At 47.2% G+C, this 234,385-nt stretch overlaps 11 protein-coding genes and 3 long non-coding RNA genes across 45 annotated transcripts; 8 read left to right on the forward strand and 6 right to left on the reverse strand.

Annotated features, from left to right (window-relative positions):
• Window positions 1–5,892: 5,892 nt before the first annotated feature.
• On the reverse strand, window positions 5,893–26,152 carry EXOSC1 (exosome component 1). Of its 3 annotated transcripts, none has more exons than XM_045438441.1 (8): window positions 26,028–26,152; window positions 25,807–25,922; window positions 23,289–23,363; window positions 21,744–21,832; window positions 20,152–20,185; window positions 19,572–19,622; window positions 19,358–19,442; window positions 5,893–8,967 (listed from the first exon to the last, which is right to left on the reverse strand). In XM_045438441.1, exons 1-8 carry the CDS (start codon window positions 26,092–26,094, stop codon window positions 8,837–8,839), a joined length of 648 nt encoding a protein of 215 aa, XP_045294397.1. In that variant the 5' UTR covers window positions 26,095–26,152; the 3' UTR covers window positions 5,893–8,836. The 3 variants fall into 3 exon arrangements, with proteins under 3 accessions (XP_045294397.1, XP_045294398.1, XP_045294399.1); XM_045438442.1 differs by lacking the exon at window positions 5,893–8,967 and adding an exon at window positions 18,608–19,025 and having other exon boundaries at window positions 26,028–26,151; XM_045438443.1 differs by lacking the exons at window positions 5,893–8,967; window positions 25,807–25,922; window positions 26,028–26,152 and adding an exon at window positions 18,608–19,025 and having other exon boundaries at window positions 20,145–20,185.
• On the forward strand, window positions 7,527–14,101 carry PGAM1 (phosphoglycerate mutase 1). The gene is made up of 4 exons (XM_045438438.1): window positions 7,527–7,665; window positions 11,297–11,571; window positions 12,357–12,537; window positions 13,021–14,101. The coding sequence occupies exons 1-4, from the start codon at window positions 7,527–7,529 to the stop codon at window positions 13,188–13,190; spliced, it is 765 nt and encodes a 254-aa protein (XP_045294394.1). The 3' UTR covers window positions 13,191–14,101.
• Window positions 26,153–26,215: 63 nt separating the features above from the next.
• Window positions 26,216–35,865, forward strand: ZDHHC16 (zinc finger DHHC-type palmitoyltransferase 16). 4 transcript variants are annotated; one of them, XM_045438422.1, is made up of 11 exons: window positions 26,235–26,430; window positions 30,327–30,574; window positions 30,753–30,947; window positions 31,097–31,185; window positions 31,571–31,599; window positions 32,175–32,308; window positions 32,443–32,490; window positions 33,346–33,431; window positions 34,074–34,197; window positions 34,399–34,469; window positions 35,278–35,865. In XM_045438422.1, the coding sequence occupies exons 2-11, from the start codon at window positions 30,332–30,334 to the stop codon at window positions 35,390–35,392; spliced, it is 1,134 nt and encodes a 377-aa protein (XP_045294378.1). In that variant the 5' UTR covers window positions 26,235–26,430; window positions 30,327–30,331; the 3' UTR covers window positions 35,393–35,865. The 4 variants fall into 4 exon arrangements, with proteins under 4 accessions (XP_045294380.1, XP_045294378.1, XP_045294381.1 ...); XM_045438424.1 differs by lacking the exon at window positions 32,443–32,490 and having other exon boundaries at window positions 26,216–26,430; XM_045438425.1 differs by lacking the exon at window positions 31,571–31,599 and having other exon boundaries at window positions 26,240–26,430; window positions 32,263–32,308.
• Window positions 35,866–36,092: 227 nt separating this feature from the next.
• Window positions 36,093–70,261, reverse strand: MMS19 (MMS19 homolog, cytosolic iron-sulfur assembly component). Of its 5 annotated transcripts, none has more exons than XM_045438417.1 (31): window positions 70,102–70,261; window positions 55,962–56,010; window positions 53,889–53,989; window positions 52,903–52,988; window positions 52,446–52,520; window positions 51,975–52,044; window positions 51,277–51,405; window positions 51,125–51,186; window positions 45,992–46,078; window positions 45,472–45,546; window positions 44,994–45,071; window positions 44,323–44,461; window positions 43,916–44,070; window positions 43,587–43,665; window positions 43,176–43,301; window positions 42,900–42,981; window positions 42,513–42,613; window positions 42,259–42,408; window positions 41,235–41,390; window positions 40,270–40,369; window positions 39,691–39,793; window positions 39,485–39,553; window positions 38,925–39,051; window positions 38,312–38,412; window positions 38,108–38,164; window positions 37,779–37,965; window positions 37,387–37,469; window positions 37,094–37,258; window positions 36,947–37,006; window positions 36,559–36,659; window positions 36,093–36,479 (listed from the first exon to the last, which is right to left on the reverse strand). In XM_045438417.1, exons 1-31 carry the CDS (start codon window positions 70,211–70,213, stop codon window positions 36,452–36,454), a joined length of 3,093 nt encoding a protein of 1,030 aa, XP_045294373.1. In that variant the 5' UTR covers window positions 70,214–70,261; the 3' UTR covers window positions 36,093–36,451. The 5 variants fall into 5 exon arrangements, with proteins under 5 accessions (XP_045294373.1, XP_045294376.1, XP_045294374.1 ...); XM_045438420.1 differs by having other exon boundaries at window positions 41,235–41,375; window positions 42,513–42,610; window positions 70,102–70,257; XM_045438418.1 differs by having other exon boundaries at window positions 42,513–42,610; window positions 70,102–70,257.
• UBTD1 (ubiquitin domain containing 1) lies at window positions 67,322–122,888 on the forward strand. Of its 2 annotated transcripts, none has more exons than XM_045438439.1 (3): window positions 67,322–69,773; window positions 120,244–120,471; window positions 121,781–122,888. In XM_045438439.1, exons 1-3 carry the CDS (start codon window positions 69,695–69,697, stop codon window positions 122,164–122,166), a joined length of 693 nt encoding a protein of 230 aa, XP_045294395.1. In that variant the 5' UTR covers window positions 67,322–69,694; the 3' UTR covers window positions 122,167–122,888. The 2 variants fall into 2 exon arrangements, with proteins under 2 accessions (XP_045294395.1, XP_045294396.1); XM_045438440.1 differs by lacking the exon at window positions 67,322–69,773 and adding an exon at window positions 70,541–71,143.
• Window positions 71,642–72,191, reverse strand: LOC123576905. Its single transcript, XR_006701627.1, has 2 exons — window positions 72,008–72,191; window positions 71,642–71,931 (listed from the first exon to the last, which is right to left on the reverse strand). It is a non-coding gene; the product is annotated as an uncharacterized LOC123576905 (long non-coding RNA).
• A 1,530-nt stretch (window positions 122,889–124,418) lies between the features above and the next one.
• On the forward strand, window positions 124,419–134,188 carry ANKRD2 (ankyrin repeat domain 2). Its single transcript, XM_045438436.1, has 9 exons — window positions 124,419–124,579; window positions 128,047–128,148; window positions 128,950–129,108; window positions 129,223–129,330; window positions 131,064–131,162; window positions 131,493–131,591; window positions 132,776–132,874; window positions 132,981–133,079; window positions 133,892–134,188. The coding sequence occupies exons 1-9, from the start codon at window positions 124,493–124,495 to the stop codon at window positions 134,039–134,041; spliced, it is 1,002 nt and encodes a 333-aa protein (XP_045294392.1). The 5' UTR covers window positions 124,419–124,492; the 3' UTR covers window positions 134,042–134,188.
• LOC123576906 lies at window positions 126,370–134,613 on the reverse strand. The gene is made up of 2 exons (XR_006701628.1): window positions 134,426–134,613; window positions 126,370–127,246 (listed from the first exon to the last, which is right to left on the reverse strand). It is a non-coding gene; the product is annotated as an uncharacterized LOC123576906 (long non-coding RNA).
• A 15-nt stretch (window positions 134,614–134,628) lies between these two features.
• HOGA1 (4-hydroxy-2-oxoglutarate aldolase 1) lies at window positions 134,629–158,044 on the forward strand. 8 transcript variants are annotated; one of them, XM_045438430.1, is made up of 8 exons: window positions 134,629–135,138; window positions 146,130–146,258; window positions 146,463–146,590; window positions 147,101–147,235; window positions 147,487–147,583; window positions 149,240–149,373; window positions 153,330–153,341; window positions 157,111–158,044. In XM_045438430.1, the coding sequence occupies exons 1-8, from the start codon at window positions 134,928–134,930 to the stop codon at window positions 157,258–157,260; spliced, it is 996 nt and encodes a 331-aa protein (XP_045294386.1). In that variant the 5' UTR covers window positions 134,629–134,927; the 3' UTR covers window positions 157,261–158,044. The 8 variants fall into 8 exon arrangements, with proteins under 8 accessions (XP_045294386.1, XP_045294389.1, XP_045294384.1 ...); XM_045438433.1 differs by lacking the exon at window positions 153,330–153,341 and adding an exon at window positions 150,119–150,240 and having other exon boundaries at window positions 157,111–157,223; XM_045438428.1 differs by lacking the exon at window positions 157,111–158,044 and adding an exon at window positions 155,411–156,080.
• On the forward strand, window positions 138,309–140,224 carry CD2H10orf62 (chromosome D2 C10orf62 homolog). The gene has a single exon (XM_045438427.1). The coding sequence runs from the start codon at window positions 138,782–138,784 to the stop codon at window positions 139,895–139,897; it is 1,116 nt and encodes a 371-aa protein (XP_045294383.1). The 5' UTR covers window positions 138,309–138,781; the 3' UTR covers window positions 139,898–140,224.
• A 1,615-nt stretch (window positions 158,045–159,659) lies between the features above and the next one.
• MORN4 (MORN repeat containing 4) lies at window positions 159,660–171,300 on the reverse strand. Of its 11 annotated transcripts, none has more exons than XM_045438449.1 (7): window positions 171,186–171,300; window positions 170,185–170,276; window positions 163,930–164,101; window positions 163,600–163,697; window positions 162,002–162,116; window positions 161,280–161,389; window positions 159,660–161,031 (listed from the first exon to the last, which is right to left on the reverse strand). In XM_045438449.1, exons 4-7 carry the CDS (start codon window positions 163,664–163,666, stop codon window positions 160,883–160,885), a joined length of 441 nt encoding a protein of 146 aa, XP_045294405.1. In that variant the 5' UTR covers window positions 163,667–163,697; window positions 163,930–164,101; window positions 170,185–170,276; window positions 171,186–171,300; the 3' UTR covers window positions 159,660–160,882. The 11 variants fall into 11 exon arrangements, with proteins under 11 accessions (XP_045294405.1, XP_045294406.1, XP_045294407.1 ...); XM_045438450.1 differs by lacking the exon at window positions 163,930–164,101 and adding an exon at window positions 167,143–167,481; XM_045438451.1 differs by lacking the exon at window positions 163,930–164,101 and adding an exon at window positions 167,115–167,481.
• Window positions 171,301–175,937: 4,637 nt separating this feature from the next.
• Window positions 175,938–209,648, forward strand: PI4K2A (phosphatidylinositol 4-kinase type 2 alpha). Its single transcript, XM_045438457.1, has 9 exons — window positions 175,938–176,452; window positions 184,413–184,613; window positions 189,097–189,228; window positions 189,817–189,970; window positions 196,937–196,998; window positions 199,215–199,314; window positions 200,040–200,173; window positions 200,674–200,733; window positions 207,167–209,648. The coding sequence occupies exons 1-9, from the start codon at window positions 176,018–176,020 to the stop codon at window positions 207,326–207,328; spliced, it is 1,440 nt and encodes a 479-aa protein (XP_045294413.1). The 5' UTR covers window positions 175,938–176,017; the 3' UTR covers window positions 207,329–209,648.
• A 1,056-nt stretch (window positions 209,649–210,704) lies between these two features.
• AVPI1 (arginine vasopressin induced 1) lies at window positions 210,705–218,819 on the reverse strand. 5 transcript variants are annotated; one of them, XM_045438460.1, is made up of 4 exons: window positions 218,301–218,818; window positions 217,025–217,225; window positions 212,273–212,569; window positions 210,705–211,283 (listed from the first exon to the last, which is right to left on the reverse strand). In XM_045438460.1, the coding sequence occupies exons 3-4, from the start codon at window positions 212,557–212,559 to the stop codon at window positions 211,124–211,126; spliced, it is 447 nt and encodes a 148-aa protein (XP_045294416.1). In that variant the 5' UTR covers window positions 212,560–212,569; window positions 217,025–217,225; window positions 218,301–218,818; the 3' UTR covers window positions 210,705–211,123. The 5 variants fall into 5 exon arrangements, with proteins under 5 accessions (XP_045294416.1, XP_045294417.1, XP_045294418.1 ...); XM_045438461.1 differs by lacking the exon at window positions 217,025–217,225 and having other exon boundaries at window positions 212,273–212,719; window positions 218,664–218,819; XM_045438462.1 differs by lacking the exon at window positions 217,025–217,225 and having other exon boundaries at window positions 212,273–212,719; window positions 218,301–218,819.
• A 10,471-nt stretch (window positions 218,820–229,290) lies between these two features.
• On the forward strand, window positions 229,291–231,580 carry LOC123576910. Its single transcript, XR_006701629.1, has 3 exons — window positions 229,291–230,303; window positions 230,709–230,810; window positions 231,473–231,580. It is a non-coding gene; the product is annotated as an uncharacterized LOC123576910 (long non-coding RNA).
• Window positions 231,581–234,385: the final 2,805 nt, after the last annotated feature.

Here is a 234,385-nt window from a genome sequence, read left to right on the forward strand (position 1 = left end):
ATGGACCAGAAAGGTGTTGGCAGAGGCACAGCCACAGGGGAAGAGCAACTGCAAAGGCACAGGGGCCAGCAAGAGCGTGAGATGTTCGCCCTAGAGTCAGGCAAGACTGGAGTCACCGGGGCCAGTGAGAGACCACTGCACTGGCGCAGGCAAGAACGGAGGGGCTCTGACACAGAGGCTGTGGCGGTGGGGCAGAGAGGAGGTGATGGATTGGAAAATGTATTTAGGAGGTAGAATGGGCAGCACTCACTGGTTGACCAGTTATGAGGGGTGAGCAGGGTTGCTGTGCACAGTTGTGCAAATTGTGGACTGTTTCATTTCCCAGCTGAGGGATTGGAAATCCAGTCCTTGTTGGGCCCTGTCTAGAAGAGCTGGCTTTTTTCTAATTCACCAATGACACTGGAGCAATGGCCCTAGAAGTGAGGCTAAATTACTCCCAGGAAGGGGATATTTCAGAACATGTGTCTATGGAAGAGGCCACTTCTTAATGTCTGAAACAAAAAGCTGAATCTATTACTCACTTAAGCTGAGCAGAGCAATGCCTGAAAGGCGCGATCTCTTTGAGGGGAACTAGGATCTTCTATAAGGTGCTGGGAGGGGTGAAGGTCAGTGATGGACAAAGAGGAGGCAAAGTGTGGCCGTTGCTGATTGGCTGGCTCACAGAAGTGTGGTCACTGAGGCAAATTGTCATTGTTCAGTAAAACAGAGATGAACTGTCATCCATTAAATGGTTTAAAACCCTTCGCATGGATACTCGTTGCCATGGCAACAGGACAATCTTTGGAAAATGAGAACATTTTTTCCCCCCTCAAGTGACTGCTAGCTCAAACCATTCACCTTCCCAAGGGCGTTTCACTTTAACAGTGGGCCATGTTTGCCCAAGAGGATATATCTTCAGAGGATCTAGAGGCTGTTAGGGTGAGACCCCTGCCTGGTCCAGGCTGTGGCAGGAAGGTCTGGTGTCCATCACCTCCCTACAAGGTCTTGGGGCTGGGGGTTCCCAGACGGGGATCAGGGAGAAAAATTGGTTGCAAGCCCAGGAAGGCCCTGGCCTCGGGGTCACATGTGAAGCCAGAAATGGGACCTAGGAGCCTGACTCCCAGTCACTTGCCTGGAAGGAGATGTGAGGAGCCTGTGGACAGAGTTTGGGGCCTGAGGCCAGACCTCAAAGTTTTTGTCCCTGCTGCCACCGAGGCCTCGCCTTCACCCCACCTTTAAGTCTCTCAGTTGCCTCAGTAAGAACCACTGCGCTGGCCCAACCACACCCTGAGGGGCATCCCTGGAGCAGCCTGAGGAGATTCGGAGCCGCCCCAGAACTGCTTCCTGGCTTCAGCTTCCCGAGCTCTCCACCCACACCCCCTTCCCTGCCCTTGAGCGATGGCTCTTGGGGGGGGGGGTAGGCTCTCACAGATTTTTTTAAGCAGCCTTATTGAGATATAATTCACATACCATCCACTTCACCCATTTAAATTACATAATTGAATGTTTTTAGTTCACTTCACAGATACGTGCAACCATTACCACAGCTAATTTTAGAACATTTGGCCACCTCACAGAGAAACTCCATACACCTTGTTTCTCAGCTCCCAAGCCCCCAGCACTAGGCAAGCACTAATCGACTTCCAGTCTCTATAGATTTACCTGTTCTGGACATTTCACAGAAATGGAATCCTACATCGTGTCACCTTTTGTGTCTGCATATTGTTTCCAAGGTTCATCTAGGTTGGCATGCACCAGTGTTTCATTCTTTTTATGGCCGCAGTATGGACATACTACACATTTATCCACTCAGCAGTTGATGGACATTGGGTCGTTTCTACCTTTTGGCTTTTGTGAATAAGGCTTTTATACACATTTGTGTATGAATTTTTGTGTGGACATTTGCTTTTGTTTCTCTGGCGTAAACACCTGGCAACGGAATCCTGCCTCATATGGTAACTCTGAGTTTCACCACTTGAACTCATGTGGGTTTCTGATTGTTGTTCTTTTTTGTCCACACTGTTTAGGCTGGACACCCCCGAGCTGGCTCCTATTGTCACCTCTGGGAGACAGGCATTTCCTCCACTGCACTCAGAAGTAATGACAGCCATCGGCTCCCCTGCTCTACCCCCATCAAAATCCTTAGCAGGCATATTAGAAACCTGGTCACCTTGCCCTTGGCTGACAGGTACCTCTAATAGCTTTCCTCGGTCGGTCAGTAAGGAGACACTAGTGCACCCATAAAAAACATTTCTGACAAATTTATAGAATGTCCTTGCACAGTCCTTAGAATACATCCCTCAGATCTCATACGGCTGGTTGACCCAGGGCCCCTGCTGTCACTCTGAAATCCCTCATGGCATTCAGACAGAAGCCACGCTGCCCACGGGCTGTCCAGCTGTGACTTAGTATCCCTGCGTCAGCGACGCAAAGGCAAGGACTGCTCTGACGAGTGATCTTGGCTCGAGAATTCCTCAACAGCCTTACTGAATTTCCTCAGAAATGTACTGCAGTCCAGATGCTTCCACCCACACAACCTTCCTTTCCTCCTTCCTTCAAGAGGGTCACGCCTATTCTGTCAGCCTGTCACCTCCCCATTCTCTGTCTCAGGCATTTCCCCTAATACATTTTATGCAAATCCTGTCTCACAACTGCTTCTCAGAGATCCTGTATTAACTAATACCACTGATCTCTGAGTCATTCACTAAACTTAATGTGAACTATTCCAAATAATAAAATGTCTGCCTGTTTTGTACTTAGAATTTAATCCAAAGAAATAGACTAGGAAAATAGTTCTATGGAAGTGAGGTAGAGGGTCAAAAAAGTTTGCTCATTGAGCAGTTTTGTTATCATAGTTCCCACATGCAGGGCCTAGAGGCAGAGGGCACCTCTCCTGGTTTTAGAGACCAGAGGAGTTCCAGAATCCAGAGAGAAGGGCTTGTGCCATCGCTGGGCCAGACGCTCAGGTCTGAGGCCGGGTTTTGTTTTGTTTTTTTAATGTCTATTTTCATTTATTTGGGGGGGAGGGGCAGAGAGAGAGAGGGAGGGAGAGGACTCCAAGCAGGCTCCGCGCTGCCAGCACAGAGCCTGACATGGAGCTCGAACTCATGAATGGTGAGATCATGACCTGAGCTGATATCAAGAATCAGACGCTTCACCGACTAAGCCACCCAGGCGCCCCTGAGGCTAGGTTTTGAGGACAGAGAAGGAAGGGTGTAAGAAGTCACAAGTCCACAGTAGTGGTGTCGTCTTTCTTTTCCAGCCACACTAATTCCTGCTGTTTGTTGTCAGATGGTGACCGCAGGGGGCTGGAGCATGCGCTTCCGCCGCCGCCCTCCTTGAAACACTTCTTTCCTTACAGGCTCAGTCGCTCAGTTGCTCAGTCTTGAGGCGTTAGCTACAATCACCTGGACTCACTCTCTGAGGCAGAAATCCTCTCTTTTTCAGATAGCAGCCAGCCGAGCTGGCGAGCGGGGGACATCTGAACATCAGGGGATGAATTTGCAAGGTGTTCAACAAGTAAGGACATGGGGTGTCCTGCCAGGGAGCCTTGTGGGCCGAATGGGGAGGCTGCTTCCAGCCAGCAGAAAACTCGGCTTGCCGCACTGCAATTCTAAATTGGGTCCTTCACCGAAAGAGCGGGGCTTGATAAGGAAGTTATGCTACTGTGGAAAAAATAAATAGGGAGGGAAGACTGAGAGAGTCCTTTATTGTTTTAAGGGACAGTGCAGGATAATAGGGCTGTGCCCGCTGATTATCCTTATCTGAGTTTTTGTAACAGCTTAACCAACAAGCTGATTGGGTGACAGCTGTTACAGTCTTGGGAGTTTCCCCAGGCCTGGGAGTTAAAGGACTGTGCTGGAAGGGAAGCTATTTTTTCGTAAGAGTTTCAGGGTTTCCAGGCTGACTGGAGGCCTCAGGAGGAGATGAGGGCTCATCATTGATGAGGGCCCCTGGCCCAGGCGATGACAGATGAGAAGAGTCTGGAGTGCAGATCCCCAGCCCCACACTCCGCCCAGGAAAAGGGTCTTACTTGGCCACAGTTGCTCCCCTCAGGGCAGAAAGTGAGGGCAGTGGCCTGGTTAGGAGCTGTGCTCCTGGTTAGGTCCCTTAGGTTCCTCCTGGAGCTGGACCCCAGCTGCAATCAGCCCCTCACTCCTGCTTTGTTCTCGGGGTGTACCAATTCTCTCCTGCCTCCACCCAGTTCTTTAGAAGGGCCCAGGAGTCAGCCCTGACAAACGTCTGTGCGTTAGTGTTCAGTAGAGATAACAATTAAGATTAAAAAAAAATAGTAAGTAGTCAAGGCCCAAACCCACTGGTTTATCCTTACCTTTTACTGACATTCGAGAGATCTCCTTGGTTTGACAGACACTAAGCTTCTTCCCAGATTTGTGGTGCTGTGATTAAAGCCGAGTGAATCCCCATTTCTGCCTAGGAATTCTGGCTTCCAGCTGCAAAGCTTTCAAGGTCTTCCCACAATGCCCCCCATCTGTCTCCCTCTCCAGATCTCTCCAGGCTCCTGCCTCTCTTCCTGACACTGCAAACTCCAACTTTGGGGCTCTTCCCTGTGGATCACCTCTAATTTCTCACTGACAAATCTGGTCCCCTGCTCATCTTCTGCTCTTTTGGAATGTCTCACCTCACTTTTCTCCACTGTCACATGTGAATTAGGGGTAGCAGGAGGTAGGGAGTTGTAGTGGAGAATTTTCGAGGTCTCTCTCAGCCCTGACATTCAGGGGGTCTACCAAGGGCAAAGGCATCACATAAGTGCGTGTGTGTGTGTGTGTGTGTGTGTGTGTGTGTGGTGTGTGTGGGGTTTTGTATAATATAGTTAAGGCGTGGCTCCTGTCCTCAAGGAGTTTCTAGTTGAGTTGATCTGATGCGTACATAAAAAGCTTCTGATGATTTAAGGAAGGTATCCTATAAGTGAGGTGCATAAAGTTATCAGAGTTCCCCAGAATTTCAAGGAAATGAGAGATTCCCTCTGGAGGCAGAGGAGGGTGTTGGTGAAGGAATAAAATAGGATTCCCCAGGCTCTTTCCCAAGGCTGGCGGTACAGATGGCTTTGGCCTCCTGCCCAAAGTAGCCTAGTTATCTGCCTAGTCCCCATCCCGTGGGTAAGCCATCTCCTACTAGATATCCTGCTGGAAGGGAAATCTGTCAATGGATCCCCAGACTCATACCCTTTGAATTGGTGCCCTTTATTAAATCTTTTTTGCCTTCTTTATAAATGTTTTACTTATTTTAGAGAAAGAGTGCAAGTGGGGGAGTGACAGAGGGGGACATAAGATCTGAAGCAGGCTCTGCACTGACAGCAGCAAGCCCAATGCAGGGCTGGAACCCATGAACCTGGAGATATGGCCTGAGTCAAAGTCAGATGTTCAACCGACTGAGCCACCCAGACACCCCAGATCTTTTTTGCCTTCTATTTTTTTTTAAATTTTGTTTTTGAGAGAGACAGACAGACAGACAGACAGAGACAGAGTGTGAGTGGGGGAGGGGCAGAGAGCAAGGGAGATACAGAATTGGAAGCAGGCTCCAGGCTCTGAGCTGTCAGCACAGAGACTGATGTGGGGCTCGAACTCACGAACCTTGAGATCATGACCTGAGCCGAAGTTGGACACTTAACCAACTGAGCCACCCAGGCGCCCCGGTCTTTTTTGCCTTCTTGATCATACTGCTAATAACATTTATTATTAATGTTAATAATATATTTATTGTTATTAGTATGACTATTTGTTAGACACAGTGCTAAGCGCTTCCCATGCATCATTTTACTTATTCCTTACAACAGTGTTTTAGGTGGCTACGAATATGATTATTATCCCAGTTTACAGATGGGGAAAATGAGGATGAGAAGTTGAGTGACCCATCTTACATCCCATGGGTAATCAGAAACAGAGACATTTTAACTCAGATTTCTTCCTATTTATCTCCTACTCATTGCATAAATATGAGACCTCAACTACACAAAAGCATGGAAATCTTGAAGCAGAGAACAGGGGGAAGAGAAAGGGACATGGCAGGAGCCATGACAGGGAGTATGGATTAGGGCCAAGGCAGAGGGACAAAAAGTACAGTCTGAAAAGCCAAGGTTAAGGCTGGAAAAGCTCTCCCTGAGAGGGGCTGGGTGTCAGGATTGGGATGACCAAGAAGTAGGATCAGGCAGAGGGAGAACCTCCAAAGAGGGAGTCTTTCAAGGATCCCCATGTGGGCCATGCTGGGAGCCTGAACAGGAGGCCTTCAAAGGCAGTTCTCACTTTGTAGCCCTGGGATTCTGTGAACTCTGGGTGTAGCTTTTAGAGCTGGACCTCACCTCAGTCATCTGTCTGGTCACTGAATTCCATCTTCTCCCTGCTACAGAGGAGGGAGGCAAGAGCATTGTGATTAGAGTGCACCCAAGGCCATTGGACTGCTTGGGTTTGAATCTTGGTTTCTCCTCTACTTCCAAGCTGTGATTTTGGACAATTTATTTTTCTGGGTCTGAGCACACATTGATTTGGGAGCAAGCCTCAGCTTGAATCCTAAGTCCTGTAACCTTGGGCAATTTACCTCATGGCTCATTTCCTCATCAGTAAATAAAAAAATATAATACTTGCTTCATAGGATCATTATAAGGATAGGAGGATTAAATATTTATGTTTGTAAAGCATTTATAACACTGTCTGGCACGTTTTTGTTTTTTTATTTTTGACTGCATGTTAAAAACTTGTTTACAATCCGTTAAATGTAGCACACAGCACAATTTCATTGTTAGCTGTTTACATGTGGGTCTTCTTTGCGCTCCACTTGCTGCGAAGGGCAGAAAACAGATTCAATCCATCTTTGGCAGTAGCCCACTGACTGATTCCTGTTTGGTGCTCAATAAAGTGACCAGTTTGAAGTAAACCAGGAGACAGTAGCATGGGCAGCAGAGAGCTGCCCAGATAAGCAGATCTTAAACTGCTGATTGAGTGTAGGGGAGGAACAAGCAGTGATTCTCCTCTTTCTGGAATATTTGAAGGGGCTCAGATACTGACTAGAGAGAGGCTATGAGACCCTCGAAGAGGTGGGACAAACAGCCCAGTGTTTATGTAAAGAGCAGGGCTTTGGAACCAGCAGGGCTTTGGCGCACCTAAGCGCGATTCAAACAATAAGAGCCACTTTAAGACAATCGGCTTATGAATAGCGGCAACACAAGGAAAGCACGGCTGCTCTTCAACGCTACCACCGGCATGCACGCCCCGGCGCGAGGTGAAAGTTCCGCCGCCTTTCGGAGCTTACGTGCGCTCCGTGACCGCCGCGGCTGACGAGGGACAGGCGGACGAGACCGCATGCGCTCTGGCGCCCTCGAGCGCGCCCCTCCCCCACGGCGGCTGCAACGCTGGCACGGGGCGCATGCGCACACCCGGCGGGCGGAGGGCGGCCCAGAGCGAGTGGAAAGATTTGGAAGAGCAAGTGCGCGGGAGCTGGGCGGTGGAGTGCGAGTGCGCAGGCGCGGCTGGGGCCGGACAGCGACTCCGGAATCTCAGCGAGTCCCACTCTGCGTCGCACCCCGAGCCGCCACCATGGCCGCCTATAAGCTGGTGCTGATCAGGCACGGCGAGAGCACTTGGAACCTGGAGAACCGCTTCAGCGGCTGGTACGACGCCGACTTGAGCCCTGCCGGGCACGAGGAGGCGAAGCGCGGCGGGCAGGCGCTGCGAGGTGAGGAACGGGCCGGGGCGGGCTGTGGAGGCTCGGGCGGGCGCCCCTGGTTGAGGGCCGCCTGGCTCGCCCCCGTACCCTCGCGGAGAGGGCTGACCTTGGGCTTCAGCTCTTCTGCAGTTTATTTTGCGGTTGGCAAAATGGTTTCAGGGTGTGTGTGCGGGGGGGGGGGGTGGGGGGCTGTCGACTTGCTCAAGGTCACCCAGTGGTGTGATGGGCCACGCCGGGAAGAGGACTGGGGGCGGTCGCCCCGCAACCCACTGCATTCTCCACGACACCGCCTTGGCGAAATTCTCCCATTTACTAATCTGAGCATTCACTAACTCGGGGACGGGTTATTAAATTGGATGGCCGGTGTCTTCCGGGAGCTGTAACCAAGCCTTTTCAAGAGGCTGCTGCGGATCCTCGTGAAGCGTCAGACCACACGCTTGTCCCCGACTGTGGGGGAGTAACGCGGCGCTGGGCGGACAACAGGCCTCACGAAACCCACGTGCTTATGTAGGCCTTTGCTGTTCAGCAGCATCCCACGAATCTTGTGCCCCAAATGCATCCACAAATGTAATTGAGTGAATGAATGAGTGAATGAATGAATAATTTGAGTTGTCCTCTGCACGATTCCATGAAGTAGATTATTATCCCCTTCCTTTCTTTCCCTCCCCGGCCCTCTTCTATAGCTGGGAAGAGTGAGGATTGCATAGATGACTTGTTCAAGGTCGTATCTCCTTATTCCTAGTCCATCCCGCTCGCTTCAATTCTGGGTTGAGTAACAGGTAGACGCTGGGCAAAGGTGGAAGTGGCAGTGAGATAAACTCACCTACCCAGGCTTGCCCCCTGCGGCGAACAGCTCTTTGTGGTTTTGGAATGCTTTTTATAAGGAAGCATTCTCAGCTGCCAGCAACTCAGAGAATCCCTCTGTACTGAGGAGGTGCTTCCACTGATGTAATTAGGGCAGATCTGGCCCTGCGCTCTTCTAACCTCTGGACGTTGAAGCAGCCATTTCAAAGGGTCATTGATGCCTGATGTGGAACAGGTATTTGGCCTCAGGTTACTCTTTCTAGCTTCTTGCCTTCACCGTAGATCCTTTTGAATTGAAGCAAAGGTTTGGAAAGTGTAGGAAATGTAATCCTGCTGGCTGTGTGTCTGCTTTGAGATGGCTTGGTGTGACTTACATTTAGGAGAGGCTGGGAAAGGGAAAGAGCTGGGAAAGGAGGCCATTTTCTCTGTGTTTGGCAGGAAGAACTGTATGGGTCTGTGGTGGTTTGCTGATGACTAGCCCAGGACAAAGATAATTGCAGCTGTACCCTAAAAGAGTGATCAAATGGTTAAACTTGTAATCTCTTTAAAGTAGCAGACCCTATTTCAAGATTTTGTTGTTGTTGATTTATTTTTAGTAATCTCTACATCCAACGTGGGGCTGCAAGTCAAGGACCCCGAGATCAAGAGTTACATGCTCCACCGACTGATCAGCCAGGCACCCCCTATGTCACTTTCTAAGTAAATGTTGGTAGCGTTAGTTAAAAAAAAAAAAAAAAAAATCCTATTTAAAAGATTAGTATCTGTTATGGGCATCACAAATGATTATATTAGGGGCGCCCAGGTGGTTCAGTCAGTTGAGCGTCCGACTTCGGCTCGGGTCATGACCTCACAGTTTGTGAGTTCGAGCCCCACATCAGGCTCTGTGCTGACAACTCGGAGCCTGGAGCCTGCTTCAGATTCTGTGTCTCCCCATCTCTCTATTCCTCCCCTGCTTATGCTCTGTGTCTGTCTCTTAATAATAAATAAACATTAAAAAAATGATTATATTAAACAAGACTAAAAGCAGAAATCTGAATCGTGAAGACCATTGTGAATAATATAAAAAACCTAAATATATTAAATTCTTCAGAGCTTTAAATGATAGTAGGGTTTATAAACTCTTGAATCGTTTCAGGAGGGAACTAGTGAGAACTGAGTTTCTCCATGCAGTCTTACTCCTGGGAGAGGATGAGGTCCACACCACACATCACACCATCCACCCCACACTTGGGAATATCCTAGGCTATGCTTTTATTTAATGGGGAAGTTCTCCTGAGTGGAACTGCTTTTCTTCTTGGGGACCTATTTGTGTATCCAACAGGAGGCACTCCATCACAAGGGGAAATAATTGCAGTGAAACAGCCAGTAGCTTTTCAGCATGGGAGATGAGGCTTGCACTTGCCAGTGACTCAGCCTTTTATTGGGGAGCCATTCCTCCCCTTATAGTTAGGGAGGAGATGGTAATGGAGTCTACTAGGACTTGTCCTGAGGTTCAGTGATGAGATTTGATGAGATTTGTCATCTTTTCCCCTGTGGGTAGTGATGGGTTTCCTGGTGATTAATCCTCCCCTCCCCCATCAGCGTAGTTCTTATTGGCCTCATTCTCAGTTGAACGACCAGCAGGAGAATTCACTTCACATTGCATTAATTACTGTTGGCAACCTCAGTATGAGGCAATACCCAGGAAAGTTTGTGCTGAATTTCAAAGAGGGCCTTGTAGCCTCATGGAGGAAAACACTACATAAAGGGCCATCTCCCTTTTAAAGTGGGAAGGGGGGATAATCTTCCACGAACTAAGAAGATTAATTGTTGGGGTGGTTGGGGCAACATAACTTGATTACTACGCCTTAATAACTACTGTGTATGAGGAGAGATTCGTGTCTAAATGAGTCAGACTGCACAGCATTTGCTCTTTCTGCTTTCTCCAGGGAGTGGCTTCTCCTGAACTTGGTCTAACAGTTGACCTAAGTGTGTACAGGTTGACACTTGACTACAGCATAAAGGCACTGTGGATTAAGAGACTGATGTGATTTCCACCACATAGTGAAAATACAATTTCATGCAACGTACTGAAGTTTTAATCAGCATCCTCTAAGAGCTCTTGCTGTGTCCTGATTGTTGGGTTTCAAATTGTTTTCCCGTAGACAAGAGGTTAGGTCTGAAATATATTTACTAGTATTGGGCAGAAGTGACTGTTTTAACTAAAATACAAACAGATCCTTAGGGTTTAGAATAATATGGAGGTAGCTAGAGATGGAGGTTATGAGTTGGATTTTGGAGTCACACAGCTTGGGTTTTAATCTCTCATTTACAGCTGTGACCTTGGATGATTTGCTTAATCCCTCTAGTCTTTATTTTCCTCATCTGGTAAAATGGGTTGTAAGGATTATAATCTCAGGATTGTCATGAAGACTAAATAAAACGTATACAAAATAATTTGTATAGTGCTTGACAGATGGTAAGCCCTCCATAAATATTGGTTATTATTTAGTAAGAGATTCCAAGTTTTTAAGGATCCTTTTCTTGAAAGAATTGAAGCAGAAATAAATTCTTAAAATGGGCTTAACACAGCATTCTGGGGTTTAGGGTAAGCAGCACAGATGGCATAGGTTAGCTCCCTGACAATACATTTAGGTCTTGGGTTAGATGAATTATTGGGGAACCACTGGAAAGTACATTGTCAACTATAACATAAATCAACATATTTTGTCTTCTGTAAAGGTGGAATATTGTCTTTTTTTTCTAGGGTATACAAACTAGTTAAATTTAGATGTGAGAAAACTCTGGTTCCATAGTGGACCCGATTGGCTTATCACTTTGAATTTATGATTCCCAGATGCTGGCTATGAGTTTGACATCTGCTTCACCTCCGTGCAGAAGAGAGCAATTCGGACTCTCTGGACAGTGCTGGATGCCATTGACCAAATGTGGCTGCCTGTAGTGAGGACTTGGCGCCTCAATGAGCGGCACTATGGGGGTCTGACTGGCCTTAATAAAGCAGAAACTGCTGCGAAGCATGGTGAGGCCCAAGTAAAGATCTGGAGGCGCTCCTATGATGTCCCGCCACCTCCGATGGAACCCGACCATCCCTTCTACAGCAACATCAGTAAGGTATGGACAAATGGGGGTTTGGCTCATTCTGCCTAGGACCAGGGTGTTAGAACCTGGGCCTCACTCTTTTTTAGCTTTTAGTAGTGTCTGCTTGGTCCTATTGAGTTTTTTAATTTATGCTAGTTAATTGTTATTCTCCTTCTCCAAGGAATGGCCTTCACTTGTTAAAAAGATTTAGTTGATACTTGTTTACCTAAAAAGAAATTATATCTTCTTTTTTGTATCTCCATTGCGATACCTTATAAAACCCATCCATAATCGTAGGGCCTTTTTAAAAAAAATTTTTTTAATGTTTATTTACTTTTGAGAGAGGGAAGGAGGGAGAGGGGGAGGGACAGAGAGAGGGAGACACAGAAATCAAGAGCAGGCTCCAGGCTCTGGTCTGACAGCACAGAGCCCACATGGGGCTCGAACCCCACAAATTGTGAGATCGTGGCCTGAGCTGAAGTCGGACACTTAACTGACTGAGCCACCCAGGCGCCCCTTAGAGTTGTAGGGCCTTCTTAAGCCAACTATTAAGATTAAGTGAATTGGGAAGAGCTTTATACCTACCTTTTTTCTTCTAAGTTCTGTTTCATTTGAACTGTTCATTTTCCCAATAGCAGGTAATGGTGGTAGGACGAGCAGCAAAATAATTCTCCTCCCTGTGACCAAACTCTCAGCTCCGTTCTGTGTCCTGGTGAAAGACCTTCACCTATCACTTTGATTCATACCTTAGGGGATGAGGAATGGGCAGAACAGATACAACTACTACTAATTGGTGAGCATGGATTTTTATTGTTTAGGATCGCAGGTATGCAGACCTCACTGAAGATCAGCTACCCTCCTGTGAGAGTCTGAAGGACACAATTGCCAGAGCTCTGCCCTTTTGGAATGAAGAAATAGTTCCCCAGATCAAGGAGGGGAAACGGGTCCTGATTGCCGCCCACGGCAACAGCCTTCGGGGCATTGTCAAGCATCTGGAGGGTATGTACATTTTTCAGGGGAGCCCTCCAGGAGGGACACAGCAAAACTGCCACAAATCGGATTTATTTCATGCAAAAGAGATCTTCAGGGAAAGGCTGGACACATTGATAGTCCCTCAGTTTGCATCTTAAATTGGTTCACCTGAGGGCCTAGAGGCCTAGATGTGCTGATTTTTGTCAGACTGGATGGACTACACAGGACATTTGAGATGTGTATAGTCCTGCTTCACTGTGGGTTTCCAAACCCCACTTTGGGAGAGATATCTGCGGTATACCACCTTACATACTTTTTTTCTTTTCAGTGGCTGAGAACTAAGTATTGGAGGCATTCTTTGGGTGATTGATCTATAATACAGATTGTTACTGTTACTATAAATATCAGAAGGGGTGTCTTGTTTTAATTCCTACCAAAGTCCTTTGTCACCTGCAGGGGGGACATGGATTCGTGTCTAGCTTGGCTTATCATGGTGTGTATTTCCTTCAGGTCTTTCTGAAGAGGCTATCATGGAGCTGAACCTGCCAACAGGTATTCCCATGGTCTATGAATTGGACAAGAACTTGAAGCCCATCAAGCCCATGCAGTTCCTGGGGGATGAAGAGACCGTGCGTAAAGCCATGGAAGCTGTGGCTGCCCAGGGCAAGGCCAAAAAGTGAAGGCAAGCAGGCAGACTACTTTTCCAAGGACACCCTCCCTACCCATCCCGTTCCTCCACATTTCTTCCCTGCACATGTCACACTGACCACATCTGTAGGCATCTTAAGTTTTAGCTGCAGATGGGGACCAGTGGCTCCTAATTTTGTTTAGCCATTTGTCTCTTGCACCCACTCTCTTCATATAGTCTAGTCGAATGGCACTTCTGGGGCATGAGTCTTCAGTCCCAAGCTGAGGGAAGACTTTTACCCAAAAGTAGAGAGTTAGTAACTCTGGTGTTTTTGCTACTGTTTATTGAGTTGGGGATAGGAAGGAACCATGCTAAGATGTGACCAATGAGAAGTAAGAGAGCCTATTTGTGTTCCCAGGAGCCAGTCCTGTACTATTCTGTAGTCAGGTGACTGTCTGGGGGGGCTCCAGTCATTCCAGTGAAAGAATCATTTCCCCTCTGACCCCAGAAGAGTTGGCTCCAGAAGACTGGGATCAATTTAAATGTTTTGTGTTGCATCTACTTTTACAAAAAGAAAAAAAAAAAAGTATATATATATATATACATACACATATATAAAATAATACAAACCAAAAACCCTTCTGGGGTTTCTAGTTGCGGTTGAAATATTCCCACATGCAGTCATCCCAAAATAAGCCATTCCTCACACCAACGTGGGAGAAGCCCCTTGACTTCTGAGGCCTAGGAGTTTATCCTGCTGTGTGTTTTAGAATCCCTCCCCTGCCTTAATGTTTTATGGCAGTGAAATGCCTCTTGATCACGTCCAAGCGTGTCTTTTACTGTATATGTTTCTGATCATGTTCCAGTTGCTTGGTCCTGCCTCCTGGGCCCAGTACTCATTTTGAGCGTAACTATACTAAATCTTTTTTCCAGATCAGTATAATAAAGGAGTGATGTGCAATATCTTCTGTGTGATGTAGTAATCTCTCATTTGAGAAGATCAGCTTGAACATTAAACTGGGTGTGTCTTACTAGGGTTTTCCACCTTAGGTTGGGGAGCTGAAGTGTGGGGGTGGGCAGGTCTTCCTGGCTGAGCCCTCCATTCCTGTTGCCTCTATAGCACTTGCTCAGTGTGCTGGCTGAATACTCCTTGAGTGGTCAAATTCTCAAACTCCATTATGCCTTCTTTTGAGTAAGGTAAAGGCTTGTTTACCTTAAAAAAGCTAACCTTTTTCTATTAGAAATCTGTAAACTTGGTGCCTGGGTGGCTCAGTTAAGCATCTGACTTCAGCTTAGGTCAATTTTGAGGTTTGTGAGTTTGAGCCCCACATCAGGCTCACTGCTTCAGCCTGATTCAAATCCTTTGTCCTCCTCTCTTTGCCCCTCCCCCTGCTTGTGCTCTCTCTCAAAAATTAAAATCTGTAAACCTGATTCACACTTCATCCTCAAAAACGGCACATAACTGTATAATAAAATGATGCAGAAGAAAAGGACTATTACATTGTATACGTAATTGGGAAGGGACATTGCTCACATTTTCTTTCTCTTTAAAGCTTTTCAAAAGATAATGAACATGAAAGCCTACAAGGCAAGAGAAACCCCATAATACCTTTCTTCTACTAGGAGCAAGTAACACCCTCAGTCTGTTAAGCTCTCATGAAGCTCCTCTATGCCAGCTACATAACCTCTAATCTTGACAACCTCTGAAACGGCTGGTATCCCGAATTTACAGAAGAAATAGACTGAAAGAGATGTAGAAACTTGCCAAATATATACTACTAAGTACTGGAACCCAGATGAAAGATGTTGAACAGAAGTCCTTATCCTAAAATGTAAATACTAACCATCTTGCTTTTCAGGTTTAGTTTTTCACTTGATCTATAACCCTAGGATGACCTCTAGTAATTTAAGTCTCCAACAGTCTGGTGGAATGTTAAGTTTACTTGGCCTATAATGAATCTTACTTGGCCTATAATGGCCTATATCAACCAAAAGTTGATAATTTTCTTTGAGGCTCTTTGCCCAAGTCAGACTGGAGCAGCTTAGATCAGAGTCCCTCTATATCCTGACATAGCAGTCTTCAGTCATTGACTAGAACTCTTGTGGCAGGAAAGTAACAGAAAACCAGCATTATTTATCATTACTACCAGAAGGCCAGCAACCACTGTACCTCTAAGACTGTTTACCCAGGGTAGCACATCATAATCACCCGTGGAGCTGAAAGAAAAACCCAAACATCTGTTGTGGGTTCACCTCATGAGATTCCAAAGCAGAGCTAGGGTTCTGTTGTTTTTTAAGCTTTATAGGCAATTAAAAGTTTTTAATTTTTTTTTTAATGTATGTCTATTTTTGAGAGCGAGAGTGAGCGAATGGGGAAGGGGCAGAGAGACAGGGAGACACAAAATCCAAAGCAGGCTCCAAGCTCTGAGCTGTCAGCACAGAGCCCGACGCGGGGCTCAAACTCATGAACCATGAGATCATGGCCTGACCTAACCGACAGAGCCACCCAGGTGCCTGCCCCACTTCATAGACAATTCTGAGGTTCATCTAACCCAGGCTGAGAACCGCTATTCCAACACACAGAAATTCTTGTCTCTAGAACCAATTTTAGATTAGTGAATATCACTAAACTTCACTATTTAGGCATAGCTGTCAGCTATGAGAACACTCAAAAAAAATTTTTTTTATGATGCTTTTGCTATGTGTTAGTCACAATACCAGGTACTGAAGACTCAAAGACAGAATCCTGCCCTAAAACCTCAGGCTAGAAGGGGAGACAGGCTCATAAACTTAGTTGTGATACAATACAGTGGTCAACAGTGAGAAAACCTAACATGCTCTGCAGCAGGTCAGAGGAGGCTATTACCCAACTGTTTCAAATGCTCTTCTTTAGGACACTATTACAGCATTTCTTTGTTTACTTATCACCTGTCTTCCTCCATTAGAATTTTTTTTTTTTAATGTTTACTTACTTTTGAGAGGGAGAAAGAGAAAGCATAGCAGGGGAGGGGCAGAGAGAGAATTCAAAGCAGGCTCCAGGCTTAACTGTCAGCATACTGCCCAATGCAGGGCTCATTCCAAGAACCATGAGATCATAACCTGAGCTGAAGACACTTAACTGACTGAGACATCTAGGCGCCCCCTGCCCACGTCTAGAATCTAAGCTCTACAAGGAAAGGATTCTATCATGTTCACTGTTTTACCTCCTACTTCCTGAAACACTGGTGGGCAGAATAATTGCCGAACATATTTGAATGAATGATGTCCAACAAGCACTCATAATTAATGAACCAATGTCAATTTGGAGAGCCTCTAATCGCATGTGCAAGATCCTATTCAATATTTGGTAAAAGGAGGCATCAAGGTACAGGACAAAGATTAATGCTCTGCCACTTGGATGTCTGCGTGACTTAAGGCAAATTAACTGATTTTTCTAAATCTTAGTTTACTTTTCTGTAAAGTGTGGACGTAATTAGTACATGCCAGGGCTACTGGGAAGTTCAGAGATAAAATAAGTACAATGGCTAACACTGTAGAGAGAATCAACTGGTAGCATCTACCTGCAAGGTAATGTGGGTGAATCTAACCAAAATTTAAAATGTGCACATTCTTTGACCCAGTACGCTCCACTTTTAGGAATCTCTGTTGCCACAGAATCTTAGGCATGCACAAGGATGTATGGTATAGGGATTTTCTCTGCAACACTGCAAAAAAATCTATAAAACTTAAAATATCCATCAGTAAGGGGACTAAACTATATCTAAATGTCTAGCATAAGGCCTAGAACTTAACAGATACTTTAGAAGGTGATCAAATCTATAATAGTAATATAATAACAACAATAGTGCCATGTACTGGAACTTCTGCATTTCTTCCTCACAATAACCCTATGAGATCATACCATTCCAGACAAGGAAACAGACTTTTAAAAGAAAGTAAACTTGCACTACTATCAATGTCAACATGCTGATTATTTTAGTATACTGTAATTTGCACAATGTCACCATTAGGGGAAAATGGGCAAAGTGTACAAGGGATCTATCTGAATTGTTTCTTAAAACTGCATGTGGAGCTACATTGATCTCAATACTCTTTTCTAATTTAAAAAAACCGAACAGGGTCACTTGGGTAGCTCAGTTGGTTGGGCGTCTGACTCTTGGTTTTGGCTCAGGTCATGAACTCACGTTCGTGAGTTCGAGCCCTGCATCAGGCTCTGGGCTGGTGGTGCAGAGCCTGCTTGGGAATTCTCTGTCTCTCCCTCTCTCAAAAACAAACATTTAAAAAACCCAAAAAACAACCAAACAAACAACCTAACCTATTCTGGCTAGCAGCTAGAGGATACAAACCCAGTCGGGTTGATTCCAGAGTTCACCTGTAACCACTGTCACTACACACAGAAGATGTGTGCAGTGACAGATGCTCCTTGAAGAACATCTCAAGAATTGACATATCTTGAGATGCCTGGGTGGTTCGGTTGAGCATCTGACTCTTGGTTTCAGCTCAGGTCACGATCTCATGGTTTGTGAGATTGAGCCCCACAGTGGGCTCTGTGCTGACAGCTCAGAGTCTGCTTGCGAATCTCATTCTGTCTCTGCCCCTCCCCTGTTCGTGCTCTCTCTCTCTCTCTCTCTCTCTCTCTCTCAAACTAAATAAACTTAAAAAATATATAGATTAAAAAAAAATTGACATCTCTTCTTTCCTTCTATTCTCTCTGCAGCTTTTCCATGCTTAAACCCTCATCTCTTCCTCATCCCCAAACCTGCATGTTCATTCCTGCTTTTGCCCTCTGCTTAAGTTTTTGTCTGCCTTGCATATCTTCATTTCACTACCTCAGTTCTTCAATTCCTTTTACTTCACATTACAGATCTTTCCCTGGTCACCTCACGAAACAGTGCTCTGACCCTCTTTTCAATTCAGATTTAACGTTTCCTGGAGTACCCACTAATCAGTAATACTATATTCACCTAATTACTTTCAGAACTACTCACATGCACCCTGCATCACCACGTGTTCTATCATTTTCACTAAACCATAATCTCTCTAAACGAGGGGATGTTTATAAAGTGCTTGACCCGGTGCCTGGCACATAGGAAGTACTCAATAAGCAGAAGTGCTTAAAAGGAACATAAAAAACGCAAAAATGACTGGAGGTAAGGTTTTTCCAGAGCAAGCAAGCACTTGACACGTGTCAGTTAACAGTACAACGAGGCAAATCTCTGCTCTAAATGTCATGATGATTTTTATTTATTTAAAACTTTTTTTTTTTTTTTAATTTGAGAGCAAGAATCTCAAGCAGGCTCTGAGCTGTCAGCACAGAGCTCAATGCAGGGCTCAAACTGACAAACTGGGAGACTATGACCTGAGCTGAAACCAAGAGTCAGATGCTTAACCACCTGGGCCGCCCAGGTGCCCCATGTCATGATGCTTTTTAGATTCCTTTCCCTACTCAAGACAACAGAAACCATAAAATCCTTTTAGTAAAAATGTTTTGTCACAGCAATAAATATGTATTTGTAAGACTGTCAGAAGAAACAGATTACTTCCAACATTATACAGTTCATTTGCTGGCACCTCCAAAAGAGAATCACTCAAGAGAATGAAATCCATTGCAAGGTTCATAAGAAAAATATTCTGACAGTAAAAGTTGCTGGCAGATTTTTCTACAGGTAGTTGTTGGTCAACCTGAGGTGTGTGAATAAAAACAATGGCATCCTGATGTTGGGTTCATACACGTACTCTTAGAAACAGCTTACCCCTCCCGTGGGGTAAAATGTAGCTTCTTAGGTCTGCAAGAATTCAGGCTGTACTCGAGCCACTTTCCGGAATTCTTTAGTGTGAGTCTTAGGGCACTGCATCTCACACCAGCTAATGGGAACCATCTGGACACCTGGAAGGGAAGAGCTGGTGTTGGAGCTGGGACCCCTAATGTTTGCTTAAGACCCTTCCCTTTTCAGCTGGGTATGAACGGAAGTGTCACCAAGCTACCTAGTGAACCTCACCTCATACAGAAAAAGCCTGGTTTATTCCACTGACTAAGGCAGTGAGTCCCCCCTGAGACCTTTCAATTATACAAGAATCATTCCAATCTCTGAGTAGTATCAACACTCATACTGCTGCCTAAATAATTAAAAAACAAGGGTAATGAAAGAAAACAATGGACTGATCCCAAACCATTACTCTTAGGGAAAGGTAAGCATGTGGAAGAATGGACCAACTCACCCGATTCACTGTGGGCCACCACTACCCCAAGCTCATTTTCAGCAGTGGTCAGAAGGTAATTGGACTGTGCGTCACCCAGGGAGATCTAGTCATGTAACACTGGTTAAGGAAAATGACGGGTTTTAAGCCTTCCCTCCCACAGCCACTTGAGCTACTTTCCACTTCTACTTCTTGTTTGACAAAGGACCACAAGACTGCTAGGAATAAAGGATACCACTTTGGCTAGGACAATGTCACCTGGGCGGAAACTCTTATAAATCTCAACCTGTAAAGAAAGAACAGGAATGTTAAATGAAAGCTCTCTATCAGATCCACATGAAACTATTAATCCCTCTAGTAAAGCCAGTCTACTTTTTAACCCCACAGGGTGGAAGTCATCATTAGTCAAGTCAATCAACAACTTTTATTGCTTCTACAGCATCATCACATAAATGAAGATTTTTAATTCAGTAACCTGAGCAGGAATCTGACTAGGGCAAAAGGTACTATAGTTGGCTCTGAAAGAATCCAGAGTAAGTCTGAGAGAATAACAATGAATAAACACCTGGCTTCAAAGGCAAGGAGTAAACTAGACCCTTCTGGTCAATAGAGCAAACAAAAATCCTAGGGAGAGGAAAGGGACAGTGAATTCCACACTTTTCAATAGGAAATAAATTCCCTGCATCTTTGGATCCACATTCCCACAGATGTTTGAAATTCACTAGAATAATTTAAGGACTGATATTCCTCAGACCATCAGAGAGGAAAAAAAAAAAAAACAAAAACAACAAAAACAAACAGAACCAACCAACAACCTTGTCTTTTTCAGTAGCTCGGACATCTTCCTTGCTGTAAAAAAGAATTAACAGAAAGGTTAATTATCTATGAGAAAGATAAGAGAAAGAATTATCCTGCAAAATCCTAGTAGACAAAGAGCTACAAGAGTAAAGAGAACAAGTCATAACTGGAATCCAAATGCCACCAAGAGAAGCAGGGTAGAAGCATTCCCAGTCCTCACCCAGAGGAGAAAACCACATTCCCATTCTTGGGTCACACAGAGCAGCTGTAGCAATACCTCTGACTAGAGAAAAGCAGATCAGATTTGGCAGGAAAAGATAAGGAACTTTGCTGCCTTAGGGGAGCTTGAACAGAAGCACTATAGAACCACATGGAATTCTGAGGGTGGAAAGAGCCTGAGAAGTTAAATTATCTAGCTCACAAGTATTGTTTGTCCTTTCTCAAAAAACCTGTAGGAAAAAAAACTACTATTTCACCCACTAACCATTTCTTTTTTTAAAAATTTTATTTTTAAGTGGGGCGCCTGGGTGGCTCAGTTGGTTAAGTGGCCAACTTCAGCTCAGGTCATGATCCCACAGTTCATGGGTTCGGGCCCCGCATCGGGCTCTGTGCTGACAGCTCAGAGCCTGGAGCCTGCTTCAGATTCTTTATCTCCCTCTCTGCCCCTCCCCCACTCCTGTTCTTTCTCTCTCTCTCAAAATTAAATAAACATTAAAAAAAAAAAAGAAAAAGATTTTATTTTTAAGTAATCTCTACACCCAGCATGGGGCTCAAACTCACAATGCTGACATGAAGACTTGCATGCTTTACTGAGCCAGCCACCCCTTACCCACTAAGCTTTTTCATGTCTTACAATCCTTTAAAATGTATTAAATTCAAGAAAGGAAGAGATTTCCTAAAATGACTTCTACTTAGTTTCAATGTTTGTTTATTTTTTGAGAGACAGAGTGAGCAGGGGAGGGGCAGAGAGAGGGGGAGACACAGAATCTGAAGCAGGCTTCAGGCTCCGAGCTGTCAGCACAGAGCCTGATGTGGGGCTCGAAACCACAAACAGCAAGATCATATCCTGAGCCAAAGTTGGATGCCTAACCAATTCTGCCACCCAGGTACCCCCCTTCTACTTTGTTTCATATGAGTCATCCTGTACCACTAGTCTCTAGCTTAGTTCAATCCTTTTCATTTTAAAGCTCGATCTTGTGAGGGCACCTGGGTGGCTCAGTCGGTTAAGCATCTGACTTGTCCCAGGTCATGATCTTGTGGTTAGTGGGTTCGAGCCCTGCGTTGGGCTCTGTGCTGACAGCTCAGAGCCTGGAGCCTGCTTCAAATTCTGTGTATCCCTCTCTCTCCCTCTCTGCTCATGCTCTTTCTCTCTCTCTAAAATAAATAAACATTAAAAAAAAATTTAAAGCCCGATCTTGTTCGTATTTTCCTTTGTTTCCTAGTTCATACATTATAACATTTTCTTTGGACACTACCTGGAGAGAATCAAAGCACAAAGAGAAACCATATGGTATAGAAACCATAATGGTTCCTAAAAATTCCAGTCTCCTGTTCTATCCTATTTCATTCCAGGTGCTGTGGCAAATGTGAAGACACAAATACTTCTTACCGGATAGTTCCTCGAAAAGAGTTCTTAAGTGGTGTGGACCCCACATACAGGATGTGCACTTTGGCAAAGCGCGAATTGATGCTAGAGACCTGTGGAACAGAGAAAAGATCAGCATTAGGGTCTGTGCAGTTGTCAACTCAAGGAGGCAGCATGAAAGTAGGAATTAGGGTGATTTTAATCCAAGCAACCTTACTAATTACAGAATTTAAGATAAGTTGATTCTTACTTAACTCTGCATAAATGATACATATCTAGTGGAACGAGAGTCACTCTGGCCACCTAATAGAGTTACTGAGGGTGTCCAATGAAATGTGGAATAGGTCTTGAAAAACACAGAAGACTAACATAAATAGACACAGGGCTTTATAGCAAATCTAGACCTTTAACAGATCTAATTAAGAGTCCTGCAGAGTGGACAGAAGTTAAGTGTACATTTCAGCTACTGCACAATATTTGGATCACTGCCTCACCAGTTATTTTCAGAATAACACACAAATTTTCTGCTGGAGAAATTTACAAGGAGTGCGACTAAGAGCTACAAGTTAACCTGCAGAAAGTGGGGATGGGCAGGGTGTATTGATGTATTTCAGTTACTGATCAGTATAGCATCAATTTTACTTCCCCTGAAACACTTTAAAAGACCTGAAATTTAACAGGAATGAGAGAGGATAAAGCCTTTTGCTTTGCTGCAGGAAAAGATCTCAGCTTCCAGATGTTAAAAAAAATAGGCCTCCTAGGGGCACCTGGGTGGCCAAGTCGGTTAGCATCTGACTTCGGCTCAGGTCATGATCTCGTGGTTTGTGAGTTTGAGCACCGCGTTGGGCTCTGTGCTGACAGCTCAGAGCCTGGAACCTGCTTCAGATTGTGTCTCCCCTTCTCTCTTCCCCTCCCATGCTCATGCTCTGTCTCTGTTTCTCAATAATAAATAAACATTAAAAAAAATTAATAAAAATAAAAGGCCTCCTTATTACCTTTTGGCACCTGTTTCCCAAACTGCATACTCAGGGAATCGGCTCAGTGAAAGAAGTATGCGTGCCTGAACTTGGCTGCCTTGATTATTATTCCAGAACTTTCTAGGCCAGTACAGTCCAGTAACACTGTGATGATAGTAGTGTTCTGTACTGGCCAATAGGGCAACTGTTAACTATATGCAGGTAGTGAGACTGAGGAAATGTATTTTTTAATTTTTTTTTTTTTTAACGTTTATTTATTTTTGAGACAGAGAGAGACAGAGCATGAATGGGGAGGGTCAGAGAGAGAGGGAGACACAGAATCTGAAACAGGCTCCAGGCTCTGAGCGGTCAGCACAGAGCCCGACGCGGGGCTCGAACTCACGGACCGTGAGATCATGACCTGAGCCGAAGTCGGACGCTTAACCTACTGAGCCACCCAGGCGCCCCAGGAAATGTATTTTTAATTTTAATTCATTTCAATTTAAGTGGCCATATATGGCTAGTGGCTACCATATTAGATAGTGCAGTTCAACAAGATCATGATTTTACTACCGAACAGGTTTCCTAAGCAGGGAGGTTAAGACCAACTTACCTTACAGGTTACAATAGCCCCCACATCTGGTAGTAATTGCGATTCTGTTTCTCTCATCACAGAAATGACAGGAAGCTATAGAGAGAAGAATAAAATATGAGTATCCTGACTAGACCTTGCATAAAGGTATTTGTGGCTTAAGAGTAATGTAGCAATGCCTTGGTCCACAGCTGAGGTCACGAGGGCAGGTGGACTACAGACTTATTTGTGCCCAGAACAGATAGCCTTAGAAATTTTAGGCAATAGGAGGGTCAAGAAACCATTCTTCAAGGGAAGAATGCTGTTAGAGTGTATAGTCTAATAATTTCAGATCAATTCTAACAAGCTTTTTGGTGATTTTCTTGGAATATAACCAATTGTCTGGAATCATGGATAACTGGATTCTTTCCTCCAAAGTTATACTACTTCCTTCTCCTTCTCATTTTATTGTACTGGCTAGAATTTCCAAATAAATGTTATATAATAATGGCCATACTTGATTAATGCTATTTTAAGGAAATACTTGTAGTTTTCTCCTTGAGCATGGTATTGGCTGTTGCTGTAAGACAGATATTTTGAGCCTCATCTTTTATTAATCTCTCCCTTGTTCACTACGCTTCAGTTCCCTGGCCTTCTTTCAGTTTCACTAACTCATTAAATATCTTCTCATGTCAGGATTTCTATTCAACCTGGTTTTTTTTTTCTATCAAGGCTGTGCTCTACCCACCCACCCAACTCTTTATTCATCCTTTAGATTCAGTTTAAACGTCACTTCTGCTGACTACGGTGGATCTATTACTTATTTTCATGATAACCTATAATATTCTTTCATTGATTTTTTTTTTCTTAACGTTTATTTATTTTTGAGAGACTGAGAGAGAACATGAGCAGGGGAGGGGCAGAGAAAGAGGGAAACACAGAACCTGAAGCAGGCTCCAGGCTCTGAGCTGTCAGCACAGAGCCCAACGCAGGGCGCGAACCCACCAACCATGGGATCATGACTTGAGCTGAAGTCGGATGCTCAATCGACTGAGCCACCCAGGTGCCCCTGTAATATCCTTTCAAAGCAGTCATCACCTATGTAGCCATACACTCATTTGAACATTTACTTGTTTACAATTTGTGTCTGTGCCCCTTGATAGCAGGGACCATGTGTATTTGGCTCATTACCATTTCTCTAGAGGTCAACACTGTGCCTGGCACATAAAAATGCTCAACAGATATCTATTCCTATGAAATAAACAAACTTGGAAATGTTAAAGGGGTGCCTGGGTGGCTGAGCCGGTTAAGGGTCTGACTCTTGATCTTGGCTCCCTCTCTCTCTGCCCCTCTCCCACTGACCTCTCTCTCTCAAAAATAAACATTAAAAAAAATGTTAAAGACATTCTCAAAATTGATTGAATAAAAAGTCTCTCATTTTACATATGAGGAAGAATCTAAAAACCAGAGAGTTCAAGTTTCTAACCTAAAGCAGAACCAAGGTCTAGATAGTCAGTACCTAAGTGTTCTAATTCTGAATCTTCTTTCTACTATGCTACTGGTCTTTTTCTTTTAATGTTTATTTATTGATTTTTTTGAGAGAGACAGAAAGAGCGTGTATGAGCCGGGGGAGGGGCAGAGAGAGAGGGACAGAGAGAAATCCCAGCCAGGCTCTGTGCTGCCAGTTCAGAGCCCGATGGGGGGCTTGAACCCAGGAAATGTGAGATCATGACCTGAGCGGAAATCAAGGATCGATGCTCAACCAACTGAACCACCCAGGCGCCCCTGCTATGCTACCTGTCTTTAAGCTGCTCCCTCAAAGACTGTTTATCTGATGCTGGGCTAATCCTGGACGAGCCTCTGGAGCTAGGCAGGAGAGTATCAGGCATTCAACAAACATTACTGAGCATTTACCTTGTGCTAGGCACTAAAGGTATGGTAGTGAGGCTTGCTTTCACGCAACTTAGAGTCTAGTGGGGAGCATGTAACTGGGTGTTTAATTATATGTAAAGAGTAAGGCACGGAAGGACAGAAATTTAGTTCTTTGTTAAAGAGTTTAACGAAACAAAACAAAAGCTCACAAAACTCTTATCCTTGACTAGTGGGTCTAGGAGAGCTTCTCTGATAAAATGATGCCAGAGAGGCTATCTGAAGGATAGGTAGAAACGAAATAGGCTGAGATGAGCGTGTTCCAAACAGATGGCGTGCGTACAAAGGCTCTGTGGCAGGACAGAGCTTAGCCCATTAGTGACAGTGAAAGAAGCCAGTGTGCCTAGACTGCAGAGAGTGAGGTACGGATAAAGCGAAACGCAGCCGGAGAGGTAGGCGACCTTCGGACAAGATTCAGCTCACTGCGGGGCTGAGCGTGCCTCTGCTCGTCCCCTAACTTCCTTCTGTGAGTGTCAGCACTATAACCAAGCGAGACCAAGTGCCCAGCAGTGGAGACCTCAGCTTCAAGAGACCAGCTGTTCTACTGCCGGGGCGCTAAAGACGCGCCCGCAAATCAAAAGAAGCCTAAAAGAAAGGAAGAGAAGGAGGAAATGGGAAGTTGCCCCTTTACCGCTCCGTTCTCGCTGCTCTTCGTCAGGCAGCCAGCAAGCGACGAAAAGATGTAGCCGTGTCGCGTGTAAGTGCCGCTGCCCGGGCTGCCCTCCTCCAAGTTACACAGACGTTCGCCTGAAGAAAAATGCTGCATCAGTGACGGGTGCCCAGAAGGTGTTAGCCATCCAGCCTTCCAGCCTCTGTCTCATCCAGAATTCGCTCTGGGCCCCATACACTTACCCGGAATGCAGTACCTCACGGGTGGCGCCATGACTGCCACAGGAGGGAAACGAAGTCGACTTCTCATTGGCTAAAGTATAGGACTAGTTCTGCAGTAAAAAACGCGTCAATTGGTATGATTTGTCACGTGATCATCGGAGCCTCCAGGAAACTTTATTTCCCAGGTTACCCCGGGACGAGTCCGGGGGCGGGGCTCCGGCACGCCTGCGCCTGCGCTTGCGCCTGTGGTCCAGGATGGGCTGGCGGCGGGTCCCAGTCTGCTGGCTGGTGCTGGGGTTGGCAGAGGATGGTTGGTTGGGCTGAGTCGGGCCCGGCCGGGTTGCGGAGCTGGAAGGGGTGACAGGGAACGGCGGCGGAGGCTGCGGGGTTCCATTTGGCTGACTGGGGAGTCGGCAGGCGGCAGGTAAGAGCGGAGCCGCGGACTTTGCTCCCCAGTCTTGCCCTTTTTTCTAGGGTCGGGCCCTGTTCGGGGCCTTTTTGCGAGTCCGGGTTCCTGTTCTCTCCTTGCTCCGCCCAGCACGGCCGTGCCCTGCCTGGCGGAGTGCACCCTCCGGGCAGCTGTAAAGCGTGGAGCATGGAAGGAGGCCAACCCAACTTGCCCATTTCACAGATTTGGAAACTCAGATCCAGAGATAGGATTTAACTTGTTCAGGATCCTCGAAGATAGTTCAAGGTAGAGTCCAAACCGGAACCCAAGGTTTTTTTAATTCCAGTCTTTCGCACTTTGACCACGCCTCCGTCGTTAAGAAATAAAGACTTTTTGTGACTGCAGCTTCAGATCTTGCAGTCGGATCCTCGCAAACGGAGCTCAGGTCATGTGGGCCCATCCTTAACTTTTTCAAGCATATGTTCGGAACGAAAGTCTGCACATGAGTAGAATGCTACTCTTACTGATGATTGACAACTATTGCTTAAGACAGCAGACATCCTGAGAGTAGCATCTTTGTCCACTTGAGATTTGCTATGACTTTCATTTCAGTTTCCCTTGCCTTTTGGTTCCTTTGGAACCTAACCTGTGCAAACCCTCCAGCCCCCACCAATCCAGTTTCCCCTTGGAAAACAGATGGTGACTTAGAGCCTTGGAAAGAGGGGAGTGCTATGGCCTTCAATCCCCTCTAATCTGGTGCCAGAAGTCACTATGGTCTGTGGTTACTACCGAGGGATCAGAGTGCTAAGGGCTTGTGCTTGGGGTGGAGGTGAAGCTCTGCTTTGCTCTGTTTTCTCCCATGTTCACGCTCTTGCCACAGCACACAGAAAATCACAATTTTTTGAATTCTGCTGTGGTTCAATTTCCTGAGAAATGAGGAACTCTGTATGTTCAAGTGTGGCCCCATGGGCCACATATCTCTTCCCTGGCATCTCCATACCCCCTAAACCCCACTAGCTAAAATGAGCGGCAGGGGGTTGGCTTCAGACTCTTCACTCAAATCTGATCTGTAGCTCTACAAACTTTCAGTTCACATGTTTGGGTTCATTTCTGGTTGGATTTGTTTTGCAAAATCCCTTTAAGCTCTTAAGTGCTGTGATTCTAATGGTTTCTATTGCTTTTTACTGATCATGAAGAATGACAGTAGCAGATACTTATTTAGTGTTACCACATTGGCAGGAGTGCACTTGCTGCTATTTGTAAGCACAGATAGACGTCTGATCAACCTCACCATTTCTGCATCCTCCGTTCATTCAATAAGTACTTATTGAGTATTCCTGTGAGCCAGGTATTGTGCTAAGCATTTGTAACTATTTCATTTATACCTTAACCCAGTGTATATATAGAATCTTAAAGGATTAGAGCTGGACAGGACCTTAGCTTTTAACTCTACCCTGTCACTGAATGGAAACACAAGGAAATTGAGTTCTAGCAGGGTTGGGTGATTTGCCCAAGGTCACAGAACTACTTAAGGGCAGAATTGAACCCTAAGTAATGATGTTATGGGATAGATGAGAGTTGGTAAGTCTAGTCCTTAAGGCAGGCATTTCCTATACAGTCAGGAATTCCAGAGGTGGTTGAGAACAATATGGGAGGTGGAGAATCTGAAAAGGAATGTTTCTTGTTTTTGGAGACAGGAGAGATGGCATATAATTCATGTTTATTAAAGGTGAGGAATGCATCTTATTTGCAAGTTATTGCTATAAAGAGTATTTTAGCAAATAGGAAACTTTCCATTAGCCACCATAAGGGAATGAACAATGGCGTGGACAGTCTATGTCACTTGGATTTGTTGTGAGGTAAAATTTTTGGCTCACTCTTACATTTGACTCTGGCTGTACACTATTTTGAAAAATCATGCTTCAAGGGATGCCTGGGTGGCTCAGTTGGCTAAGTGTCCAACTCTTCTTTTTAAAAAGTTTTTATTAACATTTATTCATTTTTGAGAGTGAGAGAGACACAGAGCGTGAGCAGGGAAGGGGCAGAGAGAGGGAGACACAGAATCTGAAGCAGGCTCCAGGCTCAGCTGTCGGCACAGAGCCCAATGCAGGGCTTGAACTCACGGGCCGTGAGATCATGACCTGAGTTGAAGTTGGACGCTTAACCGACTGAGTCACCCAGGCGCCCCACTAAGCATCCAACTCTTGATTTCAGCTCAGGTCATAAGCTCATGGTTCGTGAGTTTGAGCCCCATGTCAGTCTCTTTGCTGACTGTGTGGAGCCTGCTTGGGGATTCTGTCTCTCCCTCTCTCTGCCCCTCCCTCCTCAAAATAAATAAATTAAACTCAAAAGGAAAAAGAAAATTCATGCTTCAGGTCATTTCATGGTTCTAAGAAACAGGACTCCAACTTGGGAAGTAGGAAGGTTGAGTTTTTACTTTCTCCCTTTCTACACTGCTCCTTAATTCTCTTAGCTCCTAGGAGGTGATGGGAATGGCCAGTTTCTTTATCCTGATGCAGAGAGTAGGTCCTTACTGAATCATCATCTCTCTTTCTCTGTTAGCCTTGTCTGCTGGATTCCTCTTTGCCTTAGGTCATTTACAGAACTTGTAGAAGGAGGTTACAAAGTGTTTTCTTTGAAAGGCCTCTTGTGATAAGCCAGTGTGCAAGGAGAGTACCTTGCTCCAGTTACTGAACGGAAACCATCCCTACAGTGGAGCAGCCTCCTCCAGTTTCTGTTGGGTTTTGAGCTGCCTTTTAAATAAGTCAGTGGAGTTGCCGAGGACACAGTAGCCCTAGGGGGAAATCAGATCATTTCTTTTCTGGTAAGGGCTTTAATCTGCAGAATTGATGAGACTATTATCAACGGAATCCATGACTTTAGTTCTGGACATTACCTGGGCAGCTGACCTCCCATGGCTATTGGGTGAGGTAGAAATCACATAGAGGAGAAGAAGGCACCTGCAGAGCTCGGAAGGCTGGTTGGGTAGCTTGGGGCCAAGGGCAGCAGCTGCAGAGAAGACTTGTGAGTATCGAAGTAGAATTGGGCCAAGGAGACTCATCACTGAGAGGATAGGCTCTGTGGTCTCCATGAGCCACAGCAGGAAGGCCCCCCTCCCACTGCCAGTGGTTCCTGCCTGTGGTGTTATTCTGCCGTAAAAACTGAAGTTTTCTTGGCTTTTGTATCCTTGGGGTGGGGCTGGGACTGGAATTGGAGACAGAGCATCTTATGTCATGCAGAGGGTAGCTGAGGTGTCCTGACAGAAGACAGGGACTCGCATGCTACCAGGTTGGGTCTGGTGGCCTGTAACATCAGCTCAGAGGAAGTAAGAAAGAGGAATATCTTTTGCTAAGACTCAGCACCAGGGAAGATCTAGATGTAGGATCAACATATGATGTACTCACTCCCCCATTGGCCATTCCTTGGTGAAGAGCAATTGTTAGGAGGTGGGTCATTGGTCTAGAGCAGGCGGGATACCCTGAGAATCCTCTGCTGTGGTGGCCGTGCCCACAGAGGCGTGGTGGCAGCTTTGTGCATGTCAGCTGTGCTCCACCCAATGGTCTGTCTACAAAGAGAACTCCAAAAAACCCTGCTTTGGCTTGGAGCTGCCTGCCTTTCCCTCAGCCTTTTACTGTGGGTGGCCCCTTACTCTAGGAGTGCATCATTTTGGATTTGCTGTGCGCCCAGTGGTGTAATGTAAGTAGGACTTCTGCATGCTCAGAACCTCCAGACCCTACCCCATGTAATCTGGTTGGGGCATTGGCACCACCCATTCCCTTGAGAAGTGGAGTGACTTCCTATGTCTCACAGCTGGTGACTGGCCCAGCTGGGCCTTAGGTCTTTGCCTTTAAGGTGGTGCTCTGGGCCTCCTCCCTGGTGGGGTAGGGAGGGACAGGACCAGAGTGGCTTCTCACAATGGTATGCTCTCCTAGGAGCCATGCGGGGCCAGCGGAGCCTGCTGCTGGGCCCCGCCCGCCTCTGCCTGCGCCTGCTTCTGCTCCTGGGCTACAGGCGCCGCTGCCCACCTCTGCTCCGGGGCCTGGTACAGCGCTGGCGCTATGGCAAGGTCTGCCTGCGCTCCCTGCTCTACAACTCCTTTGGTGGCAGTGACACCGCTGTCGATGCTGCCTTTGAGCCTATCTACTGGCTGGTGGACAACGTGATCCGTTGGTGTGGGGTGGTGAGTGATGCCCAGGGAGCAGGAAAAGGGACGTGTTGGGGTAGCAGAAGGACACGTGTCTGATGGACCCACACTGGGTTTGGGACCCATACCAGCCCCCTATCCCGGGGAAATTCCCGAGTCTACTCTTGGTGTTGGCAAACTCTCACTGCCTACCTGACCTCACTGGTGCTGGCAGGTGTTCGTGGTGTTGGTGATCGTGCTGACCAGCTCCATTGTGGCCATCGCCTACCTGTGTGTCCTGCCTCTCATCCTCCGAACATACTCAGTGCCACGGCTCTGCTGGCACTTCTTCTACAGCCACTGGAATCTGATCCTCATCGTCTTCCATTACTACCAGGCCATCACCACTCCACCTGGATACCCACCCCAGGTGGGTCCCCACAGGAGCATACCGGAAGGAGAGAGCTGCAGGCTGCGAGAGCCAGTCCTAGGCGTGGGGGAGCGAGAGGGCCTTGGTATCTTCTAAGGTACCCAGCTTCGCTCCCACGGTTGTCACGATGCTTTTCTCCCTTTGCACAGGGTAGGAATGATATCGCAACGGTCTCCATCTGTAAGAAGTGTATTTACCCCAAGCCAGCCCGAACACACCACTGCAGCATCTGCAATAGGTGGGTCTTGGCTTTGCTTGCTGTGAACCCCAGCTTTGACCCTTTTGCTGAAGCCCTAGGGCAAAATGTAGGCCTGGAGTCCGAGAAGATGTTTATGAAGTCTTCTCACCAGGCAGTGCACCCTCATGTCATGACGCCTGGTCCTCAGAACGGTCCTGTGAGTTAGGTATTGTCATCGCTTGTGGAAACTGAGAGAGATGAGTTAACCTTGTCCAAGCTACTAGTTCACGTAGCTAGTGAAACAGGGTTTGAAGCAAGGCCTGGCTGTCTTCAAAGTCTGTGCCCTTTCCACCTCAGCAGGATGCTGGTCCTTGTAGGAAAGGATTGGCACTGACATCTCGAGAACCTTGGCCACCGTAACAGAGCCTGTGTCCCTCCCTCACAGGTGTGTGCTGAAGATGGATCATCACTGCCGTATCCTTTTATTATCTCTTCTGCATGAGGCCTCCTTTAGCTCCAGCCACCTGCACTGGGCGAAGGGCCACAACCACGGCTTCTAGCATCCCTCAAAGAACACTGGGCTCATGAAAAGTTAGGAGAGGGGTGGTGGGGCTGGCCATCTCCGAGGGAAGCAGGAGGCTTACAGGTTCTACGGGACGATCTTGGAGCGAGGCATCTGTTCTAACCACGTTAACGTTTGTGGGATGGAAAGAGATGTTTGGGTTTCAGGTTGTCCACTGGGCATGCCAGATAGAACCAACGGTCCCCTTCTGCTGTCCCAGACAGATGGCTGGTTGACACCAGCTAGGTTGAAGTATTGGCAGATTCATTTTGCTTAAGGATTTCAGTTTTCATGATTTCCCGGTGGGCCTTGTGAGGGCTCTGAAAAGCTTTAACATCTGGAAATAGTCCCATATTTTCCTGCCTTCGGGAAATAGTTCTTGGTGACTGGAGGCCCTGTGCTTGGATGATGCCATCATGAAGCAAGAATGAACCAGAAAGACCTGAAGCTGTGTGTTTGATCTTGTCCTTAATCCTTCCCCCACCAGCCTGGCTAAACAACTGTGTAGGCCACTATAACCATCGGTACTTCTTCTCTTTCTGCTTTTTCATGACTCTGGGCTGTGTCTACTGCAGCTACGGAAGTTGGGACCTTTTCCGGGAAGCTTATGCTGCCATCGAGGTGAGCCCATAGCTAGGAGCAGGGCAGCTCAGTAGAATTTTGGGGTGTGGAATCTGTCCCTAAGGAGTGGGGCTGGTAGCACCCCTACCCTAGAGGCCTGAGTGTATAACCAGCACTGTTTTCCATCCCCTTAGAAAATGAAACAGCTCGACAAGAACAAACTACAGGCGGTTGCCAACCAGGTGGGCCGTCCCCACGCCACTGCCTCCTGCTGCTCAGGCCAGGGGGTAGAGTTGCTGAGGCAGCGGGGGCCCACCTGCTAGTGGAGTTGTAGAGGCTGGCTGAGGGGCCTCTTGAGACTGGATCCAGGGGTATTCTGGGAGGCTGTGGGCCATGGGCAGACTAAGTGGCCTGGGGACAAGCTGGAAGTCCCTGGCTTGTGATAGTTTTGGGCTCTCTATCCCATCATCACCTTCTTTGGGCTGAGCGGGGACTCTGCCTTGGAGACGGCCTGAGCAGCAAGGAGTCTGTGTTAGTCTGTGTAATGGGGTTCCAGGGGACAGGGACCAGGCTGGGCCAGTCTGATCACTCTTTGCTCCTGGTCTTTCGGCATCCATGCCAGGCCTTCTCCCAGGCCTGTGAGGACCCCTTATTTGGAGACGTCTTGGGCTCACGATTATACCACTTAACCTCTGCTGTCCTTTTAGTCCTTAGTGGAACTCAGTTTTCCTTGCTTGTTCTTGCATTCCGGGCCTGGGCCCAGCCTCCTCTTGAGGATTGCAGCCACACACTGAGGGAGTTCTAGCTGGGGAGCAGAGCGGCTTCCCCTGGAGCCCCATTTGTGTTGTCAAACCTGAAGGCCCAGGGTCAGCTCCTCCTATGCTTTGCCATCCTGTCCAGACCCGCTCTGCCCAGTGTTTGTCCACATGGTGATGCCTCCGGGCTTGGCCCACTCATCTGGCTGCTGCCCTGACTCCTCTGTGGCTTAACTCCCTATTTTCTCATCCTGGGTTTGGGTCACTTCCCTGCCTGCAGGTGCTGGGGGCTGTGCTGGAGATCAACAGCAAATGAGCCACCTTGCTCTTCTCTTTTCCTAGACGTATCATCAGACCCCACCACCCACCTTCTCCTTCCGAGAAAGGGTGACTCACAAGAGTCTTGTCTACCTCTGGTTCCTGTGCAGGTATTTAACACTCATTTTTGATGGTTTAAATGGGGGACAGCTTCAGAAAAACCTTTCCCAGTGCCCACGTGTAGGCAGGGTCCCATGCCTGTGTCATCTGCTGCTGTTCTTAGTGTAACTTAGCTTGGCAAAGAGTCAGTGCTTCATTTTCTTCAGCCTTTTGGGGCAGGGAACACTAAGGATGCTAGCATGGAGTGTTATGTGCCAAGGTAAGTTAAACTGCTTCCAGGTAGGGCACTGCATTTTCCAGGCGAGGAAAACTGAAGAGGAGAGGTGAAGTGAGTTGCTGTGTGATATACAGTTGGGAACGGGAGAACTGTGATCTGAATTACATGCTGCCCGTTCTAACCTGGCTGTTTTCACTACCCGCTGCAGTTTCCTAAGCACAGGTATTTTAAGAAGTATGGTACATTGTTATTAGTAACACAGACTTAATTTCCCCACCTTTCTTTCCACCTAATTTATTCTTAGCTCATGTTGACGCATTTTCATTGATGCTTTCTATAGATGTAGTGAAGTAAGAACTCACCTAGGATGTAGACTGGGACTTCAGCATAGAGGTCTCCAGCTGATCGTTATAGCTCAGTTCAATTTCATACCTACTTGTAACCTCCCCACCAACCTTGGCCCCTCTTTTCTTAGTTCTGTAGCACTTGCCTTGGGTGCCCTAACTGTATGGCATGCTGTTCTCATCAGTCGAGGGGAGACTAGTATCGAAAGGCACATCAACAAGAAGGAGAGACGTCGGCTGCAGGCCAAGGGCAGAGTGAGTAGGGGGCTTGGGGTGGAGGGTAACTGATCCCGCTGTCCTGAAAACAGAGGTCACAGTCTAGGGCCAACAAGGGCAGGCATCATAAAAGGTCAGAACTCACCTGGCTGAGCTTTAGCTAGCCAATTTAGGCTTGAAAATTAGGAGGGGGAGTAAATAAAAGGGGTTTGTAGAAACCTGTATTTCTCTTGGCTCTAGGTTTTCAGGAATCATTACAACTACGGCTGCTTGGACAACTGGAAGGTATTCCTGGGTGTGGACACAGGAAGGTAAAGTAGAACATCTAGACTAGTGCTGTCCAACAGAACTCTCTATGGTTAGAGAAAAAATGTTCTTTTCCTGTGCTGTGTAAGACGTTAGCCACCAGCCACATATGGTTGCTGAACACCTGAAATGTGGCTAATGCATCCGTAAATTGACATTTTATTTTTACTAGTTTAAATAGGCACGTGTGGCTAGTGGCTACCCTACAGGACAATACAAATCCAGACTCTGGGAGTAGAGATCATTGTTCATTTGAACCAAAGGGGCTAGGGGTCAAAACTGCGGTATACGCGCATGAGGCTTACAGATGACACAACAGAATCCTGAGAAAGCAGTGAGTGGTCAGTAAGGGACCTCTAGGTAGGATATGGTGACCACCCATCTCCTCGCATTGGTATGGTAGTGTCTGGAGTTCAAACCAACAACGTGTGGGACTGCAGCAGTCTATTTTTAACAGAGGTTCTAAGACCAAAAAAATGAAGTTAGCTCCCTTAGCCCAAGAGATCAGGGTAAATCACTTTTCAGATTGCAACTCCAAGGCAGTAATAACTAGGTGACCAGAAGTACCTGCCTTCCCCCCTTTCCTGTCCTTATTACATTCCTGCCTGTCATTCCTTGCGGTGATCCCTTAGAGATTTATTTTGAAACCTCTAAAAGCACCAAAGGGCACATTGGACATACTAGAACTTTTGTTACTGTTGGGGTTAATGCCAAAGTTGCTTCAGGATACCTTGACTCCTTGCTGAGGAATGAGGATCAGGAAGGAAGACCAAGAACTCTTGGAACTCAGGGACATTCTATCTTCTCTTGTAGGCACTGGCTTACTCGGGTGCTGTTGCCTTCCAGTCACCTGCCCCATGGGAATGGAATGACCTGGGACCCCCCTCCCTGGGTGACTGCTCACTCAGCCTCTGTGATGGCAGTGTGAGCTGGATTGTGTCTGTCACAACCTGTGTGCCACTCTGCTTCCTGCATTGTCTCAAGGGCCTCCAAGGACAGCTTGGAATCCTTGGGCAAAAAGAATCAGTGGGCCTGCCTTAGAGTACCATGCAGGGACAACCCAAGGACCAATCTACTGGCCACTGCAGGAACCAGGCACGATGTGGAGAAATCCTAGGACCGATGTCCCTTTACTCAGCTCAGGCAAACTGAAGTTCCAGCCCCAGACTGGAGATTAGGCAGCTAGCAACCTTGCCGGGTGCTGACCCCGACCTCCTCCAGGTTCCAGCACTGGGGTTGGCCACCATCTCTTCCACGTACTGTCTGAGAAAACACCTGAATGGTAGAGCGGAGATCCTGGCTCCTCAACAGGGCAAAGACACCAGGCCTACTGCTGAGGTCACTGCCACTTCTCACATGCTGCTGAAGGTGAAAAATAAAGGTATTTGATTTTTAAAGATATACAGCTTTTCATTGCCTTTACTTTAGGGCGAGGAAGGGAAAAGTCAGGGTCAAGACCTAGTGAGTGGGTGTTCTGGTCATGCTTCCTATGCTCTACTTGGAGGGGTGGATACCCTGAAAATTCTTGGCCAGTCTCTATCATTAGTGTTCCTATAGCTTATGCACTGGTGCTCTGGTTATGTGCCACTGAGGCATGAATGGGGAGGAGGAAATATCTGACAGCCCCATTACCAAAAGAAATCTTTATTCTCCAGCAGGTACACACACATCCATCATCCCTGGTCCTCAGGGCCACATTCGTGTGCATTCATTCATCCCTCAGCAGCATATCTCCCTTTTTCTGGCAAATAAATGGAAGAGCCCTAAGACCAAGATCTTTCCTCAAACACAAGTAGTCTCACACTCAGTTAACTTCACAAATCCATTAGAAGTCAGGATTCCTATGTTTCCTATACAGCCATGCAACAGAGGCCTGGGGAGAGGCAATCAGAGGCCAGTGGTCTCCCTGCCTTGGGCAACATGGCTCGATAGTTAGTAATTCCAGGTTAGATTGTCTGTCAGAACAGCGTAGGCCAGGACCGAGGGCTCAGCTGCCAGGGCTCCCCAGCAGAAACCTGTAGGCAAAAAGAAGGTTGGCGGCATCAGTGATGAGGCTCATTTCAATTCCATCTCATCCATGACTTCGAAACTCACCATTCTCCCCTGGCTGACACTGCCTCCTTGCGCACCAGTCTCTTCTTGTCATCTAGGGGCTTGGCTAAGGCTCGGATCACCTGTGGTTTATACGGCAGCAGCTGTGGAGTTAGAAGAACCACAGCCTTGTTCAGCCAAGGCAACCGAAAGGGCTGCTTCTCTGACTCAACAACCAACGTTCTTCCTATTCTCCTTTAGTGATTCCAGAGTGTGCTATGTGGCAGGATGGCCGTTCTACTATAGGTACATCCATGTCTGTGTGTACCTCGCAGTTTGCACCTCAATCACACAGCAGGGTGGTCAGTCCCATTTGACTAAGGCAAAAAAGGTGCTTGTCTGGCTCTTTTCAGAAGTGTCCAGGCCAGAAAGAGCCATCTCAGGTACTCACCACAGGGGTGGGCAGGCGAGTGAGAGCGTGCATGCACTGCAATGCAGCAATCCGGACAGCCTGGAACACAACCGTAAGGGGCAGGGGTGAGGGGAGACCCGTGAAGGAGAGACGTAGGTGCCAAAGAGTTGCTGGGGCTCAACGCACCATGGAGGGACTAGAGCTGAGGTTCAGAAACTTGGTGACAAGGGTGTCAACGTGAAGACTCATGACCTGGGGTGCTTCCAGTAGAAGAGGCTGAAGGCAGCTGAGGGTGGAGAGCTGAACTACACAGTCGGAGCAAGACAGGGCCTCCAGCAGCAAGGAGAGCAGCTAAGGGGCCAGAAGAAAGGCAGTATGTGGTGAGCCTGCTTCTCCTCCACCTCCCTGTCCCCCTGTTTCTAGCACCAGCTGGGGGCAGTGACTTAGTCCCCATTTGAGGCTCTGACTGCAGGGCTCACCGTGGGCAACTCTGGTAGGAGTACAGGCTTAGGCAGCCTATTAAGTACGTGAGACAGGCCCTTCAGGTAATTTGGCTTCACATCTGTAAAAACATGGAAAAGCTTAGGAAGAAACTGGTCTCAGACATACAGTTTGAACATTCAACTCCAATCTCTGATGAAGCTGGGACATCAGCCGAGAAAGAGGTTCAAACAAACAAACAAAAACCTCAAGCTAAGAAAAAGCAAGATTTATCAAAGGAAAAAAGTGGGACAAGATTCTGGAAGTTCTTTAGCCTTTTAGCTACAGATCACACTGTAGCTCTAAAGAAGCACTTACGTCTTTATTTTAGGGAATGTGACCTGAGTAAAGAAAAGGTGTATATATTTAGGGCCTTTTAGACCCTTCTCACCTTGGGAAGCAGCATGGAAACCCTGGACCAAAGCAGGCACGTTATCTGTGAAGAACCGCTGGCGGAACATGATACGCACTTCAGCATGGCCAGCACGGGTCAACACGTCAGTGCAGTCAGACATGAGCAGAGAGAAGCCATCAGCTGCTGCTGGGCCTAGTTCTGGATCACCCAGGAGGCCCATGAGCTGGAGAAAAGAGGTGCATCAGGAGAGAAGAATGAATCTTCAATACCCATGAGGAGGATGGCAGTGGTTTCTGGGAGGAAAAGGATCAACAGGGAAGTTACTATTTAGGTCTTTGGCTCTCCTGGCTCCAGAAAAGACTTACCCGGTCTGTAAGGCATGAGCTGAGAGGATGATATCTAAGCACTAAGGCCTTTGTTACCTGTAATCAGAGAACAGTCTGACAGGGGCATGCATGACATTCAAACCCCAAAACCTCAAGAAGCATGTTTAGGGTTCAAGGTCAAATGGAGAGACTTTTATTTAACCAGACAGAACTGTCTAACTAGAATCCATTCTGGGACCTTACCCAGAGAAGCAGTGTGAAGGCCTGACTACGATAGGGGCCAGGGCTCAGGCCAGCCTCCACTTTGTCCACTGCCAGCTGCAGGAATTCATCTAGCTGTTGCCCTAAAAATAAGAGAGGAAACACTGATGCAGAGGCTACATATTTCTTCTTTACCAACAAATGATGTAAATCATTTAAATACAGAGCTCCCTGAGAGGCCATCAAAAAGGAACAGTATCATTCTGGCTGTGACTCTGCCCACTCAGCTCTAGGATGCTAGCATGAGAGGCTACTATCTCATAACGCAGGGGTGCTGGTATTCGGAAAGAGCGGTCTGCTTCTAGTAAAAAATGATCTCTAAGAGCTCCCTGTAGGGAGTAGGGTGACAGACCTAGACAGAGCACTCTGCTTGAACCTTCTTATCTTTTTATGTCCTGTAATGCTTTGCCCAGCTCTGGTCTTGACTCTTGTCCCAAGGGCTGTCCCCTAGGAGGCCCTATTATATTATTAGCAGCTCCTTTTTTAAAGGGCAGGAGGACTGAGCTTCCAAGATTTCATCAGTAATTAACTCCAGGAGGCTCCCTACGCAACCCCCCCACCCCCTCCCCTCCCCGCCCCAGCCTTATTTCAGTACCTGCAGGGAGCTTGTTGAGGAGTCCTGCAAAGCACTTGGCGGCAGCGGTGGAGGAGGAGGGGCAGCTGGGGCAGCAGCTCAGCTCTACAAGCTCCCACATGAGTTGGTTCAGTTGAGGGATTTCCACCTACATAAAACCTGACCATGTAACGCACGCAGAGAACACTTGAACTCCGAGAGATACGCAGTAGAAAGTGGCAGCGGGGATGCGCCTGGGTGGCTCAGTCGGTTAAGCGTCCGACTCTTGATTTCGGCTCAGGTCATGATCTCACGGTTCGTGGGATCGAGCCCCGCGTTGGGCTCTCTGCTGACAATGTGGAGCCTGACAATGTGGAGTTCCAAACTCTCTGCCTCTCTCTCTCTCAAAATAAATAAATAAACTTGAGAAAAAAAAAGAAGAAGAAAAAGTGGCAGCAGGGGTCAAGATGGATGAGAGCTAAACTCTCCAGTGAGTAAAACAGAAGATCAGCTTAGCCTATGACAAATTTCTGCCCAGAAGTCACTTGGGATCTACCTCCCCTCATCAGGGTTAAACTACGGTACTCCCCAAATGTACTCACATTTCGAGGCAAGGAGCAGACAAAGGCCATAAGCAATGCAACCAGCCGCCTCTGCCCTGAGGAGCCATCCTGTAAAGGGAGAAAAACCCTAGCAAGCCTGTCCTGCTAGCAAGAGGCTTTTCTGCCCCAAACCTATCCCAGATTAGCCCTAGAAATTTGAAGGAAAGTCCCAAGATTCTCCCCATTCTGGTCCATCAGACCCTCACCTGGAATGGCTGGAATCTGCAAGGGAAGCTGTTTTCAGGCAGAAAGGAGACGTTGCCATCCAAGAAAAGGGGCACAATGTGGGCAACACTCTGGGCAGCTAAGCTGGGGGTAGAGGACTAGGTATCACCAAGAAGCCAGGGTTCTGAAGTACCCTGGGTTCACATTAGAGTCACTGAGTCAATGGGCCCGAACATGATCATTCATGCATCCAACAAATGCTAATTCAGCATATATTATGTGCCAAGAACCATTCCCATTTTAGGCCCTGATGATTTAGCAGTGAATCCGACTAAATCCCTGTTCTGAAGCTTACAATCTGGTGAGAGAATGCAACATATGTTTCAAAAATAGTCCACAGGTGATTCTTCTGCACATCTGTAGCTAAAAACCATTAGCCCGTGCCTCCCCTACCCCCTAATCCATGGTGCTAAAAAGCCACTTCCTCTTACTTTGCCAGCAAAACAACTCCCTCCACATTTGATTCTGGGTAAAAGATAGCTCAGAAGGCAGCTATCTGCTACTTCTTCCTAAGACTGCTATCCTGCCTATGGTCAAGCTACATCAATGATTATACTCACTCAGGGCTCAAGTGGGTGGTGGCAGTGCCAATGACAGACACCATGGCAGCCAAGACCTCATCCTCCAACAGTACTTTTCTCAGAACTGAGTGCTCCTTCTCTGAAAAATAAACACACACACACACACACACACACACACACACACACACACACACACAATCACTAGGCCACGACTGTGGTTCAGATGATTAGATCCTGTCATCATCATGACTCTAGTTACAATGGCATCAGTTTTAAACCTGTCTCCCAGCACTGCTGTGGCCCTGAGCATGAGCACGGCACTAGAAACAGGAATGGTTAACATGGGCTACGGAGAGCTCTTGAGAACTTTGTGCAGTCCTCAGACTGGGCAACGTGGAAAATAAATCTAGTTGTTATGATCTTCTGAACTTCAGAAATAGTTATTTTAGTTTTTTCCAAAATTTAAAGATAACACCGATGTATTGTCAGGGGTCATTATTATTATAACAGCTACATATGTGGAGCTGCCATACATACATACTATGTACTCTGTTGCCAAGCACCATGTGTTTTTTTTTAATCCTTACTAACTACCCCGTGATACAGATTTTACGCTATTTCTTCCCCTTTTAAGCGAGGAAACAGGCTTACAAAGGCTAAATATCTTCACTTAACAAGTGGTGGAGTTGAAGATGAAACCCAACCAGGTCAGCTTGATTCCAGAGCCCAATGCTACCTAATTACATAGCAATTATTGAGAAAAAAAAGGTGTGCATCCTGCTGAGTTTCGCTAACACGAGTAGATTTTGATTCTTGCCACTGGTCAGGTTGACATCCTTTGCTTGAAGTGAAATTTCACTTTGGAGACAAAGGATTCAAAAGAAGCCTCTGCTGGGACAAAATGTAATGTCAGTGGTAGCCTCCAAGTGGCAGTGCTGCTCACCAGTAGTGGAAGGCTGAAGCCCAGAGGAGGGACAGAGAAGGTGCAGGGTGGAGAAAGTTACCTGGCATGGAAGCCTGCACAGCCAGGGCGAGCAGGCAAGGTACAGCTGTCTGATGGAAATACCAGCAGCTCTCAAGGTCCTGCTGGCATTTTTCTGCCACCTGCTGGAGGCTCTGACAGACAGCAATAACTTCACTGGTTCCTGCAACCATATACCCTGTGTAGTAACAAAGTATTCTCTGTAAAGTTTTCTTAAAAGCACTTCCAAATCTTTCAGATACAGAATATGGGAAAAATAATCAAAGATGAGTGACTAAAGAGTCCAAGAGTGGTTGATAAAGAGCCAAGAAATGCCATTCTTTTGGCTGTTTCTTTTTACCTACTCAGATTTTGGAGCAGAACTGGCTGTGTCAGCTCTGCAACAGAAGCACTCATACGTATTTTCTCAGTTTTCACAACAACCCTAGAAGTATCATTTCCCCTATTTTATAGAGGAGGATGTGGAGGCTAAATAAAACCACCAGTGGTTTTCCAGGGTTATAGTAAGTGCAAAGTCAGGAGTCAAACTCCAGCCACACTCTGAGATGTATCAGGTGCTGGAACATCCATTGGATCTTCTGCAGGGCTGGGTACTGCAGAGCTGGGAGCTGAGGAAGTTATAGTGAGAGCCCTTGGTGGGGCATGCACAGGCTCACAGTAGCAGTGACTGTTGTCACTTATGCCTTGAAACAGTGGTGTGTAGGAGTTACCTGGAAATCTTGTTTAAAGGAGATTCTAATCAGTAGGGCCTGAAATTCTGCACTTCAAACGAGTTCCCAGACAATGCCCAAGCTGCTGGTTGATGGACATTTTCAGTAACCATGGCCCTAGAGTGGTGCTTTTTCATTCTGATTTCATATCAAATTCACTTGGGCACTCAATTACAGTTGTTCGAGTCCCATGCAGCAACATTTTTTAAAGGTTCCCATGTGATTCTACTGATGTACAGTCACCAAATGGAACCACTGCCTTAGAGACATCAACTCTGAATGTGCCTACGGTTCCCCATTCAGCCTAGCTCCTTGATGATTATTCCTGGTAGTTACCTTTATTCATCTGGCAGAGATGCTGTAGCAGCAGAGGCAGGGTCTCCTTGACAATACTGGGATGTGTTGATATAGCTGACAAGGCTTGTAGACAGCGCAGATGCCGGGAGCATTTGGCAGGCTCATCCCCTCTAGCCAAATCTAACTCCCCTGCAAGCAACCCAGGAGACAGGATTTCACTGTGTGATGGCATGCATGAAGGCCCCCAAACATCCCTGGGAAGGGGCGAGCCACCGAAGATTAGAGACACATACCTCTGCCCAGCTCCTCAGCAAGCTTGGGCACTAGGTGGCTGCTGAAGGCTACAGGGTAGAGAGTGGCCAGGGCTCCCGATGCTTCCAGTGCTGCCACCCTGCTGGGGACACAAGGCAGATGAGCAATAGCTAAGCCCTGGCCCACTGTTCTCTTGCCTAGGCCAGCCATTGGGCAGATTCAGGGGCGTGGGCTGCCAAGCTTGCCTTGCTGAAGAGCAGGACTCAAGTATCTACACCACTAAGTTGGACAGGGCTTCGTAATGCCCCCCAAAAAAGAGAAGTCTGAAATCTCTGGCTCTGACTACCAAGCACAGGCCCACTCCCTTAGGGAGAGCCAAGGGTCAGAAGCAGAGAGCCCTGCGACAGCTTGCTGCTTTCAATTCTCACCAACTCTGGGAGTCCTCCTCCAGGAAGCTCAGTCTGTACAGGTGACCCACTGCCAGCTCCAAGTCCCCAGAAGAGAGAAGATCTGTGTTAAAAGGAAACACAAACCTCATCTTTCTTCCTCTGTAGCCACCACAACCCTTCCAAAAGTCGTATTAGAAATCCCGAATCATCCAGACTTACAGTGAGAACCAGGGAATTAGGATTGCTCTTCTCTTAAGACAGAAAATAGCAAGGAAGGAACCAATACCCTTTCTTTTCTCTTTCTCCTAAGTGTACCTGGCTGGGCACCCAAGACTGTGAGTGTACGGATGCCAACAAGCTGAAGCTGGGCGCTGGGATCTGTCAGAGCCATGAACACCAGTGAGCACAGCTGGTCCTTGAAGCCATTCAGCGGCCTTTCATCTAGGACAGACGGAGTCCAGGTTAGAGAGAAGCCCTGACTCAGCAGTGATGCAAAGACAACTTGGGGCAAGATTCAAAGAGCTTAATCCACTGGGTGTCCAGGAAGTAGTCTAGGAAAAAATAAACAGGCCTCATCTGGTAAGTGTGCTCTGGTGTCACAACCTCAGAACAACAGGAATGCTGTTGTTCTAGAGTACCTCTCTGTAGCATTCCTTGCCTGCCATCCTTGATAGGAATACAGTGCTCAGCAGCCCCCAAGACACCACACCTGGAAGGTGACCTCACCCTTGTCTTCATAGCTCCATTTCTGGTGTAGCTTCAAGAAACCGAGGATCATTTCAAGGATTGTCCGCCGCTGGTTGCTCTGTAATGTTTTAAGGGGTACTGAGGTCAAAGAATATTTTAAAGGATTTCAGTCCTGCTCCTCTGGAAGTGAGGAAAATTATCCTTTTATGTAAGAGTGTCAGAAAGAGTGAACAAGGGAACCAGAAGAAGCTGACGGGAGAAAAGCCCAAGATGTATTATGTGGGAAAAGCTCAATGCTTAGCTCTCTCTCTGTGAAAGGGATCCTAGCAAGGGTCCCACCATTTCCTCAAAAGATTCCATTTCCTTACCTGACTGTGCTTGTGGAACTGTTCCAGCAGTAAAGGCAGTACGTTGCTGGTGATATGGTCACAGGCCCGAGCAGATGCACCTGCAGCTGCCTGCAACAGTTTGGCACTAGGCCACACCAGTTTCATGTCCGGTTCACACAGATGGTGCCTGCAGTCTAGAGAGGCAGCACATCACAGACCTGGGGAGTAGGCTGAATGCTGCCCGATTCCCCTGCAGTCCACAGGAGCTGGAGATTGAGACTTGGGACAGTTTGCTAGCAGTTACCACTCAAATTGTTTTCAAATCAAAGTACAGCTCCAGCACCCAAGTCACTGAACATGGGGGGCTACTCATGAAAGGTCACTGGCCTTAAGAAACTCCTTTCTATTGTACTCAACCCCTTTTCTGGCTGCCATGGTCCCATTACCCTGTAGAATGTTGCTAAGGAAGGAGTCAAGGAGGTCCTCGGCATCAGCCCTCAGCACAGAGCGAGACAAACACGCAGTCAGGGAGTGGAGGGCTGCCAGGCCATCCGCCTCCACCCGCTCACTTGCCGTCTGGAACACCTGTCAGGGAGGGATCCCATGGCTACTGAGGTGAGCCTGCACTAGGTGAGAGCCCACCCACCCACTGCCTATTTCCTTTGGGGAGTGGGGTTTGAGAACCTTTAGGGTACAGCCATAGAAATTAACCCTTCAAGTGAGTTTCTTCTCAATGGATGTATTCTCACCAAGTCCTTGGTCCCACTAGAATTGATACACATACTTTTTGAGAAACAGGATACCAACTTTGAGCAGGGGCTGTTGGGATCCCCTTTCCCGAGTCTCTTCTTCTCCCCTCTTATTCAGTATGGTGCCAGATGCACCATGACCTGTGCTCCTTACCATGGAAGGACAGGAAGTGGGCACTATGCAAAGGTGATCATGTGCCATCATCAAACAGCTGACCCTTTCCCTTGTCATTCAACCAGAAGTATGCCCGCTTACTGGCTTGCTGAATAACCAGGCCAACAACAGGGAAAAGGACAGGCTGTGTTATTTCCCGTCATGTCTAGCAACTGGGAGTTAACAGTAGTGAGTTTATCTAATAAACACTCACCTCTCTGCGGATAGAAGCCCAAAGGCTGGGGAGGAAGTCTTTCAGTTCCTTCTGTCCGTACACAGCACAGCAAGCATTCTGCCAAGGAAAGCGCAGGCATCAGCCATCTACACAATCAGACTTCTGAGGACATGCAGGCACCTCAGTAGAATGGCACCTGAAGGAGCATGGCTCTCAGCAATAGAACCAGCAGGATTTCACAAAAGTCGTATCCAGGTCACAGAAAAATGGAAGTTCATCCTGACTGATGGAAAACAAGCATAGAGTTCAGCCTTTCCTCAGCTGCCACTCAGTTACTATGGGACCAGACAGTTAGGTAGCTGGTGCGAGGGATTGCTTTAGGCCAACATATAAGCCCAGATTCTGGTTATCCCTCTCATGAAGGCCACTGGATTATGTTCCCTGGCTCTCTGCTATATTCGTTAGCGCCCCTGAATTGTCTAGACAGCTGGACCCTGGAAAGAAAGAAACCACTCACCAGAGTCTGCAGAGAATCCAGCTTGGCACTCAGAATCTCAGAATCTACTTTCTCAATCAGCAGGGGCAGCAGGAACTGTGGGAGAGAAGGAAGAAGTGAAGTCTGAGATGGGTAATGTTGTAGCAATGCCAATGCCAACTATGTCTTTACTGCCACCAGTCCCCAAGGCAGGACCTACATCAGAGAAATACAGTTGAATCAGGAGTTGTGACTGTAAACCAACCTTCCTGCCAATCTGTGGCCAGACTCCCAATTAACCTGAAAAGTGGGCTAGCTGGCAACACTACAAGATTTCAAAAGAGAGCACCATATAGCGACTGGATTATTATTTTAAACAAAGATATGGTAAAGTTTTCTACTCTGAAGGTCTGAAGATACTTGCCACACAAGCCTTAAGACATTTGCAGGATGCCATACCCTAAAACGTATACTGGATCTTTCTTTTTCCCATACTCTTACTATTCTTTCTTCAGAGCCTTCTTTGGGCTGAGGCTACATACCTAACCTTGGCTAGACCCACCTCAGCAAATCGCGGTGTAGAAGCCAGCACAGCTCGAAGACTCAGGATGAGGTCTTCTCTCTGGATACCGTGGGGATCATTAGGTGGCTGGAAAAGGGAAAAGGGCCATGGGTTTGCACAACTCTTCAGACCACCCTTGGACACAGGATTCAACCTGGCAACCCTACAGAATAGGGTGATATTTATACCCAGTCTGGCAGAATAGTGTGATAGAAGGCCCCAGCAGGAAGACATGCTTACTCTCACGTTTCTCCTTGGGAATTTCTATCTGTTGGGCATTTATGTTCTATCTGATCTATCATCTCATCATTTGAGAGACAAACACCTCAACTTTCTGGTATGTTACTTTCTTCTTTGTATATATCCTATGACTGTATGTTAGAAGACATTGTTTTCCCTTTAAGATATATATACTTTTAAAACTGTAATTGTTTTGAAGATAGGGTTTATGTTTTTTAATTTTTTAATGTTTATTTATTTTTGAGAGACAGAGCATGAGCAGGGGAGGGGTAGAGAGAGAGGAAGACACAGAATCCAAAGCAGGTTCCAGGCTCTAAGCTGTCAGCACAGAGCCCAACATGGGGCTCGAACCCACGAACCAGGAGATCATGACCGAAGCCAAAGTCAGTCGCTTAACTGACTGAGCCACCCAGGGGCCCCGGATTTATGATCTTTTTTTTTCCTGCTTAATAAGGTACACTTTTCTGTGGTATTATTCTTTCATAACATTAGGTTTTGTGACTATTACTATTTCATTGTGTAGTTGAGCCACAATTTATTTAAATAATTCCCCTTTGATGGACATTTCTATTTTTTCATTCTTATAAAAAAGGTATAATTCTCTCAACATAAAAAGCATTGATGGTTTCTGTGTCAAAAAGCCAGTCTGAAGACGTGTATCAGATTTTCTTTTTCCTCTTTAGAAACAAACACCAAAAATACAGCAAAAGGATTTTAAGACATAAAGCTATAGGTGCCTGGGTAGCTCAGTCAGTTAAGCATCCGACTTTGGCTCAGGTCATGATCTTACAGTTTGTGGGTTTGAGCCCGTGTCAGGCTCTGCACTGACAGCTCAGAGACTGGAGCCTGCTTCAGATTCTGTATCTCCCTCTCTTTCTGCCCCTCCTGCGCTTGTGTGTGCACTCATGCTCAAGATAAATACATAAACATTAAAAAAAAAAACAAGGGGCGCCTGGGTGGCTCAGTCGGTTGGGCAACCGACTTTGGCTCAGGTAATGATCTCGCGGTCCGTGAGCTCAAGCCCCGCGTCGGGCTCTGTGCTGAGAGCTCAGAGCCTGGAGCCTGTTTCGGATTCTGTGTCTCCCTCTCTCTCTGACCTTCCTCCATTCATGCTCTGTCTCTCTCTGTGTCTAAAATGAATAAACGTTAAAAAAAAAAAACAAAAAAAACAAAAAAAAAAACAAAAGACATAAAGCGAGAGGCACCTGTCTGGCTCAGTTGGTACAGCATGTGACTCTTGGATCTTAGGGTCATAAGTTCAAGCCCCATGCTGGGTGTAGAGATTATTTAAAAATAATAATAATTAAAAATTAAAAATAATTAAAACAACAAGACATAAAGCTAAAGGTTGAGGAAAATAGGTTAGGAGATGTTAGCAATAAAATTTCAGAAGCTAAAAAGAAGGATAAGAAAATGACTTAACAGGGCCAAGACAACAGTCTGAATCCTCAGTAGTCTTGGGAAAAGCCTACTCAAAAAGCTTTGCAACTGGCAGTACCAGGTGCCTTTGGAATTGGGAGTGGGATTAGAGAACCACCTAGATTGCTTCCTAGCTCCTCCCTTTCTTCAGCAGAATCTGGACGTTTAATTCTCTGGAGAGGGTAAGACAGAGGTCCCTAATCTTGGAGATGTAGGTGCAGTAGTGGGCCTGGGAAAATAGGGTACCTGATCCAAGAGGAAGGATAAAGGAATCCTGAGGATGATGGTAAAGGAAGATTTAATATCTACTTTGCATAACGAGTAGGAAGCAACCAGTTGAAACTATACGTATGGCCAAGTTAAGAATGGTTTTTAGGGGCGCCTGGGTGGCTCAGTTGGTTAAGCGGCTGACTTCGGCTCAGGTCATGATCTCGCGGTCTGTGGGTTCGAGCCCCGCGTTGGGCTCTGTGCTGACAGCTCGGAGCCTGGAGCCTGTTTCAGATTCTGTGTCTCCCTCTTTCTCTGACCCTCCCCTGTTCATGCTCTCTCTCTGTCTCAAAAATAAATAAATGTTAAAAAAAAAAAAAAATTAAAAAAAAAAAAAAAAAAAAAAAAAGAATGGTTTTTACATTTTTTTCCTTTTAATTCCAATGTGGTTAACATACAATGTTAAATTAGTTTCAAGTGTACAATATAGTGATACAACAATTCTATATAATACTCAGTGCTCATCAAGATAAGTGTACTCTTAATCCCCTGGTTTTTACATTTTTAAATAGTTGGGGGAAAAAAAACCCCAAAAGAATAATATCTTGTGACATATGAAAACTATATGAAATTTAAATTTCCATGTCTATAAAGTTTTATTGCTATACACTGTACCACACTCCAGTGTCTACGGCCATTTTTGTTAGAACAGCAGCATTGAAATGTTGTGACAGAAATGATAGTCTGGAAAGCCTAAAATAGTCACTATCTGGTCCTTTACAAAAAAAAAAGTTTGCCCAGCCCTGCTTCTAGATGAGTGTACATGCATACTGAAAATCAAGGGAACCATCACTTATGCTGACGTGATCCACTATGATGATGCAAAGACCATAAAGCATATTTCTGATACAAGAAACTAAAATAAACAGATTTAAAAAACAACAAAAAGAGTATTTCTTTAAAAAAATTTTTTAATGTTTATTCATTTTTTGAAAGACAGAGGGAGACAGAGCACAAGCAGGGGTGGGGCAGAGAGAGAGGGGGACATAGAATCCGAAGCAGGCTCCAGGCTCTGAGCTGTCAGCACAGAGTCCGACACAGGGCTCGAACTCACCAATGGCGAGATCATGACCCGAGCCGAAGCCAGACGCTCAACCAACTTAGCCACCCCAGGTACCTCCCCCCACCGAAAATATTTCTGATAGAAATAGTTACCCTAAAGCCAGGTGTGTCTCATTTTAATTGACAAGAGCTTTCTGCTTCCCATACAGACCGTAGTGCAGAAGAACATACAAAATTCTGCTTGAGGAGCACCTGGCTAGCTTAGTAGGTAGAGTATGTGACTCTTAATCTTAGGGTCGTGAATTCAAGCCCCACGTTGGGTGTAAAGCTTCTTAAAAAAAATCTACACAAACGAGAAATTCTATCATTATAACTTTTTTGTGTGTGTAGAATATCCGAGAAAATACATAAGCAGTTGGGGGCAATGATCATCTTTAAAAGGAAAATGGGTGGTTGGCAGCAAAGAGGCTTCACTCTCTATCTTTTAAATACTGGGGTGCCCGGGTGGCGCAGTCGGTTAAGTGTCCGACTTCAGCCAGGTCACGATCTCGCGGTCCGTGAGTTCGAGCCCCGCGTCAGGCTCTGGGCTGATGGCTCAGGGCCTGGAGCCTGTTTCCGATTCTGTGTCTCCCTCTCTCTCTGCCCCTCCCCCGTTCATGCTCTGTCTCTCTCTGTCCCAAAAATAAATAAACGTTGAAAAAAAAAATAAATAAATAAATACTGAATCATGTTCACTCTATTACATTTCAGAAAAATGAATGACATACTCTTTCCTGCCCCCAAATTATAAATGCATGTATTCCAGCAATTCCACTTTTAGGAATTTATGCTACTGTTCTACCCACATATATATGTGAAATGATACATGTACGGGATATGTAAGTTGCAGTGTTGTCTGTAACAATGTAAGATTAGCAAGAACCTTTATCCTATAGAGGACCAGTGAAATTAATTAGGTATTTCCATTGAAAGGAATACTACACACCCATAAAAAATAAAGAGCTAACTTATATACTGTTATGGAACACTCTCCAGGATATACTAAGTGAAAAAGGCCAAGTACAGGAAAAGTGCATACATACACTGCCATTGGTGGGGGGAGGGGAGCATTTGCTTACGTTATGGATGAAAAAGTTCTGTAAGATACAGACCTAATTGATAAAATGGTTGACAATAAAGAAAGAAATGGTGGTTGATAGATTTTTCACCCTTTTGCACCTTTTAGGTTTTGGATAATATGAATGTATAATTTTTTCAAAACAAACACAAAATAAAGCAAAAAAAGAGAAACCTGGTGGCCTAACAAAGAGCTTTCAAGATTTCAAAGGCATAACAAGTTCTTGTGAGTTAGAAAGTGACATTGATTACAAAAGAGATGAAGAGAAATTCAGGAGAGGTGGTCCTAAGGACCATGGTGTCAACTGGAATAAGCTGGTAAGCAATTCCCCACAGCAAAGATGGCTGTGTAACTTTAAAGGCAGTAAGAGTCAGTACTCAGATGTTAGTTGGTTTGCTGTCATAGAACTTTCATTTCTTCAAAACCACTAATGCTTGCAGTACACATATGCATGCATACCCATACAATGAGGAGATCCTGAATTTTTGGAAATAGAAGGGAAATCAAGATGCAGAGCAGGAGGAAGGTCCAGGGGGGTCATGGTCAGAGCATGCTGTGTATACTGCACTGAACTGTGTCTTCTTTGTCTTGTCAATTTTGTTTCTTTTGCCTGAGATCACCCCTCAGACTCCAGGATCACATCCTCATTCCTTAGAAACCAACTGAAATCTCATCTCATCTGTGAAGTCATTTCCTGCCTATTCTAGCTCACAAAGAACTCAGTCTTCTCTGAACAATTAGAACGCCACTTGTTTTGGTCCATAATCTCATATTGTTACTTAAATGTTTTAGCCTTCAAGGGCAGGAACCATGTTTTACAATCCTGTAGCCCTTGGCACTACGTACATTGTTAAGGAGCTTAAGGAGCCCCCAAATACCCGCTGAATTGACTCCCTCCTCTGATGGCCAATGCTTCTTCATTCCCAGTTTACTAAAATGTAAGTTCACAAGGGCACAGATTGTCTCCTTTGTTCACTGCTGCGTCCTCAGTGCCTAGAACTGGACCTGACTCACAGGAGGTACTCAATGAATATTTGAATGAATCAATGAATGAACAAATGAACAAATGAATAAAAGGTGCTACTTACAGGGGTAAAATCAATAGGGAAGTAACAAGACGTCACTTCAAACAACTCCTCCACAAAGGGTCCTAAGGTAACAGAGAAACAATGAGGTCAACTTACAATTTTCACTCATCTGACAAGCCCCAACCAGCTAATTCAAGGCTACAAGGGCATACCCAGGCTATAGTCCCTAGAGATGAGGTCATGGACGATGCGGAAAGCCACCAGAAGATTTCGCGGATCCTTTTCCCCATCCATCACCTGGATGAAGCCAAAGGTGAAGTCAGCTCCTAGGCCCTTCAGCTCTGGGGAGGAGAGAACAGGTCACTATCCTCCCTCAAGACAGAAAGCTGGGCTTTCTTCTGGCTTGTGTTTTCCCTCTACTATCATTGTCCCACCTTTGCTGCTTCCCAGAGCAGACTCTTTTTGTTTTCCTATTCTGAGAGAGTGCATAGTGAAGAAGAGATATGCAATATATAACCATTAGAGGTAAGAGGTTTTTTTGGTTAAGTTTATTTTGAGAGAGAGAGCATGAGTGCGGAAGGGGCAGAGAGAGAGGGAGAGAGAGAATCCCAAGCAAGTTCCTCTAACAGCGTGAAGCCTCAGCAGGCTCCATCTCAGGAAGCTAAAATCAAGAGCCCACACTTAACCTACTGAGCCACCCAGGCGCCCCCTTGAGGTAAGAATTTAAAACATCGGTCCAAACCCTATCCTTCCTTTACTTTACTGGGGAGTGGACCCCTCCCAGTTTTCCTTCATTCTTTTCAGAGTATGGGCTCTCCTATATGACTACCAAGCTAAACACGAGTCCTGGTAATGGGGGGAAAAGGGATGTGCTCGCTTTTCAGACTTGCCAAAGAACCCTGCCTTTTACCTTCTTCCCGGGTTCGCATGAAGTTGGTGATGATACTGTAGACTGTGTGTCGGTCCACCTGAGGCAGGGACTTGGGGTGAGAGAGACCAGAAGTAAAGAAAGTACTCAAAGAATACCTAAGCTGACAAAATTACTTCCTGCTTCACAATCTCTAGGTGGACAGTGCTCTTTACACTAGCATAAGAACCTAAGAAGAAATGCAGAGAAAGGCTATGGCTATTGGACTACCAGTTATAGCAGGGGAGCCAATAACCAAAACCTGTCTGCTTTACTTTCTTTAGGTTTAAGAGGATGCAGGTCAGACATAATAGCATGGCTCCTTCTCTTTATATAGTAGCAAGGACTAGCATTTAAACATGGTCAGGGATCTGAAAAAGTTCAGGACTTAGAAGGCAGTATTTTTTGCTACCTAATCCTAGTTACGTCAAGGCTGAGAGACAGCAGAATACGAAAGTGACTGTTATCACTCACCTGGACGTGGACCTCCTGGAAGATGGCTTTAAGTACAGAGACAGCCAGCCCTGGGGGCAGGGCCACACACAGACTCTGGGGGAGAAGAGGAAATGTGTGAGTACTGAGGGAATTCTAGCTTCAAGATAGAATCCCCAAAACAGGCCTAATTAGCTACAGTGGGAATCACAACATCCAGGTTCAGGAAAAAGTGCTAAGAGTGAGAAACATGGTCCCTTTTCTCGAGTTGATTAGTTCTCTACAGCTCTTTCCACTCTGGTTCTGAATTCCAGTCCCCCCAAAATACCTGTAATCTCTAGACTAAAAACAGAAGTGAAACTGGCTGACACTAGTTTATTCCCCACTTGGGCATCTGCTCCTCATGATGTGGGAGTCTCATGCCCAAAACACAAAGACAGAATTCACTGGAAAAGGGCTCCTGCAAACACAGTATGTAATGAAAAAAAGGAGAACTCACAAGTGCCCTCAAACCTTGCAGGACAGATGGGATCACAAAATGATGATCCTTCAGCCGGTTCTCATAGAATAGGATCAGGTGGACCACTGCACAAACCAGAAATGCAGCCATTATTTTACACAGGCTCCTTCCCAAACTTTGTAAAGGCTGTTCCTGTTTGGGCTTCACTACAAATTTTCTCCTCCACTAAGAGATATGTCCCATGCCCTCCCATTTGAGGGTGCCTTGATCAGTCAGGAAAATAGGTGAACACCTTTTATTATCAATTCTCACATAGGTCCGCATTTGAACCCACTTACAACCCCAGAACTTCCTTTCTATAGAACCAGAATGGGCAAACTTTCTCAAAGGGCCAGATAGTAAATATTTTAGGCTTGTAGGACATAGTATTGGTCACAACTACTCCACTCTGCTCAACTTGGCCGCTGTAACAGAAAAGCAGCATAAACAAGGTAAATAAATGGTTGTGGCTATACGCTAACAAAACATTAATAAAAACAGGCTGTAGTTTGCCCACTACTATGCTATAAAGGATAAAAAATGTCTAAGGAGGGGCGTCTGGTAGCTCAGTCAGTTAAAAGTGTCTGATTCTTGATTTCGGTGCAGATCATGATCTCACAGTTCCTGGGATCAAGACTGCCTCCGGCTCTGAGCTGACAGCATGAAGCCTGCTTGGGATTCTCTCTCTGCCTTTCTCCGCTCACGCTCTCTCTTTCTCTCAAAATAGATAAACGGTAATAAATAAACTTTAAGATAAATAAACGAATAATGTCTAAGGCTACATTTGAAATCCCAGTGTCTTCAGCCTCAATACTTATCTCTCTGCCACATATACCAGTGAGGAATGAAGATACTGAATTAGTAGTTCACAGATTCCTTATGCCCTCCCTTTTTTCTTCCCTCCCTATAAAGTTGGCTTGAATAGACAAGGAAGGAGGCCTTGGCTCAGCAAGCTGGGAAGATACTCCTACTAGTGATGCCAGTACCTTCCTTCTCCAGGAGCAAGGAGTGACACTGGAGTAGCACCTGTGACAGAAGCTGGATTCCTCGTGCCCGAGTTCGGGGTTCTGGATTCTCTAGAGATGACCTGGGGGGAAAGTAGGATATAGAGAGCTTGACATAACCCTGTTGAAACTTTTGAAGGCATAAATATTTTGAAATTAGTCACACTCACCCCCTGGGCATGGAATCCAGCCCAGGAAAGGTGTTCTGTAGGTACTTAGCATTACAGATAACAGTAAAGCCAGAGTCTAAACAGCCAATTCCCAGATTGATCTGGCATTCATTAGAGGCTCATCTGACACCACCGCCAACAGAAGTATCCATCTCCAGGCGCCGATTGGGCATTCGGCTTATTCTTGTATCATAGTGACCTTCCTCTGAAACAGAGCTTAGCAGCTACCCACAGGGCTCAACAGATCATGGGCAGCTGCAACTTCTACCCAAACAGGAGAATAAATCTATTACTGCTAAGAAAAAAAAATGCTGAGAGCAACCAAGATCTTAGGCCGGGGGGGGGGGGGGGGGGGGGGAAATCTTTATAACTGCAAGTTTACAAAGTAAGATGGTCAGAATAAATGTTTTAACTATTTAGGATTACTGAATTGGAAAACCTGGACTGAGGCAATAAGGTAACTTATCTTCAGAATAGGTCTTATAGAGATTACATTTAAACATACTTGAAGAAATCTAAGCAAGTTAATGTAGGAGGTAGAAGATTTCTGAAGGAGAAATGACTAGGACATTTGACTGAAATCTCAAGGATAAGGGTGTCTATACCTAGGGGTAAAGGGAAAAAAATAAAATCACTCTTGACAGGAATAGAATAGGATCTTGTCGAAAGGCCCTGTTAAGAAGTGGAAAACTTAGTGTTTAAAATTAGACCAAGGCACACAAGTGTTCATATCAGCATTATTTAGAATACCCCAAATTTGGAAACAACCCTGATATCTACCACCTGATGAATGGTTAAACAAAATGTGAGATACTCATGTAACAGATTATTCTTCAGCAAAAAATGAAACACTATCGAAAGCCATAACAGGGATAAACTGAAAACATATACTAAGTCAAAGTAGCCAGTCACAAAGGTTACATGTTGTATGGTTCCATTTATACGATATTTCCAAAACTGGCAGATCCATAGAAATAGAATGTAGATTAGTGGTTGCCAGGGGCTGAGAAGAGGAGGGAATGAAGAGTGATTGCTAATGGGCATCAGGTTTCTGAGGTAATGAAAATGTTCAAAAATTGATTGAGGGTTGTATAAATCTGTGAATACACAAAAAGTGATGAACTTTGTGACATATGAATTACATCTCAATAAAGTCATTTTTTTTTTAAATGGACCAAGGCCACAGATGAGTAGAAAGGCCAAACGGTCTCTCATGTGGGAGAGAGACATTAATAGCGACCTACATTCCACCCCACCCTCCCAGTTTTCTAGTTTTCTGCTTCAGAAAACAAGCTGGCTGAGACAGTTAACCTTTGCAAATAAAACGTCAATTTAGATGGTCTACCAAGTATGAAATAGGAGAAAAGCAGGCAACAGACAACAAGCACATACTCCCTCTGGTGCCTGGATATCTGGTTTTAACACTGATCTTCCAGCTGTTTCCTCAGGCCTTTTCCTATAGTGAGGATCTGGTGCAGGGTCAGCTTCCTGGCAAATCCCCAGGCAGGGCCCTCGACAGGTCTGAGTCAGATCCACACTGACTAGAATCCCATGAGGCAGGTAGGTCTTTAAGAGGCACAGGAGGAATCCCAGCTCTAATTAAATAACAGTTGATGGCCTTCAACCACTCATCTCACTCCAAACTTGTGGGCTGATCCAGGAACTTCCAACCCTTCCTCCCTTAGGAACTTAAGTCAGGTGGCATCAAACTTGTTTCAGGAGAAACACAGGCTTAGACTGAGGCAGAGAGGAAAGGAGGGTACTGGGCTACAGTAGGAGAAGTTCAGGACCAGTCAGGTCCAGGAAAGCAGCAGTGTACAACACAACCTTTTCAGAGTGCACAGGCAGGGCTGGGAGAAGGGAGCTCTACGGCACAGGCTCTTACCCAAGGGCTTCCACCACTTGTAACACTGTATAGCTCCCAGATTTCACATCTAGAGGAAACAAAAGAAAAAAACATAAACCCAGTCCCAGTATTGAAAGGATCTAATTACCAATGTTTCCTGCCTACCCTAGGGTTTGTACCTTGGGGCACCCTAGAGCCCCTTCTACGTAAGAGGTATTATTGTAACACTTCAAACATGCAGTTTCAATTATAGAAATTGAAAAGGAAATAAACATATAGTTTGTAGATAATGACTGTATACCTAGAAAATCCAGAAGAAATAACTGAAGAAATACTACAAATAAAATAATTCACAGGACTCCTGGGTGTCTCAGTCAGTTAAGTGTCTAACTTCAGCTCAGGTCATGATCTCACAGGGTTCATGAGTTCAAGCTCCAAGTTGGGCTCTCTGCTGTCAGCACAGAGCCCACTTTGGATCCTCTGTATCCTTTGTCTCTGTCTCTCTCTGCCCCTCCCCTGCTCATGCACTCCCTTTCTCTCAAAAATTAATAAACATTAAAAAATAATTTATTAGCTGAGTACAAAATTAATATTATGAAATTAAGAACCTTCACATATACATATATACACAAAATGCCCTGTAAAATGATACAAAGGAAAAAAGATCCTATTTATAATAGAAAAAAAAAGGGGAGGGAAAAATACCTGGATATAAACTTAACAAAAAATGTGAAGAACTGAATAGTGAAAAACTTTAAAGCACCAGTGAGGAGCACAAAAGAAAATTTGAACAAATAGGCATGCCATATTCATGAAAGACTCAAGAAAACAGATCTCCCAAATTAATCTATAATTTTAAATAATCTCTATGAACATACCAGAAATTTTATTTTGGGGGGAACTAGATAAACTTATTCTAAAGTTAAAATGCAAAAAAAAAAAAAAAAAAAAAAAAAAACCCACATAATTAGGCAAATTTTGAAAAAGAACAATGGGGGAGGGAGGGAAGGTAGACCTTCCAGATATTAAAAAATTGTTATAGGGGCGCCTGGATGGCTTAGTCGATTAAGTGTCCGACTTCAGCTCAGGTCATGATCTCATGGTTCATGAGCCTCACGTTGGGCTCTGTGCTAAGAGCTCAGAGCCTGGAGCCTGCTTCAAATTCTGTCTCCCTCTCTCTGCCACCCACCCTCCTGCCTCCCTACTTGTGCTCTCTCTCAAAAACAATAAACATTAAAAAAAATTTTAACATGCCACAAACAAACATTAAAAAAAAATTGTTATGGGGTGCCAGGGTGGCTCAGTCGGTTAAGTGTCTGACTCAGGTCATGATCTTATGGTTTGTGAGTTTGAGCCCCACGTCTGGCTTCTAGCTGCTCCCCGCCCCCCCATTCGGGCTCCACACTAAAAGTGTGGGGCCTGCTTGGGATTCTCTCTCTGCTCCTCTGCAACTTGCATATTCTCGCTCTCAAAATAAATAAACTTAAAAAAATTGTTTCAAAGTCACAATAATAAATTTGTGTATACTTTTTTTAGTGTGTACTTTTGAATATACTTGAAGATTTCTAGAATAAAAGTAAAAAAACAAAAAAAACAACCAGCATAGTATGAGTTCATATTTTTAAACAAAGAAATCAATGATATAGAAAGAGTAGAGAAAGTCCAGAAAGAAATACAAATGCATATGAGATGATGATTTTTAAAATTTCAATTAATGGGAAAACTAGACTACTCAATAAACAGTGGTGGAATGATTGGGTAAATATTTGGGAAAAAAAGTCTTGACTTTGAATCTTTCATCAAAGTAAACTTTTCAAATGGATTAAACAAAAAGACATGAGAAAATTCCTAAGTATAAACTAACATTATCAGAAGCCATTGAAAAAAAAAAAAAAGACTGGTTGGGGCGCCTGGGTGGATAGCTCAGTTGGTTAAGCATCTGACTCTTGATTTTGGCTTAGGTCATGATCTCACAGGTTGTGAATTCACTGTCTGCAATGACAGTGTGGAGCTTGCTTGGGATTCTCCTTCTCTCTCCCTCTCTCTGCCCCTCCCGCTCCCATGCTTGTGCTCTCTCAAAATACATAAACATTTGAAAAAAAGATTGGTTAAAATCAGCTACATTAAAAAATTGGATTTTCTGCAGGACAAAAACAAACAAAAAACATCATTAAGACAAACTAGAGGGGTGCCTGGGTGGCTCAGTTGGTTAAGTGTCCAACTTCAGCTCAGGTCACGATCTCACGGTTCATGGGTTCAAACCCCACGTTGGGCTCTGTGCTGACAGCTCAGAGCCTGGAGCCTGCTTTGGATTCTGTGTCTCCCTCTCCCTCTGCTCCTCCCCCACTCATGCTCTGTCTCTCTCTCTCAAAAATAAACATTAAAACAAATTTAAAAAAAAGACAAACTAGAAAAACATATTTGTAATTCTTACAACATAGGGCTTTTTTTTTAATTTTTTTTTTTTTCTCAACGTTTTTATTTATTTTTGGGACAGAGAGAGACAGAGCATGAACAGGGGAGGGGCAGAGAGAGAGGGAGACACAGAATCGGAAACAGGCTCCAGGCTCTGAGCCATCAGCCCAGAGCCCGACGCGGGGCTCGAACTCACGGACCGCGAGATTGTGACCTGGCTGAAGTCGGACGCTTAACCGACTGCGCCACCCAGGCGCCCCCATAGGGCTTTTTTTAACCAACACATAAAGCTCCTACAAATCAATGAGAAAAAGATCAACAACCAATTTAAAAATGGGCAATACCTTGGGGCACCTGGGTGGCTCAGTTGATTAAGCATCCGACTTTGCCTTAGGCCATTATCTCACAGTTTGTGAGTTCCAACCCCCTTGTCAGGCTTTGTGCTGACAGCTCAGAGCCTGGAGCCTGTTTCAGATTCTGTGTCTCCTTCTCTCTCTGCCCCTCCCCCACTCCTGCTCTGTCCCTCTCCTTCAACAATAAATGCACGTTAAACAAAATTTTTTTTAACATGGGCAAAACCAAAAGAATGAACAGGCATTCTACAGAAGATACTCATATTCACAACAGAAATACAAATTAAACTATATGAAAGTCTTGTTTTTAACATACTAGATTGGTAAAAATAAAAAATAACCTTGTAACACACCTATGTTTGGTAGATGGTATGCAGAAATAGGCACTCTTACACATTACAAGTGGAGTATAAATTGGTACAACCCCTTTATGGAAGGCAATTTGACAATATGTTCAATAAAAATTACAAGTGTATATGTTTTAATTCAGTGAATCTTCTCAAAATTTATCCTATATCCTTGTAAAAGTACAAAATAGTGCATACTACACACATACACACACACACACACGCTGATAATGGGACATGATCTAAAATCCAGACAATGTACAAAAATAATATATACAATACTAAGTGCACAGCATTGTTTTTAAGGGGAAGGAAGGTTGTTTCTATTTGCATTTATTTATTTCTCCGGAAGATAAAAGGAACTAATATTGGTTGTCTCCAAGGAAGGACACTGGATGGCTAGGGGGTTGAGAGGTAGACTTAAAAAAAAAAAAAAAAAAAGATGTTTTACTGTGAAATAATTTTAGAGTTAGAGATTAGCATTAATGTATTACTATTAAACTCTAGACTGTATTTAGATTTTACCAAGTTTTTCCACTAATGTCATTTTTCTGTTTCAGGATCCAATTAAGGATACCACATTGCAATTAGCCATCATGAATCCTTGGTCTCCTCTGGTCTGTGAAAGTTTCTCAGTCTTGTCCTTAAGGACCTCGATATCCTAAAGTACTTTATAGAATGTCCCCCAATTTGGGGTTTGATGTTTTCCTATTGTTTAGACTGGGGTCATGGGTTTTGAGAAGAGTAGCACAGAGGCGAAGTATCCTTCTTATCATATCATATCAATCATACCAGCGGCACAAGGTATCAATATGACTTATTTATTATTGGTGATTTTATTTTATTTCATTATTATTATTTTTTAATGTTTATTTATTTTTGAGGGAGACAGAGAGAGAGCGAGCAGGGGAGGGACAGAGAGAGAGAGGGAGACATAGAATCCAAAGCAGGTTCCAGGCTCCAAGCTGTCAGTGCAGAGCTTGACATGGGGCTTGAAGTCACGAACTGTGAGATCACAACCTGAGCCGAAGTTGGATGCTCAAATTACTTGGCGAAGGTAATATCAGCCAGTTCTGTGAACTACAGAGGTACTATTTTTCCTTTCCCATACTATCTTCTTTAGAAGATTCAAGGGGGAGGCAGAGATTAACCTCCACTTCCTAGAAAGGAATATATCGACCTACCTATATTATATGGAATTGTTCTGTAAGGAAGATTCATTTCTTCTTCCCCCTTTATTTATTCAGTCATTTATTTTACAGCAGCATAGACTCATGTACATTTATTTTACACTTCAGGTTATAATCCAATACTAGGTTATTTTGCTGTTCAAGTTGTTCTATCTTTGGCTGCAGGGAGCTTTTTTAGATTGGCACCTGTCTTTTTGACTTGTCCCATCCATCCATCCATCCATCCATCCATCCATCCATCCATCCATTTATTTTTTATTATTTTTTTTAACGTTTATTTATTTTTGAGACAGAGAGAGACAGAGCATGAACGGGGGAAGGTCAGAGAGAGAGGGAGACACAGAATCCGAAACAGACTCCAGGCTCTGAGCTGTCGGCACGGAGCCCGACGCGGGGCTTGAACTCACGGACCGTGAGATCATGACCTGAGCTGAATTCGGACGCCCAACCGACTGAGCCACCCAGGCGCCCCCATCCATTTATTTTTTAAAGTTCATTTAGTTATTTTGAGCCGGGGGGGGGGGGGGCATGAACAGGAGAGGGGCAGAGAGGGAGAATCCCAAGCAGGCTCCGCGCTGTCAGCATGGAGCCAGATGTGGGGCTCTATCTTATCAATCGTGAGGGCATGACCTGAAGGGAGATCAAGAGTGGGATACTTAACCAACTGACTGAGCCACCCAGGCACCCCATTTATTTATTTTTTATAAAGTTTTATTAGAACACAGCCAGCTCATTATTAGTTTTTAAATTTTATTTATTTAATATATTTATTTCTGAGAGAGAGAGAGAGAGCACACGCAGGGGAGGGGCAGAGAGAGCAGGAGAGAGAGAATCCTAAGCAGGCTCTGCACCTTCAGCGTAGAGCCTTATGTGGGGCTCAAACTCACAAACTGTTAGATCATGACCTGAGCCAACACCAAGAGTCAGATGCTTAGCCGACTGACCCATGAAGGCACCCCTTAACGATTTTAAGAAATCTCTACACCCAGTGTGGGGCATGAACTCACAACTCCAAGATCAAGAGTTTCACACTTCACCGACTAAGCCATCAGGTGCCCCTGTTTTAAGTCATCTCTATACCTAGTGTGGGGCTTGAACTCATGACCTCAAGATCAAGAGTCACATGCTCCTGGGGGTGCCTGGGTGGCTCAGTTGGTTAAGTATCCAACTCTTGATACTTAGGCCAGCTTAGGTCATGACCTCATGGTTCATGAGTTAGAGCCCCACATCAGGCTCTGTTCTGACAGCACAGAGCCTGCTTCAGATCCTGTCTTCCTCTCCCTCTGCCCCTCCTCTACATTCTCTCTCTCTCTCTGTCGTTCAAAAATAAATAAACATTAAAAAAAAAGGGCGGGGGGCGCCTGGGTGGCTCAGTTAGTTGAGCATCCGACTTTGTCTCAGGTCATGAACTTGCAATTCATAAGTTTGAGCCCCGCATTGGACTCTGTGCTGACAGCTCAGAGCCTGGAGCCTGCTTCAGATTCTGTGTCTCCCTCTCTCTCTCTCTGTTCCTCCCCTGATACACTCTGTCTCTCTCTCAAAAATAAATAAGGAATAAAAATAAATTAAAAAAAAAAAAGTCATATGCTTTACCAACTGAGCCAGCCAGGCACCACATCGTTTCACTTCTTAAGTACTTTCTTTTTTAGCACTACAAAATACTATAGGCTCATCCTGTAATTTCTCTATCCGAGCCATAGAATCAGCCTTTTCTCTGAGAAACCCTGATTTTTACTGGAGAATGCTATTACAAACCAAGATCTGGGTATAGCTGTGCTTGCTGCTATTGGGATACCACTGCTCCTAGGCCCCACTTAGCTGGGAGACACATATGTCCCAGGGAGAGCTGGGAAACACATATGTACGTATTAACCCATACATATATGTACATGTATATCTTTAATTATTTTTCTATCTGTATATATCAAACTAAACATGGGGCACCTGGGTGGCTTAGTCAGTAAGCCTCTGACTGTTGGTTTTGGCTCAGATGATGATTTCATGGTTCATGAGTTCGAGCCCCACATCAGGCTCTGCGCTGATGGTGTGGAGCCTGCTTGGGAGTCTCTCTCTCTCCTTCTCCCTGCCCCTCCCCCATTGTGCTGTCTAGGTCTCTCTCAAAATAAATAAACGAACTTAAAAAGAAAAACACCTAAATATAAGGTCATGTTAAAGTCTCCAGCTATAATCCAGGACCACAGGGTCCATTCTAGCCTCTCTCCTTGTTGTTTGTAATTTGTTTCTCTGACAGTGAGAAATCTGGTTCCCATTATTTACCATTTATTATTTTTTCAATCCTAGTATAGCTATAAATTACTTTCCAAATTGTCAACTTCTGTGAGAAACAGATTTATAAAAGCCAAGTGTGTTTATGTACAGTTTTGTCTTTTTTTTTTTTTAAGTTTATTTATTTATTTTGAGAGAGAACGTGAGCAAGAGAGGGGAAGATATAAAGAATCCCAAGCAGGCTCCACACCGTCAGCCCAGAGCCTGACACAGGTCTTGAACCCACAAACCATGAGATCATGACCTGAACCAAAACCAAGAGTTGGATACTTAACCAACTGAGCCACCCAGGCACCCCTGGACAATTCTGTCTTTAGTCTCCAGACAAAATACTGTTTTACCAAATCACTTAGATCAGCTCCCTCCTCCCTTTAGTGAGGACACATCATATACTAGTAATACAGTAGATTCATTTGTCACTGTCTACATTCTTTTTTTTTATTTAAAAAAAAATTTTTTTTTAATGTTTATTTATTTTTGAGACAGAGAGAGACACAGCATGAGCAGGGAGAGAGAGGGAGACACAGAATGTGAAGCAGGCTCCAGGCTCTGAGCTGTCAGCACAGAGCCCGACGCGGGGCTTGAACTCACGAACTGTGAGATCATGACCTGAGCCGAAGTCGGACGCTTAACCGACTGAGCCACCCAGGCGCCCCTCACTGTCTACATTCTATCTTGAGAGGGAAGGGGGGTTTTTCTCCATGTATCCTTTTGTACCTTTTAAATGTTGTACCATGTCAATATATTACTTATTTTATTTTATTTATTTTTTTTTTTCAATGTTTATTTATTTTTGGGACAGAGAGAGACAGAGCATGAACAGGGGAGGGTCAGAGAGAGAGGGAGACACAGAATCGGAAACAGGCTCCAGGCTCTGAGCCATCAACCCAGAGCCTGACGCGGGGCTCGAACTCACAGACCGCGAGATCGTGACCTGGCTGAAGTCGGACGCTTAACCGACTGCGCCACCCAGGCGCCCCATTATATTACTTATTTTAAAAATACATTTCTAACAGCACAATAGTCATTCACACAGATCTACCAGAAGCTTCTTAGGATATATTCTCAAGGAAGAAACAGAGAGTAAAATCTTAGCAATCTTCCTAAGGGTTTGGTTACCACAGAGGAGTTCTAGCTCCATCAGGAAATTACTTGCAGCAGCCTGTTCTGGGTCTCCAACCCACCTACCTCTAAATGTCAGACCTAATAGGTTAGCATTCACCAACACTAGACTTTAGCTAGAGTGAAAAAGCGGCTTGAGTAAACTCCTAAACTTCCAGTTCCCCTTAAATTTGTGGTCTCAGCAACAGGGGTGAGTAGAACTAGATAAACGCTCACTCTGGTCCTAGAGTAAGAAGTCCAAAATGCCTGAGAAAAGGAGCCCTCTAGTCAGGATTCATAGCTCGTGACTGGCACCAATTTAGACATCAGGCACTCTTAGCCCTACTCGTGCCAGGATGTGGAAGGCCCAGCTGCTGCCCCTGTTCCTGAGAAAGAGCCAAGTGAAAAAATGTCCAGGCTGTAGGGTGGGGGAAGGGACAGCAGCCAGACTAACAGGACAGACCAAGGAACTGACAGTTAGGCTCTGTACCTCATTCCTTAATGGCAACACTGAAGTGAACAGAGATACTCATTTCTGGGTTATACACTATAAAAGAGTATTACACAGTTTGGGAAGGTGGAAAAGGGTACCTTTCTGGAACCTCTTGGTCAAAGGCCAGGTAACTGCTAAAAACCCCATCTAAACACTAATTTCAGTGGTGGCCACAGAGGGAGCATTTGTGCACAGGAAGCTCTAGAGGACTGATTACTGTTACTAGCAAAGACCATCACTGAACCATCATTCTTCTTCAGCAAGAAAATCAAAGTCCCCTGGGAATGCTGGGCTATGGTCTAACGTTGGAAATACCTGAAGTGCTATAAGACAGAGACCTGCCTAATAAGCCCCATTCAGTTGCCTCTAATTTTTTCATTTAAAAAAAGGGTCTAATTTATACACAGCAAAATGTACAGATATTAACAGTATAATCTGATGAGTTTAAGCAAAAGTATACCTTGAGTAACCAACATCCCAATCAAGATGTGGAATATTTCCAGCAATGGATAAAGTTCCCTCATGCCCCTTACCAGTCAATTCCCTCTCCTATAGGTTGCCTCAAATTTCATAAATAAAAAAGACTTCTTCACCATGAATATACAGCATTATGAAACTGGCTGTTTTACAATTACAAATAGACACCCATTGGCATTTGATTCCTTGAATTCTAGTTATGGGTGAACTCTCCTGGCAGAGCCCTTTGGTCTTCATGCTTTTCACAAGGATCTTATCTTGAATTAATGCAGCACAAACATAAAGAAACGTGAAGTATAAAACTAATGCAAAATTAGAAAAAATGAAGAGATGTTACTTATATAAGCTTTACAGCTATCATACAATAAGAAATAAGAGTAAGGAAAATGGTGAGTACAGTGGCAAAAAGCTAGAATCAGTATTTTGAGGGTGTTTTCACAAACATAACTAAACCTAACATTTTATTCTAGTTTTGTCGAGTCTACCTCAGAAATGTCTTTTAAATAAGACTCTTCCTTTCCATCCCTTTAACCAGACTATATAGAGACAACCTTCAAAACAGTCCTCCACTTTTTGGTGTGCTGAAAATGTTCTAGAATTTTTAGATAGTGGCAATGATTGCAGAACATTGTGAATCTACTAAAAGTCAATTAATTGTACACTTAAAATGGTTAAAGAGGTTACCTCAATTTTCTTAAAAGCCCTTTTCTAAGGGCACCTGGGTGGCCCAGTCGGTTAAGTGTCAACTCCTGGTTTCAGCTCAGGTCATGATCTCCCGGTTCATGGGTTCAAGTGCCACATTGGGCTCTGAGCTGGCAGCCTGGAGCCTGCTTGGGATTCTCTCTCTTTCTCTCTCTGCCCCTTACCACTTGCGTGCTCTCTCTCTCTCAGAATGAATAAACTTTAAAAAAATAAAAAGCCTTACAAAAATGTTTATGTATTTATTTTGAGAGAGAGAGTGCTAGCAGGGGACGGGGGGTGGGGGGAAGCAGAGAAAGGTAAAGAGAGAATCCCAAGCAGGCTCCGTGCTATCAGCACAGAGCCAGACATGGGCTTGATCACATGAACCCAGAGATCAGGACCTGAGCCGAGACTAGAGTCGGACACTTAACCGACTGAGCAACCCAGGTGCCCCTTAAAAAAAGCCATTTAATCCATCCACACTCTATCTAGAATTACCTCCCTAAAATGCAGAATTACTTCCCTGCCCACCAGTCTCTTTTGCTCCTTACTGCCTAAGACCTGACTCCTTGGCTTGATGTCCTTCACACTTTAGCCCTCAAAGCCCCTCTAGCTTCACCTTTAATCATGACTCCTATCATTCACTCACATGTCCCAACTTATCAAGCTCTTCCATATCCTTAATCCTGTAAATATTCCCTTGGTTTGAAATGCCTCCTTCCTGACTGTCAAAATTCAACCCTTCAAGATCCAGCTCAAATTACTCCCTTTCATGTTTCCCCATAATTCTTTAACAAAATTGTCATGTGCACTTGTTTTATTTATTCAATATTTATTAAGCACCTATTACAAATCAGGTACTCGGGTTAGGTCTGGAGACAGAAATATAGACAGGGAGCTTTTAAGGAGTCCACAGTCTTGTTGGGGCAGAAAGACCTTTAAAACAATCACAGTGTAACAAGCTCAGTGTTGCCATAGTGATATAAACAGAGACTGAGTTAGCATAAGAAAGGAGGAAAATTCCTGGGTTTATGAGCCATCCATCACTAACGTTTTAACATTGTAAGTTTTCCCAAACGAACACTACCTGAATCCGGAAGTATCATTAATCATGCACTCGGACTCCTGGGATAAAAGAAAAGCTATTAAGGGGCTAATTTTCCTAAAGGTAGTCTCACTGGCATTAAGGAAAAACAAATGTTAAGTTCTTTTCCCTACATTAAGTAGGCTTAAGTTTTTCCAATGTGTCCAAGACTTACTCTCTAAAAATGGACCTACTAGCACCTCCGAACTACCCACACTTCCCTCAGCAGGGCACCAGTTCATATGGAGCACTGAGCAGTCATCAAAGGAGTATTTATATGAGACTGACAGAATGTACAATCAGACCTCTGTCTGATGGAGTTGCAGCCTCTTGAGAATCTGGAGGAGCAACCGACGGAGGAAGGGGGAAGGATGTGAAGGAGCAGTAGAGAGAAAAATCCCAATCAGGATTCAGTTTCAATCAAGCTGAGGATGCCATAGACATTTCTCAGAACTGTTTCACTGTTGTTTAACAATCTTTTGGTTTCAGGAATAGTGGTCTCCCACAAAAGTGGGACAATACAATACAAAAAGACTGAAAAGAAAGAAAATCCAAATAACTGAAAGGAAGAAAATTTATATCCATAACACACTTCAAAATCAGCTTCCTTTCCAACCTCCATTTTTGAACAAAGGACTTCTCCTTTGTTCATCCTCAGGCTCAAAAGCTTGGGGTCATCATAGAGTCCTCACTCTCCTTCAACTGTAACTAGTTAGGCCTCAAATTCCACAGATTCTTCCTTCAACATCTCTCATTCCATTCACTTACAGTTTTTTACTGCATACTTAGTTATGCTAGTCTCCAGGAGACTTGGGTGGTAGGTATAGGATAGGACGTGGAAATATATACAGAAACAGCTACTACACAAGTCTGCTAATAACTGCTAATAAATGAGTGTCTGAGAAATAAATACCACAAAGATTTTGAAATGTGAGATGATGTCTGGCTGGAGTAATCAGGAAATGCTTGGGGGGCAGGCAGTAAGCACTCAAGCCGACCTTGAATCCGAGGTCTAACTTTGATCAGATGAAGCTAGTGAAAGGAACTGGGAAGGAAAGCATTCAGGGAATAGCAAATCCAGGTGGCTGCCAGGCACCAAAGGTCCAGGAGAGGAGTGGTAAGAGTAAGGGCTGGGGCCAAGTAGTGCAACCTTTGAATGCTAGCATAAGAAGTCTTTAACCCTTAACCTACCGGTTCATTTCTCTGCCCCGTCATTTGCACCTTTACATCTGACACCTACTTTCATCAGGAACTTCACTGCAAAGGTGCAAAACAAAGTTGGTGGTAGCTGTCTTTGTGATTATAGGGTGTCATGGAACAGGCTGCTGCTGTGAGTGGCTGAACAGAAAGCTGGTCTCTTTAGTGCTAACAAAACTAGACTCAGGCTGGATTAGAAAGCACATCTAATTTTGGGAAGGTTTCAAAACCCTGTCAGCCTTCAACAATATTAACCAGGGCTGTGATCTCAGACTGAGAATACCAATTTAATCCTTCTCAAATTTGCCTTCATTATATGACAGCCCTGCTCAAGGATCTACGATGAGTTGTATTACCTACAATAGGTCATTCAAATCCCTCTGCCTGGAATCCAAGGTTATGCCTAATCCAACCCCGCCAAACCTTTTCAAACTTATCTGTTACTATCAACCTCCTTTCCTAGTCAGTAGGGCTAAATTACAACAGGGCTAGTGTTACTGTCTTAGTAGAGCTGAGTTACATTTAAAGTACATAATAGTTAAGGCCATTTTTTTCAAGCATAAAAAATATAAATTTTAGGGGCATCTGGGTGGCTCAATCGGTTGAGCATCCAGCTCTTGATTTCAGCTCAGGTCATGATCCCAGGGTAGTGGCATCAAGCCCGGTGTCAGGCCCCACGCCAAGTGTGGAGCCCGCTTAAGACTCTCGCTTCCTCTGCCTTTCTCTCTTGCTCGTGTGCTCTCTCTCTCTCTCTCTCTTTATATATATATATATATACACACACACACACACACACACACATATATAAATACATATATACACATATAAAATATTTATAAAAACTTGGCAGTCCTTATCATGCTGTATTCTTAAGTGTGTTCTGAACTTGAAAAGCCCAAAATTATTGTGTTCATACTGTATAAATGTGAAAGAATAGTCACAAATGACACTGATGTAACAGTAGGGGGAAGGTGTATGCATTATCAGTGAATGTTAAACACTTAAGATTTTACAGTTCACTGGAGATGAATTGTACACCAAAATAAACTGTAAACCAACTCTAGTTAATAATATGCCTACCAAAGTATTTAGGAGGAAGTATTTAGAAGGATATCTGCAATTTAAATAGACAGAAAGATGTGTGACAAAGCAAGTTATGTTAAAATGTTAATGGTAGTTGAGGTGTTGTGTGTAGGTGTGTCTGTTATGAAATTCTCTGCTGTATGTTTGAAATTTTTGATACTAAAACACAGGGGGAAATGGCATTGATAACACACTATGCTTCGTGAAGCTGTAAGAAGTTAAAATTGTTGGAATGGCAGCATCAAGCATTTGCTCCCTGATGCTTCCTTGCTGGCATGCACATAACCCACGAAGCCCTTATTTTCTGGTGTGGTATACTCTCTGTTTGCATGGTTATCTCTCCTACCACAGTATAAGTTCCTGGTGGGCACAGAACCAGTCTAATCTGGATTTACATACTTATTGCTTTGTATCGTGTTTGGAGAATAGTATGTGTTCAGTAATGGTGGGATGACTGAATGAAAGTGTAACTGCTAAGGACCAAAGTAATATACTCTCTCACAATTCACTTTTTTCATTTCTCACGTACACTAAAAGTTAGTACGTTCCGTGTTCAAGAGAAATGTTGTCTTTTATTTTTCCCCAAGCATGCAAAATTTCTAAAAGTAAAACAAAACTCATCTGTGTTGATTACTTTGTATTCTATTACTTAAACAAGTCTGAAGACCTCCTGACACTCAACAACTCTTTAGGTTTTTGTTTTTGTTTTTGTTTTTTTTTCCTTTTTCTGAAAGTGAGGTCTCCGACTTCCAAGGACATCTGGAATTTGTTTTAAGCAAATCTTAGATATGTTGTGAGAACTAAGAGGTTCCTGAACTGGCCAAAAGCAGGAAACCGGAGATCTGGGGAAAAGATAAAAACAAACACTACATAAAAAGCTCACGAAGCAAATTAATCAAGAACTTTCCTAAGAAACGGAGGGAAAGTCTTAAGGAGGCTTCGCGGAACATCTCAAACTCCCCCCAGAGCGGCTTCTCCCCTCCTCTCTCCTATCACAGCCAGTCAGAGATAGCGCCGCGCGGCCACTCCCAACATGCCACGCGACTGGAGCTGGTGCCGCGGAAGATGCTGCTTCTCACGTCAACCTCCGCGAAACAACGTGCTTTCTCGGCGGGAGCAGCAGAGTCCGAACTGGAAAACCTAGGTCTGAGTCCCTGCTGCCCCACCCGCCTGATGTGCCAGTCTCTTGTCCTCTCTGTGCTTCAGTTCCCTCATCTGTGAATCGGTAATGACTCTGTAACCCCAGTTCGCGCACAGGGTGATTACTAAGATGAGGGGCGTAAAGGCGCTTTAAAGAAGACGCAAGACTCCCAATTTGTTACGGTTCTTAAACACGCGGTGCTTACAACCAGCCCCAGACCAATCTCTCAAAGTCACCGCTGTCCCTCACTCCCTTCCCGCCCGGCGCCTATGCTGAGGCCGCTCCCTCCTGTCGGCCCCATGCGGGAGCCGCGCGGCGCCGTCTGCCGTACCTGCAGCTACTTGGTCAGCCGGGCCCTCCTGCTGACCCATGACGAAGTCTTGCACGAGGCCCCACAGGGCGCCCGTAGGCGCCACCGCCTCCAGAGCGGCGGCGGCGGCCATGACGCGAACCAGAGACTGTGGGAGGGGAAGTGGGCGGTGGCACGGGATGGGCCTCTGAGCGCACGCGCCTCCTGAGCCAATCGCCTTTGGAAGGTTAAAGAGGCGGGGCGCTCCCTGGATCACGTGCCTGCCGGCTCCTGGCCAGGCAGTTCCAGGGAGGGATGGGACGGTTCCTCCCCGAGGGGCGGGGCTTGGAGACCGGGCGGTGGCGCGGGGAGGGAAGGCGGCTGCTGGGCACGCAGCCGGGGGCCATTGAGGGCGAATAATTCCCGGCCCGGCTCCCGGGGAGACGGGCGGCGGGGCGGGCACCTGGCTGGGTGGGGCCGAGGGGCGGTACACACCCTGGGGGAAGCCAATGAGAAAATCAGGCCCGGTCCGAGGGGGCGGTGCCGTCGGTCACATGCACACCTGGGGCGGGCGGCGGCGGAGGCGCGGGCACCGCGAGCGGGCGGCAGGGAGCGGGGCCGGGCTAGGGCGGGGTTAGGCAGGTGAGTGACAGGCTCCGGGGGGCCGGCCCCTACTGGGAGCTCTGAGCGAGCAGGGAGTAGCTGCGGCGGTGCCCGCCCCCTCTCTCCGCCCCTCCATCGGAGCTGGTCTCCGGCCGGGCACCGTCGCGGGCCCCCCTGGCCCGGCCACCTGGGACTGTGCTGGGGAATCGGCCACCTCCCTCTCTCCCGTCGCCCGCAAAGTTTGTGGCGAAGCCGGCGCCCGGGCAGAGCGCGCCCCCGGGGGGAGATCGGGGAGCGCCCGATGCCGGGAGGCAGGAGCCGTTGACCCGGGACGCCGCCGTCCGGGCAGGATCGCAGAGCAGCAGACAAGTCCGCCGCCTGCGGTGCATGGGGCCCGGCTGAAGAGCCAGCATGGGCAACTGCGTGGGGAGACAGCGCCGGGAGAGGCCGGCCGCCCCGGGACACCCCCGCAAGCGAGCAGGTAACGACGAGGAAAGGAGCAGGGCCACGGGCGCCTCGCCAGTTGTCCCCTCCTCGCTCGAGTTCTGGGCTTCCTAAACGACCTCCCACGGCTCCTGACGCCTAGGTTTCCCCGATGTCTGCTCCGGAGCCAGACGGGAGCCCCCTCCCCAGCCCTGGTGGCCGGGGGAGCCGAGTTGGGGCAACTGCGAGCGCTGACCCGGCTGCGAGCCCAACTCGCTCCAACTGGGAAGCTCCGAGTGAGGGTGGGGGCGGGGGCAGGAAATGTTTGCAGACCGCAGCGGGGCCGCGGAGGGGAGGGGGACCCCGGACGGGGGCGCCGCTGGCCTGGCAGCTGGGTCGGGGTCGGAGGCTGGCCCGTCGGGGCACGGCGCGGGCGGCCAGTCGTCCCCAGAACTCGGAGCGAGCGAGAACTGTCGCTCTTCCAAAGACTGACTGTGTCATTATCGGGCTGCAAATCGTGTCTGCCGGAATCCAACTGGCAAAAGCAGCGCAGGACTCTGGGAAAGAAATCTTTATTTTTCCCGCAGGGCTTTTTAGAGCTTCCCGGCTGTCTGGGAGTCTAGAAAAGGTGGGGTGTGGGGTGAGAATTGCGCTCGGGTTTGTTGGGATCCTTCCCAGCCTTGGGGATGGGATCTGCTCCCTGGTGATCCGCGAGGGCTGGGCAGCGCCTTCTCACTTTCTTGGTACACTCCTCCTATCCTGGCTCTTCGCCCTGGGAAGAGGTCTGGCGTTCGTTTCCCCGGGTCTTGTACTCACTTCCTTCTCTGAGAGTGTTGCAAGGACCTTCTGAGAATGATAAAAACCGTATACTTTAGAGTTGAAAGGGACCTTCAAAACTTGTCTGAAGTCCAGGTAGACTTACCTCCTCCTGTCTGTGTAGAAGCCCTGATCCAGAGAGGTTGAAGAACTGGTCCAAAGTCCCACAGCTAGTTAGCAGTGCAGCTGGGGCTAGAAAGCAGTCGCCTGTTCCACCCAGTTGCCACATATCCCTTTTTGTAAGAGGAGCCACAGGCATAGTATAGTCATTAATGAAGTGGAAACTCTAGTTGGAATTTCCTGTCTCCTTTGACACGGAAGGTGTGTTGCTTGGGTTGTGGGAACTGGGAAGGAAGATGAGGGGAAACGTGGGGGAAGCAGAGAAGGATGTCTGTGTGGTGGACAGGATGACTTCTGGAAGAAGAAACGTGTTTTTATGGGGGTGGGGGTCATAGGGTAAAATCTAACATTGAAATCCTGTTGGCAGCCTTGTCCATTCTGATTGAGAAAAATTGATTCTCAAACCCAAGGGCTGGCTGGCTTTCTTTCTTTCTTCCTTCCTTTCTTTCTCTCTTTCACTTATTCAGCGAATATTTATTATTTATGTGCTCAGGCCACATAATTGATTTTGTAGCATTTTTCACTGGTGACAACCCTCTCATACTTGAAACTACCCCCCCCCCCCCACTTCCCTTCTTGGCATTAGACTATCCTGGTTTTTTTTCTCTGATCACTCCTGCTTACCATCACATCACCTCCTAGGTGTGGGTGCACCACGGTGCAGTTTGGCATTCTGTTCTTTCTCTCATACTCCCTCCCAGAGAAATTGTACGCAGTCCCACAACTCTTTCCACTGGGAAGACCCCTACACTGTATCTTCAACTATTATCTGTCAAACTCCAGATTCATACCTGTAAATGCCCACTGGACACACTGATGTAGTTATCCTTTGGATTCAACACTTCCAAAACCAAGCTCTGCATCTCTCCCTTCAGCAAGCTTCCCTTTACTCTTCCATTCTTGCGGTTGTCTAACTTCATACTTTGGAGATGTCTCTGCTGACTTTCTCTGCCTCCTAGTCAGTCATCTGCTGGAACCTGCTGGTTCTTCCTTGGCAAGTCATTCTAACCTGTCCCTTCCACTCTGCTTCACTCTCTTCTCATCTGAAGTCCAACCCACCTCCCAGGCTGAAGTTAGTTCCCCACCAAGGGCAAGTTCATCTTCAGTCATTCATCCCATGCCTGCACACTGTGGTCCCTCCCAGAAGATGTTTGTTAAATTAACCTGTTCTGAACCCTATAATTCTATGTTTAGAAAACAATTTTTTAACAGAAACTATTTTTTAAAATAAATCCTACGTCCAACGTGGGACTCAAACTCACAAGCCCAAGATCAAGGGTTGCATGCTCTACTGACTGAGTCAGCCAGGCGCCCCTGTTTAGTAGTCTTTTTGCATCTTTCCACTTCTGTAAGAACTTTAACTTTCAAGGCTTTTCAGTTTGATCTGGTCCTTTCTTTTAAGGTGTGATTTCTTTGTCTTCCCCTGACATTAAAGCCACGCTGTTTGCTCATTGCCATTTCTCCCTTCTTATCAAGAACCTTTCTTCCTTTTGAGGTTTGCCTCAAATCCCCTATCTTTCTAGAAGCACCTTGCCTGACAATTCTAACCCCCCCCTTCTGAGAACTCCTGCAGACACATTATGCCACTTAACAATTACCTACTCCATATTATTAGTCATTTCTTTGATGTTTATAGTCTTATATCAGAAACTACATTGCAAGCCTTGAAGACCTGGGTTCTGTCTTATCCTTGTGTGTCTGTCTCTCACACTCACTCATGTAGCCATACACATACACACATGCACACACACTCAGCACCCAGCACAATGACTTGTACAGAGGAGCCACTCAAATATTTGTTGACTTTGGAATGTTAACCCGACTGTATCCTGTCATCTAGATTTTTCATGTAAACATTTTACTGAAGTATCTATCTACATTTTTTTTTTTATCTGCTAGTGTATCATTTTTTTCGATTCTGCAGGTCTCTCTGTGAATAAAGCTATTCATAAAGTCCAAAGCCAAGGGGAACTCTGTAGGATGACAAGTTTGGTATGAGGGAAGGAATCCTTCTTAACTTCACAGCATGCACCTGGCATTCCTGTAACATCTGCAGCTTACCCTTTGACAAAGACATAGTTTGATGTTGTAACACTAATGCCTAAAACTCCTCAACTCCCTTGGTGACTCTTACCTTTCCTTTGCCACTGGTGTAATGGGGAAAAATCATCAACAGAGAGCTACAACCTGAGTTCTAGTCCTAGGCCTGGAGCTGGGTGATACTGGGCAAGTCATCAAACCTCTCTCAGGTCACACTTTCAATGTCTCAGAAAGGAGCAAGGTTGTACAAAATCATTAGAGCTGTTTCAACATCTTCATAAAGGTACCTGTTCAAAACTGCAAAGTTATTGGGTTGAAATTTCAGGCCTTGTTATGTCATCCTTTGGCCTTAGTTCTGTCTTCCTAGTCACTTGTTAGGTAAAACAGAGACATAATGCCCATTGGTCAGGCCATCTTGCATTAGCTATTTAGTTTTTAACTGTTACTCATAATGCATCCCCCGAAAGTTTAGGTTCCCCTTCCAGGTGCTGGGTGGTCCTTGCACTCTTCAGAGAATACTTGAAGATTTACTCATGTGGGGTGCTCCCACCACCACATATACATACCCAGGATAGATCAATATCTCTGCCCCTGAAGTGGGTAAGGCAGCCCCTCCCCCAGCCACCCCAGGGAGAAATAGAGGTGGTAGAACAGGCAAGTCTCTTGCCCAGTTCTACCCTTTGAGAATGTGGCAGGGCTGAAACCCAAATATCTGACTCTGTGATGTGCCAGGCATATCCGCTTACATTCTGGAATCTCAAGCCCGGTGTGGACAGACCCAGGGCCCTGTTTTGAGCTGGTTGGGCTTGGCACTGTGGTTGCAAGAGAGTCTGCTTCTCATTGTGTGGGCTGCTGTGGCTATTCTTGAGGGAGTAATTGGGCAACTTCTCCATTTGCTCCGTAAATATTTACTGAGTGCCAGGCACCTTGCTGGCTGTGAACAGACATGGTTTTTGGCCACATGAAGCTTACAGTTTAGGGGTGGAGGGAGAAAATAAACCTATAGTCATACAAATTCCATGTGATCATACATGGAAATCCTGTATGATAATGCATACGGTTATGTATTACTATATATGCTGGTGACTCACACATTTATAATTTCAGCCCGTCCTCTTCAACTCTAGCCTTGTATATTTTGCTGGTGGTCAACACATTGGACTTCTGACAGGCTTCTCAGTTTAACACGTCCGAGACAAAATGAACCCACACCCCCCACTCCTGCTCTTCCCAAAGTCTTCCCAGCTCAGCCCATGGTGATTTATTTCATCCTTCCATTGCCCAGGCCCCCAAAACACTACCCCAAAACACACCCCTGACTCCTTCCCTTTGCCTCAGCCCCACATCCATTTAATCAATAGGTCCTGTTGGCTTTGCCTTAAATATACCCAGAACCTGAGTCCCATCATCCGCACACTTTGGCCCTGCTCTAAGCTCCCGTCAATCTCTTAACTGACCTTCCTGCTTCCTCCCTTGTCTCCTGACAGACCGTTTTCATCGCAGCAGCGAGAGTGGTGCTGCAAAACCGTAAGTCAGCTTTTGTTGCTCCTGTGCTCCCCGTTTCATCCCCAGCCCTTGTGTTGGCCTACAAAACACGATACAGTTTTCACCAGCTTACCTTTCCTAAGCCATCTCTTGCTCTTCAGCCCCTGTTCCACACCCCCTGGTACCTGAACGGGTCCTCCCTCCCTCGCCTCCTCCACATTCCTCCTCAGTCAAGCCCTCTCAGGCCAGCCTTTTATAAATCGATCCCCTTCCCTGTACTACCTGCTGTCAGCATTATCCGCCCCCCCCCCGCCCCCTTCCCTGTTTTATTTTTCTCCATGGCAGTTACCATCATCTGACATTGGCTGCCTCTCCTACCGCATGTGGTCAGGGATTTTTATTTGTTTGCCCCCTGATACATAGAGCAGTGCCTGGCATACAGAGGTGCCTGATAAAACTTTGTCGAATGAAACCAGTGTATCCCTAACAGTGTTGGGAAGGTCTCTAGAAAAGCAGGAATGAGCAGACCTGACTGCTCTCTCATCTCGTAGGTGTTAGGGCATGCATCTAATAAGGGGACTTAGGCTGCAGCCTCACAGTGCTACTCTGTTCCTGGGACTGGCTTCTCTGTCATCCCAGGCCTGGGTAAGGTCTCAAATACCTGGCATATAATTCCCTGTGATTTGGGAGTCTCTTGCTAGGAGACACAGGGGCTATGGCAGCAGAGCAGAGTGAAGTCCCCTAGTAGGGTCCTAACCAGGCAGTGGCACTTTCTTGACATTTTATGTCATTTAATGCATCTGACTGTGGACCCCTCTCTCAGATACACATGGTATTTGTAGTCATTAACTCAAGGGGCAGGGATGGGGTGGTCTAATAGACTGGGAAGCAGGAAGGCGGGTGATGTGGATTCCAGGCCTCTCTCTGCCAAGTAACTTGCTGAGGAATTTTTAGAATCATAGAATTTTAGAGCTGAAAGGAACTTAAAGTTTTCTTTAACCTCTTTTTCTTTTCCAGCTATTAAAAAGAGAATAAAGGTATATCTGCTCCCTGCCGAGTTCACAGAAACGTGGTGCAGGCTATATAAAAACTGCATGGGCTCCTTTAAGTTTTCAGTGTGTTGGGGTCAAGGCATTGTAGGGAAGTGCTCAAGGTCAAGTGTATTCAAAAGGGAGGAGGTCTAGTCTGGCCCATTCTTAAGTGGTGATCTTGGGCAAGTCATTTGTTTTGTGCTCAGTTGATCTTCTATTTTAAAAAATGATAATTATTTGCAGTTTACTTCAGAAAGATGTTATGGGGATAAAATAAATGAACACTGTTTTGAAAATTGGTTTCATGACTGCATGGTCTACTCAAATATGAGATCCCAACCCAGATCCTCATCTGGCATTGATGGTAAATAAAGCGTTGGTTCTCTGCTTCTTCCTAATTATGTGTGCGGCTTTGATCTCTCTGAGCCTCAGTTTCCCCATTTGTACAATGGGATGACTGCTACCCTACCCACCTCCCAGTGAGGTTTTAAGAATCAAGTGAGATCCTGGATAAAAAGAGGTTTCGTGAACTCATAAAGTTTCTATTATCCTAGCCACAGGATTTTTACACACAAAAACCATGGCCAGTGATTTTCCCCACCAGATCATTGAAGCTTACTCTTTTTTCAAAGAGCAAAACTATAAAAGAAATGTTTAAAAACTATTTTTGGATGGGAATCTTTCTGAAATGGATGATAGGCTTCCAAGCAAAATACACTGAGCATGAATAACCTCCTCTTTGCGACTCAGGGGTGTTGAGTTCATACCTGTATGTACAAAGCACCTGCTTGGTGGAGGTAGGAACCACAAAAGCTTCTTTCTGTCAAAAGCCTTTATCTCTGAAAGAAGAAGGGTGAACTGGTGACAGGCAGAAGGAAATTGCTAAGGGAGAGCCTGGCCTTCCTCAGGGTCCCAAGCACCATTGGTGCAGGGAGGCTCTTGATTCCTGTTCTGGGTTCTGAGTGAGAACAATGTCCTGCCTGATCAGTGTGAGGCCTCTGGGCTTCTGAGACTGCAGGGCAGTGGGCCCCAAACTAAATGGTGTCCAGCCACTGCCCTTTTGGGGTTCATGTTTCCACCTATAATCTGTCTTCTCCCTGGCAGCAGTCACTCCTTTTTTTCATTTCCCCACATAAAATGTGCTTAAATATACGTAACATAAAATTTACCATGTTAACTACTTTCTAGTAGATGGTTCTGTACATTAAGAACATTTGCATTGTTATACATCCATCACCACCATTCAGCTCGACAACTTTTTCATCTTCCCCAGCTGAAACTCTGTACCCATTAAACACAAACTCCTCATTCTTCTCTCCCCCGTCCCCTGGCAGCTGCCACTCCGCCCTCTGTCTCTTATGAATTTGACTACTCTAAGTACCTCGTAGAAGTAGAATGATACAGTATTTGAATTTTTGGGTTAGGCTTATTTCACTTAGCACAATATCTTCAAGGTTCTTCTGTGTTGTACCATGTGTCAGAATTCCCTTCCTTTTTAAGGCTGAATAATTTTCCAGTGGTACACATTTAGTTCACTCATCTGTCAGTGACACTTGGGCTGCTTCTACCTTTTGGCTACTGTGAGTAACGCTCCTGGGAACATGGGTGTACAAAGCTGTTGGGAGTCCCTGCTTTCAGTTCTTTTGTGTATATATCCAGAAGTGGAATCGCTGGATCATAGAGGAATTCTACATATAATTTTTTGAGGAATTGCCATGCTGTTTTCCTTAGTGACTGTATCACGGTACATTTCCGCCAGCAGTGGACAAGGGTTCCAATTTCTCGCATCCTCACCAATAATACTTGTTATCTTTTGGTTTTTATTTTGTTTGGTTTGCTTTTGATAATAGCCATCCTTATGGGTGTGAAGTGACACCTGATCATAGTGGTCACTTGAGATTCCATCTATTGGGCTCAAATATCAGCCTGTCCGATTTCCTGAGGAAACAGATGACCAGGATTGTTAGAATTGTGCCCAGAGAAAGATCAGATGGGCTCACAGTGAAGCCTGAGGGACCCTCCAGAGAGGGAAGTATAGGAGGTTGGCTGGGTGGATTCTGCGACATCTTATCTGGTCAGTCAGAATTTGGCTTGCTTCTGGGTTTCTAACTAGGTGGTTGATGGCTGGGAAAGAAGACTGGATGGATGGATGGATGGATGGGGCTTCAAGTGAAGCAAAGCAGCTCTGTGTTGTTGTAACTCATCTGGCTCCCAGAGAATGTTAACTCTGTCTTAACTTGGGGTGAGTGGGGTAGGCACCAATTTCCTTTTTAGCTTTTGCATGTGAGAGTTGCAGGACTGTGGTTCAGATGGGAGCATGTAGGCTTGAGTCAAAGGCAAGTAGTGACAGTGACATGGTGAGTTTGCTGCTCAAAACCATGTGCTTCTCTCTGTTGGGGACAAGGTCTTGCCCCTTGCTTGCTGAGCTCACAAGGAAGAAGGACCAAGCACAGTGTGCACCCATACCTCTGACCATGCCAGCCCCTCAACTAGTGTCCCTTTATTGTCAGGAAAGGGGCTGGAGCACCTTCTGCAGGGTGTGGGGTGGGGGGGACGACGACGGCTCCGCATTTGTACCTGTGTCCTCAGGGAGGCTGGCACCAGAGCCCAAGCCCAGGCAGCCAGCCAGTCACCCAGCAGCCTAGATCTTAGAGGACTCAGAGTTTCGTTGTTTTTAGGGCTGGAAGAGATACAGTTGGCAGTAGCTCACCTTTACTTGGTGTTCACCATGTGCCGGGAGCATCACGTGCAGGATCTTGGCTAATCCTCACGACCATCCTATGGGTGGACACTATTATCACCTTTTTACAGATGAAGAAACTGAGCCCTAGAAAGGTAATGTCTCCTGCCTAAGGCCATGTAGCTTGTAAACAACAGAGCCAGGACTGGAACCCAAGTGTCTGATCTCAGACCTGAGCTTTTGGGCCCTTGGACAGTTTATCTTCACCAGACAGGAAGAAGAGAACACATGGTTTTCATTTTTAAAATGAGTTTATTATTGAGCGTCTTTAGGCACCTCGCTAGACCCAGTCCTCTCATTCGATTGTCCTTGTTTTACCTATGGGAACATTTCTAGCCATTTTACATATGGGAAAGCTGATGGGGAGGAAAGTAAATTGATTGCTGGGGGTTATGAGGCTGAGGAGAGGCGGAACTAGAGCTCAGATTAAGCACTTTGACTCAAATTGCAGTGCTCAGAGCTCAATCTTCTGTGCTGCCCTCCCTCACTTCTCTGAAAAGAAGCTGGAAGTCTGGTGTAAAACCTGCAAAGCTCCAAGGACTATAGCCACTCTGCTCCCTTCTCATTGCTGTTCCTTCCTCCTTTAATTTCCCAGCCCCCAAACTACAACCTCTACCCTAGGAGCCACATGAATCCATTGTCTTGGATCACGTGCTTGGCACTTTGTAGATGCTCAATAAATATGTGTTGAATGTTGTTTGAGGGTTGAGTGTGCTGGAATCTCAGCCAGGATTGTGTTCCTAAAGAGAAATACAAGTAGAATGCAAACATCTTTGTTTTCTCCCTCTTCTCCCAGAGTGAACTGCCACTTTCCAACTCTCAGATGCCAGGGACTTGGAGAAAAGAGTGCCCTGGCTGCAGACTTTGAATTATTCCCAAATTCCCAGGAGAAAAGAGGCAACAAAGTCATATTAGCAAAGTGCTTGCTGGATCAGGTGTCACTGTTTGTAATTAATAAGACTAATGATTTCTTACTTTGCTCAGCATTTTGCAGTTTTTAAAGTGCTTTCACCAGTACTATACATGATTTGTTCTCCATAGCCATTCTGTTAGGTAGGCAGGGCAGGAATCATTTTCCCCATTTTATGGGTGAGGATATTGAGATTTGAGGTTGCCAAGGTGCCCAACGTTACTGACAAGTAAGTGGTAGAGAGGCAGAAGCCATAGGAGCAGTGGCTCTACTGCTTTCTCCCTATGGTGGGAAAGCCTCAGTTTCCATATCTGTAAAATGGGGACAAGAGTCGGGCCACTTAGGGGAGTCAAGGACTACATTACACAAGTGGTGATGTGTGTGAAGTGATCAGCACAGTGCCCAAACACAGCAAATGCTTAGTGAATAATGGCAATGGGTTGTTAATGGCAATAATCAAAGCTAAGTTCATTGCTCCTTTGGGAACTTGTATTCTACTGACTCTTGGTCAGCCCAGAGTATTGGGAAGAGCAGAATGTAGCCTCCCCTGGGTGCCCCTGGGAAATCTGCTTCTGCCCACCCTTTGGCCCTTCCCTTGGGGTCAGCGAGGGCTGACCGTGAATTTCTTTTGATTTGCAAACTCTAGAGTCTTTGAAATAGGACATTTATAAGATACCATTTTTCCTTTTGGTGGCAGATAATTATGACAGTATTACACTTATTCTGTTCATTTAGTATTCATTTGCATTTTATTCCAACTCCTTTACTTCATTAGCTATGTAGCCTTGGCAAGTTGTTTTGGATTGGGGGCCTCACTTTGCTCACCTGTAAAATGAAAGTAACAGTACCTACTCTGTAGGATTGTCATGAGGATTAAATGAGTTAATGCACATTAAGTCTCCTTAGAATGGTGCCTGGGAAATATTAAAATACTTGGTAAATTGTACTTACTATTGTCACCATGTTTGGCACTTATTATTTAAGCCAGCTGTCCCCAACCTACCTCTTCCCCCCCAAGTTAGATACAAGGCCAGTGAAGTTCATACACAAGACCTAGCTTCTGCTGTATACCCTGGTTATCTACCATTCTTGTGATTCCTCTCATTTATTCAGGAAGGCCAATTGGAAGCAAATTGCACAAGAGTGATATTATTATAGACATAGCCTTGAATCTAGCCTCATTTTAAAAAATATGAACCTTTCACAAAAACTTGAGAACCGTTGTTAGTTACAAATCTCTTGCAACAGCCCCCACCCCCTCAGCTCTTGCTGATTTCAGCAACACCCAGTGGCTACTTTTCTGGGCTGTCTCAAAACAGATGTAAACATTTCTTGCTTGGTAGGTCAAGGCTGGGGAGTGCCCTCAGTTTGCTGTGGCTCATCTTCAGCTTGGCAGAACATCTCTGGGTCCTCTGGGGCTTCCTTCCTGGAGCCTGGCACATTTCTCTAATACACTTTGTCAACTGAAGACACCTCCTTCGTGAACTTTCTTGGAAAGTGATCAATATCCGCAGCAGAGCCACTTTACCACAGTTGATACACAGCCCCTACAACTAGATTAAGAAACAGTTGTTTTATAGTTATTATATACTGCTATTAATTAAGCACCAACTCTGTGGCAGGAACTGCAGTAGGTACTTTACCCACATTTCATCTAGTCCTCCTGATAATTCACTGAGGGTAAGACTGTCCTCATTTTAGGGGAGAGGCTCAGTGACACTATTGTGTGCAGGGTCACACAGTGAGAAATGGAGGGTTTTGAATTCCAGACCACTGTTTTAGATTTCCAGACCCGAATTCCTTCCATGCAATACCTACCTCCTTGTCAATTTCAGCTGAGGGCTCACTGGGCCCTAAACAGGTATGGCTGGTTTACTGACTGACGTCATTGCCACCCATGACTAGCAAATAGTCTACTTCTGCCAGTTCTTGCACTACACATCCTAACTGTGCCAGAAAGTGCATTTTGTTGTCCCGTGAAAGGACAACAAAACCTTCATGGATTTGTTCTGCCTTCCTCCCCTCTCCCCAGCCCCATGCAGTGTCTGCAAAATAAACCATACTGTCCTCTATAATATGGGATATTGCACATGGCATTGATTTTTTTACTTAACGAATGCACTGTGTTTCCCCCAAAATAGACTGTCACATGGCACAGGCATTTCATTTCTCAAGACCTCACAGCATCACTGAATCAGTACCATGTAGTATAATCACTGAAATCAGTACCCATTTATTAACCTACCATGGGTGGGTTAATACCCTACTAGGTGTTTGACATTGGCGTCTTCAATTTTCATATCAGCCCTATAAGGTAGGCATAATTACTTCCATTTTCCAGAGGAGGAACCTGAGGCTCAAAGAGGTTAAGACCCACAAAAGTGGAGGAACTGCTATTTGAGCCCCAGTAGTTGTAAATTGGGAACCGATATCTTAACCACTATGGGAAACTGCCTCTAAAAATTCCGTACATCTGCCTTGTCCCAGGCACTGCGTTAGGTGTCAGGCACAGCAGGAAGAGTTGATTCCTTTCCTCAAGGAACTCACGGTGTGATGGACTAAATTAATACTGGAGCTTCTGTGATTGGGTTTTATTTTTTCCATCTGGCCACGCCCTAGTGGGCAGATCCATGGCACACAGTGTCCGGGCTCCTCAGGGAGCTGCACAGCCAGGTTTACATCCCTGATGGCTCTGTTTGCTCTTTGCCCTTCTTCCCTCTGGGTCGCGCATCAGGTTCACAGATTCCTGTTTGTGGTCTGGCCGGGGTCTGGCCTGGGACTGGCTGTTGAGGAGAAAGGGAGCATGATTTGGCTGGGGACTTACTGCTACTATGGCTTTTATAAGGCCCCAGATGATTGTTTTGAAAACATCCACATGCTGTATGCACTGTTATCTGGGGCCTCTCCCTCAGGAACAGGATGGGCTAGTCTTTGGAGTCAAAAGGCAGAAGGAGAGCTACACTGGGCCCTTTAATCTGCAGCCGACCCCTCCTGTTTGAAGTTGAGCCCAGCTCTGTCCTGCTGTGACATGTGTCCCATGGAAGATCCGGGGCTGGATGTCTGGTTTATTGCTGACCATCATGTACTTTTACTGCAGCCTTAAGGCAGCCTTAGGCCTGCCACTTGTGACTGCACCACCCCTTGGGCACTTGTCTGTGCCCTGGCCCACAGGAAGTGTCGCAGGAGAGATTTCAGCCTCCTGGCCCTGTTCTCCTGGTCCAGTGCTAGTTTAAGGTATGGATGGACGGGGACCTCTTTTATAAGCTGGGTCTGGGGCCTCTCAGCTTTAGAGGGGAAATGGTCCCTTTTTCCGAAAGCTGTGGGGTTGGCAGACTTGCTCAGAATCTTTCCTAACTTTTAGGAGAAGAGAATTGGCACTGATAAAGATTTCAGCTGGAGGAACTGGCTCATAGAGGTCAAGCCACTGGTCTGTAGTCTATCCTGCGCAGTCAGAGATAGAGCTGGTGTCAGACCCGGGAACTCTGACTCCATTTCTCATGGAGTCTTTTTCTATCTGTCTTGCTTCAAACCTGTGTACACGTTGTACATGTATGTCTCGTCATTGATGATGGCTCATGGCTGATCTGGGGAGGGAACAAAGACAAAGATATGATACCATTTTAAGCAAGATGTTGTATAGACCAGTGCTAAATCATGCAGTGTAGACAAGCAGCGACAGAGGCAATGTATAGACACTTTAGAAAGAGTTGAGATGGGATAGGGCGGTTATTAAAGATAAGTGAGGAGAGTTGCAGAAGGGTTAGTGATTTGAGTAAGGGGTGCAGGCTGGAGAGAAGCAAGTAGTGTGATTTTCTGTGTTGCAGAAGTAGTAGATGTTTATATAAAAAGTGTGAACAACACCAGAAAGCCCAAAGAAGAAAATCTCCTGCACATTCCCTCCACCTCACGAGAGTTCCTACTCCTAGTTGGTGTTTATCTTCTAGCCTTCTTTTCTTTTTTTATTTTTTTAGGCAGCAGAATCAAATGGGCTGTGTACACCAAGGTTAAGGAAGGTCTCGAATAGTAAACGGGGAGTTTGAATCAGAGGGAGCCTCTGCTGGTCCCTGCACGTGGGGTGCAGATAAACGAAGGGCTTCGGGTGCCAACCATCTGTGAGCAGGCAGGACTGAAGCCTCTGATGAAGCAGGGGCTCCCCTACCCCAGACTTTCATCACGCACTGCACAGGAGACTCACGTTTGCTCGTGGGGGTCAAGGGAAAGAATTTCTCCTGAGTTGTCTGGAAACCTAACCTGCATTCCCACCGCCCCCCAGGCCGCAGGCCCCTTTCTTTCCTCTTTACCATCCAGTTTCTTCAGCAGAGCTCTCTTCCCTGGAGTTGGGGATGCATAGCCAGTTTTGCCATGCCACAAAGCCTTGCTGCTGCGTGAGGTCATTTCAGGGGAGAGACTATATATAGCGGAGGACTCGCATCAGGACAGCTCCATATTGTTCGGGCTGTTTGCATTGCCCTTCCGCCGATGTACCCAGGGTGATCTCACACTCCATACCAGCTAGTGGGCACCACATTGTGTCTTCATTGCTCCCTCTGTGTTCTCCGGCCAGTGCTCACCCACACAGGAATGAGTTCTGACCCTGCCCAGGCCCAGGAGCCTTTAAAGAAGCAGCCTTGGGAGAGAGGCAGTGGGGAGAGTCCAGGGACCAGAGTTCCCTTCCAGCTCTGCCACTTTGTGCTTAGCTTGGTATGTGTAACAAATTAGGTGCTGGCCTGATTGACGCCAGGGAGACTGGGGACCCAGAGGTTCCACTAAAGTTGTTGCTACGGGGCACACAGTTTGAAAACCACTACGGAAGACAACCCTCTGAGGTTTCTTCCAGCCTTAGGATTCATGGGTCTGGCCTTGTGATGGTCTGTGGCCTAAATGACCCCTCAGGAGGGGTGCAAACTTTGTGACGTCTTGGAGATTTTGATGGTTGTCTTGGGTAGACTGGAGATGTGGTATAGGGAGAGAAATCTCAGGAGAGTTTTTGCAGTGGGACAGGTGGGGATAGCACAGAGTTGGCGGACCCAGTATGACTTGCTAGGCTGTATGGCCATAGGCTGTTTTCTCTGGCCGACTCCCACCTGCCTTTCCTTTCAGTGCTCATTTGTCCCAGAGAAGAGATGAAAATGAGGTTATAATGCACTTCAGGCAAGGAAAGTGCATTTAATTTAAGTTGCCTGGAGCTGAATTTCCCATTTTATATGTGGGGTATTTGTAGAGCACGGAGGTGCCTTTGGCAGAAATCAGAAAGTCAGGATCTGGGGCCAGTTTGCTTCATTGAGCAAGTTTGTTTGCCGAGCACCTACTTTGTATTCCTAGAGAAGCATACGGGAGATCCCAGCTGTGTTAGGACCCCTTTACAAGTAACAGGAACCCACTAACTCCAGCTTAAACAAAAAAGGTGATTTATTGTAGGGTTTCAGGGGGTGCTCAGGACCCCACAGCAAGACTGCTGCCTGGCCTTAAGCAGGAACTGGAAAAATCTCATCAGAATCTCCCCTTTTCCCTCAACTCTGCTTCTCCTTGGGCTCTCCCCACCCCCCGTTTCCACAGCCCAAACAGTCCCAAGTATTCCTGCAAGAGCTCAGCTATCCCAGCCCCAAGTCCAGATTCCCAGGGGAGCATATCCAGTTTGCCCAGCTTAGTCCACTCAGCTCCAGCCAGGGGATGGGTGTCACTTGCAACAAAGCCTGTATGGGAGGGGCCGTTCCTGACCGTGTGTAGACTGGGGACAGCTCCAGAGGAGGGGGACTTGTGAGTTGCATCCATAGGTCCGAAGCTGTCAGCTCTTCTAGGCCTTAGTGAGAAGCTCTAGTCCTAGGGAGGGACCCGGGCGTACGTGAAACACCTACTAGCTATCCAGGAGACAAAGAGGTGACCCTTGGGCAGAGCCTGCTTGTTCTGAGTATATGGCTCATCCAGTTGGGTCTGTCAGGAGGGGACAGGCCTCCTCAAGCTGGTATGGACAGTGTTCCACACAGAGCAGAGGGCCCTCCAGTTTAGCTCAGGGGAAAAGGGTTTACCAGCAGGATCACATGGAAGCAGCCGGCCTTATAGGAGCTGGGGCTGGAGAGCAGTCAGGAATGGAGGCGGCTCTGCCTCTTGGGGGCTGGTGGCCTCTCTGCTTCCATCTGAGCGTCTGCTCTTAGCTTCCCTCTCTATGGACCCAGCCTTCTCCTCTCGGCCCATCGGCTTGTTCCAAGACGGAGCACACCAATGCTGAGTTCTGGCAACCTGTGTTTTGACTTCTCTGGGTCACGGGACCACCCAGATACAAGCTACTAGTGCAGAGCCTGATCACACAGAATTTGAGGCTGCCCCTTTCGGGGCTTTAGGTGGGGCAGGCATTAAGAGACAGTCTCCTGCACTCAGAGGATGCTTTTGGACACTGGAGGGTAGAGGCTTGAAGATGGAAGAGAAGAGGGCTTGGGAAGGCAGACCAGCCTGAGCTAAAGCAAAGATGCAAGGAGGTGTGTGCTTCGGGGAGGGGGCAGTAAGGCCTGAAACACCCCTTTGAAGCTAGGCTGTGGGACAGGAGATGATGCTGGGGACTTGAGAGGGTGCTCCAGACTCAAAGGGCAAAGAGGACAGCTAGGGAGGGGCTGGGGCAGCACAGAAGACGGAAGCCACTTAGGAGGCCGGGCCGGCAGTGCTCCGGCAGTGGGGGAAGGGTCTGCACTGACATGTCGGCAGTGGAAGTGCCAGGGGTACAGAAGCCCTTTTGAAGAAAGAGTTTATGGGTGACAGGTTGGCTGAAGCAGAGGGAGGGTCCAAGATGTGGCAGGCGGCGGGTGGGAGCATTGGGCAGGGCTTGGCAACACTGGGGACTGGGGAAGGGCAGCTCTTTGAAGGAGAGGTGGTTAGCCTCACGCAGCAGCATGGCCAGAGTACGTGTTGTTTAGGTTGGGAGAACTGAGGATATTTAAAGCAGAAAGGGAAGTCCCAGGGTAAAGGAGGAGACTTCTGGAGAATGGGTCCCAGGCCTACCAGCTCTGCTTCTCAGGAACTAAGGCCCTGCACACGTTGCCTTAGCTTCCTCATCTTCAGAATGGGAACAATATCTGCCCAGTCCCCTCCTAGAGTTGTAGGGAAGGTCAAAGGTTATGTACATGACAATATTTTGTGCTCAGAAAAGGCTCACACAGATGCAGGCAGCCTTGTTACTATTGCTGCTTGTGTGACAGCCTGCATGGTGACCCCCCCCCCGGGGGGTCAGGCAGCCTTCCTTCCTGGACCTGGGACGACATGGCCTGATGCGAACTCCCCGCAGCCAACCCAGACTCCCTGACTTCAAATCACCTGGGGTAGTGTTGAGAGGAGCGCCTATCTGGAACCTGAGTCTGGGGGTCCCTGAGTGACTGATTAGAGCTAGGATGAGTTCACCCCCACTGACTTCCAGCATTCCCCTGATTGGTGCTGTGTGTGTGTAGAGAGCCCAGCGGGCAGGCTGGAGGCTGAACCCTCCTTTAGATAGAGAGAGAGAGGAGAGAGGGAGGGAGGGTGGAAGGAAAGAGACAGTTGGGGAAGGGGGTGGCTATGGGCAGGCTTAGCCCATGCACATTTCGGAGTGGAACTGGAAGGGGGGTTCTCCCCTGTGTGAGCCTTGTGGGCCTCTTCCCCACAGGGAAATCCACAGAGCACTTGTTTCAAAGTTCCCAGGAAAGGGGGAAATGAAACCTACATCCTGTTTTGCTGCCAGTCTAGGGAAGAGGACCCAGATGGCGACAGTAGATGGTGGTAGTAACCTAATACTGGTTGAAATCCTGGGACCCGTGGAGTTGGGGGAACGGAGAGAGCTTGAGGAGGGGACCAGAGGAGAGAGCCTGTGGCCTCCCTTCCTATTCTGTCCCATCCTTTCTTCATTCACGCAGTAGGGCCCAGCAGCCTGGTTCTTTGTTCCCAGCTGCCTCTCCCACAGGATTGGCCCAGCTTTCCCTACTGCCCACAGTCCTGTCCTCCTGGCTTCCTTCTGGCTCACCTGTAGCTTCCTCTCTCTAGGAAGGGAGCTTCCTGTGCCCACCTTTCTCCCCTGCTTTCTCTCCCTGCCCCCCTCCCCCACCAGTGCCTTTGGCTATTTCCAGTCATTTCTCTCCCACAGAGCCTCTGCTGGAGTCACCTGCTCCCCCACCCCCACCCCAAGCCAGACTTTGTATTCTCCTGCCAGCTCAGTTCCAACCCCAGCCCCTTGGAGTATTACTTTTCCTAAAGCGCAGCAGCTGTGTCTTTTGCTGGTCTACCCAGCTGTTCTTGTCCTTGACCACAGAGGTCGTGTCATTTGTGACAATAAATAGGAAATGAGAATGAAAGAAAGGGTTGCCAGGTGCCTCTGGGCTGCCCTTCCAGCTGCCTGCATTCCTGCTGGGAAACAATAATTGTAATACAAATAATAAAGCCAACATTTATAAACATGTTCTATGTTCACTTACCATTTCCCAGACACTGTGCTTAATATTTTACCCATATTATCTCATTTAATCTTCATAATGACCCAGTGAGGGAAGTTGAATTGTCATCCTCTTATAGTTAAGGGAAATGTGACATTACTGACAAGTAAGTGGCAGAACAAGACTGGAATGGGAACGGGTCTGACTCCCATGCCCATTTCTTTTCTTTTTAAGTTTTTTTTTTTTTAATTTTTTTTTTCAACGTTTATTTATTTTGGGGACAGAGAGAGACAGAGCATGATCGGGGGAGGGGCAGAGAGAGAGGGAGACACAGAATCGGAAACAGGCTCCAGGCTCTGAGCCATCAGCCCAGAGCCTGACGCGGGGCTCAAACTCACGGACCGCGAGATCGTGACCTGGCTGAAGTCGGACGCTTAACCGACTGCGCCACCCAGGCGCCCCTCTTTTTAAGTTTTTTTAATGTTTATTTGTCTTTGAGAGAGAGAGAGAGAGAGACAGAGTGTGAGCAGGGGAGGGGCAGAGAAAGAGGGAGACACAGAATCTGAAGCAGGCTCCAGGCTCTGAGCTGTCAGCACAGAGCCCGATGCGGGGCTCGAACCCGTGAACTGTGAGATCATGACCTGAGCCAAAGTCGGATGCCCAACTGACTGAGCCACCCAGGCAACCACTCAATGCCCATTTCTTAACTGTGGCCATGTCCTACCTCCCATTGCCACGGGGCCAGGGACCCCCCACAGCCCACTTAAACTTCAAGTTCTTCTTTCCTCCAGTTGACTATTGCAACTAGTAACTCGTCCACATAAGGAACCCTTGTGGTGTCTTTTTCAGAGCTGTGCTTTTTTCTCTCTTCTCCATATCCTAAACAATGAAAAGACCTTCAGGTGGGAGGGGTCCTAGTATTTCTCTTTGCTGTGGACTCCCCCCACACCAGTGTCCCATTTTATAGCTGTCCCAGTTTATGGCGGCAAATTCCTAGTCTTAGCATAATTTGACATTATCCTGACAAAGGAGCTTCAAAACTAGAAGTAAATAAGAGCCTGATCTCTCGATTCCATCTGATGCTCTTCCCACTTAGACCCTGATGCCATTCTATTCTGAGAGTGCTAGAAATATGCCCCAAAGGTTCCTCTTCTACACATTCTGTATTGACTGGGAACATTTCTACTGTTTGCGGTAGGCCTTTTGTGTTCTATTCTTGTCCGTGAGTGGTGATTGTCAATGAGAAAGAGAGAAAAAGAATAAAAATCTCTGGGGATTAGGGTATATATGAAGTTTGAAAAAGCATATTCCGTATCATAATCACATTTTAGGTTTGGAGAAGTATATTGTTTTTAAAACATAAGCTATTGAAAATGGAGTTTGACAAAACTCTTGCCTGATGTTCTAGTAATTCTCAAGTGGGGCATAGCACAATTTGGGTGCCACAAATTGGGTGGGGGTGTGTATGTGAAGTCTATGTATCAAAAAGGGGAGTGTGTTTAAAAAGGCTGAGAAACAACAATCTTCCAATAGGAGATTGTCAAATCCTGTCTTTCTGGGTCCTACAGTCCTCTAGGTATTTACTGGAGGGCTGGCAGGATGGTGTGCACGGTATGGGGGCATCCTGCCCATCTTGTCTCAGTTGGACCAAAGCCTCTTGGGGCTCTGGGTGGCCTACCCAATGGCTTTGCCACTCACTTCCTGCAGTATGCCAGATGAAGGTAATATTAGTGTAGATGCCTAGTCCTGGAGAGTTCAAGGCTAATCTGAAGCACATACTGCCATAAAGCTCAGACGTGCATTGAGTTTCTACATGCCAGGACCCATGCTTGGCCCAGGGTATGCAGCTGAACAAAACAGATACAGCCCTGTGCTCATAGAACTCTCAGAGTAGTGGGCAATTAGATTGTGCTCAAATAATAAAAATGTAACACATGCTATGAAGGAGAGAAGAGGGTGTTGGGAGAGAATTATGAGGTAGGAGGAATGGATTATTTGGCGGTACTGGATCAAAAAGATGGCCCTGAGAAAGATAGCTACGCTGCACCTGAACGCTGAGCGTGATGTAGCCATGTTGGTCTCCTGTGACCATGCCCCTAGCCGGGGCTGTTTGCTGGTCCATGTGACACCTTTAGGTGAATCAGAAAAAAAGGTGTCTGCTCTAGGCAGAGGCAGCCCTGCCAGGACCTGTGGCTGGTGAGTGAACATGAGCTAGGCTTCAACCTCCACTGGCCCCTAGTCCTGGCGCTGGGCACAACCCAAGGTGGGGGCCTTATCCAGGCTGGGTAAAGGGAACTGTACATGTGAAGGCCCTGGGACAGAAAAGAGCTTGATGCCTTTCAAGAAAGAAGCCACTGAAAGAAGCAAGTGGCCACCTCCGCTTTTCTTCCCCTGGTGAGGAGGCAACTTCCTTTCAAGGAGAAAGGAGAGGGAAGCCATGTCTGGAGCACAGTCTGGAGCTGCTGGGCTGGCCAGCAAGTGCTTGTAGTCTGGCTTCATCAGCACCGTAGTTGGTGAGTTCTGCTCTGGCCTTCTTTCCATAACACATGTCCCTTCCACAGTGCCCCAGGAAAAGAGAAGGACCATTAGGAGGGGGTTCTGGGGAAGCTGGGCCAGAGATCAAGGCCCAGGTCCTGCCAGCTTCTGTTCAGCTTTTCCAAGACAAGTCCCTACTTTGTGCCCAGTTCTGTGCTAATCTTGTAAATTTGGAACTTCACGGACTTTTAACCTTTTTCTTTGTCTTCTCACCTGAGACACACAACCTTTCATTCCACAGGTAGGGATAATGGACTCACATGCAAATGACAGTGGTAAAGAGAGGCTCTGGTGGGTGGGGAAGGTAGCGGGCATGCTCGAGGAAGTGGCATTCAAGTTCAGTTCTAGACGCATGTAGACTATTAATATGTAGAGTAGGCTAACCTATGAGCTCTTGGAGGGAGGGATTGTATCTCCTTTGAGCCGTAAATCTGCAGTGCTTAGCCTAATGCCTAAGTCATCATAGGTGCTCAGCCCGATTTGGAGACGGAATAGTCCCCTCCAGCATCTCTTCAGGAAGGCTATCTGAATTCTAACCCAGGTTTTCTGCCCCATTGCCCAGGGCCTACCATTGTGTCACAGCTGCCTAGTGACAGAGCAACGAAGGGATGTTTGGGGAACTTGAAATCGTGTCTTGAGGAGCTGGGACTACTTAGCAAGAAAACACAAAGCAGAGGAAGATCGGGAAGGCGGTCTTTAAATCCCCCAGGAACTGTTGTCATGGTGCTATTACCATTCATTGAGTCTTTCCTGCGTGCCAGGTATATGGTAGGGGCTTCACATGTCTGATCTCATTTAATCCTCATAATAATCCGAAGGGGAGAATATTATCGTCTCTATTTAATAAAGGAGGACACTGGGATTTAGATCAGATGATCTACTCGGGATCACCTGCCTGGGATTTGGAATGGGTCGGTCTGGCTCCCAAACTCATAACTACTGAGAGATTTTAACTACCACACAGTATTACCTGGAGATTTTGTCGTGTAATTGAGAAAGCAGAGCTGGCACTCGTGGGTAGAAGTTCCAAGAAGGTAGTTTTTCTGTTCCCCACAGGGTGATTTCTCTTCCTAAAGGAGAATAGTCTGAAATTAGAAGGGCTGCCCTCGGAGAGTCCACCTTCTACTTCAGGACCTCCTGGCTCCAGTGGGATCTGCTTGTGCAAAAGTCGAAGCAGCCTGGTAGGGCCTAGCCGGGTAGGGCCTTTTTCTGAATGGAGCTGCGAGGTCCACCCTCAGACAGGCACAAGCAGCAGCACCCAGATTTCCCGGATCATCCTGGCCCAGCTCTCTTGTTTCCTGTTCCATTGTTCTCCCTGAAGCCCCAGCGACAGGGTCCGGGTCCAAGGAGCTGGGTAGCAACAGCATGTGCCTGGCCCCCTGTGGGACGGGCCACACAACGACCTGGTCTCTGGACCCTGGCACGGAGGCTGGCACTCGGATGGATTTCAGGGGAGGGCAGACAGGGGTGGGTGCACTTCCTGTGGGCTCCTGGGGCTACAGAGGTTTGCAAAACTGCACTGATTGTCCTTTGATTTGATTTTTCTTTTGCCTCACTGACTTCCTGTGGCCATGCGGCTGACTCCAGGATGCAGAGGGGTGCCATATGGTTCTAGAGCCCCTGTCACGACATCAAGTGAGTTGATGTGGGTGGGAGCCCCTTTGTAAACCACAGAAGGCTGTAAACTGCCTGACAGCTGACTGAAGTTGAGCCCTGCAAGACATTGATGAGCTGGCCTCTTTAGTGCCAGAGCGTGTGGCAGGACATTAGAGCTGGAAGAGCCGGTAAAGGTGATGTGGTCCACTGCCTACTCAGCGTGGGGTTTGCTCCACTCAGCACCCTGCAGGTGGTCAGCCAGGCTTTCCTTGAGCAAAGCTAGCTTTTGATGGCTCTCATGAGGAGACCGTCCTTCCTTGCATTGGGTAGCCCTCTACAGAGCGTGTCCCAGTGTGCTGCCTTGCTGCCCCTCACTGTGGCCTTGTGAGAGGCGTCTGCGCTCCGTGAGCTTGGGTGAGGCCAGCCAGGCCTCCTTTGTGGCTCCCACCTGCTGGTTCTGCAGGAGCAGGTCTGCTTTCTTTTTGTGAAGTTTTCCTGTTTCTGTTCCTGGGATTTGAGTCCATGGTGAGCATTGGTGACCCTTCTTACAGTGTGGTGAACGTCAAAGAGAGGGCATTTGCCTTGTCCAGGTCGTCCCAAATGTGTGGCCGGGCGGGAAACACAACCCCGGAGATGCTCAGTCTTGTCCTTCACTGTTTAGGTACATTCTGCCTCCTTACTGACTCTAAGCACGCTTTACAAGATTCTGAAAGCCCTTTCCAAACAGCAAGGTCAAAGCTTTTGGCTTCCTTCTTTAGAACGTACCTGGCTGGTAGGGTGAGGGTGGGGATGGACACATAGGAGCCATATGGTGCCAGGAATGGGACATAGCAGCTCGGAGGAGGGATCTGGAGGGGGGCCAGGATACGACAGCAAAGTGTCTCTGCTGCCAGGGGCTGGGGCCACCCTGGTGACCCCTTCCTAATTCTCCTTTCGAGGGCTTTCACCTCCCCGTCTCTTCTTTTTCTGCTTTTCCTGTTTTACTTCTTGTGAGGCACCCCTGAGCTGTTCCGCCTTCCAGCTCTGCCCGCCTGGAGATTCCCAGTTCTTATGCTTTAGCGTCCTTAACATATCATCTTTCTCTATAACATCTTCTCCTTCAGGGCTCGGCAACCATCTCCCCCACTTCAGAGCAGCTCCTGTCTGCACCTGGGAGCTTTAACATCAGAGCCTCCACCAGACACTCTGGATGCCTTCCTGCTAGCCTGCCCAGAACATTTAATTGGCCCTTGCAGTAAGTGACATGTTATGGCACAGGGACATTTCACGACAGTGCCTTCATCCTGAAGGACGAGTCCGGCAACAGGAATTTTATGGATCGCGGCAGGCCAACAAGGAGGAGGACGTGTGGGGGTAATGGAAGGGAATTAGCGTTTGTGGAGCATCTTCTCTCCTACATATGTTCTGTAGTTTATCGTTGCAGTGGCCCTGTGAGGTGGCATCATCTCTCTCTTGTAGATTTGAGAACTAAAGCTTGCTCAGAGTCACAGGGCGGGTTAATAGGCAGGGTCAGCATGCGAATCTTCTGCTTGGCTCCAGAGCCCAAGCTCCTCCCCCTGATCTGTACCTCCCCTCTGCAGGCCTCTGTCTTCTTCACTGTTTCTTCACTAGTAATGGTTCCAGAAGCTGGGCTAGAGCTGTCAGGGGCTTGACGAGCCCGGCAGAGCTGGGATGGCTGGGCTGATGATTCAGGGACCTGGGGGCTGTGGGAAGGCAGTAGCTGTCTTCTACCTTTGTACCTTCTGGCCAGGAGAGACTTGGTGGGTATCCAGAGCGGGATGAAGGAGAGATGGCGCTAGGTGTAGCAGACCCGGAATTAGGGCAGGACTGTTGCTCTCTGGGGGCCCGCGTGACTGACAAAGACACAGCTTCCCTGGTTCCTTGGTTCCTTCGTGGGAGGCGGTGTCAGTGAGATGATGCCTCCACCTCCTGGGCCAACTCCTTCCCCATTTCTCTTATTCTCCTCTTCCACCCGGTGACAGCCAGCCGGATGAATGTGAGGAAATCCACAGAGGGGCTAGAATAAATGTTTGTGTGCATTTGGTTCTTCTTCCCGTAAATCCTTTCTTACCCACAGGACTCAGGCTTTTAAACCTTGAGGACCAGTTTTGTCTTTCTGGTCCCTCTCGTGGGTTCTGCTGCTGCCTTTTCCTCACTCTCGTCATGGTGCTCTTCCACCCGTTTGTGCCTCTTTACGTGTTCTTCCAGAACTCCCTGACTTGTACAACTGCTTCGTGTCGCCTCTTCTCCTGACCCTGCTGGATCTTAGTGGGTTGTCCAAAGGTCAGGACTCCCCATTCCCCCATAGGCACTGAGAAAGGTGTTTGAGGATGATGCAGACTTACATCCCATTGCTGTAACAGGAGTGCATTCACTAATGTAAGGCTGTTTTTGTTTTTGTTTTTTTCTGTAAAAGGGGGGCCTAATGATGCAGTGGCTTAAGGAATGAGAAATTAAGTTTTCTGTCTCACATAATGGCCCTGACATCCCCGACGTGAGCAGACCAGGTGAGGGGGCAGCTCTGCTGTTTGTGGTCATTCTGGTATCCAGTCCCTTTGGGTTGTCGCCGCATCACAGGACATCATCCTTGTGGTTGAAGCTGGGTTACCAGCCCACTTGGGTTCCGACCAGCAGAAGGGAAAAGAGAAGGTGGAGGAGGCATGCCCACTGTCCTTGGGACCAGGTCCTCTACGGCTCGTGTCCCTATGGCTCACATTCTGTTGGCAAGAATGTAGTCACATGGCCACCCTGACTGCAAGGGAGTCTGGGAAACGTAGTCCAGCTGGACTGCCTCTTTCCAAGGAGGAGGTGAGGATGTATTTGGATAGACCACCAAAAATCTTGCCTCAAAGGTGGAGAGTATTTTCATTTGTGTGTGCTGAGAGAAAAATGTTTCCCTGCCAGTAATTGCCCTCTCTCTTCGATAACTTGCACACAACGCTTCCCTCTTTGGCAAACATCTGTACACCAGATTTTAGGCTATACAAACTGGGTGCATCAGAAGCTGAGGAAGGCAGTTCCTGCCTTTTAGCAGCTCAGTGTGGTCTGGAGAGGGCAAGTGTGGAGACCAGACTGGGTTGAAGTGCCAACGTAGAGCTTCCTCGTTCTTGTGTGTGAGGCACGGCAGATACAGAGCTAAAAGGCCTTGCGTGGCCTTAAGATGCAGGCAGTTGTACAGACGAGGAGATGGAAGTGGAGTGCTGTGAGCAGGTTTGGCTTGTGGAGACAGGAGGGCTTCACAGAAGCGGTGACATTCAAGCTGGGCAGAGAAGTGTTTCCCCTTCAATAGGGCCAGGAGGGGAATCTTCAGGAGAGAAGGCTGAGGGCAAAGACATGGAGACTTGGAAGTCCATGCAAGGTTGGTGGCTCAGGTGTGGGCTGAGTGTAGTGGGAAAGATCTTCATGGCTCACTCCTGTCTCCATCTTGGCCTCTGCACCTGTCTCTTGGCACCTGCCTTCCCTGGCCACCCTTTCTACAATTGTGGGCTCCTCATCACTTCATTTTCCTGCTTTATTTAGCATAACATATAAATACCTGGTGCATCTATATTGACCTGTGCATTCTCTGTCTCTCCCACTGGAGTGGAGGCTCCCTGAGAGCAAGGTCTTTTTGTATACTACCTGGTAAATAGCAAGCACTCAAATATTTGCTGAAGGAATAAGTGAGTAAATAGAAATCTGTACTGCAGATCCTATTTTGGGGAAACCTTGATTTCTACACTAGGGAGTTTGGCTTTTATTTTGTAGGCAGTGAGGAGCTTTGGAAAGTTCTTGAGCAGAGGGAACGACATGATCTCTGCTGAGAGAATTACTGGCAACGTCAGGAAGATAGGTTGGAGCAGGGAGAGAGTGCCCCTCTCCTGGCCCTAGCCTATCTCCAGAGCAACATACCCTTCAGCCCAGTGCCCTGTGTGTGCATTCTTAAAGCCTATTCCTGGACGTAGTCGTTTTGTTTGGGTCAAGCAGAGGATTCATTCTGTAGCGATGGGGTGGATGTGAGCTTACCTCTGCCTTTCTTTGCGGGGGGTGGGGGTGCTGAGAGGGTCTAATAGGCACTCTTGTGCATTGCTGGAGGAAATGAAAATTGATACGGTCTTTCTGGAAAGCAATTTGGCAAAGGGCACCAAGAACCTTAAAAATATCCCTACCTTTGACCTAGAAATTCTGCCACGAGGACTGTGTCATAGGGAAATAAGCTGAAGCATGTGCAAAGCTATATGTATGCAGTGTGAAAAATTAGAAATCATCTAAATGTGCAGTTCAAGTACCTCTCAGATCCATCCCTTATCTCCATCCCTGCTAAAACTCTGCCTGCTACATAAGAGCCACTCAACGGAATCTGAGTGCAGGCCCTCACCATGTCTCCTGTGCTAACGCAGCACCCTCCTAAGTGGTCTTCCTGCCTCCAGTCCAGGCCCCTGAAGCCCACCCTATACTTGGATTCCAGAGTGAGCTGTCACAAACATATGACCTTCTTCTGCTTCACCTTTTTACAGGTCTCCCATCTCTTAGGGAGTAATGTCCACCCTGTTCCACTGGCCTAACGGCCCTTTGTGACCTGGCCACTTGCTACCTTGCATGGTACATTCCAACAGCACTGTTTATGCTTCCCGGACCTTGATCACCTCTGCGCCCTTGCTCATATTGTTTCCTCTGCCTGGCTAACCCCTGCTCGTGCCTTTGATTCAGAGCAGACTTCAGGACCTGCCACAGGCTGGGTGAGATCCCATCTCCTGTGTCCCCATGATTCTGTGTATTTTGCAGCTCATGCATTTGTGCATTGGTTTCTATTATCTCCTTACATGGCTCTCTCTCTTAGTACCTCTGACCTTGAGAGCCCATCTCATTAAAATTGTGTCCCTGTTCCCCATATTGGAGTCTGGTACATAGGAGAAGCTCAACTCATGTTTCTTGAATGAATGAATGAATGAATGAATGATGCAAGCTTTCTGTTATGAAGAAATGTATCTTGTACAGGGCCCAGCAGATAGTGAGCGCTCAATAAATATTTATTCAATGATTCTACAAAATCAGCAGAATTTTAAAAACCGTCTTATTTATTCTGGATTTCCTTTATTTCCTGAGTTGATCTCTAGGGGTGGAACCCAAACATCTGCATTTTCATGGAATTTCTGCAGGTAAATCTGTTCAGCAGCAGGGGATGCAAATCACTGGAATGGCAGCTGGCATCAGATTAAAATAAAAATAGTATCGAGGACATACCATAAAAATAAAAATAGTATTGGATTATACACCCCATGTGGTCCCTGCAATGAGTGTATGCATTGAGAAAAACAGAAGAAAATCCCTCGACATGCTATTGCCAGTTTTTGTTAAGTGCTGGGATTTGGGTGACTTAAACCTTTTTCTTTTCATGTTTCTATTGCATACTTTTTCTCCATTTAGCTTATGCCACCTTTTAAACCACATAAGAAATAAAAAGAAGGGCAGTTGGACAGAGGAGCCCTGACTGTGTGCAGTGCTATGAGTCCTGGGGCCAGGCCCTGGGCTGCAGACTTCAGCTGGCTTCTGGGGCTGATTTCGCATCAAGTCCAGAAGTTGACCCTTAAACCCATTCTGCACACCAGTATTCTGGTGCTCCAAGAAACTGCCCAGTGATTGGGGACCTCAGAAACTGCCGTGGGCTATTCCTAGGCACGAAGCAGGCTGCCTTGTGGTTTCCAGGACCCCAGGTTAGAAATGTGATGGGATTTTGGTAAGGATTTGCCACCACAAGGTAGTCTCCAGATGGGTCCAGAGCAGAAAAGCTGAGCTGAGGTGGGGACAAGGCCACAAGGGGCATTGTGATATTAGTGACTGGGTAGTCAGCCACCTGGGGCAAGAGGTGGGGCAGGGCAGCCAAGTGGGACACCAAGGGTTGGGGAGCAGGTAGTAGGGGGACTGACTGGGTCAGGGAAAGCAGCTAGCCAGAAGGAGCGCCCCAAACCAACGTGCTCTAAGTTTGTGGTCTCTTGGCTCTGGACCTAACCAAGCAGCTGGAGTCGTCCACAAGAGGATATGTGTTTGCTTGTTTGTTTGATGCTGTCTTGTTCCCTTTATGTTCCCTGTCAAGGTGAGCTCTCCTTTAAAGCCATGTTAGTCCTTGTTCATGCCTCTTGTGGCCTTCATCACTTTCTGATTTTGTGTTCTTGTTTCTGGGTGTGTCTTGGGCCCTCCCAAGAGCAAGACAGAGTCCTGTGCATCTTTGCAGTCTGCATGGGCCATGGTCAGGTCCAGAGAAGGCAGTGGACTCCTTCACATCAGCTGTCCCAGCTAGAAAGGTCAAGGCCAGTGTTAGAGCCTGGAGAGCTCCACTCCCGGCCTTGTGGCTGGCTCCTGGCTTGTGCTGCCCTGGGTCGCCAGGGCGACGAGATGCTCACTTGCAAGCAAATAGCATCCCCAGCAGGGCTGCCAGCCTCAGCAGTTCTTGACCTCCAGCTGAGTTGAAACCGAGAGGCTGCCTTTTCCAGCAGCCCAGCAGCAGGAGCTGAGCCTGCGGGGCTCCCTCCCTGTCCCTTTGGTGGCCGCGCTGAAAACAGATACCTCCTGCTGCCCGGGGTTTGCCGCCTCCGCCTCCGCCTCCCCACCCTGCTCCCGGGATCCATGCCTGTCTGCGTGGACCCATGGTGGGGAGGAGGCTTGGGGCAAAACAGGTGGTCTCCTCCTAACACATTTACCAGCTGTCTCCTGTCTGCAAGGGAGCCTTCCCAGGGCCTTGCTTTCTCCTGGGTTTTGGCAACTTGGGAGCCTACCTTTCTCTCAAGCCCTGGGAGTAGAGGGGGAGGATGAGGAGGCTCCTTCTGCCCGACCTCCCTGGTGGAGCACACCTGAGAGAATGAGGCCTGACCTGTCTTCCCTGCCCTCTTCTAGTCCTTCCCCCCACCCCTCCCCTGAAGCCTGACTCAGCTCTTGCTTGACACAGATCTTAAACCCTAGTCAGACTGGTCTCGGGGAGGGCAGGTGATGTGGGCCATGGCTCAGCTGTCCCAGATGGGGCAGGCCTGCGGCCTTCTACTCTGGGAAACTCTGCAGGCAGGGCTTTTCCTGGCCACCCAGCTGTCTGCCTTTCCCTGAGACAAAGACCTAAGCACGGCTCTACCCGGAAGTCTGCCGTTTTCTGCCTTTGGCAGGTTCTTTCTGTTGCCTCCTTTCCCGTCTCACCTTCACCTCTTCCCAGGAGCCCTGTTCTCTCATCACCCCACAGGTGACCCGTTCCCCGTGCAATCCATTCCCTGGTCCTCCCCATGTAATCCATTCCCTGGTCCGTGTCTCAGCCTTTATTGAGCACCTGTTGTGTGCCAGACATTGGCTTGAGCCCTGGGGCTCTTGAGATGCGTAAGGCCCGGCCCTGCCCTTATAGCTTATTTGTGGTGCAATTCATTCAAAGTGGCTTAAATAGGAGCTTTATTGGATCCAGGACAGCTAGAAAGAGTCTTTCTTTAGAGGTGCCTTGTGGGTAGAAGACACCCACAGTCCTGGCTGAGCCATTTCAGCCTTGTCATGACAAGGATCTTTTATTGCTTTTCCCCGTAAGGCTCATAAAGTTTTCTACCAAACCATGTTGAAACAAAGCTTAAGGAACACACAGAATATTCTTGTTTAAAGTGAATATACACACACATGTATTGTTCTAGATAGTTTTGACATAGACATTTTTGCTGTGAGCATTTTCGCCGCACTTTCGTTACATAGCTAATTGACTGTAAGGCAGTTTTGCCATAAAAGATAAAATAACTGATTGACAGTTTGTTTTCATTTCTCCATTGACAAAGTTCTTCGTTTTATATTATGTAAACCTCAGCTAGCCCTCATAATGGTCTATATAAACCTAAGCTAGCCCTCATAGTGGTCTATGCCATGACAAGTAGATGGATGGTCTTAAAGTAGGGGGTGATGACAACTCCGTATACGGACTTGATAGAAAATACAGTGATAAACCTCACTGGAAGTGTGGAGTAGAATGTGAAGCCAGACTGCACACCAGGCTGTACTAGACAACAGTAACATGCCAGTCACAATGGCCAAAGCTCAGTTACAAACGTATTACCTCTGTATTTCCCATAGAACTTTGGAACGTCTGTCAGCAGACGTGGGACAATCTGCCAAGAACAAACAACAGTGTAGAAGGCTTTCACAACATAATACAAAGCTCTGTAACAAATATGCATCCTAGTATGTTGACCCTTGAACAACGTGGGGGTTAGGGGCACTGACCCCCTACGTAGTCAGGAATCCGTGTATAACTCTTGACTCTCCAAAAACTTACCCGCTAATATAGCCTGCTGTTGTTCACCAGAAACCTTACCGACAACATAAGCAAGTTGATTAACACATATTTTGTATATTATGTGTATTATGTATTGTGTTCTTACAATAAAATAAATTAGAGAAAAGAAAGTGTTAAGAAAATCTTAAGGAAGAGCACAGGATGATGTATGAAAGTGTTGAATCACTATATTCTACACCTGAAACTAATGTAACACTGTATGTCAACTAACTGGAATTGAAATAAAACTTAAAAAAAAAAAAGAAAATCTTAAGAGAAAATCCATTTATAATACTGTACTGTGTCTATTGAAAAAAATATGCATGTAAGTGTACCTGTGCAGTTTAAACCCATGTTGTTCAAGGGTGAATTGTATTTGGACCTTGATACCTCTTTAATGAAGGAAGGAACTTTAGTTTAAAAAAAAAAAAAGCATAATACTGTGAACAGAGACTTTGAAGACAAGTGCTTAGGTACAATCCATAATATATATTTGCTTAGTATTGCCATGAATCTACACAAATTTTAAATGTATTAAAATATTTTATATTTCACAGTAAAGTCTTTTTAATTTTGTTATCCATTTTCCACATCCCGTTATGTCCTTTTTAATGAATGTCCTTTTTATTTTTCATGACTTGATATTTTATGGCACAATTGCCTTATGGCAATTTTATTAATTTTTTCATGTTTAATTGTGCCCTTTTTAATGCTCCTCTTTTATTCTTCATTCTTTTATGTTATATGGCAGAATTGCCTTACAGCCAGTTAGTTATGTGTTGAAAATGTTTGCGGTGGAAACACTGCAAAGATATCTACAGCAAAGGTGCTCAGCAAGAATGCCAGACACACAGATACCTACCCTCGAAAGTAAAAGGCCCATCACCCCATCCCTCCAGTGGAAAGGCTGGTGTGTGTTACCCTGGATTTTTCTTTGCAGATGTTAATGCAGCCTGTTATAAATTTGGGCTTATTTCCAGCTGCCGGCTTTCCTGGGAAGCACACAGCCTCCAGGGGCCACCGCCTGACCCCTGGCAGTTTCTCGAGATCTAGACTGCTGCCCAGAGCAGAAGTGGTGGTAAGCTCCCAGTCCTCCTTGGCAGCTCCCCGCCCCCACGAGGTTTTTGCACCAAGTCAACATCTAAAATACTGTACTGAAAGCCTCGATTGGCCAGGATTGCCGCTGCCCCGCTCCACCCCACCACCCGCAGGCTCCTCTTCCCTTAAGGAAGGAAGACTGTGTGCAGTGTAGGAAATCTCACCTGGATCTACAGATTGGGGGACTCTGGGTTTTCCCACTCAGTCTTCTTCCCTCTGGCCATATCTCTTACCTCTGTTCTTGCCCCATCTCCTGACTTTGAGAAACTGAGTCACAGAGAATTCATAACCTTCCAGGTTGAGCAAAAAAACGCCTTTTCTGGCATTCTGTCAGCTCAGTGTGAACCTCTAGTTTTTGTATGCTGACCAGAGGCTTAAATGGACAGATACGGCTTGAGCATTTCCATTTTTAAAAAAATAATCTAAATGTAGTTAAAAATTCTTTTGAGACCTGGGATTGGGGAGTGGTAATCAGTGGTCTTTGTCATCATAAGGTTAGGAGTCGCCCTTCAGTCCCCTAGCAGGGGACTGTGCCTGGTGGTGGCACAGATGTTTAGAACCAGAGCCAGTCAGCCAGGGGCAAAGGAAACCAGAAAAGAAGAAAGCAGGCAGGCCGGTGGGTGCCACAGATAACATTTGATTTAGGAATGACCCCTGCTCACCATGCTGCAGAGTTGTGCTCAGATGTGTATGTAGTCCTGGCTTTATCAGCAAAGAGTGCACACCAGTGTTTAGTAAGAGGCCAGTGGGGCAAGGAGCAGGGCACCTGTCAGGGTCCAGGCAGACTCACCGGGCCTCAGCCCATCTTGCTGGCCTGCTCTTGTTATCCTGGCCCGACTCCAGGTCTGTGCTACTTCTGTACCTTCCACCTGGAACCCCTTCTCCTCCACCCTCCTTGCAGGCCAAGCTCCCGATATCTGTCGTACCTCCTCCATGGAGCCTCAGAGATGTGCCCATTCCCTTCTTTGCTTCCCCAAGGCCCTCTGAAACGTTTTTTATGTCACTTCCTGCTTGTCCGGTGGTATAGTCACTCATATATTCATTCATTCGTTCACTCACCTAATACTGAGGACCTACTCGGTAAGTGAAGTGCTGCGTGCCACTGTGGAGGAGAGCAGGGCCCGGCCTTTGAGCAGCTGTCATACTGCTCACTGGGGAGATGGAGAAACGAGTAAGCAAACCCCAGCAGAATTGGGATGGACACTGCTTAGGAGAAAGGAGGCTGGGGCGGAGAATACGGGAGCCATTAGATTGTCAGGGAAGGCCTCTCTGAGGAGGTGCTCTTTAAACCTTGAGACGCACTTAAGGTAATTAAAATGTCATCCTCATTTCCTCAGGTCCCTCGGGTGCCTGGCAGGATCTTGAACACAGTGGGTGCTGAGGAATTGTGTTGAAATGAATCTGGGCCATGACCCTTTTGTCTGGGCCTCACCACCCTGCGAGCCAGTTATCACTGCCCTTCCCGCCTTGGGCTCCCTGGCCCCACCTCCAGCTGTCATTTGACCGGGAAGAATTGGGTTACCTTGGGGGTGGGGTGGCAGGGTCCCGTGTACTTGGGTGCTGGCCAGCAGGGCTGCTCCCAGGCCAGACCTATCAGCATCAGGGGCAGGAGAGAGAGAGAGAGAGAGAATGGGGGCTGGGGACTGACTCCACAGACAGCCGATAGGCTCTGCGTGTGACTAGTCCTCTTGTATCTGGAGCCTCCATCAGGGATGCTTCACTTCCTCTGCCACCACCATTACCCCAGAGGGAAACTGAGGCCCAGAGCTTGGAAGCTGCCTCTTCTTCTCGCAGCAGCAGAGGCCAAAGTGGGACAGTTCACTGTATGCAGAGGGTGGAGGTGGGAAGTCAGAAATGCGGCAGTGAGGGTGAGGCTTGCCCCCAGCCTGCCCTCAGCCAGCTGGAGCCTGCTTATTTCCAGAGTCCTTGTCACACATGGTCAGAGCTGGAAGCCGTGGAGAGGATGTAGCCCAGCTCCCGCCCACCCCTTTGGCAAATGCTTAAGAGGCCCCATCGGTCAGGGTGTGGGCTCCCAATATGTTCTCCACATACCTCTGCTCTAGTGTGTAGCAGTTTGCCGGGGTGGGGGTGGGGGTGAGGGTGGGGGTGTTCCTTGAACAAAATTTGCATGTATCATTTATTTATTATGCATTTGTTTATTTTTTTAATGTGCCACAGAGTAACACATTACAAAGGTTTCCTAAATTACACATTCAAGTATTTTCAAAACAGTGAGCATGACACATAATGTAGCACAAAACCAAAACGGATTGTCGTGCATCATTGGTGTGATTCCATCCCTGCCCAAATGATGACAGGAGCCTGTCCGGTCAGGGACTTGTCATGCCCGTCTGCATGTCCACAGTGCCTGGCACTGGTAGGTGACTGTGGAAGAGACTGAGCAGTTTCTACTTCAGCAGGGTCCCCTTGGGTTTTTGAGAGTCTCCCCTCTGACCCTTGCAGCATTTTTTACAAAGAATCTTGTACGTCTTTTGTGTGTGTGTGTGTGTGTGTGTGTGCGCGCGCGTGCTCACGCATGCGTGCACTTGCACTTCGCATCATCACACACATGGTTTGCCTTGCAGTTTTCTGCAGGGACTGTGAGTTTTTGGAGGCCAGGCGTCGTGCCTTAGCTAGCTGTCTTTGTGTCCCTCAGGAGCCCCATGCAGGCCTTTCCTCAGGGTGGATTTGAATGGAGTCTTAGAGCTAGAAGGCGTCCTGAATCCATTAGTCCCACCTGCTCATTTAATGGGTAGGGTCCTGGGTGAGAGGGGCTGTCCCAGGTCACAGAGGCTGAGGTATGCAACCTTCATAGCTGCATGAACAGAGCTGCCCTGGAGCCACGCCTGAAGGGTTCCTGTCCCTGAGAGGCCTGGTGGACAGTGCAGCTGGGAGCCTGGGGTTTCCTGGAGGTGTCAGGGAAGTGCCGGGAGGGAAGGGCCCATGGGTGTTACCCCCAAGCCCCCACACCAGATCTACTCTATCAGCCTCACATGGTAAGTGGGCTTCTCTGAAAGCCATTCACAGTTTTCTTTGAAATAGGGGTTTTGCTGCTTAGAAAAGCGCTCCCTTGCGGCTGGCTGAGGAGACCCTCTCCTTGTGTAGTTTGGGAGCCTGCCCTTGGAGCCTGGAGGCAGGGTGGTGCTGTGTGGGAGAACTGAGAGGCTCTGCCTCCCCCTGCCCCTCCATATGGATGCCAGGGCCGGCTCCTAGAGGCTGATCAGCCACTGTGAGCTCCCTGCCCTCCCATCGGGGCACCTCTCAGGCGTTGCCAAAACAAACAGCTGTGGATGAGGTACGTGGGCAGCCCTGAGGGCTTTCCACACAACCACCCCTGGAAGGCCAGGCACAGCAAGCACCTTTGGCCATTTCCTCCCCCTCTTCTCCTGAGGACCTGGCGCCTCCCGACTGGAACCTTCCCTGAGGAAGGGGGAAGGGCATGGAACTGACAGGGTTGGGATCACTGCCTCTCGCTCCAGCAATCTGGATCTCGTTACCCTCCTGTAGAGGGGTGAGGAGGCCTTGCTTTATAATTTTTTTTATTTGTTCCTTTTATACTTTATATTTCACAGAACTTCAGATAACTCAGGCTGTATGCAGACTAGGACTCGATAATAAATGCTTGTGGATGGAAATGAAATTAGACTGAAAGAGGTTCATTCATTGATTCATCTTAGAAATGCTTCCTAAGCATCTGCTAGACTAGCTTCTAAGTACTGAGCACTTAAGTCATACCAGGCACCTGACACTCAGGAGGGAGGTGGTGGTATGTCGTGGGGGTTTCAGAACCAGCCCGCCACCTAGCCGTATGACCTTTGGGTTGGGCGATTTGATTCCTAGAAGGGGCTTAGAACAGTGTCTGGCATAAGAACTTAATACATATTAGCCGTGATCGTTAGTACCATAGTTACAACTGGTTATTAGCACAGTTGTCACCATAGTTCTCATCGTGACTTGAAGGTAGTGACTGTTATTAGCCCCATTTTCCAGACGAGGAAACTGAGGTTCTCAGAGGTAAAGAACAGGCCCAAGTCATACAAGTAAGTGGCATTGCATCTCAGGTTTGGAATCTGAGGCTTTTGGCAGCCCGGCTGTACTGCTTCTCTGGCTCTAGGCTAGGGGCCGGGCATTCGGATGCCAGTGCTAACAAGACCAGGTGCTGCCTTGAGGAGCTCACAGCCTGGGGTGGAGGCTGACACACACACAGGCATTAGCGAGTGAATTTCCGGAGGCACCACGTGGGCTCGAGTCGAGCCAGGCCGGGTGGGAGGCAGGGCAGGACTGGCATCAAAGCCATACTGGATGCAGGACTGGTCAGTAATGTTGCCAGCTAGGCCTTCCCACCTGGTCTGGAGGCAGAGCTGGTGCTGTGCCTGTCAGCCGTGTGCGTGTTGACACAGCCAGGGGCTTCTTCTCGTTGCCCTGGGAGGTGGCATGTGGGACAGGGTCTGAGACCAGCACTGGGCTGGGAATGGGGATATGAAACCCCTCACTGGATTCTTCATATTGCCCCAGGGTCTCTGAACCTCAGTGTCGCATCTGGAAAATGAGAGTAGTAATGTTTGCCATACAGGGTTGTTGTAAACATTAAGTGAAATGATGTAAAAAGCAATCTCTTTATAATCCTAAATCTAGCATTTATACGCCTAGTAAAAACTACCATTTTTGAGCTCCTACTTTGCGCCTCACGCAGTACTAGGAGATTACATGTAATGTCTTATTTAATCCTCAAAAGTCCTTTAAGAATTATTGTTCCCATTTTATGGATGTGGAAACTGAGGTCAAGAGGCTCAGCTGCCTGTGATCACACCTGTGAGAGGGCGGAGTTAAGAGTCAGGCCCAGGTCTTCTCTGATTCCAGAATCACCTCTCTGTGTTCCCAGCCTCAGTTCTCTACTCTTCCCAGCCCCGCCCCTTGGTAGTAAGTTACTAAACCAACCACAAGAGGGTGTGGCTGTCGGGGGACCAAGCTGAGCCAGGCACTCCTGCCGGGCCAGCCACCCAGGCCTGGAGCTGGTGGTGAGCGGGGATGGAAGGATGGGCTTTACCTGCCCATGGCCCCCGCTTGTGGTGGGAGCAGCAGGCTCTCCTCCCTGCCAGTCTGGCAAGTAAGTTTTGTCCGCCTGTGAGTCACACAGCACTGATGAGTCAGATTTTTCCTTTCTTCTTGCCTAGAGCAGCTGGGGAGGGGGTGGGAGATTTTCTTAGGAAATAGGACCTCCCTCCCTCTGCTCTCCTACCGTCCCCCTTGCCTTGGAGCTGCACATTTTCTCTCCAGAAGTTTGTGGCTCAGCTCTGGAAGAAGAATCTTGTGTCTACAGAAGAGGGTGTCTGGGTGCTGGCCACACGTGGGAGGCATGAGAGATGAGGCTCCGGGCTGAGTAGAGTCAGGAGGGGAAGGGCCCTCCTTGCTAGTAAGGAGAGTAGGTAGCTAGTCCAAGCTGTCTGACTCCAAAGCCTCTTGTTTTGGCTTACCCTGTCCCTTCTGCAAGCAGGGGCTTAGGCCATATCCTCTGGACAGTGCAGCTGGGTTTCCCCAGGCACAGGGTCCCCTGAGCTATCCACTTTTTTACCTGATGACCAGTCTGACTTCAAACCTTGAAAAGACTGTCCAGATGGTCAGCCTCAGGCAGGCCTGGGGTTCTCCCTGAGCACCCTCCCTGCCAGGCCCCCTCAGAGGCCTAATTAAACAGTCGGAGCGGCCAGCCAGGCTGGGCAGCCTGGTTCCAGATCAGTGCTTTTCAGCCCCGGCCATATATCAGAATCACTGGGAGAGCTTTTAAACCCTTCTGATGCTCAGGCCATATCCCATAGCAGTGAAATCAGAGTCCCTGGGGGTGGGTCCCAGGCAACCATGTTTTTGATACACCACACTGTATTGCCTCTCGAGAGCCTGCCATCCAGGAGCTGACAGTCAAGTTGCAGGGGCAGCACTGTGCGCAGGGAACATGCCTGTGAGGCAGTGTGTGATTCAGGCTGGTGTGGAATGCTCACGCGCCACGGGGTCAGGGGAGGGGAGCCTGTGGGTCCGGTGGGAAGAGGGCTTGCATCCTGCATCCTGAGGGATGGAGGCCGCGACCAGGCAATACATGGGAAGGAAACAGGGAGGACACTGGCCTGACAGGGCTGGTGATTCACAGGCTGTAGATGAAGAAGGGGAAAGAATGAGTCAGGCACAGCTGCATGCAAGGCCTGAGCCTGGCTTGGGAGAGCGAACGTGCTCAAACGAGTTCTCTGTTGGTCCACAAACAGAAGGTTGTGGGTCTTGAGCTGAGCCACATGAAGAAGTGAATAAGCCTTAAAAAGACGGGGTTCCAGATCTCAGGGATGTCAGGCATCTGTTGCGTGCATGTTGCTCTTGACCACATCACTTCGCACAGAAACTCTGGAGCATTTCAGTGTCTCTGTAAGGCGCAAAGGAGAGAGGCATTTGCGTTTGGCAGATGTGCCTGGAGAGGTTAAGTGCCTTGCCCTGGGTCACACAGCATGGATCACAGTAGAAAAGGACCCAGGTCTGCTGACTCCAGGTTCACCCCACTCAAGACACAGACCTAAAAGACAGACGGTAACTTGGGGCTGGCTCCCAGGAGAAGCCAGGCTGTGAGCGAGCCCTGGGATTGAGAGAATGTAGAGCCACAGCCGGTGGGGTGGGGTTGGGGATTATGGGGTCTTTTCTAGCTCCAGCTTCAGCAGTTCTGGACAAACTTGTGTTCGTTGTGGAGGCAGAGGGGTCGGTGCTCAGATCGAGGAAGGCAAGAGCCCAGAGCGCCGTGGTACTGGGCAGCCCTCACCTGGGCCGGTCGGTGAGTTAGCTTAGTGCAGGGGAGGGTGAACAGGATGGCAAAGAACCTGGAGAAACCGTAGAGGAGGAAAAAGTGGGCTTCCGTCTGGAGAGGAGGAAAATGTCAACCCCGTCAGAGAGGTTGTGACTTGTTCTGTGTTGTTCCAGAGAACAGAGCCAATGTATGTTAGGTCAAAATAATAATGTTAATAATAACAATGGCAAAAACAATTTCAGTGGCCGCAATAAGAGCCTAATCTGTAGCAAGTATGGTGCGGGTGTGTGTTTGCCTTCAGTTGAGGAAGCAAGAGCCTGGCCTGGCTGGGTGTTAGGGAGACCACACCGGAAGTGTTAGGTTAGTTGATTTATTATATATAATTTTCTTGACTGTATTAGTTAATTTTTTTTAATTTAATATATATGTATATATCTTTCCTCCTCCCGACCTCACTAAGAAGTGGGCTGTTACTACCTCCTACTTCCTAGAAGACTAGAAAGCTGAAGTCATTTACTCAAAGTCACATAGCTAATTTATGATGGAGTCGATGTTCAAACCCAGGTCCCTCTGACTCCAGACTATGGACCTTCAGCCCCTGTGTTTCTCTGTTGTGCTGCCTGCTGCATAGCAGGTGCTCAGTGAAGGGTGACGGTGAGACTGTTAACTTTCTCACCACTTGGGCCATCCAACGTGATAGGCTTCCTCTTGGTGCAGTCACTGCCTCGTCTCCAGAAGTGCCTCCGGCAGGAGCGTTGTGTGGGGTAGGAACTCCGTCTCCATCACCAGGCCCCAAACCAGCCACGCGGAATTAGAGTCTGTTTCTGTCAGGCTCACAGAGGCCTGGGCGCATAGTTAGGCCGCAGTGTGCTGGGAGGGCCCAGCTCTCAGATTCCATTTGTCTCTAGTGAGAACAGGAGGGTCAGGCAGACTCGAAACTCCTCCACTCACTCTGATGCGCGTTCTGCTTGCTGCTTTCCCATTGGTGCATCTGTCACCTCTCACACTCCTGACATTTTAGTAAGCTAGCTATAATTCAGCTTCCACTGGCAGCAGAGCAGTTTGATAGGAAGAATTTACCTCCCATCCCCACTTCACACACACACACACACACACACACACACACACACGGGCGAAAGCTGTGGATTTGGGACAGTTCACATCACCTCTCAGAGCCTCGGTTCCCTCGTCTATAAAATGAAGGGGTTAGGCTAACAGGCTTTAAGGTCACTTTTGGCTTCAGGATTCTGCCATGCTCTGGGGCACCTGCCTGGGGGAGTGGCGCATGTCTGAGTAAAGCCCTTGCGGCACTTGACTCCCAGTGAGAGGGAGTCTCGGGAGTCAGAAGGCAGGCTGTGCCTTTCGGCCTCCATGCACCTGGCCCCCAGGCCCCCAAGCCTATAGGGACCCTCCTTGACAGCGGGGCTGTGGAAAGCACAGTGGCAGAGATGACCTGTCTCTCTTCCCTGGAGTCCTGAGGTAGCAAGGGGAGCTGGCCAGATACCAGAGACCTTTCTAGCAACTTCTGGGGAGTTCCTGTTTTATTTATTAGCCGCCATCCTCCCTCTTCTGCCCCAGGAAAAGTGCTGACCCTCTGCTGTGCAGCCGCACAGGGAAGCAGGCATACATCAAGCCCGCTCTTTGTCCCTGTCAAACTTAACCTCATTTAACCCCTACATCCTCCTGCACTGTGATCCGGAGACTAAGAGTTCACTACAGCAGGAGTTTTCAAAGTTTTCAAAATCACAGCAACTTTATGGGGGAAAAAAGGATAGGAACCTTTCATTCTCTTAATTGCATAGTGATAATAAGCACTATTGACTTGGCGTGATTGCTAATTACAATAGTACTTCCTTTTAAGTATTGGGTAGAGTGGTCTCTATGATCCTTACAGCAGTCCCATGAGATGGAGGTTACGTCCTCTTTACGGATGGGAACACCGAGGTTAGAACGGTGAGGTTGTCTGCCTGTGCTTACACGGGTGGTCAGTAGCCGAAGCAACACCCCCCCCCCTTCCATGTCTGAAGCCATATGTAAGTGGGTAGCCACATTGGAGAGAGAAGGTTTGCTAGTGTCTCTTAACTCATAATTACCTATAACCTAGGTTGCCAGAAAACATGTAATCAAGGTTCCTTCTAGAGCTGGTACCACTTTCACACTCTGGCCAGGACTTTGGTGCACCTGGAACAAACATCAGTATGTGATGAAGATAGGAAGGAAGATACTGGGGCACTGGGGTGGCTCAGTCAGTTAAGGGTCCAGCTTCAGCTCAGGTCCTGGTCTCACAGTTCATGAGTTCCAGCCCTACATCGGGCTCTGTGCTGACAGCTCAGAGGCTAGAGCCTGCTTCAGATTCTGTGTCTCTCCCTCTCTCTCTGTTCCTCCTCTGCTTATGTTCTTTCTCTCTCTCAAAAATAAATAAATAAACCTTTTTTTAAAAAAAAAAAAGGATAGGAATATATTCACTACAAGAAAGGAACTGGCCGGGGTGTTTTGTTGTTGTCATTGTTGTTTTGGTGGTTGTTACTTTAAATTTATATGAACCTGAGACAAGGAGAAGTGCAGTGATTTCCCAAATACTCAATGTTTTAACTCAGGAAGTACAGTATTTGGTAGCCTCAGAAAAGGAGCTGTTGGTCGTATGTCAGGTTAGATCCCAGAATCGTCCCTGAGGATTTGGGTGTTCTGTTTGTAGTTGAAATCAGACAGCCCAGTTTTCCACCAGGGAATGGGACAGAGCGATGGCTGGGGGAAGTCAGCTCGGGGCAGGGGAAGAGTTCAGTCAGTGCCTGGCCCAGGAATGCCACCTTTCGTCCTGTCTGGCCACGTACAGCCTCCTGGCCGGGGGGCCAGGGAGCCCTGGGCTGGAAGGATAAGGCAGAGAGTAGATGAAGGCCCTGCTCCCCCTAAACTCACCCCAGTAAATGTGTCCGTTGTGCGCGAGTGCAGTGAAAGCGCGTACTGTCTCTGCAGTTATGTGTGCCCCCTTGTCCACACCCACTGCCCAAGCAGGGGGCCTCTGAGCAGGTTTATTTTTCTTGGCTGCACTCTCTCCAGTTGCCAAGAAGGTTCCAGGCCCTCACTGGGCTTGGTTTCTGACATCCAGCCCTTCTTCCTCCGGTGGGTTTCCTCCCTGTATACCTCAGGAACTGGTTTGTTCCCTTCTGGACTCCCTCCTCTACCGCCCCCTTTCTTCCTAACTAACTCTTTTGCTTACAGGGATTCCTTCCAGACAGCTCCATCTGCTCGCCCAACTTTGATCTTGCCTCTCCCCTCTCCAGCTCTCCCCACTTTTCCTAAAGTGCCTGCTCACTTCATTCACTCACTCGCTGAGTAAACAGTTACTGAGACCTGCTGCATGCCAGACCCTGGGCCTGCCCTGGGACCCCAAAGATGAACTGGAGATGAGCCCAGCCCCAGGGGGGACAGCCAGCCTCATCAGAGAGAACTGCAATTGCCCTGGGCTGCGAGCATTGCCACTGAGCCTGGTACAGGGCTCCCAGAGGAGCCTTGGTTCCTTCAGCCCTGCCCAGGACCACCTGGGACCTGCAGGGCCCGGGTGGTGATACAGTTTAGGAAGCCTGGCTTGTCGCTTAGCAACTGGCTCCACCCCTTTCCCTCCCCCAACCCTGGAGCTGGGCCCAGGGGGAATGAATGGGGAAGAAGGGCCCGTGCTGAGGAGGCCCCAGCTAGCAGAGCTGCTGGCAGCACTTTCCCTTTGAAGGTTACCCCAGCTCTGAGGGTCATCCTGGGCTAAGTCTAACTATAAATACCGCGCTTCCTGAAGGGATTACCTGGGCTCCCCTTCCCCTGTGTGCACCCTTCCCTGGCTGGGCTGATCCTTCTTCTGGGGCCTGCTGTTCTTTCTGACCTATTAACCCCTCCGCCAGGTGCCATACTTGAGCCCCATCTTACCAGTCCCCAGCTTCCCAGCTGTGACTACCAGGATGGGAGGGGAAAAGGAGAGATTCAAGTCTGCATCCTGGCCAAAGGGCCCTTGCAGCCCAAGATGTTGGGACAGGGAGATCCTTGTCCCTGCCTTCTCCTTCTGCCTGGAGCCTCATCTCTCACACCGGCCAGAGCAAGCCCAGACTTGTCACATAATCAGTACTCCTGGGGAGGACACTGTTGGCCTCATCCCTGGAGTTCGGGGCCTGGGGATGGAGCTTGGTAACCGAGTGTGGAAATAGAGCTTGGGGATTGTCGAAGGTATAAATAGGGCCGTCTCCTGGCTTGGGCAGACTGACTGTCCTGGGAAATCTCTGGTTCCCTTGGCTGGCCTCAGACTTGGTGTCACATCCCAGTGGCTCTGTTGTACCAATCCCCAAGGCCACAATAAGGACCTCTTGAGGTATGATATCAAGAAGCAAAGGGCCTAGCTTCTCCTGAAAGCAGGCCTTTCCCCTGCTTCCCCTGCCTGCCCACAGCTGCTCTTAGCCGTGATTCCTCCATCAGGCTCCCCACCCTGTTCACTGGGTGTTCATCAGCTCCCATTTTCAACTCGGCAGACGCTTGCTGAGACCCTGCACCAGGCCAGGCATGCTGTGAGGCCCTGGGGTGTTCAGAGGGAAGCAGCCGGGGCCTGTCCTCCTTCTGTAGGTTCTCGAGAACCCCCTCTTTGGTGTCGTCCTTCTGAATTAAGCAGGGCGAAGCAGGTGGTGGGCATGCACAAACGGTCATGAGCTCAGAGACACAGCAGCTCCAGGCAAACTGGAAAGGACCTTTAGTGTTCTCTCCCACTCTTTTCAGTGCCCTCTCTTGGGGGTGGTATCGCCAGACACCATTCATTATCCAGGCCAGACCATAGCGTCCACCGTCATTATCCTCCTCCGACCCAGACATTGTGCCCTGCTGCTCTCCTCCCTCATTGCTCCAAACCGGCCCTCAGCAGCGGCTTCGGGGGTGATCCGCCGAACTAACTTATGTGATGGTGCCATTCCCACTCCTGTTTTGCTGTGTTTACAAGTGGAATCAAGTAGGTACTTGATTCCCAACCGCTCTGATTCTGATTCAGTGGGTCTGAGGTTGGGTGGGCCCTGGAGTCTGCCTTTTTAACCAGCACCTGAGAAGATCCTAACACAGGTGGTACGTTGGACAGTCCTTTGAGATTCCAGCTTTGCCTCTGTACGCAGCAACCCACGCTCTCTGCTCAGTCACAGATACCTTCTGCTGTTCCCGTGCACTGTAATCACAGAAACCCACAGCTTTCACGGGCGTTTGGACCTCCCCGTGCAGGTGTGCACCTATACTACAGAATGGTCTTTTGTTGTTTCTTAAATCTCCCTTCTGTCCACTTCATTAAGGATAAGGACCGTTTCTTTGACTCCGTCTTTGATCTGGCGCTTATTTAGGACAGGTAGAGACAGAAGTACAAGCCACCAGATGGTCCCATTGCGGAAACCAGCAGCTCCCGCCCGGCCCCTAGACAGAATTGCCCAGAGTCACCAATAACGGAAATCCTAGAGGCTGTGGCCCTTGGGCTTTCCAGCTTCTCACCCGCCCCCCTCCCCCCCCCCCCCAACCCCCAACCGCCAAAACCCCTCACTCAACTTCCCAGACTCTTCCTACTTTTCTGTGGCTGCTCCCTGGAACTTTACATACCCTTTTTCATTGTTAACACCTTCCACTGTATTATTATTACCAAACTCATAAATGCCTGTTGTGGAAAACTTGGAAGATAGAAGCAAAAAAAATTTCTTTTTCACTATGCCAATCAGCTAGAACTACTGTTAACATTTTGGTGTAAATCCTTCCATTCTTTTTAATATACATAATTTCTCATACTCTTTTTTAGAAGCAAAAGCTGGAGCATAGAGCACTTGCTGTTCTGTAAACTTTTTTCGCTGTTTTGTGGACACTTCTCCACGTTACTCAGCATCACAGAGTGGCTGCTACAGAATGCGCAGGTTTTCTTTAGTCTTTCTCCTGCTGGCGTGCATTGAGCTTGTTTTGAACTTTCCCTGTTTAAAACTGTGTCGAGTGAAACGGCTCCGTGGATAAACCTTCGCCACACACTTGTAATTATTTTCTTAGCATACATTCTTAGAAACCAAATATCTGAGCCAAAAGGATGCACATTTTTGAGTTTTTTGGTACCATACCAAATGCCCTCCAGAAAATTTATACCAATTTGTGTAGCATATGAGAGTGTTCACACCCTGTCTACTGCCCAATGTTTTTGACTCAACTGACTATAAAACATCGTGTTTTTTTTTAAGTAACTGAAATTAAAAATATTCATCATCAATTTGCTTTTATGTTTGGGTTAAAAGCTTCCTTTTAGGTTTTTGTCTGTATCTTTGCCTAAATTTATAAGCATCAGATTGTAGGGATCCAGACATTTTGGCATGTCTCTTACCCATGCTTGCCTTGGGCCTGGAGAATTTTGCTGGGTATTTTTATGCTGTATTTGACTCACTGTTGAAGGGAGCCAGCACCTGGCCCCGAGGTGCTGTGGCTGCCCCCTACTGGCTCCAAAGTGCCATGACAGATGCAAAGGCAACTATTGGCTCCTGCTGTCCTTTCCTTACATCAACGCTCCCTGTTCCCACCATCACCCCCTACCCCATTCTCATATTTTCTAGTGTTTTCAGCCTGAAAGAACCAACGTACAAGGTGAGGAATTTTTAAATCGTTGCAGCCCAGATGACTGCAGGTGCTATTAACAGTTGCAGATGCGCACTTGCGTCGTGTCCATCTGCGGGTGGGTCTATGATAGTTGGAAAGCATTCTGCTGCCTGTGTGCAGGGGAGGGGACTCTGAAAGCCAGGTATGTGAGCAAAGCATCCCTCAGGTGACCACTTTGAAAGGGGACGCCACGGGGCTATTTTTATTTTAAGGAGACAGTGAGAGGCATGTGTACACGGTAATACTTCAGGTGTCCTGGTATCACCAGTCCAGCAAACTCAGTTGTCAGGAAAAGAGCCAAAACCTGACCATTTGATGGGGGGGGGGGGGGGGGAGGGCATCTGAGCGGGAACAACAGATGTCCTGGAGCCTAGTCACTTTCTTCTTTAGGAAGCCTCTTTCTTAGAACCAGATGCTCTCTGTTTTGAAAGTACTGAAAAGTTTTCTCAACCTTTGGCAGATTAGGAGCTCGTTAGCTGGACCTGACCTGGACCCATAGGAGCCACAGGTAGATGGAGACCAGTAAGGAGTGACATCTGGCAAAGAGGAAGGAGATAGGAAAATTGTAAAAATTGGCTCAAGAAGTTAAAAGGACAATCATGTCACCAAGTAGAGGGTCAGAAGTCCCACACCCCAGAGGTCCCACACCCCAGGGTGTCACTGCATGACTGTGAATCCTGGTTGATCAAAGTTCTTGCTAAAGGACTAGAGAGAGAAGGGGTCAGAAATCAATGAAGCAGAGCTATTTCTTTGATCCAGGCTAAAACAACTCTGGGCCAAACTTCCACAAATAATGTTTGGACAAAACTGTAACCTGTCTCTCCAGTGCCTCCTTTCTCTTTCACACTTAAGCCTCTGATTGATCCGGTTTTGATGTCTGTGGCTGGTGTGAGGTAGGGATTCTGTCTCATCGTTTCCTGTATGGAGAACCTATAGTCCTAACACCGTTTATCAGTAGTTCATTGTAAAGAAAAATCACCTGCATTTCTCCTCTACTCACGTAGAGTACTTCTGATGCCAGTTTTGTGGGTGTTTTTCCCACACCAAGAAATTCTCCAGTTCTCTGTGGACACCAACTCACGTCCTACTGTTCTATTCAATTGTGACACTACCCAGAGTTGGTGCAGACCTCACAGGATGAGGGATCAATCCCACAAGACTGCCCCCAGCTTCAGTAAGTAGTGGGTCCCCAGGTTACCCACAACTTATGCCCAACTTGACTGCAAATCAGAGGTTCCCATGACCCTCTCCCTGTGTTCAAGAATTTGCTAGAGCGGCTCACAGAACCCAGGAAAACAGTTTACTTAGTACTGCTGATTTATTACAAAGGACATTTTAAAGGATACAACTGAATAAACAGATAGAGATACATGAGGGAGGTCGGGAAATGTCCTGAGCATAGGAACTTTTGTTCCAGACTTGGGGTCTACCATGCTTCCAGCACATGCATGTGTTTACCAGTCTGGAAGCTCTCCAAACCCCATACTTTTGGGGGTTTTGTGGAGGCTTCATCACAGGTGTGGCCAATTATTAACTCAATTTATAGCCCCTCTTCCCTCACCAGAGAATGTGGAAGCAGAGCTTCAAGTTCCAAGCTTTTCATGGAGCTTACCAAGAGCTGCCTCATTAGAACAAAAGACACTTGTATTACCCAGGAAATTCTAAGGGATTTAGGAGCTCTATATCAGACATCCCTATCACTCAGGACATTATAAAGGTTTTGGAGCTGTATATTAGGAGCCAGGTGAAAGACCAAATATTCTCAGAAACCAGGAGGAGAAAGCAATATATAGATTTATTTCACATCCATCTTACACACACACCCCATCTGCAATGTTCCTTCTCATTTTAATCATGTTTCTGTATATGCCTGGGTCTATTTCTGGGCTCTCTATTCTATCCTGTTGGCCCATTTGTCTGTCCCTGTTCCAGTCCTGCACCCACTATAGTTTTATAATTAGTGTTGGTAATGGTAGTGCAGGTTCTCACCTCAGTCTACTCTAGCGGTGGCTTTGTTTTTCTATATAAACTTTAGAATCAGCTTGCCAAGTTCCTTTGGGGTGGGGGGGTGGGGGAACCCCTCCCAGTTAGGAATTCCCAGTGAGGAATTTCCTCCAGTTTAGAGGAAAATGGACATTTTTATGATCTCTTTGAATATTGTTTCATCCCCATTCTTCCTGTTGTATCCTTCTGGAAATTCTGATTTAAAATATTAGACCATGGGGGCGTGTGTGTGGCTCAGTCAGTTAAGTACCCGACTTTGGCTCAGGTCATGATCTCAAGTCTGTGAGTTCAAGCCCAGCATCCAGCCCTGTGCTGACAGCTCGGAGCCTGGAGCGTGCATTGGATTCTGTGTCTCCCTCTCTCTCTGCCCTTCCCTCACTCATGCTCTATTTCTCTCTCAAAAATAAGTGGACGTTAAAAAAATTTTTTTTAATATTTAAAAATAAATGTTAGACCATGTAAATTTCAAGTATTATGTTTTTCAGTTCTAGAAGTCCTGTATGGTTCTTTTAATTTCCTCTTGGTCATTCTTTATAATCTCTTTTTCCCTGTTCATATTTTTAAGACTCACTTATTTTTTTATTTATTTATTTTGAGAGAGACGGGGAGCATGAGTTGGGGGGCAGGGTCGGGGTGGGGGGGCAGGCAGAGAGAGAGGCAGAATCCCAAGCAGGTTCCCCATGGTCAGTGCAGAGCCTGAAGCAGGGCTCGAACTCTTGGAACTGTGAGATCATGACCTGAGCCGAAATCAAGAGTCAGACGCTTAACCAACTGAGTCACCCATGCGCCTCAAGACTCACTTATTTCTTGAACTTGGTATTTCATAGTCTGTGTCTGATAAATCCCATATCTGAAATCTTTGTCCATCTGATTCTTCCATTTACTGTTTGTGCTAACAAGACTAATATTGCCTTGTTGTCTTGTATGTTGTGAGTTTTAAAAATGACACAACAAAAACAACTATGACCTTGTCATTTATTTTCCTTGGACCTTTATCCTGGGAATTCTTTGAGGCCTGGCTTAAAGTTGTTTTCCCACAAAGGATTTGCATTTCCTTCTGCTAACCCAGGAGCACTTTAAAGTAAATGTCTGGCTTTCAGAGTTTTCTGTCTGTGCTGGTAGCTGGTAGCCGGCTAACCCGCAGGAGGGCCGTTTGTGGATTCAGTCTGACCTGAGGTGGAATCCTCACTCTGTCACTTACTGTGTGACCTCAGGCAAGTCATTTGATCTCTCTGCCTGTCCCATCATCTGTGAGATAGCTATGAACACCTAGCGCCTAAGGCTATTGTGAAGCTGAACCAGGATAATATATATAAATACAGTGCTTGCATGGGGTTCTTTCACACAATTGGTAGGGAGTGGATGGCATGGTCTTCCCCTGAGGAGCCCTCTCCTGCCCCAGCCTGAGGGGGTGGTCTGGGGGCAGACCCCAGCTCTGGTTCTGTGCCTCACCTGTAGGATCTGAGTTTTATGAGGGAGCTGAGTGATTGAGACCTTCTTCCTGTGGATTATTCTGCCTTCAGCTTTGAGATGACTGAGCCTCCCAAAGCCTCTGAGAGATGGTTCTGCCCACAGTCTTGACTTGTCTTGGAAGTCACTTGGGGCTAGGTAACAAGAAAAATGACACTTAACAGAATTGTTTTCTTCTTCAGATGCTGCAGGGGGATTTTTGGTTGGTTGGTTATGGTTTTTTTTTTTTTTTTTTAAATACGCTTTTTGTAACTGTATGCTAGAACATTAATAACAAGACATTGCAGTTTATCATTTTTAATCATGGGAGTATACGTTGACAGTATTTAAGTGTAATGTAAAGTATATTGGTATAAACAACTGTTAGGTCCTTTCCGTAACAACGAATATAAAAACGAAATTTAATAATATGCACGCAACTGTGTTGAGAAAAATGGGGAAAAGGAAATATGTTTAGGTGTCCACAGTGGTTATTTCTGAATAGTGGAAGTCTTGAGTAATTTTTTTCCCCAGCGGCAGCAAGGTACAGACGGCAGTGAGAGGGCGGCTTCGGCGATCAGAAAGCCTTGTGTTGGCCGCCTGGGTGACTCAGTCGGTTAAGTGTCCGACTCTTAATTTCAGCTCAGGTCCTGATCTCACGGTTGTGGGATAGAGCCCCACGTAAGGCTCCATGGAGCCTGTGTGGGATTCTCTCTTTCTCTCCCTCTCCCCTCCCCCTCCCTATTTGTGTGCACACACACGTGTGCTCTCTCTCCAAAAATGTAAAAAAATAAATTTTAAAAAAACGAAAGTTTTGTGTTAAATTGGTATTTGTGTGGCCTCAGACAGACGATAGGCTCTCTGGGTCTTTTCCCCCTCTGCTGGGTTTTGAGGATCAGATGAACGGTGGGACTAAAGGGCCTGCCCTGTGATCTGGCACAAACTGGCTCCATAAATGAGAGCAGTTTTTATTATCACACATCAACATTCTTTACAGATTTTTTAAAATTCCAAACATGTACTCCTTTATAATCAAAGGGTACAGTTACTGAAAACAACAATAGCAGGCACTGTATGTTCTGCGGACAAAAATAGTTTACATCCCCAGGTTGGGCGTGTGCGGTTTCCAGACTCTTCCCTGATGGTGGGAAACGGCCCTGGTGCTCAGGAGCCACTGCTGGGGAGGGTTGGGAGATTGCTGATGGGCGAGGGGTGGGCGAGAGGGCTGGCCGCAGCCTGGCTTTGGAGGTGCTCAGCCTGTCCCTTCTGTCCTGCCCAGGGCGCAACGAGCCCCTGAAGAAAGAGCGGCTGAAGTGGAAGAGTGACTACCCCATGACCGACGGGCAGCTGCGGAGCAAACGGGACGAGTTCTGGGACACAGCACCTGCCTTTGAGGGCCGCAAGGAGATCTGGGACGCCCTCAAGGCCGCCGCCTATGCAGCCGAGGCCAATGACCATGAGCTAGCTCAGGCCATCCTGGACGGAGCCAGCATCACCCTGCCTCATGGTGAGCGAGCAGGGCCGGGCTTTATCCCCGCTGGAGTGGGGGCCACCAGGCTGCTCAGGGTGGAGGAGAGCCGGTGGCCAGCCACACATCGGGAGTTTTTCTCCAAGCTTCTAGGTGGCCGGGGTGGCTATTTGCTTGTCCATTCAAGCAACCTTTACTGAGCATGGGTCCCCGTTTGTCTAATGAAGAGGTAGAAAGGCACCAACAAACCTCAAAGCAGTGTGATGGGAGCAAGCTAGAGTTGCTCAGGTACTTCGGGATCGCAGAACATCTGAGGTACTAACCTTCTTTGTTGGGCATTATTATGTGCTCGGTACTGAGCGAGAAGCTTCTACTGTATTATCTCATTTAAGTTCCTAACAGTCTTATGGAGCCGTGTAAAGTAGAAGGTACCAGTGGAACTCTAGAGTCACAGACGTGGGTTTTAACAAATGTCTCTGTTTCTAGTAGTGTGCCTGAGAAGGGAGCTTCTCAAATTTAAAGTCTCAGGAACTTATAACTATGAAGGGGGATACCCACCTAATAGAATGGTTGTTAGGACTCAGAAAGATACACGGAACATCCTTTAGTCCAGTCCCAGCACTCATTAGGTGCTCAAGGCACGGTAAATATATTACTACGTGCAATACATAGTACAGGAAGGAAACTGGGGCCCACCAAGGTATAAGCCATGAAGAGCAGACCTGTGCTTTTTCATTCCCCCTTGTAACCCCGGCACCCAGCACATACACGCAGGGGAGAGTTGTTGAATGAGAACATGGAAAGTGATGCAGTTTGCCAGAATTGAACAAGCTAGTACCTGGTAGAGCCCGAAGGTCAGCCCACATCTTCCCGAGTGTACCTTGAACTCCTCCCATCTGTATGTCCAAGGGACACTTGGCTGTAGGGGAGGGTTCGGAGACTGTGGGGTGGCCATGACAGGTGTACTAGTTTGCTTGGGCTGCTACAACAGAATACCACAGATTGGATAGCTTATTAAACAACAGAAATTCATGTCTCACCGTTCTGGAGGCCGGGAAGCCCAAGATCTAGGTGCCAGCTGATGTGAGTTTTGGTGAGGGCCTTCTTCTTGGCTTGTAGATGGCCATCTGCTTGCTATGTCCTCACGTGGTGGGGAGAGAGCATGCCTGAGTGTCTCTTATAAAGCTACTAATCCTGTTGGATCAGTGCACCACTGTATGACTTCATTCAACCTTAATTACTCCCAGATAGGCTCCCATCCTCAAATACAGTAGCATTGGGGGTTAGGGCTTTGACATAGGAATTTTGGGGTTCCCGGCAGACTCTGATTGCCCTGCTTTTCCCACAGGCACCCTCTGTGAATGCTACGACGAGCTGGGCAATCGCTACCAGCTGCCCATCTACTGCCTGTCGCCACCTGTGAACCTGCTGCTGGAGCACACTGAGGAGGAGAGTCTGGAGCCCCCCGAGCCCACGCCCAGCGTGCGCCGCGAGTTCCCATTAAAGGTGCGCCTCTCCACAGGCAAGGACGTGAGGCTCAGCGCCAGCCTGCCCGACACGGTGGGGCAGCTCAAGAGGCAACTGCACACCCAGGAGGGCATCGAGCCGTCCTGGCAGCGGTGGTTCTTCTCTGGGAAGCTGCTCACAGACCGCACGCGACTCCAGGAAACCAAGATCCAGAAAGATTTTGTCATCCAGGTCATCATCAACCAGCCCCCACCACCCCAGGACTGATGAGCCCACGGACCCTGGGAGGAGAGGCCGAGGAGGCCTCCGCGGGGCTTAGAGGCCTCCCGGCTGGGCACCAGGTCCCCCCACCCTGCTGCTGCCTCCAAGTGCTGTTACTTTCCTCAAGGGCGCCTCCCGCTGGATGGCTGCTGGGCAAGCCGTGAAGGGACCCTGCCTCCCAGGGGCACCGTGGGCCACCAGCGCCCCACACCCAGGAAGCAGTGCTGCCTCACACAGGCTTTGCCAACCTCGTCAGAGGAAGGGCAAACTGGGGTGTTCCACCCTGCCTCTCTCCCACAGCAGGTTCGAGCCACAAGGGCCAGCCCGGAGGCGCCTGGAGCCCAGATCTGTCGTCTGGTGCTGCCGGCTGTGCTCACTCCGGTTTTCTGCTCAGGGTCTGAAGCAGCTGCTGTCCCCTTCCCCTGCCCCCACTCCCTGAATCTGCCCTGGGCCCAGTGCCAATCCCCTGGAAGGGAGGGGATGGCTTGTGAGCCCCAGGGGCAGGGAGCCCGAGGCCGGCCTCTGCCTCTCCCTGCCCCCCGGCACAATTGGCAGAGATGGGGCAGGCTGGTGGCCGGAAGGCTGTGCTGTCGTGGCAGGGGTCTGCACAGGGCCATCTCCTGGCTGTAACCCAAGCGGTGGGGGGTCTGCAGCCTGGTCATGGCCCATAACAGGTCCCTGTGTACAGACATATCTGCATATTTATCAATAAAGCCTTTTGCTCCTTCCTTCTCTCTTGCCTAGCTTTGACTCCGGTTCTCTGGCAGCTCCGTGGAGCCCCGGAGCCAGTTCTGGTGTGGGAGCAGGTGGGTGTAAGGCCTCCCCGGCTGCTCTGTCCACAGCAGAGACTGCAGGAGCCTCGAATCACTAGTGTTCCAGGCCCTGTGTTCTCACGGGTCCTTGGGAAAAACCACTTCACTGCCGAGCCCACTCTGCTTATCTTTAAAGTAGAGATGATGCCGCCTGCCTCGCCTCTTCTTCAGTTGCTGGGAGGATTAAATGGGATAATGGATGTGAAAGTGCTTTGGAAGCAGAGGCAGCATCTCAGGAAGGTAATTCGCGGGTCTGCTCCCGTGGCACACGGGAGGGTGCCAGCTGCCCGCCCCAGCCCCTCGGCCAGCCCCCCAGGACTGAGGTGTGTGCGAAAATCCTAGGGCTGCTGCACTGCGCCCTCGGCAATGGAAAAGAAAAATCTCTGACCAATTTAGGTTATGAGCATGTGTCAGCTTGCCAGCAAGGGAACCAGAGAGGAAAAGCAGCCAGTGCCTGTCCTTCCTTCAGGAAAAGTGTGCGTCTAGTCGGAGGGAGACCTTTGATCAGGTGGCTTAGCTAAGGGCAGGCCACTTGAGCGTTACAGAACCTGTGGCGTCTGTGGCTCACTGGCAGGTTAATCCTGGGTCAGGACGACCCGGGGCTCACTCCCACAGTTCTAGGTATGGAGCTGAGCAAGTTCAGGTCTGCTTTTTCTCCACTGACAGTTTTCCTTCTCAGCGAGCATGGCTGGACCTCGGTCAGGGTGGCCTGATGAAACTGGGAGGAAATGGTGTCCTCGTCAACTGGGCTTGGCACTGTACTCTGGCCCTTTTCGGGTGGCTTCCTGAAACCCCTCTTGAAGCAAGACTTTTTCAGTTTTGCAGAGGCCTCCTGAGACAGATGGGTCAAGGTTTGTCCGAAGCTAATGGACATGCAGCCACATACAGTGATGTCTCGCTAGGGGGCGCTGTGGGGCCCTAAAGAGGCAAAGGCCTGCTTGAGCTGCAGGCGAAGGGGGAGGCATCTGCTCGCACTCCTGCCCATTGCCTTGACACTCCAGCCCAGACATAACAGAGTTTGCCTCACCCCAGGGCAAGCAGGGCCTGTTCCCGGGACAGCTGGAGACACAGGCCTGTATTGGGTCCGCACCGTTGGCTTTCAGTTGCCCTCACTGGTACTGGCTGGGCAGTTTCCAGGCATCCAGCAGGTGGCACTGCCATCAAGGTTAGGGGCAAGCCAGCGGGTTCTTTGTGCCTCCCAGCTGTCCTGGCTAAGGCTCAGCTCTACCCAAGCACTTAGGACAGAGGCTGGGCAGGCTCCTTCCTGCAGCCCCGCTCTTCGGGTGCTGGGCCCTTCAGCTCTAATAGGCAAGGGGGTGGGGGAGGGGGGTGGGCAAACTGTCCCTGCCTCCCCCAGCTCCCTGGGGCTGCCCGGGGTGAAGGTGACAGGTGGGGGAGGCAGGTGGAGAATTGGGCCGGTGAGCTCATGGCAAAGGCGCCCAGCGGGGTGGGGGTGGGTACCCTGGCTTATAAAGCCCCTGAGGCCCTGTGGCTTGCAGAGGCTGGTTATAGACGGCACCATGGAGGGCTCTGAGGAGGGCTCTGAGGCGGTGAAGAGGGCCACAGCGCTTATCGAGGAGCGGCTGGCACAGGAGGAGGAGAATGAGGTACGGGCACAGGTGTGGGGACCCAAGGGGTTCTAAGGAGATCCAGCTCTACTGTCAAGGGCCACCACATCTGTAGTGGGAAGGAGGGCAGGTGTCCCCAGCAGCCCAATGGCTCCACTCCAGCCTCAGTGGGCTCCTGGTGGAGGAGGTTGCTAGCCGTGGGTGACTGAGGCTTCAACCCCAAGAACTGAGAGACCGCAGGGTGGGCGAGCCACGCGGGGTTCCCGAGACCCTGCCACACACCTAGGCCTCGAGGAGGTGGTCCGGGCTGCACAGAGCGGGACAGCTGAGATGCTGTCTGGGAATGTGGGAGTGTGGGGCCTGGAGATCTCCCACAGCTGCTGGGTGGGAGGCTGGGATGGGAGAGACTCCAGCGTTTGGTCCCTACAGAATAGAGACTGGGAGCAGGGCGAGGAAGGGTGCTGGGAAAGGAAGCACGGGTTTTCCCAGGAGTACCAGCCCCACCTGGGGAGTCCTGTGGAGCATGTGGCTCTGGGCAATTCCATTTTCTCTGGGATAAAGAAGTTGCGGGGGGGGGGGCCAGGGAGGAGGGTGCAGGCTTGTCTCCTCTTCATTCCATTTAAACTAATTCTCGACTTAAGAGTGCTCTGCCAAGTGCCAGGTGCTGGGAGGAATAAGAGAATCAGTGAGGCCAGCCCCTGCCTCCTTACCAAGCCCACATTCACTTTAGCCAACATCCATCGGGCGCACAGTCCACTAAGAAACAGGCAGTTAGGGCGCCTGAGTGGCTCATGTTGCTTAGGTGTCCGAATTGATCCTAGCTCGGGTCTTGATTTCAGGGTGTGAGTTCAAGCCCCATGTTGAGCTCCACGCTGGGCAGGGACCCTACTTATAAAAAAAAAAGAAACAGGCAGAGTGTAGACACGGTGAAATAGGGGTGTTAGTCAGAAGTGAAAGAGCACAAAAGGTGGGTGAGTCGTTCTGACCATGGGTGCTCAAGAACTCTTAGGGGCAGGATGGCATTTGAGTGGGGCCTTCAAGGCTCATGAGCAGAGATCAGGAGGGGAGGAAATTCAGGCTTAGGAAAAGACAGGCACTGAAGCTCAGGTGAGTGACAGTGGGACTGTCCTGAGAAAGTCTGGTAGTAGGAAGGGGTTAAGGCTGGGCACAAACCAGAGGGGGCCCTGAGAAAGATATTTATTCTTTGGGCAGTGGGGAGCCACTAAGTGTTGCTGAGGGAGGGCAAGTGGCACCATCTGACCTATTTTAGGAAGGCAGCTCTGACAGCCTGAGAAGGACATGTTGGAGGGGAAAGAGTGGCCCTAACAGGAATGGGAGGGAGGAGACCAATCAGTTCAGAGGTAGGCTTGGTTCAAAACAGGAGCGACTGAAGGGGGGTGAGGAAGAGGGAAGGACCAAGACTCTGCTGGAAGAAGAGATGAGACGAGGGGCAAGGGTGGCAAGTTTGTGGGGGAAGGGCTTGGGCTAAACCCACTGCCGAGTCCTGGCTGGGGCACCCCTGGATCTCCAGGAATGCCGCTTCTCCCCCGGCGCCAGGCAGGTGAGTCATGCCATTTCTGGAGGGCTGCCGCTGGACACAGAGACCTTCAGCAAGGGGACACGGAGCAGCCTTCGTCCATTCATTCACCCAACAAATATAGCAGCAGACTGTCAGGACACTGGGCACCCACAGAGCCCGCCTTCCCACCAAGTGCCTCCTACGTGCCAGGCACCATGCTGAGCACTGTCCAGGCTTTCTTTCATTTGATCTGTAAAACCATCTATGAAGTAAGGTAGGAGTTTGTTCTGTTGTATTTCACCAACCAGCATCCAATTCAATAAACATTTACTGAGCACTTACTGTATGTCAGCCCACAAAGACATCTGAAGCAAGGGACTGTAGAGTCGGGGTAAGGCAAAGGTGAGCATGGGAGTCCGTTGTTGTTCCCGCCAGGCCCCAGCCCAGCAAGGTCCTCAGAGGGGAGCCTCTGTGCAGTCTGCACCCCTTTCTTGGCGTGGGAGGAGAAGGAGAGCCCGGGAGGCTGCGGCTGGGGCTCTGTTGTGGGAAGCATATCGGGTCAGGTCATCACTGAGGACTTTGGGGTGGACAGAGTTGCTGAGCCCACCTGTCATCATCCACTTGCTTATTCATTCATTTATCCTCCAAACATTCACCGAGTACCTGCTATATGCTAGGCCCTGTCACAGGGACTAGGGTTACCAAGATGATTCAGACCCAAGCCCACCCTCTTGATGGTGGGACCCGGCCAGACCCCACCAGTAGTAGCCGCAGCCCGAGGTCATCCCTCGTTCCTGGAAGAAGATGCAGTGTTTCAGGGGAGGCCGGCGCCGGGACACCTCAAACTATGTAAAGCCAACGCGGAAAGGAGAAGCTAGGGGGCACCAGGACCTCCCCAGTGAAGACCTGGGAAATCAGCGCCCAAAACCGCTCTTGAGGAGTACAATACCGGAGCTCAGTGGCAAATGCAAAAGGCAGCTGAGAGCTCTGTGAGGGTGGCCATTCCTCCCCATCTGGACTCAGCATCCTCCAACCTGGGCGAATGTTCCCGGCACACAGGCCTTCAGAGATAGCGGTACAGCACTTCACAAAAAGTGGTTTCCTTGAAAACAGGAGGAGGCCATGAGGAAGTGGTCCAGGCAAGTCAAAGATACAAATGGTGAGGAGACTTGGCAGGAGTTTCACCCCTATAACTACAATGAGAATAAGGTTAACGCTAAGAGTCCCTTTAAAGTGAAAGCTAGTGAAAAGTGAAGGTGTAACTCCCATCTCTCAGACTCCCTGAGAACAGCAGGTTTCCAGCTCCAGGATATCATGAAGTGGTAAAATCTGAGAAAAAAAAAAGTTGGTATCAGAGAGTTGCCAAAATTTTTTATTGGTATGTGAATCTATTTAAAAAATAACTATCAACTCTTACCACAATTATTTCATCAATGTGAAAAATTTATTAAGAGAGAGAGAGCGAGCGCCTGTGGGGGAGGGGCAGATGGAGCCGGGTACAGAGGATCCAAAGCAGGCTCTGTGCTGGCAGCAGAGAGCCCCAGGTGGGGCTTGAACTCAAGAACCATGAGATCACCACCTGAGCTAAAGTCAGACACTCAATCAACTGAGCCACCCAGGCACCCCCACAGTGAATTTTTAATGCCAGCAAAGTAAAATCACCATCATCTCAGTGCTTTAAAAATGGAATATCTTTAATTTCATGAAAACTCATTCCAGTAACCCTTAAACTTGTTTTGCTGAGGACCCACAACCATCAGTAGACAGGTGTTTGAGCTGAGGTTGGGGTCAGGGTTGGGTTGGGGAATTATGGGGAGCCCTGCTCTGGCCTGCGGCTCTCCAGTCAGGAGTGGGGCATGGAAGGGATCTGGGGTCACACAGGAGGAGGTCCGTAGGGTGCCCTTGGAGTGGGTTGGGAGAGAGGCTCCCTGCCTCCCTGGCCTGCTGAGGGCAGGTCCTGGAGCATGTCCTCTCCTTGGCTCACCAGAAACTCCTAGGAAAGTCCCAGCAGAAGCTGCCCATGGACATGCTGGTGTTGGAGGATGAGAAGCACCACGGGGCTCCGAGTCTGGCCTTACAAAAGGTTAAGGTAAGTGTCAGAAGAACCCAACCTCTGTGCTTAGGGGACAGGACAGGCAATTAGGGCTTTGCTGCTCCTAGTGTGGTATGAGAACCAGCATCTCAGCACCCCTGGGAGCATGTTAGCAATGAAGAATCTTAGCCCCACCCCAGACCTGCTGAGTCAGAATCTGCATGTGTACAAGATCCCAGGGAATTTATTTTGGAAGCCCCAAGTTATTGAGTGGCCCTACCGCAGGCACCATGCAGGTGTTAAGGGGCTCAGGGAGACTGCGTGTGCGGACTGGAGAGATCTCCGTGCTCATAAGAGAAAAACGGTTTCCCAAGCAGTATTGTGGAGGATGATCCCATAGGATGCTTGTCTGAAGGACATCAACCAAGCCATACTAGAATTTACCTCTGGGAGAGAAGGGCTTTCTCTTCATACCTCTTATGTTTCTGTATTTCTTTTTAATATTAATCATGTATTACTTTTATCATAACACACACACACACACACACACACACGAAACTGCATGGAAGGAAAGCTGAGGATTCATACTCCGCTCAGAAGGCCTGGGCTAAGGATTGCCTCTGAGATTCTCTCATCCTACCCTTCACCTACGTGAAGCCTTGAAGCTGGTAGCTCTTACGCAGTCCCCTCAAGTCTCCCCTTGTCCCCTGATCTGAGCCATCTGTGTCCCTGTCTCATCTGCTTCTTCTAGTCCTGGATTCTTTCTCCCTTGAGAAGCTCTCCCTATCCTCCTCCCCCAGCTCAGCTCAGGGTCCCCAAGCCCCCAGCATGGGGGTTGATGAACCCCCCTCCATGCAGGGTCAAGAGCGTGTGCGCAAGACATCACTAGACCTTCGGCGGGAGATCATCGATGTGGGTGGGATCCAGAACCTCATCGAGCTGCGGAAAAAACGCAAGCAGAAAAAGCGGGAAGCACTGACTGCCCCCCAGGAGCCACCTCCAGAGCCTGAGGAGATCGTAAGGGTCCTGGGGCGGGGGAAACACCTGTGTTGTCAGGGGCGGGGTGGGGGTGGGCAGGGGGCGTCTGATCACTACAGAGCAGCCCTCCATGACTAGATTCATGCCTTCTAGACTGGACCTGTGGACGAGGAGACATTCCTGAAAGCGGCAGTGGAGGGGAAAATGAAGGTCATTGAGAAATTCCTGGCCGATGGGGGTTCCCCGGACACCTGTGATCAGGTGATAGTCCTACCTGCACCTGTGCCTGCCTCCCTTTCAGAGTTGCCACCCCCACCCCTCCCACTTGTGGACCTGTTTGAGAACAGGCATTGGGTGTCCTTTAGGAAGGGGTCTTTAGAAGATTTGGGATGTCCTTTTGCCTGTGTGGGAACTTATCTAAATCTTTAGGCCCTTTTCAAGTTGAACCACCTCCAAGGAAACAAATGTCAGGTGGTCCTTTAGGGAAGAAAGAGGAATAGAATTAAATTTAAAAAGACAAAACGAAGAATTTGAGGCTCAAATCCCATCTGTACGGGACCCTAGCTATGAGACGATTGCTAGCTTCATTACCTCTCCATGCCTAAGTTTCCTTCTCTGTAAAATGGCCTATTTCCCTCAGAGCATGTCATGGGGATCAAACAGAATTTCAATGCCTTAATAAGTCATTATTGAATGAAGGAAAAACTATAAAGCACATACTAGGAAATGATATTATTTTTGTGTTGCATTATATAATATGCTTCCCTTTAAAAATTATTTTTATTTTATTGTGGTGGAATACATATAGCATGAAATGGCCATTTAAAATTTTTTTAATGTTTATTTTTGAGAGAGAGAGAGACAGAGCATGCACGGGGGAAGGGCAGAGAGAGAGAGGAAGACACAGAATCTGAAGTAGGCTACAGACTCGGAGCTGTCAGCACAGAGCCCGACACAGGGCTCGAACTCACAAGATGTGAGATCATGACCTGAGCCAAAGTCAGATGCTTAACTGACTGAGTCACCCAAGCGCCCCCATTTTAGCCATTTTAAGTGCACAATTCAGTGGCATTAATTACATCCACCATGTTGTGCAATCATCACAACAATTTTCAAAACATTTCCATCATCCATCACACTTCGTTTTGTTTTCCCTGAAAACTGCCTCTTTCACACTTGGTACAGTGCTCTTTCACACTCATATCCCAGGATTAAGCAAATTTATGGTCACTCCCTTCAGCCTGTATCATTGTGGGCTTAGACTGCATGGCCTTTCCATTCTTTAGACTCTGGAATCTGAATCCTCTCGGTCTATCCAAGCACCTCCTGTCCCTGAGCACTGTACCAGGTGCTGGGGCGGGGGGAGGAGGGTGTGCAAAAAAGTGAAGACCAGGGTTGAGGGTAGAGGGAGACTGGTGTATAGCCAGATCTTTAGACTATGGAAAGATATGCCCCATGGCTTGAGTGTTTCAAAAGATCAAAGCAAAATGCTGCAACTCGTTCCTTCTTTGGATCAGTCATTTGTGTGCACCTGCTCATTCTGGCCCTGGGCTAGGCACTGAGGAGAAGCAGAGTCTAGTAAGGCTTGGCTTGCCTTTCAACACCCTCTCACCATAGAAGGTTCTCTGGGTCACCCAAGGCACAGCTCTGGCCCAGAGGTTTCAAGATGATGGCACTTGAGTTGCCTTGCCTCTTGAAGGAGTAGCAAGAATTCATCAAGCACTCACAGGAAGTGAGGGCAAAATAGGCATTCCTGGCAGAGGGAACAGCCTGTGCCAAGGCCCAGCGTGACATGCTTGGGAGAGGGCACATTGAGAAGGTCAGAGTTCCCAGGGCATCAAAGGGCTCCACAGCTGGTCTAGATAGAACATGAAAGAGCTGGCAGAACATGGAAGATAGGGGGACCGAGCATAGGGGTCAGAATCGAACTGGGTTAAGTCCTGGGTCTTAGCCTGGGGCCAGAGATCAGGCCCTGACAGTCTCTCTGGGGACAGTTCCGCCGGACAGCATTGCATCGAGCTTCCCTGGAAGGCCACATGGAGATCCTGGAGAAGCTTCTGGAGAGTGGGGCTACTGTGGACTTCCAGGATCGGGTGAGCTATAGAGCAGGTATTGGGCGGGAGGCAGGAGGTAGGCCCAGCACCAAGAGAACCCCTCTTCCCGTAAACCTGTGCCAACCTGGAAGACACTCTTGCTTCCTCAGGGGCCAGGCCTCATCTCTAGCAGATTGTATGACCTGGGGCCACCCTTCGTTAATTTGGCATGGACCTGAGGGTTCTCCTGCTCTGCTTGGTCCATAGCCCAGGCATAGGCAAGCCCCAGCCCCTTCCCTGCCCTCTCTCCCTCTATTCCTCCCACCCTCTTGGCTGGGGTCCTTTCCCCTAGGCTCCTTTCTTCCCTAAAGCCCCATCTTTCCCTTCTAGCTGGACTGCACAGCCATGCATTGGGCCTGCCGTGGGGGCCACTTGGAGGTGGTAAAACTCCTGCAAAGCCGAGGAGGAGACACCAACATAAGAGATAAGGTGGGTCAATAATGCTCACAGATATTAGGGTAGCTGGAGGGGGAGGGCAAGAAGCAGAGAACAGAAAAGCCCAGTAGGGCAGGAGGGTAGTGAGCTAGTCTGGTTTCTAGAGTGGCTGCAGAGCCCAGGGAGGGGTCCTTGCCATCAACTGTAGGTCCTTGGGGACCACCATCTGGGGATGGGAGCAGAAGGGCAGGAGAGAAGAGAAGAAATCCACTATCGGGGGGCTTTGGGATCACTCAAAAGATGCAGGATGTGTTCATCCATGCAATTCTTTATCATCCTTTATTTATCTGTCCATCCATCCATTCATTTATTCATCTGCTTACCGACCATTTTTCTGTTTATTCATTCCTTTGTGTATATCCTTGAACAAGTGACAGATAGGTTCAAGACAGCCTCTGAGCCTGTTATTATCTGTCAAATGTTTTACAGAATTATTATATAATTAGACGTGAAAGTGTATGTAAATTATTTATTCAGCATAAGGCTGATGTTTTGTAAGCTTCTGCCATGCCTAATACATGGTCATCCCTCAGTAAATGGCATCTAGTATAATTTTTTTTTTTTTTTAACAATTTGGAGCGTCTTTTTTTTTTTTTTTTAAGTTTATTTATTTTGAGAGAGAGAGCCAGGAAGGGGCAGAGAGAGAGAGGGAGAGAGAGATTCCCAAGCAGACTCCACACCATCAGGACAGAGCCCAACGCAGGGCTCCATCCCACAAACCACGAGATCATGACCTGAGCTGAAATCAAGAGTCAGATGCTCAACCCACTGAGCCACCCAGGTGACCCTAAGATTTTTTTAAAGTAATCTCTGTACTCAACATTGGGCTCAAACCTACAACCCCGAGATCAGGAGTTGCATGCTCTACCGACTGAGCCACCCAGGTACTCCACATCTATTATAATTATTAAAAGAAGGGCAGAGGAGTAAGCAGTTGCTCACAGCTGGGTGAGAGAGGAACCATAGAAGGCTTCCCAGAGAAGGCGGCATGAAATACTTCAGAGTTAAACCATTGGATAAGATGGTAGAAACTGTAGCATTCCCAGCCCCTCCAGGGCTCAGGCCTTGACACTACGACTCAGGGAAGGGACTAGGCTGGAATTAGGACAGCCTCCCTTCCCAGAGGCACCACAGTCCAGGCTCCTTCAGCTAGCAGTTCCTGTTTCCTCCCCACCCAGCTGCTGAGTACCCCCCTGCATGTGGCAGTCCGGACGGGGCAGGTGGAGATTGTGCAGCACTTTCTATCCCTGGGCATGGACATCAATGCCAAAGACAGAGTGAGTGTCCAGCTTCCCTTCTGCTCAGCCACCCCAAGGGCGTGCAGGCAGCCTGAGGGCTCCCACACGCCCCCATGGGCCATACTGAGTATCACACTGGCTCTAGGAAGGGGACAGTGCCCTGCACGATGCTGTGAGGCTCAACCGCTACAAAATCATCAAATTGCTTCTTCTGCATGGGGCTGACATGATGACCAAGAACCTGGTAAGTTCATTCCTTCCCAGATTCAGTAATCAGTGTGCACGACTCCCCCAGGCTCTGTGTCAAGAACTTGGAGGAAATACAGAGCCAAGCAAGACTCAGCCTGCCCTTGGAGCACCCTCACAGTGGAAGGTCTCTTTGGGCCCCTGGAGATTTGGGGACCACCCACCTTCCCAACTCGCTCTTATGCTTGTCCCTGTCTAGAGTGCAAGTGCAGAGAAACGGCCAGGAGGGGCAGTAAGAGGACTTCCCAAAGCCCCCTCCCAAAAGATGCAAGGAAGTCCTAATGTCCAGGCCCAGGGAGGCCAGAATCATGGAGGGACAGAGCTAGAAGGAACCTAACTAAGCACTTGGTTGGCACAACCACTGCTAGCACACTGTGTTGGCCTGGCGGGCCTGGAGTTCTCCGAGGGTCCTATATCCCCTAGCCCAAGCTCTTCTTTGGGGCCCAGTGCAATAGCAAAAGAGGGGGGAATGGGAAGGTCCCCCTGCCTCAAGAAAGGCTAAGGAGATAATGGGAAAGTCAGGACGATGTGGGGAGGAAGTAGATGAGGGCTTCTCAACCACAACATTATTGGTAAGTGGGGCTGGATAATTCCTTGTTGTGGGGACTGTCCTGCGTACTGGAGGCTTTTAAAGCAGCATCCCTGACCTCTGTGCACCATATGCCAGTAGTTTCCGCTCCCCTGATGGTGACAACCAAAGCCACCTCTAGACACTGCCAAGCGCGTCCAGTTGGAAGTCCCGGTTTAGATGAGGGCGCCTCCTGGTACAAACTTCTGAACAGTGACAGCATCTCCTCTTGGTTCCCCCAGGCAGGAAAGACCCCCACGGACCTGGTGCAGCTGTGGCAGGCTGACACCCGGCAGGCTCTGGAGCACCCAGAGCCAGGGGCAGAGCAGAACGGGTTGGAGGGTCCTGCTGAGAGTGTGCAGGAGACCCCCCAGCCTGTGCCAGCCCAGTGAACACCTGCCCCTGGCACCCGGGCTGTCCCTTGGGTACAGCCAGAGGATCACAGTAATGGCCCCCAGAGCTGACAACCCTGCCATTCTTCTGCATACGACCCGGGCACCCACAAGCTACCGCAATTAAAAAAAAAAAAAAAAAAAAGTCGTTTTTGCTATTTGTGATGTTTGTTTCTATTTGTGTCCGAAATGTTTAGGAATGAAGGAAAACTTTGGAGCAAGGGCAGGCTCGGGGAAGAGGGGAACTTAGAGCCTTTCGGCCCCGGCCCTGTTGCTTTTCCTACAGGGGTGTCTTCTTGCTTCTTTCCTGCCAGCCCTCCTCCCACATCCCCAGCGCGGACCAGCTTCCCCGCGCACCCATCCCGCCCCTCCCCCGCTCCGTACCGGTGACCGCCGTCCTATGGGGCTATGTGGCCAGCACAGCCTTGTCACGTGGCAGCCCGCACAGGAGGAGCCTGGCGGGGGTTCAGGGGCTCGGAGAGCAGCGCCTCGCTGCTGCCGCTGCCGTTTCTCCCCAGCCTCGCCTCCCGCAGGGCCGGGCCTGCTCAGCCAATCAGCTGGCTTTGGGGCTGGGGATTGTGGGAGGAGGGCCCAAGCCCCGCTGGAGAAGCCGTTTAGGGTCGGTACCCCAGGAACCCGCCCTCTGGCTCGAGGGACGCTGGGTTGTGGCATTTCTCCAGCTGCTCCCTACAGGGAGAGAACCCATGGGGCCTAAAGTCTTGACCTCTGACCCTGGGGACGCCCAGCCCAGGCCTGCCCCAGCACCAACAGTCAGGGGGCAGCAAATTTTTAACTAGACACACTGATCATTAACAGGGTAGGAAGGAGTCCAAACTCAGCCTCGCGCAGGGGCAGAGACCAGCTGGGCTTCAGGCCTCTTGCAGAGATGCTGGGCCGTGGAGTCTGGTCTTCCCTGAGGCAGGGGCTGAGCAGGGGCTTGTCCAGGAAGGTGGGGGGCTGGGCCTCAGGAGAGGGAAGGAAGATGGACATTGCCGGCATCTACCCCCCTGTGACCACCCCCTTCACTGCCACCGCGGAGGTAGACTATGGGAAACTGGAGGAGAATCTGCACAAATTGGGTGCCTTCCCCTTCCGAGGTAAGTGGGGCCTGTCCTCTGGGGGATTTGGGGGGAGATGTGGATGACCCCAATCTCCTCAGCCAGTGAGCTACTCAGAGACAGTTGGGTACCCCGGTGGTCCTTTATGGGAAAGGAGCAGGGGGCACTGGTCTGGAGTCAAGAGACAGGCCAGAAGCTCCTTGCTGCTTTGCAACCTTGACTGAATCTCACTGCCAAAGTGCCTTCTTAGCACAGCATGATTGTGGGGATCAAACTAGATAATGGGTATAAAAGTCCTTGTCAACCAAACACTGTGCAGTTGGGAAGGCAGCTGGGGGTGTCACGTGGCAACTCAGCCAGTGGGTTCGTCCCCCTAAAAGCCGTGTTAGCCCACTCTCTTCTGGGCCAAGCCTCCCTTGGCAGAATTCCTGTTCTGGATCCTCTGACTCATGTCTCTCTTTACACGTGGATCTCCCCTCTCTGAGGCCTGGGACCAGACGTCTGTGACAGTCAACACACGACACAGCCACAGGCACAATAAATGAAGGAAAGAAGAAGTGGTCAGTTCCTCCCATCCTGCCCTGCCCACCCTCATCTATCACCCATGACGAGTCCCTGAGACAGTCATCTCATTAGCCCCATTTCACAGATGGGAAGCTGGGGCTCAGAATGACACAATCACTTGCCCAAGTTCCCCAGGTCTGACTGTAGGACCATACTTGGTTTCACTCCACTGCACTAACCACTGAATCACTAGACCAGACTGTTTCAACAAATAAAGTATGGTTGGCACCAGCTTTGGGAATGGAGAGGTTCTGACTGAGGCAGGGCAAGGGGGAAGGGAGTCTAGATTTAAATCACAGCTCTGCCACTGACTTAGCTTTGAGATAATCTTTCTAAACCCCACTCTCCCCATCTGACACGGGAGTAATAAGGTGTACATCATAGGATGGCGGGGAGAAAAATCCAAGAGAGTGCAAATGAAAGCATGCTATAAATAGTTAAAGGGTGATATACATTAGAAGGTATTGATCCAGTGATAACAATTGCTAGAATGACAGCACCATTGGCATTGTGGGAAAAGCTGCTTTATGACAGTGACTGCTGGCCTGACTGAAACCCCATCCCAGTGCTGAGGTGATGCGACCCTTCCCTAGGGCACAATGAATGCCCTGTGGATGCCCACATTGAGCAGTGACACAAACTCTAAGTAAATTTCTACTTGGGCTCAGTTCACTGGGGCCTGAAAGTCTGGACCGAGGCCTGGGTCTTTTGAAGCAAACTGAGAATCTTGAATCTTTTATTTATTAAAAAAAATGTTTTAAGTAATCTCTACACCCAATATGGAGTTTAAACTCAGGACCCCAAGATCAAGAGTTGTATGCTCCACTGACTGAGCCAGCCAGGCACCCCTAGCTCCTTGAATCTTAAGAGGAGGGAAGACAAGACTCTTCTTCACTTTCCAGGTTCAAGGACACCCGAGTGCAAGGGGTGGGGAGGGTGAACTTTGCATCCAGTGTCTGCCTGCTACCCAGAGAATCCACGGATACCCATAGGCTCTTCTCTGGACCCTTCCCTTCCTACTGCCCACTCACCCACTCCTGCAGAGGGCATGGAGGTGCCCAGGAGCACAGGCTGCAGTGGATTTGGCAGGCCGCGGGCCACAGGTGCCCACTAACCTGTCTCCCGTGCAACCCATATGGGCTCCTGTTTCCGCCTTATCTCTCTCTTACCCACATGCCAGGGAGGCAGTGGGCTGTGTAGAAGTCGCTCAGCATCGAGAGTGAGAAGGCCTGGATAAAAGTCCTGGTGTTGCTGGTTATGGCGACCTTGGAGAAATCACTGAACCTCTTTAGTCTGATTTCCTCATTTTAGAATGGAAACTGAGCCACCAGGTAAATGCATTCCTCTCAAGGAGCTCAAAGTGGGAGGCCCTGGCACAAGGAATAGAGCCATAGGATCCTGTCATTGCTCCCAGGACACAGCCAGAATGCCCAGGAAAGGAGCTGTGAGCAACTTTAGCTGTACAAACAATGTTTCTCTGGCCCTATCCGGGCCCCCAGGGCTGGCTCTGCAGCCCAACACTCAGGGGCAGAGGAAGAAGCCATTGCATACCACATAGCCAGGGCCTCCTGTGATAAGTTAAAGGTCCTCCAAAGAGGAGGTGAATCAGTGAACAGTTGATGAACAGTTGATGAATCAGTGAACAGTTAAGAGATTCTTCTGGAAGGTATTGCCAAAACTGTGTAGCTCTCTATTTCTACTTGTTTTTGCATTGTTAAATTTTCCTGATTATATGAATAAAGAGTATCATTCTTAAATGAAAGTTATAACTAGAGACTGGAAGGTAAGATTGTTGCAGAGGAGCCATTTGGCTCTGAACTCGCTCCCACAAACAACCTCAGAGATGAACTTTGAATTGTTATTTCCACATGAGGTTAGTGGATGACCACAGAGCTACTTCAGCAGGACTAGAGAGAAGATGTTACCCATAAAACTATGAGCTTGTATCTTATTCCCTTAGTATGTAGACTGGGGACATTATGGTATATATTGAAGCCGTTACTTTGTTAAATAAAATATTTTGCTTAAAAAAAAACCCCACAGGGTAGGGGAACCTGGCTGGCTCAGTCAGAGGAGCACGTGACTCTTGATCTTGGGGTCATCAGTACACTCATGTGTACATTCCACATTGAGTGTAGAGATAACTATATAAACAAACTTTTTTTTAAAAAAAATCACAATTTCTACAACCCTGTTTTGGTATTTCTTCACTTTAAAAAAGTGAAATATACTGAGGCACCCGGATGGCTCAGTTGGCAGAGCGTCTGACTTTGGCTCAGGTCATGATCTCACGGTTCGCGGGTTAAAGCCCCGCATCGGGCTCTGTGCTGACAGCTCAGAGCCTGGAGCCTGCTTCAGATTCTCTCTCTCTCTCTCTCTCTCTCTCTCTGCCCCTCTCTCTCTCATGCTCTGCTCCTCTTTCTCAAAAAAATGAACATTCAACAGAATTTTTAAGTGAAAATTATTTTTAAGGAAAAAAAATTTTTTTTTAGTAAAAAATATGTTTTTTTAAATGTGTTATGTGCCTCTGGAAGAAAAATAGAGTGGCCCAGGCCTGTTTCTCTCCCCGAGACGCTCTGATATAATTTCGGATTGTGGGCCAGAGAGCCTGGCCAGGTGGCCCACCTGCTCACAATCTAAACTGTGCCCTTTAACCAGGGCACATGGAGGAGGGGGGCACATTCTGGGTTTGCAGGTGCCTCACTAAGACAAGAGGTAGCAGCCCCCATCCTGGAATGGCCCCTGAGATCTGGGATCTGGTGAATCCCTCTGTCCTATCTGCTCTGCCTTCTCAACCCACTGCTTGTCTCCCCCCAGTTATGACCTCATGTTATTCTAGAATGAGCTCTTTCCTGGGTCCCTTTCCTTCTGGACTCTGCTTAGTTAAGGCGGTTGGGGCTGCAAATGGGGATGGGATGTGCTAAGCTGCCAGCAGGGGTGGACCTTAAATGGAAGGAGACACCTGTGTCAGGCAGCCAGGGATGGATGCCAGCCTGGCCAAGGGGGTCCTTCAGCCATGGTCAGTGGCTCCTGCCTCCCCCCACCCCCGGGGAGGGGGCACAGGAATAGAGAGGGAGAGAAACCAGAGATTGGAAAATAAGAAGGCTTGAGTTGCAGAATGGGTCTTAAGCAGAAGGTGGAAGAAACTCAGAATTGGGGAAGCTGCTTTTCCACTCACCTTGGGACTAGCTGTCAGGTGGGAGACAGGACTTGGGCCTCAGGAAATGCCTACCAGGTTGGACATGAGGGATGCTGTGGCCTCTCCACCCCCCCCCACCCCCCCCAACCACCTTCCTCACAATGGGGTTCATTGCTGAGGTGGGAGGGGCATCCTAGGAAGGGTACAGCTGGGGCCCTACCTGCCAGACAGCCTCTGGGAACCTACCCTTTCAAGCATGAACCATACCATCTGGGCTCCTCCACTCCCAGTGTGCTCTTAGCTCTGCCCGCCCAGCCTAGGGTCCTGGAGGCCTTCTTGGAGCTCATCCAGCAACCATCATGCAAGGTGGTGCTGGGGACTGCCCTCTTACTCGGAGGGGGAGGCCTCATGCTGTGGATTCAGAGGAAGAGGAGAAGGAAGGCATCCGCCGCGTCTGCACAAAATGTGCAGGAGCCACCAGAATGTCACAAAGCAAAGAATGAGAACTGGATTAAATCTCACTTTAGTCGCCTCTCCGAAGAGAAGCTGGCCTCCTGCAGCAGCACGGATGCCCCACCATCCGAGAGCGGCAGCGGAGAAGCCAGCACCACCATTCACATGGAGACTCTCACCACAAGGCAAAGAGAGGCGGGCACAACTCTGTGCCGGGAGTCCTTCACCAGCAAGCAGAGGACGTCTGGGGCCTCAGTGACCAAAGAGACCCACAAGGAGTCTGCAAAATCCTTGTCCACGGACGAGCCCACATGGGCCGCTGTGGCTGCCTGTACCAAGGAGATTGACACCCTAGGACAGCAGCTGGCTAATTCCATGTTGCAGCGTGCCATAGCTTACCAGAACTCAGGCCACCTGGAGTCCAGAGACGTCAACCAGGAGGAGCTGAAGGCCCTCGAGGAGGTGGAGTTGAAGCTGAAAGGGAATTTCCTCACCCAGCGGGAAGCCACCGTAGCTGGCGCGAACCACACACACGCCATCCATGGCCACGGTCACTATGGACACCAGGGTCATCCGAACCACCAGAGCCACAGCCTGCCCAACCGCAGCCACCAGACCTACCACCCCTTTGAAGCCACCTAACCACGGATGGAGACGCCCCTTTCCCCCAACAGGGCTGGCACACAATTGCAGGCCTGTTTTCTCTCCTGTGGCGAGATGGTGCCACCCAAATCCCTTCTTCCTGAAGGGCAGGCCCTGGGCCCCTTTGGCTCTGTGAGTACGGTCTGCCACAGAGGATGGCCCCCGATGGAGGGGGCGGGGGTGGAAGGAAGCGAAGCAGCTGAGACAGACACGCAGGCCCCTGAAGACCCACCGGGAGAAGATAGAGGCAGAGCCCAGGAGCAGCTGAGAGCCCCACACTGATGCCGAACGCCTGGAACTGAGCCAATAAAGCCTTGTATACCCTCACTCTGGGTCTGGGGGCTCTGTGGCCAGCCTCAGCACTGGGAAGGGATATGGGGAGAGGCTTCCTGCCCCCAAAGTCCTCTTTGTGTGGGCCTTTATGCTAGGCTGATTCAAGACTCCGTAAATCAGAAAAAAAAAAAAAAAAAAAAAAAGTCCATAAATCTTCTCCGGGTCTCAGGTTCTGGGGGTTGGGCTGTCTCCAGGGAGCTCAGCACCCACCAACCTGCTATTGCCAGAGAAGGAGGAAGCAGCCAGGTGTGGGTGGTGGGGGATAGACAGGCTTTCAGAAGCTCATAAGCAAACTGGGATGTGGGTTTCCTGTCCTGTTTCGGGTCCTCTTCACCCTGCCTGCTGCTTTTCAAGTCATGTGGCATCCTGCACTGCAGTGCCCTCCCCCTGCCCCCCCTGCTTCCCCCAGCCCACTGGGACCTGCGTTAGTGCCTCCCACCACCTGCCTACAGAGCCCCTGTGCCCCATACTCTCCCTTCTTGTTTATGTTCTTAATGCCGGGGCTGCTGCTGATACTAGTGCTACTAATTAGTAGTATTACTAGTAATTTTTTTTTCTTTTCCTGTTCAGGCTTTAGTCTACGCCATGCTGTGTGTTGTTACAGCAAGGCCCCATAAGGAAGGTTTTGCAGTGTCCCCGTTTTGCAGATGAGACATCTGAGGCTCAGAGGTGTCATTTGCCTGATAGGGCATAGACACTATGTGATGTTGTTGGAGGTGGGGCCCAGCTCTGCCCGACTCCAAAGCTCAGACCCCAAATTCCTTCCCTGTGCTGCCCCTTAGGCCAGTGCCCCGCCATCCCCACACGGGTCTCCCTCACTCATGCTTATCCCTGCCCTCTTCCCCTATGTCCTGACACTCTCTGTGCCCTCCCACAAGCCTGGGACTCTCCCTGCCTCCTCTTCCTGGGTCTAAAGAAGCCGTTTCTGGGGCAAGGGATGATCTCTAGAGGGGCAGCTATCTCTCTGGTAAAACTTGAGAGAAGTCAGCTCTACAGCACTGTCTAACCCCCCAATGACTCCTTTACATAGAAGTGTCCCATTTGCATCGATTGTGAACTTACCAGTGTTTCCCAGCCTGTTGGCCTCAACCTGTGGGAAGAAGGTCCCCCGAATCCTTGCAAAGGATGGAAAAATCTACAAACACCCTAAGTGTGGTCAATTGATTTTATGGGACATAATTGGAAGCATTTGAATATTTTTATTTTTATTTATTTTTAAGATTTTATTTAAATTTTTATTTTATTTTATTTTAGAGAGAAAGCATGAGCAGGGGAGAGGGGCAGAGAGAGAGGGAGAGAAACTCTTAGGCAAGCTCCACCCTGAACCGACATGGGGCTCTATCCCGTGACCATGGGATCAAGACATGAGCCAAAATCAAGTGTTGGGACATTCAACCAAGTGAGCCACCCAAGCACCTCTGAAGATTTTATTTTAAGTAATCTCCATACCCAGCGTGGGGCTCGAACTCACAACCCTGAGATCAAGCGTCACACGCTCCAGGTGTGTCTGGGTGGCTCCATCAGTTAAGTGTCTGACTTTGGCCCAGGTCATGATCTCATGGTCTGTGAGCTCGAGCCCTGAATGGAGCCCCACGCCGGGCTCCACGCAGAGGAGCAGAGCCTGCTTGGAATTCTCTCACTCTCCCTGTCTCTGCCCCTTCCACTCACTGTCTCTCAAAATACAAAAAAAAAAAAAAGAAAGAAAGAAAAGAGTCACATGCTCCAGCGACTGAGCCAGCCAGGTGCCCCAGTATTTGAATATTTTTAACATTATTAATAGTGACTTTATATAAATACTAATATACATATGCTTTAAAAAAATTTTTTTAACATTTATTTATTTTTGAGACAGAGAGAGACAGAGCATGAACGGGGGAGGTTCAGAGAGAGAGAGGGAGACACAGAATCTGAAACAGGCTCCAGGTCCTGAGCTGTCAGCACAGAGCCCGACGCAGGGCTTGAACTCACGAACCCCGAGATCATGACCTGAGCCGAAGTCGGACGCTTAACCGACTGAGCCACCCAGGCGCCCCTATACATATGCTTTAAATTTAAAATACTTCATAACTTCCTAACAGGGGTGCCTGGCTGGCTCAGTTGGTAGAGCGCACAACTCTTGATCTCAGGGTTGTGAGTTTAAGCCCCATGTTGGATGTAGAGATTACTTTAAAAAAAATAAATAAGGGAGCCTGGTGGCCTCAGTCCGTAGAGCATATGACTCTTAATCTCAGATCAGGGTCATGAGTTCAAGCCCCAACATTGGGTGTGGAGCCTACTTTAAAAATACAGTAATTAAATAAAAAATAAAAAGGTAAAATACTTTATGACAAAAATATTAATGGAAAAAATGGGGTCTGTCATACTAGAAAATGTTGGAAGCTGCTAAATTAGACAAAAAACAAGGGTGGTGAGGTATGGCTTCTGAAAGTGATTGTAAAAATGCATAAAATGCATGTGTTTATCTGGAAGATCTTAAATCCCTTATTAAAAGTTTATTGCATACAATTTCAGATTGGCTAATTAGGAATTTGGAATCTTTAAAGAAGTTTTTTTTTTTTTAATTTTTTTTTTTTTAACGTGTATTTATTTTTGAGACAGAGAGAGACAGCATGAACGGGGGAGGGTCAGAGAGAGGGAGACACAGAATCCGAAACAGGCTCCAGGCTCCGAGCTGTCAGCACAGAGCCCGACGCGGGGCTTGAACTCACGGGCCGTGAGATCATGACCTGAGCTGAAGTCAGCCGCTCAACCGACTGAGCCACCCAGGCGCCCCTTTAAAGAAGTTTAAAACTGGCAAAATTCAGCTAAAGTCTGCAAGTTAATACCTTACCAGCGCTAATTCTCTGGTTCTGATCGTTGTACTAAATAAATAGTAAGACCTTATCATTGGTGGAGGTTGGGTGAGGGAGGTGTGGAAATCCCCTGCACTATTTCTGCAACTTTTCTATTAATTTAAAAGTAGTTCAAAATGTCAAGGTTTTATTACAGTTGTGCCATAAGGAAAATGGCCACTAAGCCACCAACTCAAGTATATTCTCTTGGTAAGGAGATATGCATCCCCAGCCCCAAACACTCACTCCTCTTCCCAGGCCGCTCTGGCTCCCTGGAGTGGCCAGCCTGACCATGGGGCCAAGAGAGAGTAGCCTCTGTGATGAGCCCCTTTGTCTTGCAGCTGGAGGGGACGGGAGAGGTTCCTGAGTGCGGCCTCCCCTCCACACCAGCCATCCTCCTCCACCTCAGATGGAAAGCTGCCACCCTTCTCATTTAAGGCTTGTGCACTTTCTCCTGACTCCACAGTAATTACAGCTAACACGGCCGGAAGGCCGGGTTCTCATCCAAGCACTTTATACATAGTATCTCATTTGAGCCTCACAACAATGCTTTAAGGAGAGCACTAATACTCTCCCCATTTTTCATGTGAGGAAGCTGAGGTTTGGTTAAGCCGCGTGCCCAAGATCTCATAGCTAGCTGATCAGGGGCTGCACTGAGAGCTACACCCAGGTTCCTCTGAGTTCAGAACCGCTCCCTGTCTTCACTCCCCGACCCATCCGGGACCCTGGCCCTTCCACTCCTCCAGTCCCCTTGCTGCACCAGCAGAGAGAGGCACATCGGACCTGAAACTGGGCATCCCTCCAAGGAGAAGGAGGGGGCTCTCGGCAGCATCAGTTCACAGATTTCAGGGTGCTTTCTCTTACCTTTTCTTGTTTGGGCCTTTAACGTAGCCTTATAAGGTAGGATCAAAATGATTTTATTACCATCCCAGAGAAAAGGAAACAGGGACTCAGAGACCTGATATAACTAACTTCCTCAAAAGCCAGAGGGGAGTTGGGTCCAGTGCGTCCCCGACTCTGTGATACTCCCTCTTCCCTAGCCTGGCCTGGCCTCCTCCTCGGGAGTCAGGCCTGGGTCAGATGCTCCTTTACAGGAGACAAGGGAAAGGCCACCGGGAGTCTTGAGCAGGGGCCTGCTTCCTGTCTGAGAGTGCAAGACCCAGCGGTCTTAACTGCTCAGGGGCCCGTGGCACGGGCTGCCAGAATGAAGCGGGACTTGGGAGTGAGTGGACATGGCTGAAGAAGCAGCTGGAGTAAGAACCGGGCTGGGCGGTGGGGGCAAGGTGGGGGCAAGCGGGCAGGGTTGGGGAGGGAGGGAGATGTCTTTGGCATTTGCACAGAGGGACTGGTGAAAGCCTGACCTCAGAATCCTAGTCAGAGGGTGCTGGTCCAGTCCTCTCCAGGGTTGGCAACTCAAGAGTGGGGGTGACCCACTGGGAAAGCACTAACACCGTTTGTACCGAGACAGAAGGAGGCTCCTGGCCTGACACGGAGAAATGGATCCTGAGGAGGCAGCACAACAGAAGCCAAAAACTATTTGCCTCAAGATGCTCCCTACAATATCACCAAGGCAAAAAGCTGGCAGGGGGTGGGGATTGCTAAGTATCCAGTGAGCCATTCTGGCAGTCCACTGAGTGGAATCTAATGGTGTAGCGAACAGCATGGAAAAAGGTTTGTGGTGAAAAGTTGACTCTACATCACATTGTGTCCCTTAAGGATGACTCACGGGAACAGTCTCTCTTGGTCCCGATGCCAGGAAACTGTGTGTTTCCCCCGGGCAGCTGCTTTGCTTTTATCTGGAGTTCTGCATATCTGTCAGCTGATCACATTTCCCTTTTAGCTCGGACTGTCAGGAAGCTCCAAATCAAAATGATGGCCCATCTTCCTCAACGGTGCAGTGGGGATTTTGTATTGTAGATCAGTATCGCCTCCAGCTTTCTTTTCATTCCTTTCTCCCAAGCAGTCTCCTGTTTATTAATAGTCTCGCCGTGCCGTATGCTGTATTTGTCATCTATTTAAGAACAGTGTTTTGAGGATGGACTGGAGTAGAGAGGAGGAAGAAGAGGGTAGAGAGAGTTAAATGAAAAAGCGGAGAGGAGGATGGTTTTACTAACCTTCCCTTCAGATTCAGTCAAACAGCATCAAATCTCCTGGTCTCTCATGGATTTATAAAAAAGAGTTGACACCTTACCTGATGATGTTAGAAACTTCTCACATGATCAATAAAACAGGAAAACGTGTTTTCACCCACTTTCAGCCCACTTTTCACCCAGAAAACTGGCACATATTAATTCTGACAATACCCGGTGTTGACACGGATGAACACTAACGGACTCTCCTATGTGCTGATGGGGTATGAACTGGCTAATGAGAGAGATGTTTGGCACGTGAAAATGCACATACGTGTGACGCAGCAATTACAAACCTAAAGAAACCGTGGAGAAGCTCAGACATGGGCACAGAAGACTGTAGAACATGGTTGTTTCAGCATTGTTTGTAATAGCAAAACTAAGGAAACATTCTAAGTGTCCTCAAAGGGAAAATGAAAAGTAAATTGTAGTCTGACTTCAAATAGAATATTCTGTAGCCGTTAAAATGAATGAATCAGACCTGTGTGCTGCTATGGACAAAGCTCACAGCATAATCTTGAGCAAAAATAGCAGACTGCAGAAGGTTGTATGATCTTGATTCCGTTTCTATACAGTTTAAAATGGCCACAACTGTTATATGTTGTTTATGGGTCCATATGTGTGTCTTAGGGTATAAGACTTGAGTGGGAACAATAGCACCTGAGTCAGGACGGTTAGAGGAGGAAGAAAAACGTGATGGGGAGGGTTGCCATGACTGTTGGGTACGCACCTGTGGGTTACATTATCATCGATTCTTTGGGGTATAGCTGACACATTTCATTAACACAAAGAAAAACGGTGTGGACACTGTGACCGCAGCTGGGTGAAACATTCTGCCTGCCTCAGGACAAAGATGAGAAGGAGATACGCGCAAAGCTATGGTGTTGGGGAGGTAGGAACCTGTGTGAGTATAACACCAATATCCTGGTTGTTCATCAGGCTTCGTGGTACAGGGCTCCAATGGCGAGTTCCCCTTCCTGACCAGCAGCGAGAGGCTGGAGGTGGTGAGCCGAGTCCGCCAGGCCATGCCCAAGGACAAACTGCTGCTAGCTGGCTCTGGCTGCGAGTGTGAGGCCACAATGCTCTGGGCCCTAGGGGTACTTGGGGGTGCCTGGGGTGGGAAGCCAGGCTCCTTGGCCCTGGGGCTGGTTCAGCCTGCTGGTTCCTTCCCTTCTGCCCCCCTTGCTTGCCCCAGGGTCCTAGCCCTGCCCTTCTGCCTCCTGCTCTCACCCTCCATGGCCTACAGGGAAGACTCCCTCTTTCCTCCTGCAGCCACTCAAGCCACGGTGGAGATGACTGTGAGCATGGCCCAGGTTGGGGCTGACGCCGCCATCGTGGTGACCCCTTGCTTCTATCGTGGCCGCATGAGCAGCGCCGCCCTCATTCACCACTACACCAAGGTAGGGTGTGAGGGCTGGGCATGGGTTTGGGGCCTGGGACCAAGGGAAGGCTGGACGAGGAGAGGAGACTGCCTGGGGAGAGGAGACAGAGAGGCCAGGGGCCAAGGGGTGAGCCTACTTCCATGAATGACACCTGTGGGACGTGAGGGATGCCCCCAGGCGCTAGCCACCACCTGGTGCCGGGCCACTGGCCCGGCCACACTGTGTTGCTGTTTCCTCCCCTCTCAGATGGTCCGAATGATGGTGTCTTCCTCACGGGGTTGTTGTGAGGACTAAGTTCCATCAGAATATAGAGGACTTAGAACTGACATTGGCACACAGAAAGCACTCATGAAATATTACTCATCAATTGCTTACAAGCAGGGCACGTGGCACTGTGACTTCTAGTCCAGGAGGTAGGGCCTGTCCAGGGGCCCCGTAGCGCCCCAGGCCCGGAGCTGGTGGTGGTGGGCTGGTGACGGGCCTGGGGCAGCTGCCCTCTGCCTCTCCCCTCTTCTCTGCCTCTCGCAGGTCGCTGACCTCTCCCCGATTCCTGTGGTGCTCTACAGCGTCCCAGCCAACACGGGGCTGGACCTGCCGGTGGATGCGGTGGTCACGCTTTCCCAGCACCCAAACATCGTGGGCATCAAGGACAGTGGTGGCGATGTGAGTGGCAGCAGCTCCTGGCTGGGGCTCCTTCCTCTTCTCCTGTGCTAGCGACTTCAGGGCAGCTCTGGAACCCGCTCCAGTCCTGGGCTCCTGTTTGGGTTCTTTCCATCGTGTGGGCTCTCTGGGGCTTTGTCTGAGTTCTGGGGCGGCTCTCTGGGGCCTGGGCTCTCCTCCCACCCTCGCTCAGCCCCCCTCTCCTTTGGTGTTGAGGCTCTGGGTGCAGCTCTCACCCGGGTTTGCTGTTGCAGGTGACCAGGATGGGGCTGATTGTTCACAAGACCGGGAGGCAGGATTTCCAGGTGTTGGCTGGATCGGCTGGCTTCCTGCTGGCCAGCTATGCCGTGGGTAGGCCTCCCGCCGCTCTCACACCGTCATGGGTGGTACACCCAGGACCCGTGCCCACCCACCCCCACCACCCTGGGTGTGCTGGGAGAAACCATGCAGGCTGCGTCTGGGTCTGCAGGGGGCCCTTTGCCAGCCTGTCTGCTTGGAAACCTCAGAAGTCTCAATATTGGGTGCTTACGAGTGACCTTCTTGGGCAGAAGAGGGTGGCTCTGTACCATCCTTGGTCTGTAGCAGGGATGCCTGCTGTTCTAAGTCCTGAGCTCGGTGCTTCGGTAACAGACTTAGCTCCTCTGATCTCACCTTGTAAATCATTCTCTGAGGACACAGGCCTTAGGGCCTCTCCTCTCATCCAGGAATCTGGCTTCCTCTCACCTGGGTGCTAGGCCGGAAGGAATTGTCAGACCTGTAGGAATGGGCCAGGGACCTTCAGCTGCCTGATTCTGTTCCAGTTCAAGGTCCTGGGAATGTCACCATTGGACCAAATGAGCTTGTCTGTTGTGGATCAAGGTGCTTGGGTTCGGGTTGGTTTTAAGCCCTCAAGGGGGAGGAGAAGAAGCATTTTCTCCCTTCGGCTGAAGCCTCAGCAAGTGCAGATCTGAGTTACTTTTCTGGTGCTGCAGAGGGCAATGCCCATTCCTTTTTTCTGGTCTCCACAGACTTTGGCTTATTGTCTAGGACCTTGCACGTCTCTCCTCTGCCACGTCACGGTCTCTATAGAGCAATGGCAGGAGAGGGGACTGATTGAAGCCTCGTTCCTGAGGGGGCAGCTGGAAAGAGCACAGGCTCTGGAGGCTCGGGGATGTGAGTTGGAATCTCAGCTCTGCCATGTACTGAGTACCGCCCGGCAAGGTGTTCAACCTCTCTGGGCCTGAACTTCTACCCTCTAAAGCAGGGGGGTGTTACAAGAATTTGAGAGCATTGGCCCCGTGTCTGCATAGTGACTGGCACAGAGTGGGGATCAGTAAATGGCAGCTATATAAGCTCATTCCAAATTTCTCACTCTCCAGTCTTGAAGCCACTCCTAACTAGACTTAGAATCACATCCCAGGCTGGCAGAGTGGCAGGGCCTCCTGAGATCACAGCCAGCCCGTTTTCATTGCCCAGATAAGAACAAAGAGGACCGGGAGGTCTACGACTTGTGCAAGTTCATGCAACCAATGGGAGGAAATGCCTGGTCTCCTGACTGTGTCCAGAGCTCTTTCCACTGCCCCCCACCCCCAGCACTGTCCCAGGCTGAATTCACTGGGGGGAATAAGATTTCAGAAGAGCAAAGGCTTCCCGTCCACTCCACCCCCTTCCCGCACGGATGAGTCAGGGGGCTATTAGAGGATCATGGAGGTGTCAAGTGGCAGGTGGGACTTTACTCTGGGAGGTGTATTGGGGGGGGGGGGTGCACGGAAGGAACTGTTCTCAGGTTAGCCTCAGGCTCTGTTCCCTGACCTTCAGCCTGTGGGATTCTACTTCAAATATGCTGGCAGCTTTTCTCTCTGGAAATCTGTTCTCTGTGGACTCACAGAGCATGCCTTTGACATGGCCGGCCAGTGGCACAGAAATCCACATCCTCTCTCCCCAGAATAAGGGGTGCTGGGGACCAGGGTCTGACATTGTCTGTGAGAAGAGGCTCTGGCTGATGTTCTGCATCTTACTCTGGGGCAGGAGCTGTGGGGGGCGTGTGTGCCCTGGCCAATGTCCTGGGGGCTCAGGTGTGCCAGCTGGAGCGACTCTGCCTCACAGGGCAATGGGAAGATGCCCAGAAGCTGCAGCACCGCCTCATTGAGCCAAACACTGCGGTGAGTTCCCAGCCAATGGCCCCAAGGCACAGGGTGGGGGGGGGGGGGGTGTCTGTGTCCTCACTGGAGCAGGAGCCAAGGCAGGCACAGGGGTCCCCACTTAGCCTCTTCCCTTTCAGAAAGTCCTTTTAGAGAATATCCCAGTGTGGGAACTCCTTGTGCCTCTCCAGAAAATCATGACTTCAGACAAAGTTGAGCCCTATTGGTTGCATTGGAATTCATCTAGGGTGCTAGTTAAAATTCTAATCCTTTAGGCCCAGGAATAAGCCTTGAAACAAACATCTTGGCTGATTGTGGTGACATAAGTAATCTCGGGACCTTGCTTAGAGATGCACTGCCTAGAAAGAGTGAGCCGTGGGCCTTTCCATCAGCTTTATAAAGGGCCAAATCCTGGAAAACAGAATGATTGGGAATCAAGGAGTTGGAAGGCTGGAGGCGTTCAGAGCCCAGATTTCCCAGGACAGTTTTGTCTTCCAATAGTCTATTTCTGAGGCATCTGGGTGGCTCAGTCAGTTAAGCATCCGACTCTTGATTTCAGCTCAGGTCATGATCTCATGGTTCGTGAGTTTGAGCCCCGCATCAGGCCTTACCCTGAAAGCATGGAGCCTGCTTGGGATTCTCTCTCTCTCCCTCTCTCTCTCTCTGGCCCTCCCCTGCTCACACTTGCTCATGCTCTCACTCTCTCTCTCTCTCTCTCTCTCTCTCCAAATAAATACATAAACATTTAAAAAAATCTATTCTGCAGTCAGACGGTGTACCCCAATTCCATATTGGGCAAGTCAAGGAGAAGAGCCAAGGTGGAATGCCTGTCAAGAGCCAGGCAGTGCTGTTCAGAGCCACACTGGAGTCTGAGGCAGGAAGGAAAATGTGTGTTCCTATAGACACGTTTATATATATTTTTTATTTTATTTATTTTATTTTTTAAATGTTTTATTTTATTTTTGACAGAGAGAGAGAGAGACAGAGACAGAGACAGAGACAGAGCATGAGTGGGGGAGGGGCACAGAGAGAGGGAGACACAGCATCTGAAGCAGGCTCCAGGCCCTGAGCTGTCAGCACAGAGCCCAACACGGGCCTCAAACTCACAGACCGAGAGATCATGACCTGAGCTGAAGTCGGACGCTCAACCGACTGAGCCACCCAGGCGCCCCTCTATATTTTAAATTAAACTTTTAATTATGAAATAACTGTAGATTCAGATGAAGTTGTAAGAAATAATACGAGAGAGTCCATGTACCTGTCCTCTAGTTTCCCTCAATGGAACATCTCACAAAATTAAAGTACAATATCACAACCAGGATTTTGACATTGATATAGTCAAGATACAGAGTATTTTTATCACCAGAAGGATCTCTCATGTTATGTTTTTATGGTTACATCTACTCACCTCCTACCTCCATCCTGTCCTTAACTCCTGGCAACCACAAATACGTTCACTGTTTTTATTGTTTTGTCAGCTCAAGACTGCTATGTGAATGGAATCAGAGTATATAACCTTTTTTTTTTTTTTAATGTTTATTTATTTATTTTTGAGAAAGAGAGAGCATAACGGAGGAGGGGCAGAGAGAGGGAGACAGAATACCAAGCAGGCTCTGAGCAGTCAGCACAGAGCCCTACGTGGGGCTCAAACCCATAAACCGCGAGATCATGAGCTGAACCGAAGTTGGATGCTTAACTGACTCAGCCACCCAGGCGCCCCAGAGTATATAACCTTTTGCAATTAGCTTTCCTCACTCAGCATAATTCCGTGCAGATTCAAAGTTGTTGCCTGGGGCAATAGCCCATTCCTTTTTATTGATGAATAGTGTTTCATGGTACAGCCATACCATAGCTTGTGTAACCATTCACTTGTTGAAGGACAACTAGATTGTTTCCAGTTTGGGACCATTTTTTTCTATTTTATTTTTTTTTTAATGTTTGTTTATTTTTGAGAGATACAGAGTGCAAATGGGGGAGGGGCAGAGAGAAACACAGAATCTGAAGCAGGCTCCAGGCTCTGAGTTGTCAGCACAGGGCCGGACTCAGAGCTCGAATCACAACTGTGAGATCATGACCTGAGCCGAAGTCAGACACTTAACTGACTGAGCACCCAGGCGCCCCAGTTAGGGCCTATTAAAAGTTGCTATGAACATTCATGTACAAGCTTTTGCGTGACCATAAATTTTCATTTTTCTGGGATAAATACACAATTGGTAGGTTATATGATGATTGCATGTTTAGTTTTTTAAGAAACTACCAAAATGTTTTTCGGAGTGTTTTACATTTATATCAGTGTAAATGTATGACTGACTCATTTTCTCTGCATCTTTACCAGCTTTAGGCACTGTGACTACTGTTTAAAACATTTTAGCCATTCTGATAGGTGTGTTGTAACACTTCATTGTGCTTTCAATTTGCATTTCTCCAATAGCTAATGCTATTGAACATCTTTTCATGTATTTATTTGCCACCTCTATATCTTCTTTTTGTCCTGTCCCACAATCTGTATATCTTCTTTAAAAATTTTTTTTTCAATATTTATTTATTTTTTGAGAGAGAGAGAGAGAGAGAGCGAGCAGGGTGGGGCAGAGAGAGAGGGAGACACAGAATCTGAAGCAGGCTCCAGGCTCTGAGCTGTCAGCACAGAGCCCAACATGAGGCTCAAACTTACAAACCATGAGATTATGACCTGAGCCGAAATCAGACACTTAACTGACTGAGCCCCGCCTGAGCCCCAGGCACCCCTATATCTTCTTAAATTAAATGTCTGTTTATGTCTCTTGCCTATTTTATGATTGGATTTTTTTTTTTTTTTTTACTGTTGAATTTTGGAAGTTCTTTCTTTATATCTTTTAGATACCAGTCCTCTGCGAGGTATGTGGTTTGCAAATATTTTCTCCGAGTCAGTAGCTTGTCTTGTCATTCCTTTTTTTTTTTTTTTTAAGTTTATTTGTTTATTTTGAGAGAGAGAGAGAGAGAGGATCCCAAGCAGGCCCTGCACTGTCAGCAAAGAGCCTAACATGGAGCTCAAACTCACGAACCATGAGATCATGACCTAAACCAAAATGAAGAGTCAGACACTTAACCTCCTGAGCCACCCGTATGCCCCTTGTCATTCTCTTAACAGGTTTTTTGCGGGACAAAAGTTTTTAATTTTGATGAAGTCCAATTTATCAATATTTTTATTTGTATTTATGCTTTTAGTGTCAACTCTAAGAAGACTTTTCCTAGCACTAGATGGTGAAGATTTTCTCCTGTTTTTCCTAAAAGTTTTATAGTTTTACAAGTCCATGACCCATTTTGAGTCAATTTTTGTATGATGTGTGAGACTTAGGTGGAGGGTTTTTTTGTTTGTTTTGTTTGTCTTTCCGCTTCTGAATATTCACTTGCTCCAATATTGAAAAGATGATCTTTCTTCCATTGAATTACTTTTGCACCTTTGTCAGAACTCAGTTGGGCATATTTGTGTGGTTCTATTTCTGGGTTCTCTGTTGCTTCCATTATCTATGTCTATCTATTCCTCTGTAAAACCATACAAAATTATTCTAAAGTTTATATGAAAGGCCAAGGAATTAAAAACTAGCTAAAACAATTTTGGGAAAAAATAACAAAGTGGGAAGAATTAGTCTACTGATTTTAAGATTTAAAAAAATTTTTATTTTATGTTTATTTTTGAGAAAGAGTGTGTCAGAGTGTGAGCAGGGGAAGGGCAGAGAGAGAGGGTGACCCAGAATCTGAAGCAGGGTCCGAGCTGTCAGCATAGAGCCCAACGTGGAGCTCGAACCCACGAACCATGAGATCATGACCTGAACCGGAGTCAGACGCTTAACCGACTGAGCCACCCAGGAGCCCTTGATTTTAAGATTTATTATATACCTACAGTAATCAAGTCTGTGTGGTTTTGCAGAAGGTATTGAATTTTGTCAGATCTTTTTCTTCATTGATTGATATGATCATGTGATTGTTTTTCCTCTTAGGCTGCTGATACGGTGAGTTACATGGATAATTTTCTAATATTGAACCAGACTTGCATTCCTGGAATAAACCCCACATAGTCATGGTGTGTAACTTGTTCATATGTTGCTGAGTTACATTTGCTAATTCATAGTTGAAGATTTTTCTGTCTATGCATAGGAGATATTGGTATGTAGTTTTCCCCTTTTTTTGGCACTTTGTCTGATTTTGGTATCAGGGTAATAATAGCTTCATCAGTTGACTGGGAAGTATTCCCTCCTCTTCTATTTTCTGGAAGGGACTGTGTAGAATTGGTGTTAAATCTTCTTTAAACATTTTTTAGAATTCTCCAGTGAGGCCATCTGGACCTGGAAATTTCTTTTGAGGGGAGGTTTTTAAAAGTACAGCTCTGCCCTTGGCCTCCACTGACACCTCCCTGACCTGAAGGGGTAGGAATGCTTCCTTACTGCTTCCCACCTGGCCTCCACTGACTTTGCAAATATGTCTGGGGAGAGTGGCTTCCTTAAGTGTGGGCGGTGGTGTGAAAAGTTCTGACTTTCCTCCCTGGGCCTCTGCTGAAAACATCTGTTGTGGAGGGGGTAAAGTGGGGGGTAGAAGTTCTGGCTCCCAATTCAACCTTTGCTAGCCTGGGTGGGGGTAGGGCTATAGTTTTTTTCTGGGGTACTTGGCTGGAGCAGAGTGGTGATGGCCTAGAAGTTTTCCATCTTGCTGGGCTGCAACTTCTTGGTCCTTGGCTTGAGTGAACAGGCTTTTTTGGGAGCTTTTATTATCTGTACCCATTGAATGCATTTCAGCATCGCTGGCTGCTTCAGCTTCAAGTGGAGGCCAGGGAACTTACTGCTGTGTTCCTTGGGTCCTGAAGTCCCTAGTTCATCTTTTTTCTCTCTACCTTTTGGAGTCTCATGTTTGTTTTTATATAATGTCCAAGGTTTTTTAGTTATATTTGTTGGGAGGAATAGGGCAAAGTACATTTATTCCCTCTTCCTGAAAGTGGAAACTCTAAGTTTCTTTTTCTTTCTTTCTCTTTCTTTCTTTCTTTCTTTCTTTCTTTCTTTCTTTCCTTTCTTTCTTTCTCCCTTCCTTCCCTTTCCTTCCTTCCTTCCTTCCTTCCTTCCTTCCTTCCTTCATTTCTTTTCTCCAGCCCTGAGATCAAGAGTTGTAGGCTCTGAGCCAGCCCTCTAAGTATTTTTCTAAATGGTAATCCCTCCCCGTAGAACATTAAACTATTTGAAAAAAAATTTGAAAAATTAAAAAGTAAGTATATTAAAACATCCTTCTTCTGGTTTTAAGTATTATATATATTAAAAACATAATTTATTATAATTTTGCTTTCCCAGCTTGAATGGAAACAACCTCATCAAAAATTTGTTTTTCTGCATCTACTCCTAGGAAAAAAAAAAAATGAACCAATGAAAAATGCACAACACATGTATAGAAGGGCCCACGTTTGCTTTTGCCTCAGGTTACATGTGGCAGGGCATGGGTCTGTTGGATCTGGTCTTTGTTTAAAACATTGACACTTTGTTCATTTATGGATTTTTTTTTCTTGCATCGGTTTTGATTTTTTAAAAATATGGCACTAAAAGTACTTACCTTGATGACTGATTTCTTTGGCATTCCCTTAAGTTTTGCATCTGAGCTGGTAGTCCCAGGCTAAGCGGGTAATGTTTTATTTGGGTAAAGTGGTGGGTGGGCTCTAGATCTCCCTCACAGCTTATAGCTTTACTTCCAAGGGGCAGATTCACTCAGAGTTAGAGAAGGGACAGCTGGGGAGGCAAGCACGAGTCTCCTGGATGTGACGGTCCTCCTGGGATAGGATAGTCTATTCAGAGGGTGGAAGAACTGCAGAAGTGAGGGCCTTCAGGGAACACACTGTCCTTTGTGTACTGGACATGCCACTGGGGTGGGACCTCTGCTCTCCACTCCCACCCACCTGCAGGAGAGTCAGTCCCAGAAGCTGCATTCCCCCAGGACAGGAAAAGGGGTAACTTTTAGGTCTCCTGGGATCGGGTCTCACAGTGGCATTTTTCTCGTATGACTCTTGTGACGTGGGGTCGGTGTTGTCCTCTCCCTCATTCTACAGATGAAGCAGCGGGCGGCCCCTTGGGAAGAGAGGATGTGTGCTGCCGTCCTAGCTCTCTGCATGCCATCCTGCCTTACTCTCCACTCTGTGCCTCCTCCTGTGCCAACTCTGGGCACACACTCAGGAATGCCTGGAACACCTTTCTGCTGCCTGGGCTGTGGGCTCAGCCACCCCAGGAGCGGCTTGATGTCACCCTATTGCCCTGCTTGAACACAATGTCCTTCCTCCGCCTTCCCACCCAGCCGGCCTCCTGCCCTGGCTATATTTAGGACTTTCCATGCTCTTTATACACCAAAGCATTCAATTCTTTCTGTGGGTCTGAGGAGGGGGCAACTCTGAGATCTTATACACCTATGGTGGACGAAGACTTTTCTCTAGGTACTTCTCGTTTCTATCCTCTCTTCTAGGTCTTTCCCACCCCGCTCAGGTTTTGGGTGAAAAGCCCAGGTTATTAGAACATCATGGCTGAGGCCAGGCTTAGGAGGAGGGTGGCTTGTCACTCATTCCAAGAAAAAATTCCCTGGCGTTGAGTGGTAAACAGTTACTAGTCATTCATCAGTGGCTCTCAACTTTTTTACCCCAAGAAACCCCTTTTATTATTTTACCCTTCGTGAAGCCCACCCTTCTAAGGTTTTAACTTCCCTTCAAATAAAACTTTATTAAGTAATGATTACATTCTTAGTTTTTGGGTAGTCAAAGAGTCTTCTAACACTTCTGATCAGCATGAAATAACCAGTTGCTATGCCAAAAGCCAAGAAGCTCGATAATTCATTTTCTGTAAGACCCCATGCATGATTTTAAGTTATGACAATAGCTTTAGGTCCCTCATGACAATGGGTAACACTTTAGAGATCATGTCGTCCAGCCCCCTCATTTTTTTAGACAGAACTTGCTCAGATATAGTAAGTTCGTGATATAAGGTTACACAGTGAAACTTGTCAGGGCAACTGATGCGTTGTTTTTCAGAGTTGGGGTCAGCGAGGTGCTATGGGTGGGTGGGGGTCCCTGCTGCAGGGCCAAAGTCTGGACTATGCCTAAAGTTCTCACACACCCTTCCCCTTCCTGACTCCTAGGGCACACCAGGCCTGGGAACTGGTTCCTGGAACCTGGGCTGCAGACCTGTGATGATCTAGTGCCCAGGCCCAAAGTATTGCTATCTTCTTGCATCCCAGCTTGATGACCAAATGCCACTTTTCTCCCCAATGGGGTGGATTTTACCCCTAAAACCAGAGGAGGTGACTTCCTTCCTTAATCTGAATTTTTGGCATCGTGTTCTCTACTGCTGACCTGCCTTCTGGTCTCTCAATCCGGATTTCCAATCTACCCTGGTGTCACAGATTTGATAGTTACTTTACAAAGGGGGGCGCCTGAGTGGCTCAGTTGGTTAAGCGACAGACTTCGGCTCAGGTCATGATCTCTTAAGTTTGTGAGTTCGAGCCCCGCATTGGGCTCTGTGCTGACAGCTCAGAGCCTGGAGCCTACTTCAGATTCTAAGTCTCCCCCTCTCTCTACCCCTCCCCTACTCACCCTCCGTGTCTCTCTGTCTCTCAATAATAAATAAACGTTAAAAAAAAAAAAAAAGTTACTTTACGAGGGGAGGAGGGTGGGAACCTTAACTTTCTGAGAGTGACACGTGTCTGGATCCCAGACATGTGTGGGCAGGGATTCCCCAGTTTCTTCTAACAGGCCCTGCTTCACAGGTGACCCGGCGCTTTGGGATCCCTGGGCTGAAGAAAACCATGGACTGGTTTGGCTACTACGGAGGCCCCTGCCGCGCCCCCTTACAGGAGCTAAGCCCCACGGATGAGGAGGCGCTGCGTATGGATTTCACCAGTAATGGCTGGCTCTGAGAGCAAGGAGAGGACATGCCTGGCCTGAGCCCATCTCGTCTTCCTGCCTTGTACCTGGAGCTGAAGAGGCACATGGTCCTGTTTCCCTAGTTCAGCCTTGCAGGTAGCCTCTGACCAGGCTCTGCTGTGCACACCCACTTCCGATTTTCATAGTCCTATGACTGCTGGCATTTGTATCCTGAACTCTGGCTCTCTAGAGACCTTCAGTCTGGGAAGGAGCAAGTGCTTTCCTGTGCCCCAGGACATGTGACTAGGAGCCAGAGGGGAAGAACAGGGGGGGCAACCAGGTGCAAGGAAGGTCATGTATCTTACTGATGGGAAGACCGCTGAGACTTGGGGTATACACCTGAGCCCAGCACATGCAGCACAGAGCCCGGGCTATTCTTAAGAACCCAAGTTCCGACTCCTTCCAGGGAAAGTGGTGGGTTAGGAAACCTGATCAGAAAAGCATCACTAGCCTTTGAAATCCAACCCCAACCCCACCCCGTCTGCATTCCAGACGCAGCGCTCTTTCCTAAACCCATTTTGATCATCTCATATTCTTATCTCTACCCTTGATCTTAACTAGAGAGCACAGACCCGGCCCAGTGACTTACCAGAATTGGTAAATAATGACACCTGGTGGATAAATGTTATATTCTAGGAGACTTCTAGCTAACCTCGGTCTGAAACATTAGGGAAGAAGACTTGGCCTGAGACCTGGCCATCCTCTTGCCTGTAGGCACTGTGCTTTTATTGTTAAAAATAATATTTTGTTCTTGCAATAAAGTTGAGTAAGTTAAAACAGTGTGGCTATGTAAAAATTGACACTTCACTGCTACGCAAGCCTTAGGTTCCTGCCTAGATGTCAAGAACCTTCCTAGAGGCAATTTAACTTTTTTTAAGTTTATTTATTTTTGAGAGGAGAGGAAGCGTGTGGTGGGGAGGGACAGAGAGGGGGGAGGGACAGAGGATCTGAAGCAGGCTCTGCACTGACAGCAGAGAGCCCAGATGTGGGGCTTGAACTCAGGAACCATGAGCCAAACTCAGGAACCTGAGCTGAACTCTGACACTTAACTGAGCCACCCAGGCGCCCTGAGGCAATTAAACTTGTCAAGGCCTTCTCAGCTTTGAGAGAGGCCTTAACAATACTCAGCAAACATAGGTATTAGATTAGCAGTGGCCTAGAGGAAAGGCTTAGTTGAAGTTTTGAGTGGGAGGCAGGAGGCAAAAAAGTTCAACTAAGATATTTAGAAACATGTAGCCCATTAATCAGAAAGGTTGCTTTCTCCAAAAATGTTTAACTTCTAGTGATACTTGACTAGTGGCAGTAAACCAGGGATGAATTTTTTAAAAATTACTCTGGCTGAGGGGCGCCTGGGTGGCGCGGTCGGTTAAGCATCCGACTTCAGCTAGGTCACGATCTCGCGGTCCATGAGTTCAAGCCCCGCGTCGGGCTCTGGGCTGACTGCTCAGAGCCTGGAGCCTGTTTCAGATTCTGTGTCTCCCTCTCTCTCTGCCCCTCCCCCGTTCATGCTGTCTCTCTCTGTCCCAAAAATAAATAAACGCTGAAAAAAAAAATTAAAAAAAAAAAATTACTCTGGCTGAAAAGAAAGGTAAACAGATTCTTGTTTAGGACAGAGGCTAGAGGGAAGGTGTGAATCTTCAACTGAAATCCGCCATCTGGATGGTACTGAGGCTTGGGGCTTAGCACTTGGGCTCTTCTCACAGGCAAAGTCTGGCAGATCTGGGCTCAGCGGAGAATCTAGCTTAAGGAATGGGGCAAAAAATTAGGGCTCGGGAGGCTGGCTAGTACACTGGTGAAAGCACTCAACCTCTGGGCTTAAATTAAGCAGGCCTGCATTTAAGTTCTTAGACCTGCCACTTATGGTCTGGGGACCTTGGACAGCTACTTCGCTGCCCAATCTGATCTGTAATTTGGGGATAGTAACAGCCCCTTTCTCTCCGGGCTATGTAAGATCGTGTGTGTAAAAGGGGTTAGCATGGCAGGTGAATGTTGCACATTAGCTCACTGGGGAAGGATTACTCTACTTGTTGCAGAAAAAGGGAAACCCCAGCAGGAGTTGACCTGCCCGAGGTAACCCAGCAGGTATGACAATAACTGGTCTCAGGACGTGGGTACTCTTGACGCTCCGGGCAAGAGATACAGTAGAAAGTGATTTGGAATCAGAAAGACTGAGAGACAAATCCCACTCAGTTCTGCCACTTCCTAGTTTGGGCAACCTGAGTCTGTCTGATTAAAAAAAAAATGCCCCTACCCTGCAGAGGTCTTGAGAATTAGGTACTATGTAGTAAAGCGTGCAATATCGGTACTAAGCCCCCATCTGTGATTAACTTTTAGAAACAGCAAATGGGTTGATTCATGAGGATGCAGAGCAAGAGTAAAGTGATGAAGTATAGGCAGTTCTGGTGATTTGTTTATTCCTCATAAACACTTGTTTCTACAGTACAACTCAGAGAATACATGGAGGCACACGGCTATAATTTCCACCACAGTCTGCTGTTGAGGAGACATTCAGTGTGAGGATAAGGGGCTGGGAGTGGGCTGGGCGTGTCTGGGTCACAGGATAATTGGGGGGCCTCCATGATGAACTACATAGGGATCCTATCGGTCAAGATCTGACCTCCCAGGCCTGATGGCCAAGCTCATGGTGGAAGAGTAAACAGTGGACCAAATTCTCTTTGGTTCACTGCAGTCCTAGAATGGGTCCAATTCTACCCAAACCCCAAGGGGTTGAGGTGGGTCTGACCTCCTAGTCCACTGGGAAGGGGCTGTGTCAGCCCAAGCCATCCCTAAGGATTCAATTACTCCGTGATAGGGCCTGAAATGGGCCAGGGATATCTGCCCTTCACCCTGGAGTAACTAAAAAGTACAAGTCCTAAGGTGACTCTTTACATCAGTGTCTTGACTATCCCCAAAAGGGATCCTGTCCCGTCTAAGAAAGGAGAGGCACAAATAGGGCACAGATTAGCTGCTGGAACTCAGGTAAGGAAGACAGCTTATAAAGTCAAGGGACAGGGAAACAGCACTCTTACCAAACCCTTCACAGGGGGAATAAGCAGACACAAATAGCAGTCTAGTAAGACAAAGGGGGAGGCCTGGAGCCATGAAGTCGACCAGCAGCAAATGGGGAGGCGGTGGGGGGGGGGGGGACACGCAGAAAAGCTCTGGCAGTGGCTTTCACAGGACTGCTAAACTGCCTAAGCCACCCCTGCCTCTCTCCCTGTTTCTCCGGGGGAGGGGGGGGGCCACAAAGCATTAGCCCTAATTTGGGGCTGGGATCAACTGCCCCAAATACAGGCGGAACGAAGAGGCTCTGCCCCGCTTGGCAGGAAATCAAGGAGAGGCAGGTCTGCACTGGGCAACCCAAGGTGTTAGGGACACAGAATACCAACAAGTGAGAGAAGGAAAGAGAACTGGTGACCCTGCTGTGGGCAGCGGGGCCCGAGTCCTCAGAATTCTGTGATGGAATCCCTGCCTGGCGGGTGTGGGGGCGTCCCAAGGCTTCTGCTCTCTGCGGGCATCCTCATATCCTCTCACAGCAGGTACATCTGTTCACCTTGAGTGAGTAACGGGGCCTTTGCTTTACCCAGTACTTGTCAGCTGGCGCACGACGCCCCGTCAGGCAGTGAGATTTCTGGCGGACTTGGAGGCGCTCTGGGCCCGCTGCACGACTGCGGAACACTTCTCACGCCGCAGCAGCTTGTTGTTCTCAAACAGGCCTTCGTTGCGAGGTATTCCATGAGAACCATCGGGGAAAGTCAGCAGGCCTTGGAGGGGGACAGAGAAAATTCGGGATGGACGAGGGCATTAGTGACTCAGGGAGCGGCCTGATGCCAAGCCGTGAGGAGGACTCACAGGTCTGCTCTGGAGCGCAATCCACGCGCTCGATGAATAGGAGTGAGGGCCCGGTCACTCTGGATCGCTGGACACCCATAAAAGCACTACAGCTGACAAGGTGTCCCTCCGCCCGTATGATGCTCCCCCCAGTCACCCGTCCTGGTGGGCTGTGACTTACCAAAACCATCCACTCTGCCATTTTTAAATTCCCCTTCAAATGTCATGTTGTCATGTCGAATGAAGACTCCAACGCCGTTAAACTTGCCCTGGGCGAACTCCCCCTCGTACCTGCAGAAACACGACACGTTAGCCTTTAGAGGGGTAGTGGGCAGTCCAGGTTAACTGCATGAAGCAGCTACCAATAAGTGTTGTTTATTTATTTTGAGAGAGAGAGAGAGAGAGAGAGAGAGAGAGAGAGAGAGAGAATGAGCAAGGGTGGGACAGAGAGAGGGAGAAAGATAATTTTCAAGCAGGCTCCATGCTGTCAGTGTGGAGCCCGAGGCAGGACCCAATCTCATGAACCATGAGATCATGACCTGAGCCAAAACCAAGAGTCAGACACTCAACCAGCTGAGCCACCCAGGCGCCCAGTAAGTGTTCTTTATTAATGCCAAGGAGCAAGCTCCACCCTGCCCCCACTCGCCCCACTCCCAACCGGCAGAGACGGGCCAGAGAGCAAGTGTGATGTGAGGCTCTAATTTCAAGGCGATAACAGAAGAGAATGGCAGTGGGGTGGAAGGTCGCTCAGCGACACGCCATTTCAAATTTTAGATCTATTTATAAAGTAACTAATAAAAGAACTGCTTCCTCTTTGCCTGTTTTCAGAGGACCTGGGACATCTCAGGTCTGACCAGCTATTTATCACTATCAAAGCTGAGAAAGGAATGACCCAGTACTCGCCTTGAGCCATCTGAGAAGGTCAGTACCCCGAAGCCATTGAAGAGCCCATTCTCAAAATGACCCAGGTAGGTGCCACCATCTGCAAACATCAGTTGACCAAAACCATGTCTGCGGCCTGAGCAAAGAGAAAGACAGTCATCAGGTTGGGATGGGGCAGCTTCAGGAACCCCCTCGCTGCCTAACATCTCTTGCCTTTTGTCACCCCACCCACAAAGGAAAGAAGAGAAGCAGTGACGCTGGCAGGGCAGAGAGCTACTACCCAGAGTCAGGCAGGAAAATCTGGCTCCCTGGACCTTCCCATCTTGTCACAAATATCAGATTGGCAGCAGATCTCTGTAGGTATGAATGATAAGAGGGCCTCTACTCTGTGTCACACACTCTTCTGAGCTCTTTGTGCTTATCATCTTATTTAATCCTCACGGCGTTAGGAGGTGGGCACAGTACTATTATTGTTCCCATTTCACAGATGCAGAAACCAAGGCTAGGGAGAAGCCAAATCGCTTACTCGAGATCACAGGGCAGTTAAGTAGCAGAGCAAGAGAGCAAATGCGGCAGGCATCCTGGCTGGAGAGCCCTCAACACCTACTTATGCTGCCCTCTGAGGAAAACAAGTGCCCCTCTGCACCTCGAAGCCAGGGGGCCAACCTACCAGCCAGACTGGCGACGCTGGTTTGGGCTTGGTCAGGTCAGCAGGGCTGTGCTTACCCACTGACCTGACCAGAAAACAGCAAGATGCTGGAGGAGCAATCCTGTCCTCTAACAGAGTACGAAGGAACCCTTCCGGGGGACAGAGGGTGGCCGCTCTAAATGGCTGGAGCCGAGGGGACAGCAGGTGCTGGGGAGGCAGGGGAGAGGCACGGGGGTGTACTGAGACAGGGTCACACCCAGTTGCACAGTTTCTCCTCTCAAGGCTCAAGGATTCATCAGCTGCAGGGATCTAGCGTGAAAAGACGTGGGTGCGTGTCTGGAAACAGCCTGAATGTCTCTTCACTGACTGTGGGAAGTGAAGGCTCCTCTCCTCGGGGTGGTTCCTGGCTTGATGGGACTGGACCCACGAGGCTTTTAAGTGGCCAGACTGTGTTTCTCAGGCTCTGAAGAATTTCACCATTCCTATGAATAGTTACTTCCGAATGTAATGAGCTGTCACGGGAAATTCAAGGCAATGGATGTCATTTGCTCTCAAGCGTCTGTCCTAATTTCTAGATCTTCCTTAACTTTTTAAGATGCATTAGAACCAAGTCATTACAATCAATTCTGCACTTTCTAATTTATGGGCACTTAAAATAATTCATTGTACTCTGCCTGGTACATAAGCATTTATAAAAACAATTCCCACATAGTAACATTAAAGGGTAAAAGGATACTAAAACACTTTATATTCAGAACTGGAAAGATTTAACTCGTTGCTGGAGACTGGGCAAACAACAGCATTTTCTAATTCCTTTACTTAAGCCTAAAATCAAATAAAGGAAAGGCGCTATTCAGATTAAATCCTGGACTTAGACATGAAGACTCATCCAGCTGGCTTCTATAGCTTTATGTGTTTGTCCTTTAGTCATACGAAGTATTCATCACTTGACCCCTAGGGGCCCTCTCACCTTCCTTCCACTCGCCGCGATATTCCTCCCCACTAGAGTAGGTGAAGGAACCTTTTGTGAGGGTCATGATGCCAGCTTATGGAAGAAAAGTATGAAAACTGCAGGGAACAAGCAGAGGAGAATCGGAGTCACAGGATGGCTGGAGGAAAGGCCAGCAAAGCAATTTTACAGATATATTCTATATACTTACCAGCGTGGTAAGTATATAGATATTACCGTAGATACATTTAACAAATATACCCACCTCTCCAAACCCCACCCGCAACCATCCCCTCTGTTCAAGCAGTCTTATCCTCCTACTGATCTTAAAAGTTATCAGCCAGGGGGCACCTGGGTGGCTCAGTCAGTTAAGTCTCCGACTTCGGCTCAGGTCATGATCTCGCAGTTCATGAGTTCGAGCTTCACGTCGGGCTCTGTGCTGACAGCTCAGAGCCTGGAGCCTGCTTCGGATTCTGTGTCTCCCTCTCCCTCTCTGACCCTCCCGTGCTCTCTCTGTCAGGAACTGAATAAACATAAAAAAAAAAAAATTTTTTTTTTAAAAAGTTATCAGCCAGTTCCAATTTTCTATGACCTGGGATAGAAACTGAGGATTAATCTACAAATATTGGCTTGATACCTACTATGTGTTTAGTTGATATATAAAATATAGTCTCTTCCCTCAATGAGTTTGCAATCTAGTTGCTAAGGCTAATAACTGAACCACTGAACAAGACGAGAGATCATGTAATTAAGCATCAGACTGGATGGCAGAGATGAACAAAGACAAGATGGCATGGACCACAAACAAGCAGTGAAGAGGGCAAAGGGCAGCTGCAGATAGAGAAAAGCTGGGCAATGAACGCACAAGGAGCAATGATGCCTGTATGTTTGGTGGAAAAATATTAATGTGGGTTTTACTGCAGTTGAAGGTTTATTTAAGGAGTAACAGGAAACAAGTTTGTCTTAGGTACTCAGCCGAAATCTGAAATCTGAAAAAACCTTTCAGATTTCATCCAAATGCCCTCATTTTATAGATGGAGAGACAGAAGCCCAGAGAAGTTATAAGCCAGTCTGTGCCCGAGCTGGAACGAGTGCCCTGGCTTCCCTGACTGCTGCTGGTTCTTTCTCTCTTGTATTGCATGCTCTGCTTTCAGGGTCAGGTTACCTTAAGGAGACCTTTGAAAGCTAGGCAGAAGAGTCTACAGCTAATAAGACGGGGGAAAGGGGAAGGTTCTGGGGGTTTGTGAACAGGGATGTCAATATGAAAGCGGCGCTCATGGAAAATGAATGTGGCAGCGGGAAGCAGGATGCTTTGGAGCAGTAAAAGCCTACAGCCAGAAAAGCTTGCAAGGCGGGAGATGTGCTAATTCAGTAGACTGTGAACATGAGCACAAATTACTCCCCCTCTGCTCATGCCCTTGTGATGTGACATGGCAGCACCTCCATTAACAGGCAGTTTGTTCCTCCACGCACTGGGTCTGGGTGGGTTCTATGACTTGCTCTGGCTAATGGAACGCGGACAAACGTGATACAGCAGAGGTCTGCAAAGCGCCTATACACTGGGCTTGCCTTCTCACTGCACTTGGAACTGTTCTGCCCCCATGTGGACAAGCCCGGGCTAGCCGGCCGGTGACAAGGGGTCACGTGGAGCTGTTGTACCAATTGACCACAGATGCAGGGTGAGCTCGGGCATGACCAGCGGAGCTGCTCTCGAGCCCAGCTCCAAATTAATGACCCACAGAATCACGGACTAAATACATGGTTGTTATTTTAAGCCATGGTGTGTTATTACCCAGAAAAAGCTAACTGATACACCCAGGTACAAGATCATAAGACCTGAACTAAGGGGATAACAGCATAATGGGAGCAGAAGGAAGGAATAAGTAGGACAGAGAGGCTGGCTAGGTATGGCTTCACAGGTGTAGTAAAAGAATGCCTGTATTCGATTCAAAGATATCCAATAAGAAGGGGGTTAAGGCAAACCATAAGAGACTCTTAAATACAGAGAACAAACCGAGGGTTGCTGGAGGGGTGCTAGGTGGGGGATGGGCTAAATGGGTGATGGGCATTAAAGAGAGCACTTGTTGGGATGAGCACTGGGTGTTATATGTAAGTGATGAATCACTAAATTCTACTCCTGAAATCATTATTACACTCTGTGTTAACTAACTTGGATTTAAACAAAATTTAAAAATTAAAAAAAAAAGAAGGGGGTTAAGATAACCCCAAATATCATGAAATGCATAGACAAACAGAATCATCTGACATATTTTTTAAAAATGCAATCCCTAGTCCTTTTATAATTTCCTAGGTCTTTTTACTCACCTCATCTTTTCCAGATCTAAGCAATAAAACATTTTTGCAAGTGACTGTGACAATGCAGAGTCCTAGGCCCACAACCAGATCTACTGAATCAGATTTTGTAAGTTAGAGCCTGGGAATCTGCAGTTTCAACAAGCACATCGTTAGACTGTTAAACATTTGAAAGCATGGGAACTACTACTCCAATAAACAGCTATACTATGTGCGAAAGTTCCCTGACCTAGAAATCATCATTGAAAGGTCCCCTGTTATTAACAGTGAGCTAGAGTCTGACCCTCAAGCATCTGATTGAGTTACGACAGGACAAGTGCACCCCTTCTTCACAACATGGGGGCCAGACCTGGAGGACCAAACAGGGGTGAGATTTTAAATCCCTGCAGGCCTGGCGCCAATGGCTAGCTTCTTTCAAGTCCCAGAAAAGCTCAAATCACACACAACATTAAGGGTTGTATTGCTGTCTCCATTATGGAACATCAAGATGGGGTCGCCAAAAGTAGGTTCCACAGTACAAGAGGGATCTGGCATGTTTGATACTAAAATGCTTTAAATGTTCAACTTGGAGGGGCACCTGAGTAGCTCAGTTGGTTAAGCGTCTGACTTTGGCTCAGGTCATGATCTCGCGGTTTGTGACTTTGAGCCTTGCATTGGGCTCTGTGCTGACAGCTCAGAGTCTGGAGCCTGCTCTGGATTCTGTGTCTCCCTCTCTGTCTCTGCCCCTCCCCTGTTCATGCTCTCTCTCTCTCTCTCTCTCTCAAAAAATAAATAAACATTAAAGAAATTTTTTTGAAGATAAAAAATAAAAAAGCAAACCAAAAACCAGACACCTAAACTCACACATTCACATCGACTGTAATGGAAATTTCTTTAAAGTCTCATTATAAAATGCTACCAACGTGATTCAAATAACATTTTGGAAAAAAAAAAAATCAGCCAATGTTGACTAATGAGGTGAAAATTCTAAGGTGAGGAAAAGTAAACTACAATTGCCACTCGTGTATTCTTTATCACCACCCTACGGGATATTTTGATTTTGGCCTCTGTCATGATGCTTTTTGATACAGATGCCGCAAGCCCAGAAATGGTGTGATGTGCAAACAGCTGGGCCTGAACAGAGTGGGGCTCAGTGACATCTTCTGGGCCCTGGCCCTGTCTCAAAGCTCGCGTTTCTTCCCAGCTATGAGGACAGATGAGTTTTGAGAATCCCTTGCTCTCACCCAAACCTGGAGCCGCATTTGTTTCTACCTCCTTAATGAGGCCAGCTTCGGAAGCTCTTCCAGTGATGTCTGGGAGCCCCTTCCACAGCGTCCCCAGGGATTTTCTCGCTGTTGTGGCGACTTGGGAGCTCCATGTCCAGGGTCTCTCACACACCAGAAGATATCCTGAGACAGGGGCCATTTTCTTCGTGTGTTAAAGCCCCTCAAAACCTCTGGGGCTATCTTCTCTGAGAGATGACGCTGGTTCCTGGGGTGCCATCTCTGTCCCATCAACGTTCCACAAGGTCAGCATCCAATTTCAGGTCCACAAGCCTCTTGTTGTCAGCCCGGCATCAGTGTGCCTGGGGTAGAGGCCAGCATGACTGTGCTGCAAATACAACATTAATGAGAGGAAGAGAAGCAGTTTCCCACTGAAACTGCCAGAGGAAAACTTTCCAGTCCAGATAGGCTTTGATAACTACAGGCCGTCTTCAGCTCTTCCCAGAACTAGTGAGGTCAGCACGCTGAAAACACAGCTTATGGCACAAAGCTGAAATATTTCATTCCTTCAAAACCAGTCAGAATCTTAAGGGCCATATCTTATAATAAATCTTATAACTAAACCACCGTTCCAAAACATAAAACACAAAATCATTATTCAGGCAGTAAGATGGTAAGATAAAGGCATTTCCTTTTGATGTTTGGCAGCTGTTAACTTGTCTTCACTCAGAGGTCTGGAAGGAGTTCTTGTGGTGTCATGTGAGGAGTCAGTTTGACTGCCCAATGGCTCATGGGGAGAGAGAATCCCAAGCCAGCTCTGTGCTGACAGCACAGAGCCCAGTGCGGAGCTCAAACCCATGAACTGGGAGATCATGACCTGAGCCAAAGTCAGATGCCTAACTGACTGAGCCATCCAGATGCCCCTATTTTTTTTTTTTTTTTTTTTTAATTTTAAGTAGGCTCCATGCCCAACGTGGGGCTTGAACTCAAGACCCTGAGATTAAGAGTTGCATGCTCTACCAACCGAGCCAGCCAGGCACCCCTGTTTGCTTTTTCTCAAGGCTACATGAAATTTCCACATAGTGGCATCCCACTCCTTTCAGATGGACCAGTAGAAGGTCCCTGAAAGAAAGTGAACAGTGTTTCTCCAGTTTGAAGACTATCTTTGGACAAAGTATTAGCCGGCCACTCAAACTGTAAACTTTGCCACTCTTTTGGTATGCTGTTAGCTCTTAGGGAATATATCCTAAATTTTCCAGTGAAACTTGAGAGATCATCCTCTACCCAATGGGGCAGGTTGTATTTTCCAAAGACGTTTGCAATCATATCTCCTGTATTACACGTTCTACAATTTGACCTTGCCACTGTTCCATGATAAAGATGGAGTGTAACTCTTCTTCTCTGAATCTGGGCAGGCTTATGAATGCTTCAACTGACAGAACACGATGGAAGCAATGGTGTGTTCTAAGGTCAGATCAGAAAAGGTGATGCATCGGGCACCGGGGTGGCTCAATGGGTTAAGCGTCTGACTCTTGTTTGTAGCTCACGTCAAGATCTCACGGTTTGTGGGATCAAGCCCTGAGTCGGGCTCTGCACAGACAGTTTGGAGCCTGCTTGGGATTCTCTCTCTCCCTCTCTCTTTGCCTCTCCCCCAATTTGTGCACGCTCACTCTCTCTCTCAAAATAAATAAAACTTAAAAAAAGAAAAAGAAAGAAAGAAAGAAAGAAAGAAAGAAAGAAAGAAAGAAAGAAAGAAAGAAAGAAAGAAAGAAAGAAAAGGTGATACATCTACCCTCTTGCTCAATGGGACACTTATGCTTAGAGACCTGAGCCACCACATGAGAAGTCTGACTACCTGGAGGCTAATGTGCTGTGAGGAAGCTAAGCCACAAAGAGCCACGTGTTGGTGCTCTAGTTGGCTGCTCCCAACTTTGAATCAGCCCAGCCCAGGCGCCAGCTGTGAGCAAAGGAGCATTCAGATGATTCTAGCTCCCGGCCATTAAGTCAGCGTCCCATCTAAGGTATCATGGAGCAGAAGGAGGTCATCCCCATGATGCCCTGTACAAATTCCTGACTCACAGAACCTGTGAGCATCATATGGTTGTTTTAAGCAGCTAGATTTGGGGTAATATATTATATGGCTATATAGTAAGTGGAACATCATCTCTCCACGTAACCCTGCCACCATCATCTCTCATTTGTTTTTCAAAAATACATTTCCATTCCTTTTTTTTACCTAGGGAGACAGAGCAAACTCTTCAACAGTTGGTCAAAATGACGCCCATCCCCAAGAACATAATCAGCAGCGCTAATTAAGGAAACACATGTAGACTCTATGGCCTCAGGCCATGGTTGAACACATTTGACTAGAAACTTCTACCTAGTCCAAATAATTGATACTGTCACCACCTGGGACAGTGTCGGGATCTTCATTTATAACTTCTGTAACTAGCCATGCTAAGTAATAGTCACTTCGCATATCCAATGACCCAAAAAGAAATCATGGTCATTGAGACAAATCTAGTTCAATATAGTATAGCCAGTGCTAATGAAGACTGAAAACCCAACACTTTAATAAGCATGTAAACCAGTATTTGTGTCAGTTACCATAAAAGTCTTTTTAAAGAGAACAGGTGGCCTAGGAGTTTAGGCTTCAGCTATGCATATGGAATCTAGTCACAAAAGCAAGAAGATTCATGCCTCTAAACAGATACCCACCCTTTCTGCTCTTTTGGTAGATGGGTTGCAAAGGATCAATCCAAACATTTATCTAAAAGAAAATAACTATTTTGTCCCTGAAATGAATACACGATTGGTCTGCACAACAGACTACCTCCCTGCTATCTTTATTTTCTCTTGACCCTGACATTTCCAAATAGAACTTGGAGACAGGAATGTAACTTTTATTTGTATTCCATTTGTCTTTTTTCAGATTTTAGAAATCAAACTTGTTAAAAAAATACTTATGCATTCACAATAACTTGTGTCCAAATTCAGAGGATTAAAAACTAACTAACTAACTAACATAAAAAGGAACAGATTTTCAGTTTAAGAATACTGTTTTGAGGCAGCCAGCTTTTCCCACATATACCTTTACATGGTTCCTCCAAAGCCTCCCCAGATATGAACGTCTTGTCAAAGTTCTCTTAATTATAAAGGAAGCAGTCTTAGGCTTTCAGAATCCTAAAGAGAAGAGGAAGAGCTTGATGAACAAAACTTAGGCTTGTAAGAAACCTAGAACAAAAAGTCAAACATTCTTTTTTAAATGTTTTAAATGAGCTTGAAAAAACTGTTTTTTTTTTCTTATAAGTCTGCAAGTCTTTTTACTATAAATCTCCCTTGAACTCGAAAAGTAAAAAAAAAAAAAAATTAATAAAAATGTGTTGCTACTAGATGAAGGTCTTATTTAGGAAGACCGGTGTGGCGATTAGATCGAAGAAAGTGGGAAGAAAATCCTGACACTAGAACTGAGGGTAGTAAAAAACGAAACAAAACAAAACCTGGGGGTGATGGGGACGGCCACGATACTATTCTGTTTTATGGAAAAGAAAATGCCTGGACCGGGTTTTAATAAAGCCGAGTTACGCCCGCGGATATCTAAGCAGTTTGGAGGTGCCACCCAGCAGGGGTGCCACCATGAATTGAGGCATCTCATTCCCCAAGCCTCGTTGTGTGGGACGTCTCTCCACCAGAGTGTGAGAGGCGGACCCAGGGCAAACAAAGCCCTAGACCCAACTAACAACACTTCCTAGTCGATTTCCCACCCCGTTCTTGCATCCCAGCACCGATCCTTTCCTCTACCCAAGCTCTGCTCTCCCGCCTGGGTCAGGTCTCTGCTCACACTGGTCTGCCACCCACTCCGGACGCAGCCCCCACCCACCCGCTAAGCCGGGTACCGTGGGCTCTCTCGGACCTCGGCCCCAGCGGTAGAGACTGGAGGTCTGGGTTTGACACCCTAAGGACCCCACCCTCTGGTCAGCGCGTCCTGGGTGGAGTCACGATCCCCAGCCGGTTATCTTGGGATGGTCTCCTCAGTCCCTTCCTCACCGACCACATTCTCCTGGCCCCTTCCCTCCTGCGCTGCCAGCCAACCTGAGCTCCGCCTTCCGGGATGACAGTCACGCCCCGACCCGGGGATCCAGCTGCCGGGACCGCCGCTCCGCCGGGATCGCCCCTGCCACCTGCCTCTCCACCACCTCCACCAGCGCCTGCCCCACTTGACGCCGCCATCCCCGGCGGCCGCACTGGGCGCAATTCCCGCTGCCCATTGGCTGTTACCTAGGCAACCGGGAGCAACGCCACTCTCCATTGGTCCGGCCCGAACTGTGCGCCATCTTTGTGCGGGGCGGAGTGTCTCTGGATCTCTGGACAAACATCCGAGAGAGGGGTGGGGCTGAACCCATGATCCCACCTTGGCCACCCTGGTGAAGACCTCAGGTCTTACCTACCCAGAGACAGCCTAGCCGAAATGTCACACACACAACAAAACAAAACAAAACCTGAGTCAGAAGCAACAGTGACCACCATCTCAAGGGGCTCGATCCTGTGCGGACCTTCAGAGTTGTAAATGGCCCCTCCCTGGTTTAAGGGCAGAACCCAAATCTGGCTTTTGAGGTTCAGTTTTGTAAATGGTAACATGCTAGACTAGGCAACTGCAGTTGAATGAGCGTCAACCCTGTGCCAGCATTGTGATATCGGGACACTTCTGCATTCATTCGTTGTTAGGATTTGTGTTGTCATTACTCAGATCCTTTGTATTTAAAATATAGTGTTGGGGTGTCTGGGTGGCTCAGTCCTTAAGCTCAGACTCTTGATTTCGGCTTCAGGTCAGGATCTCAGACGATGAGATGGAGTCCTGCCTGTGACTCTGCGCTGAGAGCACGGATCCTGCTTGGAATTCTCCCCCCACCCCCGGCTTTCTCTCTGTGCCCCCACCCTCAAAAAATAAATAAACATTAAAAAATAAATAAATATAGTGTCAATATTGGAGCAAATCCTCCAAATACCGTGCACACCAATCCGTTTATCCGTATACAGTATTTATTTACTGAACAAAGTGAATGCAGCTAGAAAAGACACAGATCGTTGCCCTCCTGGAACTTACTGCCTCCATGTGAAGAAGAAAAGATTCATGTACATGTAAAATTCAAGATTATATTTAATTATTAAAAGAAGGCAAACGCATGAAGAGAATAAGCAAACTGCTTCTCTGAATTGGGGTTTTCCTCATCTGTGGAATAGAAAATGAAAATGATAATAATAATGATAAAGACTCCCCAGGACTTGTATGACAGTACAGTGTATAAGTGCTCAATAAACACCATTTTTACATTATTTTAAAAGACTTGGGGGGCGCCTGGGGGGCGCAGTCGGTTGAGCGTCCGACTTCAGCCAGGTCACGATCTCGCGGTCCGTGAGTTCGAGCCCCGCGTCGGGCTCTGGGCTGATGGCTCAGAGCCTGGAGCCTGTTTCTGATTCTGTGTCTCCCTCTCTCTCTGCCCCTCCCCCGTTCATGCTCTGTCTCTCTCTGTCCCAAAAATAAATAAACGTTGAAAAAAAAAAAAAAAAAAAAAAAAAGACTTGGATTCTGTGTTCAAATCCCATGCCTGCCACCAAATGTGTGGGGCTTCAAACAAGTTATTAAGCTCTCCAGCCTGTAAAATGAGATTGGACTAGCAGACCTATAAGATTCAACCAGCTCTAACATTCAATGGTTAAACATGCTAAACTGTGTGGTACCGAATATAGATATAATTAGTTGTTGAGAGAATGGAGTGTCAAGAATATAGATCTTATTACATTGAAGAATATATATATCAGAATTTGATGAAATAAGGATGGATTGTGGTTAAACTATGGAGAAAAATTAGGGGGAAGATATGTTTTGCAAAATGTAGTGTTTTGAATGGGAAAATTCATAGATACACAAAGTAGAATAGAGGTTACCAGGGACTAGAGGAGGAGGGAGTTACTGTTCAATGGATATGGAGTTTTTGTTGGGATGATGAAAAAGTTTTGGGTATAGGCAGTGGTGATGGTTACACAACGTTGTGAATGTATTTAATGTTAACGAATTGTACACTTGTGAAATGGTTAAAATGATAAATATTATGCATATTTTACTGCAATGAAAATGTTTTCTTTTCAAGAGACCTCATGATCAGGGGAGAGGACCAAAGGGAGAGAGAGAGAGACAGAGAGAGAGAGAGAGAGGGAGAGAGAATCCTAAGCAGGTTCGAAGCTCATCTCAGAGCTTGATTTGGGGCTTGATTCCATGACCCTGGGATCATGGCCTGAGCAGAAATCAAGAATCCGATGCTCAACTGACTGAGCCACCCAGACGTCCCAAAAATGTAGTTTCTTTTTTCCCCCCCAAAAATGTAGTTTCTTGATCAGAGCAGTGACACAAGGAAACCAGTGTTGTTATTGTTTTTAATCTTTTAGCTCAGTCTCCTCATTTTTCCTGTTTGTTTATTTTTGAGAGAGAGAGAATGGGGGAGGGGCAGAAAGAGAGGGAGACAGAGGATCCGAAGTGTGTGCTCTGTGCTGACAGCAGAGAGCCCTATGCAAGGCTTGAACTCATAAACCATGAGACCCTGACCTGGGCTGAAGTTGGATGCTTAACCAACTGAGCCACCCGGGAGCCCAAAGGAAACCAGTGTTTTAAGAAAATTAATCTGGTAGTGATACTCAGAGATAATCAGAGAGGTTGGAAGCAGAGAAACAAATTCATAAGCTATTTTAATAATATAGCTAAGACATCTTGAGAGTCTCAAAAGTAATGTGGCATCCATGAAAATGGACAGAAAGGGGGTTCATATGAGACACATCCCATAGAGATATTTAATAAGAAGCAATATAGTGTTAAAAGCATTGAGTTGGTGTGCCTGGATTTGGATCCAGCTCTGCCACAGACCAGCTGCATACATTACTCAGTTTCGAACATCATAGGAGCTGTAATGCCAGTTACATGTAGTCCATTTACATCCATGGAATATACAAAAAATAATGCCTGGCACGTGTGTAGCATTTGGTGAGTGCTAGCTCTTCATAGGTAATAGGGAATGTATTGATCCCCCCTCCTTTTTTTTCAGTAAAAGGAAAATCAAGTTCTAAGGGGTAGATTCAGAAATAAATTCTGAGAGTTTTCCATAGAGAAGACCCAGAATTCAAAGGAGAACTCTAAATCTTGCAGCTTTCCTTGACAATTTGAAGTTAGGGGCTAAATGAGATCAATACCAAGAGATCATCTCTGTGACTATGATCCCTCGGACACAAGGGCAAGTACTACTGAATTATTTGATATCTGTATAGGGAAGGGGAATATATGTCTTGTAACTGAAAGGGGAAACTGTATGGACCTTTGCCTAAAATGGGTTACATGCCAAAAAAACATTAAGACATTGTCATACATGTAATTAAATAATAAGTTGTTTCGGGGTGGCTGGGTGGCTTACTTGGTTGAGCATTTGACTCTTGGTTTTGGCTCAGGTCACAATCTCAAGGTTCGTGGGTTCAAGCCCCACATCAGGGGCTGAGCTGGCAGTGTGGAGCCTGCTTGGGATTCTCTCATTCCTCTCTGCCCCTTCCCCGCCTCAAAATAAATAAATAAACTTAATAAAACAAAAAACAAAAACAAAATAAACAATAAGTTGTTTCGATTCAGTACTTTTACTAGCTGTGGCAATAATTTGATTCAAGAAAGAATGATTATGAAATATTGGTTACTATTTGGCTGGTCATCTCTTGTGAAAACCCATAGTCTAGTCTGCTGGTTATTTTAAGCACAAAACAAAAACAGCATCAACAATAAAAAAGCTACCATTTGTTGAGTGTACTAACCACTATGCTAAGTGTTTTACATACCTTCTCTTAATTTTTATTTAATTGAGGAAGGGATAATTCCCATTTTACAGATGAGAAAACACACTCTTAAGTGTTCAGATGGGGTTCAAACTCAAATGACTCTCATTCTCTCTTTTTTCTCTTTTCCTCCAGTAATATAATTACATTATTCTTTCATAGCACACACCCCCTTTAAGGCCTTTGCTGAAGGCCTACCCCCAAATCGTTGAACTTCTATTATGGAGTTTTCAGTTTTCATTGTTGGCTCCTTTTCTGCTGCCTCAGAGGGCTGTGTGTCTTCAGCTTGATCTTCCTTCTCTTTTCCACTACTAAAAATATACTGAGTCCCTATTGTGTCTAGACACTGAGGTTTTACAGCGGTGAATAAAACAGTCATGGACTTTTACCTCATGGAACCTTTTAGTCTAAGACCGTATCTTCCATCAATTAACAAATAAGCATTAAGCATCCAGGCCAGACACTGTGTAAATTGCATTAGGGCTGTGATTTTTAAAAACCTTTTAATTTAGGCAGATTAGGTATTTTTCTTTGCTTCATTTTTGTCTCGCTAGCACTTTGGAACATAGTAGGTACTCAATAAATATTTTATGAATGAGTGCATGATTGAATGAATGCAGATACAAAGACTAGATCTCTCCAGTTTCACAGCTGGTTGGTTCATAGCAGGCACTCAACAAATGACTGATTAGGTAGGCTACTTTATTGAAAGCTCCCAGAGACAGGTCAGCAACAGGAAGCTAGGGGCGGGGCGGGGTTGGTAAGAGCAAGGGGCGTGTCTGACCTGGGTCTGGCTCCTGGAGCATGCGCGGTCTTCATCGACGGTGACGGGCGAAAAATGCGGAGGGCGCGATTACGTAGACAGTGGTTCTGATTGGCTACCGTTCGCGCGCGAGGGGTCGTACCTACGCGTCGCCAAGTAAACAGGCTAGGTAGGGGCGGGGCCGGCAAGGCGCCGCGACCTGGTTGGTCAGGCGGGGGTTGGGGGTGTCTCCGATTGGTCCCTGCCCGGGGCTCAGCTGTGTGGAGCGCACCGGGACCCGGAGCCGGCGGCCTGAGGGATGGACGAAACGAGCCCACTGGTGTCCCCCGAGCGGGCCCAACCCCCGGACTACACCTTCCCGTCCGGCTCGGGCGCTCACTTTCCGCAGGTGCCGGGGGGCGCGGTCCGAGTGGCGGCGGCGGCCGGCCCGGCCCCCTCTCCGCCGGGCTCGCCAGGCCACGACCGGGAGCGGCAGCCACTGCTGGATCGGGCTCGGGGCGCGGCGGCCCAGGGCCAGACCCAAACCGTGGCGGCGCAGGCCCAAGCCCTGGCCGCTCAGGCGGCGGCGGCGGCGCACGCCGCGCAGGCCCACCGCGAGCGGAATGAGTTTCCGGAGGACCCCGAGTTCGAGACGGTGGTGCGGCAGGCGGAGCTGGCCATCGAACGCTGCATCTTCCCCGAGCGCATCTACCAGGGCTCCAGCGGAAGCTACTTCGTCAAGGACCCTCAGGGGGTGAGAGCGGGGTGGGGGCTGCCGCCGCTGCCTTCGGGGAGGGTGGGCCTGTCCGGGGGAATTAGCAGCTTCGCACAGCCACGGGGAAAAGGGGGGTTGAAAGGCTGCAAAAGGGAGAAACTTCACAGTGCAGAGCCCTTGGCAAGATTTTGGAATGCCCCTGAGGACTGGAGATGGAGAAGCTCTGCGGAATGAAGAAATAAATCAGAACCTATTTGGTGGGGGAGTAGTGAGCGGAGAATGAAAAAGAGAAATTGACCAGATACAGGCGAGGGGCCCAGCGGTGTGGTGGGACAATCGGCTTCTCGACAGAGACGCGCGGGGAGATGCTGCTTTCTAGTAGGTTCCTTAGCTTTAAACTACAGAGACTGCTATTCGGCCATTGTCCTACAGATTTGAGCTTTGGTCTATTTCCTCTTTTTGGACTGCACCAGCGTTGTCCATTGTACCACAGATTTGAGATTTGGGCCCATTTCCTTTTTTTTGGACCGAACCAGCGTTGTCGCTGTTTATTGAGAAGGACGGGTGACCCATCAGGGCCTCTGAGGGTTCAGTTCCAGCCTTCTGTGTCGTGGGGATGTCTACCACTGCCCCAGGTCTCTTACTGGCAAACGTCGGTGATGAAGTTGGTGGACTTACCAGTTTCATCTGCCTTGATTATTGCTCACTTCTGGGAAATTGTTCAAATTCTTTTTCATGTCTTCTCAGTAAAGAATGTGGAGTTTTAGAAACACAGGACTACCTCCTACATTTTACTTTCATTTCTCTCCTAGGACTATCAGCAGTTCGCTTTTTAGCTAAGGCAAAGTGTTTGCTGGCCTTTATTTTGTCCACTGCATGTGTATAAATAGGGGGATGGGGATGAGATGGGTTGGGATGGGACATGGGGTGACCAGGGCAGCTGAGCGGTGACCTTTATTCTTTTGATAGCTGCAGAAGAATTTAAGGCATTTATATAAGACCAGAGGGATCAGTGGAATATCAGTGGGTCAAAAAGTATTAACTTTTCCCTGTCAGAATTCTTGGATAGATCAGAATGGTTTCTTGGAAAAATGTATTATTGTTATACTTATTAAAATGATGATTGTCAAATCTCCCACAGATTTTCCCTGCATCTCTCCTGTGTGAACTCTTTACATGGCTGGCGTGCTGTTCTGATAGGAGTGCCGAGTGGCCAGGATGGACTGACTTGTAGCTCTTGGTTAGGTTCATTTAATGATCTGGTCATTCTTCCAAATGTTGTCCCTGAATTATCAAGAACCAGAAAGCAATATACCATTAACTCAGTTACCATAAACTGAGCTGGGGAAAAGGTGGGGAAAACTTTGAGAATAGTAAGTCTTTGCAAGTCCCTCAAGTAAGGGGAGGAGTGAGTTAAACTGAAAGCTCAAAGGAGAACCATTACTTCTAGAAAAAAAGTGGGTCTCCTGAGGTCTAAATGCTAGCAAGATGCTTTCATCTTTTATATAAGTGGTTTTTATTTTTTGTTTATTTTACTTTTTCTTTTCTTTTTTTTTTAGCTTGTTGGCTGATGTAAGGAGGAGCTGAGTATCTTTGACAGGTATAGGAGCAGTAGGAAGGTTTTTATTTTTCTTTCATGACATTGTTACAGTTTTTTTGGAAGTGTGTCAGGTCAGCTGAGAAGTGACCTGGTGCTCTGACAGGTGGGAGTAATAAGATCTTTCACTTCTCCCTGGCAGGTAAAGTATTACCGCCTCTGTGCATGGGCCACGGAGAATAACAGACTGTGGGTATGTTTCTTGGTGATTTGCAGGATCCCAAGGTCTAAAATTTCCTGGCCACTGTCCTTTCGTAGAGAGGAAGTCAAAACACATATGCCCTGGCAAAACCTATTAATATAACCATCTTAGTCCCACTGAGTAAAATATGGTTCAGAGCAGAGGATCACTTCCTCAACGCTGTGGTGGGTCAGGTTAGGGACCACAGACTCACTGTAGTTGTTCGTGTGGTCTTTGGCCCTGTTCCAAATTAGTTTATTTATTTTATTGAACAAATACATAGGTAGCACTTACTATATGCTAGATATTATTTTAAATGCTTTACAAATAATAATTCACTTAGTACTTATAACACCTTTGAAGGTAGGTACTATTATTATTATTCCGACAGATGACACTGAGACACACAGTAGAACTAATTTTCTTCGGGTCCTAACATCTAGTGAGTGGGAGGCAGGATTCAGGCCTACTGAGTCCAGAATTCATGCTCCTAACCTCTATGCTGGGCTGCCTCGAAGTCAGTCATCTGAATTTTTGGTTTCTTTTTGTTTACCATATTGGTTAGGATTAAATTGGGCTATGTGTGACAAAATTTAAAACAACAATGCCTTGAATAAAAGTACGCCTAACTCTCCTAGAAGAAGTCTATAGGCTGCTTAGGGCTGGCATGGCAGTATGAACAATGTGCCTCCTCCATCCAGCTGATGGGCCATCCCTAGAATGTGGCTTCCACTACATAATCCAAGATGGCTACTCAGACTGCAGACAACTGGTCTGTTTTTCAGCCAGTTGGAAGAAGGAAAGGATGAGGGAGAGTATGCCCTCTTCCTTCAAGACGTTTCATAGAAGTTGCACCAGACTCTTTTTACATCCCATTGTCCAGAACTTGACTGCAGTAGTGGCTGGGAAGTATAGTCTTTATTTTGCCCCACTAAAAATCAGGAGTCCTATGTCCAAGGAAGAAGGGGGAACAGAGTTTGGGGAAACCAGCTGTTTCTGCCAGAGCTGCTTTTGGAGCTAGAGAGGCTAGAAGGTTCTTGGAGATAATAACCCTGATTCCCTTTCCCAATTTAGGATGGTTTCTCCCTCAGGGCGAGCAAATGGGGACCTAGAACAGTAAGATGGAAAAGGCTAGATCAGAAGGCCTGATAGAGAACGCTCATATTACCCTCCTCACTTGTATTATTGTGCTTCTGGTCTTAAGCTCAATCACCTATGAAAATATTTTTAAAGCTTTTTTTATTTTGCGAGGCTAGTAATATTAGATGTTCATATTCCAAGAATCATAGAATAGCATGTGATTCACGAGTTTACTAAGAAGATTAAATGCGATATCCCACATGAAAACCCCTGGCGTGGTTCCTGTTGCTTAGCAGGGGTTCAGAGTGTTTTGGTTTTTATTAAGTTGTATGCCCACTGACCCCTGGATTAGGCTTTGTTGGACACATGGCATTGAATAAAGCAAAAGTAGTATAATTTTGAGAAGATTTTATGACCACTGAGAATAGTAATTTATTAGCTAACGCTAATTTGTATCTGCTTCAGAATTTTACAGATACTGATCACATGTGCTAGGACCTAGGCCTTGTATCAGTAATATTCAATCTTTTAAACAAACTTATCGACCAAGAGTTTGTCATAAAATGATACAGGTTTTTCTTTTTTCATTTTTCAAATATAAAATTATGTTATAATATTGAATGTGCTTCTTCCAACTACCTGTGCCCTCCCAAGAAATTCTGATGTCCTTACACGTGGTTGAGAGTAACACTGATAGCCTGATAAAGAATAAAAATCTCAAACAGGATAATTATTGTTTTTTACCTAAATGTTAAGAGGCAGTCAAGTTTGTCTGTCATCTTTAGATGTAGTTCCTGAGATTTTTTTTTTTAATGTTTATTTTTGAGAGAGACAGACAGAGCACGAGTTGGGGAGGGGTAGAGAGGGAGGGAGACACTGAATCCGAAGCAGGCTCCAGGCTCTGAGCTGTCAACACAGAGCCCGACGTGAGGCTAGAACTCGTGAACTGGGAAATCATGACCTGAGCTGAAGTCAGATGCTCAACTGACTGAGCCACCCAGGCGCCCCTGAGATTTTGAAGCATCATTACTGTCTGTTCTAGGGACCTGTCCCAGACCACAAGTTGTAATGGATGAGGAAGGTTGGGTCAATGGCAGTGGACAGGAAAATAAATACAGGCTAAATCTCTTCTATTGCCTTCTATTTGGATCCCATCTTCTTTTAGGGTCTCATACATTTAGAGTAGCCCATCCCTCTCTTTTCTGAGAGTTAGCATGTAAATAAGGCTTCTTTGCCTAAATAGCCAAGTCAGGCAGTGCTATTTCTATCCAACTGCTAATACAGAATGCAGCAGTTCTCAGAGTGGGGCCAAAGGACCTATAGGAATCCTATTAGATGTCCACGGGTCAAAATTATTTTTAATACAATTTTAAGACTATTTGCCATTTTCATTCTCACTTCTGTATAAGTATACAGTGGCGATTTCCAGAGGCTACATGATGTGTGATATTGAAACAGACTGAATATTAAGGAAGATGTTAAGAATACAGTTGCCTTTTATTAAGCCAGACACTAGAGAGATTTGCAAAAATGTAAAATAGTGCCTGCCTTCTCACTAAAAATTGTTTCTGAAAATAGTTATTTTTCATAAAAACATATCACTTAGGTTAACATGTAACAGGTCTATTTTTATTATTAAGTTGAATTAACAGTCATAACATTTCAGTTTTAATTTCTAATACAGCAAATGTAGATTTTACATTACCCCCAAAAGTTTTGGGAGTCTTTACTAATTTTTAAGAGTTTAGAGGGATCTTGAGACCAAAATTGTTTGAGAACCATCAGCTTCGTGTTTAACAAATTAAACAAAAACTCTTAAAAGTTGTGTCTGTATATTTCACCGTGCAACAGTGAGTGATATGCTTAAACTATCTTTTCTTTTTTTTAATGTTTATTTATTTTTGAGACAGAGACAACACGAACAGGGGAGGGGCAGAGAGAGAGGGAGACACAGGATCCAAAGCAGGCTCCAGGCTCTGAGCTGTTAGCACAGAGCTTGATGCAGGGCTGGAACTCACCAACCGTAAGATCATGACCTGAGCCGAAGTCAGATGCTCAACTGACTGAGCCACCCAGGCGCCCCAAAACTATCTTAAATGTTAGCACAGTATAATACCCTCCTTTTTAGGGCTGCTGGACAGATGGGAGAAACCTGTGAGTTCCAGGTCTCTTAGTATTTGTTGTGGGTTCTGACACTAGCCGGTGAGTGGTCTCTTCCTGTGCAGTTCTGTTTTTATCCCTAGCTTCACTGACTGCTATTGCTTAAACTACCTGTACTTCACTCTCTTTATTAAAGAGGGTTAGTAAGGGGATGTTAAGGAAAGCCTTTTTAAAAATAATGGCATCGGGGTGCCTGGGTGACTCAGTCAGTTAAGTATCTGACTTTGGCTCAGGTCATGATCTCAGTTTGTGAGTTCGAGCCCCGCGTCAGGCTCTGTGCTGACAGCTCAGAGCCTGGAGCCTGCTCCGGATTCTGTGTCTCCCTCTCTCTCTCTCTGCCCCTCCCCTGCTAGTACTCTGTCTCTCTCTCTCTCTCTCTCTCAAAAATAAATAAAACATCAAAAAAATATATATTGGCATCAGGGGCTCCTGGGTGGCTGAGTTGGTTGAGCATCCCCGACTCTTGATTTTGGCTCAGGTCATGATCCCAAGGTCGTGGAATCGAGCCCCGCGTCAGGCTCTGTGCTGAGCGTGTATCCTGCTTAAGATTCTCTCTCTCTCCCCACCTCTGCCCCTCCCCTGCTCTCTCTCTCTTTCTCTCTGTCTGTCTTTCTAAAGTAAGATAAGATAAAATTACAATAAAATAAAATGAAATAAAATAAAATAAAATAAAAATAGCATCAAACCAAAGCTTACTACTAAATGTAATAAAGAAATTGAAGTTATAGTAGGGAAGAGAGAAGACAGAAAAATTAGGCAGTAGTCATTTTCTTTCTCAACCAAATAATGGTGGGTATCTTTCTAATTTGAATGGTTCTAGAGTTTGTTTTCTGTGAATAGGAGATATCCTTGAGTATTCAGGAACACAGTTGAAAATGTGAAGTTCACATTAGCTTTGGAAATTAGGGCCAATGCTGTTATGTATCATTTGGCAAGCCTGTAGTGCTCACACAAATGAGGTACTGAGCAAACGTTAACAGAATTGAATTGAACTGAGGCCACACTTAGTCCTGAAAGGCACTTGTCTTCCTTTCTGCCTAATGTCCTTTGGTTCCTCCATCCTTCCCACCCACCATTCCTCCTTTATCCAGTCCACACGTCTTTATTTAATGAAACCTGTGTGATTCCGAGATAATGATGATTACTAATGCTTTTAGAGTTGTTGAAATGCTTTCTGATTCTCTTTATGTTGGAAGGAAATTGAGAAGTTTGAGAGGTCAGTCTGTAAATGATGCTTTGGCTGCAATCTTGGCCTTCGAGTTCTGCTTTTCTTATTTTTTGTTTTTTTTTTTTTTAATTTACATTATTTCCTTTATTTTTTTATTTTTGAGAGAGAGAGAGCGAGAGAGGGGAACAGAGGATCTGAATCAGGCTCTGCGCTGACAGCAGTGAGCCTGACACAGGGCTCAAACTCACGAACCTTGAGATGATGACCTGAAGTCATGACACTCAACTGACTGAGCCACCCAGGCACCCCAGAGTTCTGTTTTATTTAATGGAAGTATTTAAGCCTCAGTCTGGGTAGCTGAAAAATACTAATAGAAAGAATGTCTCAGTCTTCCTTCCACTGGAGACCAGCTTGCTGAACTCCACTTTGTACCTCAGTCAAACTGACTGTTGAGTTGTAGGGCATGCCTCAAGTTGTCCTGTGGTTTTACTGCCCAGTTCCAGAGAGTTACAATGGACTCATGAGTCATTCTGTGAGTGACAGGAGCCCCTTGCTATTGCTGCTGTCTGGTTCTGAGCCCAGGGTTCCAGGGGGTACGGAGACAAGAAGATTGCTGTCCCTTAGGCCTTTTGCTAGCCTTTTTGGATAAGAATGTAATCCTGAAGATTTAGGATATGAATATATGCACTTGACTTTTCTCACTGAATATGTAAGGTTGTTTGTGTTTAAGAATAAATTGATTTCCTTTGGAGGGAGGAGACTTCTGTGTTTTTCTTGCTTCTCAAATTCTTGCAAGGCTTCTTGAAAGAACTAGCCTCCAGATGGACCAATTATTGTTGGAGACACGCACCCAGCCAATTCCTAATATGAGTACATACTTAATGCAGGCAGATGGGTGTATGTTTTTTGCTGTGACCTGCCTGTCAGGAAGTGACACCCACAGGAAAATGTCTTATGACCCAGACTAGCTTGAGTTGGCTGTGGGGTGAGGGGAGACGGAGAGTCATATGATATGAAGATGAATCACTGAGATAGCATATTTACTTTTCTTCCTCTTCTTCATGTTTACCAGGTTGGGGACTGGAGGGAATGAGGTAAATGTGAAATAACCTTGGAGGGCTCCCTGGCCTGGGGAAGAAAACCTCAGGAGGGAGGTCCATAGTGTATAGATTGCTTCACTGTCCCATATTCCAAGGACCTCTGAGGATTAAGTTACCACCTGCAAGAGAAGGTGGATTTTAATCTTTGGGGACTCTCATGTCCTGATCTCTTGCTTACCAGAGTTACTTAAAAGAACCCCATTCTAACCAGGTAGCAGATTCTTTTTCCTGTTGTGATTTTTCCCTTCCATTGCTTTCTTGGTTTGTCTTTCCTGAACTTTTTAAGGTGTTGTTAATACCCTGCGAGTGGAATAGTAAGGCTGCTAGAGGAAATCAGCCATTGATGGAGTTTCCTTAATCTCATTCCATAATACTTCACTAATTTCCTCTCAACTGATACTTTTTTGAGTCTTTACCTAATTGATGCAGAGCAACAGTTTGTATGAATGTACCTTGAAAGTTGGGCTTTGAGTCCGTTTTACCATGTATACTAGACTTGGCATCTTCTTTGGCCACAGCCCTTTCTGGCACTGGGTCTCTTAGCTGCACACATGAGCTGTATCTTCCCCTTACAAGCTGGGGAGAAGCTAGTGTCTGTCTATAGCTATTGGCTGCCTGTGCCTTCTCATTTCTTTCTAGAGTCTTGCTGACCTGGTCTATGAGCTACTTGAATCAATTGCCTTTAACATCCTATTTTTCTTTTCTCTGTGTAGAAGATCATTGCTGTCTTCAAACCCAAGAATGAAGAGCCATATGGGCACCTTAATCCTAAGTGGACCAAGTGGCTGCAGAAGCTATGCTGTCCCTGCTGCTTTGGCCGTGACTGCCTTGTCCTCAACCAGGGCTATCTGTCAGAGGCAGGGGCCAGTCTGGTGGACCAGAAACTGGAACTCAACATTGTACCCCGTACAAAGGTCAGTGACTTGTCTCTCCAGGGAACCTTACTGCCTATCCAGAGTTTTCCTGGGCCTAAGTCCTGCTACATGTTAATGGGGCTTAGGTCCAGGGAGGGCTGCTTATGTCCTGAGTCTAGGGTTCTCAGCCTTTTTGGGGGGGCAGGTAGTAGATTTAGGCTCATGAGTTGATCATCTGATGGAAGCCATCCTGAGAAGGATACGCATAAAATTTTTGCACACAATTTCAGGAAATTAACTGACCCTCTGATGCACACTTATGGGTTCCCTGTGTTTTTCAATCCCTGGTAACTGTAAACTGGTTAGAAACCTAGCTACTTTTATAGCTCATTCTTTTAGATTTCTGAGCTATTCCATGATTTAGAGATAATCTAGAATGGACTAGCTTATGTCAGCTAATCACTTATACAAGGTCTGGCAAGGAGGAATCTAGGATGGGATGAGAGTCTGGCTTGAACCTGTGTAGGGAACTGACCTGGAATTCTCATCCATCTTTTTGCTGTGAAATTCTTGTACTTATCTGAACATAGTAAAATCAGGGTCCCACATCAGGCAAATCCACACTTAGAATGGATTTGCACATCCCCTATGTTTGTTATAGACTTAGCTGAGGTTCTAAGGGAATAAGATTCCCTCCCCCTCCCCCCAATATGCTGAAATACAGAATTGTTTGCTTGCATTTTCAGGACATTTACTGATGCCAGGCTAAGAATCCCTGTACTGCGGGGTGTTACATGAAACTTTCCAAGAGTTATGAGGGGAAGGAATCTGCTGGTCAGCATATGAACATTCAAGGACACATCATCACCCATTTAGTATGTGGCTACCTCAGGTTTAGTAACAAGGTGGAGCTCTGATCTGATATGCCCTGAGGCTGCAGGAGCATCTTTGTAGCTATGGGCTTTAATCCTCTGAGAATCTGATGAAAGCTATACATCTTGTTCCCAGAAAAAAAATCATATATTTGCAGTTGTTGTTTGCATAGAATTTCAGGGGGATGGTTCATGGACCAGTTGCAGTCTACTCATTTACCTTGTAAGGACCATGCCTCTAGCTTAAAAACCCCTGCTTAAGATTTTCTTTGAAGGTTTAGATAGTAGACTGTGGGCAGAGACTGATCAGCAGATAGAAGCTTTCCTTCAAACCTGTTTTTTTCTGTTTCCCAGGGTGTTTTAGAAGAAATTGTGATTGTTGTGGTTGTTTAGCTGTCTGCTCCTTTGCCACCGAACTCCAAACAATAAGCCAGCTGGTTTGTAAGTTTGTAGAGGTCAGGGACCATTTCTTGAAATTTCCTCTTATATTCAGCACCTAGCAAAGTGCTGTTTTTATAGGAAGTATTCCATAAGTGCCAGTTGAGTCAGTGAGCGAGTATCAAACCAGGAGGGACAATTCTAGAGATCCCCCCGACTCAGGTCCGTGGGGAGAGCGTATGCTTGTAGCTCCCATGGACATCTGATTCATTGCCTGGTCTTGTACAGTTCATTCCTTCCCTCTATCCTTTAGTTCTCTCTGTACACAGAGTTAAATAGCACACTTTGAACATCTTGTATGATAATTAATGCTTTAAAGATCTCCTGCCTAACCAGAATTCCTCCTACTAGGCCCCTCCTAGATTCTAGAAATTGTTTTAAATACTCCTTGCTCAGCACTGTCATTCCCTTTCTTCACTAGGTAAACAGTCAGCGCCTAGCCATGTGCCTGCTCTGCTTGTGCTTATGGAGTGCAGTGCCTGAGAATCAGAGGTTGAGGCCACATTCTGACTCTGCAGCTTTTTATTGGGTGACCCTTGGCAAGTCACTTAAAACACCCCCATATCCCCTGCTTGCTCAGTTTCCTTACTATAAAAATAGGGATATAAATAGTTCCTACTTTATGGGGCAGCTATTAAGATTACACAGGATAATCCATGTAAAACACGTAGCCTAGTGCCTTTGCACAATATAAACACTCCACATGTCCTAGCCCGTAGTATTTTTATGTCAATGCTATCATAATAGAATGTCATCCCCCAAAATCCCATTCTTCCCCATCTCTGGTCTTCCTTTGTCCCTATGGAGAATTTTAATGTGGCCTGATGATCTTTTGCATGAGAAAGTCAGCAACAATAAAAAAAATACTTGTCTTCCATGAGACTGAGATGAGCTAGAACGTTGCAAGTTTAACAAAGAGTTGCTAAAGAATAATGAGAGGATGTCTCTCCCCTCCCAGCCTACCCACCCTTCTGACAAGATTCTATCCAGTTGATTAGAGCATCTGTCACTATGGAAACGGGGCTCATGTTGTGATGGAGCTTCAAATAGTAAGGCTCTAGTTCTCATTCAGTAGCTGTCTCTGCTCTGTGTTCTTGTGGGGTTTCAGGTTATGATAGCTTCGTTAATCATACGGAAAAAGTGGGTTGTTACAGAGAACGATAGAAAATAAATCTGATGGGGGGGGGAAGGGTAGTTTATCACTTGAGAAAAGCAAGGGTTGTCACTGTGGAAACTGGCAAGGTAGTCCCTAGGAAAGCCTTTTTTCCCCTTGATTCCTGTGCATGTGTTTCCTCAGCAGAGAATGCCAACTTATAGGAACTTGCACATCCATTTTAGATACTCTGTTAACATTGGATGGACAGATGGATGGGTAAGGAGGGAGGGAATGATTTCATCCCTAAGATTCATAGGCACAATATTTAGTTATTTGTAATGAGTTCTGCAAGGCTTAGGAAAAGAAAGAATTTTCTTTTAAATTTAATTTTATTTAATTTAGGTATTTACATGCTGAAACTCACTTGTTGCTATCTCCGAAAGAATATGCATTTACTTAATAAATATTACATTCACTTAATAAATATTTAATGAGCATGTACCAATCACTTTGTTAGGTACCGAGGATGCTAATGTGAATAATATGATCTCTTTTTCCCCAAATCTCTTTAATCTTAAGAGAGAAGTTAGATAAATGAATGGATAATCGCAAGACAGTGTGATAAAGGGTGATAATGGACACACATACGGATTGTAGTGATATTACTATAATTTGACAATCAATCATAGTTATCTTTTTTTTGTTGTTTCATGTTTATTTATTTTTGAGGGAGGTGGGAGGGAGGGGCAGAGGGAGAGGGAGATACAGAATCTGAAGCAGGCTTTGCACTGTCAGCTCAGAGCTTGACGTGGGGCTCGAACTCAAGAACTGTGAGATCATGACGTGAGCCAAAGTCAGAGGCTTAACTGACTGAGCCACCCAGGCACCCCAACAACCAAGTGTAATATTGGTGGCCCATTAAAAAATGTTTTTTTGAATAGGCAATGCATACATCTAGTGTAGAGATCAGAAGGCACAGTAAGGTAAACAGAGTAGTTCAGCCTCTCTCCCACTTCTTGTCTTCCAGCCACTCTGTTCCTTCCTTGGAGGCAGCTATTAGTACTAGTTTCTTGTATAATATTCCAGATACAGTCTGCATAAATATGCCTATATATAGTAATCTACTAAAAATTAAAACAAGTTTTAATGTTTATATTTATTTATTTATTTTTATTATTATTATTATTTTTTAAAGTAAGCTCCATGCCCAGTATAGAGCCTAACACGGGACCTGAACTCATGACCCTGAGATCAAGACCTGAGCTGAGATCTAGAGGCAGATGCTTAACCTACTGAGCCACCCAGGCACCCCTAGTGTTTATTTTTTATTTATTTATTTATTTTTTTACTTTTAACGTTTATTTATTTTTGAGACAGAGAGAGACAGAGCATGAATGGGGGAGGGTCAGAGAGAGAGGGAGACACAGAATCTGAAACAGGCTCCAGGCTCTGAGCTGTCAGCACAGAGCCCGACGCGGGGCTCAAACTCACAGAGTGTGAGATCGTGACCTGAGCCGAAGTCGGCCGCTTAACCGACTGAGCCACCTAGGCGCCCCTAGTGTTTATTTTTTAAATGTGAATAATTGTACATAGTACAAAATTCAAAATTAAATATAAGGGTATGGAGTAAATTACAGTTTGTTTTTATGTGGACAGAAATTAGGTGTTGGGCCCTCTTCTCCTAACCCAGGTGGTGGCTGTATTAGAGGAATTCATGCTAGCTGCTGTAACAAACCCTGGATCTCAGTGGTTTAATGGATCTTGCTCACATAATAGATCCATGCCAGTTAGTCAGCTCTCCTAGATCCCTTGTCACTCCACGTAGTAACGAGAGATCTAAAATCCTTCCATGATGTGGTTTTGCCATCTCAGAGCCCTTCGTTTCCAGCTGCACAGATGGGAGAGTATGAACTAAGGATCATGGGAGATTTTAGGGGCCAGCCCTGCAGGTGATATACATATATCACTTTGTCAACATTCCATTGGCCTGAACTAGTCCTTAGAAAGGCTGAGAAGTGCATTCTTTCTGCATGCCCTGGGAGAGGAGCAGCACTGGTGAGCGTCCAGCTGTTCCCTTCCAATGGTATAGTTCTTATACTCGATTGTAACCTAGATATCTCTTCTCTTTCCACTATAGGTAGTGTATCTGGCCAGCGATACCTTCAACTATAGTGCCATTGACCGAGTGAAGTCCAGGGGCAAGCGGCTTGCACTAGAGAAAGTGCCAAAAGTTGGGCAGCGGTTTAATCGCATCGGGCTACCGCCAAAGGTATAAACTGCACCTGCAAAGGTGATGATTTATGGTGGCATAACCATCCAAGTGGTGAAACAAGGCACCTAGAGACTTGCATGTAGACATGTGAATAGCCTGCCTTGAGGCTCCTGTCTTCCTCATTTTTAAGGTTTGGGGAATAATTTTCCAGAGAACAGAGCTCCTAACTTCTCACTTTACTCCTCTGACCCATTTAGATAGGCTTCTTGAATTTGGATTGGGCAAGCACTCCCATGACCTTTTTCTTTTTTTTTTTTTTTTTTTTTCAATGTTTATTTATTTTTGGGACAGAGAGAGACAGAGCATGAACGGGAGAGGGGCAGAGAGAGAGGGAGACACAGAATCGGAAACAGGCTCCAGGCTCTGAGCCATCAGCCCAGAGCCTGACGCGGGGCTCGAACACACGGACCGCGAGATCGTGACCTGGCTGAAGTCGGACGCTTAACCGACTGCGCCACCCAGGCGCCCCCCATGACCTTTTTCTGATATAAACTCCACAGTGCCTTGTGGGCGACCTGGCTTACTCCTGGGCTCTTTGGACTTGAGCTACAGGGAAGTCTCTTTATTCCTCCTCTTTGGCTGCAGGTTGGTTCATTCCAGCTCTTTGTTGAAGGCTACAAAGACGCAGACTACTGGCTACGGCGTTTTGAAGCAGAACCTCTCCCTGAGAACACTAACCGGCAACTACTGCTGCAGTTCGAGCGGTTGGTGGTGCTGGACTACATCATCCGCAACACTGGTGAGCAGCTGTGGGCAGTCCCGGTGTGCTAGACGGCTGGGAGGCGCGGGGAGGCCTGGAGGCCTGCCGAGCTCCATACCTGAGTGCCTTCTCGGGATGAGGTTTGTCTGTGAGTCAGAAGGGCCTCGAAAATAGGTTGCCAAGACACGCTTTGTCCAGTTGTGCAGTTATCAGAGGTAATGAGTCCTGGAGCCAGTAGTACATTTTATCTTAGCCTGTTTCCCAGTCCCAGACAGAAGACACATTGGCCCTTCCGAAGCAACATCGAGAGTACTTTTGTCCTTGATCCCTAGTCACTCAGAGTAGCAAGACCTATCGTAGGACAGTTTTGTCTTTAAGTATCTCATAGGGGCACCTGGGTGGCGCAGTCGGTTAGGCGTCTGACTTCAGCCAGGTCACGATCTCGCGGTCCGTGAGTTCGAGCCCCGCATCAGGCTCTGGGCTGATGGCTCAGAGCCTGGAGCCTGTTTCCGATTCTGTGTCTCCCTCTCTCTCTGCCCCTCCCCCGTTCATGCTCTGTCTCTCTCTGTCCCAAAAATGAATAAACGTTGAAAAAAAAAATTAAAAAAAAAAAAAAGAAAAAGAAAAAAAAGGTATCTCATGTGCGTAGACTCATACGGTAGTTGTCATTTGGTGACTGACTTATTTCACTTAGCATATGCCCCTAAGGTTCATTCATGTTGCGGCATGCATCAGAATTTCTTTCCTTTTTAAGGCTGAATAATATTCCATTGTGTGCATATACCATATTTTGCTTATCTATCCATCGATGGACACTGGGGTTGCTTCCATGTTTTAGCTATTGTGAATGATGCTGCTATGAACGTGGGTGAACAAATATCTTTGAGACACTACTATCAGTTATTTTATATATATACCCAGAAGTGGAATTACTGGATCACATGGCAGTTCTGTTGAATTGTTTAGTTTTCCTCCTTTTTTTTCTTTTGAGAGAGTGTACACTAAGAGGGGGAGGCGCAGAGGGAGAGGGAGAGAGGGAATCTTAAGCAGGCTCCATGCCCAGCTCAGAGCCTGACACAGGGCTCAATCTCATGACTGTGACATCATGACCTGAGCTGAAATCCAGAGTCAGGTGCTCAACCAGCTGAGTCACCCTGGTGCCCCTGTTTAACTTTTTTTTAATTGAAGTATAGTGACCTATGCTTAGTCTTTGGAGGAACTGCCATACTGCTTTCCATTCCAGTGCACCATTTTACATTACCTCCAGTGTTGGACAGCGTTCCAGTTTCTCCACCTCTTCATCACTGTGTCATTTTCCGGGTTTTGTTTCCTTTTGTTTTTATCTTTATTTATTTATTTATTTTTTATTTTTAATTTTTAATTTTATTTAACTTTATTTACTTTTATTTTTTTTTGAGAGACAGAGCATGAGCAGGGGAAGGGCAGAGAGAGGGAGACACAGAACCCAAAGCGGGCTCCAGGCTCTGAGCTGTCAGCACAGAGTCTGATCCGGCACTCAAACCCATGAACCGTGAGACCATGACCTAAGCCGAAGTCAGACTCTTAACTGACTAAGCCACCCAGACACCACTCCTTTTGCTTTTAGATCACAGTCATCCTAATAGGTATAAGGTGGCATATCATTGTAGTTTTGATTTGCGTTTCCTAATGATTAGTGATGTTGTGAACATCTTTTCATGTGCTTTTTGGCCATTTGCATATCTTTGGAGAAATAACTATTCAAGTTCTTTACCCATCTTTGAATCAGGTTGTTTTGTTGTTGAGTTGTAGGAATTCTTTATATGTCCTAGACATTAATTCCATCTCAAATACATGACTTGCAAATATTTCCTCACATTCTGTGGGTTGCCTTTTTATTCTGTTGGTAGAATCTTTTGATGCAACTAGTTTTTATTTTTTTATTTTTTTAAGTTTGTTTATTTTGAGAGAGAGAGGGACAGAGCACAAGCGGGGAAGGGGCAGAGAGAGAGGGAGAGAGAGAATCCCAAGTAGGCTCTGTGCTATCAGTGCAGAGCCCAACTCAGAGCTCAGTCTCACGAACCATGAGATCATGACCTGAGCCAAGATCAAGAGTCAGACACTTAACCAACTGAGCCACCTCAATGAAATTAATTTTAAAGTTTTCATGAAGTCCAGTTTGTCCATTTCTTAATTTTTGTCTGTGCCTTTGGTGTCACATGTAGGAAATTACTGCCAGATCTAATGCCATGAAGCTTTTGTCTTATGTTTTTGTCTTAAGAATTTTATAGTTTTTGGTCTTAGATTTAGGTCATGGATGAATTTTGAGTTAATTTTTTGTGTATGATGTGAGGTAAGGGTCCAACTTCATTTTCTGTGTGTGGATATCCAGTTCCCCCAGCACCATTTGTTTAAAAGACTGATTTTCCCTGCTGAAGGGTCCTGTCACCCTTGTTGAAAACCATTTGATCACATATGCAAAGGTTTATGTCTAGAATCTATTGTTTTACATTTATCTATTTAATTTACCTATATGTTTGTCTTTATGCTAGTACTACACTATTTTGATTACTATAGCTTTGTAGTAAGTTTTGTAATAAATATAGTTTATCGTAAGCTTGAAAGTTTTGGAGGAAGTATGAGTCCCCCAGCTTTCTTCTTCTCTTTCTGGATTGCTTTGTCTATTTGGGGTCCCTTGAGATTCCATATGAATTTTAGGATGAGTTTTTCTGTTTCTGCAAAAAACATCATTGGGATTTTGATAGTAATTGCCTTAGATCTCTAGATTGCTTTGAGTAATATTGACATCTTAACAATATTGAGTCTTCCAGTGTATAAACATGGGGTGTCTTTCCATTTATTTATGTCTTCTTTAATTTCTTTCAGCAATGTTTGTAGTTTTGTTTTTTATTTTATTTTTTTTGTTTTTGAGAGAGAGCAAGTGGGGGAAGTGGCAAAGAGAGGGAGACAGAATCTCAAGGCAGGCCCCGAGCTGCCAGTGCAGAGCCTGTCACAGGGCTCGTACCCATGAACCATGAGATCATGACCTGAGCCAGAAGTCAAGAGTGAGCGCCCCGGCGCCCCTTTGTCGTTTTTATTATACAAGTCTTTCACCTCCTTGCTTAAATTAATTCTTAAGTATTTTATTCTTTTTGATGCTAAGTGGAATTGTTTTCTTAATTTGCTTTTATGGATTGCTCATTGTTGGTAAATAGAAATGCAAATGATTTTTGTGTGTTGACTTTGTATTCTGATACTTTGCTGAGTTTATTTATTAGTTCTGGTGTTTTTCTGGTATGTCATCTTTAGACTTTCCTATATATAACATCATATCACCTGCAAACAGATAATTTTACCTCTTTCTTTCAAATGTGGATGCCTTTTATTTCTTTTTCTTGCATAATTACTGTGGTCTTCCAGTATTGTGTTGGACAGAAATGTTGAAAGTGAGCATCCTTGCCTTGTCTAGATCTTAGAGAAAAAGCTTTAGTCTTTACCATTGAGTATGATGTTTGCTGTGAGCTTTTCATTTATGACTTATATTGAGGTAGTTTTCTTCTATTCCATTTTAAGTGTTTTTATTATGAAAAGATATTGAATTTTGTCAAATGCTTTTTCTGCATCAGTTGAGATGATCATGTGTGATTTTTATCCTTCATTCTGTTAATGTGGTATATCACACTGATCAATTTTCATATATTGAACCATATTTACTTTCCAGCAATAAAACCCACTTGGTCATGGTATATAATCCTTCTAATAATGTTGCTGATTTCAGTTTGCTAGTATTCTGTTGAGGATTTTTGCATCAATATTTGTAAGAGATATTGGTCTGCAGTTTTCTTGTAGTATCTTAGTTGGGTGTTGGTATCAAGGTAAGGCTGGTCTCATAGAATGAGTTTAGAATGTTGGCTCCTCTTCAAATTTTTGAAAATTTTGAGGAGAATTGGTGTTAGTTCTTCTTTAAGTATTTGGGAGACTTTACCAATGAAGCCATCAGGTCCAGGGCTATTGTTTGTCAGGAGACTGGTTACAGATTCAGTCTCCTTACTGGTTATAGGTCTATTCTGATATTCTATTTCTGCATGATGTAGTCTTGGTAGATTTTGTGTTTCTAGGAATTTGTGCATTTCATCTAGGTTTTCCAGTTTGTTGGCATACAGTTTCCTATAGTTCTCTCTCTCTCTTTTTAATTTAGAAAGAGCGTAATGGGGAGGGGTAGAGAGAGAGGTAGAGAATCTTAAGCAGGCTCCGTACCTAATGCAGAGTCCCATGTGGGGCTCTATCTTATGACCTTGAGATCATGACCTGAGCCAAAATCAAGAGTCTGACATTTAACTGACTAAGCCATCCAGGCTCCCCTATTATAGTACTCACTTATAATCCTTTTTATTTTGGTAGAATTGGTAGTAATGTCCCTACTTTTGTTTCTGATTTTAGCAATTTCAGTCTTGTATATTTTTTTCTTAATCTAAATAGCTAAAAGTTTATAGTTTTATTCATTCAGTGAAACAGTTGTTACATTTTAGTTTTAGAACATTTAGTTTATGTATAATGTACATATAGATGAAAATCTACCATCTTATGTGCTTTCTATGTTTGTGCCTATCTTTTTTTTCTTCCCCTTCTTCCACTGATCTTTTTTCCCCTCTTTCTTGCTTTCTTTTAAATTATTTTGTACTTATTTCATTTCTCCACTCTTTTAGCTCAGAAGCTGTATACTCTTTTCTTTTTTTTCTTTTCTTTTTTTTTGGTGGTTACTCTAAAGATTACCATGTGAATCCTTGATTTCCCAAAATCTAATACTAATTGGTAGAAACCCTTAGCTTCATTTACCTATCTCCAGACTTTTATACTATAAATGTCATATGTTTTAATCATATATGCATATATGTATATGTATCTGCATGTATGTGCATATGTAAAACCACATTTCTATAAAACTATTAAGATGGTATTGTCATTATTATTACTGTTATTAATATAATTATGGAGACTTTTGAGCATATACAAATAAGCAGAATAGTGAACCTGCATGAACTGGTTATTCTGGCCTTAACAATCATTGGTCCATGACTAATCCTGTCCCACTCACACTTCCATTTAGTTACCTTCTTTTATTATTTTAAGGTAATTTCAGGTATAAATTTATTCCTAATTATTTCAGTATGTGTCTAAAAGACAACTCTTTTAAAAAAATACTATTACACTCCAACAAAACTAATAATATTTATCTAGATTTACTAATATATTTACCCATTTTATTGCTCTTTAAATCTTCCTGTATCTCCAAGGTTCTATTTGGGATAATTTTCTTTTGACTTAGAGAATATTTTAGCACTAGTCTGCTGGTGATGAATTTTGGTTTTGTTTGTCTGAAAATGTCATTATTTCACCTTCATTTTTTGAAGGCTATTTTTGCTGGGTATAGAATTTGGGATTGGCAGCTATTTTCTTTCAGTAGTTAAAAAAACAAATATTCCATTGTCGTCTTACTCCCATGATTTCTATGGAGAAGTCACTTGTCCTTGTATTATTGCTGTTTATTTGAAGGTAATCTCTCTTTTTCTCTAGCTCTTTGTGAGATGTCCCCTGTAGTTGGTTTTCAAAATTTTTACTACAATATGCTTGGTATAGTTTTATTTGTATTTATCCTATTAGGGATTCAGTTTTCCTTGAATCAACAGTTTGACCTTTTGTCACTTTCGGAAGATTCTCAGCTATTCTCTCTTTAAATAATTATTTCTGCCCATTTTTTCCTCCACTCCTTCTGAGAATCCAGTCACATTTTTCCTGGGTGCTTTGTTTTGCTCTTTTCTTATGACCCGTCTTTCAGATCATTACTTCTGTCTTTGGCACAGTCTAATGGTAAACTCATCTATTGAGTTCTCAATTTGGTAACCATATTTTTCAGTTCTTGAATTTCTATTTGATTCTTTTTTATGGTCTTGTTTTCTACTAATATTATTAATCTTGCCTTGTATCTTCTTAAATAGTAAGGATTTTATGTTAAATATTTAAGAGTCTGTATCTTCATTGTTTGGAGCCCCTCTAGGTTTGTTTTAATTTTCTGTTTCCTTTGTTTTTAGCCATGTCATCCTGTCTCTTTACCTAGTTATTTTGATTGTCAGATATTATATATCAAAAATGGTAAAAATATTTGGAGGCCTAGGATGCAGAAAGTAGTAGAAGATGTGTAGTGCCTCTGTGTAGAAGATGATGTTTGTTTTGGCAAGCAGCTAAGGGTACCAGCAATCCAGATTCACTTTAATTTCAGGTATTAAAGGGAAACTCTGCTTAGTTCCAAGGTGTAGTCCTTCAGGTTTCAACCCAAAGCATGGGTGATTTACGAGGGTCTCCTCCCTGTATCAGTCACTGGACTATGATTTTTTTCTCCCTAGCTTCACAAGACTATTAGAACACTGTTCTTCTACCTCTCAACCTCTTAGCCACCTCTTCCCAAATCAGCAGGTGCTCTAGGAGAAAAGAAGCCACAAATGCTAGACTCTTCTGTCTGAATTTCCTTTCTCTCCCAGATCTTGACATTTTAACTCTTAATGGACTTATTCAAACCTCTGATATCTTAAAGAGATCTAAAAATATTTTATTGGGACGCCTGGGTATCTTAGTTGGTTGAGCATCTGACTCTTGATTTCGGCTTGGGTCATGGTCCCAAGGTCGTGGGATTGAGCCCTGTGTCCACACCTAGCATGGTGCCTGCTTAAAATTTCTTTCTTTCTTTCTTTCTTTCTTTCTTTCTTTCTTTCTTTCTTTCTCTCTCTCTCTCTCTCTCTCTCTTCCTCTCTCCCTCTCTACCTCTCTCCCTCTCTCCCTCTCTCCCCCTCTGCCCCCTTCCCCTGCTCACACACTCTACAAAATAAAAATTAAAAAAATAAAAATACTTTATCAATGTTTTCTAGTTGTTCTCGGTAGAATGATTGGTCCAAGTGTCCAAAATATATAGTCCATTATTACTGAAAGTGAAAATCACCCCAGTTTTTTCTAACATCATGTTTCTGTTCACAGATCGAGGCAATGACAACTGGCTGATTAAATATGACTGTCCAATGGATAGTTCTAGCTCTCGGGTAAGAGGTTGATCTATGTCTTGAAGAAGAGGATGAGATAGTGTATATGCATAATGTAGAAGCATATAATAATCAGAAATTAGGTCATATAAGTTGAGAAGAATCAGGATAGCACATGTGTTTAAAATTGATAGGTTAGGGGCGCCTGGGTGGCGCAGTCGGTTAAGCGTCCGACTTCAGCCAGGTCACGATCTCGCGGTCCGGGAGTTCGAGCCCCGCGTCGGGCTCTGGGCTGATGGCTCAGAGCCTGGAGCCTGTTTCCGATTCTGTGTCTCCCTCTCTCTTTGCCCCTCCCCCGTTCATGCTCTGTCTCTCTCTGTCCCAAAAATAAATAAATGTTGAAAAAAAAAAAATTAAAAAAATAAATAAATAAAATAAAATTGATAGGTTAATATTTGATAGAGGTTTTCTCAATCTGTTTTTTTTATTTAAATTTTTTTAATGTTTATTCATTTTTGAGAGACAGAGTGTGAGGGGGGAGGGACAGAGAGAGAGAAAGACAGACAGAATCTGAAGCAGGCTCCAGGCTCTGAGCTGTTAGCAGAGTCCGATGTGCGGCTCAAACCCACGAATTGTGAGATCATGACCTGAGCCAAAGTCAGATGCTTAACTGACTGAGCCACCCAGGCACCCCTCTCAATCTGTTTTTTAAGGAATATCCTGTTGAATAATGTTAATAGAGGTAGAAGAAAATTCGAAATAAGTTTGGAATATATTACATACTTTATGCTTTTCTTGGAGATTCACATTGCATAGTAGTGTAGTAAAGGTCTGAGAAGTAGTCCATTAAATGAACCTATTTAATTTTGTTTGGCCCATGATTTCTAAACTTTTTTAGAATACTTTTCTCACAATAGACCATAATTCCACAGAACCATCAGTTTAGAAAAAGCTGCTTCCTGCAATTTCCCTTACTGTCTCATTGCTTTCATATTCTACCATGCTTTTCTAGTCCTGCTCAGGCTGCACATTAAAAAAAAAAAAAAATTAGTGGAATAGGAGAATGAGGTTGACTTCTATCCTGATAGTAGTTTTTTTGTCTAGCTTTTATTTTTATTTTTTTTTAATTTTTTTTTTAATGTTTATTTATTTTCGAGACAGAGAGAGACACAGCATGAACGGGGGAGGGGCAGAGAGAGAGGGAGACACAGAATCGGAAGCAGGCTCCAGGCTCTGAGCCATCAGCCCAGAGCCCGACGCGGGGCTCGAACTCGCAGACCGCGAGATCGTGACCTGAGCTGAAGTCGGACGCTTAACCGACTGAGCCACCCAGGCGCCCCTGTCTAGCTTTTACTATAATTGACGTATAACATTGTACAGGTCTAAGATGTACAACGTAGTGATTTGATGAATGTATATTTTGCAAAATGTTTATTTACCACAGCAAGGTTAGTTAACACATCCTCATAGTGTTTTTACTTTCTTCTCTAATAGTGGTTTTCATATTTTGTACATATCAGAATTACCTGGAAGCCTTATTAAAAATAGCACAGATTCTTCAAGGCTTTCCCCCACTAGGTCTGGAGTAAAACTTAGGATTCCGCACTTTTAATAAGGTACCCTAAGGGATTCTGATGCCAGTATCCTGGACCCACAATCCCTGTTTCTGTGATGGCACCTGTGAGCCTGAGGCATGGAGCCAGGTAGACAGTCATGGGAGTGTCTGACAGGCCATCATAGGTAGCCCGCCCCACTCTTTGCATTTGGCTCTTGTCCTTTTCCTTTTCACCTGTCCCTGAAATGGCAAGAAACTCTCTTGTGCAAGAGTAACCAACTGTTATCTTCCATGGTCCTCTTACCTCATGGGAAAATGTGGTCACCAGTAAAGTAGCATCTGGTCCAGGTCTACAGAAAAGGATCTTGGCTGGCTGAATTTGACTTTTGTTTTTCCTTTTCATACTCTCAGGACTCTCACTGCCTTTTCCTAGGAAGAAAGGCTTAGAGTTACCTTTTGTTATTGTCAGTTTTCCTTCTTAAGGAGGGCTGTGGCAACTCCTGGGGAAGTGTACCTTTTCTTAGATAAAGAACTCTGAGAACCTTAAATAAGCCAAGTCAGAGGTGCCATAAATGTACTAAGGTCAGGTAACTATGGAAGCCAGTTCAGAGGTTGAATAAGGATTGGTGCCTGAGGGGGTTGGGTTGGGCTACTTTGCTACTACCCTAAAGGGCCTGAGACAGGTGGGACCCTAAGTATTTTGTCTTTCCTTGTTCTTCAGGACACAGACTGGGTGGTGGTGAAGGAGCCTGTTATCAAGGTGGCTGCTATCGACAATGGGCTGGCTTTCCCTCTGAAACACCCTGACTCCTGGAGGGCATGTAAGTCTCAAGACCACTGTGGTCTGGCTTTTTCTTGCTCTTCTCAATTTTCTCATCTATGGGGTGAAGATAATACCTCTACCACAGGATTGTTCTAAGAATTTGTCGAATGACGCAGCTCATGCATTTAGCACAGTAGCTGACACGTGGGGCAAGTACTGCAAAATGCAAGCTACTCTTGTCATTTTTGCCTGACATTAGTCCTGTTAGAAGCACAGGGTTGAATTTTCTCATCTGTGCTTTGCATTTTTCTCATTTTTTCTGAGGACTATCTTATTATAATTCATTCTATTTGTATTTCTAAATATAAGCTATCGTCAGTGTTTTCTGTCTTCCTTGGTGACATCCTCGAAGCCAGCCCCTGCCCTGGTAATAACTGAGAAACTCTTAGAAAAAGAAAGGAAGATACAAGTAGAGGGTCACTCGCCCCTTTGCAGTACCAGTGTGTCTTTTCAGAAGGCGCATCTCAATGTCTCGTTGGTAGATAACTAGAAGTAACTAGAAGGTCATGTGATGTCTGGGAAAGAGTACAAGCTCTGGGATTTGGCAGTCCTGGGTTTGAATCCTAATTCCTTCGCTTACTCTTTAGGCTTTAGGATTAACAGCCCTGGTACCATTTCTTTTCTGTCCTATGTCAAGTAAGAGGGCTGTTCTACCTTTGGCAGTGCTCTGATAGGTGGAGGACAGAGATGGGCAGCTTTGTTTTTTGCTTTTCTTCTTTTCAGATCCCTTTTACTGGGCCTGGTTGCCCCAGGCAAAAGTCCCGTTCTCTCAGGAGATCAAAGATCTGATTCTTCCAAAGATATCGGACCCTAACTTCGTCAAGGACTTGGAGGAGGACCTATATGAACTCTTCAAGGTTAGCCCTGGGAACCTCAACCTTGTAACTATATGGAAGAAGGAATTTCTAATGGCTTTTCTAACGGGTCCTGATACAAGCCAAGAGAGAATGGCTAACACTCTTCTGACTTGTGTCAGCCAATGCAGAGCAAACAAAATTCCCACATGTGGGCATCAAGACCTAGTTCTGGTTGGTTTGAAAAAAATTGACAGCTGTGATGAATCAGCATGGGTTTGTCTTGCGTGTCTCGGGGCTGCAGTGTATCTGTAGAGCTCGCCTTTTCCAATGGAGCACTAGAGGCCGGAGTTCTACACAGTTCATAATGAGACTCGGGACAAGATATTCACTTGTTGTTTCTTTCCTCACCCATGAAACAGAGAGTTCTTAGGGTGGTAGTTAACTTCACTAAGCCTCATAAACCTCATGTAAGTTTTCTTTACTAGAAAGTTTTTAATCGGGGGAAGAAAGTGGGTTCTTCTGAGAGATTCACGCAGGTTCCGTCTCCTGCCCTTTTGCAGAAAGATCCTGGTTTCGACAGGGGCCAGTTCCATAAGCAGATTGCTGTCATGCGAGGACAGGTAAGCCTGGGACTTCCTCCTGTTGTCATCCCTGGACTCTCTCTGGGAGGGTTATATGCTCATGCTGAGTAAATGTAAAGCTTGTGTTTTACACCCTTTTAGTCTATGCCGTACATATTTGTGACTCTGACTTAGCACATGGGTGAGGAAAGGTAGCCCTTTCAAATCTCCCACTTCTTCCACGGTGTCCAGTGCTTGGTGAGGCATTTATTATGAGCTCAGCTCTGTGCCTGTTGCTGGCTAGTTCATTGGTAAATTTACCCAGCGGCCCCTGTCTTCAAGTTGCTCAAGGCAGGCCATAGGCCTTGGTGGTTAAGAGCCAGCCTCTGGAGTCCGACTTCTTCACTACTTACAACCCCTGTGGCCTTGGGCCAGAGCCTCGGTTTCCTTGTTTATAAAATGTGACAATAATAATTCCTTGCAGAGTTGGCCAAAGGATTACATAAGATAAATGCATATCAAGTGTTCAGTAAAAATAATTACCTAGGGTTAACACTCATATATTGATCGTGGTTATAATTTTTGTTATCGTTATAAGTTGTATTATTTCTTCTTTCTCCACTTTACCTTCAAAGAGAGCTAAGGAAACCCCTAGGGCATTCATTGTTGATCTTCAAAAGTAAAGACTGTGCCTGAAAAATTGTTTTAAAGCTCTGTAGAGCACTGACATTCTGCTTATCACTTTGGTATTTTCTTTCTTTCTTTTTAATGTTTTTTTATTTTTGGGGGGACAGAGAGAGAGAGTGTAAGTGGGGCAGAGAGGCAGAGGGAGAGAGAGGATCCCAAGTAGTCTCCGTGCCCAGCGCAGAACCCAACATGGGACTCAAACCCACGAACCATGACCTGAGCGAATATCAAGAGTCAGATGCTCAACCAACCAAGCTGCCCAGGCGCCCCAACTTTAAAGTCTTAAAGACATCTGGGATGGCATAGTGGATGACTTAGTGGACACAGTGCCTGTGTTTGAATTCTGGCTCTGTCATTTATTGGCTCTGTCATTTATCGGCGAGGTCTTGGAGAAGTTGTTTAATCTCTCCTCCTTTTAGTGTGTCCATATGTAACATGGGGTTAATAATAGCTCCTATCTCATAGGGTTATTATGAGATCAATGATTTAGAGTAGTACGTGGTGTATTGAAGTAATCAATATGTATTAGCGGTTTTGATTATGATTTTGTGTGCAGAAAAGGTAGGTTCTCACATCTTTAAAGGTCAAGAAGGTCTTTCCAGTCATAATTATGCATTTACCTCTACCTACCATTTGGGTAAAGGCTTCTTGTGAGAGCAACTCTTGGGCTTACTGAGTTTATGTTTCCTTGGAAGTGGGATGTACAGAGGTTTCAAGAGCTGCAGTTATTATAGCTGCCTGAATACCAGTGACGTGGTCTTCCTCCATTTCCCAAATAATGTAAGGGCCCAGTTAAGCTGGCAGAATTTTCGGAGACCTTAAAAGTCACATGATGTACTGTGGTATTATGGAACTCAGCATAAAGGAATGAACTTCTCAACCTTGTGTAGGCTATGCCTCTGTCCCTATTATACTATCTTCTCTAATCCCTTTCCAGCTCAGTCCCTTGCCAAAACCATAGCAACCCTCCTCTCATCATATCGGTCAGGGCCATTATCTAGAGTGGCAAAAGGGGGGGTGGGGTGGGAGAGTACAATTTTATCTTTCTCTCTGTCTTGTGCCCTTAATGTCCTTTGAGGGCCTTTTGGCCTCTTACGACTTAGAGTGCCTCCCTCTCAACACTGTAAGTTTCCATGAGCATCCAGCTCATTTCAGCAGGTAGGTGGCCAGTATATCGGTCACATCCTTACTTGCTTACCAGTCACACACAACGAGGCAAGACGAGCCGCCACCTTGCAGAAATCTGACATACCACAGGGAAAGGAGGTCACAACCCTTTCTGTACCTGAGCTGTAATCACAGAGTGCCTATATAAGGGCCCTCAGCCAAAGGGGAAGAGTAAAGACCTTCCAGAGAGCTGGAGTTGGATGCCAGTTGTTACTCAAAGACTTTGCACCAGATGTTAGATCTACTGCGGGGTCTGAGGGAAAGCCTCTTGAAATGGCACTTTCAAAGATTTTATCCTTTAGCTTTATGTGCTACAGAATATGTGCTATCAATTTCTTGTCAGCTTTTTAATTTGAAGAATTTCAAACCTTAGTAAAGTAGGATCTTCTCCTAGATTCACCGGTTATTATAGTTAGCCACGCTTGCTTTATCTCTGTATCTATTTGCTTGTATCTCTATAGGTTATCTATCTGAGGAATATCTATCTCTACAAATGCAGCTAATTTCTCTCTTTAAAAATTTTTTTTTTTTTTTCAACGTTTATTTATTTTCGGGACAGGGAGAGACAGAGCATGAACGGGGGAGGGGCAGAGAGAGAGGGAGACACAGAATCGGAAACAGGCTCCAGGCTCTGAGCCATCAGCCCAGAGCCCGACGCGGGGCTCGAACTCACGGACCGCGAGATCGTGACCTGGCTGAAGTCGGACGCTTAACCGACTGCGCCACCCAGGCGCCCCAATTTCTCTCTTTAATATAACTGTATAATTCGTCTCTCTCTAGATAGATAGATTGATACATTTTATTTTTGGCCAAATCTTTTGAAAGTAAGCTGTAGATAATTTGACATTTTACCCCAAATAACTTCAGCATGCATAAAAGGCAGCTTGTAACCCAGAGAATAATAGGGGAAGCACAGGAAGAACCATCCAGGGCAGGTTTAAAATTCTCTGTCTCTTGGGGCGCCTGGGTGGCTCTGTGAGTTAAGTGTCCCAACTCTTGATTTCGGTTCAGGTCATGATCTCATGGTTCATGGGTTCAAGCCCCTCATTGGGCTCTGTGCTGACAGCATGGAGTCTTCTGGGGATTCTCTCTCCCTCTCTCTCTGCCCCTCCCTCCCCAAATAAAGTAAAGAAACTTAAAAAAAAAAATCCTGCCTCTTAAGTTGGGTGGTTTCCTGCATAATTCACTCCAATTCCATTTGAAACTCCTTTTCATTCTCTACCCAGAGTTTGTGCTCAAGGCTCTTTGAAGCAGTGGAGGATGCTGACAGATACTAAAACAATGAAGTAAAACAGAATTAATTACAGATAGGATCCACTTGAGACTTCTCACCTCTGTTTCAGGTGTATCTCTGCCTCTTCATGGGCAGCGTTTGCAGGCCAAGGATATTTGTGGCTTAAAGGCCGTGTGTCTCTGTGATTTGAGGGTCCAGCCTTTCTTACCCTCCCCTCTGTCTGTGGCCTGGCCATGAAAATCTTCAATATCTGGCGGTTTAAAGAAGGCTATCATAGGGGTGCCTGGCTGGCTCAGTTAGTAGGACGTGTGACTCTTGATCTCGGGGTTGTGAGTTCAAGCCCCATATTGGTTACAGAGATTATTTAAAATAAAATCTTTTTATTTGTTTAACTTTTTAAATTTTTTTTTTTTTCCGTTTATTTATTTTTGGGACAGAGAGAGACAGAGCATGAACGGGGGAGGGGCAGAGAGAGAGGGAGACACAGAATCGGAAACAGGCTCCAGGCTCTGAGCCATCAGCCCAGAGCCTGACGCGGGGCTCGAACTCCCGGACCGCGAGATCGTGACCTGGCTGAAGTCGGACGCTTAACCGACTGCGCCACCCAGGCGCCCCTATTTGTTTAACTTTTTAAAGAGACACCGTGTGAGCAGGGGAGATTGGCAGAGGGAGAGAGAGAGAATCTCAAGCAGGCTCCGTGCTCAGCATAGAGCCCAATGCGGGGCTTCATCGCACTACCCTGGGATGGTGACCTGAGTTGAAATCAAGAGTTGGGCTGTCAACTGACTGAGCCACCCAGATGCCCCATACTTAAAAATAAAAGCTTTTTTTTTTAAATTTGTTTTTAATGTTTATTCATTTTTGAGAGACAGAGAGAGACAGAGTGTGAGCAGGGAGGGGGAGAAAGGGAGACACAGAATCCGAAGTAGACTCCAGGCTCTGAGCTGTTAGCACAGAGCCTGATGCGGGACTCAAACTCACAAACCGTGAGATCATGACCTGAGCTGAAGTCGGATGCTTAACCGACTGAGGTTAAGTCGGATGCTTAACCGACTGAGCCACTCTTAAAAATAAAATCTTAAGGGGCTTCTGGGTGGCTCGGTTGGTTGAGTGTCTGATTTTTTTTTTTGTTTGTTTGCATCTGAGTCTTGATTTGAGCTCAGGTCATGATCTCATAGTTGGTGAGTTCAAGCCCCACGCTGGGCTCTGTGCTGGCAAGGTGGAGCCTGCTTGGGATTCTCTCTCTCTCTCTCTCTCTCTCTCTCTCTCTCCTCTCTCTCTCTCTCCTCTCTCTCTCTCTCTCTCTCTCTCTCTCCTCTCTCTCTCTCTTTCTGTCTTTCTTTCTCTCTCTCTCTCTCTCTCTGCCCCACCCTCTCCCACCCCCTCTCTCTTCTCAGAATAAATAAACTTAAATAAAATCTTAAAAATAAATTTAAAAAATCTTAAAAAAAATTTTTTTTAAGATTTACTTATCTTGAGAGAGAGTGTGTGAGCAGGGGAGGGACCAAGAGAAAGAGAATCCTAAGCAGTCTCTGCGCTGTCAGTGCAGAGCCTGATGCAGGGCTCAAACTCATGCACTGTAAGATCACGACCTGAGTGGAAATCAAGAGTCAGTCACTTGACCAACTGAGCCACCCAGGCGCCCCATAAATAAAATCTTAAAAAAAAAAAAAGAAAAGAAAAGAAACTGGGGCGCCTGAGTGGCTCAGTTGGTTAAGCCACTTCGGCTCAAGTCATGATCTCACTGCTCGCGAGTTCGAGCCCTGCATCGGGCTCTGTGCTGACAGCTCACAGCCTGGAGCCTGCTTCCGATTCCATCTCCGTCTCTCTGCCTCTCCCCTGCTCACACTCTGTCTCTCTTTCTCTCAAATATTAAACAAACTAACAAATAAATAAAAACATTAAAAAAAAGAAACTGTTTTAGAAAGCAAGCAAGCAGGCTATTATCAAACTACTTCCACTTTTGTACTCTCCTATCAGAGAAAATAGATGGTGGTGATTCTAATTTTGGCAAACGTATCCCATGGACACATTTCTGAAATATCTGTAAAAAACAGACTAAAGTTGGTAAAGAACCATGTTGTATCCTGAATGGGATCCTGAAGTCAAAAAAGAACTGTACTGGAAAAGCTAATGAAATCCAAATTAAGTCTGGCGTTTGGTTAATAGTAATGTTCCACTGTTAATTTCTTAGTTTTGGTAAATGTGCCATAGTTCTATAAAAATTTAACATTAGGAAAAACTGGTAAATGGTGTACAGGAACTCTCTGTACTATCTTTGTAACTTTTCTGTAAGTCTAAAGTTATTCCAAAGTAAAAATTTTACTCAAAAAGACTCACAAAAACAATGATAAAGAGACAGCATTAGGGGTGCCTGGGTGGCTCAGTCAGTTAAGCACCTGACTCTTGATCTTGGCTCAGGTCATGATCTCATGGTTTGTGAGATCGAGCCTCATGTTGGGCTCTGCGCTGACAGTGCAGAGCCTACTGGGGATTCTCTCTCTCTCTCCCTCTGCCCCTCTCCTGCTTGTGCTCTGTCTCCTTCAAAATAAATAAATAACCTTAAAAAAAAAAAAAAAAGATAACAGTAGAGGGAGAAGCCAACTGAAATGTTGGCTTTTTCCCAAATATATGGTCTTTGTAGGAAAATCAGAAAATAAGTATAAACAACCATGAACAAATAAAAATCACCTATAATTCCTTGACCCAGAGATAATCAGTGCCAAGTTCCAGAATTTTTTTCTCTGCAGATAGGTAGATAGAATTTTAGAAAATGAAGGTAGAGTCTCTACATCATAATACTGGCTCCTGTCTGTCCTTTGCTATCTAATGACATTGTGATCAGCTTTCCATGCCAATAAAATCTATCTTTTAATTGCTGTTTCTTAGCCCTTACATTATTAACTATTCCCATACTCTGAGGCATTTATACCATTTTCACCGCTAAAAACAATACTGCACTGTATTAGTTGAAACTAAGTGTTTTGTGCCTATCCATGATTGTTTCTTTAGTTCCTAAAAGTGGAATTGCTGAGTCAGGGGGCCTGTTCACTTTTAAGCCTTTATCGTCTGCTTGCCTTTCTGAAAAACTGGCCCAGGGTCTAGCCCCACAGCTTGGCTCTGAACTGTTATCTTCTTCTGTATCCTTACTAATGGGAAGGGGAAAAAATGGGAGGTTTTTGTTTTAATTTGTATTTTTTAAATGACTGGAGAGGTTTCCATTTTTCGTATTTTGCCCGTTTATATTCCTACTTCTGGAAATACCCTAGGTGTATAGTTTTTCATTTGTGTGTTGTTTCTTTTTGTATTGATTTATGGGAGCACTCTATCAGCAGGTCTCCCTTCAGAGGCAGACCAGGATGCCTTGGTCTTTTTTCCTCATTGATCTTATTTTTCCTACTGCAGATCCTAAATCTGACCCAGGCCCTGAAAGACAACAAGAGTCCCCTGCACCTTGTCCAGATGCCACCCGTGATTGTCGAGACGGCCCGTTCCCACCAGCGGTCTTCTAGCGAGTCCTACACACAGAGCTTTCAGAGTCGGAAGCCCTTCTTTTCATGGTGGTAGCCCGAGAGTCAGACAGAGACCTACTGTTTGAGACTCGGGCTGGGAGGAAGCCTGGGGGTGGGTTGCAGGAAAAGCCTGAGAAGCCGGTGGAGAGCAGTGCCCTTGAGAGCCCTTCTTCTCTGCTCGTCACCCCCCTCAGGGCTTTCCCAAGCACAGGGAGAAGCACAATCAGAGGGACAGTGTGTGCCTGTGGGCCCTTCTGAGTGCTAGGGAGGGCTGGAGCCTCCACGCAGGTAGTCCAGATGCCCGGGAAGGAGCAGCTCCCTTCCAGCATCCCCTGGGGCAGGCTGGGAAATTCCCTTCCCTCCCTGACACCCTGCTCTGTGGCAATTCCTCATTATATTCTGCATCAGAAAACAGACAGACAAATACACATTTAAATATTAGTAGCAAAACCGAGGCAGATTCCCAGATCCTCTCAGGTCAGAAACCTCTGATCCAGACCTAAATTTGCATGGACCCAGATGCTCAGGTGCCTCACAGTTCCTTACTCCCATGGACCAAGGCAGCTGGGTGATTCAGAGGGCAACTGGGTGACTCACCAGTTGGGACAGACAGAAGCCACACCTTTCCTTTGGGCTTTTGCCAAGTTTTCTTCCCCTTCTCCCACCAGTGCAATAGGGTGACTGAAAGCCTCCCAACCCAGTTCTCGCAGCGGGGACACTTTTGCTCCAGAACTCTTAGTGGTTGTGCATATGATTGTAGAGATTGGCTCTGCTCTCTGCCCTTCTAGGGACACAGTGTCTCTAGTCCAGGCTTGCAGTTTGCCCGTTATTCAGGCAAAGGCAAGAGGGCAGAAGCGGCTCCCCCAGTATGCACAAGCCATCCATTTGGCCTGAGTACATGCCGGGGGCCATAACTGGTCTGTGGGCAAACATCCCAGCCTTGCTTCCCCAGTCTTGGTGACAGACACCCCGGTCCTCTTATTTGTTTCTGTTGTTTCAGATATTTTTTTTTCTCGACACTTTTCCCTCAGGGGGTTCAGTTTTGGGTTCTGGAGTGGGTCTCAGTGAGGATTCTGGGATGATCTCAGCTCATAGGCGGACAGGATATTAGGTCCCTGGACTTCTTTTTATGCTACCACTGCTGCTGCTTGGCGGAGGTAATGGGACTCATATTCTCTTCCTAGTCGGCAGCTTCCCTTTGCTCCCTGACTTCTTGTTCTAGGCCAATTTTTCCATGGCTTCTTGAGAAAGGCAGGGCCCAAAGGAGAAGGGCCTTCAAACTGTCCCCTAGAGCCTGCCCAGTTCAATGTGCATCTTCCTGCTTCCCTGTCTCTTTTCCCTCAGCTGTCCCCCTTGCCAGGTGTCCGAGCCCTTTCTACACCAAAGCAAAGAATGGCCTCAGGAGAGAGTAGAGAGGGTGCCATCTGTGGCTAAGGGGCAGTTCTGTGCTACTGGACACTTCAAGATTCTGGCACCCTGCGATTGGTCAATCAGTCTTGGAAAGAAACGATCTTGAAGGTTTGAAAAACAACCAAAGAAAGGGAGCGAGGACTATGGCTGCGTGCCCTCTGCTTGCCCAGCTCCCACTGCCCAGGAGGCAGAGCAGAGATGTGCAGCCCTCTCGTCAGCTGGGCCAAGCTGGTCCCTTTGCATCCTAGCCCCCGGGGGCCAGCTTGTGCCGGGGGGCCCCCCAGCTGACAGGAGGAGTCTCTGGGAGCTGGGTACGCATGCCCTGTGGATAAAGGCACAGCTCCTAACCCTGACAATCTCATTGAGCTGGCCTGGAATCTAACCTTGGGGACCATGTTTGTGACAGTGCCTGCCCCCAGACTGTAGGAGCAGCAGGGCTCCCAGAGGCCAGAAGGGACCCAGGTGTGCTTGGCTCTCCAAAGATCTCTCTCCACAAACCTGTCGGTAAAGCTTCCCACCTGGGCGTCAAGAGAGCCTAAGCTGTCTTAGAGGAGGCTGGGGGAAGCCAGCCTGTGCAAGTAGGTCTGCACATCGCCCTCATCTAGACCAGCTCTGTGATGAGACTGAAATCGAGTCCAGCGTACGAGGGGGCTGGCCCCAGTCCTGGCAGGCGGGAGCGTGGGCCATCCTTTCCTGGCATGTTTCCATTCTCCTTGAAGCCTGGACTCAGGTTGCCTTGAATGTGGACTAGGGAGAGCCAGGAGCCTCAAAGTGCCAGGGCAGGCTTCTGGGCGGCACTCACAGAACAGCCAGGCCCTCTGTCAGCCGCAGGCCCTGTCCCCGTGTCAGGGAGGAGAGGCCGGGCTGGGAGAGTACTGCTGCCTGTGTTCTTCCAACACACTGTAGAACTTGTATGTAATGTATTTAAATCAATGCAAATGTATGAATAACAAGTCCAATTCTGACCTTTTTTGTCTAGTTTTCTTGGGTGAAAGGAAGACAAGGTAGAATGCAGTTTTAAGGACAAAGAACCATGTGTTTCCATGGAATCGCTGAGATACAGCCCCGAAGTTATACAGGTCCTCATTTCCAAGGTCCCCATGCTCTAAAAACCAGAAATATTTTCATTGACTCATTTGACACCAAAACCTGACCTGACCCTACACTGGTGTGAATTGAAGCTATTTGTAACCATGATGTTTTCCTCTTAGTGTATTTGTTGCAGAAATACTCATGTTTTGTTATGAGATATTTCCCTACTAGGGATTATGCAGTATTTGCACTGAGTACTTCCTACAAGCTGAAAAAATTCTGAGTAACAAAATCCTCTAGCCCTATGGGTTTGGGATGAGGAATGCGCTCTGCTTCTCTTCTTGGCCACAAGAGGGCAGCGTATCCTTTGTGCGCATCACTGCCTGCTTGAAGCACTTTGAACCCTGGGTCCTTTAAAGGGTGGGTAATGGGACAGATAGGATGCCTGGGAAACAGAGGTGAATGCTAATGAGCACATAATATGCTGTTGAGGTAAAGCCAGTGGAAGTAGTCAAAAATCCTCCCCTTAAAGGTTATCAGGCTACAGGGAATCTCAGATAATGCTGGAGGCTCAAGAACGATTGGTCCAACTGTTGACCCACCTCAGGATGGTTGGCCCATGGGGATAAAGATGCCATCTGAGGAGCCGGCAGCCACTCCTTTGCAGGCTCACTGCCCACTGTGCAAGGCGGACTGGAATAGTCTTTCCCCTTCTAGAACTGGCCAGAGGCCAAGAACCCTCTCTCTCCTGTGGATCAGGACTGCCTACGGAAATGCTTCCATCTCCCGATCTCTGGAAACGGAGGCTTTAGCACAGAGGATCTAGGGGATGGGGGGTGGTGGGTGTTGCTCTCCGGGGAAAAGGAGGCCTGGCCTATTTTCTCCTTCCCGGGAACACCCCTTCCCTGCAATAAGTGCAAGCCCTCACCCCCTGGCTCCAGAACGTCCATTGAAGAAGCCTCCCTTTCTGTGACAGACTCACACAGTTCTTGATGCAAATGTTTTTATTTTGCCACTTAAACCACGGTTTCCTCGCGTTAGCCTGACAGGCAGGGGTGTGGGCAGGTGGCTGGACCATGGGTTACAGTAGTAGCAGGAGGGTTAGAGCAGGAGTGGTGAGATGCTCAGTCTCCGTGCCCATCGCTGGACTCCCAGGGGGATATCATGCAGCCCGAGTATACTGTCGGGTGGGAAGAGCTGAGACAGGAATGGGTCCCACATGGTGTAGAGCTCAGGGGACACCTCCAGTCCTGTTCTGAATGGAGCAGGCCAGTGGTAGTGACCTTCCATTTACCACTGTGGGGCTGTCTGCCTCCAGTCTGTCTTCCTTCTTCACTTCCTGGGCCCTTTGGCAAAAGTCCCTATGATTCCTGGGGAAGTTACTGCCGTTCCCAGCCCCTTCCCTGGATCAGTGTCTGATCTGATGGAGGTAGCTTGTGGGGCCTGGCTTCTTCCAGTTCCGGCGGATCCTGGCACTTGTCCTCCTGGAGTTCAGATACTGATCGCCAGAGGCCATCTCTGTGGCACCACTCTGTGGGTCGGCCAGTGGAGCACGGGGCTCGGGGGTTCTGCAGGGAACAAGTGTGTGATAGGCCCAAATCAATAGGAAGAGCAGAATGCAGGCTAAAGAGATTTTGGTCAGGATGAACTAAACACACCGTTTGGGGCAAAATGAGACAGGGGCTCTGGACTCATCTGCCCCCGATTGCTAAAGACTAGGCAAAGCTTTCAGATTTCTTTTCTGTAAAGAGAGCTGGACTAGATTGGGGTGTGTGACAACTCAGCCTTTCTCCAGCTTCATGCTGTACTTGTGGCAGCCATCAGTCAGCCGTGATATGAGACTGGAGGAACCAAGAATCCTCTTTAGCAAGATGTTTTAAATTGGGATTGCAAGTCAGCTAAAGTTCATATGAGCAAGAGGCTGATTTGCTCCCCCTGGACCTGATGACTCGGAAGACCTGTCCAGGACTAATATTCTGACTCGGGGGCCCGAGAAGGCAGCGGGAAGAATGGAGGGCAGAGTGTAACCCACAGTGATTGGCTAGGCTGTGTGGCTCCGCTCAACCCTGTGGGGCTCGCTGTTCCTAGGCTGTCAGTGACCTAGGCAAAGAGGGGGATGACTAGGGGAAGTTGGAAGTTCCTCAACAATTTTTAACCCTCAGTGCCTCTACCAAACCTTCCTACGCTATATTCTCTGTAATTCCACAGGCAAGATCTTAACCAGGTTTACTCTTGATTTGTTACCTCTTCTGCAACAGGGAAACACACGTTTTTTTCCTCCCAAATAGTCCCTCCCACTTGGCTGAGAATCACTGCAAAATGAGGTGGCACTGATAGGACCCAGGCATTCCCTTCTGTGGAAGTTCACAAGATCCTACAGGACTCCAACAGTAACAGCAATCGTAGGCACTGTGTACCTCCCCCCCCCCCCCCCCCCCCATGGCAGATACTTTACGGTGAGGCCAAGTCAGTAGCTCCAGGTCATACAGCCAGAAAATGGTGGAAGGAGCATCAGTAGTGCCCCCCTTCCCTCAGGCCTCCAGTTCCAGGAACCCACCTGAGCCGGCTGCAGTGGTGCAGTGAGTGGCCCAGGGGTTTTGGCCGGGGGGGCCTCTTCCTACGCAGCCTCCTCAAGGCCTCTGCCACACGGTGGTCTCCCGCACACTCCCAGATGATCTGTGCCCGCTCTTCGGCCAGCTGGTCCCCACTGCGCTGAAACAGGCCCTGGATCTGCAGCAGCTCGGCGTCCTGGAAGATGTTGGCTGTGGCCTGCTTGCGGCCCCGGGCCTCAGCCGGGGCCTGCCAGGGGGGTGGCTCGCTCACCACAGAGGCGGGCGTTCCCATCCTGGGTGCTCTGGGGAAGGAAAGCACGGAGAGGCATCAGCTCAGCAGGCCCTTCCCAAACCTGGGGTCCTGACGGATACAAGGGCTTCTGGTGTTTCTGTTCTCCAGGAGCCAATGTGCAGTAAGTCTTGACTTAAAATCACTCCAATTGCCAGGGCACCTGGGGGAAATTATATGCATAAGGATAGCCAGACTTTATTATAAAGTGCTTATGAGTGCGACACATGTACTACCTCCCTGAAGAGGCCCGGCAACCAGTGAAGTAAGACTTGTTTATCCCCACCGTGCAGATGAAGTACAGCTCAGTTGAAATGATCCTTCCACAGACACGAAGCCTTGGTTAAGTGCAGAGCCAGGAGTAGCACCCAGGTCTGTGGTTCTAAAGCCCAGGCAGACCCCGGGACATCCAGGTCGTAAGGACGACGCAGCAGCAGCCACGGAGATGTGTCGAGCATTTCACATGTATTGGGCACCACTGTAAGAGTCGTAGTCACGTCACGTCATTGAAATGTGAGCATGACAGCCATATGCGGTAGGGGCTGTACCCTCGTTTCACAAATGAAGAAACTGAAGGACAGATCCAGATACTGCTGATGCCAAGGCCCAGGCTCTTAGCACAGAAGTGAGAAAGGGGTATGACGTTGGGCTACCCAGGCCGGAATCCCACTTCTAGCCACCTCCACCACTTACTGGCTCAGCTGCTTCCTGTGTAAACTTCTCAAACTATACCAATTTCGGCCTGAGTTGCAGTGAGGACTGAGTGAAGGCAGCATTAAGAACAGTGTTCAGTGTTCTACTATTCTGCTTTTCCATCTGTAAAATTGAGAACAGTCATCCCACCTATTTTCAAGACCCTCAGAGACAAACCAAGTCCGTACAGTTTAACAAACACAGTATGAAGCAGACCAGTCAGATCTAACTAGTCCAAAAGGCCATGGAGATGAACGTAGGGACGAAGACACAGCTACAGGGTTAGAATATACAACCATGGGCAGAGGCTGAAATCTTAGAAGTTTAATTAAAAGGAAGACTTATGGGGCGCCTGGGTGGCTCAGTCGGTTAAGCATCCGACTTCAGCTCAGGTCATGATCTCGCGGTCCGTGAGTTCGAGCCCCGCGTCGGGCTCTGGGCTGATGGCTCAGAGCCTGGGGCCTGCTTCCGATTCTGTGTCTCCCTCTCTCTCTGCCCCTCCCCCATTCATGCTCTGTCTCTGTCTCAAAAATAAATAAACTTTAAAAAAAAAAAATTAAAAAAAAAAATAAATAAAAGGAAGACTTATGTCCAAGTCCTCCCCCACCTTGCCGAAAATGAAAATTAAATGGTCTTCCTCAGTTTGAGAGAGTTCCACTTTGAATAATAAAGGCATAAGAGGCTCACTCACCCTATCCTTGTCTAGTACAGCCTGAAAAAGTTACGAGATTGGAAGGCAGACTAGAGACAAGGAGGACCAAGGACTCTGGCACAACACAGAACTGGGCTTGAATCCCAGCCCTGCCACCTTCTTAGCTATGACCCTAGGCAAGTTACCCAACCTCTCTGAGCCTCTTTGCTCAGCTGTAAAATGGGGCTCATAACCGCTTCCCAGGATTGTTGTAAGGATTGAATGAGTCTAGTGTGGTATCAGGTACCTGATAAGAGCCAAATAAACGAAATGCCCACCCGCTACCCTTTTGACACTAGCTTAAAAGGGGGCGGGGGGAGCAAAAATTAAAGCATTTAAACACAAAACGTCCATGCTCACCGTGACAAACCCACACAGAATGGAAATCATAAAAAACGCGTTCCCAGCTTCCAGTGCTCAGCCTGCTTGCAGAGTGGCCCTGGCTCGCACCTGCCTTTACTCTCCTGAGGGTTTGAACCATCTCTCCATCCCGTTTAGACTCCTCAAATGTAACTGGCCCTCCCTTTCCCTGGCTTTCCCTCCTCACCTCAACGGCCACCCTCCTCATTCCAGTAATTTCCACACTCCCCCTGTCCCAGTGTCTAGGCCTATTAGAACCTCACTCTCTTCAAAAGATTTAATAACTAAAACCTGTAGAAGATTTTCAGGTAAATTAACTTCATAAAAATTGTGCTTTTTATCTGGAAACGGGAATTTTAAAATCTACCTCTCCTTGGGCACTATTATGGAATCCAGTTAACAACCTTGTATGTGTGGTAATTAAATCCCCTGAGCTGGATAATAAAAACACATTGTGACCAGAAAACAGTCACCAAGTAACACTGTCAGGCTGATAAAGGAAAAAAGCTAACTATGGGGCATTTACTCTGCACCAGGCAACGTGGCACTATGCATGATATCATCTGATCCTCAAAAGCATTCTAGGAGTGGACGCTGTTACCCTCACCCCAGCGCACAGTGGGGCAAAGGAAGGCAAGATACAGATGAAATGCCAGTGGCGCAGCCAAGGTCAGGACCCGGTGTAAGGGGACTGCAACCGTGTATGAAAACCACAGCTGCCTTCACAGCCGAGCAGCTCAGAGCGTATTTCTTCCCATCGCTCCTGTGGGGGTGTCTCACTGTTCTTACCTGATTCACAAAGGAGGAAACCTCCAGTGGGAAAGGAAGAACAATGAACACATGCACATGAGGCAGGGGCGGGGTGGTAGAATTTATTTTAATCTTTTTGTTAACGTCAGAGCTGTTTACTGTTTGACCAGCTGTTCTAGCCTTAACCTGCGGCACTCTGAAGAGGAAGATCCCCAGCTCCCACAAAAGAAATCTGGAACTGCAACCCAGCCCAGTGCACAGAGTACTGGCTCATGAGTCACAGGACTACGTCTGGGCCCTAGTTCTGCCACTCAGCGGCCAAGGGGCCTCAGGCATTTCACGTCACCTCCATGGGCCTCGGTTTCCCTCTACATCTGTAAGAAGAACAGGATGATTATGCTCTCAGAGGGCGTGTGCAGAGTCCATGATTCTGGGGAGACTAGGTCTGTACAGAAGCAGCAGTTGGATTTGCTGGTCTGCCAAGGCCATGTGTGGACAGGTCTGGCTAATATCAGGTGCCAGGAAATTCCCCAACCAATAGTTCCCCTTTTCTGCCCTCCTCAATCTTCCATGGAGACAACACACTGTTTTGCTGCTGTGGGATGTGGGGTTAGGGTGTGGGAGAAGGCAGAGAGATCACTGCTGTAAAGCACTCCAGTGACCCATGCTGGCTGTGGCCTAGCCCGGGGCAGACTCCTCCTCTGGTCTGGGTGGTGGGACAAGGGGTGATCCTGCTTCTCTCAGACTCAGGCCCTCTTATCCTCCCTTCGGGGAAAATGGCAACAGGATGAAGCAGCAGCGGCCTCAGGGATGGCTTGGAGCCTAACTTCCCAGATGGCCCCGGCCACCTCTGCCAGGCTGCAAGGGCCTACAAGGCCCTGCCTCCAGCCTCTAGCCTCCACGTTACAGTGAGTTACACACACCAACAGACCATCTGGGTGAGTCTGGGCCAGTTTCCACCGTACCCTCCGTGCACCGTGGGGTGGGGAGCCTTGGCACCCCCAGATTTTGAGATCCTCACTCTTGGCTCTGCCTCCCACCCTGGGATTCAGCCAGCAGTGAGACTGGGAATAAAAATCCATGTATTTCACATACGATTAGATGTAAACTTGGGGAAAACTGAGTCAGAACTTTTATTATCAAAAGAAACTTTTAAAAAAGATTTTATTTTTACTTATACACTTAACTGACTGAGGCACCCAGGCGCCCCTACTTTTATTATTTTTTAAAGATTTTATTTTATTTTTTTAAAGGAATCCTAACCTCTTTCTTTTTTTAAGTTTATTTTTATTTATTTTGAGAGAGAGAGAAAGAGAGCATGAGAGAGGGAGGGGCAGAGAGAGAGGGAGAGAGAGACAATCCCAAGAAGGCTCCACACCGTCAGTGCAGAGCCCGACGTGGGGCTTGATCCCAGGAACCGTGACATCATGACCTGAGCTGAAATCAAGAGCTCAACACTTAACCAAATAAGCCACCCAGGCACCCCAAAGATTTTATATTTAAGTAATCTCTACACCCAATGTGGGGCTCGAACTTTCAACCCTGAGATCAAGAGTGGCTTGCTCTACTGACTGAGCCAGCCAGCCTCCCCAGAAAAAACATTTCCTATCTTATTCAATGTGTGATTCCCACCCCCACCCCCCCAATTTCTTAGATAAGACCTGAATCCAGGAAAGTCAGTGAATGCTTGAACAATGGTACTTTTCTACACTGGAAAATGACACCACAGGGCTATTAAAAGATTACAAATGGATCTTTCATTCCAGAGTTGACATGAAAGAATATAAACATGGGTCTGGAAGCAAATGAGTAAAAACTCATTTGCAAATTGCAATTTGACACAAGCTAGCTTAAAAAATGAACCCCCAAAGTAAATACCAAATGTTGAAAGTGACAAAGTTCAACTTGCTTTGAAATAGGCAATAAATGAACTATAGAGCTTTAACAAAGACATATATTTAAAAAGTGACTCACCACGCAATGAATTTGCAACATATGTAGTGCTCAATTGAGCATCTTTTGTGGTATCTGAAGCTCAGTTCAGACAGCTATTGTGACTGGTCTCAGGGAGGCACAGGTATCCACAAGAGGCAGAGCACACTTTGTGTGAGCCGGGGGGCAACTGCTTCCACACTCAGCTCACCTCCTTCAGATAACTCTGGTGATGGTAATAATCTGTAATCGGAGGCAAAGGGCCTCTTGGGAGAAGAACTGGAGGCTCTGGCCCAAGGCCCAAATCAACACTTGTGGCCCTGGACTGCTTCCCTGACCCTGGACAGCTGCCAAAATCTGTGGCTCTTCCAGTGGGAGGTCCAGTCCACATGGCAGTGTGAGCCCCCGCCCTTTAGGGCCTAGCCCCGGCCAGGAGTGCCTGAGAGAACTGCACACGTTGGTCTCCAAACCTAATGTGGACGTGGAAAAGGGAACGGGGACCTACCCCCAGACCAGTTCTCGGATATGACCGGAAGAGAAACTCTAGATCTAGCAGTAACTCTTTTCAATGGTTCAAGAACCCTGAATTCTGGCTGTGCCACTGATAACCGAGTGACGTTGGCAAGCCCGTTTCCCCTGCCTCATTTTGCTCATCATTAAAATAGTGAGAAGAGTGAGAACAAATAACCCTCAAGGGAATAAGGGAGATAAAAGTACGTGAAAGCGTCCATCTCGGTACATTATACCATGAATGAGTGATGTTAAGGGAAAGGCTGTTTAACAACCAGACAGTATAGAACCATTTTCATTTTCATGAAACTCCCTCAAAAGGGGACTACACTCTTGGGGAAAGAGGGAAAAGGGAGATGGATTCCTCTGTGGACTTTTAAGTCACGGCTGCCATTGAGGCAGCAGTTTGCTTTGTGTCAAGCACAGAACATCATTTTCAAATAGGTAATCTCTTTAATCCTCACTCCTACGAGGGGCACTCTGGTTATACCCATTTTACAGATGAGAAACCCGAGCTCAGAAAGGTTAAGTAACTTGCCCAAAGTCAAACAGGAGGTAACTGATGATATACCCAGGTAGTATATGATCCCAGCGCCCAGGCTCTCAACCACTCTTATTTTTGTTCCTGCCAGATGGCTGACGAGGTCTTCGGGGGAAGGAATGACCCAGGAGGCTCTGAAACCTCTCGAGCCTGCTATCTGCTTCGGCGGGTTTCGGAAGGCGCAGGGATTGAAAGTCAGATCTCCCAAGGCAGCCTCGGCGCCCTCAGCACTCCGCGGCCCCGCGGGGAGTCGGAGCGATTACTCACCACGCTGAAGGGCAGCGTCGACAGACCTCAAATCGGGATGGGGCAAGCTAAGATGTGCCCACCCCAAACCCTTCACGGCCTTTCGAAAGGGCGGGCGTAGCTCTGCGCTTCCTGCTGTGAAGGTGCTCACAAGGACCGGGCGGCGTTCGCCCACAGGACGAGAGCTTGGGAGGGGATATCCTGGCCCAGATCGCTGGGCGAAACCCCCGGCACAGATCGGCCCCCGGGGCTCAGACGTGGCCGCTTCGCACGACGCCGTGCCCTAAAGTGGCTCTGCGGGTTCGGGTCCCAGCGGCACCCGGGCTCTGACGGCCGGCCCGCCCGCTCCTACCGCAGCGCGAGCCGGGCCGCCGACCTACGTACCTGGCTGCCCAAGGCGGGCCACCTAGGTCACAGCCGCGACTCCCGGGAGAAAACGCTCCCCAGCCGGGGAAGAGCCAATCCTCGGCCAAGCCCTGGTGAGAGCTCCGGAGAGAGCCTTCCAAAATCGAACGCGGAGACTCTGTGGGCCAATCATCAGCAACAGAGCAGCGAGGGGCGTGTTCAGGCTCCGCCTCCTTCCCTTCGCCGGCCCCGAAACCCGAGTGCGAAGATTCCCCGGGTCCAATCAGCAGCGGAGTAGCGGCGGGGGGCGTGTCCGCCGAGGCCCCTTCCCTCCTCCCTCGGCCGCCCTAGCGCGGCGCCCGGAGGCTCCCCCTTCATTGACGTCAGTCCCCTGGGAGAGCGGGGTTTTGCTGGCGCGGGAGCGGGCGGGGCCGCATTCCAGGCTCCGGGTGCGGCGGCTGCGAGCCCAGCCGGGTACACGTGACGGGTGCCCCCTCTCCTGGGCCCGAGGCCAGCGCTCAAGGCGCCGCGCTCCTTGCCGCGTGTGGCCCTCTGCAAATAGACCTGCAGTTCCTTAAATTCACTTCCCAGACAGACCACTTGCCTGCTGGCTCCTGCTTTGAGGGAAAGGAAGGGATAGTCAGACCTTGAGCTTCAAAGCTGGAATGTCGTGGGTTCGAGTATTACAGCAACTGTGTCACCTTGGGCCAGTTACCTAAATGACAGTATTAAGAAGGTTTTATACATTCATTGGGCAATGGTCAGTCCATTAGGGACCCACCCTGTCCAAGTTCCTTAACAGGCAGTGCATAGGAGACCCCTATAAGCCCCTGCCCTGGGGGAATTTACAGCCCAGTAAGGGAGGCAGATATTAAAAAGCTTAAAACATTTTAGCAGTGATTACAATTGTAATAAACATTATAGCTAGAAAAGAGTCAAATGGAGGAATCTCAGCTCCTTGTAGGAGGTCCTGGGAGATAGAAGAAGCAACATCGAAACTAAGATGTGAAGGAGGAGTTGAAGTTGGTCAGATGAAAAAGAGTGGGTCTGGGAAGAGTGTTTAAGGAAGAGAGTATGGCATGTGCTAAGTCTAGGAGGTAGCTGGACTCCTGGAGTAATGCTAGCAAGGGAGAGATTGGTGAGGAAGCAGGAGGCAGAGGGGGGCGGTGAAAAAGTTTCCATTTGATTCTGTGCAGGGAATACCATTACATATATTTGTTTAATAGGCATTTTATTTTATTTTTAAGTTTATTTTTGAGAGAGAGAGACCACACGACTGCACACAAGTCGGGGAGGGGCAGAGTGGGGAGAGACAGAGAATCTGTATGAGCGGAGCCGATTCGGACTCCAACCGTGAGATCAGGACATGAGCATGAGCGAAGTCAGACGCTTAACAGACTGATCCACCCAGGTGCCCCTTAATAGATATTTTATAGCACTCACCATGTGCTAGTAATGCCAGTCAGCACTTTACAAATGTTAGTTCGTTTCATCCTCCTGACAAATTTGTGTTTTTAGAAGGTCACTTCGGCCATAGGTTGGAACTTGGATTAGAGGGGGCGGGTGTGGATGCAGAGTGCTCGGTAGGTTCTCCATGAATGCTTGTTTACTTGTTTGGAAGATGAGGAGTTGTTTGCTCACTGGTTCAAAAATGGTCAGGGAGGCACCTGGCAATAGGCAGCTAGGTCTCCCTGACTTCTGAAGACCTGGGGAAATGGCAAAAAGAACAAAGAAATCAGCAATGTTCGTCTCCAATAGAAGGCTGATTGCTGCAACGCCTTTCAGCCAACTGCTTGGCTAAAGAGAGGACTGTGTGGGCTCCTAAACAGGATGGCTGGGCTTCTGAACCAGGGACTGCCTGTACCCTGTATCCTGATGCCAGGAGCTCAGATGAGCCTACCAGGATAGGAACTGGGAACTTGTGGCTTCTGGGTCAGATGTGACTAAGGCTGGGTGGAGAATATCTGGTCTCTCCAAACACTTTTGCAGGCATGTGACCATATGCTTACCACACAATGGAACCATTTCTGTTGTTACAGCTTTATGATTCAGTGTTTCTGATGTGAAGATAGGGCACTAACATCATGCCGGAGTGCAGGGTCTGGGATCCACACCCCGACAGAGCCCTGTTTAGAAGAGAAGGTCGGCTCTGAGGAGTAGAGTCCTGGTGTAATTCAGGCGAAGACTCGGTTTTACGAGGTATTAGATTAAGGTGAGGTGAGTGAGGAATACTCCTTGGGTGCAATATTTAAGGGGGCACTAAATAATCCAGATAAATATTTTAATGTAGTATTTTTAAAAAGCAAAATGTAAAACATCCACGGTGAACAAAATATCAGCACTTAAAATAAAGACAGACCGTTGTTTGTTTTATGACCTGGCGTCATTTTGCAATAGGAATAGTCATTTCCAATCAGCCCACAGTTCCATGCAGGTCACTATTACGTTCCCTGCCCATTAGCTTTAGGAGGGTTGAAAATAGTGTGTGAACAGATTGGGCAACACAAGGCTTTATGTGTGGTCCTGTTTTTTGATGTTAGGGCTTTCATCAGCTTTTTCCATTTGACTCAATGTGGAAGGATATTTCGGTACGTGCATATAGGAGTGCATATGTTTCCTTTTGCCCCAGGCGCCAGTATGGCTCAGCAAGGTGCTAGTTTCTAGGAGAGTAGAGTCTAGGAAAAGGGTTCCAGCTGTTCAGCCTTAAGCAAATACCTAACCTCTCCACTTTTCTATTTTCTCATCTATAGAGTGGGAATAATCATGCCCATCTCTCTGTGTTGCTGTGACGATGAAGTGAGGTGTCACAGCACTCAATATAAACCTTGCTACAGACACTAAACCAGCATTTGACTCCTTCCCTCTCTGTCCTGCAGGAGTTGTTCAAGCAACTCTTACCAATGCTTCCCCACTGGGGTTGAGATTTGCTCCAGTGGGTTTGTTGCTCTCTGTCCTGTTCTGGGGAGAGCAGAGAGAACGTTCACCCTCAGCTGACAAGCAGTAGTGTGACTCTTGAGTCAGCTCCGTTTTTCCTTTCCCTTTTTTTTAAGATTTTTTTTTTTTTAATTGTAGAAGGGGGTGGAGAGTGTGAGCGGGAAAGAGGGGCAGAGGGAGGGAGAGAGAGAAAGAATGCCAAGAATGCCATGCTTAGCTCAGTGCAGAGCCTGACGGGGGCTCGATCCCACGACCCTGAGATACAACCTGAGCCGAAATCAAGAGTCAGACACTCAACCCCCTGGGCCACCCAGGCACCCCGACTCTGTTTTTCTTGATAAATGATCCTGGCACTTCTAAACTTTTTTTAAAAGCACACTTCTTCTTAGGACATTATACAAGGCAACTTACTACAGCCCTCTTCTCTGAACTTAACCAAAAACAGCAAAGTCCTACAGGCAAATAGTACAATATAGAAGCAGTAAAAAACAAAACACAGCAAACGAAAAACCCACACCTAATCTAACCAATGTAGATTATAATTAAAGGTCAGTTTTATATTAGTCTGCTCGGATTGCCATAACAACATACCACAGGCTGGGGGGAGGTTTAACAACAGAAATTTGCTTTCTCACAGTTGTGTGGACGGCAAGTCAAGGTGCCAGGCCACTCAGTTTCTGATCAGAGCTCTCTTCCCGGGTTGCAGACAACAGCCTGCTCACCGTGTCCTCCTATGGTGAAGAGAGAGAGCTCTCTGGTGTCTCTTCTTATAAGGGCACTAATCCTATCAGATCAGGGCTCCACTCCTCATTTAATCTTAATTACTTCCTTACTCCAAACACACTTATATCGGAGGCTAGAGCTTCAACATGTGAATTTTGGGGGGGGCACAATTCAGTCCATAGCAAGTATGGACTCAGTTTTTTGTTTGTATTTTTTTAATGTTTATTTATTTATTTATTTGTTTGTTTATTTATTTATTTAAATGTTTATTTTTGAGAGAGAGAGAGAGAGCAGGGAGAGGCAGAGAGGAAGACACAGAATCTGAAGCAGGCTCCAGGCTCTGAGCTGTCAGCACACAGCCTGATGCAGGGCTCAAACTCACAAACCTGAGTACATGACCTGAGCCGAAGTCAGACACTTAACTGACTGAGCCACCCAGGCACCCCTGAACTCATGGTTTTTAACAGATAAGTAGATATAGAAATAAGTGAGTCGCAAATGTATGCATATGTTTAAATGTGTATGTGCACATGTGTACATGTGTATGTATACACATGAACACACACAAACACACACATTCCCCAGCTGGGTCTGCTGAGAGGGCCTAGAAGCAATGATGCCGCAGTAGGAATAAGCACATTTACAGCCCACATACTGAGTTCCCAGTACGATCCTCCACAAAAGGAACCACGGTTCCTTGGAGAAATGAATCAACCACTGGGGTTGAGAAATTTCAAGATGATTCTAGAACATCTTGTGCTGGAAAGTAAGGAAGTACTCAAAGAATGATGGAAACATCAAAAGGACTAGGAGTCAGTTGATGAGGGCTCCCATCAGCAAATGCAGAGCATCAAAACAAAGCACGACAGTAACAGATTATAACCCAAAGAGTGAAGTAATACCTAAGTCCATAGCAATATATAAATGAATAAATGAGTACACAAAGGAGAAGAAATAGGCCTCCCTTATGGTAGAATCCCAACCAATAAGTGTAGAAGCAATGAAGCAGCTAGAAAATCCTTAATGGTTCTTACAACAGCCCTGTGGCCGATCATAAAAATAAGGATTGTAGTAGTTTTGCATATTTTCTTTCCGTTGTATATACATGGTGGTTTGGTACATAGTAACCTTTTTCTTTTTCTCTCTCTTCACATTTTCATTTCATTTGTAAGTTTCGTAAGTCATCGGAAGTTAACGTTACCAGCTTAGTCTTTAGTTAACAGTACATTCTGAGGGACTCTGGCAAACTCAGAAGTATTGAATACAGACTGTTGGGACTGTGTATCTCCCTATTTTGGAGAGAGGATGTGAGAACTTCCAAGAAAGAGAGCTGTATCTCATTCGGTGGAAATAAGTTGTTTCATTGTAGTATGGAAGTCCGAATGTATGTAAAAGTTTGCGTACGGAAGATGCGTCTCCAAAGAGGTAGACTGTGCCAGTTATCTCTGGGATAACGGAGCAAAGGCCTGGAAATATTTCTTTTTCCAGCTGGCACACTGCTCAGCTTTGTCAGTAGAGGGAGCTGGCAAGACACCGTAGGAGGAAGAGTTTCTCTCCTTGGTTCTGGTGTGTCCTGTGTCTGAGTTCCTGCAGCCTTCGAGGCTTCTCCAGGGCCGGCTCCTGGAGTGCACATGATTTTTCAGGCACCAGGTCCTGCCGTGTGGGCTCCCGCAGTGGGGGCTCCCTCAATGCGCGCGCCTCGTTCAGTGCCTGCAACACACAGTGGCTACTAGCTTCCCTGAGCCACCTGAGTGGCTTTGCAATAACTTTTGAGGTGGCTCCCTGTGAATGATTGCTCCCAGCACCCCACCTTGCTAATTTCTGGCAAGTTCTACAAGTGCGGCACCTCAGTGAGACTTCTTTGCCAGCCACTGAGCCACAGCTACTACGTCCTTTCTAAGGAGATCTGAATCTTGGCCTCGGTGGGAGGGAGGGGGAAGAAACCTCTTCTTAAGGGTCCATCTCAGCTCTAGGGGTAGGGGCTGTTCCTTATATCATCTTTTCCTGTGTTCTTTAGAGTTATCTTTAACTTCTTGTGAGCCAATGCCTCAGCACTCCATTATAGTAAATAATTCCTTGCATTGAGGTTTCCCTATTCAAATGACGTGTGGTTTCCGTCTCACGATTGGACTTCAGCTGATCCAGTGGACAATGGCGAGGCTGGTAGGTTGGCGAGGATAAAGAACCTCAAGTGGAAAAAAAAACAAAAAACAAAAAAACCCTCAAGTGACAGCAGGCTTCTGTCTTACAATCTAGTGATGCACTGGGAACCAGTGAGCTGGGTGTCCAAGTTCGTTCAGAAAACAATATCGAAAATAAAACTAACACATGTGAGCGCTAAGCTCTTTACATCTCATGGAATCCACACAACAGCCCAGTGAAATCATGCTGTTAATCTCGTTAAACCCGTGAAGAAGCTGAGGTTGAGAGATTTGTAAGATGTCAACGTGCCCTCCAGGTACCTCGACTGCTTAACAAATCACCCCAACACTGAGGGGTGTAAAATGACTATTTTATTATGCTCATGGATTCTGTGGGTCAGGATGTTTTAAAATGTACTCAAGCTCGGGGCTCCCGGGTGGCTCAGTCGGTTAACTCTTGGTCAACTCTCGGTTGACTCTTGATTTTGGCTCAGGTTGTGATCTCGCGGTTCATGAATTGGAGCCCCGCGTCAGGCTCTGTGTTGACAGTGTGGAGCCTGCTTGGGATTCTCTCTCTCCCCCCCCCTCTCTCTGCCCCTTACCTGCTCTCACCTTCTCTCTCAAAATAAATAAGTAAACTTAAAAAAAAAATGTACTCGGGCTTTTGGTTTTGTTTAGGAATAGTGAGACCAACAGATCAGGAGATGGCTGCCAGTGAAAAGACGGTTTGTTACTCACAGTTCCCCAGAGGAAGGGACAGGCCATGCCACGTGGGGCCACATGGCGAAGCACCAGGGTCATTCAGAAGGCAGAAGGAGCAAGAGAAAAGCATGGACATGAACTCTTACTGTAGTTTTTATGGGAAGAAATGGTTGCAGCAAAGTAAGCAGGCTAGGCAGGTTTAGGATAGTTTGAATAATTCCAGCAGGCATGGGGCTTAGGGACTGTCTCCAATGGTCTGATACCTTCCCCTGGGATGATTAGGGCAGAGGAATGTTGCCTCCTGGAGTGTAAGAACCAAAATAGAGGAGGTGGTTTGGAGTATGGGCTCAGGATTGGTTGGTTTGCATGTCAGAGGCATGCTCAGCATCACATGATCTGCTATCTTTAGGAATTAGCAAAATCTGGGAGGGAGAGTCCCTCCCTGGCTCTGCAAGGTCCCGAGATGTCAAAACATCATAACACACAGAAAATAAAAAGCACGAATGATACACAGGAATTCAGAGAGTGCACGGAGGAAGCGGCTTGTCTCTACTCTACAATGTCAGGACATCCGCTGGAAGTCTTGAATGCTGACGTTGCCTTGACAGCCGGGGGTTGGAATCATTTGAAAGCTCATTTCTCATGTCTGGTGCCCAGGCTGGGGGAACTTGAAGGCCAGAACTTCTGACTGGAGTGCTTCAGTGGCTTGTCAATGTGACCTAGAACATGGGCTTCTTCCATGGTGGCTCAGGGCTACAAATATGAGTTCTCGTGAATCAGGCAGGAGAGGCTTTGTCTTTTGAACAGAACTTAAAAGTCATACAGTGTGGTTTCTGCCATCCTCTTAGTTATAACCAAGTCACAAGCTTACCCACATTCAGGGGAAGAAGCATAGACCCAACCTCTTGATGGAAGAGGAATCAAAGAATTTGGAGCCATTTTGTTTTTAAACCTCCGCGGAGTGGAGCTAGGAGTCAGACCCGAACAGTTAGGATCCGAACCCTCCTTGCTTCATTAAGGTGCCATCATAAGAAACAGAAATCTGTTTGTTATCTCAGGTAAAGAAGTGGGGAAGGAGGTTACTGTAAAGCAACAGTGAGCGCACAAAAATGAAGTCTCGCTGAACAACCTGGAGTAATTACTTTTTTTTTTTTAATGTTTGTTTATTTATTATTTACCTTTGAGGGAGAGTGTGTGCCAGCTGGGCAGTGACAAAGAGAGAGGGAGACAGAGAATCTAAAGCAGGCTCTGCGCTATCAGCTCATGAGGCTTAACCTACAGAACCACCCAGGCGCCCCGCTGTACTGGTTAATTCTATGTGTCAATTTGACTGGGCCACAGGGTACCCAGATATCTGGTCAAACATTATTCTGGGTGTGTCTGTGAGGGTGTTTTTGGATGATGTTTTTGGATGAGATTAACATCTGAATTGGTAGACTGAGTAAAGCAGATTGCCCTCTCTAACGTGGGTGGGCCTTGTCCAATCAGTTGAAGGCCTGAATAGAATAAAAAGGCTGACCCTCTCACAGGTAAGAAGGACTTTCTCCTGGGGCATTTGGCTGGCTCAGGCGGAAGACCGTGCAACTCTTGATCTCAGGATTGTGAGTTCGAGCCCCGTGTTGGCTGTAGAAATTACTTAAATAAACATAACGCTTAAAAAAACAAAAGAACGGGGTGCCTGGGTGGCACAGCTGGTTAAGTGTCTGACTCTCAAGCTCGGCTCAGGTCATGATCTCACAGTTTGTGAGTTTGATCTCCGTGTTGGGCTCAACGCTGATGGCACAGAACCTGCTTGGGATTCTGTCTCTCCCTCTCTCTGCCCTTCCCCAGCTTGTGCTCTCTCTCTCTCTCTCTCAAAATAAACTCAAAAACTTAAAAAAAAAAAAAAAAAAAAAAAAAGAAAGAAAGAAAGACTATTTCCTGCCTGACTGTCTGAGCTGAGACATTGTTTGCTTGTTTTTCCCACCTTTGGACTCTACCTGAAACACTGACTCTTCCTATATCTTGGGTCTGCAGCCTTTAGACTAAATTACACCATGGCTCTCCTGAGTCTCCACATTGCCAACTGCAGATCTTGGAACTTATCAGCCTCCATAACTACACCAACCAATTTCTTATAATAAATCTGTATGTGTGTGTATATCTATATCCATCCATCCATCCATCCTGTTTCTGTAGACAACCCTAATACACTGCCCTTTTCTCTGCAGATCGGCTTCCTCTGCCCACTCAGAATTTCTGTTCCCCCTAAATTTGCCTCATGCACTGACTTTGGTTACTGCAGCACTAGCTCCATTTAGAAATGACCATTTGGCCAAATTCCAAAAGAAGGAATCTGATAGGTCCGGCTTGGGTCAGACGTGCAGGTGGGGAAGTAGAGGCAGAGCTTCATAGCAGAAATATACCATCTATATCTAGAGCCACCACTCCGACAGGGGCTGTGGGTACAGGCAGAAGACTGCCATGGGAGAGATAGGCAGGCCTCCTAAAGCATTTCGATGCCACTGAAGACTCTCGCTCTTCTCTTGATTCCTGAATGCCATGACATTAGCTATTTTGGCATCTTCCTGGTGGGTCAGGACAAGGTCCCCTTGGTCTCTAGTGGCTTCTAGTGGGTTTGATCTCTTTCAGCCACGGCAGCCATGTCCCACTCTGCCTGTCGAGGTTAAGGGGGGTGGGCTTTCTTGGCAGTAGAGCGAAAACCAGAGTTGGAGAAAATCTCCATGATGCTCCCCATCCGTAAGAAGCCCCAGTGGTAATGGGAGTTGGAGACCAAGGGGTAGTGGAGGAGAGACCACATTTGCGTTTGCTCTGTGGTTTCAGTGAATAATGTCTTATAAAGGGTCTTATGAGACTGGACCTAAGGGGCAAGTTCATGGTTAAAGTAGGTTCAGGGAATCTCAGACAGATGTAGTGTTTCCAGTGTTTCCAGTAGTCTAAAAATCTAAATTTAGTTCCTACCTTAATCTTTCTGCCTCTCATTTTCCTCAACTGTCAAGTGGAAATAACGAATTACCTATCCCCCATGGCTGTTGCCAGGGCCAAGGAGGAGACGCAGGTGAAACACTCAGCACAAAGCGTCATCTGATGGCAACCCTGGGCTCTAACTCAGCCTTTGGGCCTCATTCCTCTGGCTTTAAAGCTCCAGCTGTGGGTGAGGTAGAGAGTTAGGGGGACAAATCACCCCTTCCTGGAGACCCTTCACATGGTAGGCTAAGGTATGGAAACAGCATACACAGGCTCCCCAGGTGCAGATCTTGGGACCTGTGACAGCCACACCCACTCTCGAGGCCCCCTACCTGGCCCCCTGCCTGCTGACCATTCTACAACAGGGATCGGTCTCTTTGTCGCCGGTCGGGGCAGTCCTCTGATGTGTCCTCCAAGACCAAGGTTGAAGTCCGAGATATACGCACTGATTAAAAGCCCGGATTTAGGGGCGCCTGGGTGGCGCAGTCGGTTAAGCGTCCGACTTCAGCCAGGTCACGATCTCGCGGTCCGTGAGTTCGAGCCCCGCGTCGGGCTCTGGGCTGATGGCTCAGAGCCTGGAGCCTGTTTCCGATTCTGTGTCTCCCTCTCTCTCTGCCCCTCCCCCGTTCATGCTCTGTCTCTCTCTGTCCCAAAAAAAATAAAATAAAAACGTTGAAAAAGAAAATTAAAAAAAAAAAAAAAAAAAAAAAAAGCCCGGATTTACTGGGACGCCTGGGTGGCTCAGCCGGTTAAACCTCTGACTTCAGCTCAGGTTATGATCTCACGGTTCGTGGGTTCGAGATCCACATCAGGCTCTATGCTGACAGCTCAGAGCCTGGAGCTGCCTCAGATTCTGCGTCTCCCTCTCTCTCTGCCCCTCCCCCAACTCCCTCTCTTTCTCAAAAATAAATAGACATTTTTCAAAAATTAAAAAAAAAACCACCTGGACTTGGGGATCACATATTTGAATTCCATTCTCCATTAGATATGTGCCATTAGATAAGTCACATAAGCTCCCTGTGCCTCGGTTTCCTCATTTTAAAAGTGGAAGTGGTTTTAATGACCCTCCGTCACAGAGCTATTGGGAGAAGTAAGCGAGACAAGTGTGGACAGCACCTGGCATGGTGCCTGGCACATGGAAGGCACTTTCCAAATGTTGGTTCTTACTATTGAGCCTCTGCCGCTTTTATCCAAGGCTGACTGGCAGGGTGGTGGTGATTGATTCAATCCATCCTGGCTCCAGGTGTCTATCCTCATAGGTGAGGCCCTTCCTTTCCTCAGGAATGCGGTCTGCTGAGGTCTGCACATCCCCACGACGGGTCCCAGTAGGAGGTCATCTTCGGCACCTCATGGGTGGCGGATTCATGGCTAAGCCTCAGGGGCATCTACCTTGGCCACTCACGGTTACTTAGTCTTACGGACCCAGCCTTGCCAGCCAACGTTCTGGGCGGCCTCACAAAAAGATAAGCTGCAGAGGGTACCTGCGGCTCCTAGTCTGGTCCTGGCCAGCTTCTCCTGGAGCGTGAGGGCTGAGCTTTGCCAGAGTCGAATGCCCTTATCACTTCCACGCCCCCGGGGCCCCTTGCTTCCATCTGCCCAAAGGTGCCCAGAATCCAGGCTGCCTCGCAGCTCCAGCAAAGGCCAGGTACTCTGTGGGGGCTGGGATAACAAATACAAGAGCCACCCAGATTCCTACCCAACTCCACCCAGAGGGGGCCCCATCCACCATTCCAGAGGCCCCTGTTCCTACAGCCTGGTGGGAGTTCTCTCAGGAACAGGCCTGGAGGTATGAGCCACTTGACTGACAGATGAGAGTTCACGTCCTGGGCTGGCATACAGAGCCCCTGCCCCAAGTAAACAGTGGATTGTGAGTCAGAAGACCTAAGTTCTAAATCTGGCATTCATGTCATCAATCAGCTGTGTGACCTGGGGCAGGTCACTTACCTTCCCCAGGCCTTAGTTACCCCTCCATAAAATGAGAAGCCTGGAGTAAATGATCTTTAAGGCCTCTTCCAACTCAGGTATATGACTGTAGCCTAATGCCAGGTATAGACGTAGTAGGTGTTCAGGAAATGTTTATTTAGTAATTTAACGATAAGATTCAAGGCAAGATTCTGCAGGTCCCAGTACCCATATACTTCCTCACTATGAGTTTTGCCTCTGCTGTTAGTTAATTTGTGTCAAGTGCCAGCTCAACAGGTATTAGACCAAGGTGAGTTGAGTCTATATATGCGGTACATTTCCCGTAGCCCAGAGACTGAAGACAGGACTGACTGAACATTAAGAGCTGGTCATGGGATCTCCGGGTGGCCACGCATTCCTTCTTGTTCTGGGCTTACTGAAAGTCCTTTGCTTTGGGGCTTTGAGTATTCAGCCTCAGTACTTCCTGTTCCCCGAACAGCCTAGTCCCTGCTTTTGCTCACACCGTGCCCTCTGCCTACAGCACCTGTCAGGGTCTGGGATTTATCCCGCTTACAAGCCAGTAAGCTAGCCTGCTGTTGTTTCATAGATGCTGGCAGAAGACGTGGCTTCCTGAGTCGGACACAAAGAATTTGCCACTCCTGGCACAGGAAGCAGGGTGAGCATCGTCAGTATGTCTCTTTCCCTTGTTCCCTAGTTTCACAGGGATGTTACACATGCGAGAGCTTTGTGTCACAGCTGCGGAGCGCTGAGCTTGGGAAACCCACCACTGTCCCCTCCTACCGCCGCTACTTTTATCGTAAGCAATAAGCAAGCCTGCTCTCTGTCTTGGAGGAGATGTTCTCTCCTCCCTCAAAGTTGCCGGCTGCAGAACACAACACTGAGAAACGGTTGGCAAACGAATAGGCGGCCGTGGCTTTGCATCCTTTGCCGCTCAGGACCCGTGGTAGACTGCCTTGCCCAACAATGCCTAGCCCCCATCTCTGCTTGTCAAAATTCTATCCACCCTCTAAAGGCACTTCATTCTGAAAGCTTTCCCCAGCCTTCTCCCTTTTGTATTTCCTTGCGTCTTCCTCCCTCTTTTCTGTCCACAGCTGTCCCTCCACTACCAGAAGAGTGCAAACACTGTGAGGGCATGAGCGGGTGCTCCTTATTCCTACACTCCACACCCAGACCGTTTGCATCCAGCAGGTGCTTAGACCATATTTGTTTTGGAGGAATCACGATCTGGCGTGCTTACGCTTTTGCAGAGTCTCCCGGACTGCCCCTTGGAATGTCTTCAGGATTCCAGAGGCTAAAAATATCTTCCCAAAGCCACCACTGGCTTCCTTGTAAGGAGCTGGACTTAGCTGAGAGGCGGAAGGTTTGTGCCCACCAGGTGGCGCTCCACCCTTAAATCTCCAGATGCCTTTTTTAGAAGAGGAAGGACTCTTCTCTCACTCTAAATGTTTATTTGGTTAGGTCCCCTGCTCACGGAGATAGTTTGTGTGGCACAACTTCGTCATCAGCCCCGCACCCAGATTCGGCCGCCAGCTGCCCGTCCTCGCTCCAGCCCTTCTCAAGACTGGTACCCTGAGAACATTGAGAATGTCCCTCCAGGAGCTGCTGAGGGATGCTGAGAGGAAAGCCCCAGAATTGGCACCAGAAGACCTAATTTTGAGTCTTCACAGTGATACTCGCTAGTTCTGTTTCTCTGAGCAAGTTACATAACTTTTCTGGATCCCTGTAATAACAGCTGAGAATAAAATGCGGGAAAGTATATATAAGCACTTTGAATATGGACCTGGAGCCAGCCACGCCTGGGCTGCTCCGTCAGCTCCTTGAACATGTTCACCTCCCTTAACCCTCTGAATCTTGGGTTCCCCACCAGCAAATCAGAGTATATAGGAGCACCGGGCTGGCTCAGTTGGTATCGCATGTGATTCTTGATCCTGGGGTCAGTGAGCTCAAGCCCCACACTGGGCGTAGAGCTTACTTAAAAAAAAAAAAAGTGCCTAGAGGGGTTCCTTGGTGGCTCAGTCGGTTAAGTGTCCGACTTTGGCTCAGGCCACCATCTCGTGATTCGTGATTCCAGCCCCGCGTCGGGCTCTGTGCTGACAGCTCGGAGCCTGGAGCCTGCTTCAGATTCTGTGTCTCCCTCTCTCACTGCCCCTCCCCTGCTTGCACTCTGTCTCTCTCTCTCAAAAATAAATGTTAAAATAAAATTTAAAAAAACTGTGCCTACAGTATAGTAGGCATTCAATTAACAATGATTGCATATATATTAGGTATCCCTAGACCCTAAAATGGTGCCCAGTGTCTAACAGGTGTTTGACGTCCATGGCTGAAAGGATTTCACAGATGAGGAAACTGAGGCACAAAGCAGTTAAGTACCCCCCCATCCCCCCACCGCCGGCCCAGCACGAGGGAGTGGTGGAGCAGTGATGCATAGCCAGGCAGTCTGCCTCCAGGGTTTGCACCTAAGCCTCTATACTATGTCATCTCACACAGATACGATGTTTACTTCCCCTTTTATTCACTTAAGATATGCATTCGGAGCTTTCTCAAGTCCCTGGAGGCGGGGCTGTGTTGGCAGGGAGGGGCATTAGCCCCTGAGAAGCCACATAAACTTTCTCCCACCAAGAGTGACAGGCTGCTGGGAGACAGACCGGCTCACCAAGCCAGGGGGCCAGTGGACACGTCCCACGACCAGGAGATGAGGGACTAGTTCTGGAGGTAGGGTCAGCTGGGGGACTGAAGTGTGCGTTGTCCCCAAGGTAAGAGGGCCCTCTCAGTTTCTTTGCGGTTCCCACAACTGAAGAGATGTGGAGGGGATCACGTTAGACCAATGAGGAGGAAACCTCACACGGGAGTCTTAAGATCAGCCACGCTAATCACTTAGGTGGCGGTCCCATGCCCAAGACAGACAACTTTGTATGAGGACAGGAATAAAGAGAGGGCATCAAGTTTCTGGGTCTTATTACCATTCTGGCCGGAGTACTAACTTCCAGCCAGATGGCAGGCTTTCTCCTCCCGTAGAGTTGCCACGGGGGACCGGATTGCAGCCTGAGCAATCCACATAGAAGTGTCCCAATAAGGCCATATTTCTCAAAAAGCCCCTGAAATGAGAGTAAAGGAAGAAAAGAGAAAGTACTCACCAGGGTTGCACTGGTTTAGAGTCCAGATGAAAAGACTTGAAGCCCCCTCTTAAGGGCACCAAATCATGGGTTTTTGGGGTGATGATGGGGGTCTGTAGCCTATGGCCAAGAAAGAATTATTTTGTTTAAAATTTTTTTTCATGTTTATTATTTTTGAGAGAGAGAGAGAGAGAGAGAGAGAATGAGCAAGGGAGAGGCAGAGAGAAAGAGAGACACAGAATCTGAAGCAGGCTCCAGGCTCTGAGCTATCAGCACAGAGCCCAACACGGAGCCCGAACTCACAAACCCCGATATCATGACCTGAGCCCCAGTTGGATGCTTAGCCGCCCAGCCACCCAGGCGCCCCAAGAAAGAATTCTTGAAGACATCTTTGGTGCAAAAAGGTGATTTCATTAAAGCACAGGGACAGGACCTGTGGGCAGGAAGAGCTGCACGGGGGTTGTGATGGGTAACTGATTACACACTCTCAGGTTGGGAGGGGGGCAGGGACAGCGTAAATCCCTAAGGAATTTTGGAAGCAGGATTTCCAGGACCTCGAGGGGCTAGCTGTTGTTAGGGAAACACCATTTATTACTGTTTAGTAAAACCTCAGTCATGACAGCCTTCAGACGTATATCGGGGTCATAATCATAATACTATGATTGCCAGCACATACCTTGGCAGAGTTGAGATAAAGGAAGTTTCGAAAGGAATTTTTATATGTTAAAGAAGACTTACAGGATTCTGGAGGTTGGGATAATGTTAGGCCAAGATTGCCTTTTGCCCCTAGCAAAGTGTCACCATCAAGGCAGCTGAGCTCCTACAGGAGGGTCACTCTGCCTGTTTCAAGGACTTACCAATGGGCTGTCGACAGTAAGGGAATTTTTCATTTGCCTTTGTTTCCCACATCACGTAAGTGGGAAGCACTTCAACCCCCTTACATCTTGATGAGGGTGATATTAGGGCTCCAGGAAACGGACTCTACAGGTCTGGAGATAAGGCTATGGATAAGATTAGCTTTTTCTTGCAGTTTACTAAGTTTTCCATAAACTGAAGGAGACTCCTGTCCTGCATGACCGTGACCTCTGTCCGTCAGCCATTTGCTCTCTTTCCTTTCCCCTGTTCTTGGGCAGCCAGGAGTGTCCGAGGAATACCACGCACATCCCACCTGGCGGGGGGGGGGGGGGGGGGGCTGCTGTTAGCCTGTACTTTGCCCTCAGCTTGCCCCACACTCCCTCATCGCTACCACTCAGTCATC

The sequence above is a fragment of the Leopardus geoffroyi genome, chromosome D2 (assembly GCF_018350155.1).
Source record: "Leopardus geoffroyi isolate Oge1 chromosome D2, O.geoffroyi_Oge1_pat1.0, whole genome shotgun sequence".
NCBI lineage: Eukaryota > Metazoa > Chordata > Mammalia > Carnivora > Felidae > Leopardus > Leopardus geoffroyi.

Bases quoted from the DNA above. Each gene is read 5' to 3' on its own strand.
- PGAM1 (XM_045438438.1), top strand. From the start codon at position 7,527: ATGGCCGCCTATAAGCTGGTGCTGATCAGGCACGGCGAGAGCACTTGG. The intron at 11,572-12,356 runs GTATGGACAAAT...TTTATTGTTTAG, and splicing joins TCTACAGCAACATCAGTAAG to GATCGCAGGTATGCAGACCT. The intron at 12,538-13,020 runs GTATGTACATTT...TATTTCCTTCAG, and splicing joins CATTGTCAAGCATCTGGAGG to GTCTTTCTGAAGAGGCTATC.
- EXOSC1 (XM_045438441.1), bottom strand. From the start codon at position 26,094: ATGAGAAGTCGACTTCGTTTCCCTCCTGTGGCAGTCATGGCGCCACCC. The intron at 23,364-25,806 runs GTAAAGGGGCAA...TTCTCTCTATAG, and splicing joins AGAGCAGCGAGAACGGAGCG to CTTCCTGTCATTTCTGTGAT. The intron at 19,623-20,151 runs GTTGTTGGTTGG...CTTTCTTTACAG, and splicing joins GAGCTACTGAAAAAGACAAG to GTTGAGATTTATAAGAGTTT.
- ZDHHC16 (XM_045438422.1), top strand. From the start codon at position 30,332: ATGCGGGGCCAGCGGAGCCTGCTGCTGGGCCCCGCCCGCCTCTGCCTG. The intron at 31,600-32,174 runs GTATCCTTTTAT...TTCCCCCACCAG, and splicing joins GAAGATGGATCATCACTGCC to CCTGGCTAAACAACTGTGTA. The intron at 32,309-32,442 runs GTGAGCCCATAG...CCATCCCCTTAG, and splicing joins AAGCTTATGCTGCCATCGAG to AAAATGAAACAGCTCGACAA.
- UBTD1 (XM_045438439.1), top strand. From the start codon at position 69,695: ATGCTGCTTCTCACGTCAACCTCCGCGAAACAACGTGCTTTCTCGGCG. The intron at 69,774-120,243 runs GTCTGAGTCCCT...TGTCCTGCCCAG, and splicing joins GTCCGAACTGGAAAACCTAG to GGCGCAACGAGCCCCTGAAG. The intron at 120,472-121,780 runs GTGAGCGAGCAG...CTTTTCCCACAG, and splicing joins CAGCATCACCCTGCCTCATG to GCACCCTCTGTGAATGCTAC.
- MMS19 (XM_045438417.1), bottom strand. From the start codon at position 70,213: ATGGCCGCCGCCGCCGCTCTGGAGGCGGTGGCGCCTACGGGCGCCCTG. The intron at 39,554-39,690 runs GTGAGGGTCTGA...CTCCCTTTACAG, and splicing joins GCAGATTCCAGCCATTCCAG to GATGGCTCCTCAGGGCAGAG. The intron at 36,660-36,946 runs GTGAGTACCTGA...CTAACTCCACAG, and splicing joins CTCGCCTGCCCACCCCTGTG to CTGCTGCCGTATAAACCACA.
- ANKRD2 (XM_045438436.1), top strand. From the start codon at position 124,493: ATGGAGGGCTCTGAGGAGGGCTCTGAGGCGGTGAAGAGGGCCACAGCG. The intron at 128,149-128,949 runs GTAAGTGTCAGA...CCCTCCATGCAG, and splicing joins TGGCCTTACAAAAGGTTAAG to GGTCAAGAGCGTGTGCGCAA. The intron at 132,875-132,980 runs GTGAGTGTCCAG...CACTGGCTCTAG, and splicing joins ACATCAATGCCAAAGACAGA to GAAGGGGACAGTGCCCTGCA.
- HOGA1 (XM_045438428.1), top strand. From the start codon at position 134,928: ATGCTGGGCCGTGGAGTCTGGTCTTCCCTGAGGCAGGGGCTGAGCAGG. The intron at 135,139-146,129 runs GTAAGTGGGGCC...GTTGTTCATCAG, and splicing joins GGGTGCCTTCCCCTTCCGAG to GCTTCGTGGTACAGGGCTCC. The intron at 147,584-149,239 runs GTAGGCCTCCCG...ACTCTGGGGCAG, and splicing joins GCTGGCCAGCTATGCCGTGG to GAGCTGTGGGGGGCGTGTGT.
- CD2H10orf62 (XM_045438427.1), top strand. From the start codon at position 138,782: ATGGGTCTTAAGCAGAAGGTGGAAGAAACTCAGAATTGGGGAAGCTGC.
- MORN4 (XM_045438444.1), bottom strand. From the start codon at position 167,295: ATGGCCCCTGTCTCAGGATATCTTCTGGTGTGTGAGAGACCCTGGACA. The intron at 162,117-167,114 runs GTGAGAGCAAGG...CTCTTTGCTCAG, and splicing joins AAATGCGGCTCCAGGTTTGG to GCCGCAGACATGGTTTTGGT. The intron at 161,390-162,001 runs GCGAGTACTGGG...GTGTTTCTGCAG, and splicing joins ACCTTCTCAGATGGCTCAAG to GTACGAGGGGGAGTTCGCCC.
- PI4K2A (XM_045438457.1), top strand. From the start codon at position 176,018: ATGGACGAAACGAGCCCACTGGTGTCCCCCGAGCGGGCCCAACCCCCG. The intron at 199,315-200,039 runs GTAAGTCTCAAG...TCTTCTTTTCAG, and splicing joins CCCTGACTCCTGGAGGGCAT to ATCCCTTTTACTGGGCCTGG. The intron at 200,174-200,673 runs GTTAGCCCTGGG...GCCCTTTTGCAG, and splicing joins ACCTATATGAACTCTTCAAG to AAAGATCCTGGTTTCGACAG.
- AVPI1 (XM_045438461.1), bottom strand. From the start codon at position 212,559: ATGGGAACGCCCGCCTCTGTGGTGAGCGAGCCACCCCCCTGGCAGGCC. The intron at 211,284-212,272 runs GTGGGTTCCTGG...TGTTCCCTGCAG, and splicing joins CACCACTGCAGCCGGCTCAG to AACCCCCGAGCCCCGTGCTC.